The sequence below is a fragment of the Erpetoichthys calabaricus genome, chromosome 18 (genome assembly GCF_900747795.2).
Source record: "Erpetoichthys calabaricus chromosome 18, fErpCal1.3, whole genome shotgun sequence".
NCBI lineage: Eukaryota > Metazoa > Chordata > Cladistia > Polypteriformes > Polypteridae > Erpetoichthys > Erpetoichthys calabaricus.
The window spans coordinates 51,086,441-51,374,798 of NC_041411.2; the positions used below are offsets into that span (position 1 = coordinate 51,086,441).

The window sequence follows — 288,358 nt, forward strand, 5'->3', positions numbered from 1 at the left end:
GTCAGGTAATGTATTTTATTCTGTTAACATTTTTCTCATGTCTGACTAGCATTGATGCCACCCACCATTTGCAGCACATTAAGTACTTTAAGATACGTGTGTTGTTGTTGTGTTTTTTTTTTTTTTTTTGGTCAAATTAACAGATGTACATCTAACCTCCTCTAGTCTAAAACTTTCAATTTCTAATTCTACAATTGGTCCTACAGCCACTCTATATATTAGTGGATATTTCTTAGGGCACACTATGTAATTGCTTGCTTAGTTTGCTATTTTAACCTAGCTCAACATGTTGATGCACCTGAAATAAGCAAACTGATTCAACTAAACTTTATGAAACAGCCCTCCCACTATTGGTTCACCAAGACAGGAGCAGTTCCTGATTGGGAATCTAGTCCATCACCAAGCACACTTGATAACACACCCACACTAGGTCATACTGTGAAAGTGTACAGCTGAAAATTGGCCTAACCTGTATTTAGGAGGACACAGTACTACCCTAAGAAACCCCACAGACAGATTGAGTGTGTGCAAACAACATGTAGGCAGTGTCTACCCTGAGATTTGAAGCAAGGACTAACCATTGAATCACCATATTTCTGTGAAGGAAAAGCAGTTTAATATCGTCATATCAGAAGACCAAGAGTGTTACAAGGATTTACAGATATAGTATTAAATGGTAATAGAAAAACAAATTCTAAATCAAGCTTCATTTATGAAAATTAAGATTCTATGAGTCAAATTGAATAAGATTGAGAATGTTAGGCTTTCTGTTGACTGCTTTTTGAATTGCAATTTAAGAAATATTTTAGATCACCAAGCCTGCATAGTTGTGTCTTTGTGTATCTTAAACCATTCCAGTCTTCTATCACAGTGCATACTTTTTCCAGCCAGGAAAAGCTGCTCACACTATAGCCAGTAATAGTTTTCACTGTTGAAACCATTTTGTTGCCTCAGTTCTTGTGCTTTTATCATTTTCTTGAAAATATTTAAGAATAGGAGGGCTTGCATTTCTGCTGTTTGTTTTCAGTGGGCAAAACACTGATTTTGAGTTAAGGTTTACTAATGCTCATACGTTGCCATGAAAAAGTATTTGCCCATTCCTGATCTCCTCAGTTTGTGCTTATTTATTACACTTGATTGATCTCCAAGCATATTTAGTATAGTACAAAAAAACCCCTCCGTAAACACACTGTACATTTTTTAAAAAGATCATTTGATTTATTTGAGGAAAAAAAATCCTATGTCACTTATGTGAAAAAGGCTGTGGTGGGCTAGCACCCTGCCCGGGGTTTGTTTCCTGCCTTGCGCCATGTGTTGGCTGGGATTGGCTCTGGCAGACCCCCGTGACCCTGTAGTTGGGATATAGCGGGTTGGATAATGGATGGATGGACTTGTGTGAAAAAGGAATTGCCCCTTAATTTTAATACATGTTGCTGCTAAAGGTGGCACAATCAACTACAAACAAGTGCTTTTCAGTAACACAAGGTCAGTCTTTGGCATCTCTGTGGAAAAATTGTAGTCTCTTCTTCTCTATAGAATAGTCCACACTAAGCCACATTGGAGAGTTTTTGACTGTGAATTGCCAATTTAGGATCCCATCGCAACATTTGAATGGGGGTCCAAGGTCAGCCATTCAGAGGTGAGCTTACTCTTAGGCAACAGGAAAATGGTCCAAAGCACAACACATTTGCACCTGAGGTTCAGATCATAAGCTGATGACTGGACATTCTCCTTGAATACTTTCTGGTAGAGAGCTCAATTAATTCTTCAAAGCATGCCCACACTATCGAGCTACAACCACCATGTTCGACTGTGGGCACAAAGTTCTTATTGTGGAAAGCTGTGTTCGGATCACTGGGGGTAATCCAGCATTTTGTTTGGCAAATGTTAGACAAGCCTCTATGTTCCTCTTGTGTAGTAGTGTTTTTTACCTTGCAACTTTCCCACAGACTCCATTTTTGCCTAGTGTCTTTCTAGTAGTGAAATCATAAATGCTGATATTAACGGAGTTGAAAGAGTCTTGCAGGTCCTTAAATGTTTGTTTGGGCTCTTCTGTGGCTTCCTGGATGAGCTTGTTATGCACTCTTAGTAATTCTGCTAGCCTGGCCACTCCTGGGCAGATTTACCATCGCTTCAAGTTTGAGAAGATAGTTCTTACAGTTGTTTATTGGCGTTCCAGGGTTTTAGAGACTGCTTTGTCACCATTTCCTGATTGAAATGTTTCAGTAACTATCTCTGGACTTCTGGAATTCCTTTTAATCAAGGCATGGTCTACTACTTGAGACCTTTTAGCCCAATTCTGGAATGGAATGCTGGAATGGTTCTATTTAGGTATTTTTTAGATTTTAAAGGGCTGACAGCAAACAAGCTTGTGTATCTCTATAGTAATTAACCCATTATTTAAATTTGATTCATTGGTTTCACATGAGTGATAAAGGTGTTGATCTTTTCTCCTTCAATAAATCAAGTGATCATTTTAAAACTGTATTGTGTTTAGCTTGTCTTATGTATTGTATGTACTATGTTTGCATGGGAATCAGAAGCAATTGTGTTATGAATGCTTGAGATTTTTCATGGACTGATATTTTCTGCTGCTGTTCAGTATTGTTTGCCATTGGCCCCCTATTTATACTAAGAAAAGTTTTTCCATTCTGCATGAAAACATTTTTTTTTTCTGATATCGCTACATCTATATGGGGTGAGTAACATACAAAAAAAATGTTTGTGTAGACTGTTCCTTTTAAGCATTACAGCAATATTGCAATCTCAATTACAACTCTTCATGAAGTGTAATCTGTCTGTTATCAAGAAAGTGAACGTCAACTGTGAGACCTCTAATTGCTTCTATACGTTTATTGATAATTTACTGATATGTTGAGGTATTATTAAATGTTTTCCCAGCAAATAGTGTATAACCATTACTGTTATTTAGTCCTTAAATCTTAGGATTTTTTAGTTGCCTTCCTACCTATTAACATTTCAGAGTTGAGGTGCATTTCTGATTTAACACATGCAGCATAAAAAACTTATGCAACATAGACAAAATGAATATTAGCAATGCAGACATCTGTAGTATTACCATAATTGGAAAAGTCAGAAACCTTAATGTAATATAGTAATATTTTATAATAAATCTGAAATTGTTTGCGCAAGTCTCCCCCTTGTATATTTTCAGTTGTATTTTTTTTTATTAATTTTATTGTAATTATTCCATACAATATAGATTAATTCATAAGAAAAAAGAATTAAAGACAAATCAAACCCCACCCTTGAGAAGGAGAGCTTAGCCAAAGGAGAATTGCTTAGGGATTTTTAATAGGGCAAAAATAAACAAAAGAGAGGAAGAAATAGGTAAATAAAAAAAAAAAATTGAGAAGGGAAATAAAGCGGTAATAATTATTTCTTATTCTAAAATATTATTGATTAGATCCTGCCAGTTTTTGAAAAAATTCTGTACAGATCCTCTAACTGAGAATTTGATTTTTTCCAATTTCAAATAATATAAAACATCGGTTTCCCACTGACTTATCAGAGGAGAGTTAGGATTCTTCCAATTTAACAAAATAAGTCTGCGTGCCACAAGTGTAGTGAATGCAATCAGTTTGCTTGTCCTTCTCCACTTCAAGTCCATCTGGAAGAACACCGAACACAGCTGTTAATGGGTTAGGAGGGATTGTGATCCCAAGGTTGTCTGAAAGGCACTTAAAAATTTTGGTCCAAAATGTTAGTTTGGTGCAGGCCCAAAACATGTGACCCAGTGAGGCAGGAGCTTGGTTGCAGCGTTCGCAGGTTGGATCTTGCCCTGGAAACATTTTGGACAGTTTTAAGTGAGACAGATGAGCTCTATGTATAATTTTTAGTTGAATAATTCTATGCTTTGCACATATGGAGCTCGAGTGAATTCTCTGCATTGCTACCTTCCACTCCTTTTCTGATATATTAAGAGATCTTTTTCCCAATGTTCTCGGGTCTTTGAAAGGTAGGGACTCTAATAAGATTTTATAGAATGCGGAAATGGTGTTTAATTCCTCGAATTTGAGCAGTATTTTTTCCAGCATGGTGTAGGGTACGAGGTGGGGAAAATCGGGCAGTTTCTGTTTAACAAAGTTTTTAATTTAAAGATAGTGAAAGAAATGTGTAGGTGGGAGGTTGAATTTGGAACGTAATTGTTCAAAAAATGCAAATATGTTGTCTATATAAAGACCTCTGAGCATTTTAATCCCAAATCTTATCCAGGTATTAAAAACTGGATATGTTTGCGAGGGTTGAAAGAGGTGGTTCTCTTGCAGAGGTGCCACGGATAAAAGATTTTCCAACTTAAAATGCTTTCTAAGTTGGTTCCATATTCTGAGTGAGTCGAGCACAATTGGGTTATTAGTATATTTGCGATAACTTGCATTAATTGGACTGAAGAGCAGGGAGTATAAAGAAGTACTACAGGATTTTACTTCTATAGCGAACCAAGCCTGTGTATGTTCGTTTTTTTGTGTCCAGGTTTTTATGGCTTGTATGTTTGCTGCCCAGTAATAAAACTGTAAATTAGGTAAAGCCATGCCGCCTTCTGCCTGAGGTCTTTGTAGGATCGCTCTTCGGATACGTGGGTGTTTTGAGTTCCAAATGAATGAGTTATTGTTGAATCTAATTGCTTAAAAAAAGATTTATTGATATATATTGGAATGTTTTGAAATTAAAAAAAAAAAAAAAAGTTTAGGAAGGATATTCATCTTAACAACGTTAATTCTTCCGGCTAGTGTGAGATGAAGGGTTGACCATCTATGCAAGTCTTGCTTAATTTTTTCCATACAGACGGCAAAATTTTGTTGATTAAAGAGCTTTATTTTTATTTGTGATATTTTACCCCTAGGTATTTAAACTGATCTGCTATGGTAAAAGGTTGGGTGTCAAATCTAATGTGTTATGCTTGTGAATTCACTGGAAAGAGTATACTTTTATTCAGATTAATTCTGAGGCAAGCTATCTTTTGAAATTCTGTGAGTGCTGTTAAAACTGCAGGCACAGTGTTTTCTGGGTCTGATCTATACTAATAAAAGGCAAAGACCTCACTGACTGACTCACTGACTGACTGACTCACTCATCACTAATTGTCCAACTTCCTGTGTAGGTAGAAGGCTGAAATTTGGCAGGCTCATTCCTTACAGCTTACTTACAAAAGTTAGGCAGGTTTCATTTCGAAATTCTACGCGTAATGGTCATAACTGGAACCTGTTTTTTGTCCATATACTCTAATGGAGGAGGCGGAGTCACGTATCGCGTCATCACGTATTAAGCCTCCTACGTAATCACGTGAAGTGAAAACAAGGAAGAGATTTACAGCACGAGTCAAACGCGGAAACAAAGGTAAATGACATTAATTGTTGAGTGTCTTAATACTGTGTAATTGTTGAGTGTCTTTTAGTACTGTGTAAGCATACATATTAACAGATGTGCAATTAAACGTGTGCATTTACGGGGTGATTTCTCAGGCTTAAAGCTCGAAGTGATCACTCGAGTGAAGGCAGCTTCACAAAAAAACAGATCCTTAACAAACTGTTATTGGTATATTTTACCTCAATTTTAAAAGGTTTTCTTTTCTTCTTAATAAAAATTTAAAAGCAGTACTTCGCTGGTGGCAAGCGCGGGGATTTCAGCGACTGACACATACAGATATATTCATGAGTGCAGGTACTATGGAAACAGAGCACCGTGTAGACCTAAAGTTTAAATTAAGTTCATAGACCTACAAAAGGTTGCCACTGATTTGAGGCAAGATTGCTTTTCTCCTGTACAACTATACGTTGCATTCTTAACAGTAAGCTTGCACGGCTTGGTCATATTCCAACCGGAGTGCTGAACTGACCATAGATAGATAGAGATATATAGATAGATGGAGATATGTATATGTGTATATATATATATATATATATATATATACATATCTCCATCTATCTATATATCTCTAATATGTGTATATATATATATATATATATATATATATATATGTGTATATATATGTGTAGATATGTAAATATGTATATGTGTGTGTGTGTATGTATGTATATATATATATATATATATATATATATATATATATATATATATATATATATATATATATATATATATATATATATATAATCTATACTAATTAATAAAAGGCAAAGCCCTCACTGACTGACTGACTCATCACTAATTCTGCAACTTCCCGTGTAGGTGGAAGGCTGAAATTTGGCAGGCTGATTCCTTACACCTTACTTACAAAAGTTAGGCAGGTTTCATTTCGAAATTCAACGCGTAATGGTCATAACTGGAACCTCTTTTTTCACAATATACTGTAATGGACGGCAGCTCGATGGCCGTGGGAGGAGGAGTTGAGTGTCACGTCATCACGCCTCCCACGTAATCACGTGAAAAGACTGTGAACGCAGTAGGGAGAAATGAAGGAGGAGCCGCAAACGGCAAAGAACAAAAAATTCATTAAACAATTGAGCAGGGAGCGAAACAATAAGAAGCGAGCGAGTAAAGCATACAAGCATCTTCATAAGGGAAACCAAGCACGGTGTAAAACGTAAGTTTAAATTAAGTTCATAGAAACGCTCCCACTGCGGATTGCAATAACATATTCGCGAGAGAAGTTTAATGAGAAGACACGAGGTATAAACGAACCACACGCTGTAGCGCAACGTTAGGGGCTTCACCTCTGGTGCTGACGTTCGAGATTCGATTCCCGAGAGCGGATGCAGTGAGTGTGTACGCCTGATGAGTCCAGAATTAGGGAGAAACACGTGTCGCATACTCTTTGCATTATTTGAAAGTAAACTATTAAAACCATTCTATGATCTGCTTCTCGCAACTGAAAGACGGCACATGGCGGATGTTAGCCGACTTGCTGACCGCAACGTTAGGGGCTTCAACTCTGGCGCCGCAAACAGCGAAGAACAAAAAATTCATTAAACAATTGAGAAGGGAGCGAAACAATAAGAAGCGAGCGAGTGAACCATACAAGCATCTTCATAAGGGAAACCAAGCACGGTGTAAAACGTAAGTTTAAATTAAGTTTATAGAAACGCTCCCGCTGCGGATTGCAATAACATATTCGCGAGATAAAAGTTTAATGAGAAGACATGAGGTGTAAACGAACCACACGCCGTAGCGCAACGTTAGGGGCTTTACCTCTGGCGCTGACGATAGAGATTCGATTCCCGAGAGGGGATGCAGTGATTGTGTACGCCTGATGAGCCCAGAATTAGGGAGAAACACATGTCGCATACTCTTTGCATTATTTGAAAGTAAACTATTAAAACCATTCTATGATCTGCTTCTGGGAACAGAAAGAGGGCACATGGCGGACGTAAGGCGACTTGCTGACAAACCAGAAGCGTGACCTGGCAGGTAACCACCCATATAATCAGATTGTGATTCAGAAAACGAATGCCATGAATGTAATTACCACGATCTATATACTGTCAAATAAACGAAACACACGCCGTAGCGCGACAGCTGTGAAAAGCGAGCTTCACAAAAAAACATCCTTAACAAATTGTTATTGGTATATTTTCGATCCGTTTAAAAAGGTTTTCTTAATAAAAAATTAAAAGCAGTGCTTCGCCGCAACGAAGAGCGAGAATTTGGCTATATATATCTGCTTCTCACAATTAAAAGAGGGCACGTAGCGGATGTTAGACGACTTGATGACCAAGCATAAGCGTTACCTGCCAGGTAACCACCCATACAATCAGATTGTGATTCAGACTAGGAATGCAATGAATGTAATTATCCCGATCTACATACAAGGCGAAAGTCTTGCAACATTCAAAGATGATGGGTTGGGATAAGTACACCATGGGACATAAAAGAGCTTATGAAGCCTTGAACCGAAAAAAGCAAGATCTCAGAGATCGTAAAAAAAAAAAAAAAAAAAAAGGAGGTAATGTCGTTTTACTCGCTGTAGATTTTAGTCAAACATTACCAGTTATTCCACGACTGAGACCAGCAGATGAACTCAACGCGTGTTTAAAATCCATGTTTCTCCCACGGTCGGTTATATGTCGTGTGTTCTCGGGTAGGTACACCAAAAACTGTATACATTTAAGCATGTAATGGGCAAAGAAAAAATGAGGTATACCCGAAGGCACTGCAGTAGTACTCAATGTAACTTTACTTCTTAAATGTTAATGTTTTACTGTTTAATAATTTATATGCTTCTTATATGTTGTTCAAATTCTTTTATCAAAATACCAGTGACAGCGCAATGCACGATAACATGGAGTGAATACACCATACGCATCCACCCACGGCCGCCCTGGTGTGCGCAGATAGGAGTTGATTCTACAATAAAATAAAATAAAGATAAAAAGAGTAATACAATCATCACCCATAAAGCGGATAGCAGACGTGACGTACTATATGTGTACCAGATTTCAAGTCAATAGGTGAAACGGTTTGCGAGCTACAGGTGATTCAAAATCCTGGACAGACAAACGAATAGCCACGGTAGCAAATTATAGAAGAAGATTTTACTGTTTTCATATAAATATAAATTATTAATGTGCTTCTTATATATTCATTTTCTCATATGATAATGATGTTAATGTTGTTTATATTGATTTCTATGTTATTGTAAGTGCATGTACAGTGGTGTGAAAAACTATTTGCCCCCTTCCTGATTTCTTATTCTTTTGCATGTTTGTCACACAAAATGTTTCTGATCATCAAACACATTTAACCATTAGTCAAATATAACACAAGTAAACACAAAATGCAGTTTGTAAATGGTGGTTTTTATTATTTAGGGAGAAAAAAAAATCCAAACCTACATGGCCCTGTGTGAAAAAGTAATTGCCCCCTGAACCTAATAACTGGTTGGGCCACCCTTAGCAGCAATAACTGCAATCAAGCGTTTGCGATAACTTGCAATGAGTCTTTTACAGCGCTCTGGAGGAATTTTGGCCCACTCATCTTTGCAAAATTGTTGTAATTCAGCTTTATTTGAGGGTTTTCTAGCATGAACCGCCTTTTTAAGGTCATGCCATAGCATCTCAATTGGATTCAGGTTAGGACTTTGACTAGGCCACTCCAAAGTCTTCATTTTGTTTTTCTTCAGCCATTCAGAGGTGGATTTGCTGGTGTGTTTTGGGTCATTGTCCTGTTGCAGCACCCAAGATCGCTTCAGCTTGAGTTGACGAACAGATGGCCAGACATTCTCCTTCAGGATTTTTTGGTAGACAGTAGAATTCATGGTTCCATCTATCACAGCAAGCCTTCCAGGTCCTGAAGCAGCAAAACAACCCCAGACCATCACACTACCTCCACCATATTTTACTGTTGGTATGATGTTCTTTTTCTGAAATGCTGTGTTCCTTTTACGCCAGATGTAACGGGACATTTGCCTTCCAAAAAGTTCAACTTTTGTCTCATCAGTCCACAAGGTATTTTCCCAAAAGTCTTGGCAATCAATGAGATGTTTCTTAGCAAAATTGAGACGAGCCCTAATGTTCTTTTTGCTTAACAGTGGTTTGCGTCTTGGACATCTGCCATGCAGGCCGTTTTTGCCCAGTCTCTTTCTTATGGTGGAGTCGTGAACACTGACCTTAATTGAGGCAAGTGAGGCCTGCAGTTCTTTAGACGTTGTCCTGGGGTCTTTTGTGACCTCTCGGATGAGTCGTCTCTGCGCTCTTGGGGTAATTTTGGTCGGCCGGCCACTCCTGGGAAGGTTCACCACTGTTCCATGTTTTTGCCATTTGTGGATAATGGCTCTCACTGTGGTTCGCTGGAGTCCCAAAGCTTTAGAAATGGCTTTATAACCTTTACCAGACTGATAGATCTCAATTACTTCTGTTCTCATTTGTTCCTGAATTTCTTTGGATCTTGGCATGATGTCTAGCTTTTGAGGTGCTTTTGGTCTACTTCTCTGTGTCAGGCAGCTCCTATTTAAGTAATTTCTTGATTGAAACAGGTGTGGCAGTAAGCAGGCCTGGGGGTGGCTACGGAAATTGAACTCAGGTGTGATACACCACAGTTAGGTTATTTTTTAACAAGGGGGCAATTACTTTTTCACACAGGGCCATGTAGGTTTGGATTTTTTTTCTCCCTAAATAATAAAAACCATCATTTAAAAACTGCATTTTGTGTTTACTTGTGTTATATTTGACTAATGGTTAAATGTGTTTGATGATCAGAAACATTTTGTGTGACAAACATGCAAAAGAATAAGAAATCAGGAAGGGGGCAAATAGTTTTTCACACCACTGTATGTGTGTATATGTATGTATGTATGTATGTATGTATGTATGTATGTATGTATGTATGTATAATATATATATATATATAATATATAATATGACAGCAACACTCATAACAATGACAACACAATTACATTGACAATCATGTTATGTTATTTTTAAAATGTTTCCTTTACTTTTTCATAACCTCTTTAACACACTACTTCTCCGCTGCGAAGCGTGGGTATTTTGCTAGTATATATATATATATATATATATATATATATATATATATATATATATATATATAAAACCATATCTGCATATAGAGAAATTTTCTGTTCCAGTCCTTCTCTGATAATCCCCTTTTATCTGATAAGAATTTCGACAGTGAACCGCCAGTGGTTCAATGGCGATTGCAAACAGCAGTGGTGACAAGGGACATCCTTGTCTGGTGCCACGTTCTAGCTTAAAGTAGTCTGAACAAATGTTGTTAACACAAACTGAAGCTTCTGGATTGGTATACAGTAGTTTGATCCATGCGCAAATATTCGGGCCAAACCCAAATTTCTCCAATGCAGTGAAAAGGTAGTTCCATTCAATCATATCAAATGCTTTTTCTGCGTCTAATGATAGTTATGTCTCTGGGGTGTTTGATTTTGCTGGTGAATATATTACATTAAACAGGCATCAGAGATTGGAAGACAGGTGTCGGCCTTTAATAAATCCAGTTTGATCCTGTGATATTACCGAGGGCAGCACTTACTCTCAAATTCTAGCTAGAAGGATGGAGAATCTTAACATCATTATTCAGGAGTGAAATTGGTCTATATGATGCACATTGTATTCAGTTGTATTTTTATATCTCTGAAGCAGTTGGTGCCTTCTGGAGGATACTAAAACTTTAAATTCTTCTAAAGCAGGATTAACAGCTTTGGTAAGGTTACTTATCCATTATATATCTCTCTCTATATAAAAGGTTGTTTAATTCTGCAGTATATTACAATTTATTATCTATATCTGACCTAAGTTTTTAATGTACAAATCCTAAAACTATATAAATTTCTGTATATCACACCTACTTTATTTAAAAAAAAAAAAAAAGCCATTTGAATCTCTTAACTTTGAAATAAATTTAAAGAATGTCCCAACATTTTCTCCTAAGACAGAAAATACAGTATCTAACATACAGATGGACATAGAAAATCACCACTTCCTTTCCAAATATTTACGATTTGTTGCCCTGAAACATTAAGAAAACGAGACTTTTTTGCAGTTTTATTTACAAATTGTACTAATCAAAAAATAAATAAATAAAAATAGAGGAAAAAAACTGTGTAGAACTTGAGAAACATTTCACCAGCATCCAGTTGAATTCTTATTTGTTGGAAACACTTTTTGCTTGTATTACTTCCTTGGCTCTGTGTGGATACCCCTCTACAGAATTTGAACTCCAAGAGAGAGAAGAATATTTATCAATTCCTTCATATAGAATTGGACAAGCTCAGTCACAAGTGCCTGGTGACCACTGATGGAGTCCTTTGTTCAGATCATTTCAAAGGTTTTTTTGATGGGATTCAAGTTGGGGCTCATAACAGATCACTTAAGGACATTACCCTTACCCTATGGTTACTTTGATCGTGAGCTGTGGGTCATTGGCATGTTAAAAGGTGGATGATCTTCCCATTTTCAGATTCCTGGCTGAGGGCTGCAGGCGTTTTGAATAATTTGCTGTATTTTACACTGTCCATCTTCTGTCTTCAGAATGTGACACTACAGCTAAAGGCAAAAAAACAAAACAGGGTGGTGCTGTCACTGTGTTTTACTGTAAGAATGGGGTACATCATATGGTAAGATATGTTGCCAGATTTAATATTTTACATTCTGACCACGATTTGGTCTCATCGGACCACAGCAGTTTTTTGCTAATTGGTCACAGAATAGCAAAAAGTAAAGGAGAGAGGATATGTGTGGGTTTTTCTTTTTCTTTGTCATCCTCCCCTACAGGCCAGATCTGTTGGAGAACTTGTGATGATGTCACCTGAACACAATGACTGTTCTTTGCCATAGAAGTGTGTAGCTCCTTTAAATGTGTAACTGGCCCTTTTGGCATACTTTTTGTTCATCCAGTTTGGAGGAAATAGCCTAAACAAGGCAAGGTGTCAGTGCTTCTGTGCTCTGTCCACTTCTTAATGATGCTCTTGACTATGCTTCATGGGATACTTGATGTGCTGTTGAAATATTTTTGTTTACCCATGTCCTGACTTCTATCTAAAACATTCTCTTGTATACTCATTAAGGATTTAACAGTTAAGTAACTGAAATGGATAGAAAACCAAGATGAATCCATGATGACAAAAAACTCTAAATCAAAAATATAAATTATGTACCTATACCATACATTTAACAAAAACGTAGAAAACCACCTTGATTTGTAATTCTTGAATTGACACCTAAACATAACCTAGGAAATACTTAAGGCAGGAATTGGTTGGGCTGAAAACCTTCATGCACAGGAGATCCCAGGACTGAAGTTGAGTGTTCACTGCTGTAGTTTCCAAGTTTCAAGTTTAACTTGAGTATTAAATAAATCCAATTACATGTTTCATATTTGCACTGTTTTCTGTCCCGTAATACTGAAACCTGAAATGAACTAATGTCCTCCACTTAAATGCTAAAATAAAATTTTGCATCAACATTCCTAGAGCCATGCTAGCATTTTTCTTAATCAAATAATTTAAAAATAATATAAAATAATTGTCTTCAGTTTGATTTTTGTTCAGATTTAAACTTTAGCTCTTTTTGCTGTTCCATTATTTCACGGAGTAATAATTTGTATGTTTACTATCATTTTTTTGAGACTTTCAAATTTTAGTACTCTTATTATGTCTAACCTGCTCCGCATGTATATCGCACCAACGTTTTTGAATTCTTTACAGGGTTCTACTTTGTCATCTACTGTTTGTCTTTTATTTCTGGCCCTGGGCTTGGTTAAATCTCTTGGCACAAAGTCTCGTCTTGTGGGACATGAAAGTGTCTCTCTGAAGAAGTCTTGTCTCGTCCCAGGGTTTCTTTTTATTATAATAGTGAGATATACAGTTAATTTCGGTGTATTTGGTACAACCTGTGTCATGGATGCAAATTTTAAAAAGAAAGGGAAACCACCCCGAAGCTGTAGCAGTGCTTTGACATTGGGTGCTGCCTTTTTACAAAACTGAACAGAAATGTTCATATACATGGTCGAAGGCTGCTGTGCAAATGTGCACAACTTTTTGTCAAGTTTAGTTTTTATACATCTCAATGTGAGTGTGGAAAGGGGCATATGCAGCATTTTTGTGTGTACATACTGTTTATACATGAGGTCCCAGGACTTCTGGAACAAGGTGCTCAGAATTCATTAAGCAAAGACATAGTTATTTGGGTGAAGTAGCTGAAGATATTGTTAGTGAAAACCAAATACGGCATTTTCTCAGAAGAATCTTAAACCATCTGTAAAGCAGTGTGGTGGATATTTTATGGTTTCGGGCTGCTTAGCTGCATCAGGTCTGGAGTAGTTCCCCTAGCATGGAACCCACTATAAATTGTTTCAAAAGTGAGACCGTCTGTCAGAAGAGTGAACTTCAACCAAAAGATCATGCAATATGACAATGACCCAAAACTTAGCAGTAAATCCACTAAGGAATGGCAGAAAGGAAAAACTGAAGGATTCTAAACTGACCAAGTCACAACCTGGATCTGAATTCTATCAAGATGCTGTGGGGGAATTTGAAAACTTTCTTCCAATGTCAAAGGCTGGTATACAGTTGCAGGAAATTCTGACATGAGGAGGCAACAATCAAGGATGGACTTAATTTTTCCACAAATGGAAATGGCAAATCTTGCCATTTTTTGTTGAGTAAATTATTACAAAGTGAAATTTGTTTTTCTTTCTAAAGATGCTATTTAAATGAATAAAAAATCTTGATATTTCCATGTTAAACAAGTAAAAATATGTTGTGAGATACTACTGTGTAGGCAGGCATCCATGATGTGAACTTAATGCATGCTGGTGCTCCATGGAGTGAATGTAGTGACCCGAAAATAGGAATGGCAAGTGCCCGTCTCACCTGGTTGGACACCAGATGTGCCACTGTGTTTTAAGTCATCCTCAGGGGTTTGGTAGCACATGCAGGTACTTCTGATCGCAGAAAGTTGCAATAATTATGACAAATCAAAAGCTTGTACTAGAAGTTACTGTATGTGGCATACTCTTGTCAGATACAGTATGATCTTGTGGATGTTTATACAGAATAAATCCATAACACACATTTGCAACACAGTAAGTGAAGGGAAAGCTGGTCATTGATCTTCATCCATATGTTACATACTGACTTTGCAGATTTTAGTGAGGATGAGCTGAGATTAATTACCAAAAGCTGGGATGTTAAATAGATGGACTGATTATCAAAGAGGTCAATCTTTGCCAGGCTCAGATAGCAGTGAGACAGGCTGATATTCTATTCGATTCTATGTGGTCCTATAGAGGGAACAACAGGTACAGCTGTGCATCATTGAAATAGTACTAATAAGAGAAAACGTGGAACTTGATGATAGAGCCCTTTGAGGTGGTTTACAAGGAGGCACACTTGTGCTCATCTGAAGTACCCTTGAAATCTCATTTAATTATAAGATTATTAAAATAGGTATAATTACACAAAGAGGATCTAAAGACTGTCCTGGACATGAAAAATACTTGCGAGTCCCTCAGTTGCACTTGAGAGGCTACAGCCAGAATTCTACTAGAATGACATAACTGTGCAAGAGGAATTCCACAGAAGAATTTGACTGAATAACAATAAGAAAAGACTCTGGGAGTTAAATGTATTAACTCAGAAACTGAATAGTTCATTTTTTGCGTTGCTTTGAAATACATGTACTGTTTATCTGCCTTTGTGAAAAACCATTACATTCATCACCAGGTCACACATTCAGTCTGGAACATGGTGATGAAAGCACAAAGTAACACTTCTGTTTCCTTATTCAGTTATTCAATAAACTCTCTACAGCCAACCTAATCACAGGAATAATCCATGGCCATGGCAGCCAGCTTCTTCTAAAATGATCTGTATTCAGCAGGAAGTGAAAATGCAGTTGACTGTGGTTTGCATGTGAATAGGTTAGAGGGATTGTGGGAAAACACTTATGAGGACTTGACAAGTCGGCATCATTTCTCAGATTCACTTGGTGCTGTCGTGACCTGAGGAGTTCCTCTAAACAAAATCCCAAAATGGGTCATTGGCCCACATATTTTAAAGTCCCCAAAACTGTTGCAAAAAAGCTCCACAAGAGGAAGGGCCACTGTCAACCTTTGGCAAGTCCAACAGAAAGGGCAAATGAAGAATAGAAGATTTATTTCACAAAAATGCTCTGTAGCAAAAGAAGCACCAAGGAGAACAAAAGACACAAAAGGAGTTGCATTGAAAAACAGGCAATCCAATGACAAACAAGTCCTGAATACACAAAACTAGAGAGAGTTCAAAATCCAGTAAACTGCAAAAACACAGTAATAATCGGAGAACTCACCAACACCAGCATATACAATGTACCGCAAGGAACTGTGTGTTCCCTGAGCCCTAGGGGGACCACCTGCAACATACAAGGAACATGGTATCATAAGCATGGATACATTGAAAGAAAATTATATAGAAAACTAATAAAAATGGGATAATGCAAATAATAAACATAAATAACAATATTGACGTTAACAAAGGAATCAAACATGAACAAAACAGACCTAAAAAGGAATTTGAACACAACCCCTGGGGGAAACATAGCAGGTGCTCACGAATAGTTTATCCTTCACTGATACAAGTAGTATGACCTGTCAAGTCTGAACTGCCTTTCAATGTGGTCGATTCACCATCTTCAATTTCCCTTCCCCCCAGTCACTCCTCTTCACTCCACCCTATACTTTCTGTGAAGCAAGAGAAGAAACAAAAACATTTTCAGAAGCAGAATATTAGGAAAGCAGCTGAGCCTGATGGAGTCTCACCTGGTATTCTTAGACCTTGTGAAAATACGTTAGCACCTGTCTTTACTGACATATTCAAAACTTCCCTGCATCTGGACAAAATTCTGAACTGCTTTAAAGTGTTCACTATCATTCCCGTTCCCAAGAAGGATAAAATCTCTGAACTTAATGACTATAGGCCAGTTGCCCTGACCTTGGTGCTAAAGAAAGTGTTTAAACGTCTCATGCTTTCCTACCTAAAGTCCATCACTGACCTTCTCCTTGATCCACTTCAGTTTGCATATAGAGCAAATCATTCAGTGGAGGATGCCGTTAATTTACCCACCACGTTCTTCTGCACCTGGACTTGCCTAACACCTATATGAGGGTTTTGTTTGTGGATTTCTGCTCAGTCTTCAATATCATTGTTCTGGAGTTGCTTCAGAGTAAACTAATCTGGTTAGGAGTACCCTGTGGTGTCTGCTAGTGGATTATGAGGGTGTGAGACTAGGTCTACATCTGTTGGATCCAATGTCAATTAGCATAGGCTCCCCCCAAGGCTATGTTATTTCAACCCTCTTGTTTTCATTTTATACAAATGACTTTAGATCCATGGACAAATCTGTAAAAATCCTAATGTTTGCAGAAGGTGCAACTGTAGTGAGTCTTATTTACAACAATGATGTGTCTTCCTTTCAGAGAGGTGGGCCATCTTGTGGAATTGTGTTCTTGTAACAACTTGGAGCTCAATGCTGTTAAGACAGTGGAAATAAGGATTGGCTTCTGCCAGCAAGTCACAATCTGTCCACCTTTGCAAATTATGACCAGACTGTGTGTCTATGGTCCAGTGTTCAAATATCTGGGGACCACTTTCACTAATACATTAAAATGGGAGAAGCACAGTACCTCCATCATCAAGAAAGCCAGGTAGAGGTTGTTCTTCTTTCGCCAGCTTAAGAAGCTTAGCATGTCTAGGTGGATATTGTTAAACTTTTACTCAGCCATCATTGAGAGTATTGTGACCGCCTCTATCAACATTTGATTTCCTTTGTCCTCCTCTCATTTATAAGACTCGGTTGCAGTGGGTGATTTGTTCAGCTGAGAAAATCATTGGCTGTTGTCTCCCAACATTAAAAGATCTCTTCATTGCCAGAGTGAAAAAAAGAACAGGAAAGACTGCAGCTGACTCCACACACCCCAGCAGCTATCTGTTCATTTAATTGCCATCACAGAGGAGGCATAGGTGTATTGTGACCCATACAACATGCTATCTCTGCAGTTTCTTTCCTCAGAGTATGCAGATCCTAAACAAACTTACTTAGGGGTTACTCCTATTTGTTTTTGAAAAATATAATTGGTTGCTTGGTTAATTGTGCTGTTTGTGTATTCCTAAATATTTCATATTGGCTCAGATTGTACTATTTCAATCTATAATTTTGTATAGTTTTTCTCATTATTGAGTTAAGTTTGTAAATGTTCAAAAAATTGTTGTATTTGTGTAGTGGTTTTGAATTGTGTTAGGTTAATGGTGGATTGTATTTGTGTTTTTTGAATTGGTAATGTCTTGTATTCATGTCTTATATTCTGTGTTTTGCACCTAATCAACGTCAACTCTGGTATGTTTCACATACTAACAATAAAATGATTCTGATTCTGATTCTTGTGTCTGATGCAACCAGCTTCATACACCTGCATTTGGGGATTCTCTGCAGTTCTTGTCTGTAGAATATCTTGAGTTTTGTCAGGCTGCATGAAGACTATTGGTGAATGGCTATTTTCATGTCTACTGAGATGTTTCATTGGGTTCAAATTTCGGCTCTACCTGGACCACTCCAGAACGTTCACAGAGTTGACATTAAGCCACTCTTCTGTTGTCTTTGCTTTGTACTTAGGGTTATTATCTTCTGGGAAGGAGAACATTCAGCTCAGTCTAAGGTCCAGAGCACTATGGAGCAAGCTTTTTTAAAGGATATCTCTGTGCCTTGCTTTGTTCAGCTTTACCTTATCCCTGTCTAGTCTCCCAATTCCTGCTTCTGAAAAACAACCCAACAGAATGATGCTACCACCACCATGCTTCACCACAGAAATGGTATTGCATAAAGTGATGTGTAGCCCCCAATTTCCTCCAAACATTATACTTACTACTGAGGCCAAACAGTTTAATCATGGCTTCTTCATCTGCTCATTCTGCCATAAATCCCAGAATAGTGTTGCAGTTGTAGTTAACCTTCAGGAAGTACCTCTCATCTCCAAACAGGTTTCCTGAAGCTCAGCCACAGTAACCATCTGGTTCTTGGTCACCTGTCTTACCATGGCGCTTCTTCCAAGAGAAGGTAGCCAGCTCTAGGAAGCTTCCACTTAAGAATAAATTGAGGCCTCTGTGCACTTGGGAACCTTCAATGTTACAGAATTTTTTCATGGCCTTCCTCAGATCTGTGTCTTGGCACAATCCTGCCTCTAAGCTCTGCAGGCAATTCTTTTGACCTTATGGCTTGGTTTATGCTCTAATGCACATTGTCAGATGTGGGACCTTCTATAGGCTGTTTTGTGTCTTGCCTAATTATGCCCAATTAATTGCATTAAGCACTGGAGGACTTCAAACAATGTTTAGGAACATCTTATTTTAGTATACTTTGTTAAGACCCGAGGTGAAATTGTCTTTTCACATGACTTTTTGGTGGTCTGATTGCAGGGTCAGCCATTGTACAGCGCCCCTGGAGCAATTTTCAGGTTAAGAGCTTTGCTCAAGGGACGAACAGTCGGATCCCTTCTGGCAGTAACGGGATTTGAACCAGTAACCTCCCAGATATTAGCGTAGATCCTTAGGCTCAGAGCCACCACTCTGCCCAAATGTTGAACCAATTTTGATCATTAGAATGGAATGCTGCTGAGCCATATTCTAAGTGCTGTAGTATACGGTTTGAATACTTGTGCCAATGTGAGATATCAGCTTTTTTATTTTTTACTAAATTTGAAATTATTCCTAAAATCCTGATTTTGCTTTGTCATTCTGGGATTATTGAGTGTTAAGAATAATTTAATAATGATAAAAATAATTTAAATGATTTAGCATGAGGCTGCTGTTAGGGAACATTCTCAGTAAATAAAGGAGACTTCTTCTTTCAGCTGCTCCAGTTAGGGGTTGCCACAGCGGATCATCTTCTTCCATATCTTCCTGTCCTCTGCATCATTTTCTGTTACACCCATCACCTGCATGTCCTCTCTCACCACCTCCATAAACCTTCTCTTAGGTCTTCCTTTTTTCCTCTTGCCTGGCAGCTCTATCCTTAGCATCCTTTTCCCAATATACACAGCCTCTCTCCTCTGCACATGTCCAAATCAACGCAATCTCGCCTCTCTGACTTTATCTCCCAACCGTCCAACCTGAGCTGACTCTCTGATGTTCCTAATCCTGTCCATCCTTGTCATGCCCAATACAAATCTTAACGTCTTTAACTGTGCCACATCCAGCTCTGTCTCCTATTTTTTGGCCAGTGCCACCGTCTCCAACCCATATAACATAGCTGGTTTCACTAGCACACTGTAGACCTTCCCTTTCACTTGGGTTATAATTATAAAAGAAATTCAATATGGACGTCCTTTGTTTTCACCAGGTGGTGGAGCCTCGCCACGTGAGCAGCTGGGTTCTCCATGGCAAGACTAAAGGGATTAACAGAATAGCTTCCTTTATCAATTTGGTCAATTTACATAATAGACAGAAAGCATTTCAGTTACACCAATCAGCACACAGATACATGGCACATTCTTTAAACATTCCCATGTTGTTAAGTAAAGTCCAAAGGTCCCAAAATAGTTAATTATTAAAAGTTTTGGGTAAATTTCTGGTTTATAGAATTAGTCTTCTGAAAGGAGAATAAAAAGTTAAACAACAACAACAACAACAACATTTATTTATATAGCACATTTTCATACAAAAAGTAGCTCAAAGTGCTTTACATAACGAAGAAAAGAAGAATAAAAGACAAATAAGAAATTAAAATAAGACAACATTAGTTAACATAGAAAGGAGTAAGGTCCGATGGCCAGGGTGGACAGAAAAAACAAAAAAAAACTCCAGAAGGCTGGAGAAAAAAATAAAATCTGTAGGGGTTCCAGGCCACGAGACCGCCCAGTCCCCTTTGGGCATTCTACCTAACATAAATGAAATAGTCCTTTTTGTAGTTAGGGTTCTCACGGAGTCACTTGATGCTGATGGTTATACAGACTTCTGGCTTTTAATCCATCCATCATTGTTGGAACATCATGGTGCTTTGGGTAGATGGTGGTGGCACAAGCCACCACCAATAGGACACCGGAAAAGAAAACAGAAGAGAGAGTAGGGGTTAGTACAAATTTTGAATGAATAGTTATTATAATGAATTGGATATACAGAGTGTCAGGATTAAATTACAGTGAAGTTATGAGAAGGCCATGTTAAAGTAATGTGTTTTCAGTAGTTTTTTAAAGTGCTCCACTGTATTAGCCTGGCGAATTCCTACTGGCAGGCTATTCCAGATTTTAGGTGCATAACAGCAGAAGGCCGCCTCACCACTTCTTTTAAGTTTTGCTCTTGGAATTCTAAGGAGACACTCAGTTGAGGATCTGAGGTTGCGATTTGGAATATAAGGTGTCAGACATTCCGATATATAAGACGGGGCGAGATTATTTAAAGCTTTATAAACCATAAGCAGAATATTAAAGTCAATTCTGAATGACACAGGTAACCAGTGTAGTGACATCAAAACTGGAGAAATGTGTTCGGATTTTCTTTTCCTGGTAAGGATTCTAGCAGCTGCATTCTGCACTAAGTGCAAACGATTGATGTCTTTTTTGGGTAGTCCTGAGAGGAGTGCATTACAGTAATCTAGCCGACTAAAGACAAACGCATGAACTAATTTCTCTGCATCTTTCGATGATATAAGAGGTCTAACTTTTGCTATGTTCCTTAGGTGAAAAAAATGCTGTCCTAGTGATTTTATTAATATGCGATTTAAAATTCAGATTACAATCAACGGTTACCCCTAAGCTTTTTACCTCCGATTTGACTTTTAATCCTAATGCATCCAGTTTATTTCTAATAGCCTCATTGTATCCATTATTGCCAATCACTAAGATTTCGGTTTTTTCTTTATTTAATTTGAGAAAGTTACTATTCATCCATTCTGAGATACAGGTTAGACATTGTGTTAGCGAATCAAGAGATTTGGGGTCATCAGGTGCTATTGATAAATACAGCTGTGTGTCATCAGCATAGCTGTGGTAGCTCACGTTATGTCCCGAGATAATCTGACCTAATGGAAGCATGTAGATTGAGAAGAGCAGCGGACCCAGGATAGAGCCTTGTGGAACACCATATAGAATATCATGTGTCTTTGAGTTATAATTACCACAACTAACAAAGAATTTTCTCCCTGCCAGGTAGGATTCAAATACTATATATTCTCATCTCTAAATTAAATGTGCTGGTACAAATAAAGTCAGAGTGTCCTAAGGAGCAGGCAGTTTCAAGCACATTTTTACTTTACACTGCAATATAGGTTGTGTCGTGCGAGCCTTTTAACAACAATTTACAATATCATGCACAATAGTTAAAAACAGCCTGAATAAGCCTACAGGTCAATGGCTTTCTTAGCCAGATTCCAAATTAGGTTATGTAAAAATGGCGTGGATTTATGTCCTGTTTTTAAATGATGTGCCTATGAATAAGTTTAGATCAAATTTTTTAAACAGAACATTTTTAAAGAAGTCTCGGATGGAGAGTAAAACTCTCTGTTGAAGTTTAAAGCTGAAATTGTTGGCAACTTTGGACCATGATGGAGAGGAGGTCTGGAGCTTTGCAGATAGATGATGAGTTACAGCAAAATTGAAACTGTACAATGTGAGGAGAATGCAGCAGTGATGTTTTATATGTTTCAACATATGTAATGAGTACCATATTTGTTTACTCTGTGCTAAAAGAGAGACTATTACATAATTCATACATAATCCTTTCCTCTTACATTAATTTCTAGATCAGTTATTTTTTACTTTTACTATAATGGTTACCTTACAGCAGAAGTAACCTAGAGTACCAACAGCTTGCGTGCAGATGCCTCTCCCGCCTTTTGACTAAAAGCCCTGTCACATTACACAATTTTCCTTTTACATAATTCGACTCCTTTCACATGCTGTTAGCGAGTCAAGGGCAGTTGAAGTTAGTCAGGTAGTCTGAAATACCCAGTGAAGCAAGTCTGTGACTCACCCCACCATGTCTTAAATTGTCAGGGCCAGGTAACAATGAGTGCTCACCCAGACATACAGTGCATATACAGTTAGTTCCATAGGTATTTGGACAGTGAAACAGTTTTCATAATTTTGTCTCTGTACTCCATCACAATGGATTTGAAACAAAACAATCAAGCTTGAAGTATAGACTTTCAACTTTAATTCAAGCGGTTTAACAAAAACATTGTATGAGCTCTTTAGAAAAAACAGACATTTTTATACATGGTACACTATTTTCAGGGGCTCAAAAGTATTTGGACAAACTAACATAACCATAGATATAATGATCATTTTCAATACTTGGTTGAAAATCCTTCACGATCAATGACTGCTGAAGTCTGGAACCCATGGCCATCTCCTAGTGCTGGGTTTCCACCCTAGTGACGCTTTGCCAGGCCTTTACTGCAGCTGTCTTCAGTTGCTGCATATTTGTTGGACTTTCCACCTTCAGCTTTGTCTTCAGCAATTGAAATGCATGTCCAGTTGGGTTGAGGTCAGTGGATTGAGTTTGCCATTGAAGAATATTCCACTTCTTTGTGTTGAAAAGCACTTAGTTTGCTTTCTCAGTATGTTTTGGCTCATTGTCCATCTGTACTGTGAAGCGTTGTCCTATCAGTTTTGCAGTATTTGGCTGAATCTGAGACAGATAGTAGCCCTGTCAAGTCAAGTCAAGTTGGGGAGCATGCACTGGAACAGTGCATTGCCAACACCCACTACACAACGAAACAACTCTGGATCCCAGTGTGCAAACCCCCAAGCAGACAGTGGTCTAGTCCCACCCTCCAGAAATGACCCTCTATCTGATTCAGCCAGGTGTTACATGGGCGACCCCTTATGCCTGGTCCAGCCATTCGGGTCCCCAACAATGAGGATCTTACCAGCTGGATGACCCTCGGGGAAATGCACCACATGGCCATAGTTCCATAACTGACGCTCCCTCACAATGCAGGCAATGTGCCTCGTTCAGGACTCCATGAGCAACCGCTCATTAGACACAAAGTCAAACCAATGGTACCCAAGGATTTTCAGGAGAGACACAATACCAAAGGAGTCCAGTCTTCATCTCAGGTCACTGGATAGCGTCCATGTCTCACAACCATATAGCAAGACAGGAAGCACCAGGACTGTAAAGACTTGGACCTTTGTCCTTTTGCATAGATATTGGGAGTGCCACACACCCCTTTCCAGCGACCTCATGACCCCCCATGCTCTCCCAATCCATCTACTGACTTCATAGGAAGAGTCACCAGAGACATGAATGTCACTGCCAAGGTAAGTAAACCTCTCGTCAAGGTCGACACTCTTTCCACAGTCAGATACACTACTGATGGCTGTGCCCAAGAGGTCATTAAAGGCCTGGATCTTGGTTTTTATCCAGGACACTCACAAGCCCAGACACTCAGACTCCTCGGTCAGTCTCTCAAGTGCCCTGATCAGAGCCTCCATTGACTCCGCGAAGATCACAACATCGTCAGCAAAGTCAAGATCCGTGAATCTTTCTTTCACCAACAGATGCCCACAGCCACTGGACCCCACAACCTTGCCCAACACGCAGTCCAGGAAAGCAATGAACAAAGTACGAGCAGAACACACCTCTGACGAACTCTAGAATCAACTGGGAAAAACACAGAGATCCTGCCTCCACTCTGCACAGCACTCACAGTACCATTGTACAGGCCGGCCATGATATCCAGCAACCTCGAGGGGATCCCATGAACCCTCAGGATGTCCCACTGGGCAGCACGATCAACTGAGTCAAACGATTTATGAAAATCGACAAAGGCTGCAAAGAAACTCTGCCGATATTCATGTTTGCGCTCCATGAGGACCCTTAGTGCCAGGATGCGGTCGATGGTATACTTCTTAGGCGTAAAACCAGACTGTTCCAGTCGCTGGTAGGTTAGCAAATGATCACGGATTCTATTGAGGACGACCCTAGCAAGGACCTTACCCGGTGCTGCAATCCAGGCGATCAACCTTCCCTTTCCAAATTGGGACGACAAGTCACGTTTTCCAGTCAGTTGGGATGATGCCAGTCTCCCAAATGAAAGCAAAGATTGCTTGCAATGCCAGGAGGACAGCCTTACCACCAGCCTGGAGAAGTTCACCCTGGATACCACAGATCCCTGCAGCCTCCCCACCCCCACCCCCCTCAGCTGGTTCACCACCTGTGCAATCTCAGGGAGATTGGGTGGTTCACAGCTAATTGGAGGATCAGCCTCAAGAACAGATATCCAATGTCCTAGCCAGAGGATCAGCTCTGTACACTTCAGAAATCATCCTGCTACTTCTGCCAGCAGTCATATCATCAATAAACACCAGTGAATAACTTCCATTTGCAGCCATGCATGATTATGCAATAAAACTGCCTCCACCATGTTTCTTAGATGAAGTGGTATTCATCAGATCATGAGCCATTTCTTCTCTTTTCCATACTCTTCCCTTTCCAACATTTTTGTAAATATTGATCTTAGTTTCCTCTGTCCAAAGAAAATTGTTGCAGAACTGGACAGCCTTTTAAAAAATGTTTTCTGGCAAAGTCTAATCTGTCCTTTTTATGCTTGAGATTTACCAATGGTTTGCTCTTTGTCTTTACTTTCATTAAATCTTCTCTTGATTGTAGACTTTGGTTAATGATAGGTCTGCCTCCTAGAGAGTGTTCTTGGTTTGGCTAAATGTTGTTAAGAGGCTCATCTTCACCACGGACAGAATTCTACAATTATCTAGTGCAGTTGTCTTCTGGTATGTTCCAGACTTTATGATGTTGCTGAGTTCACCAGTGTGTTCCTTCTTTTTAAGAATGTACGGAATGGTTGATCTGATCACTCCTTGTGTTTCTGCTCTCTCTCTCTCTCTAAAGGGTTGTTTTGTTTTCTCAGCCTAATGAACTCCTTTTACTTGCATGGACAGATCTTTGGACCTCATATTGAGAGTTCACAGTGACAGCTTCCAAAGGCAAATTCCACACTTGGAATCAATTCCAAACATTTTACCCAATTAATAGTTAATGAAATAATGAGGGAACTGCTCCAACTTAGCTATGGAACAGCATGTCAGTCAAATGTCCAAATACTTTTAAGCCACCGGAAATGGGGAGCTAAAAGAAAAAAAGGGCAGAGATTGTGGCTAAACTCACCGTACCTGGCATTAGTATAGCGCCAACTCGTTTTGACTGTCGGAAAAAGGGGGAAACTCACAATCCTTTGAAAATGTGAAGTTGTACTTTGTTAGGGAGTTGTATAATTTGTCTTTCCCTGTGATATCTAGTCATGTAAACTGACATCCTCAGTCAATGAGATTAGAAACTACAGTCATCCCTCCCAACTAGAAGTCATGTAATGTGAAATCGGCTTAACTTGTATTAGGAATCTGTTTTGCCCTCAGGAGGGACTGTCAGACGAATGAACGAGAAAATATACAAAATATACAAGCTGAAGTGACCTCTCTCGAGGTAAATTTGAAACAGCAAACTAATCTAACTAACCAACCAGTTTAGTTTCCAATTTTGAAATTGCTTTTCAATGGCAGATTTGGAAGTTTCAGACATTTGTACTGCACTCTGGATTTGAGACAGCTCAATGACAATTAATTTTCCTGACTAATTTCATTCAAGAATAAATGTTCCAAATTTCAATAAAATTGGTCCACTGGAAGTCATGTTTTTCAGGCGGACAGGCAGACAAATATGGAAATTGCGGTAAGTACATTTTGCATTATATGTGAACATACCTAAAGAATTAAAACCCAAAGAAGCAAAAATAATAAATACCACCATTATTGTGGGTATGCACTCAAAAATCTGTTGTTGGGATCAGGCCCGGCCCCGGATCGACTCCTTGGTCTAATTTTCACGCATTTCACAGAGCTTCCACGGGGGCTCCGCCCCCCTCAGGGGGCCCCTGGACCCCCCTTTCGCCTAGGGCCCCATAATACCTAAGACCGGGCCTGTTGGGATTTATGTGATCAACATAAAAGTAACTCCTGTAATAGCATAACTGATTGTCATAGAAAAGCACCTGGAAAGAGGAGGTCAGCTTTACTCTGACCTGAAGTACTTCTGGAAAAGTGATAGGCAAGTTATAGTACGTGAGCAACGGCTGCTGGTTGAACAAGCATTTTTGCTTTTCCAGGCCAGATTCATTGTCTTTTATACACTTGGGCACACAACCAACTTGCTGTTCTTTCATACTCTGCACTTTGTAAAATCAATACAAATGGTATAAGGGTGGCACAGTGGTGGCCCTGCTGCCTTGCAGTAAGGACAACAGGGCTGACTTTGCCTGCTCTCTTTGTGTTTGTGTGGGTTTCCTCCTAGTGCTCTGATTTCCACAAATTGTTAGGCCCAAAGACTTACAGGTTAGGTGAACTGGTAAAAGTAATTTGGCCCTAGTGTGTTTTTGGTGTGTGAGTGTTGTGTTTGTCCAGCGGTGTCCAGGGTTTGTTCCTCCCTTGTATCCTGTGCTAGTTGGAATAGACTCCAGCCAGCCCTGGTCTTGATTAAGCAGATTATAAAATTACATGACAAATGGTATAAAAAGTTTGCAGAGTCACTGAAACAGTGCCATCTACTGGAAACAGTTGGAAGCTTATCTTTAGATTTAAAAAATACTGTTTATTTATTTGGTATTTGGTACACTGTATTAATCAGCAAATATATGATAAAACTTGAGAAAAACATTATAAGGAAAATACAAGACTGTTAAAATAAAAAGTACCCATCCATCTCCTTCTAATGCATTTATACAGTTGGGACAGCCAGAGCTTGCCCTGGCAGTGTTAGGCTCAAGGCAGTCACACACACACAGGGTCAGTTTATAATCAACAGTCCACCTAACATAATATGCACACCTTAAAGTTAGACTCCTGGAGCCGTAAAGCATCAGAACTAATCACTGCACCACCAGCCTGCCATGTAAAAATATTGTATTGTGCTGACCAACTCTGTTGAGTCCTCTGTCACCTGTTCAGTGTGTCCCCGAGGTTCCGGAAAGTGCTGCTACTGTGGAAAACATCCTGCATTGTTCCTGTTCCAAAGAAGGCAGGACTGATTTCACCAAATGACTACAGTCTAGTGGCACTTACATCTCACATCATGAAGACCTTTGAGAGGCTGATCCTGGAATTTATGAGTCCACTTGTGGTAGACCACCTGTCCCCATACAGTTTGCCTGTCAGAGAAAGACTCGAGTGGAGGATGAAATAATCTATCTGTTCCACAAGGCTTATTCTCATCTCGACAAAGCTGGCAGCACTGTTATGATTATGCTTTTTGATGTCTTCAATGCCTTCAGTACCATCCAGCCATCCCTGCAAAGGGATAAATTCAGACATATGCAGGCTGATGAGCCTATGGTGTCCTGGGTAATGGACTATCTGTCGGGCAGACCACAGTTTGTGAGACTCAAGGACACTGTCTCTGATATAGATGGAGCAAAACTGGAGCACCACAAAGAACAGTCCTGTCTCTTTTTCTCTTCACTCTGTACACCTACAAATATAACAGCAGGTCATGTCACTTGCAGAAATTCTTGGATAATTCTGCACTTATACAGTGTATTGATAAGGGGGATGAGACAGAGTATAGGAGACAGGTAGAGAACTTTCCTTCTTGGTGCAAAGAGAATTGTGTGCAAATAAACAGTATAAAAACCAGGGAATTGGTTATCAACTTTCAACACACCAAAGAGCCCCTATGTTAGGTCACTATTCAGGGAATGAATGTAGAGGTGGTGCACTCCTTCAACTACTTTGGGGTCCACATTAATGGTGGGCTGGAGTGGTCTTGGAACACCGAGGAACTATAGAAGAAACGGCAGAGCATTTTTTTTGTCTTAGTAGACTGTGTTCTTCTAATGTGGGAAGTGACAGCCTTTAAATATTCTTCTATTTCTACTCTGTGCTGTGCTGGGCTGGTAACATCACTTCAAGAGAGGCCCACCATATCAACAACCTAATTGAAAGGGCAAATATTCCACTCCAGCTATACAAAGAAAACTACAGGTGTGGGACTTTTAATACATAAAACAATTGGTAGTATCAGATGTATTGTCTGATTCTGAAGGGCGATATGTGATCGTTGTGGGTAATTTATTTAATGTAAAGTGATTTTGATAAACATATACACACCCAGTGTGGATGACGGAGACTTCATCCAAAACGTAAATTTGAATTTGGCCCAAACATCTGTGCATGGATCAAACTACTGTATACCAGTCCAGTAGCTTCAGTTTGCATCACCAACATTATTTCAGACTACTTCAAACTAGGACGTGGTACTCGACAAGGATGCCCCCTATCAGCATTGCTATTTGCAATCGCCACTGAGCCAGTGACCATTACCCAACCAGCTATATCCTAACACAGGGTCACGGGGGTCTGCTGGAGCCAATCCCAGCCAGCACAGGGCGCAAAGCAGGAACAAATCCCAGGGCAGAGCGCCAGCCCACCACAGGCCATTGACCATTTACTTTCGAAATGCTTGTGAGATAAAGGGAATTATCAGAGAAGGACTTGAACAGAAAATATCACTATATGCAGATAATATGGTACTGTTTATATATATCAGATCCACAAAATATTGTGCCTGCAGTTCTAATAGCAATAGCAGAATTTCAAAAGATATCTGGACTCAAAATTAATTTGAATAAAAGTGTGATTTTCCCAGTGGACTCTCTAGCATACAACATTAGATTGGACACCTTCCCTTTTATCATCGTAGATCAGTTTCAAAAGCTAAGGGTAAACATCACAGAAGTAAACATAAAGCTCTTTATCAACTAAATTTTGCTGTCCGCATGGAAAAACTTAAACAAGACATGCATAGATGGTTTACTCTCCATCTCACTTTAGCACGGAGAATTAACCTAAAGCAGAAGGTGGCATGGCTCTACCTAACTTTCAATTTTATTATTAGGCAGCAAATGTAAAAACCTGGACATTGACATACTGTAAATAGATGTACACACATAGGCTTGGTCTGCAATAGAAATAAAATCCTGCAGTACTTCTTTATATTCCTTGCTTTGTACCCAGTAAATACAAGTTATCGTCAATATAGTTAACAACCCAATTGTCTTTCATTCACTCAGAATATGGAACCAATGTAGGAAGCACTTCAAGATAAAGAGGCTTTAATCTGTGGCACCTCTACATGATAACCACCTTTTTCAACCCTCTCAAACTTACATAGTTTTTTAATGTTTGGAAAATGTATGGGATTAAATCATTTAGATATTTGTACATAGATAATATCATTTTATCCTATGAACAATTACACTCCAAATTTAGTTTCCCATCAAAAAATTTTTCCACTATCTCCAAATCTGCCCAATTTTCCTCATATATTCCAGAAGAAATACTGATCACTCCTGAGGACTCAGTCAGCATCTCTATAATATATAAAAACATTTTAAGGTCCCTTCCTTTCAAAGATCCAAGAGTACAGTGGGAAAAGGCTTTCTCACTCAACATTTCGGAAAAGGAGTGGAAGGCAGTCTTGCACAGAATTCACTTTAACTCCATATACGCAAAGCATACAATTATTCAACTTAAATTTTTTTATCAAGCACATCTATCGTGTTTAAAATTGTCCAAAATGTTTACAGGGCAAGATCCAGCCTGCAAACGTTGCAATCGAGCTCCAGCCTCATTGGGCCATATGTATTGGGCCTACACCAAATTAACATCAATCTGTAGCCATCACATGCTCCCAACCTCTCTCTCTGGGCTAAAATCTTGAAATGCCATTCAGACGGCCTTGGTGTCACAATCCCTCCTAATCCATTAAGAGCTGTGTTTGCTGTACTCCCACTTAAAGTGGAGAGGGACAAACAAACTGTAATTGCCTTTACTACACTCTTGGCACGTAGACGTATCTCGCTCAACTGGAAGAATCTTACTTACTTCTTTTAAGTCAGTGGGTAACTGATGTTATATTAAACTATTTGAAATTGGAAGAAATCAAATTCTTACTTAGCGCATCTGTGCAAAACTTTTTTAAAACCAGGCAGGATCTGATCTATAACATTTTAGAATAAGCTTTTATATTAGGGAATAGGATTCTCCCTCTTTTCAACTCTTAAACATTTTACTCTGGCTGTTCTTCTCTTTGTCTTGGGGGGGGGGGGGGGGTTGAACTGAGTTTAGTTTTGTTAAGTTTTATTAGCTTATATGGAATAGTACTTGCTTTTAATAAATTCAATAAAAATAATTAAAAAAAAAATAATAATAAAAGGGCCAGCTCAGTTATGGGACACAATCTGGACCCCCTGGAGGTCATAGCAAAGGACAGAATGATAACAAAACTGAGTACCCTTATGAACAATGCTGCACATCCTCTCTCTGACACACTAACACTGAGGACCTACGGGCAACAAATTATGCAGCAGAAGTGTGTCAAGAAACACAACGGACTCCTTCATATAAACCAACAGCAATACGTCTGCATAATGCCTCATAGGGACTGTGACAGCCAAGTCAGAAGTCTTTTTTTCTTTTTAATTTTCTAAAATTTTAGTCATTCTGAAGTGTGTTTAGACCAAAGTGTGTGTGTGTGTGTAAAAAGTCAAAATTTCCCCCTAGGGACAAATAAAGTTCTATCTAATCGAATCTAATCCCATTGTAAAAAAGATGATTAGAAATTCAATGCAATAAGGAGACTGGTTCTCCCTGCATGAAGTTTGCATGTCCTCCCTGTGTTTATGTTGGTTTCCTCTGGGTGCTCATTTCCTTCCACAGTCCAAAGTAATGCAGGTTAGGTGAATTGGAGTTACTGATTTTGTCCGTGTTCGTTTGTTTGCCATGTGATGAGCTTGGCCTCCTGTTCAGGTGTTGTTCCTGCCTTGTGCTCAGTGTTTACTAGGATAGGCTCCAGCTGCCCTGTGACCCTGCCCCAAGTTAGCAGGTTTAGAAGATGGCGGAAATTTTGATTGTTAAGCCTCTTTGTTTATTAAGTGTAAAATGAACTTGTATGTACTTTATTTTTGCCATTTGCAGATGCATGTTGACTAGCCCTTCTCTTACTGAGACAGCAGAAAAACACAATTTGAAGTAAAATATAAATATTCTTTACTTTATATTTAACATTGAATGAATTTTGACATGCTTTGATTTGACTTTTTTGAAATTCAGTCTGAAGCCCTGAACAGTTTTTAGAAGCCTATCTAAAGACTACTAGCATAAGGCATTTAGCAAAAAGAGAATTTTAAAATTATTAAAGAATTGGCCACAAAACACAACATCATCGACAAAGCAGGTGACCTAGGACTATTTTATTCACAGAATATTTTTGTATACACTTCAACACTGAGAATAGTGAAGTCATAACAACAATTAAATATACGGCATTTCTAGAACATGAGAGATGGATGGAATTTACTCTGGTCACCTGACCTAACTTTATATACAAACCCCAACTTTTTAATGATGTAGCATTCCGTTCTCTTTCTTATTTAACTAGCCAGCAACTAATGGCACTGTAGTTTGTGTTGCTGGCCCACACCTCCAAGTCCAAGGTTTGCATTCATGGACCCACAGTTTACATGTTCTCCCCATGTTTGCATGGATTTTCCTATTTTACAGTGTCTTCTGTAAAGTTAGGGACAAACACACATTTTTTCCTTGATTTCCCCCTCTGCCCCATAGTTTAAAAGTACAGATCAAACAATTTCCACGAGACTTTCATTCAAGGGTACCTGCATACATTTTGGTCAAACCATGTAGAAATGACAACACTTCTTCTAAGTGGTCTCCCCATTTCAGGACACCATAATGTTCAGGACACAGCAATGGCAGGTATATTAAAGCCGCCATATTTAGGACTTTGTTGCATGCAATGCCTGCTTGAATTCTATAAGTGGCGACTCTGATTTTGCCGAGTATTGATAAGAGTGATCTCACAGATCGACCATACTGGACTCTAATCCCACTTCCTGTTTGGAGTTTGCATGTTCCCCTGTTCTCCTTGCATGGATTTTCTCCTGTGAAGTCCAGTTTTCCTCTCACAAAAACATGCTGTTTACATTAAATGGTGTGTAAGAACAAAATCCATCCATCCATCCATTTCCCAACCCGCTGAATCCGAACACAGGGTCACGGGGGTCTGCTGGAGCCAATCCCAGCCAACACAGGGCACAAGGCAGGAAACAATCCTGGGCAGGGTGCCAACCCACCGCAGAAGAACAAAATCCTTTAAGTTAATATTAATAGCATATTTACCTACGTTTTTGAAAATAATGCAGCTTTATCATAGGTATAATAGAAGATTCTGTTCCTCACCGTCTAAGTTAAAGGTAATGGAATGTTCTCAGTGTTACCTTTGTGGAACCATAACATTGCCGTTATATTGAAGTATGACTTATAGAGAGAAAAAATGCTACTCAGAGAGGCATTAAGGACATATTTTTTTCTGACCATATGTATGTATATGCTGTGAATGAAATAACAGAAACCTTAAGAATTGCAACCCAGACAGTTAAGCCACAAGCAGAATACCACAGACAAGGGTTTTCAATTTTCCCTTTTTTGTGTGCATTATTAACCATATTACTGTTCTGGTACTTGCATTTGAACTATTTTGAACTGTTTGGTAACCCTCGACAAACGCAACTACATCATAAAACCAGAAACTGCCATCAAGGGACTTTAAAGTCAGAAGAACTGCCTGATGAAGAATTTGGGCTAAAAGATCTGCCGTACAAAATGTACTGTGCCTTGCCTATTCACGTCCCTGCTCGCTTGCCTGTGCATGCTGAACCGGCCGACTGCGATCAAACATTGAAGTGCGCTTAAGAAGCAGTGACAGCATTGAAACTGCGTGGATGCTCAAGTCACCTTAAATAGCTTTTACTGTATATGCGAAAGAGCTGCAACCGAAGCTTTTAATGTTGATGCGATGAAGCCAGTCTGCACACTGAAAAGAAAAGTAAGATTGCAGGGCTACCCCACTAGGATTGACAGAAAGCGACCTGAAGTTCGATCACTTTGGAGAGATCGTGCAGTGGAAGTCGGACCAACTTTCTAACACTATAAAGAATATTAGGTGCCTTAAAGTAGATGTAAGAAATCTTGATAAAGTAAGAAAAAATGATTAAAGGAGAGCTATCTAAATTGCTACGAGAATATGAGTATCTCCACTGAAAACTAACGGCTTTTCTGAGTTTTGACGAGGACCGAAAAAATACCTTAAGCAGTATGCATCAAATATGAAAAAAGTTAACGACTTGTTAGCAGCTACAACGATTTGGATTGATGATATGAGCACGCAGTATCCAGAACGTCTAAATAAGTGCTTAGTAGAGTTGCTTACAAAGGGGACTTGGAGATCTAATGGTGTCAAACTTGAAGACAGCGTTTCCAGAATCGAGTCTCTGAGATCGAGAAGCCCATCTGCTTCATCTGTAAAGAAAACATCGCCGCTTGTACCACGAGCTGAAGCTGCCGAGAAAAGAAGAGATATGGAAATGGAGGAAGCATGATTAAAAGCTGAAAGAGAATTAGAAGATCTCCAGCTGATGAAGAAAAAGGAACAAACAGATATATACTGGAAAAAAACTGCTGAATATACAGCAAGAGAAAAAATATATGAGAAATGCGACAGGAAGGATCTCCCAATACTTGCACTCATACAAGCCGATGAATATGCAGTGTCAAGACTTGCAGCGCCACTCAGTAGTAGCCTACTCTGAGGAAAATAATAGTCGCTCGCGACTGCAAGGCACACTCGAAAACCGGATTAAGTTTAAACTTTTTAATCTTCCAAGTAAAGACATGCCAATATTTGAAGGCGATCCTATGTCACACGTTTCCTTCATTGCCAAGTTTAATAAATTTGTAGACAGCAGTTTCATTACTGATGCAGAAAAGCTGAAATATTTGGAACGATTTACTGTTACAAAGCCCGACAACACCTACCGTCAGATTTAGCATTTAACGAGGTGAAGGAAAAGCATCATGCGTTTTTCGGTAACGAAGTCCAGATAAGCCGAGCATTTATGAAAAAAAAAAAGTATTGCAGTGGCCTCAGATTAAGTCAGGAGACTGAGAAGCATTGAGGGATCACACGATTTTCCTCCTGACTTGTTTGAATGCTTTGAGAGCTACATGGATGAGTTTAATAGTAGCTCAAACCTGGCCACCACATTATCAAAACTACCCTTTTTGGTAAAGGAAATTTGGAAAAAAACAGCTCTTCAATTTGAAAGAAATATAAAACGACGGGCAACATTTAGGAACGTTGGATATCTCTGGGTCTATGGTCCTTGAGGCTGATCCTCCAATTAGCTGTGGACCACCCAATCTCACTGAGGTTGCACAGGTGGTGAACTAGCTGAGGGGAGGAAAAGCTCAGGGATCTGTGGTATCCGGGGTGAACTTCTCCAGGCTGGTGGTAAGGCTGTCCTTCTGGCATTGCAAGCAATCTTTGCTTCCATTTGGGAGACAAGCATCATCCCAACTGACTGGAAAACGGGACTTGTCATCCCTATCTGGAAAGGGGAGGGTGATCGCCAGCATTGCGGCAACAACAGGGGGACAACATTGCTCTCGGTGCCGGGTAAGGTCCTTGCTAGGGTCGTCCTCAATAGGATCCGTGATCACTTGCTGACCAACTAGCGACCGGAACAGTCTGGTTTTATGCCTAAGAAGTCTACCATCAACCGCATCCTGGCACTGAGGGTTCTCATGGAGCGCAAACGCGAATATCGGCAGAGTTTCTTTGCAGCCTTTGTCGATTTTCATAAAGCGTTCAACTCGATGACCAACCGGGATCCCGAGTTGTTTCGGCGTGTAGTGGGTGCAGCAATGCACTGTACCAGTGCATGCTCCCCAACTTGACTTGACTTGACTTGGGCAAAATTTCCTGACCTAATGCCTTCTTGGAAGAACAATTTCAGATGAGTTTGCATTCAGTACATGGAATGGGGAAGGGTCTAGCTGCAGCTTGCAATACCTATGACATAGATCAGGTAATACCCACAACGTCAGTCACAAAACCCCATTGGACTAACCCTAACCCTAATCTTAACCATAGTGTAACGGGCCCTAATTTTAATCATAGTCTAATGCGATGGGTGTTACGTGACTGACATTGAAGGCGATTTGTGATGTTGGGGCATTACATGACTAATCTCATATGTACTGCGGTCTGCATACACTCTGTTGAACAGCTAAGAAAGGAAAAAGAAGCAGTTTTGCGTCAAGCGTTTCTATTGAAAAGCAGGGTTAAGACACTACACTAAAAAAAGACAGTGTCAACTGTTTGTGTATTTACAAAAGCCCTGTGTAGTTTACTGTGGCTAGCACACTCTTGCCTAATGCAGCAGAATCATGGAATTACTAAACAAAGGCATTATGAGAAGGTTGACCCAGTTCATTTGAGGGAGTGATACCCTTCCATGGCACTGGATCTGCTACCATTTCTTTTAGAACATAAAGAAACTGCACCAATGACAGGAGACTGTTTAGATTAAAGACTAAAGACTTTATGCATTTGGATGAGCGATTGGTGGGACATACAAGGAAATAGATGACCTTACAAAACACAGCCAAAAGCTGCCTAAACATTCAGTAAATCATTTGTCAGTAACCAAACAAGAAGAAATGTTGCATCAGCAGTATAATACAGATCTTCCAGAGCATAGCTGTGAAGAAAAGGAAGAAATGTCATAGGAACATCTCAAGTTCATGTGCAAGGTTGCAGAGTATGTAAGACCGGTAGTTGGTCATTATTGCATGCATTTATATATAAAATATAAGTCACTTAAAATGCTAAACCTTCGCTGTATTGCAGAACAGAATGCTGTTGGACTTTTAGCACCAGTTATACTGCCTACAAAGCACATCTTTAGAGACCCGTGCAAAGAGAAATATGGATGGGACTAGGAAGTGAAAGACAAGTATATTCAGAAGTGGAAAAATGGATGGACAATTTACACCTACTGGCAGACTTTACTGGAGGAAGGTGCATCAAACCCACAGGACTTGGTCACATAAAGTCAGCACAAATGCACCAGTGAAGACGGTTATGGCAGTGTTACATATCTTCTATCGACTAATGAAAAAATGAGAAACATTGTTCACTCTTAATAGTTGTTGTGATGTGAGATTTTACATATAACTTGATGAATATTTTGTACTGTATATCTTTATTTGTAATTTAGACAAAGCAATGTAATTTAGTGTTTACCCCCAACCCACAAACCCCCCCGCCCCCCCTAGTCCCCCCCCCCCCCCCATTAGGAATGGGTCTGTTTGAATTTTACGACAGGATTTGGGGGATGTGTGTTTTAAACCAGTATGGCAAGTCATTTCTACCCCCGCAAATGGGCTAAGTTGTACTTTAACATATGGTTTGGGGGCAGGTGTTAAGATGTTCTATTCCCCCATTGGTCTGAGGTATGGCTGTTTGGAATTGGCTTGTCTCAGAGGCCTTTAAGTACCATGATGTCCTATTGGCTCTCAGGGTTGGACAGATGATGATGAAGAGAACATAATGAACAGCACAGCTCAGCAGCCATTTTGAACAGACATGTGGCTGAAAGCTGAGCACCAATGATGCTTTAACTACAGACATTTAAGTACCTACAAGTCTGTGTGCCACCTGAACTACATATCATCATTTAATCAGGTTGTATGGTTGCCAATATTCAAATATACTTTGCATTTTGTTATTATTTCTGAATATTATCATTAATACATTATTTTATGTGTAACTTAACTTCTGCTTGTCTTTTTACTACATCTAATTGCCTGAGGTTCTAGATATAGAAGGGAAGGTGGGGATAAGTTATATACAATAATACCTTATAAACAGTGGTAAGTCTGTGAGATTAGGCATTCTAAGGCTACTTAATAATACAATTGGGGAAAGTAGAGCAATATATAGATAGATAGATAGATAGATAGATAGATAGATAGATAGATAGATAGATAGATAGATAGATAGATAGATAGATAGATAGATAGATAGATAGATAGATAGATAGATAGATAGATAGATACTTTATTAATCCCAATGGGAAATTCACTCTACCAAGACAAAACAATAGGCATAGTCCGACAGGATTTTGCGGTAACCATTGTTTTGCACCTTGTTAGACAAAACAATAGTGAAATCAAGGGTGGCACCATAGGAGCATGTCACAATTGCAAGATTAAAGCTAACAACAGCCGTTGAGGCAGGCAAAATGGATAAAATGCTAAAAAGTGAACTTCCCCTTACAAGAATCTGACTTTTGGACTGACAGCACCACAGTGCTAAAATACATTTCAAATTAAAACACTAATTCAAAACCTTTTTTTCTTTTTGTTCTTTATTTTGCTTTATACAGTTTCTTGTATTAGGAATTTGTTATTTTTCACATACCCCTTGGGGTCGGAGCACAGGGTCAGCCACTGTATAGCACCCCTGGAGCAGTTACAGGTTAAGGGTCTTGCTCAAGGGGCCAGCAGAGTAGGATCTCTTTTGGCAGTGACGGGGATTCAAACCGGCAACCTTCTTTATACCAGCACAGATCCTTAGCCTCAGAGCCACCACTCCGCCAAGAAAAAAGAAACACTGTGATGAGAAATCATTCACATCCTTCACATTGGAGGTATGTCACATCTGCCTTAAATCCAGTAAATCAAGCATCGAGAGAACTTCAGCATTAAATGTTTCATCAAAAGCGAAACATGGTTACAAGAGCCTAGTTTCTTACTAAGGCTAGAATAAAAGTGGCCAAAAAGACCTGATCAAATAGATGATTATCTCACTGAAGGAGATCCAGAGATTAAAATCAGTTTAGTTAACTTGACAAGACCAGAAGAGATCGTTGAACCTGTAAATAAATTCTTAACCTGCTACTCAAGATGGCCACACTTAAAGAAAGTTGTGGCTTGGTTTCTCAAGTTAAGAAAAACTACTGCACTTAAAAGGTGAAAGAAATACATTTCAACATGAAGGCAGTCAATCTGAAAGTCACCCAGATAAATGAAAAATGCTTATCGCAGAACACATAAGAAAGTACAAACTGACAATAAAAACAAACCCAATTTCTCCAGAAGATCTGGCTAAAGCTGAAGCAGAGTTTATCCGCCTCAGTCAACTACAAGAATTTGCAGAGGAAATAATGACTTTAAAGAAGAATGCTTGTGTGAAAAGCAGCAGTCACATCTTCAGATTGGATTCAGCTTTGCAAAATGATATACTGAGAGCTGGTGGCTGACCTGACAAATCTGCTTTGCTAGAAGGAGCTAAGAAACTTGCAATTCTCCACAGAAGTTCCCATATTGTTTCTCTTATATTGCAGCACATCCAGGAGGAAATCAAGACATTGAGGGGGCAATTATATGTTTACTCAGTTATGTCAGAAATATTGGATACCTCAAGCTAACTCCGTTATTAGGAGAATCATTTCAAAGTGCACAACATGCAGTAGACACAATGCTAAAGCTGGAGAGCAAAAGATGGCAGATTTGCCAGAAGATTGTTTGCAACCTGACCCACCACCCTTCACCAACGTTGGAGTTGATTATTTTGGACCTTTTGTAAGTTAAAAGAGTATGAAGTTTGGTCAAGAGTTATGGAGTAGTTTTCACTTGTCTTAACAATTTGAGCTGTATACATTGAGGTTGTTCACAGCTTGGACAGTGACTCTTGTAATAATGCCATCTACTGATTTGTATGTAGAAGAGGACAAGTTAAAATAATACGCTCAGATAATGGAACAAGTTTTATAGGAGTTAAAGGATAGTTATAAGAAGCGCTTACAAAACTTGATCTCATAATAATAAACAAAGCCAAGAGAAAGAAAGAAATAAGATAGATTATCAACCCACCATCAGCCTCTAATCCAGGTGGAGTATGGGAAAGACAACTTAGAATCTTAACAAATATCCTGAACTCAATACATAATCAGCAAACACGTAATGATGAATGTCTCCAAACAGTAATGTGTGAAGTTGAATTAATCATCAACAACAGATCCATTATAAAGGCATCAAATGAGCCAAAAGATTTAGAAGCCTTGACACCCAATCACTTGCTGCTGTTGAAGACACAACCCAGCATGTCCCTTGGGCTGTTGTTTAAAAATTACCAGTATGCTTGAAGACACTGGAACAATACATGGCTGATTTGTTTTGGAAGAGATGGCTTAAAGAGTATTTGCCAATACTTCAAGAACATCAAAAATGACTTACACCGAGAAGAAACTTGGAACCAGGAGGAGACGTTGTTGTGATAGTTGTTTTGATGCTCCACCTCGTAATTCTTGGGTAATGTGTTGAGTCATCAAGACTATTTCAGGTACCAAAGGTGTGGTCAGAATAGTTTGAGCGTAGACCAAAACCATCCCAAAAATAAACTGCATATGTCCCAAGAAACAGCAAATAATTGAAAGAATAAATATTTGTGTTTATGGCTGAATCTGAATTTAGAGTTTATGAATAATTTTTGGCTGTCTAAAAGTAAAATGTTCTGAATGTCTTTGCTCCCTGTATAAACAGTTAAGTGGCGGAAATGTAACAGCCATATCCTTTAAATTAATATTAACAGCATTAAATTTACCCAAGTTTTTACTTAGTTTTAGTTTGAATATAATTTTGAGTTAACATTGATAATGGAAGATTCCGTCCCATCCTCTATTAGTTAAATGTAATGGAATGTTCTTCATGTTAGCTTTGTGTGACAATAGCATAGCTCTTAGATTGAAGTTAGAAGGCTAGAGAGAATCATTAACTATTTCAGGTAGGCATTAAGGGCATATAGTTTCCTGACTATATGTATTTATATGCAGTGAATTTTGATGGTATATAGAAAACTTCGGAAATGTAATACTTAAGCCTCAAGCAGAATACCATAGACAAGAAGTTTCACTTTTTCCTTTTTGTGTGCATTATCAACCTTTTTTGTGTGTGAACTACTTGCTTTGAATTTCATTAAAATCTTTAAAATTGAAGACACATGGACTGTGGAGTTTTGTTTTTTTTATTTTTTATTTTTTTTACAATTAGTCATACTACACTGGAATGCCTTTCTGGTAGCTGGATCTGAAATATTTGGAAACCCATGACAAGTAAAGTATGAGTGTGTGTATGTGAACAATTCCTACAACAGACTGGCACACTGTCCAAAGTCATGCCAGGATTAACACTATAGCCCTAAACTGGAAAAGTGAATTAAAAAATGGAATGAACTTTCTCAACAAACTAAGCAGCCATTTAGGAAGGTTTGATACATCCAACAATGCATCTGCAAGGAAATTCACCCCTCATCATGATGACCAGGTACTACTTCGCAACCAAGCTAATGTTCAGAGAACCCTGTGCAGGGTTATCTCCCTTAAGTCTGCAGGGCCAGATTACATACCTGGTTGCATGCTCAGGGAATATGCTGACCAACTGGCAAATGTAGTCACTGACATCTTTAACACCTCTCTAAATCAGGCTGTCATTCCACATGTTTCCAAGTCACCACTATCATACCAGTACCAAAGAAGTCAACTGTTATATGCTTCAGTGACTACTGCCTTTAGCACTCATTGTCATTATAATTAAGTGCTTTGAGAGACTGATCAGGACCCAGATAACATGCAAACTTCCACTCCCCCATACTGGACCTTCTCCATTTTGCTTACTCTCCTAATTGCTCCATTGATAACTCCATAGCAATAGCACTGCATCAGAGCCTGGCACACTTGGAGGGTTGAGACACGTACATGCAGATCTAATTCTTTGATTTCATCTCCACATTTAAAACAATTTATCCCTCAGAAACCTTGTGGACAAACTTGCTCTACTTTGCCTGGAATGCCCCTTTCACAACTAGATGTTAGACTTCCTGTCAGACGGACCCCCTTTAGTCTGAATTGGAAGCAATATGTCAAATATCACCCTTCTAAGCCCTGGTGTCTCCCATGGCTGCCCCTTGAGTTCTCTACTCTTCACCCTTATGACTCTTGTGCCAGGAGCTTAATGTGCCATGTTGTGTGTGGTTTCGAATGACAAAGTTAACCTTGTACCTTGAACAGTTAGGCAACATAATTTAAATTTGAGATGTCCAATGTGGCCTTTACTTTTGATGTTATATCATATTTCTAAGGGAAAAGTATCTAGTACCCCAATCACCCTACACTAACAGGTTAAAAAAGGATATATGGATGGAATAATGTTGTACCACCTAATTTCTTTGATAATCAAGAACATTCTAAAATTTTTGATTGAATCCTTGGTATATAAGTGGAACTGTGGGTCAGTGCTAAGTGCCTTCTGTCTCATGAATCCATCATACTGGGTTCAATTTGTACGTCCAGTCATTGTCAATGTGGAACTTGCATGTTCTGCACATGTCTGCTAGTATTTTGGTTTTCTTCCCTTCCACTAAAATTTACATGTTAGGTTAACTACCAGCTCTAAATTGACCTCATTATGTGTGGTAGGGTCCTGTGATGGACCTGGCACTTTGATTCCTGCAATTTGCCAGATGCTGCTTGAGCTCCCACGATATTGCCTTGGATCTTTGAGAATGTTATGATTTATTAATTTATTGTCCAAAGGTAGCTTGTTGTAGTAGATTGTCATAGGGGTGAGTATCAAGATGATTATAATTACAATAGTCCCAAACTACTTTGTTTTAGTCCCAAATATTTAATTTGTTTTATTTACTGTTCCATTTCCTTTAGTCCTAAGTACCTTAATCATTTCATGTTGAAAAGAAAGCAGGTGCTTTTTGAATTGTGTTTCTTTTTTATCACATACCGTATAATTAATCAGTCTACAATATATAAACATCTAAGTTACAAGACACTTCACAGAGCAAACAAGATTACAGTAGAGTAGAGTAGAGTAGAGTATCAGAATAAAACCCATAAATAGGAGAGCATTTAAAATAACGAGGAAACAAAAAGGCAGCAGTGACAGACAATAGGAGGGGCAGGGAAGAGAGCTGACATTGAGAACAGACAGTAGTGTGCTGTGAAAACAGAGAAATCATTGAAACGGGAGTTGATGTAACACACAATAGACAGTCATGGTGGACTCAACTTCAGAGAGTTAAAGAAGAAAGAACAGTTGTAAAGCACAAACAGTAAAGCAAGAGCCATACAATGAAATAAACATGAATGTTTAAGACAAAGTGGAGATCAACATGAAAGGTTTGTCATTGTTAGTATTTAATAGCTTGAGTTTATTAGAAGATTGTGTATGTCTTTGGATATCAGTGTAGGTGAAGCACCTCAGGACAAACACAAGTATTTTGCATTTACCTTCTGTTGATACCTTGTGAAGGAATGTTGTTGAAAAGAAAATGATATGTTGGCATTTTCAGGATAAAAGGAAAGAACATCATCATCATCAACAGTGACATACGTTAGGTTAGATAATGTGGCAAAGCTGCCATACAACCATGTAATCTGCTGTTTATGATACAAAAAACTGATAAGACAGCAAACAAAGCTAACAAGTTTCAAGCAGACAATCCAATCGAACAGTGACAACATGAATGCCAGTAGTTTGCTTCTTGCTATTTATCCAAGAGACCATAGCTAAAAATGAATTAGGTCCTTCTCCTCTCAGGACTACCCAAAAAAGACATAAATCGTTTGCAACTAGTGCAGAATGCAGCTGCTAGAATCCTAACTAGGAAAAGAAAATCCGAGCACATTTCTCCAGTTTTGATGTCACTACACTGGTTACCTGTGTCATTCAGGATTGACTTTAAAATTCTGCTTATGGTTTATAAAGCCTTAAATAATCTCGCCCCATCTTATATATCAGAATGTCTGACACCTTATATTCCAAATCGTAACCTTAGATCCTCAAATGAGTGTCTCCTTAGAATTCCGAGAGCAAAACTTAAAAGCAGTGGTGAGGCGGCCTTCTGCTGTTATGCACCTAAAATCTGGAATAGCCTGCCAATAGGAATTCGCCAGGCTAATACAGTGGAGCACTTCAAAAAAACTGCTAAAAACACATTACTTTAACATGGCCTTCTCATAACTTCACTTTAATTTAATCCTGATACTCTGTATATTCAAGTCATTATAATAACTATTAATGGTGGCTCTAAAATCCGTACTAACCCCTACTCTCTCTTCTGTTTCTGTTTTCTGGTGGCTTGCACCACCACCATCTACTCAAAGCACCATGATGTTCCAACATTGATGGATTAAAAGCCAGAAGTCTGCATGACCATCATCATCAAGTCCTTCCATAAGAACCCTAAATACAAAGAGGACTATTTCATTTTTGTTAGGTAGAATGCCCAGATGGGACTGGGTGGTCTCGTGGCCTGGAACCCCTGCAGATTTTATTTTTTTTCTCCAGCCGCCTGGAGTTTTTTTTTTTTTTTTTCTGTCCTCCTTGGCCATCGGACCTTACTCTTATTATATGTTAATTAATGTTGTCTTATTTTAATTTATTACTTTGTCTTTTATTTTAGTTTTCTTCATTATGTAAAGCACTTTGAGCTACATTTTTTGTATGAAAATGTGCTATATAAATAAATGTTGATGTTGTTGAGGCCCAATCAGGTAGGTGACAAGCACCTACAGATGTCAAGCCTTTGACATTTTCCTTGATGATGTGGTACCAAGTCATGGCCTGGCTACCATGTGGTTTCTTCCATCCAGATTGTGGTTCAGCAAGTAAAGCTTTCTTTGGTAGTCTTTTCTTATCTATTTGAAGAACATTTCCATCTAAAACTGGGACATGATGTCTTGCAAGTGCCTTGTCTCTCCTTTGCGTTTGAAGTATGATGGCATGCTTGGTTGTTGCTCATCTTCTCTCCTCAGCAGATGCATCTGATACTCCTCAGGCACCAATGGTCAGGAGTGGTCTTGTAAGTGATGCAGGTCACATGCTCGCACTGACCATGTTTTACACCCATACAACAGAGTAGGGCATTTTGTAGACTTGGCTCTTGATAGGCAGGAAGATGTCCTTTCACCACCAAAGATGGAACATTCCTTTGAAATCCAGGCTGCCACTTCTTTGCTCATGCTACCATTGGCACTGATACAACTTCCAAGGTGGGTGAACTTATCCACTGTTTCCAAAAGTTTGCCATGTGGAAAGAGGGGTCAAATTAGCTCTGCCAAATCCTGAAGCACACCTTTAAATTTTGATGGGGCAAAGTTTAATCCATAGTACTCTCTGACAAATTCAAATTGTCTAATGTTGATTGGGCTTCATTGGAGGATTTGAAGAAGCGCACAGTGTCATCTGCATATTTCAGATCAAAAACACTTCTGCTCTTGGGTGTTATTGAATCCTGTGACCATGGTGTTCCCCAATGTGCTCCTGAAGATGCCATCCATTATGAAGTTGAAGACAAAAGGAGGTGACCCTTTTCAGATTCCTCTTGTATTCTCTAAGATCTTATACACTTTGCCATACCTTCTCACTTTTGCTGATGTTTGAGAGGATAGGTCATCTTAAGTATGCAGACCAAAAGCTAAATTTAGTGTGTGAATTTGGTAACTGTCAAAAATGTATTTTTGCATTTTTTGGACAGATGTATCAGTTAGTGTGAGGCAATGTGCATCTGTGGTGTGCTGAGTGGACTAAGCAATATTTCATGGTGCTATTGGACAAGAGGAAACCCAACATCTAGAAGGAAACATTAACAAGATGCTTCTTCACACCAATTGATAAAGGCCACATCTGGACTGTTGTGTGCAGTTCTGATCACCACACTACAAAAAGACATAGTAGCTCTAGAATTTGTGCAAAGTAGAGTAACAAAGTGTGTGCTTCTGAGACAAAGTATCCATCATATTCGGACAGTTGAAAGCATCAGTGTTGTTCAGAGAAAGCTGTCTGATAACCTAATCCAATTTTTTTTAATTTAAAAGGCTGATCCAGCAGAACTCCTTCAGTCAAATAGTAAATCATTTATTCGACAACTAAGAGGAAGTATATTCAGGAAGAATTTCTTCACAGAAACATCCTTAGGAATCTGAAATAAACTACTGAGTCATAGAGATGAAGGGCAGGCTCAGAAAGCTTTTAAAAATATTTGGATGAGATAGTGGGGCAAATTAGTCATTCCTTAACCCTACACTCTAGATGGATTAAACAGTCTCCTGTCATTGGTGCAGTTTTTTTATGCTCTAACAGAAATGGTAGCAGATCCAGTGCCATGGAAGGGTATCACTCCCTCAAATGAACTGTGTCAACCTTCTCAGTTTTGAACAAACAGATTTGTGAAAACTTTTGCCTGCTTAACTTGCACTTTAAAAATTGTTCTAATTTCACTGACCACCAGTTCACACGAAATGTAACAATATCAGCACAGCGCAAGTACTCACTCACCCATCCAGTTCACATTGACTCCTTTCTGTAATTAAACACTACATTCAGGAAGAAAAGCAGCCTTCTTAGTTTTTGAACAATCCTTTGCAGCAGTTTATCAGTATTAGTGTATCTGTCATGGGGTAAAGCACAGTAGTGGCATTTTTATTTTTGCTTTAAGTCTTATTGTTTGTTTAGCAAGTAAATTGAGCTTACTAATTACAGAGATTGTGGATATTCATATCCTGGGATTCACTTTTTCTCTTGTCAAAAAACATAGCATGTGTTAATGGTAATAGTTTGGGAGAAAACCTTTGTAAAATTCTGATGGATACCTGTGTTTACCTGTAGCTCTCTACTGCTGCTACATTTCAGTCACTTTTAGTTCTTTACTAAGTGTTGAGTAGAAAATGGTCAATCAGTATAAATGTACATTCTATTATAATTCTAACTTTGAGGTAAGGCAGTTATTTCAGATAAGGAAGACAGAGTTTCCAAGGTAAGGTTGTTATACTTGCTATTTGTGATGTTGGAGATGGCAAAGTGTTGCCATCAGCAAATGCAGGTAAGAATTTTAATGTGCACCGTACATGTGGCAATATTGACCCTATGAACCTACAGTATATTCCATGTATAGTGTGTTTGTCTTGCATTGGTATTCATAATGGCATTGTGATGAGGATCTTTGAAACTGTTAAGGTGTGTTAGAGGAGGTCAAAGATATAGCTATATTACTGTTTGTAACAGAGGTTATTAATATCCATTCCCAATTCCAAACAAATTAGAACAGTATGGAAAGTACTAATAAAAACAAAGAGAAGTGCTCAGTAAATTCAATTCACCCTATAATATATTGAAAAGCACATCATTTGACATTTTACCTCAAATTTTTTTTTTTGAAAACATACACTCATGTCAAATCTGATAACTGCCACAGCGGATCATCTTCTTCCATATCTTTTTGTCCTCTGCATCTTGTTCTGTTACACCCATCACCTGCATGTCCTCTCTCACCACATCTATAAACCTTCTCTGAGGCCTTCCTCTTTTCCTCTTCCCTGGCAGCTCTATCCTTAGTATATTTCTCCCAATATACTCAGAATCTCTCCTCTGCACATGTCCAAACCAACGCAATCACGCCTCTCTGACTTTGTCTCCCAACCATCCAACCTGAGCTGATTTTCTAATGTACTCCTGTCTAATCCTGTCCATCCTCGTTACACCCAGTGCAAATCTTAACATCTTTAACTCTGCCTCCTCCAGCTGTGTCTCCTGCTTTCTGATCAGTGCCACCGTCTCCAACCCATATAACATAGCTGGTCTCACTACAGTCCTGTAGACCTTCCCTTTCACTTTTGCTGATATCCGTCTGTCACAAATCACTCCTGACACTCTTCTCCACCCATTCCACCCTGCCTGCACTTTCTTTTTCACTTCTCTTCCACAATCCCCATTACTCTGTACTGATCCCAAGTATTTAAACTCATCCACCTTCGCCAAATCTACTCCCTGCATCCTCACCATTCCACTGACCTCCCCCTCATTTACACACATGTATTCTGTCTTGTTCCTACTGACCTTCATTCCTCTCCTCTCTAGAGCATATCTCCACCTCTCCAGGGTCTCCTCAACCTGCTCCCTACTATCGCTACAGATCACAATGTCATCAGCAAACATCATAGTCCACAGAGACTCCTGTCTAATCTCGTCTGTCAACCTGTCCATCACCATTGCAAATAAGAAAGGGCTCAGAGCAGATCCCTGATATAATCCCACTTCCACCTTGAATGTATCCGTCACTCCTACCGCAGACCTCACCCCTGTCACACTTCCCTTGTACATATCCTGTACAATTCTGACATACTTCTCTGCCACTCCTAACTTCTTCATACAATACCACAGCTCCTCTCGAGGCACCCTGTCATATGCTTTCTCCAGGTCCACAAAGACGCAATGCAACTCCTTCTGGCCTTCTCTATACTTCTCCATCAACACCCTCAGAGCAAACATCACATCTGTGGTGCTCTTTCTTGGCATGAAACCATACTGATAAATCAAATCTGATAACTGTAATACATTCTAAAATACTCGAGTGTTTCTCTGTGTTTAACAACAGCATTGTGTTTAATAACACATGGTAAGGAAACTCCACTGTAATTATGTTGTTAGACTTAAGTGCAGCATTTGACACCTTTGACCATTCTATTTTACTGCACAGGCTCCAAAATGATGTTGGGGTTACAGGCACTGTGCTCACTTGGTTTAGTTCTTATTCATCAAATCGATTCCAATATGTACAGAAATGTGCTGACAGTACTCCATTATTATACACAGAAATTCAATATGGTGTCCCGCAGGGCTCAGTACTGGGACCTTTACTGTTTTCACTTTACATGCTTCCACTGGGATCTCTCATTAGGAAACATAATGTTAATTTTCACTCGTATGCAGATGACACCCAGTTATACCTTTCATTTAAATCAAATGAAGTTTCTCTGATGTTGTCTTTAATTAGTTGTGTTAGTAAATTAAAGGAGTGGATGAATGAGAACTACTTGTCTTTAAACACAGATAACACAGAGATGTTAATTGTTGGAGGGAATGACGCTGATCATTACAATATTCTGTCATCATTTAACTCAGTTGGAATCACCATTAATTTTACTGAATCAGCCCACAATCTAGGAGTTATCTTTGAATCTGGCATGTCATTTAAAGCGCCTATTACAAAGTTGTCCAAATCATGTTTCTTCCATCTTAAAAATGTTGGGAAATTAAGGCGCTTTCTAAATAAACAGGATTCTGAAAAATTAATTCATGCATTTATTTCTAGTAGAATTGACTACTGCAATGCGGTGTTCACTGGATTTTCATACTGTTCTTTATACAGCCTCCAGTTAATCCAAAATGCTGCTGCAAGAATTATTACAAGAACAAGAAAATACGAACACATAACTCCAGTTCTTAAATCCTTACACTGGCTCCCGGTTAAGTTTAGGGCAGATTTCAAAATCCTCCTTTTAACATATAAAGGATTAAATGGCCAAAGTCCAGCTTACTTGTCTGAACTTATCGTGACTTACAAACCAGAGCGCACATTAAGATCTCAAGATGCCGGTCTGCTTATGATTCCAAGAATTAATAAAATAACGGTGGGAGGTCGAGTTTTTGGTTACAGGGCCCCTAAACCGTGGAATGGTCTGCCTGCTACTATAAGAGATGCCCCTTCGGTCTTAGCTTTTAAATCCCGGCTGAAGACTCACTACTTCAGTTTAGCATATCCTGACTAGAGCTGCTGATTAACTGTACAGACTGCATCTCTGTTATTAGTCATTAGCACTAAAACATAAGTAACATGATAGTTATAATTTGATACTAACCCTCACCTATTCTGTTTCTCTTCTTGGTACTCAAATATGGCACTTGGTGCCACAGCCCACTTGTCAAGTTGTTTTGCCTGCCTAAGGTAAAGTCATCCCTGATGGAGGATCGCAGGAATCGTGGGAAAGAGGGGTCCTTTCATCGGATTAGTGCTATTTCAGCTGTGGAATGGCCAAATGGGAGAGGCATCTTGATGGATGTCTCCAGGACTCTAAACAAATCCAAATCATAATATGTGATATCATCTACTGTTAAACTCTGCTCCGTACCTCTAAAATTTTTATTTTTTATACTGTATTGAGAATTTGTTCTGTGTATTGTATTGTGTTGACCCCCTTCTTTTTGACACCCACTGCACGCCCAACCTACCTGGAAAGGGGTCTCTCTTTGAACTGCCTTTCCCAAGGTTTCTTCCATTTTTTCCCTACAAGGGTTTTTTGGGAGTTATTTCTTGTCTTCTTAGAGAGTCAAGGCTGGGGGGCTGTCAAGAGGCAGGGCCTGTTAAAGCCCATTGCGGCACTTCTTGTGTGATTTTGGGCTATACAAAAAATAAATTGTATTGTATTGTATTGTAAGCATTTGGACACTAAAGACATAAAATGGTTAACTTTATCAAGAGCAGTTTTCTCCCATTCATCCATTATGCAGGTCTTCAGCTGCACAATTGTAAGGGGTTTTAGTTGTCGCAGTTAGCGCTTCATAAAGTGTCACACATTCTCAATCGGAGACTGGTCAGGACTGCAAGAAGACCAGTCTGGTACCCACACTCTCTGCTTATACAGCCATGTACTTGTAATCTGGGCAGAATGTGGTTTAGCACTGTAATGCTGGAAACTGCATCCCTGAAAAATAAAAGAGTCTGGATGGCAGCATATGTTTCTCCACACTGTGTACACATCCCTCACAGATGGTCAAGTTACCCATGCCATGAGCACTGACACACACCATGACCAAAATGACACTGACACACACCACAACAAAATTCTAGGTTTTGGACCTGACTTTGATGACACCGTAGATGGTTCCTTTTTTTCTCCTTGGCATACATGATGGCTGTTTAAAAACAAAAAAAAGTGAAATGTTGACGTGTTGAGCCATAAAACATGACTCTACTGTGTTGCATTCCATCTCAAATGAGACTGAGCTTAGAGAAGTCTGTCTTCTGGACAGTGTTGGTATATGGTTTCTGCATTGCATAGTAAAGATTTAACTTGCATCTGTGATGATGAGTGGCAAAGTTTTACTAATGTATTCCTGAACTCATGTCACAATATCCATTACAGATGCGTAATAGTTTTTAAAACAGTGACACTGAGGGATCAAAGATCATGCACATTCATAAGTGGTTTATGGACTTGCCCTTTTTGCAGCAAGATACAACAGGATTCCTTGAATCTTGTGATTATTTTGTGCACTCTAGGGAGTGAAATGACCAAAATCCTACCAATTGGTCTTTGGTGAACCTTGTTCTCAAGTGGCTGACTTATTCAATATTGCTCTTATCCAGTGAGCAGATGTTGATGCCAGAAGTTGGCCAGGCTGGTTCAAGCTGATAGAAAGGCAACATTAACTCAAATAACCACTTGTTACAACTGAGGCATACAGAAGAGCATCTCTGAATGCACAACATGTTGAACTTTGAAACAGATGGGCTACAACAGCAGGAGACCACACTGGGGGTGACTCCTGTCAAGGAAGAACAGGCAACTGAGGCTGCAATTGTCATGGGCTCAGCAAAATTGGACAATAGAAGATTGGAAAAACATTGCATGGTCTGATGACTCTCGATTTCTGCTCTGACAATAAGATTGTAGGGTCAGAAATTGGAGTCAACAACATGAAAGCATGGACCCATCCTGCCTTGAATCAATGGTTCAAGCTGGTAGTGGTGTGTAATGATGTGGGGGATAATTTCTTGGCACACTTTGGGCCCCTTAGTACCAATTTAGCATCGTTTAAATGCCACAGCCTACCTGAGTATTATTGTTGATTATGTTCATCCCTTTGTGACTGCAGTGTACCCATCCTCTAATTGTTGCTTCCAGCAGGATAACAGATCAAGTCACAAAGCTCAAATTATCTCAAACTGGTTTCTGGAACATGGCAATGAGTTCACTGTACTCAAATGGCCTCCACAGTCACCAGATCTCAATCCAATAGAGCACATTTGGGATGTGGTGGAACGGGAGATTCACATCATGGATGTGCAGCCGACGAATCTGCAGCAACTGTGTGATGCTATCATGTCAGTATGGAGCAAAAATCCATGAGAAATTTTTCCAGCACCTTGTTGAATCTATGCCATGAAGAATTATGGCAGTTCTGAAGGTAAAAGGGGGTCCAACCTGGCACTAGCAAGATGTATCTAATAAAGTGGCTGGCGAGTGTACATACGTTCTTATAAAAACTTTGAAATAACAATTACAACAGAGTACTTAATTATAGTGTTTCACTGTATTACACAGTAAGTACAACGTAATAACACCTAGTTACTCTGTAATTACACAGGTAATTACATGGTGAGTACAGTGTATTAGGGACACCTAACCTAAAGTGATACCAGCTTTTCTTTACTGTTTCAAATTTCTCCCCTGGAAAATTATTAAAACTCTAGGTGAATTTAGATATGACAATGTCTAAAGTGTTAACCCTCTTAAAATATCTTTAACAATGTTGTCAGCTGTGTGTTGTAACAATGTTGGAAACATATCACTGTAAAAAATGTGGCTGTAATTTAATAGTTAAATCAATGAACTATCAAAAAACTGTGAGCAGCAGAGACCTCTGTACAGCTTGTCTCAATAAAATGAATGCAGTCAACAATTATATTAGTAGTACTGTAGCTGTGTGTTTTCCAGGTTCTCAAACTCGAGCAGCTACTGAGATGGCAAGGTAGGATCCAGCATGAGTGAAACGCGTAACAAATAAAGTTTGTTTAAAAATGTTTAGAGAAAATTTAAAAAAGGAACACATCACAAAGAAAAACATTATTATTATTATTTCTTCGAGTTAAATGTCAGTTACTTTCTATTTTTTAAAAACACACACACAAAATTTTTAGAACACAATGAAAAATGATTTTGATCATAAAACAATCTTGCATAGTAAAACAATGAATTGACATTGACTGCTAAAACACTCCTTAAATGTAATTTTACATGCATGTATATATTTAAAATAATTTTATTTACTGTTTTATTACAGTTTTTTACTGTGAATATACTATTAATGTAATATTTTTCTTACGGATTTTACAGTAATGTTCTTCAATTGAATACGATATTGAACACATGATATTGTATTATATCTGACAGATACAAATGTTGACTCTTCAGCTGATTTGCCATCATGTAGTACATATAACATCCATAAACAACAAAATAACTTTTCAGTAAAAGTGTGAGGCAGCCTCTCATTTTTGCCACACCATACGATATGCAAGAATTAGAGAAACGATGTGTCACACACATGCGCTTGTTTACGGCTCAAATAGATGCAGTTACCCACCAAACCAGGGGGTGGTGCTGCCCTCTAACTCTTCTTTCCTTTCTTCCGGCAGAATTGAAGAAACCACCCAATTACATCACTTCTGGTTCCAACCCTCAAGATCACGCCTCTTTGTACACATCACTTCGTCCAGACCCACCTATATATACTATCCTCATTTCCTTTTGGGACAGTTCCCTTTTTTCTTGAACTCAGTCTGTAAAGACGTCATTTTTTTGAGTGCAACAGTATATGGGGAATTCCCCCAACCCTTTGACAGTGTCCCTGTGTTTATTTTACAGATAACAATAAAGCTTTCTCATTAACGGTTGTGAAATGATTGAAAATGTGTGCTGATAACTGTAAATCTTTTCTTTGAAAACATTGTAAGGGCTTATTCACAAGTTCGGGGTGCTGTTTTTCCAAATGTGTTTTTAGTTTTGAGGGTCAAACTCTCATTGACAAGAATATTATAGAATATTCCCTGAGGCATTTTAAACAAAACATTTAAACAAAATAAAAGAGAAGGGTAAAAACACACACATTTTGAAAGGAGTAAAACAACTAACAGATTAACAAAGCAATAGAAGGAGAGAACTACAATCAACTGACAGCAATACAAAACACACCAAGACAGTGTGGACACTTTTTGTGACTGAAGACAGAGAAGGAAATTAAAATTAGTAAAAACCTTTTATTGATACATACCAGGCAAGAGTAAAATGACAGAGAAATACAGTCCTAGGACACCGCACTTCATCTGCCTCGAGCGCAGATGTCCTTGCTCTTTTATAGCTTTTCTAGTCTCCTGATTGTAGACCACGTAAGCAATAAAAATAGCGTCCTGACTCATTTTGTATTATTCCAATTGGTAAAGTCTTTACCCTAAAGGTACATTTTCTTGTCACACACATCATTGAAAGAAAACTTACAGAAAGTATATCTGCTTTTTGTCACATACGCAAAACACAAACAAGTTTGATCATTCTGTCCTATTTTCTGTACTTACACACATACATTTTGTTCAATTACATCATTTTATGTTTTTACACTCCTCCCTTTTTGAACAAAATGATGTGGGCAGTAGAATTAAATTGAAATGGTGAGTCCCTGTGTGACTGTGATATTCGGGTATCTCTGATTCTGGTTCTGTTTTACCTTATAAAGATAGAGATCACCACCCATCCTTGGGTAGCCTGAGAGGGTGCGGGTAACAGTCAACAGAAAAAGTATTTTTAAGATAGCCATTTCTTGCAATGCGATGCATGGATCCAGGCAGGCAGTCCTTCAACTTTCACGGCATGTGGTGTGGATAGAAGAATTTGGAATGGTCCTCTCCACCTAGGCTGATGCCAGTGTTTCCTCCGAGTATCTCGAACCAGGATCCAGGTGCCCAAGGGAATTGGTAAATCCTTAGAAGGTGGGCTGGTCCTCCAGGCTTGATTAACCTGCTGGTGGACTTCCTTCAACGAGGTTCGGAGACCTGCAAGACTAGAGAGAAGATCATTGTCCACAGTATGCAAATTCACATTTCCTGGCATGGGACGTCCGGTCAGAATCTCAAATGGCGATAGTCCCAGTTGTCGGTGTGTCCGTCCCCTTAGTCCCATTAAAGCTAAGGGTAGTGCATCCGGCCATGTTAAATTAGTTTGTTCACAAATTTTTGCGAGTTTAGCTTTTAAAGTGCCATTGCATCGTTCTACGATGCCTCCGCTTTGGGGATGGTATTTACAATAATGGTGCACATTAATTTGGAGCCAGGTGGTTAATTCATTTATAACGGAGTTCACAAAATGAGTGCCATTATCTGTTTGTAACTTTTGAGGGATACCCCATCTTGGAATAATCTCTTTAATTAGTGCTTTAGCTACTGTTTTGGCATCGTTGTGTTTTGAAAGGAAAGCCTCTACCCATCGGGAGAACACATCGACAATCACAAGGCAATATCGGTACCCTTTAGACGGGGTTAGTTCAATGAAATCCATTTGGAGGTGTTCAAACGGACCCATTGGATTAGGGGTAACGGCGGGACTTACCTGGGTACCTTTTCCCACATTAAACTTTTGACATATTGCACAGCGTCTGCAAAATTGCTCTGCATATGTAGAGAAACCTACAGCTTCCCAATGTTTTTCAACATCTCGAACCATGGCATCTCTACCTGCGTGATCGAGGCCATGGGCGATTTTTGCCATTCCTGGGAAAGAGGCTTTTGGGAGAAAAGGTTTGTTAGTGTGTTTATGAGTCCAGACTCCATCAGAGAGGGACCCTTCTTTGGACCATTTTCTCCTTTCGATATCCGTGGCTGCACTCTGTAAAGAAATAATTTGATTATCAGGGTCCTGGTCATTTCTCTGTTGGAATAAAGAAATTGGTGTGTTATTATATGCAGCCTCTTTAGCAAAGTGGTCAGCTAATTCATTTCCTTTGCTAACAGGATCCTGTTTTCCTGTGTGAGCTTGACATTTAACAATCGCTAGCTTCGATGGTTTGGTTATAGCTTCTAAAAGGGATTCGATCAATTTCTGATGTTGGATGGGTTTGCCAGTACTGGTCTTAAATCCCCTTAGTTTCCATAGTGCTCCATGATCATGGCAGACTCCAAAAGCATACCTGGAATCCGTATAAATTGTTACGATCTTCCCTTCGGACAGCTGACACGTTCGAGTGAGTGCTACGAGTTCAGCTGCTTGTGCACTCAAGCTTGATGAAATTCGATTTGCTTCCAGCAGGCGGTCCCCTTGGACCACTGCGTAACTGGTTGAGGGTGCTCCATTTTTCAATCGCAAGGAACATCCATCCACAAAAATCATTTCTCCAGTTTCTAAAGGTGTTTCCTGTAGATCTACTCTAGGTTTTACAACCTTTGCTATTTCATCATGGCAATTATGTGGTTCTCCTTCATTGTTAATTGGGAGAAGAGTGGCTGGATTTAAAGTGGAGCATCTTTCAATTGTAACATTTGACAAAGTACAGAGTACATTCTGATAGTGTATTGCCCTAGCAGTAGTGAGATGTGAAGTTTTGGCTTGTACTAGGATAGAATGTACAGCATGAGGCACTTTAACTGTTAGGGGGCTCATGAGAACTACATCCGTGCTTGTTAATACAGCTTCTGTTGTTGCAGCCACAGCACGAAGACACGGAGGAAGTGCTGCGGCCACTGGATCCAGTTTTTTAGAAAAATAAGCCACCGGTCTCTGTTTATCTCCATGTTGTTGCGTCAGTACTGCATTCATAAATCCCTGCTTTTCGTCCATGAACAAAGTGAATGGACGAGAATGATCAGGCAAACCAAGCGCGGGCGCAGATAGAAGAGCAGTTTTTAAGTCACAGAGAGCCTTCTCAGCCTGTTCATTCCATTGGACCTGGCCAGAGAGGGGGATGCCAGGAGTATTAGCCAATTGTTGCAACGGCTGTGCTCTTTCAGTAAAATTTAGAACCAACTGTCTGCAGTAGCCCAGAATACCTAAAACAGACATAACCTGTTGTTTTGTGACCGGTCTAGGAAGATTTTGGATGGCTGTAATGCGATCGCTAGAGAGAGCTCTTGTTCCACACGTAATGTCATGACCTAGATATTTTACAGTTGTTTTGATTAGCTGCAGCTTAACTTTAGAAACTTTATGGCCATTGTCCCCCAAAAACAGCAACAATTTCTGGGTATCTTTTGCACAATCTTCTTCCGTAGCGCTACATAGCATTATGTCATCTACATACTGTATCAATGTACTACCTCTGTCCGGCCAAAAGCCTTCTAAATTTTGGGCAAGAGCTTGTCCATATACACAAGGGGCTTCAGTGTATCCCTGAGGCATGACGGTCCATGTCCAACGGCGGTTTTGGAAAGTAAAAGCAAACCAAAATTGAGAATCAGGGTGTACAGGGATAGAAAAGAAAGCATTAGCTAGGTCAATAACGGAGAAGTACCGAGCGGAAGGAGGGATAGTAGAGAGGATAGTGGAAGGATTAGGGACGATAGGGGCCCTAGGGAAGATGGCAGAATTTACTTGTCGCAAATCTTGTACAAAACGCCATGAACCATCAGCCTTTTTTACAGGTAGAATGGGGGAATTGACTGGAGAGTATTCAATTGGAATAATGGCACCGCGTTTGACGAGATCGGAATGTACGGCGGAGATGCCAGCCTCTGCTTCGGGAGACAGAGGATATTGGGCACGGTGCGGGCGGAAGGAGGATTTCGGGTGGATCACCAGAGGCTCACAATGGGCTATCCTTCCATAATCATTCTTTCCCTGGGACCATAGTGAATCAGGGAGCATAGAGAGCCAAGAAGGGAAAGTGGTTTGCAATGAACAAGCAAAAGAGGAAGGACGGCACAAAGCGCGATGTACTAAAAAATCAGTTTGAAGCACCACTTTAGTCATTAAACGGTCAGGAGTATCAAAAATACCTGGAGCAACTTGTAACCAGTCTGTTCTTTTAAGGCATTGTTCTACCCATGGTCCTATTTCCCCCCATTTAACAGTGCGTGATTTAGCTAAGGAAATATGAGGCACTGAGCCGCCAAGATAAAATATATGTTGTGAGCATGTAAGATGAACAGAAGCAGCTGCCTTTGTGGATGAAATAAAAACACAGGAGATGTGAAGGGTTTCAGGGCGAGTACCAGAAGTAAGGAAAGATTCTAGCCAGGGGGTGTCTACTTCTATAGGGAAGTATTGGGCAGTACAGTGTAAAATGTCAGGGGCCTGTAAATTGGGAAAGAGACAGGGGGAAAAAGAGTGTAGGGCTTTGAGGAGAATGGTGTGTGGGGAAATATTTAAAGTCCAAGCTGCAAAAGAGGGTTTGGGGTAAGGGGCAATTTGACACAACAACTTGGGGGTAGAACAGAAAAAACCTTTGTCAGTCATAGAAATAGAAAGAGAAAGTTTTGTCATGAGATCTCTTTCTAAAAGGTTAACTGGACAGAGCTGATTTAAAAGAAAACGATGCAGTAAGGTATGTCCGCCAGGACGTGACTGGACTTGAAGAGGTTTTGATACTTGGAGAAGGTGAGGTTGTCCAGAAGCAGTAAGCACAGTAACAGTCTCATTCGAGGCAGGGACCTTTGCCAGCGAGAGGGTAGATTGAGTGGCACCAGTGTCGATTAAGAAAATAGTCTCAGTGCCATCAACGAACAATGTCAGTAAAGGATCAGTCTCTGAATTATGGGTGAGCAAAGGTAGTTGAAAAGAGTGGCTGGAGGTCCCTGCGTTTTCCTATGGCCAGTATTGTTGGTCAGGGGTGTCAGAAAAAACAGGTGGAATAGGGGGAGGCGGGGGCTGTTGCTGTCTGTGAGGGCACTCCCGACGAAAATGTCCAGTTTCACCACAGGCGTAGCAAGAGTAGGAATTAACATTGGGATTAAAGGGAGAGGGAATAAAAGGATTCTTATTGTGGTCAGCAGGAGGAGCTCCAAAACCACCTCGTCCTCTTCCTCGTCCTCGTCCCCTTCCTCTAAGGCCATATCCTCGGCCTCGGTCAGGAGTATTCCTGGTATAATAGTTCATCTGTGCTGCCAATAATTTGGCATGAGAGTCCGATTCCTTCTGCTTAGTTTGTTTTTCGGCATGTTCAGCATGTCGTTTGACTTCATCAAACGCGACACTTTCCCACCCAATACAGGAAGTGCGGACCTTGTTTTGTATATCAAGGCGCAAACCGGAAACAAAAGGTGGAACTGCAGCTCGGGTGCAGTCATCGACATTTTCCAAGCCCGAGTGATTAGCCATAAGGTCTTGAATCCTATGTGCCCATTCATCAACCGTCTCGTCTCTCTTTTGTTTTGCAGCAGAAATAAGGGACCAGTCCGTTCCTTTTTTATATTTTTCTGCAATATTTTGTCTCAACGCCTCCCATTGTGGGTTAAATTCGCCTTCTCCACCAATCCCCTGTCCTCGAGTTAAAGCTGGGTTCCATACCCATGGAACGTCATTTAGAACACCCTTGCAAACAGTGGCCCATGTGGTCCTAAGCTTTCGACGAAGTACCTGGGTCCATTCAGCAGCGTTAGGCTTATACATGCTATCTAACTGATCAAGTTGTTCAACAAATTTTAGTCCTCCTACTTCCTTTGGATCTGGAAGTGCATTCACGACATCCTTTAGTTCTTGGATGTCCCAGTTCCGATTTATCATAACTGTTGTGGGATTTTGGGGTCCGGCTGGATGGGCAGGGTTAAAATGGGGATTGGGAACTTCTATTAAAGGGCAAGTAAGTAAAGGTGAAGGATCAGAAGAGGTTGGAGAGAAAAAAGTTGGAGCTGGTTTGTGAGTAGAGGTTTGACTTCGAGTGCGTTGGGAGACGGGGGTTTGTCTAGTACGGGGTGGGTCATCACGATGGGTAGAGGGGTCATAGTGATCTGTGCCTGGGGGATCATCGGGGGAAACTTCTGCCAGTTGTAGTGCAGGGGGGGCAGTCGGAATGGGGGATAGAGGAGGGGATAGTGGAGGTGCCTGAGGTTGGTACTGAGGAGAGGAACAAATAATAGGATAAAGGGGGTCTTTATTTGGATTATTCTTCCTTTTCCTCCCGTCTGCCTGTGGTTCCGTGCCTGTCTGAACTTTCTGTAATGTAATTAGTAATTCCTCTTTCCCTCATTTGCCCGCAACAATTCATTCTGTTTCTGTACTGCTTCTAAATTTCTGTCTTTTATTACTAATTCCCATCTATCGAACATATCCATTCGATACGGTCCACTATTATAACAATCCTGCTTATTCCTACACAGGATCTTCCTAGTTTCCTGTATTTCACTTGCATCTCCTGTCCCCTCTATCGGCCATCGCCCACCACTCTGTCTATTCCATTTCCTACATGCCTTCTTGAAATCTAAACCTGTCTTCTTTTCTACAAATTTCTTAGGAGACCCATTTTTACGGGGCGTCTGTTGATCCTCTGAAAATAATTCTTCCAGCATTAATGATTTTGATCCCCCTGTACGGCGATTAACAGGCTTACTGTTATAAGTTCCCATTATGTCCCCTTGCTCTTCCTGAGTCCTGTATTTAATTTTCCAACTATATACTGATTCGTCTAATCCCTTGTACATATGAATCAGCGAGGTATTAAGTGTGCCACTCACTGTTCCCTTACTGTTCCCTTCTTTAGTCCCAAGGGGAGACACCCAACTATCGGTCCTGTCCCAGTTCCCAGGAGAACACGGTATTCCTATTAGTATGTAGATTTATTTATTCCATCCTAACAGCAAACCTGCAATCTGTGCTCTTTTTCTGTTTATGTTTCCATATATATATATACCACCCCATTACTCGTCCCATTAGCCTGTCCGCTCACATCCCCGGATTCCAGCTCAGGTGACTTCGTGTCCGATTCGGTTCAGCAGAATACTACATCAATACGTCCAGCCGAGTCTAGGATATGGGTGAGGCCAGTATCCTTTCGTCAGACCTTTCGTATGCGTCAAACTGCTTGGGTCAAGTCTCCATCACCTTAAGCAACCCGTTGAGATATGAATATGACTAGACGGTCAACAGGAAACTCGCCCTCCCATAATTTAGAAAATAAAAAATGTTCGGAAATTCCCCGGTGCTTACCCCAGCCTGGAAGTGTGCAAACTCTGTCTGGAAATCCGTTCAGTCACCGTGGATGTAGCAAAGAGGAGACCAGGGGCTCCTCACGCAAGAACTCTTTCAGGACAGGGCAGTCCTAACTTTTGCCGGAGCTGCATGCTCTGCTGCCGGAGCTCAAGTTGATGGCAGTCCGCTGGTAAGACGGATCACTGAAATGGTCTCGCCGGAGGAGTCGACCGGCCATCTCCTGCCCCATGTCCGGGCGCCAAAAAACTGTGGACACTTTTTGTGACTGAAGACAGAGAAGAAAATTAAAATTAGTAAAAACCTTTTATTGATACATACCAGGCAAGGGTAAAATGACAGAGAAATACAGTCCTAGGACACCGCACTTCATCTGCCTCGAGCGCAGATGTCCTTGCTCTTTTATAGCTTTTCTAGTCTCCTAAACGTAGACCACGTAAGCAATAAAAATAGCATCCTGACTCATTTTGTATTATTCCAATTGGTAAAGTCTTTACCCTAAAGGTACATTTTCTTGTCACACACATCATTGAAAGAAAACTTACAGAAAGTATATCTGCTTTTTGTCACGTACGCAAAACACAAACAAGTTTGATCATTCTGTCCTATTTTCTGTACTTACACACATACATTTTGTTCAATTACATCATTTTATGTTTTTACAACAGAAAAGACAGAGAAATACATAGTCGTTAAAATAACTCAAAAGCCTGAGAAAATAAATAGGTTTTTAAATTTGACTTAAATATATCTAAAGTTAGGCATGACTTAATAAAAGATGGAAGACTATTCCAGAGTTTTGGTACAGCTACAAAGAATGCCCAGTCACCTTAAAACCTCAACCGAGAGTGTTGAACAGTAAAAAGCATCTGATCAGTGGCTTGAGAGGGCTCAAGAGGTAGAATGGAGTCTGACAAGGTCAGAGACATAGGTTGGAGCTATGGCTTAGAGAACTTTAAAAACAAATAATAAAGCCTTAAATTCAACTCTGTATTTAACAGGCAACCAATGCAAGGATGCAAACACAGGAGTGATGCTCTCTTTTTTCTCAGTATCAGTTAGAAGCCTCACAGCTGCATTCTGAACCAACTGCAGGTGTGACAAACTGGACTGACAGATACCCAGGTAGACAGAGTTACAATAGTCAAGACATGAGGAAATAAAAGCATGAACAACTATTTACAGAACCTTAACAAACAAAATATGTTTGAGTTTTGATATATTACTAAGTTGTAAGAAGCTACCACGAACAACTGAGTTTGTCAAATTTGGGAGCAGAGTCAAAAATAAACCTAAGTATTTTACATGGCTTTGTACATTTGCTGACAACATCATTTGCTGTAACTCTGACAGAATCAGGATTCACAATTATGATAAAATCTTTTTGTCCTGGTTTAGTTTAAGAAAATTCTTTGACATCCAACACGTAATGTCCCTTAGACAATTCGACGGACATTGTTACAGGAATCCTGGTCTTTGGTGATCATGGTCAAACTTTGGCCTTGCCTTGATGTTCTTTCTGGCACACCTTCCAGGATGTAGATATAATTCCTTCAGCCTCTTTGCAGTGGTAGACTCATGCACTTTGACATCAACAGTGGCAGGAGCTACCTGGGGGTCTTGTAATGAAAGCCTGGTGCTCTTAGAGACTTCTTTTAGCATCTAGCATTCTAGTCTCAGGCTGAACTTGCTGGAGTGGCCAACCCTGGAGAAGTTGGCAGTTCTTTGAAATCTCTACTTGTGCATAATCTTCCAGACAGTGGAATGGTTGACATCTAATTGTTTAGAAAGCTTTGTAAATCCTCGAAACAAAATATGTTCCTCTCTAATGATCTTTTTAAATTCCCTCCCATACTCATAGTCATATAAACCCTTAAATCTAAAAGCTTTGGGGAGCTCTTTTGATCTAGACATGGTGATAACACACACTTCAACAACTTAGAGTGAACCAGACTAAATGTCTGAGGTTTAAATAAGACAGGCTCAGACAAGATCCTCTCTTAATGATCTTCAAATCATTTTTCTTGATCTGGTGCACCCAATTATAATTTTAGGTATTTTGGGTAGTGATAAATGTAGGTGTCTTTTTGCTTTTTCCACATGCAAATTTTACATTTGGGTTTACTTAAAAATTATACAATGGACTAGAAAATGCAAATGTAGCATGATGTTTTATATCATCTTTATCTTTAGATACTGTTTAAATGAAGATCAAATCTTAAATTTGTATTAGGTTGGGAGCATGTGCTGATAGTGTGTTGCCACACCCACCACACAAGAAACCACCTGGATTGGGGTATAGTAGTCTAAAATAGGTCTACAGCATCATCATACTAACTAGCAGATCATGCTTCAGCCAGGAGTTCATTCCATGATCAACATAATGGGATGTCTACCCTAGCCTTGTATGATGATGTTGCATTAGGCTTACTGTGACAAGTAAAGAGAAACTCATGAAAAAGAAACCCCTGTGCAAAGGAGCTAGATTTAAAATAGAAGAGACCTTTAATAAGCTGTCCTGGTGTTCCTTTTTATATTACAGGTATGAGAAAATACTTTAAGTCATCCAAATTATTGTTTATCATTTTTCTTCCATATTTCCTACTTTCTGTTAAGCTGAGCTCTTCAGAGCACATTCTCACTGCAAATGGCTAGGTATTGGCTGGGAGGCTTAAGCATATCTGCTTTGAAGTCTTGAAGAGTAAACATTCAGGCCATTTTGTGTTTCAGCTTCTCCTTCTCATGATCAGGCTGTTCAAGCTAAGCATTCCCACATCCATAAGAACTTCCCTTCAGTCCAGCTTGGTCTCCCCTAATGGGATACTTGGAAAGCAGCTGGTGCTTACTAGTTGATTGCTTCCTCTGGATGCATCACCCATATTCAGTTCCAGTTTTCTGTGCTGCATCATGGTTCCCATGGCAACAGTGTCTGCCAGTTCATGGTGATAGCTCTGTTGCTTGCTCTCCACCAGTAAGGCTGCAGGGCGTTTCTGCAATTAGTCTGGGAGGAGATAGGATTGTAAGGGGCTCCAGCAGCACAATGGAGCCTTGGGATAAGATGGTTCTGCACAGTCTATTTTGGCTGGCACTATAAATGTCTTGGTGGTAACTGGGTTGAATTGGACAGAAGAAAGTATACCATCAAGTTATCTAGGAACTTTTCAAATAGTGGACATTTCTGGTTAAGCTTTGATTTTCAGATATTTGATTTTCAAATAGTGTCCTCAGCTATCAACTGGCAGAACATTTCCCCTCAATAGATCCAGGCTGGTGGACAGAAGTCCAAAATCTGCCTATTATGTCACACAGAAACATGTTGGATTAGGTGCCTGGCAGCCTCCTTAACCATTACCAGCATGGCTAAGGTAAAGTGATTTCATGTTGTGAGATATACACTGCTCAACAAATTAACGGAACACTCAATCATCACAGTCTTAACACCAAGTCATTTAAGCTGCAGGGATATCAATCTGTCCAGTTAGGACACATAAGCAATTATGAATCAACTTCACTTGTTTTGGTGAAAATGAAAGTAACAACAGGTGCACTGGAGAGGCAACAGCAAGACTATCCTGAAAAAGGGAATGCTTTTGCAGGTGGAGGCCATAGACAATTGCTCCCTCCTTATCGTTCCTGACTGATTCTTCTCTAGTTCTATGTTTTGCTAGTTTCCTTATCACTGCTGGTAGCATGAGGCAGTACCTGCAGCCGGTTCAGGTTGCAAAGGAAATCCAGATTCTCCAGGATGGCACAAGGAGGTTTGCTGTGTCTCCCAACATAGTCTCAAGAAGCTGAGGAGATATCAGGAGACAGGCTGTTACATAAGGAGAGCTGGAAAGGCATCAATCCGGCAGCAGTACTGTTATCTGATCCTTTGTGTGAGGAGGAACAGGAAGAGCCATGAAAGACTCTACAAAATGATCTCCATCTGGATACTAGTGTGCATGTTTCTGACCAAACTGTCACAAAACAGACTCCATGAGGGTGGCATGAGGGCCTGATGTCCTCTAGTGGGACCTGTGCTCACAGCCCATCACTGCGCAGCTTGATTAGCATTCACCAGAGAATACTACAATTAGCAGCTCCACCATTGGTGCCCCGTTCTCTTCACAAATAACAGCAGGTTCACACTGAGCACATGTGACAGGTGTGAAAGAATCACAGCTTGCAAGATCATCCAGCATGACAGGTTTGATGGTGGGTCAGTGATGGTCTGGGGAGGCATATCCTTGAAGGGTTGCACAGTCCTCCATGTACTAGGCAATGATACCTTGACTGCTGTTAGGTACCAGGATGAGATCCTCATAGCCATTATCAGGCCTTATGCTGGTGCAGTAATTCTGGGTTCCTCTTGGTGCAGGGCAATGCCTGGGTTCATCTGGCCAGGGTGTGTAGGCAGTTCCTGAATGACAAAGGCATTGATGCCACTGAGTGACCCACAAGTTCCCCAGACCTGAATCCAATTGAGAACTTCTTGTATGTTATGTATCTGTGCATCCGATGCCACCCAGTAACTCCACAGACTATCCAGGAACTCACAAATGCACTGATCTAGGTCTGGGAGGAGATCCCTCAGGACACCATCTGCCATCTCATCAGGAGTATGCCTAGATGTTGTTGGGAGTGTATACAGGCACTTGGGGGGCATACACCATACCAAGGCACATTATGAGTTGCCGTGATGAAATTCTTGCAGATTGGATCAGCCTGTGGTTTCAATTTTTGACTTTGATTTTCGGTGTGATGTTTATTCAAGCTTTCAATGGGTTTTTGATTTTGGTTTCCATTGATCATTGTTACATTATTTTATTCTGAACAAATTACACAGTATTACTCAGTAAAGCTTCTCCAATAGAATATTTCATTCATTGAGACCCAATGTGTGATGTAAGTGTTCCCTTAATATTTTTAAGCAGTGCATATCATTAATGTAATGTTTGTATTGCAGAATTTTCAAGAAGGAAACAAAACTATCCAAAAATTATAATCCAGGGGTGGAAAGGCAAGTCTCTGATCGAGAACATGGTTGAGATAAAATGAAGCAGACCCTCAAAGACTGGATCTGAATTTTGCCACATTTGCTATTTTCAATTACATATTTTGGAAAATGGTGGTACATCATTAGTGCTACTGCTTCATGGATCATGTCTGATCTTTTTCTGTGTGGAGTTTGTATGCACTATCCATGTCTTTATTGGTTTTCCTATGTTTGCTCCAGTTTTCCAGCCATGTCCCCAAAGATGCATATGTTAGGTCAATGGCATTTCCAGATTGGTTGAGTGTGAGTGGGCCATGTGATGGACTAGCTCCTGCCTTGCACCCATTGTTTTCAGGATAGGCCCTGACCCCCAGAATACACTTGATTTGAAAGATTTGGACAATGTTGTGGTATGTTATCATATATTAAGCTTTCAAAGCTGCATATCTGCATTTAGTTTATAAATGCATTATTTTATTGAGTGAATAAAATCTAAGAAAAGCACCTCGATAAGATGTAACATCTGGAATGAGTTGGTCATTGAGGAGCTGACAGGTAATGTAAAAGATACAGAAGATCACTAAACATCTGGAATTAATCAGGCATAAAGAAACTGTCAGCTAAAGCATAGGGCACTGGACATCTGGAGTTAACAGTGCCTCAAGATATCAAATAACATAGGAAGCAGGCATCCTCCACATTATGTCATCAAAGATGCAAAGGAAAAAAAATCTGATGTGAGCTGTTTATCTGTTGATCTTTTTATGCCAAGAGGAGAGAACATCTGGAGTATGTTGACAAAGAGGCAGTAAACATAATTTGTGCCTCAAGAAAGTTTCAGATTATGTAAGAGATTATCTAGACAGATGTGGGATCAAAAAGCTGTCAGTTAAAAGGAGGCAGTAAGCATCTGCAGGGAGTTGAAGAAAGCAGTGAAAATCTGGATTGAACAATCTCTCACGGCACCGCTAGAACATCTGGAATGAGCTGAGCCTCCAGGCATGGCACTGAGTCAGTGGAAGGCAGCAGTAGCGGAAGACTATGGTAATTGGTCAGATAACAGACAAGAGATGCATATGATGTGGGCTATCAGAGAGCTCTTGTGCAACTAATAACACAGATAAAGCATCTCAAAAAAGCAGCACTGGACATTGGCAATAATTTGGAGTCCAAAAAACTTTCTTCAAAGAGAAAGACTACAAAACCAGAACATGTTTGTCCTGAATTGACAACTTTATATTTTCTTTAGATTGCATCAGAGTGCTGTCTGCTTTTACAAAATAGGCATCTTTGCTTTTTCCCTAATTCAGAGTCGGTGGGACCTATCTCAGTGGCTTGTGGCAGTCTACAGATGTACACATCCACACTCATTCATACAAGGTCAGTTTGAAGTTGCCAAATAACATTTCATGCATATATCTGGGATGTGAGTAGAAAACCTCATTAACAGAAAAAACACCACTCACAAATTGGAAGAATGTGCTAAGTACATGCAGAGAATGTTAAAACTGGGATACCAAGCCAAGGTTCTGGATATGTGAAGCAGTAATGGTAAACACTGAGCCACTGTGCCACATGTTTAAAATTATTAAACAGTTAAATGTATTGAACATATTGTACTATTGAAACATAAATATATACCCTTAGAACATAAGAACATAAGAAAATTGACAAACAAGAGGAGACCATCCAGTCCTCCTAGTTTGTTTGCTTAACTATTAGATAAGATGTCCCAATATCTTATCCAGATACTTCTTAAAGGTTATCATGGATTCTGTTTCAGCTACATGGCTCAGTAGTTGTGTTCCAGATTCCCACAACTCTTTGATGAAAGAAGTGCTTCCTGGCTTCAATCCTAATGCACTTCCTCTTAATGTCCACTGGTGTCTTCAAGCGTGTGATTCACCCTTCAGATGAAAGAATTCTGCTGGCTCTGCTTTATCAATGCCTTTGAGAATTTGGAAGATCTGGATTGGGTCTTATAAATTACTGGCATAATTTAGGCAGCATGGTCATTGCAGTTGCACTGGGGCTGGGGGACTACATTGACATTGGTTGTTCTTACGCAAGGCACTTACCTACCTGACATTGGAATGAAAAGGTTAATTGTGTTATTATTCCCACAACAACATAAAGCTTAACTGTGACTTTTGACCTTTTATTTAAGTTATATGCTTGATGTAGCTCATTGAATTAAATGAGGGGTCCCTTTTCACTAGGGTCCATCAAATTCTGCTATAGAATGCAATACATTTTAACAGTCCTTAAGGTTTGTAGATTCTGGAAGGGTTTGTTAATGAAAAGCAACATGACAAGGAGAATCTGTCAGCTGAATAGTTGAAAATAAATTATGTTCTATGGCTACTCTCATAGTGTACACTAGGTGTGAGCAACGTCGGTCCTGGAGGGCTGCAGTGGCTGCAGGACATCATTCCAACTGACTTGCTTAATTAGAAACCAATCCTTGCCAATAACAGATCTTATTTAATTTCACAGCTTTTTAGTTTCGCAGGGCCAGATGTGATTCCCGAACAAGAATACACATCTGGGGTCTGTTGTGATGTGAGATTTTGCATATAAGTTGATAAATATTCTGTATGTCTTTATTTGTAACTTAGGCAAAGCAATGTAATATTAGTCTTACATTAGTGAGAAGCATTCATGTTTACAAAACTCTCTTAGGAATGTGGAGTCAGAAGGTGGATGTTGTACAGCCCTGTCCATTGCTCTGCTGGTGCTGTTAGGCAAATTTGTTGATTCTCCTGCGGCTCTTCACTTTCAACTAACTTAACAGCAGTCCATTGTCTTTCCTTTTTACAGAGTGTGACACACGATTTGCTTTGAATGCATATTTTGCAATTCATATTGTCACAAACATGGCTGCCAACTCTTTGAGTCTTAAACTAATTCCGACACTATTGTCGTAATTGAATGACAGAGAGCTCACGCAGCACTTGCGACAACCTATTGATGTCTTTAAATCCCAATGTATAATCTGATTTTACTGAAACTTTTATTTCCTTGTAACGGGTCTTGTTTATTTTTAACTCATGCATTGTGCTCTCCGCACATGGGACACACACTTATATTTTTAATTGGGCTCTTTTTGTCAGAACTTTTCAGCTGTGGACAATTTATCGTAATCATAAGCTTGTTTTCTGTCTAACCAAGTTACCAAGAGCACTATTGCTCTTTGCGGTTCAAAATCACCGCCCCTACTTTTGAGTCCTGCCTTCATAAGGCATTAGATTAATTTAGAAATGTGGTACTCAATGAGTTGTCTTCTTGTTCCTACTCATGGCTTTCTCCAGATATATGTATTATATGACTGTGCCACAAATGTGCGTCAGAGGACTGACTCCTTCGCAGGCTTAGTTAAGGTACAGTATGCAATAATCTGCTGAGACTTAGGGGGGACTACCGCTAATTTTGTCTTCTTCCCTCTCAGCCCAAGTGAGGGCAACTAGTCCTGCCCCTTCCAGTCCGACTGCCATAAAATCCGGGTGTCCCAAGAAAAGAGGTCCCAATACAGGCCAGAGCAAGCTGCAGGATGGAGTACCATTTTGATTGAAAAGATAACTTTAGTTCATGACAAACCCCAGATCGGAGATTGGTGCTATACTGTGCATTTTCCTTGCCTTTTTTTGTTCATCCCTATTTATTTGGTGACAAATAAAGGGTGTGACCCAGTTGGCATTCCGAAAATCATTTGTTTTGGTGACTGTTATTGTACTTCCCAACCACCGTCTGGCTTTGCAAATCTAGGTTGAGATAATTGCATTGTGCAGTTTCTGCAGATTTGTCAGCTGCATATTCATACTGCGAATCTCCCATTTTACCACATGCCAAAAGCACTCTATTGGATTCAGATGCAGAGACTGGAAGGTCACTGAAAAACATTGAACTTATTGTTATGTTCGTAAAACCAGTTTGCCTTTTGCTTTATGACATAGTGCATTATCATGCTAGAAGTAGTCATTAGAAAATGGGCAAATTGTTGCCAGGAAGGGTGCAACACGGTCAGCAACAATAGGCCGTTCGTTGCATTCAGGCAATGAATGATGGGTATTAATAGGCCCATAGTGTGCCAAGAAACCATTCCCCACACCTTTACACCACCACCACCAACCTGGACTGTTAACACAAACCATCTTGGGCGCACAGATTTATGCTGTTGGCACCAAATTGTGACCCTATTATCTGTGTGCCTCAGCAGAAACTGAGATTCGTTCCACTAGAATACATTTTTCCAGTCTTCAACTGTCCAGCTTTGGTGAGCCTGTGCTTCCTGCAGCTTGAGCTTTCTGTTATTGGCTGACAGGAATGGAACCCGATGTACCTGTAGACGTCTGCTGTTGTAGCTTATCCACCTGAAGACATATTGTGCATCTTCAGACACTTTTCTGTTCACCACAGAGTGATTATCTGAGTTAACATAGCCTTTCGATCAGCTCAAATCAATCTGGCTATTCGCCTCTGACCTCACTCATTAAGAAGGAGTTTCTGTCCACAAAACTGACACTCACTGGGTGCTTTTTATTTTTCACTCCAATCTGAATAAACTCTAGTGACTGCTGTGCGTGAAAATCTCTGGAGATCAGTGGTTACAGAAAAAATAACTGGCACCAACAATCATGCCACCATCTAAATCACATTATATTACATTTTTTCTGATGTTTGATCTGAACATTAACTGAAGCCCCTGACCTGTATCTACATGATTTTATGCATTGTGCTGCTGTCACATGATTGGCATGGATAAGCAGGTGTACAGGTGTTCCTAATAATTTTCTCAGTGAATGTATATGCTGTATACACTTAAAAATAAAGCTTCCACAGTGGTTCTTCAGACCAGTGGTACAGGTGAATCATTTTTTTGTTCCCAAAAGAACCATCCACATGAAGATTCCAGAAAGCCCCTTGATTTACTTAGCTCCATGACAGGTAGTATAATGAATAGATAACAGATATGTGAAATACTAATGGGTTTGTGATTTTAAAAGAACTCATGCTGCATAAAAGCACATGAGTTAAGTTCATTTTTTTTTATTTGTTAGTAACCTGACGACAAGGTATAAAAGATTTCTGTTTTTCCCGCATGTTAAGAACCTTTTTAAAGCTCATATAACCAACTCCATATGTAAAGGACCCTTTACTGATTTAAATGATTCTTCATTAAGCAATTGTTCTACAAGGAACCACACAGCTCAGTAAAGAAGTATAATTTTAAGAGTGCAGACACAGACTGGCTGTGAATCTTTACTATTAAAGCTCTTTGAACATTGTAACAATATCGCCTTCTTGCACCCAACCCGGCACAGACTCACACGGAGGCAAGTATAAAAATCAAATAAATATTTATTTTTCTTCGTCTGTGGGCTACGCCTTCCTCGTACCCACAGACACAACACAGTCTCAAATAAAGCACAAAAGTATCACAGAACACGCCCTTCTGGTGGCGGCGGCACCACTACTACCACCACCACCACCACCACTCCTTCTCCTCCTCCTCCCTTGAAGCTTTGTCCTCTGCTCCCAACTCTGGCCACTGAGTGGTGGTGGCTGGTCCCTTTTATAGCCCACCCAGAAGTGTTCCAGGTGCTTGACCACCTGGTTCCAATTGCACTTCCAGTTGGGGCTGAAGATTTGTCCAGCAGGGCTCCGGGACCCATGCAGCTCCTCCTGGAGGCCACCCCAGATCCCAACAGGGCTGTGGAGGACTCCATCTTCCATGAAGCCCTGTGGGAAACTAAGGCACCATTGTTAGCCTGGGAGCATGCCACCAAGCGTCCCGGGGGAGGCATTAAGTAGTCCATGGTTGCTCCCCCAGAACATACATTGAAGGGGCATCCCAGCCGGTCATAGGACCCGGCCCATGCCACAATATGTAAAAAGCTCTGTATAAATAATATGCTGAAGAATTAAACATGACAATGCCTATCTAAGGTTAATTATAGATCTCAAGACTGATGAGCACCCTGACACAGCAAACATGCGACCAAAGTCAGACTGTTAAACAATACTCTTTACAGCATCGTCTGCAATGAGTTGGGAAATTCTGAATCAATGCACATCTGGGCTAAACAAAGAATTGATCAATTCTTTACTAAAATGAATCAGACATGGTAAGATTTTAGACATTTTGTGAACGACAATAGTTTTATGCACGCAAAGGCTTTAGGAACCGTCAAGCAGTATGGGAAATCCAGAGCAATGGGATGAATTAATCTCAAGGAGCTGTCAGATCATTTATGAACAAGTAAACATCTGGAGTGGGCACCAGGAGCTGTCAAGTAAAAGGAGACAGCAGAACTTAGTAGGTCACTATCCTAGAGCTGTCAGATGGTAGAATGGGCATCAGGCATCTGGAGCAAAATGGGCAAGTGTCAGTGAACATCTGGAATAACCCCGTAAGGCATCATCAAAGTCACCGCTTGCTGTCGTTAGGGCACTGGGAGGATCCAGCAAAAGCAGAGACAATGGGCAACTATAATGAATCGGGCTGAATGTAGATTGTCAAGAGGGCAAGTGCAGGGAGGAGTGAAAGAAAGAGTGAGAGACGAAAGGAAAGAAAAAACCTGAGGGAGGGGAATCAGAGATAGGCAAGTCGAGAGAGAGAGAGAGAGAGAGCGTGAGAGTGAGAGAGAGGGAGGGGGGACGAAGGGAGGATGCTACCAAGCTAAAAAATGGCTGCTATAGCAGCGTCTTCGCCCTGATGCCGGGAGGAGAAATAAAGATGGAGTGCGAAGCTTTAACAACATGATCGACACAAGGCACGGAGACGAAAAGTGACAGACGCAGAAGCGCAGTGTCGGGCTGTCGGGCGGGGGTCGTGCGGCGGCGCGGTTGGTAGCGACATGGAAGAGGAGTAAGTGGCCGCCGTTCTCTTTATTTTCTTTCGTTCTATTCACTCTGTCAGTCCCCCTCCCTTTGCGAACGGTACTTTGGAATGAATTTCGTTGCTCGGCCTCTCGCACACATATTCATTCACATGCATGTGTGCGCGTTCATCTCTGCCTGTACACACATAGACTGTGTTCATCTCCAAGCACTGCTCCCCTTTCGGGCATTACTGGAAGCAGTCTGCAAGAATCGCGGCAGCGCCTCAGAAAGCCTGATAATAAGGGCTCAGCCGGGAGGCGCTTGGCTTTCCGCTTCCATTCCGTTTTTTAGGGACACTTTATGAATGGATCCTCCTCTCGCCCGCGGCACCTGGCGTGACACCCCGCCCAGCACGGCCGCGCGCGCACACGCACACGCAGGGACACGCACGTCCTAATATTACTGGAGCCTCTTTGGAAGGGTTAAAATAAAAATCGGGAAGGTGATCGTTGGCGCCCAGGGACACGAACCGCTGCCTTTTTAGCTAGTGCTGCGAACGAGCAATTATTTGTGAATCAATCTTTATTTTCATTCATAAAAAATGATTGTGCGCGCGTGTGTATGCGTGCTCTTTGCGGTGGGGGCGGCAGAGAGAGGGTTAGACCGGCGAGACGGAGTGGAAGAATGCTATTTGCTGCCTTCTGTGTGGCTATAGGTGGCCACGGTCACGTGCTTTTTTGGGGCCGCTGCTCGAAAAGGTTGCGTTGAGTGAATCAACGCATTAATCACGCACGGTATTCGGAATAGCTTCATGTGAACATTCTTCCGTTACCTCCGGATTATTCATAATAAAATGCTCCCCACTGTTGGCGAAAAGTGCAAGTCCTGAGGCTTTGTGCGTGCGTACATGCATGCATGCGTGCGTGCGTGCGCGCGCGCTCCCGCATGGCCACATATTTCACCTGTTGTTTGTTAAGGAACAGGGTTTCGCTCGGTCACGCGTGCGCCCATTCACAAAAAGCTCGAGGCTGAGCAGCTCTCATTGAAAAAAAAAGTCAGCGCGGACAGAAAGGGAACAATAGGCAGAAGAACGATAATGAAAGCGGCCCTGCGGGAGAGGATTAGGAAAAGGAAGTCATCAAAGCAGCAGGAGACTGAATTTACTGACCCAATGGCAGATGGACAATAGATGGGGTTAGAGGTAAATCAAGCATCTATCAGTCTGGAGCTGTTCCTGTGATCATGGCAGTGATTCATCTGTCGATGAGAGTGGGAGTGTCTCAGAGAGTGGGTGTGATGTGTATGTTTATATAAGAGGTAGCCTCTGCTCCATGATTCCTCTGAATAGCCCCTGTTCCGTGATTTTTGTGTCTGCTGTTTTGCATCAACAGTATGCCATGTTTGTGTAAATGGTTTCTTTGAATCCATCTTCAGTGACCAGTGCTGAAGACTAACAATTATGGGCTCTAGATGCATTTTATTTGGCTTTGGGTGGTGGACACCAAGGCCAGAAGAATTTCAGTTATCAAAGCAAATATTTAGTCAAACGCTACACTTTACTTTAGAATTAGTCCTTGCTGTTCCACAGTTTCTTAATCTCTGCACAATGACAGTTCTACACGTCTCACGTGTCTTTGTCTCAAAAGTTACACACCTGTAGCTCAAACACAATGCTTGGTATAGCCTTACACATGGTTTCATCTACTCAGAAACGTCAATGTAATCAGCTCCATAGTAACATTAATTCATTCATTCATTACATTTATATAGTGCTTTTCTAATCCATTCAAAGCGTTTTACATCCATAGTGGGAAACCACTTCAGCCACCACTAATATGTAGCATCCACCTGGATGATGTGAAGACAGCCTTGTGTGTGCCAGTTTAGTTATTAGACAGTGAAGGGACGAGAGAGCTTGTTAGCCAATAAGAGACAGGGAATGATTCTGGGACAAGAAAGACCAGGCCATGCTGGTCAATTTAGCCAAGAACTTGGGAAACACACTTCTCTTTTTAAAAGGATTCCCATATAGTATTATCTTTTACGACCACAGAGAGTCAGGACCTCGGTTTTACATCTTATCCAAAGGATGGCGCCAATTGTTTACAGAACAGTGTGTGAACACTGTGATCTACACACAGACCACAGGGTGAGCCTCCCCCGCTGGCATAACCAACACCTATTCCAACAGCAATCCAAGCTTTTCCCTGTTGGTTTCCCATCCAGGTACTGGCTGGGCCCAAACATTTTTAGGTTCAGGTGGAATACCTGTTCTGTAGTGCAAATGGCCTTAGAAACTGTCAAGCAGTTTGGGAAGTCCAGAGAAGTTGAGTGAATTCATCTTAAGGATCAGTCATATCATTTATGAAGCAGTGAACATCTGGAGTGGGCTCCAGGAGCTGTCAAGTAAAAGGAGGCAGCAGATCACTATCCTAGAGCTATCAGATGAGAGAATGGGCATTAGACTTTCATAATTATCCTGCATATACTGTAAGCCAGAAATTAGGCTTAAGACGGTCAGTTTGTGGTTTCCAGTCCAGCAACTTAGCTGCTTGGCTATAGCTCCTGTTCTTGGCATCCAGCTACTCATTTCTCCCAGATATGTTCATCTTGTCCCACACTTGGGTGAGTTATATTCTGTAAAACATACAACAATGGCTTTTTAAAAATTTAGCTTAAACGTTTGCTGGAAGTGATGTAAAATTAAGTATGGTTGCTTCATTCACATGCATACTTGAGCCCTGCTCAATGGAGTAACTGCACACTAAGTCAGTGGTGGGTGCTAAATCGGCATCCTTGCAGTTTACAGTTCAGCAACTCAACTGTAAGGCACACTGCCTGTATGATGCCTTGGTCACTCTTGTAATGCTTAACGTTTCTTATTGACTTAATTTTTATTTTGATTTTCACCTATAGGCTTATAGGTGTACAGGGTCATTATTGTCAGATGGATACAAATGTAATCATTATGGTTTTTACTTTATGTAAACAGAAATTCACACACACAACTAAATATAACATACATTTTTCCTTCCCACTTATTTAGAATATTTGGATCAGGCCAGGATTAAACACTGGACAGGGCACCAGTTTTCAGAATTAGACTTTTTACTGTCATAAGGAGGGCTCATTTTCACTGTTACCAAGGAATGGAATGGAATAATTTTATAAGCCAAGTATTTTGGCAAACATGACCAGCCTGCATTGGTGGTAGCTTTTGCTGACATGTAAATGCATACACATAACACAATCATTGTAAGAAAATAAGAAAGTAAAAAGTACTATGTGCTGACATTTACTATATAGTAACCTAAATATAAGAAAAGGATAAACAAAGGGAGAACACAAAGTCTCACATAAAGAGCAAAACAACACATCCTCTAGCCTCTTTATGCCTACCTGAGCATATTTATGGTTCTGTTTACCAGGTAGGGTGACTTGCCTGTTTGGTAACTTTAAGTACCAAAAAGAATAACTTAATTAATTATATTTATATAGCACTTTCCAAACATACACCCTTTTCCACATTAATTTAAACAAATTCTGAAAACAACAAAAATCAGTTTTTCTCAATTTTTTTATTATGAATAATATTCTTATACTCACATCAGTACATGATATGACCTCCTCGACTCTTGACGAGTCCATCCATCCATCCATTATCCACTGCTTATCCGAGGTCGGGCCGCAGGGGCAGCAGCCTAAGCAGGGAAGCCCGGACCTCCCTCTCCCCGGCCACCTCCTCCAGCTCCTCTGGGAGGACCCCGAGGCGTTCCAAGGCCAGCTGGGACATATAATCCCTCCAGAGTGTCCTGGGTCTGCCCCGTGGCCTTCTCCCAGTGGGGCATGTCTGGAACACCCCCCCCAGGGAGCTGTCCAGGGGGCATCCTAACCAGATGCCCGAACCACCTCAACTGACTTCTCTCAATGCGGAGGAGCAGCAACTCTACTCTGAGTCTCTCCCGGATAACTGAACTCCTCACCCTTTCTCTAAGGGTAAGTCCAGCCACCCTGCGGAGAAATCCACGATCTTGCTCTTTCGGTCACTACCCAAAGCTTGTGGCCATAGGTGAGGGTAGGAACGTAGATCGACTGGTAAATCGACAGCCTCGCCTTTTGGCTCAGCTCTCTCTTCACCACGACGGACCATTGCAGAGCCCGCATTACTGCGGATGCTGCACCGATCCGTCTGTCAACCTCCCGCTCCATTCTTCCCTCACTCGTGAACAAGACCCTGAGATACTTGAACTCCTCCACTTGAGGCAGTAATGTGTTCCCAACCCTCCACCCTTTTCCGGCTGAGAACCATGGCCTCGGATGTAGAGGTGCTGACTCTCATCCCCCCTGCTTCATACTCGGTTGCGAACCGCTCCAGTGAGAGTTGGAGGTCACTGTCCGATGAAGCCAACAGAACCATGTTATCTGCAAATAGCATAGACGAGATTCTGAGGCCACTGAACAAGACCCCCTCCGCTCCTTGGCTGGGCCTAGAAATTCTGTCCATATAACTTATGAACAGAATCGGTGACAAAGGGCAGCCCTGGCGGAGTCCAACCTCGACAGGAAACGAGTCCGACTTATTACCGGCAATGCAGACCAAGCTCCTGCTTCTCCTGTACAGGGACTGAATGGCTCATAACAACAAGCCTTGTACCCCGTACTCTTGGAGCACACCCCACAGGGTACTTCGAGGGACATGGTCGAATGCCGTCTCCAAATCCACAAAACACATGTGGACTGGTTGGGCAAACTCTCATGCCCCCTCCAGGATCCTGGCCAGGGTGTAGAGCTGGTCCAGTGTTCCACGGCCAGGACAGAATCCGCATTGTTCCTCTTGAATCCGAGATTTGACCATTGACCGAACTCTCTTCTCCAGCACCCATGTATAGACCTTACCGGGGAGGCTGAGGAGTGTGATCCCCCTATATTTGGAGCACATCCTCCGGTCACCCTTCTTAAAAAGGGGGACCACCACCCCAGTTTGCCAATACAGAGGCACTGCCCCCGATGTCCATGCAGTGTTGCAGAGACATGTCAACCAGGACAGCCTCACAACATCCAGAGCCTTGAGGAACCCAGGGTGAGCCTCGTCCACCCCAGGGGCTCCGCCACCTTGGAGCTTTTTAACTACCTCGGCGACCTCGGCCCCTGTTATGGACGGGCCCCCCCCGGAGTCCTCCAGCTCAGCTTCCTCTAAGGAAGACATGCTGGTGGGATGGAGAAGATCCTCGAAGTATTCCTTCCACTGGTCAATAATGTCTGCAATTGAAGTCAGCAGGGCCCCATCTCCACTGTACACAGTGTTGGTGGAGCACCGCTTTCCCCCCCTGAGGCACCTGACGGTTTGCCAGAACCTTCTTGGTGCCGACTGAAAGTCGTTTTCCATGGTTTCCCCAAACTCCTCCCATGCCCGAGTTTTTGCCTCTGCAACAGCCGATGCCGCCACATGCTTGGCCCGCTGGTACCCCTCAGCTGCCTCTGGAGTCCCACTGGTCCACCAGACCCGATAGGAATCTTTCTTCAGCTTGACAGCCTCTCGAACCTTAGGTGTCCACCACCGGGTTCTTGGATTGCCACCACGAGAGGCACCGACAACCTTGCGGCCACAGCTCCATTCTGCTGCTTTGACAATGGAGGCTTGGAACATGGCCCATTCAGACTCAATGTCCTTTGCCTCCCTCGGAATGAGGTTGAAGTTCTGCCGAAGGTGGCAGTTAAAGATCTTTCTGACCGGTTCCTCCGCCAGACGTTCCCAGCAGACCCTCATTATACGTTTGGGTCTGCCTGGTCTGTCCAGCAGCCTCTCCCGCCATCTGATCCAACTTACCACTAGGTGGTGATCAGTTGACAGCTCAGTCTCTCTCTTCACCCGAGTGTCCAAGACATAAGGTCACAGATCTGATGACACGATTACAAAATCGATCATCGAGCTGCGACCTTGGGCATCCTGGCACCAAGTGCACTTATGGACACCCTTATGCTCTTGACGAGTCTTGAAGGATTTTGGGTCTCTGTACCAAACTTGAATTAGGGCCTGAATCATCTTCTCCATGGTTGTGCAGTCCATTCCGCAAAGTTGTTGCTTACAAATAGACCACAAATTTTCAGTTGGTTTCTGATCAGGAGAGTTTCCAGGCCACTCCAGTTTGTTCATTTGACTGTCATCAAAAATTTCTTCACTTGCTTGGATGTGTGACAGTGGGCCAGATCTTGATGAGAAACACCAGATCCATTGAGGAATACCTTTTTCAGTTCTGGAACAATTTTTCTTTGGAGAAGTTCAATGTATTGTGTTGAGCACATCTTGCCCTAGACTGGGTGCGAGCAACCAATTCTATAATAGCTGAGGCAACCCCAAAACATCTTCTTTTGTGGGTGTTTCACATGATCCAAGACTCATCCCATGTTATGAAACTCTTAAATTTAAACATATTAGTTCAAGATTCTACTTGGGTCATTCTGTGAGCACCCAGACACAGACCTTACTCGTGTTTAAGTATTTACTAAATAATGGATTAACATGTCCCATAACAAACCTCTATTTTGTCTGCTCTCTGCTGCAACATCACTCATTAATTTTACACTATTATTTACTTCATGTTGGCAACATTTTCTTCTGTGGTCAGTGTCAAATGTCAACTATTCCTAGGGTCACCTTTGAGAGATATCATTGCATTATGGAATTCTGCAGCCCACCTTCCCATTGTGGCATACGAAGGGGACTGGTCTTGGTAGATGTTTACTAGGCAAGAATCCCTGAAGACATACTGTTCTCTAGCATTAGAAATTCAGTGACAGCATGATACATGATGGTGCAGTTTTCAGCATCCCTGTTGACTTGGTTCTGAAACCAGAGGCATATACTAAAAATAACAAATGCTAAAAACTTGTAATTTACACATTTTAGTACATATTAGCTAATTGTTGGCCATTTACAAAATCAGCACAGTAGAATACCCTTTTCCGATCCATGCACAAGAAATTTGTATAAACTCTCACTAGTGATTCAGACTACAAATATAACTGAATCTAATTCCAGGACAGAATCAATAAAAAATAGGCACATTCAATTCACACATAATGTTCAAGGCTCAGACAATATAAGATCATCAATGTCATAAATGAACTGTCCTGTGAGTACTAATGCTTCACAGCTCCAGGAGACTGCATTTGAGTCCCTGCTTGGCCTTCTGTATAGAGTTTGGAGGTTCTCCCTGTGTTTTCAAGGCTTGTTCTCTGGGTATCTCAGATTTGCTCCCTGGCATGTGCATTTTAGATTACGTGGCAACTCTAGATTGGCCAGACATTGGGGAGTGCTCTGTTGTGCCTGGCAGTGGTTTGGCACACTGTCCAGAATTGATTGCTGACTTGTACCAGTTCTGTTGGAATATGCTAGGTTTTACTTAGGTTTGAAAATTTTGGAATGATTATGAAACATTTCTGGAAAATATGCAGAGATCACATTTCCACTGTTTGGGTCAGTTAATCTGGGTTAGATGATTTATAAAGATGGTTTTATTAAATTGTAATTTTGAGCCCAATGTATCTGTCTGCTCTGACCTTTCATGCAACAGACTTTCAGAGTTGGTATGTATTACTGTATGCTGAGCTGAGCCAAGCCTTATGGCACGATGACAACAAACCAGCTTTTGATTATCTTTTGGGTTAAATAGTACTAAATCTTAACCAAACCTTTGTTAGCAAGGTTGGACTGTATTTTTGGGTAGTCCATGAGTAACTAGGCAGATGGTTGTGATGCAGTCTTGGCATCACACGTTTACTGGGACATTTATAGTCATGTACAGTGATGGACAAAAACAACAAGTAACTGGTGCAAAAACTACAAAGTGCCCTTATTTTCAACAGTCCAAGCAGTGTCCAAAATCAAATATGTGGTGTCATTGATTGATGGAATAAGTAAATAATGTATTAAAACAAGTGTTCTGTGAAAAAGTTAAAAAATCTAATAAATAACAACAGTCTGGATCGCCTTTTATCTCCTTACACAGCACTGCTGTCTCTCTAACCCCTGTCTCACATTGCTCCCCATCTCTCTTGTATACATAGAGACATACTACTACTACATCCACATACTACTTTGCATCAGTGTCAGCTGGGATGCCCTAAGCCCAAGTCCCTCATCGTTCCACTTCCGTCAGTGTCCATAGGATCCCTTGGAGCACTATTCGGCAGCAGTGATCTTCTCTGCCCCTGGAGCGCCTCTCACTGCATTCCCCCATGGGATTTCCCCCACTGCTTTGCTGCCTTCTAATCACACTGGCTGCCATTCGATTTTGTTCCCTCTATTTACGCCAGTCTTTTTTTTCTCAATTTCTGTTTCATTTATTTTCTATTCTCTTCTGAACCCATCTTTCTTTTTTTCTGTCCTACTCAGACATTTTTGTCCTTGTGGATATAGGGGCAGTTATTAGTGATCCACAAGGCATCAATGTGGAATTGCTGAGCTGATCGTGCTTGCACATGAGCGAGCAATCAGTCAATTTCCCCATTAAACACTATAAGGGCTCAGGGCTCCTGTGTTTTTGGCCGCTCACACCTGCGCCCTGTAAGTCTGAGCACCACTGTGTTTTTTTTTTGTTTTTTTTTTTAAATCATGTGTTGCCATTGACCCCTGATGTGCTTCACCATAAGGGTAAAGGATATTGGGAATTAATCAGGTCAACACTAAGGTAGAACCTGCCAAAAATGATTGCTGTGATATATGTAGTGGTGTTTTTGCAATGAAAATTCTGATGGAGCTGCACAGAATATTCTTGTATGTGTGCAGAGTTCTCTAACATTAAAATTAACATATCTAACTAATTATATCTCTCCCTGTTTGCTACTGACAAATTCAGTGTGCAAGTTCACACAAAACCAGTCAAATTACGAGATGCTGGTGCCTGGTCCGTCTTGATTGGCATCAGATTTTTGTGATATCATCGGACATTATCATCATCTCACAAACAGAGTATAGATTCAATTGCTAAGTAAACTGAGATCCCTGCAGACACCTGTTGTGAAAGAAAACACTGCATATTGTCTATGAACGTCCTCAATTAAAACAACAATAATTCAAATTTAGAATCAAAGGTCTTAGAGGTAAAAAAGGATAAGCCACAAAATCATGGTGTTATACTGTACAGCACATAAAATGGTGAAAGGCTGTGAGGCCTCCAAAAGACCCACAGAACTAGACCAGAGTTTTCATTGGCCTGCTTGAGATAGGCAGCCAGACCCCAAACATTACTAGCAAGCTTCTTCCTATTTAGGCCATAAGCTGAAGAGCAAGCTTATGTACTATATATACTCGCGGATAAGTTCTCCCGCAGATAAGTCAGGACTTGATTTTACAGTATAATTTCTGGTATTTTATAATGTCGGTCGTATAAGTCGAATGCGGAAAACTCACACTATTGGTACAAGGGATTATGATATGCTAACACCCACCTGAGAGAGTAACCACGGAGCACACTGCCTTTATTTTCTATGTATTGTGCTTACATGACCACACAGTAATACCCAAACTATTCCGAAGCGACTTTTGCACTGATTTGTGTTTTTTATATCTCACACCCTTATACACCTTTATCGTAAGAGCATCTCTTATCTATGAAGGAGAGTTCGAACAGAAGAAAATATGAAGCTGGTATTAAATTAAAAGTCATTGAAGTGGTGAAAGAAATTGGTAACTGTGCTGCTGCAACAAAATTCGATGCGTCTGAGAAACTGGTGCGAGATTGGAGGAGGCAAGAAGATGTTAATAAATAAATAAATAAGTGTTGCATTTTTGAGTGGGTGTTTAAGTCGGGGTCTGATTTTATGATCGATTTTTTGCGTTTCAAGACCCGACTTATACGTGAGCATATACGGTAGATCAAAATACTTTGGAAGTTCCAAAATATATGAAAATGTGAAAGAAGAAGCGTAAACCTTTGGATTAAGAACCCAGTCCACAAAGAATCCTTATAAACAAATAGATTTATTTAAAATCAATCAAAAAAAATAGTCAAAAAATGGTAAAAGCTAGAAAAAGGTAAACCACAATGAACAAATCCTTTTTTGAAATCCTACAATCATAAACCCAAGATAGAAGCAAAAATTTGAAAACCAAAAAAGTCCCTCCTCATGAAATAATAAACTTCTCGAGAAACAGCAACAATGAACCTCTTAAGGAAAGACTTTTCTCCCCAACTCTAACTCACTGTGTAAATCTGAATATGTCACTTAACTTATGCTCCAATAGTAAAAAAATATACACAGTGGATTTAGAATTGTTCAGACCCCTTCACTTTCTGCACACTTGTGTTGTAGAATAAAATTTAAGAAAAAGATAAAGTTGCCTTTTTCACCCATTAATCTACACTCGATAACCCATAGTGACAAGTGAAGGCATGTTTGCAAATTAATTAAAAATCAAAAACTGAAATCTGTCATTCATGTAAGTATTTATACCCTTAATCCGGTAAATTATAGAAGTCCCTTTGCAAGTAAATAGAGCTTTGAATTTCTTGGGTGAGTCACTACAATACAAGCCTTACACAACTAGATTTGGTGAGTTTATCTAATTTTTCCTTATAGATTCTCTCAAGCTCCCGTATATTGGAATGGAAGCATCTGTAAACTGCCATCTTCTGGTCTCTCCACACATGTTCTATGGGGTTTAAATCTGGGCTTTAGCTGGGCAACTCAAGGACAGTCAGAGCCACTCCATTGTTGTCTTTCCTGTATGCACTGGGTCATTGTTATGCTGAGGCAACCCCAAAACATCTTCTTTTGTGGGTGTTTCACATGATCCAAGACTCATCCCATGTTATGAAACTCTTAAATTTATACATATTAGTTCAAGATTCTACTTGGGTCATTCTGTGAGCACCCAGACACAGACCTTACTCGTGTTTAATTATTTACTAAATAATGGATTAACATGTCCCATAACAAACCTCTATATTGTCTGCTCTCTGCTGCAACATCACTCTTTAATTTTGCACTATGATTTACTTCATGTTGGCAACATTTCAGTCAGAGCCACTCCATTGTTGTCTTTCCTGTATGCACTGGGTCATTGTTATGCTGAAAGGTGATCTGTCTGAAGTGGCATGCCGTCTGGAGCAGGTTTTCTTTCTGTATTTGGATGGATTCATCCTTCCCTCAATTCTCACCAGTCTCTCTGTCCCTGCCACTGAGAACCACCCCCAAAGAATGATGCTGCCACCACCATGCTTAACCGTAGGAATGGTATTATGCCGATAATGAGCAGTGGACGGTATTCACCAGACATAGTGCTTGGAGTTCTGCCCAAAGAGTTAATTTTTTGTCTTAACAGACCAGGGAGTCTTTTCCCCTATGCTGTCAGAGTCCTTTAAATGTGTTTTGGTAAACTCGAAGCAGGCTGTCATATGCCTTTTACTCAAGAGTGGCTTCTAAGGTGACAGGTTCTCCAATCTCAGTAGAGTACTTCTGAAGCTTTGTGAGAGTGAATGTTGGGTTCTTGGTAAAATCCCTGACCGTAGGCCTTCTTACCTGGTTACTCAGTTTGACCAGATGATCAAATCTTGGAAGAGTCCTGGTGGTTATAGCCTTATCGAGGCCAGTTTTGCTCCTGAGAACACTAGAAATGGTTTTATACCCTTGCAGTGGGTGGTGGGGTATCTTTTATTGGCATGTTTTAGTGGGTTCATTTATTAGTGTTTTAGCTTTTTTTGCAGAGCCCACTGGCTAAAAGGCAGAGGCATGCCGTTTAGAGGCCTGGCGAGCGCACAGCATCATTTGTGGTTGGATACTTAAGACAGGACAGTAAAAGTGGCAGAAAGGAAATGAAAGATGAAAGTGAGTGCGGAAAAACTCGAGAGAGGTGAGAATGGAACAGGATGGTGAGAAGTTTGTGTGGGTTACCACAGAGGCAGCTGAGATAGAGAGAAAAAGGCTTGCGGTCCAGCTGTGAGGAGAGGTCCGGATCTGCTGAGCAATTTTTAAGCAGCAGTGAAGGCAGAAGGAGGTTTGTTGAATGAAAGGAACAATCTGGTGGGAAGCATACAAAGGTGGGTGTCTGTGTGAAGCTCAGTGAAGCTGCTGCTGATGTGCGGGGCTTGGGGCAATGGTGGCTGAGGGAAAGTTGCCTGCCGTCTGACCCGAACTCCCGGGATGACTGAACTACAGGGTCAGAATCTATGCTTCCAAATGGACTTGAGGTTTTTTTTTTTTTATTATTTTTAATGCACTGATTTTATTTGATCTCTCTGAAGGTGATTGAAAGTTTTGTTTGTCTCTCTTGTTTTCAATGGAAAAAATGTAACTTCTGTTTATTCATTCAATGACACTGTTTTTAAGAAGCACTTGTGAGCTTGTCAGTCAGTCAGTCATCGTCCAACCCGCTATATCCTAACACATGGTCCTTGGGGCCTGCTGGAGCCAATCCCAGCTAGCACAGGGTGCAAGGCAGGGACAAACCCCGGGCAGGGTGCCAGCCCACCGCAGTTTAATTCTTTGTTGTGGAAATAAATACTTTGCACTTTTTTGTACTTTAAATCCTGTCTGTCTCCTCACTTACTACTGGACCATCCTCAGCCAACAAACTTCTTAATGCCCCGTCTGGGGACAGTGCTATGGGCTGCTGGCTTGGGACATTGCACCCAGATCTACTGTATGCTTCATCAAAATGTGATTGCAGAGGTCCTCAGAGAGTTCCTTGGACTTCCTGGCTTGTTTTCTGTAACTGACATGCAGTGTGAATTGTATATCTTCTAGATATAGGTGAGTGACTTTGTGAACAATGTCCAATCAATTCAGTTTGCCACAGATGGAGTCCAATCAACTCTTAAAAACATCTTAAGGATAAATAAAGCAAACTGGAGGCACCCAATCACAATTTGGAGTGCTGTAGCAAAGGCACTGAATGCTTATACAAATTAGAGATTTTGTAATGAATTTGCAAACCTTTCTGAGAATATATTTTCACTTTGTCATTATGGATTATTGAGTGCACATCAGTGGGCAAAAATGGCAACTTTATTGATATAAAATGAAACTTACAACCCCATAAAGTGTGCAGAAAGTGAAGGAGTCTGAATATTTCTTAATCTACTGTAACACTACACACATAAGGAAAGCACATATATGAGAAGAGGCAAAGAAGCAAAATACCAACTGTGGGTTCAATTACAGAAGAGCCCGTTAAACACAGAAATTCTGCAAGTCTAAAAACATAGTGGGCTTCTCCATGTTCGCAGCTACGTCAGCATGCTTGGATTGCACAGAGAAGTTACTTTACCTCCAGCAATGGAACACAGTAATTTTACTCAAAATGTCCAAAATGTTACGGCTATGAAATACACCATCAATCTGAATTATTAAACTAGTGATGTGGTGTAGGTAACACAACTCCCTAATTCTCATCAACTTAAAAAATCTACCACACTGTATTTGGGCTGGAATACGATCAAATAATTCTCTCTTTAAATGTTTGATTTCAGTTTGAATGAAATTCACACTTTGAAATTTGACAGCTATGTGACAGGTCTGGACACTTTCACTTGAGTTGTGCTTGTCTACTATCCTTTGAATTTGATACACAACAGAATGGGGGCCACTGCTTTGAATGCTGCATGGTGAATGAGTCCATGCTGGGTGTAGGGACGAGATCCAGCAGTTTGATAGAGCAAGTCTTTGGTGTGTGAACTTTATATTGCTAGAAATGTAAATGTATTGCATGTATTAGTTTTTTGACAAAATTAATTTACTCTTCAGTTTTTAAAATGCTTTCATGAGTCATTTGTGTGTTAATTTTTTTCAGTGGCACCACCATTTTGTGTGCTGTTTTCTGTGGTGTCACCATGTTGTTTCTGACAGTGACACTCATTGCCAGTCGCATGGTTTGGATGTTGGTGACACATGATGTCACCATATTGCTGCTATTTAAGGCATGGTCCTGCTTTAATGAAGTCAGTTCATTTTTGTATGGTGCTATTTAGTGAGTACAATCTGCAACAAGTTCATATCTAAAGTACAAATTGGAGATTTTGTAAACTACTGTTGTGGTTTAGCCAGGGTTTTGTCTTTGGCTCAGGTAAAGTTTCTGTAATTTAATATTTTTGTTGTTTATTAAATATAATTTAGCATATTTTGTTATTGATAATGTTTATGGTTCTCTTATGTGTTAGGTTTTGAATATTATTTTGTTTATCAATCATTTCATATGTGTGTATTATGTTTATTTTTGTGTTAATGTATTTATTTTTAGTTATGTGCCCTGTCCCTTTAAAATATAATATTAGGAGGTGCGGCCATCATCAGTGGCGTAGTTAGAGTTTGTGCCGCTCGGGGTGGGGCGGTGCTTCAATTTGCTGCCCTCCAACAAATCTGAATATGTTAACCTATTTAAATAGAAAATGAAAATGATGTATAGAGAAAAATTAAGATACATTTTGCATAGATTTATTCATATATAGAGAAACAGCAATAATTTTTAACATATAATTATTTATAAGCATCAACTAGATATATAGTTATGCTGTGAAAACCAAAACCAGTGTAGTGTACAAGTAATAAGTGGAGATGTTTTCTGCGCAGAGCAAGAACACATTCAGATTGATAATGAAATGAAATTATAAATTTTAAATTAGTTGTTTATCTTCTTAGAAATTATTATCGGTGTAATCCATCCATTTTCCAACCCGCTGAATCCGAACACAGGGTAACGGGGGTCTGCTGGAGCCAATCCCAGCCAACACAGGGCACAAGGCAGGAACCAATCCCGGGCAGGGTGCCAACCCACCGCAGTATCGGTGTAATGTTTATGCTTATTTTTGTTATTGCTTCAAAAATTTCAACTGCTGTGTCTGATGCCGTCACAGAAGGACAGTTATTTTTGAAGCATTTGTGGATAAAAATCAGAGAATTTTACTTTTTTTCATTCATGAGTGATATTTTTCCGAATCCTGCTGCTTACACACAAATTGTACTGAGCCTTTTGGCTAATAATGCCACCCAGGGAAGACTGCCCCCTCCGCCTGCCCCTAGCTATGCCACTGGCCATCATGACAGTCAGCTGGAAGATGACCCTTTGCCTACTTATTTGAGGCACTGAAGTGTTATGCTGTACAAAATAACAGATTAATGATGAGGCAGATCGGGAGACTGGCGTAAGTTGAAAACTGAGATCGAGAGCACATAAAATCAGAACGAAATCTTGTGGCAAAATCAGAGTCAAAAATGGAGAAAACAAGATTAATTATCAGTGGATCAAGGTAGAAGATAGAAAAACACGAAGTGCGAAAGGGTTTTAAGGTCAGCAAACTCAGGAGGTGAACTTGTGCATCAGGACAACCTTTTAACCCACTGTGTTGTTAGCATCAGGGTCATGACCTCCATGACTCTGCCCATAATGGCAGCATTGGTGTCTTACCAATGGGAGATCAAAATGATGATGCTCATCGAAACAAAAATGGATTCAGAAACGATAAAAAATACAGTGTTATTACAATCTAAATCACACAGCATAGCAAAGAATTCTTTGCCTTCAAAACCCCTAAATGAGTGTTTCAAAAACACAGGAACCTAATAGTGAATGAGTAAAAAAAATCATACTTAATAAGATGAAGTTTGTGAAGTAGAGTGCTATTGTGAATATTACTGGACTTTCTGTTTTTTTCTGAAGTTTTGCTACAGGTTGTTTGATTTTGTTATTGGCTTACAAACTGGACTTGTTTGCCTTACCTATTGTGCCTTATTTTTTGCTGTCTGCCTTAATTTTGTCATTGCTTTTCTATTTTTGTTTTTCTTTTGTTTAAATAAATAATTCCTTCATTCATAAAGATTTTTCATTGACCTTCTCCTTTAATCCAGAGCTTTTTATTGTTTCCTTTCGCTGTAAAAAACATTTTGTAAATGTAGGTTATTTGTGAACATTAAAAGCCTATTTCCCATGTTTGGGACCTGGACAAGTCAATGTCTGTCACAAGTGTTTTGGGGTCTGGCGGCCCAGGGAGAAGCCTGTTTTTGGAGGCAGACTCAGTGAGGTCCTGGTCTAGCCTGTTGTGTGTTTTAAAGCCTTAATACTCTTTTCGCTATTTTGTTCCACTGTGTTCACAATGATTACATCATATATAAAGAGAAATACGGGTTAGATTAAGCCTGCAGTAAACAGAATCATTTCAAATTAACTAACATAAATAGATCCTGACAATGTAAGTCCATTAATATAGTGGAGATTAATATAGTGAAGATGCAAAAAGCTCCATTTAGTGGAATTCTTGGAAAGAAATAAACTCTTGAAGTCCACAGTGGGATATAATGCAAAGTCATAATCAAAATCAGACACAGCCACAGTTTCAAAGACAGAGAAGAGAATATAGGAGGGTCAGTAGCTGTTTATAATTATTGTTATATTTGTATTCTTGAGCAAATAAGTGACAAACAGAAATGCAATATGAATAGCCACTCAGCGGCTTTACGAAGGGAATGGACATAAGTGGTGAGTTTTTAGTCTAAATTTAAAATCCTGGATTGAAGGGCCATCTCTTACAGGTGTAGTCAGGTCATTTCATAGCTTTGGCAAAAGCTTGACCTCACACTGATATTTTATTAATTCTTGAACTCTTTATAAGACCACCATCTTGAGATCATATTTCATTCACCAGTTTGTATTTAATTCTAAGCTGAGATAAATAAGCAAAGGCCTAGGATTTTTAAAGCTTTATATATAAGAAGAAACATTTTGAAATTAGTTCTTAACTAACCTAGATGATAGCTTGTATTGCCCATCGGGAGAGGCTTGGACTTTGCTTGCTGGGCCCCTGGCATTTGTTGTTGTTGTCAGTGCTGGTGCTAGGTTATTTTGCTTACTAGCTTATTAGTGTGCCAGCCGAATGTTCAGTAGCTAACCTGTGCAGCTAGGTTTTTCCTCCCTTATGGTCTGTGCCATAGGCGAATGCCTAGTTCGCCTTAATGGTGGCACCGGCCGTGGTTGTTGTATATGATAAGAAACAATAATACAAAACATCTATGTAAAAAAAATAGTTAATTAAGCTGAGACAGTTTGAGTCAGTTTTATAATGAAACATATATTTTTGTAATGTACTGTAGATGACCCCACAAAATGCTTCTTTTCTGTACCCGGCTTCGTAGGACTAACCTACCTATATCATCAAAACAGTCTGTGTTTTCAAATTTGAGATTACTTTGCTTCTAAGAAGGGAATTAAAAAAATGCATCAGAAAAAAAGATAAAAAGTAGTTATCACCCATTTACTTGTTTAATGTACATACTGACAAAATAAATTAAGGACACTATAGGAGTACTAGGATGTTGTACCGTGTTAGCCATTATGAATGTAGTGAAAAGTCAAGCAAAATTACACCTTTTATTGGCTAACTAAAAAGATTTCAATATGCATTACATCTTGCCTGAAGAAGGGGCCTGAGTTGCCTCGAAAGCTTGCGTTTTGTAATCTGTTTAGTTAGCCAATTAAAGGTGTGGGGCGTCATGGTGGCGCAGTGGGGAGCGCTGCTGCCTCGCAGTTGGGAGACCTGGGGCCTGGGTTCGCTTCCCAGGTCCTCCCTGCGTGGAGTTTGCATGTTCTCCCCGTGTCTGCGTGGGTTTCCTCCGGGCGCTCCGGTTTCCTCCCACAGTCCAAAGACATGCAGGTTAGGTGGATTGGCGATTCTAAATTGGCCCTAGTGTGTGCTTGGTGTGTGGGTGTGTTTGTGTGTGTCCCGCGGTGGGTTGGCACCCTGCCCGGGATTGGTTCCTGCCTTGTGCCCTGTGTTGGCTGGGATTGGCTCCAGCAGACCCCCGTGACCCTGTGTTCAGATTCAGCGGGTTGGATAATGGATGGATGGAATTAAAGGTGTCATTTTGCTTAACTTTTCAGGACACTATAGGAGAAACTCCATTTGGTCTGAAAGAAAGGTTTAGGTGAGTGTCATCTGCATACAAGTGAGCGAGAATATGTTTTCTAACAACCTCTCCAAGAGGTAGCTTGTAAAGTGAAACAAGTGAAGATCTAGTTACTGAGCCCTCTTGGCACTCTATCTATCTATCTATCTATCTATCTATCTATCTATCTATCTATCTATCTATCTATCTATCTATCTATCTGTCTGTCTGTCTGTCTGTCTGTCTGTCTGTCTGTCTGTCTGTCTGTCTGTCTGTCTGTCTATCTATCTATCTATCTATCTATCTATCTATCTATCTATCTATCTATCTATCTCAGAACATAATGATGGAGCACAATCATCATATTTTTGTATGTACTCAAATCGAATTGATAAACATGAACTAAACCATGCAAGGATAGTAGTGCCTGAGCGCCCAAGGAAATATTAACACCTATTTAGCAGAATATAGTGGTAAAAGGTGCATTTGAAATAGGTCTATAATTTGCAATTGAGCAAATATTTTTAAACCGCAGTTTGATGCCCGACACTTTTATTTGTTTAGGAACAGTGCCAATCAATAAAAATCTACTGATTACATTAAGAATGGGTACTGACGGGCAAGTTACTAAGTTATTCACTAGCTTTGTTTTTCAGACAGGTAGTAGGTTTCAGTTTACAAATTAAATTATGATTTCTTGCTCCGTTATTAAGTAAAAATTACTACAGCAGTGGCGTGTGCAAGGAGAGATATGGTTTGACACAACAATTTTTAATTTTCAAGATGACTTTGAAATCTGGGATCTTATTGTATTAATTTTATCATTAAAGATGTGTAGACACATTCATAGAATGTGTATTTCTAATGTTCATAAGACATTTACACAACAGTTGAAATTAGCAACTGTTCTAAACAGTACGAGACATAGACGCTATCCAGTGACCTGAGACGAAGACTGGACTCCTTTGGTACTGTGTCCCTTCAGAGAATCCTTGGGTACCGCTGGTTTGACTTTGTGTCGAATGAGTGTCAGCTACGGCACTACGGCCATGTGGTACGATTCCTCGAGGGTGATCCAGCTTGTAAGATCCTCATTGTTGGGGACCTGAGTGGCTGGACCAAGCCAAGGGGTCGCCCATGTAACACCTGGCTGAGGCAGACAGAGGGTCATTTCCGGAGGGTGGGACTCGACCGTGTGTCTGCCTGGGGGGTTGCAAACCGGGATCCCGAGTTGCTTCGTTGTGTAGTGGGTGCGGCAATGCACTGTACCAGTGCATGCTCCCCAACTTGACTTGACTTAACTAAACAGTACACAAAAATTATTTCTGTGTTCATGTATTTACTATTCAGAGCTGGTCAACTTTTTTCAACAGTATCATTTAACACTGCCTGTTCACACTGTTTGGAAGTCTGCTAGCTTTGTTGCTCTCCATGTACACTATAGTTTTCAGTATTCAGTTTAAGTCTGTGATTACACTCATTATGTTCTGAAATAGTTGCAATTTTAATTTTTTCTGGCTTTTGTGTTTAATTTTAGTGAACCTTTAATTGCTCGAATTTTTAAACATGCAGTATTCAGTTTTCTTAATTTTTTTATTCTAAATTTATTTACAATGGTTGAGTTATTTTTGTGTTGTGAGGGACAAACCAGTGACCCAGCCAGTATGGACCCCCACTTCCTTACCTGGTTAGGATGCCTTGATAACAAAAATTCAGGGAGGGAGTGACAATATCTCTTTTCCTTATCAGGACACAGATGTGGATGAATGTTACAGGAGCCACAGTGCCGCTGGCATCCTAACAGCCACCGAGTAGCACCTGGGATGGACTTGGGAACTGGAAAGGACAGCACAGTGGGTGACTGCCTGTAATGGGCAGAGTGTACCCCCATACACTGGGTGGCAGCATCCCATCTTGCTGGCCCCAATATGGATGCTTGCAGGACAGCATGGCAATTGTGGTCCTATGGCCCTGCTCTTTTTGTGTTCTGTGGGGGCTGCCAGGGGGAACTCTTGGAATGTGACGACACAGGGATCGTTGTGGTCCTGTGTGACCCAGAAGTGGTTTCTGGAGACAATAGATTAAGCATGGAAAGTTCTCCCGGGTCCGGAGTTAAAAGGGAGCCCTCTACTCAGCTAAGAGAGTTGGAGTCAGGAGAGGAGACAGAACGGCACTTGTTTGGGGAGAGTTATTTTTTCCTGTACTGGGTTGTGCACTGGGGCCACTGCAGCACTGAGGGAAGGACATCTGTGAACAATACACATTATTGTGGATAAAAGCACAATATTTTCACCTGGAACTATGTGTTTATAGTTGTGTTGGGATTTGGGGCTCAACAGCTCAGCAACACCATTTTGTTTATCGTGGGGGCCACCATTTTGTGAGTAGTTGCTACTGTGTTTCTAAGTAAATGCCTCAGAAGTGGTCTGTAAGTGACATTATCAGGAAGAAAGACCACATGATGCACTTCCTTATCATTCAGGGTTATAGAAAGAAAACAGAGAGGTTAATGTATTATTCTTTAAATTGTGTTCTTGGCAAACAAATCCTTGCAAAAAAATTAACTATGGCTTAGATTACTGATTTTGGTTTGACTACTGAGTATTTGACCTTCCAGTTGCAAATCTTTGCCTGTTCTGGCTCATGTCAGATTTTCTGGTTCCATTATAAGTTACTTTTGACTCGCTCATTCTGGCGGAACACATTAAACCCAGGCGAGTTTCTTTGTGTTATAATCTTTTTTGTTTTGGGTTTGTTCTGCATTTTAGTCCTCTTTCAGGGTCACATTATGCTTAAAAATCAACTGACCAAAATTGGCCTTCATTACTAAATTTGTGTTTCTCAAAATATTCACAATGTTTGATGTATAGTTGAGATCAAGATGATGCTGTTCTTAATTTACTCTGCAGTTGTAGTGGTAAGCACAAGAACAAGTCAAACCTAATTAAGTAAGGATCAAAGATACTTTCATTTAGTGGAATAATATTTAAAATTTAAATCTCCACTCCATGTGTAATATTTAGACACTGTTAAGACATAATTATTTTAGAGTTTTTGGACCGGCAACAATCTGGCAAAACCCTTCCGAATTTAGCAGGTGTGTAAAATATTTGTCAGTTTCTACATCTTTGAATATTAAAATCACACATCAACTTCAGAATCTCTCCAATGCACAATGAATTCCTAAAAATATGTGTCAAGGGTTTATATATGTATTCACTGATTTCCTAAAGTAGTCGAGGGTCAATATTATCTGGCCCCGGTGATTTGTTATTTTTCACCCTTTTTAATCTACACAGCACTTCAATTTTCAAATCATCCAGTACATCTTTAGTAGTCCCTGTTACTGCACACAATTGAAGACTTCAGAAAACTTTTTTATCAGTATGCTGCTGCTGGAGCATGTGAATTTCCCCTTGGGATTAATAAAGTATCTATCTATCTATCTATCTATCTATCTATCTATCTATCTATCTATCTATCTATCTATCTATCTATCTATCTATCTATCTATCTATCTATCTATCTATCTATCTATCTATCTATCTATCTATCTATCTATCTATCTATCTATCTATCTATCAATTTAGAGCATTTGTTATTTCACTGTCTGTATTTGTACAATTCACGCTTACTATTCCAGATGCACTTCAACTTTTCCTAAACTGTTCTTTTACTACTAAAATACTGAAAGAATCTCTTTAGTGCATCTTTTGTCTTATCTGCTGCATTCCTCTTTAACTGTCTTTTAGCTTCTGTAATATCCTTATTAATGGTCGCCCTCATACTTTTATATGTCCTATGATTCACATTAGAGACATTACAGTTATTAGTCTTTTAACCCTTACACAACTGTTTTTTTTTCTTTATAGCTTTTTTTTTCTCCTTAGCTACCTTAGTTTTCTTTTTATTTCCTACTAATTCCTAATTTTGGGATGTACCTGTCCTGCGTTATGTGTAAAACAGTTTTAAACCCGTTCCACTACTTCTCTACTGTTTCCACACTTATAAGCTTATCCCAGTTCATCCCTTTTAGACTTTGCCACATATGGCTTCTGACTCATCACTGATATGCAGATTGGCTTGCCAGTGCCATCTTTCACCCAAATACTTGCAGTACTTTCCTTGGAGCTCTTTGTGCCACCCAAGAAGAGCAGGATGCCTATGAGTGCTTGAATTTCGATCACGCTTGTTCGGTACAAAAGTCCAACATTGCTTGTGTAACCGGTTTTCACATTTTCAATTTTTTGGTTGGTCCATCACAATCTCTGTTATCATGGTATCATCAAAAAATAAATCAAATGCTTTCAAGGGTGTGTCTGCTTGACACCCATTCCCTTTTGGCCCTGGTTTCTGTCTGACAATATTTTGCATCGGGTTCTTCTGACAGTTTTTGGCTTCTGTGACCACACATACCCGTCTTTTCCACGAATATCATGACTATCATCATCTTCCGAATAATTTTTCGACTGTGATTCATTTGCACTTACTTCACTGTTGACTGTTGACGTCTGACTCTTTATTATTGGGTTTGTGGTCACTTTCATCCCAGCTCAAATCATCTTCGATGTCGTCCTCATTTTCACTGTCGACGTCACTTAGCTCACCTAAAGACTGCAGATCATCTTCGTGAAAAAGTCCCCCATCATGTTGCCATTGTGTTATGTCACGCCCGTCACAGAACCTTGAAATAAGGAAAAAATACCTTTATCACATTGAAAGTACTATGGGGTCAATTTGACCCCAAGCGAAAATAAACCTAAATAAAAAATAAGCGGAAAGACTTTGAAACTATCGAACATGTGTCACATACTTAGGAAGGCCTTACGAGAAAATACGTGGCAGGCGAGGTCATTAATCGTGATAGTTTCCAAAAAAACATGGTCCCTGGCTGGTGTCACGTAGACCCCATGGTACCAGAGCAGGCTTAAAATTTACCTTTCCAAAGTGAAAATTAAGTTTTAGTTATTTCATTCGTACTCTGCCAAAACAATGTGAATTGTATTAAATTATAGTCACTTGACCCTAGTGGTTCAATCATCTCTATACTCTTAATTCTATCCTGATTAATAAAAAATACTAAATCTAGACAGGTTCCCCCTGCATTAGTGCCTTTACATACTGTGTTAAAAAACAGTAACTGATTACATGATATTATGTGATATCATCTACTGTTAAATTCTGCTCCGTAGTTCTAAAAAATTTTTAATTTTTTATTGAGGATTTGTTCTGTTCTGTGTATTGTATTGTATTGTATTGACCCCCTTCTTTTGACACCCACTGCACGCCCAACCTACCTGGAAAGGGGTCTCTCTTTGAACTGCCTTTCCCAAGGTTTCTTCCATTTTTTCCCTACTAGGTTTTTTTTGGGAGTTTTTCCTTGTCTTCTTAGAGAGTCAAGGCTGGGGGGCTGTCAAGAGGCAGGGCCTGTTAAAGCCCATTGCGGAACTTCCCGTGTGATTTTGGGCTATACAAAAATAAACTGTATTGTATTGTATTGTATCTAAAAATTCTTGCTCTTGTACTCCACTAATTACAGTAGAGTCTCGCTTATCTGACATAAACGGGCCGACAGAACATCGGATAAGTGAAAATGTCGGATAATGGGAGGTGTTAAGAAAAAGCCTATTAAACGTCTAACTATGTTATAATTTTACACATTACGAGCCTAATACAGTGGAACCTCAGTTCACGAACATCTCTGAACACGTTGTGATGGATTGCCGGCTTCATATTCTGGCCCTCACCCCCAGGCCGCCAGGAGGAGCTCTCCCAACAGCATGGATGTGCCCCGAATTCCAGCAGGGCCTCATGGACCATGTAGTTTTTATACACAGCCCTGCTGGATACCTTGGGGACCACTGGGAGTCGCTGTCGGGAGGCCCGTAGACTCATATATGCCCTATAACCCGGAAGTGTGTCATAATCCCGTGACAGGAAGAAACGACGTGCTTCCGGGGTGAAGATAAGGACTGTTTACCCTGACCCGGAAGGAATAAGGACTTGTGGACTGTTGGGCAGGAACACCTCCGGGTCAGGGAGTATAAAGGACTCTGGGAAAGCCCAGTACACTGAGCTGAGCTGGGAGGTAGGGTGGCTAAGTGTCTGGGAGCGGAGGAGAGAGAATATTGTGATTAGTGATTGGTTTGTTTATTATATGAGTAGTGTGAAGTGGAGGGTGCTTGGTGCACTGTACTATAAGAAAATAAATAATTGTTATACTTTTACCTGGTGTTTGGAGTGGTACCTGAGGGTTCAAGAGGTGGATCGATACCTCTACTGCTATAACGTACAAATTGGGTTATGACCAAAAAGTTCACCAAACTTTTGCCTCTGTGCACAACCACACACTTGGTATAGGAACACGCCAGTTTCCCTTTCGGTTTGTGCGCTCCGATGATTTCCGTACGTGTTCAGTCTCTCCCTGTGCATTCCCTGTGCAGCGTTAGAGAGAGAGCGCGAGAGAGAGAGACACAGACAGACACATGCACGCGGAAGAGAGAGACACACACACGAGAGAGACACATGCACACGCGCGAGAGAAAGAGAAGCACACGCATGCACACACACACACGCGCGTGAGAAAGAGAGACACGCACACACACACGCACGCGCGAGAGAAAGAGAGACGCACGCACGCACACACACACACACACGCGAGCGAGAGAGACGCACGCACACACGCGTGCGCGAGAGAGACGCACGCACACACACGCACGCATGCGCGCGGGTGCAAGCGAGAGAGAGGCACACGCACACACACACACACGCGCGCGCACAAGAGAGACGCACACACACACACACACACACACACGTGAGAGAGACACACGCGCGCACACGCACATGCACACACACACACGCATGAGAGACACGCACGCCAGAGAGGGCCAGCCACCTAATCCACTGTAATCATGTTTTACAACAAAACAACAGAAAAATTTAACTGACAAAATGAAATTAGCAACAAAAAATAGACTACGCTCACAACTTGCAGTTCTTGTTGCCGATTGATGCATTTTTTTTTTTTTTGTTTTGTTTTTTTTGCGGTGGGACGTCGGATAATACAGAATGTTTAATATTTGAGTAGCTAAAGTCCTCTATGATTATAATATCACCCTGTAAACCTGACTTTTTAATATTATTAAAAAGACTGGGGGGCTTTGTGCCCTGCTCGCTTCGCTTCTGACTACACACGGAGCTCAGTTCACTCCTGAAATAGACTTATGTTTGTTTGAAGTGTTTGAGTAATGTTTCTGTCTCTAAAATCTCTTGTGTATCTGTGCAACTCTGTGACCCAAGCATGACAGCATATGTGGATTTCACTTTCACCAAACAACAAATCTTTTAATTCTTGCAGATACACCTCTTCATTGTGAAGAAACACTATTCGATCTCTTTTCGCTGTTCTGTTATTTCACCGAGTAATAATTTCAGTTTGTTTGTGCTAATGTGATCTTTACTATCATTTTTTGAGACTTTCGAATTTTCCTATTTCCATTATCTCTAACCTGCTCTGCATGTGTATAGCGCCAATGTTTTTGAATTCTTTATGATGTTCTACTTTGTCATCTACTCTTTGTCTTTTTCCGGCCCTGGGCGTGGTTAAATCTCTTGGCACAAAGTTGCGTCTTATGGAATGTGAAAGTGTCTTTCTGAGAAAGCCATGTCTCGTCTCTCTGAATGGGTCTCGTCTCATCCCAAGATTATTTTATATAATAGAGAGATGTGTATTGAAATTACTGCCTGTATTGAGTGGGGTCTATAACACACTCCTAAAATAAGGCCTCTTTTCCTAATGCTTTCCAAACTTATCCAGGCATCCTCACTAAGATTTGGTTCATCATCCAACTGAAGAAGACTTGCATTTAAATTCTGCTTTACATAAACTGCAACACTGACCAGCACTAAAGGGACCTGAAAATGGTTTTATTCTTGCAATTCTGGCATTGATTACTCCCTGTGCCTTGTGCTGTTACAAATCTAACTGTACTGTACATGTCTGGTCTAGAGTCTCCTCCCACACCAAACATAGGGGTGCACACTATCTTTCTAAAGGACACCTAGACCAGGCCTGCCAATTATCTACTATAACACAAGCCAGACAAGTCCACCTCCAGTTCAGTGACCTTGAACTCAAAGTGCTGGACCAGCTGGCATCTCTAGCAGACTGGTGGCTCTTTCTCTGCTAGTACTGTATTTGGATTTTGGTTTAAATCCCATTACTGCCAAAAGGGATCCTCTTCCTTCAGGCCCTTGAGCAAGGCCTTTAACCTGAAAATGGCTCCATGGGTTGCTGTACAATGTCTAACTCTGTGCTCTGACCCCTAAAGGTCATGCAAAAAGACAATTTCCCGTCATAAAATAAGTGTATCAAAATCAAAAAATAAAAATCTTCTGCAGATGTAGCCTTCAAGGAGGACCGATTCCTCTAAGCCATCCTCCAAAAAGTCCAAAATACAACGGGTCTTGCATTACACTTGGACACAATTTTAAAATTTGAGTTTGAATTACTAACTATTCAGCTATTTTTATTAGATTTAAATGCTTTAACTTAAATTAATATAATTAAAAAATTAAAGAACTACTGAGGTTATTTAACACCTTCTGGCCCCTTAAGCTCCTGTAGTACGTTTCCTCTTCACTGCCTGCTGTGCATCTTTCTTTGAAGTTTTATTTATTAGTTATATTTTACCTTTCTCTGTCTGTTTTCTTAACTTTTCACCCCTGTTATTACTTCCTTACTTTGAAGCTCTATACTTACACCATTTGAAACCTGACTGCTAAGAAAGGGTTCAATCAAGTAAAACGTTTTGCAGACTACCTCCTACAGACTAACTCATCTACTAGTTCTTTACCTATTCACGCCTCCACCAAGCCCCTCTCTTAACCACCACCCACCAGTACTTAAATAAATGCTTTCTTTCTATGAAATGAACATGTATGCCCTCACTTTCTACTAGCACTAACACTTTACTTTACAAGTGCTATATGGTGTTGTTTCCAGTTATTCTTTAAATGCCTTAACTTATTCCCACTATGGAATCACTGTTACTTTTAACTATTCATTTCTACGCCATCAGTTTGTTTACTTACAAACTTTTTGGTTTCCACAGCTACTTTTTCCATCCTCTCTCTGACTCTAGTTTTGAAAACATGTAGCAGTATACGTTTTGTCCACACGCATCTCCCAAACACTAAGCTACCTTTGCTTCTGTGCAGTTGAAAAAAAAAGCAAAAAATCCCTCTTAAATGTTAAAAAAAAATCCTGCATGGATCCTTAACTGCAACCAAAAATTTGTAGTTTAATTAACTCTCACACAGCTGTAACACAAAACATGTTCACTTCTTCTTCCAATTCCGCTCATAATGATGACATCAGGGTGTTGCCTTCAAAGGCTGTTTGCATTTATTGGTTCTCTATGAGTTGGCCTGGCAGTTTTACTAGCTTACTTTTGTAGTGAGAAGTCAAGCAAAATGACACATTTTATTGGCTAACTAAAAAGATTACAAAATGCAAGATTTCAAGGCAATTCAGGCCCCTTCTTGCCTTGAAAGCTTGCATATTGTAATCTTTTTAGTTAGCCAATAAAATGTGTCATTTTGCTTGACTTTTCACTACATTCATAATGGCTAACACGATACAACACCCTAGTACTACTGCCATCTATATACTGTATATAAAATAGAATGTCTGTCTGTCTGTCTATATGTTCACTTTAGAATCCTACACCAATCTGGACCAAATTTTGCATGGTTGTTCTCTTGAACCAAATGGACAAGGCAGACTGCTTTAAAACCCACAATTTTTACCCTGGGGGTCCCAGTGTTTTTTTTTGTACCTGTGGGCTACAGTTTGCACACCAATGCCACCTGCCATCTTAGAGCAAGTGAAACATTCGATTACACTTAAATCAGACTAGCCGGCAAAAAAAACAGAGGTTAACATTTCATACTGCATGGAAATTCTATCTACTGTAATATAAAAAGGAGTATTGTGCATTTTGCAGGAGGTGTTGGATGAGACTTGATCAAGAATGGAAGTGTAGCATACGCACAAAGGAGAATCAAAAGGTTGTTTTTTTAACTCCTGCTTTGTCGGCTTTACTTCATGATTTAAGGACTACGAACTGTCCACCTTGCACTAAGAGGATGAGTCAGACATAACAGTGGTCATGGCTGCAACCCTGCAAGGAGTTAGCATTATTCTGGAATCCAACAGGACCTGGAAAGAACAAATTCTTTGAAACACCACATGCTGCTTCTATGTGTGGTAATATAAAAAGAAGTATCTTCTGCTTTTGCAGGAAGGGCACAGGGTGAGATGTGATTGAGAGTGGAAGTGTCGCGCAACACAGAGGAAAATCAAAGGGTTGTTATTTAACTCCTGCTTTGTCTGCTTTTCTTCATAATTTGATTACTACAAATTGTCCACAATGAACTAAGAGGACAAGTCAGACATGACTATGTTTATGCTTACAACTCAGCAAGGAGTTGCTGGAATTCTGGAATCCAAATTTTTGACTCATGAGAGCAGAGACATTGACAGAGAGGCAGTGAGGATAATGGTAGGAAAGCCAGCAATAACTACTGTGGTAGAAATTTAACATCTTATTAAAGAAAGAAGCATCCTCTAACAGGACAATTCAGTAATCAGGCAGAAGAAAAGCTGTTCATTGTATGTTTTAATTACTCCTCAGGAAAATGCATTGGAGGGAGCATTCAGAATGGTCAGAGAAACAAAGAATAGATGTTAATTTAATAAGCAATTGAATTTACATACAGTGTCAATCAATAAATACATTTTAGTCTGGTTGGTTCATTGGTTTACACCAAAATGATTTATATAAAATAAAAGTCTGTTATATTATATTCTGGCTCTTTTTATACCATTGAGTTGTGCCACCACCCTTGAAATTTCTGTGCATATAACAACTGTCCATTCTCGTTTATAGGACATCTGCTTAGTCATCCTTCAGTTCATTTTGTATATTACATCAATTTTTTTCTGGTACATTATTTACTTGACCATCTCAGTATTTTTCCTAAACTAATTCTTTTTTTTTATTGATTTTATTGTCATCATTCCATACAAATAGACACATTTTTACAAAAAATAGGATTGAGAATTAATCAACCTCCACCCCTGAGAAAGAGCATGACCAACGGAGTAAAACTTAGCTAGTAAAAATAAATAAATTGATGAGTTTAATAGGCGGATAAAGATAAATGGAGAAGAAAAAGAAATGGGAAGAGAATCTATTTCCTCAGTGCTTTAAGAGCTTATTCTAAAATATTATTGCTTAGATCCTGCCAGGTTTTGAAAAAGTTCTGCACAGATCCTCTAACTGAGAATTTTGATTTTTTCCAATTTCAAATAGTATACAACATCAGTTACCCACTGACTTAAAAGAGGAGAGTTAAGATTCTTCCAGTTTAGCTAAATAAGTCTGCGTGCCAATAGTGTAGTGAAGGCAATCACGGTTTGTTTGTCCTTCTCCACTTTAAGCCCATCTGGAAGAACACCAAACACACGTGTTAATGGATTAGGAGGGATTGTGATACCAAGGCTGTCTGAAAGTCACCTAAAAATTTTTGTCCAGAATGATGTTAATTTGGTGCAGGCCCAAAACATGTGACCCACTGAGGCTGGAACTTGATTGCAACGTTCGCAGGTTGGATCTTGCCCTGGAAACATTTTGACAGTTTTAAGCGAGACAGATGTGCTCGATATATAATTTTGAGTTGAATAATTGTATGCTTTGCACATATGGCGCTTGAGTGAATTCTCTGCATTGCTCCCTTCCACTCCTTTTCTGATATGTTGAGTGAGAGATCCTTTTCCCATTGTCCTCTATATATCTATACTAGCAAAATACCCGCGCTTCGCAGCGGCGAAGTACTGCTTTAAAATTTTAAATAATAAACTGAGGGAAATTATACCAATAATTATTTGTTAAGGATCTCTTTGTATACCATGTTGTCAGTTCGCACCTCCAGTTGTAATATGACCAAGTTGTGCGCTGAGCTTACTCTTGAGCATGCAACGTATACTTGGCCATGTGAAAAGCAAATCAAGAACAGCAAGACCGCGCCAGCTGCGGAGCTCAGCTCGGAGCGAAATGAAGTGAATGAAATGAGGTGAATGGGAGGGGAGATGATCACGTGACTCCAACACCTGCCTTAACTGTCCATCCCTCCACAAACACACAAACACAGTCTCTCGGATCCCAACTCTCCTTTATATATATAGATAAATAGCAAAATACCCACCTTCGCAGCGGAGAAGTAGTGTGTTAAAGAGGTTATGAAAAAGAAAAGGAAACATTTTAAAAATAACGTAACATGATTGTCAATGTAATTGTGTTGTCATTGTTATGAGTGTTGCTGTCTTTTATATATATAACTAGCAAAATACCCGCGCTTCGCAGCGGAGAAGTAGTGTGTTAAAGAGGTTATGTAAACATATATCCATATTACTAACCGAGAATGCTAAACCGGATGATGGACGCAGGCACATCTGGCCATGGGCCGTAGCTGCAAAAAGACGTACTGCGCAGGCGCAAAATGAGTCCGCGAGAGGCGGATGAGGAGCCGCGAGAGGGGGACAAAAGAGGCCGCGAGAGGCGGATGAGGGGCCGCGAGAGGCGGACAAGACCACGGAAAAAAGGAGTGAGCACAGAAAAAAGACAAAAAAGGAGAAATGACGCGCAACGAGCACCGAAAAAAGGAAAAGGCACATAAAAAAGTAGTCAAACGCAGGCAAAGCACGAAACACATTGCACACGAAACTAGACCCAAAAAAAAAAAAGAGGCTCGCGCACAACAACAAGGCAACACCCCCCCCCCCCCCCCCACCCCCCTTACAGGCACCGGACGGGACACACACCAAGAGGGGGATTCAACAAGCCCATGGAACACAAAAAAAAGAACACAAAACCACCCCACAGACCCTACAAGCAAGGGACGGGACACACACAAACAGAGGGATTCAACAAGACACAGGAACACAAAAAGAAAGAAGACGCTCGCGTAACAACAATCCTCAACCCCACCCCCCCCACCCCCCCACACACACACACAAACACACACACACACATCCATAAGAAGTGACACCCAAAGCCACATATTCTAAAGTGAACGTCAACACCTTCACACTAGACAGCATAGGTGTCAGCATAGGTGGATCTCCTTACAATAAAGCACTATTAACCGTTCAACTGCGGAAAAGGAAACATATTAACAGTGACTGCGATCCTCCTTATTACTTATCCATATTTCGCATGCTGAGAAAGAAACAAGTCATAAATACACGGTCACGGGTACAAAACGAAAAGGAAAGGATAACAGGAACAAACACACGAACACGAAAGAAACAACAAAATAGATGGCTATGCAGCATAGGTGGATCTCATTACAATAAGGCACTATTAACCGTTCAACCGCAGAAAAGGCTCCATATTAACAGTGAGTGCAATACTCCTTATTACTTATCCATATTTCTAAAAGAAAAAATGTCTCGACTCCAAAAACGCAAAGCTCAACTAAAGCTTCTAACTAACGATGTACCTAAAAGTAAAAACTTTATGAACTGCATTAGATCCTACAATAGTTCATTTGCTTTTGCATCTAAATATCAGGCCACCAAAAGGCAATGGCCCATACTGCTTTCCCATATGTGCACAAATACTGCATCGCATTGGAACAGTGCACCCTGAAACAAATCAACAACGCAAATATGCACAAATCTACATCCTGGATCCACATGACGCAAGCTATCAATCAAAGTGCTGCATCGCAACAGTCACGGATTCAAAACGAAACACCTCCCGTCTCAGACATACGTTAACGGCAAGGAAGGCTACAACAGTCTTCTCACACAGCACAGGCAAATCGATTACAGCTCCAAAACAACATGTCCCAAATACTACACATGCAACAACGCGCCTCTCAAACGGCACAAGCAAAACATACACCAGGAAAATTCATTCGGATTAATGAATGTCATTTGCAATCATTGTCATTCAGTTCACTTCCCTAAAGAAACAACTGGCAATACAAGTAATACATTTACACGTTGTTGTCAAAAGGGTCAAATTAGACTGCCTTCTTTACATTCATATACTGAATATCTACAAAAGCTTCTAACTAACGATGTACCTGAAAGTGAAATCTTTATCAACTGCATTAGATCCTACAAATCGGTATCCACTATGAACATTAACGGTGGCACTGCACGTGACATCCGTCTTGAAAAAATGTTAATTATTGATGAATGTACAATGGCATAAAGTCACTTACTCAACACCATTCATAAACTTCTACAAACGTTTATGAATAATAATATTCGATTTGGATGAAAGGTACTTTTATGAGGAGGAGATTTTAGACAGTGCTTAGCTATTCTTCCAGATGCCATGCACTCAGCTATTGTTCAGTGCACCTTAAAATACGCAGACAATTGGCATTGCTTTCAAAAGATACAGTTAATAAAAAAGATACGATGTCCAGAACCAGATCATAACAATTGCTTATTACAACTGAGAGATGGTACACTCACCAATACAGATGGACTTCAGCCACATATTATTACAATTCCTCAAGCCTTTATCTGCGACAACTTAGTTACAGAGAGATTTGGAACAGCAATCTCATTAGACCAAATGCCCCTTTTAACACAACGCACTATATTAGGTCCAAAAAATATTAATGTGCAAAACATAAATACCCAAGTCATTCCATTACTTCCTGGAGAGACACAACTCTTTCTAAGCTCTGACAAACTTGACTCTGATCACAACAATAACCATCTTCATTGACCTTACAAGTTCTGAGCTGGAATTACCTTTTACACTTAAACGGCGTGTACAAAGAAATTTTCAAATAAACCTTTACACTGTGCCACACACTTTATTGTTTGCTTTCTATTTGCATCATCTACACCGTCACACTATTCTATATCTCATTCATACATCACGCTCTTTGTCATTCCCAACACCAGGGGTTGGCGAGCGAAGTGAGCAGGGGGCGGAGCCCCCTAGTATATACATAAACATATATACATATATATACATATCTACATATACACATATCTACATATACATATACAGTAATCCCTCGCTATATTGTGCTTTGCCTTTCGCGGCTTCACTCCATCGCGGATTTTATATGTAAGCATATTTAAATATATATCGCGGATTTTTTGCTGGTTCGCGGATTTCTGCGGACAATGGGTCTTTTAATTTCTGGTACATGCTTCCTCAGTTGGTTTGCCCAGTTGATTTTATACAAGGGATGCTATTGGCAGATGGCTGAGAAGCTACCCAACTTACTTTTCTCTCTCTCTCTCTTGCACTGACTTTCTCTGATCCTGACGTAGGGGGATTGAGCAGGGGGGCTGTTCGTACACCTAGACTATACGGACGCTCGTCTAAAAATGCTGAAAGATTATCTTCACGTTGCTACCTTCTGTGCAGCTGATTCCTGAAGCGACATGCTGCATGGTGCTTCGCATACTTAAAAGCTCGAAGGGCACGTATTGATTTTTGATTGAAAAACAAACTCTGTCTCACTCTCTCTCTCTTTCTCTGCTCCTGACGGAGGGGGTGTGAGCTGCCGCCTTCAACAGCTTTGTGCCGCGGTGCTTCGCATACTTAAAAGCCAAACAGCCCTATTGATTTGTTTGCTTTCCTATCTCTTTCTGACAGGCTTTGCTCCTGACGCGCACTCCTTTGAAGAGGAAGATATGTTTGCATTCTTTTAATTGTGAGACGGAACTGTCATCTCTGTCTTGTCATGGAGCACAGTTTAAACTTTGAAAAAGAGACAAATGTTTGTTTGCAGTGTTTGAATAACGTTCCTGTCTCTCTACAACCTCCTGTGTTTCTGCGCAGATCTGTGACCTAAGCATGACAATATAAAAATAACCATATAAACATATGGTTTCTACTTCGCGGATTTTCTTATTTCGCGGGTGGCTCTGGAATGCAACCCCCGCGATGAAGGAGGGATTACTGTATATACATATACACATCCACATATGCATATACATATACAAATTTACATATCTACATATATATATACATATAAATATAGACATACATATATACATACATACATACATTCATATATATATATATATATATATATATATATATATATATATGTATACTGTATATATACTGTATATATACATATCTACTTATTGGCTCCTGTATTTAGGATATAGCGGGTTGGATAATGGATGGATGGACATTTGTATGCATAGCCCCATTTGCCCGTTTTCGTTTTTTTTCTTTTTTCAGTAATATTTCAGCAAACCCGGAGCTTGTCAGTTCAAATCCTGGTACTGACACCACTGTGTGACCCTGAGGAAGTCACTTCACCTGCCTGTGCTGCAAAAAACAAAAGTAATGTAACAAATTGTACCTCAGATGTTGCAAGTTGCTGGAATAAAGGCATAAGTAAAATAGATAAATATGTATTATACACATAGGAAGTATTAATTTATTTTCAGTCAAGTCATCTGCAGCAAACCTTTATAAATGAGGGTTTCTCATTTTTAGTGCAAACTGTTTCTTCTTCATTGAGGTTTTCTCTTGGAGAGCTTTTTTCATTTCATTGAAAATTAAAGCAGCAGCTGCCAAAATATGTAGCTTTCTTATTAATTTTTCAACATTGTGTAAAATAACTTTATAAAGTAACATAAAAGGTTTAAATACTGGTTATCCTTTTACACTAAAATATTACTAAAGAGATACAAAAAAAGTAAAATGCATATATTCTTTTTCTTTAAGGAGATTTAATATTACTGAAGAAAGAAAAAAAAAACTAAAACAGCCAAATGGGGCTATGCATACAAACTTAAAAGGTTTAAATAAAACAGAAATATACACTTTTATTTTTACTTGCTTAACTTGTGGAGGGTGTATCCTGTAGCAAAGCCCTAACTTTTTTTGTGAAAGCCCGTTTCAGTCAATAAGTCTTAAAAACAGGTGTAAAGATTTTGACAATAAGCTACGCAAACCCACCAAGACATGGAATCGTTTAAATCAAGTATCATTACATCTTCCTTTCTTAAAGAGAAGTAAGGCAGTACTTATAAGCTTACATATATATATATATATATATAGACATCCATACATATATATATATATATCTATATCTATATATATATATATATCTATATCTATATATATTATATCTATATATATCTATATCTAAATCCCCGCGAAGTACTGCTTTTAAATTTTTATTAAGAAGAAAAGCTTTTTAAATTGAGGGAAAATATCCCAATAGCAATTTGTTAAGGATCTGTTTTTTTGTGAAGCAGCCTTAACACAGCTTTTCTGCTGTTTTATAAACGAACGCCATATAAGGTCTTCCTTTTTCCTTGCTTCGCCAAGGAAGGAGCCTTTTTATTAAATCCAAGGGTTCTTCGCTTTTTTTTTTTTGTTTGTTTATTACAATTGTTATAGTTCTGTTTTTATACGACGTTGTCAGTTCAGCACTCAGGTTGTAATATGACCAAGCTGTGCAAGCTTACTGTTAAGAATGCAACGTATAGTTGTACATGAGAAAAGCAATCTTGCCTCAAATCAATGGCAACCTTTTGTAGGTCTATGAACTTAATTTAAAGTTTAGGTTTACACGGTGCTTTCTTTCTGAAGTACCTGCACTCATGAATATGTCTGTATGCGTCAGTCGCTCAAATCCCCGCGCTTCGCACCGGCGAAGTACTGCTTTTAAATTTTTATTAAGAAGAAAAGAAAACCTTTTAAAATTGAGGGAAAATATACCAATAACAATTTGTTAAGGATTTGTTTTTTTGTGAAGCTGCCTTCACTCGAGTGATAGCTTCGAGCTGACTTGCTGGCTAACCATAAGCGTTACCTGGTAGGTAACCACCCATACAATCAGATTGTGAATCAGACTACGAATGCCGTGAATGTAATTACCCCGATCTACATGCTCTCAAATAAACGAACCACACGCCGTGGCGCAATTTTAGGGGCTTCGCCTCTAGCGCTGACGTCCGAGGTTCGATTCCCGTAAGGGAGTGAAGTGAGTGGGTGGTTACCTACCAGGTAACGCTTATGGTTGGCCAGCAAGTCAGGTAACATCAGCCACGGTGCCTTCAGTTGTGAGAAGCAAATCATAGAATGGATGAAAATAGTTTACTGTCAAATAATGCAAAGAGTACGCGACACGTCTTTCCCCCTTATTCTTGGCTCATCAGGCGTACACACTCACTGCACTCGCTTACGGTAATCGAACCTCGGATGTCAGCGCTAGAGGGGCTTCGCAGCGGTGAAGTATTGCTTTTAAATTTTAATTAAGAAAAAAAGAAAACCTTTTTAAATTAAGTCTTAAAAAGAGGTGCAAAGATATTGACAATAAGCTACGCAAACCCACCAAGACATGCAATCGTTTAAATCAAGGCACGAGTCGAAAAACACCATCCCATAATATTAGTTAACGATTAACACATTTCTATATGTATTGTAAGCATACAATACAACTGATAATATGTTGCGCTTATTTATCTGGTGTACTGACATTTTTGCGCATTTAACGGCTGAAATCTAATGTAGTTTGTGCCCTTCAGAATGAAAAGAGTTTGCATTTACCTTTTTAATAAAAGGCGAGCTTTTAAGCCTGAGAAATCACCCCATAAATGCACACGTTTAATTGCACATGTTAATATGTATGCTTACACAGTATTAAAAGACACTCAACAATTACACAGTATTAAAAGACAGTCAACAATTAACGTCATTTACCTTCGTTCCCCGCGTTTGACTTGTGCTGTAAATCTCTTCATCGTTTTCAGTTCACGTGATTACGTAGGAGGCGTAATACGTGATGACGCAATACGTGACTCCGCCTTCTGCATTAGAGTATATGGACAAAAAACAGGTTCCAATTATGACCATTACGCGTAGAATTTCGAAATGAAACCTGCCTAACTTTTGTAAGTAAGCTGTAAGGAATGAGCCTGCCAAATTTCAGCCTTCTACCTACACGGGAAGTTGGAGAATTAGTGATGAGTGAGTCAGTCAAACAGGTTCCAGTTATGACCATTACGCGTAGAATTTCGAAATGAAACCTGCCTAACTTTTGTAAGTAAGCTGTAAGGAATGAGCCTGCCAAATTTCAGACTTTTACCTACACGGGAAGTTGGAGAATTAGTGATGAGTCAGTCAGTCAGTCAGTCAGTCAGTGAGTCAGTGAGGGCTTTGCCTTTTATTAGTATAGATATATATACATACATATACACACATACATGCAGTTTCAATAACATAGAAATCAATATAAACAACATTAACATCATTATCATATGAGAATATGAAGTAATATATAAGAAGCACATTTCATATAAATATAAATTATTAAACAGTAAAATCTTCTTCTGTAATTTGCTACCGTGGCTATTCGTTTGTCTGTCCAGGATTTTAAATCACCTGTAGCTCGCAAACCGTTTCACCTATTGACTTGAAATCTGGTACACATATAGTATGTCACGTCTACTATCCGCTTTATGGGTGATGATTGTATTACTCTTTTTATCTTTATTTTATTTTATTGTAGAATCAACTCCTATCTGCGCACACCAGGGCGGCCGTGGACGGATGCGTATGGTGTATTCACTCCACGTTATCGTGCATTGCGCTGTCACTGGTATTTTGATAAAAGAATTTGAACAACATGTAAGAAGCGTATAAATTATTAAACAGTAAAACATTAACATTTAAGAAGTAAAGTTACATTAAGTACTACTGCAGTGCCTTCGGGTATACCTGATTTTTTGTTTGCCCATTACATGCTTAAATGTATACATTTTTTGGTGCACCTACCCGAGAACACGCGACATATAACCGAGCGTGGGAGAAGCATGGATTTTAAACACGCGTTGAGTTCATCTGCTGGTCTCCCTCGTGAAATAACTGGTAATGTTTGACTAAAATCTACAGCGAGTAAAACGACATTACCTCCTATTTTTTTTTTTTACGATCTCTGAGATCTTGCTTTTTTCGGTTCTAGGCTTCATAAGCTCTTTTATGTTCTATGGTGTACTTATCCCAACCCATCATCTTTGAATGTTGCAAGACTTTCGCCTTGTATGTAGATCGGGGTAATTACATTCATTGCATTCCTAGTCTGAATCACAATCTGATTGTATGGGTGGTTACCTGGCACTGTAGGGTTGCCACCCGTCCTTTAAAATACGGAATCGTCCCGTATTTGAGAATGAAATTGCGCGTCCCGTTTTGAATCAATACGGGACGGGATTTGTCCCGTATTTTTTTTATCATTTTTTTTAAAGCAGCGTCTCATGCAAATCATCCCACATGCATTTTATGAAGATGCCTCCTTTCCTACTTTTGATTGGGTAATACTTGATGTCATCGTTAGTTTGATTGGTCTTTTTAACTGTCCAGTGAGGAGGGCGGGTCTTTTAAGTAGAGTCTGCAAAGTGTTGGCACTGGGATGTGGCACCCGCTGCAGTATGCGTCCCTTATTTTTTTGTATTAAAAGTGGTAACCCTACCTGGCAGGTAACACTTATGTTTGGTCATGAAGTCGTCTAAAATCCGCCACGTGCCCTCTTTTAATTGTGAGAAGCAGATATATATATAGCCAAATTCTCGCGCTTCGTTGCAGTGAAGTACTGCTTTTAATTTTTTAAGAAGAAAATAAAACCTTTTTAAACGGATCGAAAATATACCAATAACAATTTGTTAAGGATCTGTTTTTTTGTGAACCTCGCTTTTCACAGCTGTCGCACTACGGCGTGTGTTTCGTTTATTTGACAGTATGTAGATCGTGGTAATTACATTCATGGCATTCGTTTTCTGAATCACAATCTGACTGTATGGATGGTTACCTGCCAGGTTACGCTTGTGGTTGGTCAGGAAGTCGCCTTACATCCACCACGTGCCCTCTTTCTGTTCCCAGAAGCTGATCATAGAATGGTTTTAATAGTTTACTTTCAAATAATGCAGAGTATGCGACACGTGTTTCTCCCTAATTCTGGGCTCATCAGGCATACACACTCTCTGCATCCCCTCTCGGGAATCGAATCTCTATCGTCAGCGCCAGAGTTGAAGCCCCTAACGTTGCGGTCAGCAAGTGGGCTAACATCCGCCATGTGCCGTCTTTCAGTTGCGAGAAGCAGATCATAGAATGGTTGAAACTGTTGCCCCTAACGTTGCGCTACGGCGTGTGGTTCGTTTATACCTCGTGTCTTCTCATTAAACTTTTATCTCGCGAATATGTTATTGCAATCCGCAGCGGGAGCGTTTCTATAAACTTAATTTAAACTTACGTTTTACACCGTGCTTTGTTTCCCTTATGAACATGCTTGTATGCTTCACTCGCTCCCTTCTCAATTGTTTAATGAATTTTTTGTTCTTCGCTGTTTGTGGCTCCTCCTTCATTTGTCCCTACTGCGTTCACAGTCTTTTCACGTGATTACGTGGGAGGCGTGATGACGTGACACTCAACTCCTCCTCCCACGGCCATCGAGCTGCCGTCCATTACAGTATATTGTGAAAAAAGAGGTTCCAGTTATGACCATTACGCGTTGAATTTCAAAATGAAACCTGCCTAACTTTTGTAAGTAAGCTGTAAGGAATCAGCCTGCCAAATTTCAGCCTTCCACCTACACGGGAAGTTGCAGAATTAGTGATGAGTCAGTCAGTCAGTCAGTCAGTCAGTCAGTGAGTCAGTGAGGGCTTTGCCTTTTATTAATTAGTATAGATATATAATTCACTAAGGCAGCCAACCATGGCAGGCAAGACGCAAGACAGAGCCACGCCCACCAACTCACAGAGCCCCGCCCACCAACTCTTAAGACCATGGGATATGCACGACAGAGCCCCGCCCACCAACTGTAACCCTCCTCCCGCGTCATGGAATACGCACGACTGAGCCCCGCCCGCCAAGTCTAACCCTCCTTCCGTGTCCACCCTCGCTGTCGAGGGATGCACACTGCCTGCTCACGTGCCCGCTTGCAACACCTCACCAAACACCGCCTCAGTCGCTTTCGTCTGTGCTACAGTCCACATGCACCTCTGAGCCACGTTGACTTTTCATTGTTCTTTTTGGTTCCGGCTGCTTTTCTATATATAATCCACCAAGTCGCCCAACCATGGGATACGCACGCATACAAGACAGAGCCCCGCCCGCCAACTCTAACCCTCCTCCTACGTCCACGCACGCAAGACAGAGCCCCGCCTGCCCATTACCTTCACATTGTTTTCCTTTTATTTCTGATCCCGTTCAACAATTATATGGCAACATCGACTTCTCAACTGTGACTCCGGAACAACTCAGTACGCAAGCTATATTAAGCGTCACCAACGAAGACTCGCTACACCTTAATGAACAAGTACTGAAACTTATCCCTACCGACGAAGTAACTTTCACCAGCGTTGACTCCATCATCACAGATGATCCCGCAGATCAAGTTTCATTCCCCGAAGAATTTCTTAACAGTCTTACTCCCACTGGCATGCCTCTGCATAAACTCAAAATTAAAATAGGTTCAGTCGTCATGCTTCTCAGAAACCTCATGCCAGCAGGAAGTCTCTGTAATGGCACTAGACTGACAGTTACCAGCATTCACTGCAATGTACTGGAGTGTAAAACTATCGCAGCTCCTACCTCACAAACTGTCCTTATTCCCCGGATATCCCTGACCCCATCAGATTCAAATTTGCCTTTTACTTTTACACGCAGACAATTTCCTGTTAGATTGGCCTTTGCAATGACAATTAATAAGGCACAGGGCCAAACTTTCAAAAAGATATGCCTGATTCTGCCAAAACCAGTGTTCAGTCACGGACAATTGTATGTTGCTCTCTCCAGAGTTCCATCTTTTCATTCACTCACAGTCGTATCCTCAAACCCACCCCATTTGAACAACTGTGTCTTTCAGGAAGTGTTCACCCATCAATAAATAATTATGCGGCGTATGCTACACCGCGGGTTAGCTAGTTTTATATATTGCAGAAATGCTGTCTGAGTCCTCGAAACTGAGTAAAATATTTTCCAGCATAGAGGAAGGTGCGAGATGAGGAAAATCGGGCAGGTTCTGTTTAACAAAGTTTCTAATTTGAAGATAGTGAAAGAAATGTGTTGCTGGAAAGTTAAATTTGGAATGTAATTGTTCATAGGAGGCAAAGATGTTGTCTATGTGCAGATCTCTAAGCAATTTAATCCCAAATGTTTTCCAGATATTAAAAACTGCATATGTTTGTGAGGGTTGAAAAAGGTGGTTCTCATGCAGAGGTGCCACAGATAAAAGATTCTCCATCTTAAAATGCTTTCTACATTGGTTCTATATTCTGAGTGAGTGAAGCACAATTGGGTTATTAGTATATTGGCGATAACTTGCATTTATTGGGGCACAAAGCAGGGAGTATAAAGAAGTACTGCAGGATTTAATTTTATACACCAAGCCTGTGTATATTCATCTATGTGTGTGCAGGTTTTTATAGCTTGTATGTTTGTTGCCCAGTAATAAAACTGAAAGTTAGGTAGAGCCATGCCACCTTCTGCCTTAGGTCTTTGTAGGGTCGCTCTTTGGATACGTGGATGTTTTAAGTTCCAAATAAATGAGGTTATGGTTGAATCTAATTGCTTAAAAAATTATTTATTTATGTATATTGGAATGTTTTGAAACAAAAAGAGAAACTTAGGAAGGATATTCATCTTAACAACGTTAATTCTTCCAGCTAGAGTGAGATGAAGGGTTGACCATCTATGCAAGTCTTGCTTAATATTTTCCATACAGATGGCAAAATTTTGTTGATAAAGAGTTTTATGTTTACTTGTGATATTTACCCCTAGGTATTTAAACTGATCTGCAATAATAAAAGGGAAGGTGTCCAATCTAAAATTGTATGCTTGAGAATTTACTGGAAAGAGCGCACCACTTTTATTCAAATTAATTCTGAGACCAGAGATCTTTTGAAATTCTGTAAGTGCTGTTAAGACTGCAGGCACAATATTTTGTGGGTCTGATACATACAGTACCATATCATCTGCATATAGAGAAAAGCCAAGCAAAATGACACCTTTTATTGGCTAACTAAAAAGATTACAATATGCAAGCTTTCGAGGCAACTCAGGCCCCTTCTTCAGGCAAGATGTAATACAGAGACTGGAGTTCCCTATGTTTATATACACACTCTAGGACAAGAAACAACATTGGCAAATCTTTAAATGAGAAATTTTAAATGTAAAAAATTAATAGATTCATTCAGGCTAGGGTTAATTTAACAAGAGAGAAAAGAACAATGTATTGTCAAGATCTCTGGATAAGATAACTGTCCAACAAAGTCTTTTGAAGTTTGTAATGAGTTTTTTCAAAACAATGTGGATCTGTAGACAGGTTGTCTGTCATTCTGAGAGATGTAAACAATCCTCATATCTGGCCATAAAACTCTTGTCTCTATTCAATCCATGTTGTAATGTATTAAATTTTAGCATGAGTTTAACTTCCCATTCTTTTCTCTCTTGCTGTGTTTTGAAGTTGCCCATAAGCACTGTGACTTTCAAGTCCCTCTCACAGTGTCCATGGCTGTTGAAGTGAGCCGCTACAGGAACATCTGTGATGCCATGTTTAATGTGGAACCTGTGTAAATTCATTCTCTGGCGGAGTGTTTGTCCAGTTTCTCCCACATAGAGTGCAGTGTCAGGACATTTCATGCAGAAAATTAGGTAGACTACATTAGATGATCTGCAGGAAAATGATCCCTTTATGTGATGTTCAAGTTGGCAGTGTGGTATAACTATACGAGCTGTATCATAGATGTGGGCACATGTTTTGCATCTTTTCTGTAGGCATGGAGATGTGCCATTTTCTGTTGGTTCACTTAGGGAGCTTCGGACAATTAGTTGTTGAAGGTTTGGTGGTTGTCTGTATGCCAGGAGGGGAGGTTCAGGAAATACATTTTTCAGTGTTTGGTCATTGTTTAGTATTGGCTGAAGTTCTTTTATAATTTTTCGAAGTGTTTCAAGATGTGGGTTGTAGGTGACAACAAGGGGGATGCGGTTCTTGTTGTCTTTGTTTTTATATTCCAGAAGGTTGTCTCTGGGTATGGCAGTAGCTCTTCTTATTTGAGTGTCTGTTGTTTTGGGGGTGTAACCTTGTCTGATGAAATCTTGTCTGATGAAATCTTGAATAGAGACAAGAGTTTTATGGCCAGATATGAGGATCGTTTACATCTCTCAGAATGACAGACAACCTGCCTACAGATCCACATTGTTTTGAAAAAACTCATTACAAACTTCAAAAGACTTTGCTGGACAGTTATCTTATCCAGAGATCTTGACAATACATTGTTCTTTTCTCTCTTGTTAAAGTAACCCTAGCCTGAATGAATCTATTAATTTTTTACATTTAAAATTTCTCATTTAAAGATTTACCAATGTTGTTTCTTGTCCTGGAGTGTGTATATAAACATAGGGAACTCCAGTCTCTGTATTACATCTTGCCTGAAGAAGGGGCCTGAGTTGCCTCGAAAGCTTGCATATTGTAATCTTTTTTAGTTAGCCAATAAAAGGTGTCATTGGCTTTTCTCTACATTCATAATGGCTAACACGGTACAACACCCTAGTACTATCTGCATATAGAGAAATTTTCTGTTCAGGTCCTTCTCTGATAATCCCCTTTATCTAATAAGCATTTCTACAGTGAACTGCCAGTGGTTCCATGGCGATTGCAAATAGCAGTGGTGACAAGGGGCATCCTTATCTGGTACCACGTTCTAATTTAAAGTAGTCTGAACAAATGCTGTTAATATAAACTGAAGCTTCTGGATTGGTATACAGTAGTTTGGTCCATGCACAAATGTTCGGGCCAAACCCAAATTTCTCTAATGTAGTGAAAAGGTAGTTCCATTCAGTCATATCAAATGCTTTTTCTGCATCCAATGATAATATCATCTCTGGGGTGTTTGACTTTGCAGGTGAATATATTACATTAAACAGGCGTCGAAGATTGGAAGCTAAGTGTCTGCCTTTAATAAATCCAGTTTGATCTTGTGATATTACCGAAGGCAGCACTTTATCCATCCTTCTAGCTAGGACTTTGGAGAGTATCTTAACATCATTTTTCAGAAGTGAAATTGGTCTGTATGATGCACATTGTAATAAGTCCTTATTTTGTTTAGGAAAGACGGTGTTTAATGCTTGGCGAAAAGTTTGAGGTAGAATTTGATTCTCTCTAGCTTCTGTAAATGTTGCTAATAAGAGGGAAGCTAGCTGAGTGGAGAATTTCTTATAAAATTCTACAGGGTAGCCATCAGGGCCTGCTGCTTTCCTACTCTGAAGTGACTTTATAGCATCTAGTAATTCTGATAGCGCCAGAGGTTTATCCAGTTCCTCTGCACTAAAAGTATCTATTTGTGGTATCTGTAATGTGTCCAGAAATGCATTAGATTGTGTGTTGTCTTCTTTAAACTCAGTAGAATATAAGGATTTATAGTAGTCTCTAAATGTGTGCATTATATTTTTATGGTCAAGGATTTTATCTCACTTCATGTTTGGGGATTGCTGGGATTGCATTGCTTGTGGATTTGTTGAGCTAAGAGCTTATTAGCTTTCTCTTCGTGTTCATAGTAATGATGTCTTGATTTAAAAATGAGTTGTTCAGTTTCTTTGGTTGTTAAGAGGTTGAGCTCTGAATGCAGAGCCTGCCTTTTCCTATGAAGAGCCTCACTTGGACACCTGGCATGTTCTTGATCTATTCTAGTAATTTCGCTGGTTAGCTCTGATACCTTCTTGGTTTCTAATTTATTTCTATGGGAAAGATATGAAATAATCTGCCCTCTTAAGAAGGTCTTTAGAGTTTCCCAGAGTATTCCTGCAGAGACCTCATAGGATGTATTTGTCTCTAGGAAGAAACTGATTTGTTTTGATATAAATTCTGTACAGTTCTCATCTGCTAATAGAAGTGGGTTAAGATGGCTTCTGCGAGATAAGTATGTGGGGCATAATGATTTTAGCTCCAAGACCAGAGGTGCATGGTTGGAAATAACAATAGCGCCGTACTTGCAAGATTTAATAGTAGGCAAGAAATTATTATCTATAAAGAACTAATCAATTCTTGAGTAGCTATGATGCACTGGTGAGTAGAAGGAATATGTTCTTGAGTTTGGGTTTAGAAACCTCCAGGGGTCTGATAAGTTGTGGTCAGTTAAAAACTGTAATTATCTTTGCAGTGTTAGATGTCACCCCCCGTGACAGGAGATCTATCTAAGAGTGGATTTAAAACACAATTAAAGTCCCTAGCCATTATAATTTTATGAGTGTTTACATTGGGAATGAATGCAAATACATTTTGCATGAATTCCCTATCATCGACATTGGGTGCATAAACATTTATCAAAATCACTTTATAGTTAAATAAATTGCACATGACAATCACATACCTCCCTTCAGGATGAGATACTACATCTGATACCACAAATGAGACTGTTCTATGTATGACAATTCCCACACCTCTAGTTTTCTTTGTAAAGCTGGAATGGAACATTTGGCAAATCCAGTCTTTTTACAGCCGGAAATGATCCTTGCTTAGTAAGTGTGTCTCCTGTAAAAACCAGTAAACCCGCGATTCTCAAAAGAATCGCAAATCCAAGAATGGCAATCACCTTCTGTTCCCTCCGATATTTGGAGGGATGAAATATCATGGAGGGTGGGTGCATCCTGGAAAAGTTTTCATTCAATTAAATAAACATATTTGTACTGAAGCGGTTTCTGTTTGGAGCTGTGACTCATCTGGTTCTGGTGTTTCAGAAGCGCGTTGTAGGTGCCTTCGTTTATTGTTGTTATCCATGCAGTCTTGTTTTTGTTTTTCTATGGCTGTGTCATCAGCTAGAAGTCGTTTGCTGACGGCGGCGGATTCGCGTGCTGAAGTGACGATGGCGGCGGACCCAGGCTTGGAGGGGCACATTACTAAACGACAGTGGTATATGTGGTGGTGTGGGCGGTCACGTTCGGGCAGCGGTGGTAGTGTGTACGGCTTGCCTGTTGCCTCTGGCATCTGTGCATATATACTGTACAACCTGGCCTGCACGCTTTACCTCAGGTTTAGTTTATAGGTCGTATCCATACGGGCTCGTTTTTGTATTTCTAATCGTTGAGCTCCTTCTTTTTGGAGCCGTGACTCCTTTGTCTCTGCTGTTTCAGAAGCGCGTTGTGGGTGCCTTCGTTCGTTGCTTTTATCCACACGGGCTCGTTTTGTATTTCCGTTAGTTGAGCTCTGTCATTTTGGAGCCGTGACTTCTTTGCTTCTGGTGTTTCTGAGGTGCGTTGTAGGAGCCTTCGTGTATTGTTTGTATCCATGCGGTCTCGTTTTTGTTTTTCTGTGGCTGTGTCGTTAGGTAGAAGTCGTTTACTGTTAGGAATCATAATTCAACTTACTTTTAATACTGAATTACCGTTATGTGATTCAAATACGCCACACTGACTGCTGGCACAGTGGATTAGAGCAAGTCTAGTTTACAGGTGCAACTGACGCCATGGATGAAATTTAGTAAATCACAGAGCCAATTGCGCTTGAACTGGCTGTACTCAAGCACACAGAGGTAAGCGCTGATGCTGGCAGGCTAATCTAGTGCAGCGGCTCAATCCCAGAGACAGTGAGGCTGCAGGGTGTCACGCTTGGGTCACAGAATTGCACAGAAACACAGGAGATTGTAGAGACAGGAACTTTATTCAAACATTTCAAACAGACATGTCACTTTCAGAAGTTAAACGAGATCAGTATGCAGTTAGTTCTCGATTAAAGAATAGACAAACATCATAGGGGAGCACAACGGGAGCGGGACCCCCAACAGGAGCAAAGGATGTCTGGGGGAGGAGAGAGAAACAAAGCAATCAGCCAAAAAAGGACCAGTGCTGTTCATGCTTTCAAGTAATCGTAGTGTTGCACGAGAAACATATCATGCGACAGAGCAGCCGCAAGTAAGCCCAGCAAGTAAGGGAGTAATGTGAATGTAGCCTATCAGCATTTTTTAAGAGGGGATTTTTGATGAGTGTCCATGTCTTCTAGGGGTGCGTTCAGCCCCCCTGCTCACAAGGGGCTGGCTGTGGTCATGAGCTGGCTGCTCAACTAATGTACAGCACTGACTGATCAGCTCCTGCATGCTTGCAAATGGCAAATGACTATAGCCGGTTGTGGCAGTTCAAGGATTCAGAGGAACAAAACGGAAAATACAAGAACACTCAGCTGGAGATGCATCACAGTCAATCAACAGCAAGGAGAAATAAATAACGTTGTAGCGGTCCAGTACCGCTAAGATTCACACCGTCGAGAAGACAGCGATTTATTTATTTTTATGGTGGAGATTCCAGGGACGCACCCAGCCTTGGCCCGACCCGCACGCACTCACAAACAGAGACAAAAACAAAGCAAACTGGTAATCAATCAGCAAATAAAGAATGTAATGAAAACAAATGTAATAAATGAAAACAACGATACCACCCCTGTTCCCCTTACGGCGATTACACATTAAATACAACAAAGCTCAAACAAAATACAAACAAAACACACACAGTAAATCATGAAAAACGGCAACAGATGAAATGTAATGATGAAAATAGATAGTCCAGAGATCCGCACATTGAATGGAAATGTAAAGATAGTCCTACCGCTAGTTCCTGAAATGGTGAAGACAGGTTGACGGGTTCAGGAGTGCTCCTTTTTTTGCAAGATGGCCATAAATCCACTTACAGTCCTTATATACACAGGCAGACGGCAGACAATCCAGACGCCTACCACGAAACGATCCAGGACAAAACAAATAAGTACAGGTAACCCAACAGAAGGTAGACAGACAGGAACTTGAAACACAAATTACAAAAACTTTTTTTTTGCTTTTGGTCACCGACCCCCTTTTTAAAAGCCTCTCTGACATCCTTTGACCCCAACAGCCCCAGCACCCTCAGCAGAAGACCAATCAGAGCCACTGCAGGGACTGCTGGGAGTTGCAGTTTCAAATTCTATTGGCTACTTTCACCATCCCAAGCCAAGTTTTCCTCTACAGTTGCTTCCTGTTCTCTCTACAGTACAGTATTGCGATGAAAAATAGGCAAAAAAATTGCGGAGGATATTTGTGGTTTCTGCTAACAATTATTAGATAGGTTCTAAGGAAAAATCCGCAAATGACTGAGGCCGCGAACTCTGAACCGCGGGTCTACTGTATTCCAGAGCTCCTAGATTAGAAACTCACCTGCCCAGTTCAATATACCATTGGATCACAGAATTTCTCAGACACATGTCTCACACATTAACCCTTAGTACTGGTACACTGCAGGGATGTGTCCTTTCCCCACTACTCTTCTCATTTTATGCAAATGACTGTATCTCTGGCGATTCGTCTGCCAAACTTCTTAAATTTTCAGATCACATAACACTAATAGGCCTAATTTCAAACAATGATGAATCCTACGAAAAATAGACCAAAGAAACAGATTAAGGGTTGGGGAACCGTACCTATAAATTGTAGGTGAACCAGAATATTCACTTCTTCTTGTACAGAGTGTAAGAATTAGCATATACATTCGGCAACCATACTGGAAGAGCGGCTGGTTTTTGTGGCGGCTGTACCGGAAATTGGTGTAGAGGTGAGATGACGTGGTTGAAATGGGACGGAGATGATGTCATCAGAGGACGACCAGGTTGAAGTCGTCACTTGGGGACGCCTGGAATGCGGAAGGTCTTCCTTGTTCGTTTTTTTAGCAGAGACTTCACGTATCAGGATTTGTTTGTTCTTCGTCTTTCTGATGAAAAAAGGAGAGAAGCGTTAGTACGCCGTCTTATATCCCCATCTGGTGAGTTTTCGCGCTCCATTGATCATTTTGGCTGCCCCCCAATCACATGTGTGTGACAGTCCGTATACAGACAAGATGTAGAAAATCTGACATTATGATACAGCCATAATAAATTGGACCTTAACATTAAAAAAACTGAGATGATCATAGATTTCGTGAAAAAGTTATCTACTCACCTATCTCTTGCTATAAATGGCTCAGCCACTGGGATGACAGAATCATTTAAGTTTCTGGAAACTATGGCATCACAAAACCTTGAGTGGGACAATAACATCACTTGTATCCATATTACTAACTGAGAATGATAAACCGGATATGGACGCAGGTACATGGCATGCCCATGGACGCAGGAGACATAGTGCGCAGGCGCAGACAGTGAGCGAAGTCTGATCCACCGAGAACGAAGGAGTAACAGCTCAATAATGAAGGAGCTCAACTGAGCACAGACAATACGGAACCCTAACCGTCCACACTACACAGCATAGTCAAACCCGACATAGTACGGAAGGTGCGTGCGCCTACAACGCGCGTCTAACACACCGCAGGCAGACCCCCGAGATGTTAAAGACGCCCCAGAGATACGGACTCCACAGCATATGTGAATCACATTACAGTAATACAATGATATGAGTGCTCACAGACAAAACAAACACAACAGGCTTCGGCGTCCCAACCCACAATCAAACCGGAGAGAGTACGGCGTCCCCAAACGTCCACAAAACACAGCATAGTCAAACCCGAGATAGTACGGAGGGCGCATGCGCCTACAACGACTACCACATGAAACACACACACGGCACCGGAGGTATAATATTAGCTCAACTAACGTAAATAAGCGCCTACAACGCGTCACGGCTCAAAAACAAAGGAGCTCAACTAACGTAAATAAGAAATGAAGCAACGCGCCAATAGGTAACGACACAGCCACACAAAAAAGAGGATTCAGCCCCCCGCCCCAGAGTGAAACGGGAAAAAGTACGGAGTCCACAAAGGTCCACCATACACAGCATAATAGTACGGAAGGCGCGAGTTAGTACGAAAGCCGAAGGTGCCTACAACGCGTAATAAGAATAAACGAACGCTCCGTTTTAAACGTACGTCATCCTCACACGTCCAAACTGTAATAAGAATAAACGAACGCTCCGTATTGAACGTACGTCATCCTCACTCGTCCAAACTATACAGCATAAGTGAATCACATTACAGTGATGCATTATTAACAGTACAACCACAGAAAATGCTCCGTATTAACAGTAAGTGCATATTACTAACGGTAAACAACGGAGAACTAATGGAGTCAAACTCATTCAAGGACAACACACCATCTTTACTACAAATGTTGTTCATGGAGACATATTCCAATAAATCTTTGTAATGTGCCATGCTATGGGTTCTTTACTTCCTATGTGCATCATCTACACCTTTACACTCCGATCTGTCTCATACATACATCAATGTATTTCAGGATACCCAACGCCAGGGGTTGGCAAGCGAAGCGAGCAGGGGGCTCTGCTCCCTAGTTATTAAGAAAGCCCATAAGAGAATGTTCTTTGTTGCATCAGTTGAGGAAATTCACTCTCCCGTAGGCAGTGTTGTTTCAATTCTACATGGCAATCACAGAGTCCATTCTGACCTCATCTATAACTGTCTGGCTTAGTGCTGAGTCTGTTCAGGCTGAGGCCAATCTGCAGCACATCATCAGAGCCTGTGAAAGGATTATAGGCTGTAACTTAACGCATATTTAAGTCCTACATGAGTCCAGGGTAAGGAAAAAGGCCACAAAGATCATATCTGATCCGGGGCATCAACTGTTCCAAAGATTTCCCTCCAACAAACATCTTCATTTGTCACCTAACTGTTTGTTTCCACGTGCAGTTATTCTTACTAATCAGGTCTGAGCTTCTGCATGGTATCTATGTATACCCACACATTGGTCTGCCTGGACATTTTAATTCTACAACTCTTTATTTTTTGTATTGCCCTTGTATGCTGAATTATATTTTATAATTTTATATTTTATTTTCTTATTTTTAGTTTTCTGTGTTGTCCTTGTATGTTGCACAAATACTATCAAGACAAATTCCTAGTACACATTAGTGTACCTGGCCAAGAAAATGAATTCTGATTAATAATATTTGCAATTGTTGTCACAGGAACATCAAGCTGCTTGGAGGTGGTCTTATAGCCTTTGCCTTTAAATTATAATTTTCTTTCTGATCTCCTCTGACAACACTCTTCCTTGTCTGGCCCATGTTCAGTATGGGATACACAATGATATCAAACAACAGAGTGACTGCTTTTTTCCATTTAAATAGGCTGAATGACTATTTGCACAATTGATGGCATGGTGATACCAATAAAAGAAAACAGCTAGTATGACAAATCACTCACATCCACTTATTTATGATGTTTTTTGGGGTACCAATAAATGTGTCCAGGCCATTTTAGAATATATTTGAAGAAAAAAACAATACTTGTTCTCCTTTCACACTTGCTTTGCTTTACTCAATGACATATCAAAGGAATTCAGGTATACTGTACGTGGGACATCCGCTTTTTATTTAATTTCTTTTCATGAGGCATACTGCACTTTTTCAATGAGCTGTAAAGGGACCAATAAATTTGTCCATATCTGTAAGCATGAGCAATTTTGAAGCATAAACGATGGTGGTAATCAATCAATGACTTCCACTTGAAACTCTAAATGCAAAATTAATAAATCGTTTGAGTACAACAACTTTTAAAATGTATATATCCGTAGGTTGACACAGGGCAGTTTGGGAGCGCGTTACTGCCATCCATGCCTTCTTGCAGCAGATTGTTGGAAGGTGGAATGTTGATACTCTGAACTAACACCACCTACATTTTGTTTTCTGGAGAACAAACTGGCCTTCCTCTTCCTAGCAATGTACATTTCTACAGGAAAACCTAATGTTGGATTTTTCGATTTACTACATATTGAGATCCATAATGAATTGATTTCTAAAAACTCATGATGAAATTCTTCCTAGGTTCATTTTCAGTAAAGATTTGTTGATATTTACACTTCACATTATCTTATGTGATAGAAACTTGTGGGTTTTTATATGCCTACAAAATTGTTTTCTCAGATATGTTTGGACACATTAGCTTTATAAAATGCTAGCAATATCCTCAAATAAAATGCAGCTTCTTGTTTGTGCATCATTATACAGTTGTTAAATTGATGATTTTGTTTTATGTGTTAGAACCGAAGAGACAGTTTTTTTTGTGTTCTGTTCTTTTTAGGGACCCACTTCCTTTAACAGGGGAGGTATGAAGGCATATCCTGTCCTGTTCTGCCAGGGTCTATTTTTATGTTTAACACTGTGCCTATACTAATGTATGATTTAGCATTGCATAATTATTTACACTTTCAAAGTGAATTTTGTTGGCTTGCTTCATTTGACCTGTAAATGTTAGTTTTATGTTTGTTTATGATGTCTTAAATGAGGTTTACATTATTAATGACGTCCTGGTTGATTACAGCTTCCAAGAACTGATTTCCAATGATTTACATGATCTTGACATTGTGTTTTTGCTCCTGTTTGATTTTTGAATATATTTGGTGGTGTCAGAAAAGGAGAGGAAGTAGAACGAATGGAGAAGGGCAAAACAGGAATAAGACAGAATATTTGGTTTAATGAGAATCAGGATGCATAAGTTAGCCTTCAGAGGAGCTATTGAAAAGAAAATATCTAGGATTTTAAGGAACAATTGGAAAAAGGTACAGGAGTATTGTGTAATCAAAGAAGTCAGGTTAGAAGTAAGATTTTTAAGATAGTAGTAAGACCAGCAAAGATATATGGAGCTGAAACATGGGCAGTAAAGGGAGAGCAGGAGAAGAAGTTAAATGTGGCAGAAATTAGAAAGTTGAGATGGATGTGAAAGACAGAATAAGAAATCAGACAATCACAGGTACAACAAAAATAGGAGAGATATCTAAGAAAGTACAGGAAAGTAGGCTGAAGTGGTATGGACATGTGATGAGGCGAGACAATGAATATGTGGGCAAAAGAGTGATGGGAGTAGAAGTACAGGGGAAGAGAAAACAAGGAACACCAAAGCAGAGGTGGATGAATCATGTAAATCAAGATCTGAAAGAAACGGACTAGACTGCCAAGGGAGGTGCAGGACCGAGCTGCTTGGAGAAGGTTGATCAGGTTACGTTTGCTGTAATCATTACAGAGATGTTTCTTCTGTATGGTGTTGTGTATCAGTTGCCTTTCCTAATAAGCAGTACATTCAGATATGTATGTATGTATGAATGTGTATATATATATATATATTATATATATATATATATAGTGGAAATAACACGCCTTGACACAGTTTTGGGGGCAGCCTCCCCGTATACTTGACATATGGCTGAAAAAAGGCAAATAAGGGTAAATAAAAGATTGTTATAGATATAAGTCCAAAATAGAACTAATTGGCAACAGGAATATGGCAATTTTTAAAGTCAGTCATTGGGCCCAGGTAGAATTTCCCATGTTTGGTCTGCAGTGACAAAAGAGAAAGAATTAGTGCATTCTGCCATCCCTGGTTTAGCATTGAATTACCTTTTTTTGAGCCCTTTAGCTGCCTCCCATGAACATGTGTGTGACATAATATATATACACTGCCTGGCCAAAAAAAAAGTCGCCACCAAAAAAAAAGGTCACACACTCTAATATTTCGTTGGACCGCCTTTAGCTTTGATTACGGCACGCATTCGCTGTGGCATTGTTTCGATAAGCTTCGGCAATGTCACAAGATTTAGTTCCATCCAGTGTTGCATTCATTTTTCACCAAAATCTTGCATTGATGATGGTAGAGTCTGACCGCTGCGCAAAGCCTTCTCCAGCACATCCCAAAGATTCTCAACGGGGTTAAGGTCTGGACTCTGTGGTGGCCAATCCATGTGTGAAAATGATGTCTCATGCTCCCTGAACCACTCTTTCACAATTTGAGCCAGATGAATCCTGGCATTGTCACCTTGGAATATGCCCGTGCCATCAGGGAAGAAAAAAATCCAATGATGGAATAACCTGGTCATTCAGTATATTCAGGTAGTCAGCTGACCTCATTCTTGGAGCACATACTGTTGCTGAACCTAGACCTGACCAACTGCAGCAACCCCAGATCATAGCACTGCCCCCACAGGCTTGTACAGTAGGCACTAGGCATGACGGGTGCATCACTTCATCTGCCTCTCTTCTTACCCTGATGCGCCCATCACTCTGGAACAGGGTAAATCTGGACTCATCAGACCACATGACCTTCTTCTGTTGCTCCAGAGTCCAATCTTTACGCTCCCTAGCAAATTGAAGCCTTTTTTTCCGGTTTGCCTCACTGATTAGTGGTTTTCTTACGGGTACACAGCTGTTCAGTCCCAATCCCTTGAGTTCCCTTCGCATTGTGCGTGTGGAAATGCTCTTACTTTCACTATTAAACATAGACATGAGATCTGCTGTTGTTTTTCTTCGATTTGATTTCACCAAACGTTTAAGTGATCGCCGATCGCTATCATTCAGGATTTTTTTCCGGCCACATTTCTTCCTCGAAGACGATGGGTCCCCACTACCCTTCCAGTTTTTAATAATGCATTGGACAGTTCTTAACCCAATTGTAGTAGTTTCTGCAATCTCCTTAGATGTTTTCTCTGCTTGATGCATGCCAATGATTTGACCCTTCTCAAACAGACTAACATCTTTTCCACGACCACGAGATGTGTCTTTCGACATGGTTGTTTAAGAAATGAGAAACTACTCATTGCACCAGTTGGGGTTAAATAACTAGTTGCCAGCTGAAAGATAATCGCCCATGCAGTAATTATCCAATAGGAGGCTCGTACCTATTTGCTTTGTTAATCCCAGGTGGCGACTTTTTTTTTGGCCAGGCAGTGTATATATATGTGTATATGTCTGTCCGCTTTTTCATGAGAGGACTACTTAACGGATTTAGATTGTTTATTTTTGTATAATTTGCTTGAACATTCTGGTTGATTTTGCGACTGTTCACATTGCACTATGTATCATAGTTCGCTTGTTGTACCAATTTATTTGCGCGAATCCGAGAGACACGCAGTGGGCCAAGGGGAGTCAGGAAGGGCCCTCCTCACTCACACGCCAGCCTTGGGGCATTTCTTACTTCCACTTAGCCAGCTAAGATTTAGATCAGGTTTTTTTTTCTACAATTTGCTAGAACATTCCAGTTGATTTTGCTGCTTCTCTCATCATTCTAAGAATCATAGTTCGCTTGCTGGAGCAATATATATACACGCTAATCTGAGACAGAGGCTGCGGGCTGAGGGTAGGGGGAAGTGTGACGTCAAAAGTAGGGAGCCAGGCAGGGCCCTCATCACTGTCTTGTTTCACTACTACGTGGGCAGAGCCGCAGGAGATGGCTAATGTATATATTTGAATGATGGAGTTTGTGATTTTTTAATAAATTTGCAAATCTTTCTGGAAATACTGTATGTTTTCACTTTGTCATTATGATAGATAGATAGATAGATAGAAGCGATGATATATGAGGCAACAGAAACGGTGGGATGCTTTCAGCAGTTGGCCTGAGAGATGGAATTATGGCTTGTAAGGTCAAAGTGACAGCACTGAAAATTTTCAGTTGAACAGTTGTACCTAATAAAGTGGCCGGTGAGTGTATGCATGCTGTATACTCATTTCAATTAGACTCAGCTATACTCTGTTCTAGTGATTCATTTGTGAACTTTATTTATTTATTTTTTCATTGCTTAGCCCATGCCCCATTTGCCAGACAGCAATCAATGCTTCAAATCCTGTGAAAATATGAAAGTGTCCATCACAGAAAATACTTACATTTTAAAATGATTACGCACATATACTTGACCATTCTCTTTCAGCAATAGTGCATCAAGTAATTTTTCCTCATTTTTCCATTTTGATTTCTTGCCCTACACCCTCTTCTGTTATGGTTTGTGAAGGCAGAAAAATCTGATACCGTCTGCCATCTGTCAGTCTTGTCTGTCACAATTTGCTTTCCTTTCTTTTAATACCAAAATACCAGCCTGTACAATAGTAGAACAACACCAGCTACTACGCTTTTGCCTTTTTAAAGTAGCTGACTGTTCCACAAAAGTTTTTTATTTCTTTGTGAACATTTTGGTATTTTTTCTATATCATGTTACTTAGTACATTGCAAAGTTTTTCAAAATGTTCATTCCATTCCGTCATACGCTCCACTCCAGGGGTATAAATTGTTTACATCAGCTCCACATCCAAAGGAGTGTCACAGTATTTTTTCTTTTTTTACATTTTTATGTATTTTATTTGAAGAAAATAACATTGCATATAATCAAGTCAAACTGATACAACAAATGACTTCATTATCAAACTAGTAAATAGCTAGAAGAAAAAAAATCAAAATGTTAAAAATAACAAGGACAAAACCTAACAAAACAGTTTTCAACCTGACACAACCTTTGTGCTATAGGCACCTTTTTACCCGTACCTATAGGGCATCTTTATTACCATTTTAATAGTAGTACTGCATTTAAAAGTACACTGTACCCATATGGCCAAGTCAGGGCAAAACTCCACTCAGCAGTAAAGATACAGATATGTTTCAAAGTTTCTCTTTCTTATTGAAATGTTGAGGTGAGAGGAATTGAAAAAGTGCCATGTTGGGTTGTTGGCTCTCTGCATAAGCTTTTGACAACTAGATTCTTATCACCGTGACAAAGCTGAAAGTGCTAGCTCATGTTGGTTGGGTGCACAAGAGGATGTTTTTCCATTCTTTCTGAAATAAATTGAAAAATTATTTTTAGATGATGATGACATTCAGAGCAGTACATTTTCTCACCATTATACTGTCGATTAACTATATTAGTTTAAACGTGTCTTGACTTTTTCTTGCCTTAACCACAAGTCCATTGCTTCAGGGAATTAATGCAAAATGTCTTATGTGCTTATCACAGTTATGTATTTAGTATATATTTTTTTCTTTTTATTTAGAAGTGATCCATCTCACCCCAGTTTATCCTAACTGACCAGCAATGCCAGCTGCAAGATGTTTTAAGCTAAAGTAAACATTCTTAGGAACATTGTATCTAAATGCTGTTGTGTTTCAGCCAGGGTTTATCGACTAGCTGCGGTTAAAACATCTCTTTTATGTCTGCCTTGTTCATTTTTGTGTTAATATTGTGGTCCTATTCAAAGGAGTGACATGTCATGAGAGTGACATAACAAAGGAGTGAAACCTCAGATATAAATTTCAAAGGAGTGACAACCATCCAACCAACCATCCAAGTGGTAGCAACGATTTTTTTGGCGAGCATACTTTCAGTTGTGTGGTAGGTGACTCCAAAAAAACGTCACTCCTTTAATACGGTATTTATGTCACTCCTTTGTTATGTCACTCCTTCGATACAGACCCTAATATTGTCGATCATTTACTTTCTGTATGTCTAACTAAGTGTTTTGTGGAAGGTCCCCCAAGAGATGGGGCCACCTGCCCATCACCGTCAAGGGACTGCCCTCAGCCCTATAAAGTCTGTGGAAAACGACAATCCCTTGTGTTTCATTGAATGCACTGACATTAGTGAGCTTCATTCTGATTTTTCTGTGCTTGTGTGAATTATTGGATTTTAAACCTTTGCATTTTGTTCTTCGACTATTCTTTGGATTTGTGTGTTGGGACATTGTTTGCCTTGGGTTGACTTTGATATTTCATGCAGCTCTTTTAGCCTCTTGTGCTCCTTTGTAGCTTATATTTCTGCCACAGAGCATTTTTGATTTAAAATAAGTACTTTTATTTATAAAGATTCTACTGTACATTTGCCTTTTTTGTGACTGCCTGGGGTTTGATGTTTTTCCCCCCTCTAGTGGCATTTTGAATGAGTTTTGGGACTTACTGTGCTCAGGAACCCCAAGTTCACAACCAAGTACAGATTGACAGAAATGAAGAAGAATTGTCTTTAGAGTCTTCATGGATTGTAAGAAATTTTTAAACATGAATAAATGTAGCTAATTCAGTATAAACTGTGTCTAAAAGTCCATCTAATTTTCCAAACTATTTAGCAAAGTACTAATCTAGATAGTATTGATTATGTCAAAAAACACACTTGTTGGCAAAATTACTTGAATTGGAGTTTATTAGACTATAATTGTGCCATGACCAGAGCTTATTTTTATATAAGTTGTGATTCTGTGTCAGAAAGCAGTGTCCACCTCCAAAGTATCCTCTTATGCCTAACTAACAGCAATATGTCTTACTCCAAACTGAAGAAGCAGGCTGTTAGCCTGTGTAGACTGTAAATGGGTAAAGGCTTAAAGTAATCTTAAAAAGTTCAAAAACTTTAAATGGGAGAGGGGATGTTAAAACCCCTGGCCCAAGATGAAACTTTCTTTTATATCTAAATACAGATCAAATTGCATTAATAGCAAATACCGAAGTAATGAAATTTTCAGAATAACAAAATACTTTTTCTTGGTCTGGACAAACGCTCATGCGACATCATGTTTAGCGGATTTTGTTTTAATGAAATGTAAATTTCAGTATAACAAACACTTTTTCAACCAAAAATGGCCACTGAAGATAAAAATACTCAATACTGTGACTTTTACTAAGTCTCAGGAATCGTGTTAGACCAAAAGAAAGTGACAGTCTTTTGCTAAATTTCTAGTCTTGGGCAGTCTCGGCAAGAGTGTAGGCGAGACATCATACACATAGCTGAATGCTTCACTGAGCATCTGATTAAGTAGTTGTGTCATGTTTGAGTTTCATAGCACTTCTCAAAGTTTTCTTAGCAATGAACAAAAAAAGTGAGAAACAGCATTAGTTTACACTAAAAAAAGTTACATCTGAGGTCTCATTTTCATACTGTTTTCATATCTGTTTACCTATAAAAAATCTCATTTTCAAATAAAATAATTTCTGCAGTTTAAGAAGCACTGTTTTTTATACAGACATTATCAAGCTTGGGTCGCAAAGTTGCATGAGAGGCAGGAAGGTGAGTCCAGGTTTCCAAGGAAAATAAAGATACTTTATTACTGAATAGAAAAGGCAGATACAGTCGCAAGACTTCTTTCAAAATAGGAGCTGTTACTTCACACTCAAGCACACAAGATAGGAGCTGTTACACAGGCAGTCATCCTGCTTTAGCTCTCATCTTCAGATTAGAAGAACACCAGCAGCCCGGAATCACTGCTGTGGCAGACCAGGAAAGTGCGAGGAAGAGCAGGTCAATGTCCCGTCCTAAATGTTCTAAAAACATTGTGTGACAAGCACATTACGCGGTAAGTCTGAACCTACAGAGGACAACCAGTTACTTTGCCTGTGGTTTACTGTTTTCGAGACGCAGCAGAGCAGCTACAGAGCTGTCATTGTGTAGCAAGAGATGGCAAATCATTGGTGACCCTGGTAACAATAATATATATATTTTCCCCATATTCTTTGTAATGAAATTTCCATAATAATGAAGTATTATTGTGGTCTTATGAATTTCGTTACAATGGGATTCCCCCTGTATTTTTTGACAAAAATAGACTATATGAAATCAAAAGTATATTAAAAAATGGCAAACCTCAAATGGCAATCAAAAAGAGTCTGTAGTCTTAAAATCGATAACCAAATATAAGACCAAAAAATTCTTAGAGTAAAAAAAAATCAAGCATTAAGATTCCAAGAAGTAAACCAAGCAAAACATAAAAAAATAATTATAATGCCAAAGCACAACATTGCAAAAGTTTCAGGCTTATACAAGCATGGGAGTGGTCCCCCACATGTAGTGTGAAGGGGTCCCTCCTGTATAGTTTTAACATACTATAAAGAGGATGATACATGAGATAAAGAATAACTGAAGATATTGTTAAAATAATGCAGTAATATAAAATGAATTACATAATTAATAACACAAGCTACAAAATACCACAATAAGAAAAGACTTTTCATTTAGTCCTGATCCCCTGGCTATTCTGTAACAGATTCTGCTGTAAGGTATGATTGAAGTTTTAAGACTATAGGAGTTTTTGCTTTAAAGTGGTTTGAATTAAACTGGTAATTTTGGCCACTCAGAATGAAAGTGGCATGAACAGCAAGCAAAAAAAAGTAAAAAAATATATTTTGTGAGTGCAACGGAGTCGCCTGTTTTTAAGCAGCACCCTTTAGAACAGAATAAAGGAAGCTTTATATTGTGGCATTAAACCTATCAGGCCCTTAGCTCTAGCCAGCTGGAAAAAGGAGCTAAACAGGTATGCCTACGTAGGTTTTGCAAGAGTTTGCATCAGCTTTCTGACTTTGCACATTCTTAAGCCTTAGATAGGAATATTACAGCCTTAGAAGTTGCTTTGCCATGTAAAAGTTTTCACAAAAGGTACTCCAACCTCTAAAGTTATTTTTATACTGGCAGACAAGATAATAATGCTGGAAATAGCTAAATTATTAGTCTTGATTTGCATATACGCCCCACAGTGCTTAGCACTGTGACAGTTATTATTCACTCATGTCTCAAACACAACAGTGACCAAGGGCCTGTCACTGCCCCTGCCAGGTTAAAAATCAAATACAAAGCAAGAATGCCTTAACAGAGGCCAAGAACCCCTTCAAGAGCTGTGCTTATGCCAGAATTCATGGTGTTGCCACTCCACTTCCATATCTGCTATCTTTGGAAAGGCTGCACAAATCAAACACAATATGTAATACTGTGTAATATGGTCAGGGCTGGCTACCTCAGCTTCTATAAGCAGTAATCAAAGAGAGGCCTGGAGGTTCTCCTGCTGAGATGCCTAATATTTAATATCTAATATCTCCCCAAATCGAAACCTTTGAAGCAGCTGAACAGACATGTAAAACATAAACCAACAAAGGCCAAGAGATTCTCCTGTCAGTTTTGTTCCTGCTTGCTTCCTTTGAAAGAGTTAAATAGCGAATCAGTCGATCAACCACACATGGGTAGATGATATTAATAAACAATGCAAGTTTCAGTGAGGAAATATTCAAACTTTAATCAAAATCATTTCTTATATTTATTTGCAGAGAAACCTGGCATTAGATACTAGTAGTAGAAACAATCCATTCTTCTTAATTCAGCTGATGAGTTTTTTTTAAAGTGTACACTGTCTTCATGGCACAACCTTTGTCATTGAGGTGCATTTTATACATTTGTCTTCAGACAGCATGTTGTCTTGGTGTGGTTTCAGAGCTGCCTAACACTCTCTCTCTCTCTCTCTCTCTCTTTCTCTCTCTCTCTCTCTCTCTCTCTCTCTCTCTCATACCAACACTCAAGTGTGTCAGCCCTCCATTTTAAAAGCCATATGTCATTTGCCTTTCTCAAAAGCTGTAAAGCTTCTGCTTTATGCTAATACAGATATCTTCTTTTATACTGTGGCGTAATGGCCATTTTTAATACATTGTATCAGTCAAAGTTGAACAACTGATGTTACTCTTGGTCTTGCTACCTGTTTACCTGAAGCTGTTTTAAGCTAATTATGAGATACAAGTTAAACAACAAAGTCCCCAAAAACCCTAGTTTTTCATTTTATTAGCATATACCCACTGGTTAGTTTATCTGAGCTTAAACATATAAATTCTACTAGATGGTTACTTCCAGAAAGGATCCTACTCCATTGGGCCCTTGTGTAAGGCCCTTAACTTGAGAATTGCACCAGGAGCGCTGTACAGTGCCTGACCTTACACTCTGACCTCCAATGGTCATTGAAATGGCAATTTCCCCTTAGGGGTTAACAAAGTATATCAAATCGAATAAAAAAATAACAATCATTTCTTATGTTTGCATAAGTTTGCATATTCCCCAGAGATTCTATTCATCTGCATGTCTAGTTGAATCCCCAAATTCAACACTTTTTTTCAAACACATTGTTTTTCTTGTCAAGTTGTTTAGCTAATGGTTCGAAAGAAGAACAGATCTAACAGACCCCTTTACTACGGAAGTCTCAAATAAGGCCCACAAGATCTTTTCAAACTGTTACTTCTATATCATTTAAAGCCCATCAAATACTTGTCTTCTGCAGCTTCTAAACCCCCCGCCCCCTGCTGTCAGCATGATGTCATTACCTGCCTGTCTGGACTTCTTGTCCTTTGCCTTTGCTTCTCCCAACCTTCTGAGAACCACCAGCTTAACTACACACAATCACAAGTAATAGGGAATACAAAAGAAAGTAGGGTGAAATGACACCTTTTATTGGCTAACTAAATAGATTACAAATGCAAGCATTCGAGTCAGCTAAGGCCCCTTCATCAGGCAATGTGTAAGTACAGTAATAGGGAATGGCAGCAAGAGACAAGGGAATGGGTCTCAGAGTAGTGCCTCATTGATGCCAATGGACCGCTTGTGAGGACCCAAGGCCAGTTAAATGGTTGCCTGTGCCTGTCGAAAGGATGTCTTCTTGGGTAGATTCCTGCCGTGGTTTTTAACCTTGCTGTTATTGGATTTATTTATGGAACCTTTTAACCTCCACATGCACATTGATTTTATGGATTGTTTATTTATTTATTGAAGTACTGAAGCACTGCACTTTTGGACACTGTTTGTAAAAAAAGCACTAAGCACTTGCACCATGTCTTATTAACTGTGTGTGTCCTCATTTTCCCAGCTTATCCTTGGTTTCATTATCAACGATTCTGCTGTCAAGCTGAGATATCTTAATCTTCCACCCTTCCCCACATATTTCACTTCAGGGTGTTATTAAGTGGTTACAGACAGTTTTTTGTGTGGTTTGTGTGTCTTTTAATTTTTCTCATGGGTGTGAAATACTTTTTAAATGAATACATTTTTAATGTAATAACTGTAATGTGGTTTGATTAGAAATAAAATCAAAAAGCCTAAAATTTTCATATTTTTAATTTACAAACATTATGCAGTTACATACATATTCAGATAAAAAAGTTGAAAAAGAAGTCAGGTTACATATGACGTCACGTAAAACAAGGGAGAATACTTTAAAGTCAATTGTAAAACCTGAACCTGTTTGATGGCACCAAGGGTCTTTATTTTTAATAGGGTCACTATTGTCAATGTCCAGTTCCATTTTCAATAACTTTAAGCACAGTTCTGCTTCTACATTCAGCCTAGTCCTGAACGTACTTTTTAAAGCAAGGCAAAGCTATCCAAATATTTGCAACTCTGCCCAAAACAATAGCTTTGTGTTGTTGATTAATATAAATAATTGTAAAATGAAATATTTATTTTATTATGAATAACTGCAATTCTCATTGTGTATTCTTCTGCATTAGTCTGCCAGTTGCTGGAAGTATTTGAAAAATGATGTGTGGCCACCAGGGGTGTGCTCCAGCTCCCCAAAACACCCGAAACAAAGGCTTGGACACAAGTATAAAATGAATGAGAAAGTTTTTATTGTGGGAAGCCCTTCCTTGAAGGCGTATCCGATGTCACAACCACAGTACAAAGTCGGCATACAGCACTTAGCAATACTTTGTCTTCTGTTCTCTGTCTGTTTCTCACACCGCCTCGTCCTTTCCTTTCACAAAAGCTTCATCCTCCTTCCTCCTGACTCTGGCTCCTCAAGTATTGGCAGGCATCTCATTTTAAGTAATTCCTGGAAGTATGTCTGGGGTCCCAAAGGGGGAGCACTTCTGGTTAAGGCGAGAGTCCCATGAAGTAGGGCTCATTAGTCCCCTCAGCAACCTCTAGCACCCACAGATCCCAGCAGGGCAGAGCCAAAGAACTCCACTTTCCAAGATGCCCTGTGGTAATCCAGGGTGTTGATGCAATCCAGGGGGGCTACCATCTAGCATTCTGTGGGAGACAATGCCCTGTGCACAGTCCCCCCCTCGTCTTTCCCGACTGAGGGCTCCCAGCTAGCCCTCACAGATGGTATACCAAACAAGTTTATCAAAACTAGAAATTTTGTAATGTCAGCGGACCAGATCTGCGAGAGAGACATCCATGTTATGCAGACTGCTTCTGGAAGGGATATGTAAGAGAGTGCTCACCGACCCGAAATGCCCTCTTTTGCAAAATCCATCATGTGTTGTTTCTGGGTATTCCCGATCCTGGGATGAATTGGCTGATAGAGGTGGGGAGCAAGAAGGGGCTGTTACCTCAGATCTCATCTGAGCAGAGTGGGAATCTTTGGTTTGGTACAGGTGGTGGACGTGGAAGAGGAGAACAGGGATGGAATCTTGCAGCAGGAGCACTGTAGGAACAGAGCAGTGGAACTGAAGCAGAGCCCAGCATGGAAACTCAGGTTTGGCCACTGAGAAACCTTTGAAGGGCCATCCCCCCAAATTTTTGTATGTTGATGTTTTTATGTGAGTCAATTTAAGACAATCTTTAAAGCCCACAGTTTGAAAACCATTGACCTATAGATTATGTTTTAATTACTTTTAGCTATATGTTGTATAATTAATTCAGGTTATGGACTGGATTTTTATCAACCAAGTAGGAAGTAGGCTTAAGAGTCATATGGTAGGTTTTGTTTTAAAAATTAGTCATAGAATTCCTTGCTTTGTCATTAATTTAGGATTACTAAGCCAGTAGAACAAAGGGTTGTTACGTGATCCAGTAATATAAAACATAAGAACGTAGAGGAGGTTTTAATGAAAATATATTCAATCTGTTAAGCCTAAGTTAATCAGTTTCTGTTATGCACTGTCGTATGCACACAATGTGCTGCTTTTAATCACATTGTTGGTTAACTGGTTTTATGTAAAATATGTAAAATTTCTCTGAGATCATCTTGCCTGGAGAAGGGGCCTGAGTTGCCTCGAAAACTTGCATATTATAATCTTTTTAATTAGCCAATAAAAGGTGTCAGTTTGCTTAAGTTAGTCAATGAGAAGTGAAGCAAAATGACACCTTTAATTGGCTAACTGAGTAGATTAGCATGGGAAAGGCACTAAAAAAATAAAATGTATCATTATTATTATTATTATTATTATTTATTAACGTGCAAGCTTTTTAGGCAGTTCAGGCCCCTTCTTCAGGAAAGGTGTAATGATTATACCTGAGGGGCCTGAGGTTCCTCAAAAGCATTACACCATGCCTTAAGAAGTGGCCTGAGCTGTCTCAAAAGCTTGAATGTTGAGCTGCTTTGAAAGGCATCATTTTGTTTCACTTCTCATTACATCCATTGTAACTGGCTGCAGGAATGATAGGTCACAAAAAGATAAAAGTTGGGAGAATAACTGAGTTGTTCCATTTAATTAACTGAAAGTGTCCAACAGAAATAACACCTCTTGCCGTTTATGCTTCTCACCCTCAGGCTTAACTAAACAAACGGTTTTGGCTTTAGCCGTAGATTCAGGGTCTGCCAGGCAGGAACTCAGTCCAGCAGGTTGCTCTAGTCACAATAGATGGCCTCCTTCTGGTTTCTCATAGCAGGGGAACTGGGAGCGGTGGGCCTAAGCACCCTCACTGGGTGGTTTCTGTGTGCTTTAGGGAGAGAAGGAGAAGAGAATGTTAGCGACAGCGCTTCCTCTCGTTCCAGCTGATTATTACATACAGTTGAAGTCAGAAGTTTACATACACTTTAGGTGAATTCTATAAAACTCACTTTATAACCTCTCCACAAATCCATATTACTAACCGAGAATGGTAAACCGGATGGCATGGACGCAGGTCTCTCGCTAAACCGGAAGGCACAGACGCAGGTACACGGCGATGGAGCCAGGAGACATAGTGCGCAGGCGCCAAACACACAGACACGAGTCCAGATGGAGGAGTACGGAAGCGTACACGCCCACACTACATGGCATAGTCAGACCCGACATAGTACGGAAGTTGCATGAGCCTACAACGCACGTCTAAAACACCGCAGACACAAAAACGAAAGAGCTCAACTAACTAACACATGGCCCCAGAGAACGGGCACAGAACAAACAAACACAGCAGGATCTGGCGCCCCGCCCAAAGTCAAACCAGAGAGAGTACGGCTGCCGCACACGTCCACACTAAACAGCATAGTGAAACCCGAGATGGTACGGAAGGCGCAGGCGTCGCCGCCATATTGTGAGTGGCACTACTGCGGAGTGAAGTTAGGAATAATGTGCTGCTTGGGATTGTACAAACCGCTGAACGCTTTACACCAAATCCAAACACAATACAGCTCAACGATACACACACGAGCCTGCCTGGATAAGATCAATGAACGCAGGCGCCTACAACGTGCGTCTGAAACTGCGGAAGCAAAGCAGGCACGGGTTCAAAACGAACAAGCTCAACTGACGGATATATAAACACGAGCCCGCCTGGATAAACAACGCGCCCATAGCTGAGGACTAACGACACAGCCACACAGAAAAGAGGATTCTGCACTGCACCCCACAGTCAAACGTAAGACACTACGGGGTCCGCAAAGGTCCACAAAGATAGTACGGAATGTATAAGAGCACACCCATCAAAAAAAAATCAATCGTGTAAAAGCACATAGTACACACAAATCATGTGCTCTCAGCGCATATAAAGCGTATAAGGACAATATGGAGAATAGAGACCCAAAGGCATTGAAGAGAAAAAAAGGCAGATAAGAGATTATGAAAGCAGTGGAATTCGAAAGGCTCAAACAAACGATGGCGCAATACACATGCAGACAAAGGTACAGAATATGAAAGCGGTAATATTCGAAAGTATTGTAGCGTCCCACCCAGGTTGAGGGCTTTTTGGTTTTAAGTGACTGTTAGGTCCGATTGAGGAAAGGCAGAGTACAGCACGGAGGACTGATAGCGGGGTATTGATTTGATGTGGTAAGGGGGGGGGGGGGGGTGTTGGAGAGGGTGCTAGAAAGTTGTGTTTGGGGTTAGGAAGGCAGCAATTGTTCAAGTAAAACTTTTGTGACACTTTATCATGTCAGTCGATACAGTATCAAAGAAAAGATAGAAACGATTGCATTACCTCAAACAAAAGGTGATTAATCATCAGAACCAGATGTAATTGAAAAAATACCAGGACAAATTGAGGTCTGAAAAAAAGAGTAGACAACAAAGTCTTTTCGCATTCGCATCATTCAATGGACAAAACATGGATTTACACAATAATGGACCATATGCTATGAGAATCTGTGGTCCCACAACAGTTAAAGGAACGACAAGTTAAATTTCAAAGAGTACACAATTCGGTCGGGTGTATATTGATGATCTCGGAGAAGCGATGCAAATTTTAACAGGCAAAGAGAAAGGTGATGTATATATTCCGCGAATAACATTACACTCAAAGGAGATTGTGATATGCCATTCGTAGTAAAATGTTTACAGTTTACCGTGAGAATAGCTTTTGCTATGACAATCAATAAATCACAGGGACAAACATAAAAACTCGGATTATTTATTACAGAAACAGAAACAATATTCACTCATGGGCAGTTATATGTTGCGTTGTCACAATGTGTCTCCAAAAAATATTGTTTTTAATGAAGCTTTAAAGTAAAAGTGAAAATAATGAAATTGAAACAATTCCAAAAAAAAAATGTAAAATTGTATATCCAATTAACCAAACACAGGGGTTGGCGAGCGAAGCGAGCAGGGGGCAAAGCCCCCTAGTTTTATACTAACAAACTATACATTGGGCATATCATTTAAGACATCTACTTTATACAGGGCAAAAGTCATTTTTTCCAACAACAATGTTCACAGACAGTATTTCACATTTTATTGACTATATCACTCTACTGAGAACTCAATGCTTTCAGTCACTAATAATAAATAATTCTTTATATTTGTATAGTGCTTTTCTTGCTACTCAAAGCGCTCTCCACTTCGGTGAATGTTGAACAACTGGGATCTGATCAGTTGGCACTAACTATTGGTAACTGGTGTATTGGGCAAAGCTATCTGGGTGGAATTAGAGCAGGATTTTCATTTCATGGCTAACTAAGTCAGTATATGTTCATTTCTTTTTGACTTCCTCTGAAGTCTTGTATTACGTATTGTGGAAGATGCCTGGCCACAGACAGACACGTAGACTCAGAAGTCCCAAAAACACACACATTTAATTTGATTTTTCTTTATACAGCACCTGATACAGTGCACCAAGAGCCACATTACAGCTCAGTCCCTTTCCTTTCTTTCTTCTTCTCTATTCTTTCACCGCCTCCACTCCTCTCCCACAAGCTCTGTTCTCTGCCTCCTGACTCTGGCTCCTCGAATGGACAGAGGCGGCCCCTTTTATATTGTACTCAAATGTGCTCCAGGTGCTTGTTGATGACCTTCTGGCTGCACTTCCTGGTGTGGCGAAAGTGCTGCAGTCCACGGGCCCCCACAGGGTTAAGCTTCCAAGCTCTGTTCCCGTGGCCCTGATATCCACCAGGGTGGCTTCCCTCTCATGTTCTGGGGGCGATACTGCTCCTCTCCCAGTCCTTCCAGTCTCCGGGTGTGCCGGCTAGGCAAGGGTCCCAGCCGACTCCTTCAGTATCCAGGAGTACATTCCTCAGGTAGGTAGAGCTATTTTGGCATCAGCTTTTGATTTCTGGAGAATTATTTATTTTTAGATATTGTTTTTCAAATGAGCAACATTTTTAAGGAAACGTTTGTTAATATGTACTAAAATGAACTGAAAAGATACATATATTTTGGGAGAAGATTAATTCAATAGTAATTATCCTTGCTAATGTAAGATGAAGACTTGAAAAGCTGATAACATCTTGTTTAACATTTTCCATCAGGTCACAAAAAGTCAGGAAACTGTGTTTAAGTATATAACTTGCTATGAGACAGTTAAAGAACACTGATCAAATTTAGGCGGATTTGCAAGGTTACTCAACATGAAATAATTTAGTCTTATCCAAATTAATCTTCAGTCCTGAAGTTTTGTAGTGCTTCTCCAGTACTTTAAGTTCATATGGAAGTAATGAGTTTGAATCATTAATATTAAATGCTGTGTCATCTGTATAAATATATATTTTTTTGTTACAGTCCATCCCAAACAATTCCCCCTTGTGTATGTTATTTTGTCCAAGCAAGATGGTGATGGCAAATAAAACTGGTCACATAGAACATACCTGTGTGGTTCCATGTTCTAAAACAAAGCAATCAGAATTTACAGCATATTATTTACACAGGCTGACATTCTTGGGCTGACATATAATAGTTTAATCCATGCACATACTGTATATTGCAAGCCAATCCAGATTTGCATATTGTGAAAGGTCTTCATTTTGAAGTATCTTTCTCATATATTTTTTTCCATGTATATACATGTATTTTTATATTTTCTTTCCTTTATAAATATTTTTATCTTATTTCCTTACAGTCTGTGCTTGCTTGAGTCATTCTTTGTAGCTCATACTGTCTATCCCCATTGTATAGAAGCTCTCCTCGAATGGTCCTTAAATAATGTTAAGTTCTTCTGGAATAAAACTGCCCAGAGTAGCCCGAGTGTTAGAAAAATACACATTACACATAACCTCTCTTGACTTAACAGGAAATATCTTATTTAGGTAACCTATTTAGTCCCTTCACTAGACCATCATTGCCAGGTTCACACTGATCAACTACATCGTGAGAGGTGATCTTTTATCAGAGCCCTCTAATGCCAGTCTTCATATTGTGACAACCAATGCTTAAGGACAAAGATCAGGATGAGCCCCATTTTGCATATTAAATATAGGTTTAATGTCTCCAAAGAGCTTGTGCTTGGTTGTCTCTTTTCTGTTTCTTGCTTATTTGTTTCTTGTGTAACCCTTTAAGGCATGCAACTGCTTTGATTAATACTTATAGTGCAGTCACCTGAAGGGCCCTGGGCCAGATACAAGTCTGAGCATTGCATTATGTCAGTCTCTGGTATTGTGCTGTCTTTTATGATAAGGCATTCTTCTCCTTAAAATTGGTTTGGCAGACCTATTTATTATGGTTAAGTCTAGTTTATGATTATGGTAAATGTTAATTTGTAGTCCTGTTTTTTAATCAAAATTTAAATGAAGAGAATACATGAAATACATGAAGAAAGTAGAATATATTCAGTTTAAACATAATTTCCCCCCACTGGACATAACCTCCAACACCCCCTAGTCCTTCTCTATGACAAATCAGACCATGACCCATCCCAGGTTGTACATGTTGTACTGTGGTAATTACCGGTGGCTAAACACAAACCTGTGATGTCTGGATTAAAAAGGCCCACAGAAACAGTTTCTCTACAGCGAGAGCAATAGAAGAACTCTCATTTTTGGATACACAGAGACTGCTTGTAAACACAGCTAGCTGTAACGTCAGCTGAGCTGTCACTCTCCCTTAGCCCCCACCTTTCTCCATAGCACCACCACTACAAACAGTAATAGGAAAAAGAGGGAAGATGACTAAATATAGTCTGTTTGACAAAGCAGATTGAGCAGCAGACCACAACCAGATTGAAAAGGAAAATGCCACAAGTATGGTGAGCTTCTGTCTTCACCAACCGCCAGACATTCAGTCACCCACAGGAATGGAGACCAACAGCCATTCCCTGATATTGGGGCTAGCTGCTCTGTTGGTCCTAAATGTTGACGGTTCCAGATGAATCTGGTCATAGACAGAGGATTTCCGAGAATCAACAAAGAAAGAAAGCGGGGCTTTCCAGAAAGAGGCCAGTGCCACCTTGTTACCCAGCAACCTTTGCTGGATTAGATTACAAGGAGGGGCATTGAAAGGTCCATATGAGGAAAATGTGGGGGGAGAGGGGAGTTTTGAGAAAGATGATTAATGACAGAGAACTTGAGACAAAAAGGCCAATATTAAGTGACAGAGGGTTGTGGAGGAAATGTTCTGAAAACATTTATGGTGCAGGAGTGACAAAATGCGTCAATGGATGGACCAATTGCAAAAAAATGAAAAAAGAAAATTAAAATGAGTATGAAGGTTTTGGTGTTCTTAGAGGACAGAGTGATATTCTCAAAGATGGTATTCTAGGATAGGTTAATGGAGGGTAGGGGATCATGTTGCTACATTGAATACAATGGGCTTGTAGGAAGCTTTGCACAATGCAGCAATTAGAGTGCTAACCTTTTGTATTTTATTTTGACAAGACATATTAAGCAAGAACCAAAAGCAGGTATAAGAAATTGACCCTCTTCATGTCCTAAGAGTTGACCTCAGTGGAACATGGAAGGAATGGAGAAGCTTCATCTTACTTCCTAGGACCTCCATTAGAACATTACAAAATTGTAAAGAGAACAGGCCATTCAATCCAACTAACCCATCCTTCATATTCACCTAGACAGTCTAAAATAACATTACATTGAGTTTTGAATGTCCCTAAAGTCCTGCTGTCCACCACACTAATTAGTAATTTATTTTGTGTCAATGATTCTTTGCATTAAAAAAAAACTTTCTAACATTTGTACAAAATCTGCCTTTAACAAGTTTCCAACCATGTCCTCATGTTGCAGATTTTATTTTAAAGTAACAACTGGCATCTACTGTGCTAATTCCTTTCATGGTTTTAAGCACTTCAATCCAATCCCCACTTAATATTCATTTGCTTAAACTGAACAGGTTCAGCTCCTTCAACCTCTCCTCATAGATAATACCTCTTAGTCCCAGAATATGCCTAGTCATTCTTCGCTGAAATATCTTTTTTTGAAATATGGAAACTGGGAACAGAACCTAAATGCTTGACAGCCTCGTACCATGTCTTCAAAGCGTAGAGGATAAAAAGACTGGAGTTACCAAGAAGACACTTTAGTCTTAAAGAAGCGAATGGTGAGAGTGTGTACAACAGGAGGCCAAGAAGGAGGGTTAGCAGCAGCAGCAAGCCAACTCCATAGAGACCTTCAGGTTTAGGTCCAAGTGTGGAAGACACAATCCCTTGTCAGACCTATCTCAGGTTAAGGCTGCAGGCTTAATACAAGGTCTGTTTCCATTGTAAAGAAATTGTAAGAGGAGGGATCTGATGTCTGACTTATAATTGGTAGGAAACAGAGGGGGCATTGAACTTACAAAATTTAAGTGGGGAACAATATCCATCCATCCACCCATTTTCCAACCCGCCGAATCCAAACACAGGGTCACGGGAGCCAATCCCAGCCAACACAGGGCACAAGGCAGGAAACAATCCCAGGCAGGGTGCCAACCCACCGCAGGACACACACACACACCAAGCACACACTAGGGCCAATGTAGAATCACCAATCCACCTAACCAGCATGTCTTTGGACTGTGGGAGGAAACCAGAGCGCCCGGAGGAAACCCACGCAGACACGGGGAGAACATGCAAACTCCACGCAGGGAGGACCCGGGAAGCGAACCCAGGTCCCCAGGTCTCCCAACTGCGAGGCAGCAGCGCTACCCACTGCGCCACCGTGCCGCCGGGGAACAATATCTGTTTCAATAATGACCAAATGAGAATGTAGAGATAGAGAGAGGTGTCCAGGCAGTAAGGAAATATTTGATATTTTTAGAGGCACAATGATAATCAGAGATGACTATATCCTCCACCAAATTAAATTTATCTTTGCTGAGTTTTTATTTGAATTTGTCACAGGGATGGAAAAAAAGCATATTTGAAGCAATGAATTTTGTACACTAAAACAACTCCACAGGCACTGACCAAATTGAGGCGGCATTACCTAAGAATAGCAGGATGTAAAGTATGTAAAGATTTTTTTTGAATGTTTATAGGTGTAATTAAGTATGCTTTGAGGAGAGAAATGGCCAAAGGCTCGAGGTAGACATTGAAAATGAGTGGAGATAAAGGACACCTTTGTCTAGCTCCTCTTCAGTTTGAAAGGGCTGAGAGATGTCAGACCTGGCACCCTGCCCAGGATTGGTTCCTGCCTTGTGCCCTGTGTTGGCTGGGATTGGCTCCAGCAGACCCCCGTGACCCTGTGTTCGGATTCAGCGGGTTAGAAAATGGATGGATGGATGGATAATCATATTCATACACTCGGAACTTTACTGTCCAGTTTATGGTTATGTTCAAGGATTTTGATTAAAGATGTGTTTGTTTTTACTCAAGCTCTAGTTTGTGCATTGTTTATTTCATGTTTTTCTTTTTTATTCTTGCTTTGTGTTTACTTTTTCCTTGTCCTGTTATACTTTAGGATTTTGTTTACATACTTGTTTAATACATCATTTCATTTCCTTGATTAGCCTTTCTTAAGTTTTAGTTCATTTTTTTCGGGTTTTCCCATTATTTCACCTAATAATCATCACAGTAGCAAGCACAGGCAATCTTATTAAAACAAAGAATACAAAAGGCAAGGAAGAGTTAAAAAAACGCTAAAATCTAATATAAATAAGGCAAAGGACTTTGGTTTTCACACAGGCTTTATGGCACGAAGCTGGGGCGCTGCTACTAATAGTCAGTGCTTTGATTCCTTCAGGCCTTCCCATCACGAGACTGCAGCATGATTAGTGTTACCAAGCAACAAAGAAAGAATAGCAAAGCCAGAGGCAAATAACATATGAAAGGAGGGTGCAAGGCAAGACCCCGACTCGTACCTAAAACTAGAAAATGACTCACAAGACTTTTGTTAAGATGTGAGTCCTAGCTCCAGACATCCCATTGAATATGTACACCAGATGTCTTCATTCTTATATGCAAAACATCCCAGTTGCTTGCATTAATTAAAATTACTAAAATTAACTAAGCATTACAGCAAACTGGAAGAGTATTATACACTGTATATTTATGCCTGCATTGTCTAACCCCATTTATTCATTTCAGAGTCACTTGGTCCAACAATTCCTCGTCTAACCCACCCGTTCCTGTCCCTGGTTGTTTTTTTTTTTTTTTTAATTTTATTTATTAATTTTATTATAATCATTCCATACAAATAGATCAATTTATAACAAAAAAAAAATTGAGGACAAATCAAACCCCACCCCTGAGAAGGAGAGCTTAGCCAAAGGAGAATTGCTTAGGGCTTTTTAATAAGGCAACAATAAACAAAAGAAAGGAAGAAATATATATAGGTAAATAAAAAATGGAGAAGGAAAATAAATGCAGTAATAGTTATTTCTGTTATTCTAAAATAATATTGATTAGATCCCGCCAGGTTTTGAAAAACTTCTGTACAGATCCTCTAACTGAGAATTTGATTTTTTCCAATTTCAAATAGTATAAAACATCGGTTTCCCACTACACAAAAGTGTAGTGAATGCAATCACCGTTTGCTTGTCCTTCTCCAATTCAAGTCCATCCGGAAGAACACCGAACACAGCTGTTAATGGGTTAGGAGGGATTGTGACCCCAAGGCTGTCTGAAAGGAACTTAAAAATTTTGGTCCAAAATTATGTTAGTTTGGTGCAGGCCCAGAACATGTGACCCAGTGAGGCAGGAGCTTGGTTGCAGCGTTCGCAAGTTGGATCTTGCCCTGGAAACATTTTGGACAGTTTTAAGCGAGACAGATGAGCTCGATATATAATTTTTAGTTGAATAATTCTATGCTTTGCGCATATGGAGCTCGAGTGAATTCTCTGCTTTGCTACCTTCCATTCCTTTTCTGATATATTGATTAAGAGATCTTCTTCCCAATGTCCTCTTGGGTCTTTGAAAGGTAGGGACTCTAATAAGATTTTATATAATGCGGAAATGGTGTTTAATTCCTCGAAATTGAGCAGTATTTTTTCCAGCATGGTGGAAGGTACGAGGTGAGGAAAATCGGGCAGTTTCTGTTTAACAAAATTTCTAATTTGAAGATAGTGAAAGAAATGTGTAGCTGGGAGGTTGAATTTGGAAGGTAATTGTTCAAAAGATGCAAATATGTTGTCTATATATAGATTATTATTATTATTATTATTATTATTATTATTATTATTATTATCTCTGAGCATTTTAATCCCAAAACGTTTCCAGGTATTAAAAATTGGATATGCTTGCGAGGGTTGAATAAGGTGGTTCTCTTGCAGAGGTGCCGCGGATAAAAGATTTTCCATCTTAAAATGCTTTCTAAGTTGGTTCCATATTCTGAGTGAGTAAAGCACAATTGGGTTATTAGTATATTTGCGATAACTTGCATTTATTGGAGCACAGAGCAGGGAGTATAAAGAAGTACTACAGGATTTTACTTCTATTGCGAGCCAAGCCTGTGTATGTTCATTTTTTTGTGTCCAGGTTTTTATGGCTTGTATGTTTGCTGCCCAGTAATAAAACTGAAAATTAGGTAAAGCCATGCCACCTTCTGCCTGAGGTCTTTGTAGGGTCGCTCTTCGGATACGTGGGTGTTTTGAGTTCCAAATGAATGAGGTTATTGTTGAGTCTAATTGCTTAAAAAATGATTTATTGATATATATTGGAATGTTTTGAAATAAAAAAAGAAGTTTAGGAAGGAAATTCATCTTAACAATGTTAATTCTTCCGGCTAGAGTGAGATGAAGGGTTGACCATCTATGCAAGTCTTTCTTAATTTTTTCCATACAGACGGCAAAATTTTGTTGATAAAGAGCTTTATGTTTACTTGTGATATTTACCCCTAGGTATTTAAACTGATCTGCTATGGTAAAAGGTAGGGTGTCTAATCCAATATTATATGCTTGTGAATTCACTGGAAAGAGTATACTTTTATTCAGATTAATTCTGAGACCGGATACCTTTTGAAATTCTGTTAGTGCTGTTAGAACTGCAGGCACAGTGTTTTCTGGTACTGATATATATAAAACCATATCATCTGCATATAGAGAAATTTTCTGTTCCAGTCCTTCTCTGATAATCCCCTTTATCTGATAAGAATTTCGACAGTGAACCGCCAGTGGTTCAATGGTGATTGCAAACAGCAGTGGTGACAAGGGACATCCTTGTCTGGTACCATGTTCTAGCTTAAAGTAGTCTGAGCAAATGTTAATACAAACTGAAGCTTCTGGATTGGTATACAGTAGTTTGATCCATGCACAAATATTCAGGCCAAACCCAAATTTCTCCAATGCAGTGAAAAGGTGGTTCCATTTAATCATATCAAATGCTTTTTCTGCGTCTAATGATAGTAATATCTCTGGGGTGTTTGATTTTTCTGGTGAATATATAACATTAAATAAGCGTCGGAGATTGGAAGATAGATGTCGGCCTTTAATAAATCCAGTTTGATCCTGTGATATTACTGAGGGCAGCACTTTCTCCATCCTTCTAGCTAGAATCCATATTACTAACCGAGAATGCTAAACCGGATGATGGACGCAGGCACATCCGGCAATGGGCCGTAGCTGCAAAAAGACGCACTGCGCAGGCGCAAACAAAATAGACGGCTATGCAGCATAGGTGGATCTCCTTACAATAAGGCACTATTAACCGTTCAACCGCAAAAAAAGGCTCCATATTAACAGTGAGTGCAATACTCCTTATTACTTATCCATATTTCTAAAAGAAAAAATGACTCGACTCCAAAAACGCAAAGCTCAACTAAAGCTTCTAACTAAAGATGTACCTAAAAGTAAAAACTTTATGAACTGCATTAGATCCTACAATACTTCATTTAATATGCACAAATCTACATCCTAGATCCACATGACGCAAACTATCAATCAAAGTGCTGCATCGCAACAGGCACGGATTCAAAACGAAACACCTCCCGTCTCAGACATACGTTAATGGCAGCGAAGGCTACAACGGGCTTCTCACACAGCACAGGCAAATCGATTACAGCTCCAAAACAACACGTCCCAAATACTACACATGCAACAACGCGCCTCTCAAACGGCACAAGCAAAACATACACCAGGAAAATTCATTCGGATTAATGAATGTCATTTGCAATCATTGTCATTCAGTTCACTTCCCTGAAGAAACAACTGGCAATACAAGTTATACATTTACACGTTGTTGTCAAAAGGGTCAAATTAGACTGCCTTCTTTACATTCATATACTGAATATCTACAGAAGCTTATAACTGACGATGTACCTGAAAGTGAAATCTTTATCAACTTCATTAGATCCTACAAATCGGAATCCACTATGAACATTAACGGTGGCACTGCACGTGACATCCGTCTTGAAAAAATGTTGTTTATTGATGAATGTTCAATGGCATGAACAAACGTTTATGAATAATAATATTCGATTTGGAGGAAAGGTACTTTTATGAGGAGGAGATTTTAGACAGTGATTAGCTATTCTTCCAGATGCCATGCACTCACCTATTGTTCAGTGCACCTTAAAATACGCAGACAATTGGCATTGCTTTCAAAAGATACAGTTAGTAAAAAAGATACGATGTCCAGAACCAGATCATAACAATTGCTTATTACAAGTGAGAGATGGTACACTCACCAATACAGATGGACTTCAGCCACATATTATTACAATTCCTCAAGCCTTTATCTGCGACGACTTAGTTACAGAGAGATTTGGAACAACAATCTCATTAGACTAAATGCCCCTTTTAACACAACACACTATATTATGTCCAAAAAATATTAATGTGGAAAACATAAATACCCAAGTCATTCCATTACTTCCTGGAAAGACACAACTCTTTCTAAGCTCTGACAGACTTGACTCTGATCACAACAATAACCATCTTAAATGACCTTACAAGTTCTGAGCTGGAATTACCTTTTACACTTAAACGGCGTGTACAAAGAAATTTTCAAAGAAACCTTTACACTGTGCCACACACTTTATTGTTTGCTTTCTATTTGCATCATCTACACCGTCACACTATTCTATATCTCATTCATACATCACGCTCTTTGTCATTCCCAACACCAGGGGTTGGCGAGCGAAGCCCCCTAGTTATTGAGAGTATCTTAACATCATTATTCAGGAGTGAAATTGGTCTGTATGATGCACATTGTAACAAGTCCTTATTTTGTTTAGGAAAGACAGTGATTAATGCTTGACGAAATGTTTGTATTTGGTTGTCTCTAGCTTCTGTAAATGTTGCCAATAAGAGGGGAGGCTTGATCCCACTTCGTGATGTCCCGATCCTCTGACATACAAAGAGACAGAGCACATCCAAAACAAAACAAACCCCACCCCGCAGCGGCGTTAGAGAATTAAAACAAAGAGATATCTATTGCAGCTGAATTGTAAAAACTATCTGCCGAAAATATTATCATTAACAGTCTTTAAGCTTAAAATAATCTTCAATAATTTTAAGATATTAAGATAATAAAAGAAAGAACCCTGGGAATGATTTTAAAAAGTAGTCTAGGATAAACATAGTAAATCCTAATGTAATAGTATAATGTAATATTAGAAATAGCAATAAATCAAGAGTATGATGTTAAACAGTCTACTTTAAGGTAGTAAAAAAAAAAACCCAACCCTACTTTAATTACTTCCACACTTCCACACTCACGTCTATAACTGTAATTAAGACATAAACATATAATGTCCAAGTAAAGAAAAGGATGTATAATTATAATACCAGTCTCTTTAAAAGTAGATCCAACAGCAGATGATAGGTCCTTCCCATGTCTTGACAGAATACGGCTCCATATTAACTTTCAAAAAAGTGTCGGAAACAGCTTCTTTAGTTCCTTTTCAGCTTCCTCCTTGCTTGGAAATACATAATATTGGTCTTGAACTTCCACTTTCAGTTTGGCGGGATACAAGAGGCTGTATTTGATATTGGATTTCTGTAGCAACTTTTTAATGTTAAAGTAGGCTGCGCGTTTTGCAGCTGTTAATGGTGAGAAGTCGGGGAAAATACGAATAAGATTTATTTCAAATATAATCTCTTGCTTGTGTCTGAGAAGTGCCATCACATCAAGCTTACATCGTAATCGCTCGAAGCGGACAATAAAAGACCTAGGTTTAAAGGTGCTTGATCTGTATGTGCGATAAGCAGCTGCTATCTCAATGTCGAGTTTAAAATCATCTCCAATTATTTTAGAGAGTAATTCTACTACAAATTTCACTGGGTTTGAGCTTTCTCGTTTCTCAGGTATACCCTCAATTCTTATATTGTTTCTTCTGCACCCATCTTCCAGGGCCGCAAGTCTGTCTCCGAGTTATTTGCATTTGGAATTCGCAGTTGTAGCTTTTTCATCGGCGTTAGACGCCAATTGTTCTGCTCTTTCAACTCGAGCCGTGAATGCCTGCTTAACGTCATCCATCCATCCATCCATTTTCCAACCCGCTGAATCCGAACACAGGGTCACGGGGGTCTGCTGGAGCCAATCCCAGCCAACACAGGGCACAAGGCAGGAGCAACGTCATCCAGCTGATCTGTAATATCATTAATCTGGTCGGCAAGCATTTTCAGTTTGGATCTATTTTCTTCTATGTGTTCCTCTAATTTCTCCAACATGCCTTTAAAGTTCACGTCAAAACTTTGAAATAGACACATTTCCCGGTGTTTTTTATCCTTCTTAAGCTCAATGTTAGACTTCTTAAGCTCATTCTTAAGATCATTCTTGTTATCCTTCTTAAGCTCATTTATGGCTGTAGCCATGGCAGAGGCCAGTGTAGCGATCATCTCTTTCAGTTCAGTTTTCAGTTCGGACAGTACGTTTCGGATTTCATGCTCTGCGAGTGGAAATGCAGCTCCTGTTACAGCAGGTGCTGCGGGCTCACGATGAGTAGATGAGAGCACATCCTGCAAGGCCTTTTCTAGTCTCGAATGATCCTCAGAAATCGGCGATCCATCGCGACCTGTATCACTTGCACCTTTGCTCCCATTTTCACTCTCGACTGGAGACGATACAATGGAGCGGGGTCCAAGAAAATCTGCGCATTCGTCTGCCTGTTCCAGGTCAGTCTCTGAGAGGCCATACCTTGCACTCGGGCCAGATGTCTGTCCAGACTTTGATGCAGCTTTAAGTTTCTTTTCCAGTTCTTTCTGACATTTCTTCTTGTTACTCATGCTTGTATATTTTAGTGGAAGTTCCTTGGTCAGATTAAATATAGGATACCTCTAGATAATATGAAATACATGGGAAAATAAAGCCACTGCAAGCGGAGCTCTGCTTCAGACGTCCATCTCCTATAACGGACGAGACCAACTGATCCTGTCCAGGGTTGTTAAAGTTAATTCTCTTCAAAGTGAAATTTATGTAATTGAAAGTTATATATAGATTTCTTATCATTTAACTTCAACTTCTATTGCACTAAATCTATGCAGAAGGCATAATTAATTGAGTACAGGAAAGTATTTGTAACTGTTGCCACTGCTTGTCTGATATCCAGCTTTCCAAAAGAATCCTTTTGTTGTGAATTCTGAAGCTGCAAACTGAATTGTATAATATGTCACTTAAATTTGAAGAAGTGATGAGAATTCACCACCATTTACAGTGATTTGCAGCTCTGAACTGAGAAGATGCCATACTGGGATATATGTGTATGTGCCATACACCTGTAGAATTAAGTCAGAACAGATGCAGAAATCTGAGCTTTCCTTAGACATCTGATGAAGGAGAAGCATTGGTGATCCTTCTTGACATTTTGTGTTCTTTTCTAGGACTGATAGATCCATGATTAACTTCACTTTTTACTCATCTGCCCATAGAACATTGTCACACATCTTTTGAGGATCATTCATTTACATTTACTTATTTGGCTGACACCTTGATTCAAAGCAGCTTACAACATTTATGATATAACTAGTCATTTAGCCCGTTACAATAACGGTCGCTAGAACAGTAGTGCATAAACATTAGTAGGAACAGTCTATATCAAATGGCAAGGGACTTTGACCTCATTCTTTTTGTTGGTTGTATTTTTCTTTGCCTTTCAGCCTTTCTTTTGTTGATGTTTACTTGCTGAGCTGACCGTTCTTCGTGGGCTGCCGCCGTGTATTGTGTGTCTTTAATTTTCTGTGACAGTAATACTGTCTTGTACGTCCGCTGGGTTGTACGTCCATAATATACCTTTAATTTTCTCTGGCAGTAATACAGGCGTGCGCGTCGGTAAAATGCCTTTAATTTTCTATGACAGTAATACTGGCTTGTATGTGGCTGTAATATGCGTCACTGTATTGTGTACCTTTAAATTCCTCTCGCAGTAATACTGGTTTGTATTTCCGTAAAACGCCTGTAACTTTCTCTGACAATAATATCGCGCTTTGCACCGTGCCCCGCGCATGCGCACTTCACCAGAAGACACACACACATGGACACCTGGACGCACACAGGGATTTTATTAAAGAGGATTGGTTACATTTCTTTTGGTTTTTCAGTTTGACTTGCTCAGGGTCACACTGTATCAGTAGCAGGATTTGATCCCACAACCTCAGGGTTTGAAGTCCAAAGCCTTAACCACTATACCACACAGGTATACTTTAGCAAATTCTTCTTTACCACAGTCCCTTCTTCTGCCCTGTGTTTTTCTGATGGTAGCTCCATGAACGCTGACGTTAAAAGAGGTTGGTAGAGGTTTGCAAATTCCTAAATGTTGCTCTAGTATTCATTTTTTTATTATGGAAAAATACATTCTTGGTTTCCAAAGAATCTTTAGCAGGAAGCCCACCACTGACAAGACTGATTACAGTAAAAAACTTTCTTTTTCTGGAAATATGGTTCTAACTACGGCCTATGAGAACTTTAGAAATGGATTTGGGTTCTCTCTACAACAGCAACAACATTTATTTCTATAGCACATTTTCATACAAACAATGTAGCTCTAAGTGCTTTGATGAAGAAAGAGAAAAAGGACAAAATAAATAATTAAAATTAGGGAACAATAATTAACATAGAATAAAAGTAAGGTCCGATGGCCAGGGAGGACAGAAAAAACAAAAAAAAACTCCAGATGGCCGGAGAAAAAAAAATCTGCAGGGGTTCCAGGCCACAAGACCGCTCAGCCCCCTCTAGGCATTCTGCCTAACAAAAATGACTACAATCAGTCCTCATTGTATTCGGGGTTCACATGGAAGAATTTGTTGATGATTGTCATGTGGACTTATGGCCTTTAATCCATCAATATAGGGACATCACGGTGCTTTGATTAGGTGGTGGTGGCGCAGATCGCCACCACAGAAAACCGGAATAAGAACAGAAGAAAAAGTAGGAGTTAATACGGATTTTGGAGCCACCATGAATAATAATGATAATTAATTGAATATACAGAGCATCAGGATTAAACTAAGATGAAGCTATGAGAAAGCCATGTTAAAATAATGTGTTTTCAGCAGTGTTTTAAAGTGCTCCACTGTATTAGCCTGGCAAATTTCTATTGGTAAGCTATACCAGATTTTAGGTGCATAATAGCAGAAGGCCACCTCACCACTTCTTTTACGTTTAGCTCTTGGAATTCTAAGTAGACACTCATTTGAAGATCTAAGGTTACAATTAGGAGTGCAAGGTGTAAGACATTCAGAAATATAAGATGGAGTGACATTATTTAAGGCTTTGTAAACCATAAGTAGTATTTTAAAGTCAGTTCTAAATGGCACAGGTAACCAATGTAGTGACATCAAAACTGGGGTGATGTGCTCAGATTTTCTTTTCCTAGTTAAGATTCTAGCAGCTGCATTCTGCACTAGTCGCAATCGATTGATGTCTTTCTTGGGTAGTCCTGAGAGGAGTGCATTACAGTAATCTAGCCGACTGAAAACAAAAGTGTGAACTAATTTTTCAGCATCTTGCAATGTTATAAGAGGTCTAACTTTTGATATATTTCTTAAGTGAAAAAATGCTGTCCTACTAATCTGATTAATATGTGATTTAAAATTCAGCTCAGAGTCAATAGTTACCCCTAAATTCTTTACCTCCGTCTTGACTATTAATCCTAATGCATCAAGTTTATTTCTAATAACCTCATTATATCCATTATTGCCAATCACTAAAATTTCTGTTTTCTCTCTATTTAGTTTGAGAAAATTACTACTCATCCATTCGGTAACACAAGTGAGACATTGTATCAGTGAATCAAGAGTGTTGGGGTCGTCAGGCGCTATTGATAATAGCGATGATGATATCTAAACTAGACTAATATCTAGACTAATAGACATCAATAACTGTTTAACTTAGTTTTGGAGAGGTTTCATTTGATTGTGTCATGATGTGAATCTAGTATCTGCAGGCTAAAAATTTCATCCCGATGGCGAAGACCAGCATCAGCATTAGTTATATTTATTTTGGGTTAAGGTTAGATTAAGCTAGATCTGATTGTTAATCAAAGTATTCATTCACTCATGGTGTTGTGAAGGAACTGTTGTCCACTTTTCTTTATGGAACTAGTTTACATTAGTACAACTTTAGAAAGTAATCAGAGAGCTGACCCAAGTGATCTCTTTCATTGGGCTCAGTTCACTGGGGTATAATGATAATACCTGTAATTATTTACCTTGCACATCAAAAAAATAAAACAACAAGAACAACAATGTAACATGAAGAACGATAGACACTTGGAATGAGCTACCAAGTAGTGTGGTAGACAGTAGGACTGTAGGGACTTTCAAAACTCGACTTAATGTTTTTTGGAAGAAATAAAAGGATAGGACTGGTGAGCTTTGTTGGGCTGAATGGCCTGTTCTCATCTAGTTTGTTCAAATGTTCTAATGTCCTAACTCTATGCCATGAGTTTGGTGAAATCATAGAAATGTTCAGGAATTTTACTGAAGTCTGCAAAATTCATTGAAGTCAATGGGGAATATTGAATTCTAGTGTAGTTAGAGACAGAGATTATTTTGGGTGGAGTTTGTACCTTTGTTTTGCTCCCAAATTCACTGCACCTCTTCTGCCAATTTATGATGCTTTTGTTGTTGTCGTTTTCCCAGTTAAGTCCCTGTTCTCCTCTGACAATCCTTTTGTTTTGTCCTTTTGGTTCAGTTTAAGCTCACATTAGTTGTCAGGCTCTTCATACGTCCACAACAAACTTTAAGTTGTGGTATAATCCCCCATTTCCTGAGGAATGGAACTGTGTGAGACAACAAAACGTTAAGCATTTAAAAATTCTAAAAGACTCATACATTGTAATTTACAACTGCATAATATTTTTTAATACTAGTGATACATTTCTTCTAGTATGTTAATCTGCATGTCTTTGCTTTCTTTGTGAATGCTGCAGAACTTCTGAATTTCTATAGGTGGTGTAGAACACGCACTGCTGGTCGGATCAGAGAGTTTCACAGTGAAAAATGTGCATTTTATGTTGAGAGAGCTAACTGCCTAATGCATTTTGCTTGAACACCAGAAAAAAAGAAACATCTTCTCATCAGTCCTGTGAAGTGACTCACCTAACTGCTTTTTACATTTAGGGACAGGGTTGCTGTAGGTGGACCGCTAATCTTTGCAGAAACTTTGTCAAGTGGATGGAAGGCTGGTGTTTTGATAACTGTAATTAGGCGTTTTGAAAAATGTAGAATTTATTCTTCTTGAAATTTTGCAGTTTTATTTTGGTTTTAATGGTGTTTTTAATTTTTATCATTATTTTGTCATTGATTTTTTCTCAGCCATTTTTTTACAAGGGCTCTGCAATTTTTAGTATTTTTTTTTAATGATGGCAACCACATTGTTGTTGGTAACATCTTCTCTATTGTTACCATGCAGCTATAGCAAGCTGTATTGCAAGACATTATTGCTAAGACAGCATTTATAAAGGTGGCATACTATTCCTGGTGTCCATATTTGTGTATATAAAATGATTTGCTCTTGAGGTGCTTAAGAGTAGGTAAGGCTAAAATTCTTGGTGGTATTAGAACTTTTTTCTCATACTTGTTTTGGTTTTGTTATTTTTCCTACTTTTGATCTTTCAATTTCAGACATTGCTTTTCTTTTCTTCTCCTGTTCCATTTCAAATATTAGCCTTTTTCCATCAATAGCATAACAGATGGCTTTGCAAAGATATTTTTCTGACTGTTCTGTTTTAAGGTGTTCATGTTGCTTATTTTGTTTTAAACACTCTCAATTCTTTGATATTACTATTACTATCATTATTATTATTATTATTATTATTATTATTATTATTATTAATGCAGTTCTTTGTGGCAAACTTCAATGATCTTATGCATGAAACAAAAATAACATGGGGTAATAATATATAAAAACTGTCTGTGTTACCCATCTTCACCCAGGATATTTCCAAAGAAAATGGGCCTAGGTTATAGTGCTGTTAATTATTTACAATACAACACACTACAGTTTATTTTTGTATAGCCCAAAGTCACACTAGAGGTGCCGCAATGGGCTTTAACAAGCCTTGTCTTTTGACAGCCCCCCAGCCTTGACTCTCTAAGAAGACAAGGAAAAACTCCCAAAAAACCCTTCTTGGGGAAAAAAATGGAAGAAACCTTGGGAAAGGCAGTTCAAAGAGAGACCCCTTTCCAGGTAGGTTGAGCGTGCAGTGGGGGTCAAAAAATGGGGTAAATACAATACAATACACAGAACAGAACACAAGTAATCCTCAATACAATACAATAGTAGAATAGTAATATTACAAGTACAGAGTAAAATGCAAGAGTAGATGATATCACGTAATATGATTCAGGTTTTTTCAGAGTCCTAGAAACCTCAGCCATCAAGCTGTCCCACCCACTGGCCATTCCACAGCTAAGTCAGTGCTGGACTGTCTAATCTTATTAAAAGACCCTTCTACCCAATGATTCTAGTGCTCTTTTATCAAAGATGATGTTTTCATAGGCAGGCAAACAACCTGGCAGGTGGGCAGTGGCACCAAGTGCCACATTTGAGTACCGAGAAGAGAAACAGAATAGGTGAGGGTTAGTAACAAATTATAACTATCATGTTACTTATGTTTTAGTGCTAATGACTAACAACAGAGATACAGTCTGTACAGTTAATCAGCAGCTCTGGTCAGGATATGCTAAACTGAAGTAATGAGTCTTCAGCCGGGATTTAAAAGCTGAGACCGAAGGGGCATCTCTTATAGTAGCAGGCAGACCATTCCACAGTTTAGGGGCCCTGTAACTAAAAGCTCGACCTCCCACTGTTATTTTACTAATCCTTGGAATCATAAGCAGCATCTTGAGATCTTAATGTGTAGCGGGGCCACATAGTTAGTGTTAAATGTCAGTTCTGAGTGCGTCTCGTTTCATTGTCCCGTTTACTGTTTATATGTGTATCAGTTAATGCTGTCCCCGTAAAGGGGGACGGATGATGGAAGGAGACCACAGCCGCAAACCTGGAAAACACCTGTTCACAATTAATCAATCACAGCCGTCACAGGACTATTTAAGCCAGCAGGAGGAGAAGGAAGGGGAGAGGAGAGAAGGAGATTTTTTTTACATTCACGACCACGAGCCACCTGTACCTGTTATTTTCCACATCGCGCATTTCCATCTAGTTTGTTTTTCCATCTGCCGGACTTGCTTCAATGACCTCATCACGAGAGACCCCGGGGTCGAACTTAATCATTCACCACACACCGAGGATTCACGGTGAGGCTGCTCCATTTTTTCCGGGGAGAATCAAACAACGCATTTACCGCTAGTTCAGTCAACCGCATACAGGACAGTTTCTTTATTACCGGACTCACGTTCTCATTCATTTCCAGTTTATAAGTCATTGTTGTTATTCGTGTTGTGTGTTTATATGTTACAGGGACAAGGGAGGGTTTTTTGTTGTATTTATATTTGGGGTGTTATAGTTATATTTGGTGGTGTCTTGTTGTTGCTGGGGTGGAGGGATATTTATATTTATATGTTTCTATTTTTGCATGTCTTGTTTCACTTAATACATATAATCCGTTTAAATTTTACATCCTGTTTTTGTACTTATCTTTTCACCGTCGATTGTGGGGGAAAAGTTTAATTGGTTAGAAGTACGGCTTGATAGTTAGATTATTTCTCAGTCGATTATCCAGGCCACAGGTCTTGGAAGTGTAGCTGCTGGCTGGGTAAAGGGGTCGGCCGTTACAAATGTGCACTCTGGTTTGTAAGTCATGAAAAGTTCAGACAAGTAAGCCGGACCTTGGCCATTTAATGCTTTATATGTTAAAAGGAGGATTTTGAAATCTGCCCTAAACTTAACCGGGAGCCAGTGTAAGGATTTAAGAACTGGAGTTATGTGTTCTTATTTTCTTATTTTTGTAATAATTCTTGCAGCAGCATTTTGGATTAACTGGAATCTGTATAAAGAACAGTTTGAACATCCAGTGAACACCACATTGCAGTAGTCAATCCTAAAATAAATAGAATAAATGCATAAATGAATTTCTCAGTATCCTGCATATTTAGAAAATGGCTTAATTTCCCAACATTTTTAAGATGGAAGAAACATGATTTAGACAACTTTGTAATGTGCCCTTTAAATGACATGCTAGAGTCAAAGATAACTCCTAGATTGCGGGCTGATTCCGTAAAAGTAATGGTGCTTCCAACTGAGTTAAATGATGACAAAATATTTGTTGCGATCAGCGTCATTCCCTCCAATAATTACCATCCCTGTTTTATCGGTGTTTAAAGACAAGTAGTTCTCATCCATCCACTCCTTTAATTCACTAACAGAATGAATTAAAGACAACATCGGAGAAACTTCATTTGGTCTAAAAGAAAGGTATAATGGGTGTCATCTGCATACGAGTGAAAATTAACATTATGTTTTCTAATGATAGATCCCAATGAAAGCATGTAAAGTGAAAACAGTAAAGGTCCCAGTACTGAGCCCTGTGGGACACCATATTGAAATTCTGTGTATAATGATGAAGTACTGTCAGCACATTTCTGTACATATTGGAATTGATTGGATAAATAAGAACTAAACCAGGCAAGGGCAGTGTCTATAAGCCCAGCATAATTTTCTAGCCTGTACAGTAAAATAGAATGGTCAGTGGTGACAAAATGCTGCACTTAAGTCTACCAACATAATTACAGTGGAGTTTCCTTCATCAGAAGATATCAGAATGTCATTTACAACCCGCGTTAGTGCCGTTTCTGTACTATGACCGGTGCAAAAGCCAGACTGGAATTTCGCCAATAATTTCTGATGCATAAGGTGTGACTGAAGCTGATTTGTGGCTACTTTTTCAAGTATTTTAGAGAGAAAGGATAAGTTTGATATGGGTCTATAATTATTAAGAATGTGTGGGTCTAGGTCTGACTTTTTAAGTAATGATTTGATGACTGACACTTAGTGCATCAGGTACTGTGTCATGCAATAATGAACTTTTGATAATGCTAAGAATTGACACTGCAAGAACATCCATTACGCTTTTTATTAGTTTTGTTGGCACTGGATGTAGGGAACAAATAGTAGGTTTCATTTCAGAAATTAAAGTTAAGACTTCCCGCTCAGTTACAGGATTAAAATTTCTAAAATGTTGAATGCAATGTTAGACAGGGTCTGCCAAGCTAGTATTCAGTTTGTACTGTGATGCTGAGATCTGGGATCTTATACTGTATTTTTTGTTTTTTCATTAAAAAAATTCATATGGTTTGTACTGCTAATATCTGTTGGTTATTTTGCACTGTAGATCTGAATTCCCATGTGTTAATTTAGCCACTGTTCTAAACAGTTCATGAGGATTATTAATTATTTGGACGTATAACATGTACTACGTCACTAATTGATTACTTTTATGTCTACAGTATTTGTTTTTTATTTATTTTTTAACAGGAGCTCATACTATTAGTTCATTGGAGCTATTTAGTCTTGATCATGCTACATAATTGCCCAGGAATAAAGCATTCCTGTTATACATGAATTGCTGCTTTTCCTACTGACTGACCTTGGGTTTTGTTGATGGTGATTTTAAAACATACAGGAAACTGTATTTTTGTATTTAAATAGAAAATTAGTAGGAATAATGGGAATTTTACATATAATTACATTTATCCTGTAAAAATGTTAGCTTCAGTCAGATTTGAATGTAATGCTTTTATCTGTAATCTTGTTGCATTTCAACATTTTGGAGGGTTTAGATGAAAAGCAATATAGAAATTAAAACAGGCATAGTGTATGGAAACAGCAGTTTTCTCCAAAAGAAAGCATGAAACTGAAAATTACAACCAAAAAGAACTGAAATAAATCCCTGGAAATATTACAAAATTGAAAATGAAGGAATGTCAAATAAAATGAAAGAAAATTAGAACATTAAAATGTTAAAAAGATTCAGACAAGAACAGACCATTCAGCCCAACAAAGCCCACCAGTCAAGTTTTAAAGGTCCCTAAAGTCTTACTGTTCACCACACTACTTGGTCACTTATTCTAAGTGTCTGTGGTTCTCTGTTTAAAGAAAAACTTCCTAATGTTTGGGCAAAATTTTCCCTTAAATTTCAAGCTGTGCCCCTGTGTTCTTGATGAACTCATTTTAAAATAACAGTCTCGATCCACTGGACTGATTCCCTTCATAATTTTAAACACTTCAGTCATGTCTCCTCTTAATCTTCTTTTGCTTAAACTAAAAAGACTCATCCCTTTTAATCTTTCCTCATAATTCATCCCCTGTAGCCCTGGAATCAGTCTAGTCGCTCGTCTCTGGACCTTTTCTAGTGCTGCTATGTCCTTTTTGTAGCCAGTAGACCAAAACTGCACACAGTTCTCCAGATGAGGCCTCACCAGTGCATTATAAAGTTTGAGCAGAACCTCCATGGACTTGTACTCCACACATTGTGCTGTATAAATCTAACCTTGCCTTGTGCACTATGTAAATATTGTACAATGTCAGCAAGCCAAATGAACTAAAATGAACTTCAGATGTGGGTTTTTACTTTATTCACTCTTTATTCACAATTTTATGTTCACCCGAGGTACAGGATGACACAGTACTATAGTATTATTATTATTACGTTATTATGTTTATGATTTTCATTTGACAACATCGTTCACTTAAGCTTTTGTTTTTGTGTATTTCATCAGTGGTATGTTTAAGCTTCTATTTTTTTTATAATTTTTTTTTTTTTAGTGTGGCTTTACCCTAAAATTTATTATTTTTCGATTATTGTGAATTGACAAGAGATTGAGAATGATTTTGGCAGAGAATAGTCAAAAGGAAAGAGCAAGATGTCAGAAGCCAGAATGACAGATGAATACCAAGTCGCCGAAACAAAAAAAGTGGAAACCATGAGGCGTAAACCGAAAAACAAAAGAAGCGTATAGAAACCAAAATAATCTATTGTCACCTAACAGCCCAATTTTCATACTATATTCTGTATTTAACGTAAAAGTAATTGGCTTTACTCCAGGATTGACCTGCAGTCATGCAAAAGATTTCACCAATTGTGAGGCGGCAAACACTGGGATGCCTCTGTAACTGTGAGACAAAGAAGGATCACATGATGCAACTGTTGCGGTGCTGTGTATTTTGTGGTCACATGACGTGTAAAGGTCGAAAAAGTAAACAAAAACAAAAATAAAAACATTAATCATAACAGCCATAGCCAGACAAAAAAGTTCTAACACTGAAGTTCTAAAACTGAATCATGTTTCACTTTAACTTATTAGAGACAGCAATAACATTTACAGGATGCAGATTTATATGACCCATGAATTGAATGTTTTTTAATTTAAAGTTGTTTTGTCACTGTAAATGTACTGTAGTGACCTCTTTGCAACACCTAGTTCACAACCACAGCAACTGGCACCCCAACTTGTGTTTTATAGAGTGGCTACTAACCATGTCTTATTTGAGCTTTACCAATCTTTCTTCTTGCTCAATCTCCACACCTCATGTCATGCCATGTCTTTTTCCTTCTTCACCCGTCCATCCACACTGTTGATCAGTGACACTTTGTAAGTTAATCCTCTTTTTTTCTATAATGTTGCCAAATTTCAATCAAATCAATCAAAGCCTTTTTAAGATTTTTGTGTATTTCATTTTTCAAGTGTAAGGGTTGTTTTTACCCCTAAATATTGATTATGTCCTTAGTGGATATCTTCTACCCTATGTGAACTATTCTGCCAAATTTCAGCTTTGTAGCTAAACGGGAAATAATGATTTTGTTAATGAGTGATGAGTGAGTCAATCAAATTTGCATTTAATATACCTAAATACTAAAGAATGTCTTCAGCTAAACCAGATATGTGAGATTTAATACCACAGACACCATATTTTGTTAGAGTATATTGTTATATTGTGTCTATTGTATCTATCTATCATATAGTGTCCTTCATACAGTATCTGTCTGTCTGTCTGTCTATAATGATAATGCATTAAGAGTTAAATTCAGTCTTAGATACTAATGGTGATTATATAGGTTTTGGAATTTATTTGGGCTTGCAGATCCATTTTTAATGGTGTCTTTACATTGATCTGTCTATTTTTTAATTTATCCATTATATTGTTGTGGTTAGCTGGCACCTATCCTGCCATCATAGGGTATAATGCAGAAACAAGACAAAGCTCAGCAAGGTTAACTATATGAATACAATTTAATTGTCATATATTATTTTTTATCATATGACTATATCTATGTAATACTTTTATTTAATACATTCGTGTGATCTTAAACCATGTGGTCTTTAGTTAAACTTGCTTGCATATTTGTATTTTGTTATCAGTCTAGATTTACATTTAATTAGAAATATATCTGCAATAATAACTCCTAGCTCTTTCCTTATCTGACAATATTATTATATAGCGTATTCCATAATATTAAAACACAATATCAAGCTATTTACAAAAAAATCCATTTGGGTGTAATTTTACCCTTGCAAAATACAACAGAACATGTGAGGTCTAAAATAACACTTACAAATGTATTAGAGCATGTTTTTCATTTTACAGATGAGCCAGTTACTGTCTATATACAGTGGTGCTCCTTATGCTTACTGTATATGGGTATATCACCACACATTTCAGTATTTTCCACATTTCAAGGACTTGTCTTGTATGTTTGTGCTAGCTGATCAATCTCTAAACTGACCCAGGATGGGTGATTGTGAGTAGGTGAGTGTTCACTGGCACATTAGGACTGGCACCTGAATTTTTCTTGAAAATGCTATGTTAAGCTTCAGCACTGAATGACCTTATAACTGGATTGAGTACATTTTAAAATGGGTTTGAAGATTTTTAGTAGGGTGGCCAGAAGGACCAGTGAATATAATGAGTTGGCATAGTTAAAGTCTAGAGTGTAGACACATAATAAGGTATAACAGTTGTGATTGTAATGGTGGGATTAGAGAACAGCAATATTATATTAAAGAGAGCAGAAATCAGAAGATTTATTGGCCTATTAAATAACAATTTGCCAAATTCCATCATCTACAATAGCCTTCTGCTGATGAATATGCTTAAAAATTGTAATCTGATACCGACAGAGGGGTGTATTCTATATATAATTAAGACTGAATTATGAATTTGCATAATATTAATGGCCTAGAGAAATTAAAATACTGTGGTGTAGCAGGTCCACAGCTCAAGTCAAAAAGGCCACTTTTTAAATAGTCAGCGTACTTGCGGCTTAGAGAGGGGGAGTGGTAATGTGGCCGAAGCAGTTCCCGGGTGATTCGTGATGCGGACGGTCCTCGCTTAAGTGCACAGGTGAGAAGTCGTCTGCATCCGTAATTGTTGCCGGGAGCTGCTGATTGCCACACCTGATCCACGTCGCTGGACCATATAATAGAAGCGCGAGGCGGATGAGAGGGGGAAAAGAAAGAAAAAAAAGAATGGGAGGTTAATAGAGAAGAAGGAAGCAGGACGGAGAAAGCCGGTGAGAGAGAGAAAGCGAGCGAGGGAGCGCAGGCTCGCGCTGATTGCAGGCAGCTGGGTGAGGCGAGCCTGAGTAGGCTGTTTGGCCAGCACCCAAGGGCCGACGGTAGTGGTTGCTCCTGCTGAGCGCTTGTTTGGAGTAGGAGTGACTGGGAGATGGTTGGGATTGGGAACTGGAAGCCCCAGCGTGAGCGTCGTGGTTGCTGGGGAGCCAAAGTCTCGGTCTCGGTGAGCAGAACCGGAGCCAGGGATCAGAAAGGCCACCAGACCAGTACAGGGAACAAGGTCAGCTGCATGTAGGGTGATTTCCCTGGTGCATAGCCTGAATGGGAGAAGCAGGGGAGTCACCAGTAAAATAACACACCGCACTTTGTTTTAAAAGACTGCTTCCAGCCATTGTTTTAACCTTGGTTTTAAAAGCATTTTTTTTTCTATTGGATTTTAACCTCCACCCTTTCATCTGTTTTTATTGGATTATTTATTTGAAGATTTAAAAGACACTGCACTATTTATTTGAACACTGTTTGATTTTGTTGCTGTTTTAATAAAAACACTTTGCACTTTTTGCAGCATCCGCTTGCTTCATTGTTGTGCCTCACTGTCCACCTCATCGGTGACATTACCGACGGTGTTGGGTTCGAGAGCTCCCAGAAGCTGGATGCGAGCATGGAGCAGAACCTGCATCGCCACAAGTCAGATTTCATTTTCAATTTATTCCACAGTAAACTAATCACAGTAAAACATTTACACAGGAGTAACTGGAGAATACTAATTTTCAACCATACTTTAATATACACATATTTATGTATTCTGTATATATTCCGGTCATTTAATAAGTAACAGAAAAAAGTCAGACCACTCCCTGCAAAAATGGGAACTTACTAACATACAGCCATACTTTTATATACAGATATTTATGTTCTCTGTACATTTCCCTGTCAGGCAAGTAGTCTCCCATTCATACACTCTCATTCATACTGTATGCACTGCATGCTTTATTATTCTGTTCCTGTGCCTTTTTGCAAATTAGTTTATGTCTGAAAAAGAGTTTGAATATGTAATTAACATTCGATACTGCTACATTAATTTATATAATGTAGCTAAACTTAGCTTTCCAGTTATACTAACTGGCTAACTAAAGTTAGTTAGTTGGCTCAACAAGTGTTACGTTACTTACTGTGTCTCTTCTGCAGGTTTAGTTAATGTCATAAGTATTCACAAAATCACAATCAGCACAACCTTCCTCACAGAAGAACCGCCCAGAGTTTTCAACAGCAGCACTCACAGCACTACAGTGGAATAAGTAGTGGGAGGGGACTCAATGGCAAAGAAGTATAGCTGGTAGTACTGAGGCCAGTGCCTCGAAAGTTTCACCTCAGTCAGTTGATCAGACTTTTTAAAGGATGAAGACTGGGATGACCAGTATGTTTTGTATGGGGGACGTGGCCACGATTTGCCACCCCTTGTAGGCTCCATTGTTTGTGTCAGAGTCAGATTGGCAGGACCAACCCTAGATGGCTGATTCTTCCAAAAGGAGAAAGAATTACTTGCTGTATGAAGGTTTTCAAATCACTTCAGTACTTCTTGTCCTGCACCTCCTGACTCACAAGTACGCACACACTCCATATATGATATACCATTTGACTCATCTTGATGTCTAGTTATGTAAGATATTGAGCATTTTATGATTACCCTATATTTTTAACCCTCTTGCTGTGAAAGTCTAATTTCTTAGACATTTTTCTACTATAGTTTGTTCAGGAAATTATACCCTTATAAAAGAGAGTAAACATATACGTATCTTCGGCAAAAATAATTAGAACTATAAGTTGTTCATATCACATAAACCGACTCCAAGATTTCACCCCTAATTAAATTCAAAGAGTCAAAGTTGCTCCTTGTTACAAAACTACGAAAAAAGGAAGATTGGTAATATAAACATGTAGAGTGTCGTTTTACGTTGTTTCATGTTAGCTGGTCATGAATATTTTTGATATTTGATTCTTTACCAGTGGTCCTAGCTATCTAACAACCACTTGTAGAAGGTTAAATATGACAAATCTTAAACTTAAGCATGTGGGATGTTGTTTTTGACTATTTCAAGGTGAGTGATTATAACTATGATTGTTATTTTCATTTTTGATCCAGTACTAGAGATCTAGCCTTCTATGAACCTCTATCAGAAGATGAAAAATTACAAATTTCTGTTACAATGGAGACTATTTAGACTTTAAATATTTAAATTGAACCACACATTTTAAAATTTCAAATATTTGACTCAGCTGTTCTTGTTTATTATGTATTTCTGCCTCAGACAGTAAATCAGGCTAAGCAGAGGTCCCTGTGCATGTCCTTTCCGTAAGACCCCATATGTCCATTTCCTCTTACCTGGTTTATGGTTGCAGAGAGTTGGTGTCTGTAAACATTTTTAATGATAAAATGTGTATTGACTTATTCAAATAAACAAGTAAGTCTGAAGAAACAATAAATAAGAGAACTCTCCCACATCAATGCCCTACCCATAATGCCCATTCGCATCAAGCTCTGTGAGGAAGATGGTAAGGACGCAAATAAACAAAACCAGTGTCTGGACAGCCTCAGGAGAAGCCTGCAGTCCAACTGTAGGGTCAAAAATAAAAAGTCAGAGAAACAGCAATAACATCAAAAACTGAGATCTCTCTGCTGCTAGGCCTGTCATGATAATTATAAGTATGTTAATAATTATTTGTCATGAAAATAATTGCCATTACCATTCTCATTGTCTTTTTAATTTTTTTTTGTGACTATACCTCAACCACCCTAATGATATCATAATAATGCACATACATCTGATGAAGAAGATGCTGTTTATTAACACCAGAAATCAAAACATAGATAGATTCATACTTTAGAAAATGTAGTAAATCCACACTGGGGTTGATAATGGGCTGTACTCCATCACACGACTGACAACCTGTGGCCAGCTCAACTCAATCTTATCTCCTGTATTGAAATGCTCAGAGCTCCTGAATCCTACCTTCTGAAACACTCCACAGCATATTATACCTCAGTCCCTGCAAACAAACACTGCATGATTAGACTACCAGGTAACAAACAGAATTTCAAAATGTTCAAACTCAAACTCAATAAAATGGTACTAGAAAGAGGCAGACTGTATTCGATACAGAGTGAAAATAATGGAAATCCTGTTTACCTCACACAATCTATACACACAGCAAAGAAATCTGCAACTGTCTGAACAGAAATGAAAACAAGTAGATGTAGATACTGAGAGGTATATCATAGAAGACACGCCCAATCAAGTGACTCATTTCAACCAATCAGATGTAAACCCATTAATTTAAAAATCCAGTGTGCTTCCCTACGTAACAATAAGTTATCAAAGTTACCCTCACAGGGGTGTGGTTTTATTTCAAGAACAGTAAACCTAAGGTCTGAAACTTTGTGGTTTGCAGTAATAAAGTGCCTAAATAACAGGATGTTTAATAGATTTGGTCCTGATGATTCTTTTATGTTTCTGCAATACGATAATGAATGGAACATAGAGTTTTACCAATGCATAACAAAGGACAAGGACATAACAACAGATAGATGACACCTTTTGAACTACAATTAGATCTGTGCTTAAGATTAATATTGCCCTGCAGAGTAGTAATTAGGTTGCCTTTTAAAACATTACCACAACAACTACAATTCAAACAGGTAAATACTGAATGCTGAATAACTCACAGCTCATTAATTACATGTCTAATACTAACTGATTTCAGTTTACAAATCTTAATTCTATTTTTAAATCACATTAGAAATATATCCCTTTCGATGTCTAAAATCTTTCAGCATTTTCACATACAGAAAGGAAGAAATGTGTGCTGACTCTTTAGTGTTGTTTATTACTTATAAGGTTCACCCATGGCTGTTTGACAATGAAATGTTCAGCACTGCAGGAATTTTATTTAGCCCTGGATGAGCATGGCTGGGATGCTAGAATTTTTAAAACCAGCTATTGCTTAAGCTAAACAGAATGCTTTACAGTTTATGAATCGTATAATACGTTTTGGAAGGAAATTAGAAGCTCCTAGACTAGTTAAGTACTGCCATGATTTTTTTTTTATTAATATAAATATATTTTTACTTTTTGTTTTTTTTTTTTTGAAAGAAGAAACTTTTTAAACTTTTACTGAAATACTTGTTACTTCAGTGACAATAAAAATTTGACAAGGCACCTCTGCTTTTACTCAGGTATCACTTCTGTGCAGGAGTTGACAGGATTGAGTAAGGATGGCATGAATAAAAGAATAGCAAGGAGAAGATAGATGCACATTTCTAAAAGTTGTAAACGATTGTGCCAAGTGCAATTAAAAATCAGACGCCAGTGAAACAACAAAATGTTTATGGAATGTAACGTATAAAAGTTGTACAAGCCAATCAAAGCCCACGAAAATTCTTATCTTGTGCAGGTGTGGACCACCCCTGCCTTGTTTTTGGCCGTGGAATTAGAAAACATGCATTAGAGAGGCTTCATGGGACATGAAGTCCAAACCATCAATAGAGTGGAATTTGCAAAGTATAACAAGAACATTAAACAACGTAAGTCTCCAAATTCATCACATTAGATGACTTTTCCAGCGATACTCAGTCATAGCATTCATTTACATAATCTGGCACTGCTCTCCCATGAAGCTGGTGGCCTATCTGACTTATTCTCTACAAATAGTTTTTACAACTCACTTTGATGAAATTGATTTTGTCTTGAATCGGAGGGGTGGGCTGTGTGTTTAGGAAATCTGACAAGCAATGAATGCTCATCTGAAAGTATAATGCATAGAATGTAACAAAGGGGAATAAGGAACAAGGGTGTTTTGAACCTTCAGACTGAGGGGTGGTTCATCTCTCTGATGTTTTGTGTTTTGCATATTAAATCAGAATGGAAAGAAGGTAAAGGGGCAGAGACAGCAGCAGAACCTGTGACAACTATTAACCCTTCATACTGAGCCAGCTCTGTCAGGCAGCACAGGGGCTTTGGACATCACAAACAAAAGAGAACTTTGTCTGTCTGACGTCTCAGTTTTTACAAACAAATCAAATCAAAGTTTTATTGTCATGTGCACAGTAAGGAAACACGTTTCTCTGCACAATGAAATTCTTTCTTTGCTGTCCACACCAAATGCCAATGGTTAACAAACCAACGTATAAAGATAAATATAAATAATAAGTAGCAAATAAATAATAAGTAACAAAAGCAGCATAAAGTATGAAAAACAGAACAGAAGTATAAAGTGTAATGTGCAGGTAGGTGTGTGATGGACAAGTCCAATACAGATGTGTGTGGTAGATAGAATGAGGTGGACCATGGTTATAAACTCCAGTCAGTTATTTAGGAGTCTAATGGCCTTGTGTAAGAAAGAGTTCTTTAGCCTGGATTCCTGCATTTCATACTTCTATATCTCCTGCCCGAGGGTAGAAGTATGAACAGTTCGTGTTGGGGGTGGGTGGGGTCCCTGAGGATCGAGGCAGTTCTCCTGCGGACTCTGCAGTTGTAGATGTTCTGTAGAGAGGGCAGTGGAGTCCTGGTGATCTTCTCAGCTGTCTTTACCACTCTCTGCAGGCATTTGCAGTCCATAGCAGTAGTGTTGCCGTACCAAACGGTGATGCAGACAGAATGGAAAAAAGGTAAAAAAAAAATTGCTTCTGAACTTGCAGCAGCCATTTATCAAGCTTTGTCAGGGAGCACAGTATTGGCTGTCTGAAAAAGGGGAGAGCACAGCTGTGCTGAATAGTCAGCACACAGTCACTAAATGTGACCTGGGCAGTGATTTGTCAGTCACTTAAATTGACATGATCTGGCAACATGATTAGTGACTGCAGTCAGTTAATTTGACATACTCCTCCACGACTTGAAGTTACGTAATGCGTCTGCGTCATTGGTCGTAGCAGTAAAAAAAGGGTAGGCAGATCACAGAAAGGGCATGGAAGCTTAGTTGTACCTAAATAGGAAATGTTGACTCTTCAGAATTACAGGGATCACCCATAGCACCCCAAGTAGAAGAAGCAGGGTGCCAAAAATACAATCACACTTGTGTAACAAAGTAGATGAGCTTTTCAAACAAATATACCCGTTTATGCCAATGTTTTCTATAACAGCAGACTGTCTAAGATGAAATTACACATAACATCCATACAGGCATAATAGAAGAATGGTGTAGAATATAACTACATTGCAAATAACAACAGAGGGTCTAAGTTGTTTTTTCCGCCAAATCTTAGCCATTTGATTTATTTGCCCTGAGATATGGCTGAACAAAAGTGGAAAAATAAACAGAAAGATGATGATGCAGAATGCTACAGCAACAAAAGGGGAGCAGTACTTGCAGTGCCCAGCTGTCTATATACTGTACAATTTCATACATCTCTAGACTGCAGCAGTGTAAATCAATATTTTTATGTCTCTCAGTTTCACTGTCCGTGTCCGAGCAGTGGTAATGACTCGAGATGACTCCAGTGGTGGATGGGTGCCAATGGGCGGTGGAGGATTAAGCCATGTGACAATCTGTAAGGGGAAAGGCCATGAAGAGAGCAGCCAACAGGACTACCTGATCCGAGGCGAGAGACTCCGAGACCAAGCCGTGAGTAGTTATCCGTCATTAATTTGTGAACCTTTTTGATGAAGTTATTATTACTGATTTGTCTTCCTTTTCCTGACCATCCTTTCTATCAGCCAATACTGGAATGTAATGTGAAGCGGGATCTGGTCTACAACAAGGTGAATCCTATCTTCCATCACTGGAAAGTAGACGAGAGAAAATTTGGGTTAACCTTCCAGAGTCCAGCAGACGCTGTATCCTTTGAAAGGGGCGTCCAGAGTGCCATTGAGGAACTGGAAGATGGTAAGATGACTAGAGCAACAAGGCTGAGGTATAAAATGAGAAAACATGCATGGTTACAAATGCTCATTGGTATGAGTAAAATGAGAATTGGTGCATGTGGTAAGAATGAGAGAATGGGCACATTACATGAGACTGGGAAAATTACAGAAGCATTGGACAGGGTCAGCAATCTCAGTTGGACAGACATATTTCACCGGGACAGATTATAAGTGCTGGGGGCTAAATTGGACTCACTGAAATGTAACTTAAGTAAGTTTAAAAAATCATGTTTTGCTAGTTAAATTTTTTTTTCTTTTTACAGGGTCAGAATCATCTTCTACAAATCCAGATGAAAATGAAGGTGCTGATGAAACCAGAGGAGTGAGTCCTAGTGTACTGTTTTTTGTTTTTTTTTTATTTTCAAATTTGCAAAACAGAATCAGGCAAACTAGTCTGGGCAGTTGAAATGCAAAAAAGTGACTTGGCTGCTCTATATTTAGTAAGTCGCTTAAAGTTTGTGTTTAATGTTGCCATTCTAGTGAGATAGGATGGGTACTGAAAGTTCCCTTCCCGTGATACTGTAGCACAAGAAGTAATGGGTGTCCCATTAATGGGAAGCTAGCATTCCTACCTTGATGAAAGGAGAAAATTGTTGCATTTTGGGTGTTTCTTTGTTGAGGTAGGGGCTGAGCTCAATATATTTCCACCCAGGGCTTTGGTGAGTGATCGCTCTCCTATTTTGCCACCACTTCTGAAATAAACCTGGTTGTTCAGACATCATTATGGAGATCATGAATGCACTACTGTCTCCTGCCCTAGCCTGTTTGGGACAGCCTCTATGGGTGCTGCCTTTTTCCCATCAGTTTTTCTGTAAATTTAGTCATTCATTACATTTAGTATTAAATGGACCTGTGTACTTCATGAAAGATAATCTTCATTTTTAAGAAAGTTGCTCAAAATCTGCACTGAGGCTTTCAGTGATCCTGGACTTGGGAGTTTGAGGAAGAAGAGAGACTGTAATGGCAAAGGAGGGAAGGAGGAGTGAGAAAGAGGGTTTGAATGGCTACATGGTGAGAAACACAAAGATCACTTGCAAGTCCCCCTTTTACTTCAGTGCTCTCATTTCTGTGACTTTTTCCCCACATATTACAAAAAGCACTTATTTTTTTTTTTAATATTGTGAGGAAGTTGAGAAATTCTCAGAAGCATTTCTCATATATGAGTTAGTGTGTGTATGTAAATGAATGTATGTGTCCTGCCATGCACAGTTGGTTCCGACCTCGCACCCTATGTCTCCTTAGGCCTCCTTAGGATGGGTGGATGGATTTCTTATTCTTTCTTTGTTTCTGTTGAATAACACAAAGTGAACTGAGCAAGACAGATTTCAAGATTTGTCTCTATGGCTTGGAAGTTGGATGACAAATTGTGAACCACAATTTTGTTAGCACAATGATTTTTTTGTTTGTTTTCTTCTGATTATAGCAAAGACTCTGTAAAATTTACTTTAAAGGGTTCACTGCCAAGCCCTTTATTGCCACTATGCTATAGCATAGCACTGTGTGAACAGGTGCCTAGTGGAGTCTTAAATGTGTAATTTGCTTGTGGAACTGGTCACCAGTTCTTTCAGCGGCTTTACAGCTATACTCTTAACATTAAAGTCAGGATGGCATTCTTTTTTTTATATGGCTTCATAGTCACTATTGTTCCACTTTAATTACCATACCCACTTAATCCATTTCATGTTGCAGGTGTAGAATCAAATTTAAAGTAAAAAAAATATTTTCTATTTGTTAAAATTGTAAGCAACAGTTTACAAAGGTCAACATTCAATGAAAAATTGTTGTGAATGCAACTTACATCATATGCAGTTTTATGATGCAGTAATTTGTAAACAGCATGCACAAAGGTTCTGAACTGAGACATTGTTAGCCCATTAGCTGCTATTAGCGCTCAGAGATTGTCAGTGCAAAGATTATTAAATAATTTTAGCAACCATTCATTCATTCATCCATTCATGCTCCTATGTTGTACCCACTTACTCCAGTTCACAGTTACAGGGGCCTGGAGAGACCCTCACTCCTGTATGAAGCTACCTTGAACAGGACTTCAGTTTACTGCAGGAAACATGCACACACACTCTAGCTAATTTAGATCTGCCAAGCAGTTGGAAGTATGCTTTATTAAAAAATGAATTAAATCATGCATGTACAGTGCATCCGGAAAGTATTCACAGCGCATCACTTTTTCCACATTTTGTTATGTTACAGCCTTATTCCAAAATGGATTCAATTCATTTTTTTCTTCAGAATTCTACACACAACACCCCATAATGACAACGTGAAAAAAGTTTACTTGAGGTTTTTACAAATTTATTAAAAATAAAAAAACTGAGAAATCACATGTACATAAGTATTCACAGCCTTTGCTCAATACTTTGTAGATGCACCTTTGGCAGCAATTACAGCCTCAAGTCTTTTTGAATATGATGCCACAAGCTTAGCACACCTATCCTTGGCCAGTTTCGTCCATTCCTCTTTGCAGCACCTCTCAAGCTCCATCAGGTTGGATGGGAAGAGATGTTCAATCGGATTCAAGTCTGGGCTCTGGCTGGGCCACTCAAGGACATTCACAGAGTTGTCCTGAAACCACTCCTTTGATATCTTGGCTGTGTGCTTAGGGTCGTTGTCCTGCTGAAAGATGAACCGTCGCCTCAGTCTGAGGTCAAGAGCGCTCTGGAGCAGGTTTTCATCCAGGATGTCTGTGTACATTGCTGCAGTCATCTTTCCCTTTATCCTGACTAGTCTCCCAGTCCCTGCCACTGAAAAACATCCCCACAGCATGATGCTGCCACCACCATGCTTCACTGTAGGGATGGTATTGGCCTGGTGATGAGCGGTGCCTGGTTTCCTCCAAACGTGACGCCTGGCATTCACACCAAAGAGTTCAATCTTTGTCTCATCAGACCAGAGAATTTTCTTTCCCATGGTCTGAGAGTCCTTCAGGTGCCTTTTGGCAAATTCCAGGCGGGCTGCAATGTGCCTTTTACTAAGGAGTGGCTTCCGTCTGGCCACTCTACCATACAGGCCTGATTGGTGGATTGCTGCAGAGATGGTTGTCCTTCTGGAAGGTTCTCCTCTCTCCACAGAGGACCTCTGGAGCTCTGACAGAGTGACCATCGGGTTCTTGGTCACCTCCCTGACTAAGGCCCTTCTCCCCCGATCGCTCAGTTTAGATGGCCGGCCAGCTCTATGAAGAGTCCTGGTGATTTCAAACTTCTTCCACTTACGGATGATGGAGGCCACTGTGCTCATTGGGACCTTCAAAGCAGCAAATATTTTTCTGTAACATTCCCCAGATTTGTGCCTCGATACAATCCTGTCTCGGAGGTCTACAGACAATTCCTTTGACTTCATGCTTGGTTTGTGCTCTGACATGAACTGTCAACTGTGGGACCTTATATAGACAGGTGTGTGCCTTTCCAAATCATGTCCAATCAACTGAATTTACCACAGGTGGACTCCAATTAAGCTGCAGAAACATCTCAAGGATGATCAGGGGAAACAGGATGCACCTGAGCTCAATTTTGAGCTTCATGGAAAAGGCTATGAATACTTATGTACGTGTGCTTTCTCAATTTTTTTATTTTTAATAAATTTGCAAAAACCTCAAGTAAACTTTTTTCACGTTGTCATTATGGGGTGTTGTGTGTAGAATTCTGAGGAAAAAAAATGAATTTAATCCATTTTGGAATAAGGCTGTAACATAACAAAATGTGGAAAAAGTGATGCGCTGTGAATATTTTCCGGATGCACTGTAAATCATTTCTAGCCAGCACGGTGACACAGTGGCTAGTGCTGCTGTCTCCTGAGATACTAAATCAAAATGGTATATGTGTGGGCTGTGTGAGTATGTCCTGCAGTGAGCTGATTACTTGTCTATGGTTCATTCCTGCCTGATTTGGCATGTTAAAGTGTCCAGGAAGGGCACTATGACCGCTAAGGTTCTTTTTACATTGGTGGACAAGTTTATATTGGAATTGCCAAAATTGTTAGCCTGATTTACATGTACATTTCATTACATCCATTCATCACTCATCTCTCAAGCACACAGATTAGATCAAGCAATATAGCCAAGGCTGGCGACCTTAGCTTGAAAGCAGACCAAGCAAGGATACCTTTAAAGAAGTCAAGGGATCTCTGCCCCTGACTACTTTCCCTGGAAGGGTTGCACAATTCAAACAAAACAACAATGCCTGGCAAACTCAATTTCAAAATACTTTACCAAGATTAGACTCTGGCTATTACAATGCCCCTGAAGTGGCTGCAAAAATCAAACAGAGCAATAGAGGCTGGCACACCCTGCTTCAAAAACATAGCAGAAGTTAGGATCTGGCTACTTTGGGCTGCACAATTCTAACAGAACATACTGCTCACCCCTTAACAAATATAAAAAACACACTCTAACAAGGCCAGATTGCTACCTTTGAAAGAGCTAAACAAATAATAAATCACTCAAACAAGCACATTGAGGGCAGATGATACCAATAAAAAAGGAAAGCTTCAGTGAGGAAATATTAACATTTTAATTTAATCATTACATATGTTTATTTGCAAAGAAGCCAGGTATTAAATACTAGAATTCAAAAGTAGAAGAAAAGATGCAACCTGATTGATTTAAGCCAGTGTCAGAAACAGCAAAATTTGCTTCAGCATTACCAGGAGATGACGAGGAGAGGAAGATATGGAAAAAGATGATCTGCTGTGGCAACCCCTAACGGGAGCATCCAAAAGAAGAAGAAGATTAACAGGAGAGAGATGTCCATGTAATTTAAAGAGTCCATTCTTCTTAATCCAACTAAGGCATTTCTTAAAAAGATGCACTGTAATGAAGCAATTGAAAATACTGGTTCTTTAATGGCACCTTATGGTTCTTTACAGAGTTGTGTGGTTCCTCGTAGAACTATTGCTTGACATTTCATACTAGGAAGGGTTCTTTGCATATGAAGTTGGTCCTTTGTTCTTTGAAAAACTTTGTAATATGTGAAAAAACAACTTTTCTGAAGTTCTCTCATACTTGACTCTAAAACTTTCACCTTTCTCTCTAACCCCTCAAATACTTGTCTCCATTCACTTGTTTCTGAGCAAACCCCCCCCCCCCCCATATGCCTGACAGCATTATGTCATCGTTGAGCTAAATCACCTGCTTGTCAGCAGTCCTTGTACTGCACTTGCATTTAACTTTTTCTAAACTCTGGGTTAAAATGCAAACAAGTTATGCTAGTTTTCTTGTCTTATAGTATTGCTTTAGTCTTGCTCACCAAATGTATTCAATAAAAAGCTACATCATTTCTAAATTAAAACACAAAAATGAAATATTACAAGTCTTAATTAATAAACTAAAAACAAAAAACTCCAAATTATAAACCCCATTACACTGATTAACCCATATGCTACCAGAATAGACCTCTGCTCTCTGTATCTCAGCAATGGAAAAAGCTAGTTTATAAAATAGAGAGACACTTATCTAAGAAAAAAACTAAGCAATATTTTCAAATATGTTGACTCTCATTTAGTAACAACTGTAACAGCTGCAACAGAGTAAACAGCTAGTTTCACATACATTTTCGCATACATCGTGATTCATCTCATAACAGTTTTGAATTCAGCACTCTTTCATCTTCAGCTGTGAGAAAGTGTTAATTACATTTTAGTTCATGTCTTTTTTGCACTGAAAATATTTATGAATGAGCATCGGCTTGGTGAGTCCACAGGCTATCTTGCAGAATTTGAATGTACCCCAAAATTGGGTTTAGATACTCAGGGTCTATCCTGGCCTCATAAGACTCAACCCCTGGATAGAGGTTTTAGTACACTGTAGGCCAGTCTAGTGTATTTAAATGTGGGAGTAAAAGTGGATTACTAAGATAAAAATCCACACAGAAACACACAAAAAGAGCATTAGAAATTTGTCAAATTATTGTCTGCATACTTCATGTGCGTTCTAGTAAAATAATATCTATCTATCTCTGTAAAATTAAGTTATATATTTTTAAACAGTCATGTGATATGTTTTTTTTCTTTTTTAACATATGTGGAAATATTAAGATTTGATCTTCATCGAAACAGCATCTATAGGTAAATGTGTTGTAATATGTACATTTACTTATTTGGCTGATGCTCCAATTGGAAAACTATAACAAATGTAACCAATTGTTTCATAAATGTTGTAAGTCACCTTGGATAAAGGCATCAGCCAAATAAGTAAATGTAAATAAATTCTGCAACAGATATTTAGATTTTGTAGTACATTGTATAATTTAAATAAATTTAAATCAAAATTTCATATGTGGAAAAAAGTAAGTATGCCCCTACATACAGTCATATGAAAAAGTTTGGAAACCCCTCTCAGCCTGCATAATAATTGACTCTACTTTCAACAAAAAAGATAACAGTGGTATGTCTTTCATTTCCTAGGGACATCTGAGTACTAGGGTGTTGTCCGAAGAAAGATTTTTAGTGAAGCAGTATTTAGTTGTATGAAATTAAATATGAAAAACTGGCTGTGCAAAAATTTGGATATCTTTGAAATTTTGCTGATTTGAATGCATGTCACTGCTTAATACTGATTACTTACAACACCAAATTGGTTGGATTAGCTCGTCAAGCCTTGAACTTCATAGACAGGTGTGTCCAATCATGAGAAAAGGTTATCAAGGTGGTCAATTGCAACTTGTGCTTCCCTTTGACTCTCCTCTGAAGAGTGACAGCATGGAATCCTCAAAGCAACTCTCAAAAGATCTGAAAACAAAGATTGTGCCGTATCATGGTTTAGGGGAAGGCTACAAAAAGCTATCTCAGAGGTTTAAACTGTCAGTTTCAACTGTAAGGAATGTAATCAGGAAATCAGGCAGAGTTGCTGTTAAACCCAGAAGGTCTGGCAGGCCAAGAAAAATACAGGAGCGGCATATGCACAGGATTGTGAGAATGGTTACAGACAACCCACAGATCACCTCCAAAGACCTGCAAGAACATCTTGCAGCAGATGGTGTATCTGTACATCATTCTACAATTCACTGCATTCCAAGAAAAACACCTGCTACCTACTGTCAAATTTGGTGGAGGTTCCATCATGCTGTGTGGCTAGTTCAGGGACTGGGTAACCTTGTTAAAGTCGAAGGTTGGATGAATTCAACCCAAATTCAACAAATTCTTGAGGATAATGTTCAAGCATCTTGTCACAAAGTTGAAGTTACGCAGGGGTTGGATATTCCAACAAGACCATGACCCAAAACACAGTTTGAAATCTACAAAGGCATTCATGCAGAGGGAGAAGTACAATGTTCTGGAATGGCCGTCACAGTCCTCTGACTTGAATATAATAGAAAATCTATGGGATGATTTGAAGCAGGCTGTCCATGCTCGGCAGCCATCAAATTTAAATGAACTGGAGAGATTTTGTATGGAAGAATGGTCAAAAATACCTCCATCCAGAATCCAGACATTCATCAAATGCTATAGGTGGCGTTGAGAGGCTGTTATATTTGCAAAAGGAGGCTCAACTAAGTATTGATGTAATATCTCTGTTGGGGTGCCCAAATTTATGCACCTGTCTAATTTTGTTATGATGCATATTGCTTATTTTCTGTTAATCCAATAAACTTAATGTCACTACTGAAATACTACTGTTGCCATAAGGCATGTCATATATTAAAAGGAAGTTGCTACTTTGAAAGCTCAACAAAAATCCAAAGAATTAAGAGGGATTCTCAAACTTTTTCATATGACTGTATAGCACTGCCTCAAATGCATAAAATTAGAATCAGTTGCACCAAATCAGGGCAAGGGGTCTGGCTGCAAACCTTCAGTAGCAGACCCCTCTGTGGCTACACCAGCCACAGGACCCTGTGACAACATTCAAGGGCCTATGGCTTGAGTTGATAAATGGAAGTCTTGGCAGAGGGCTATGTGTGCATGTAAAGGTAAATATGAATGCTGAGCATAAGTAAATGTGGCTGCCTTTTCCTAAAAAAAGCCTAATAACGTAAATTAATACATATGAGAAAATACTATTTATGCATTTGTACAGTAACAGAAATCTCTTTAAATTTAGTTACATCGTCTGTGTGTTTAACCAGCTAATATCTAAAAGCATGAAATCACAATTTAATATTCAGCATATTCAAGGTGTGACAATTTAATTCCTGGAATGAACCTGGAGAAAAAAATGTGTGCGTATCTGGGCACTAGCAGCTGCTGTCACCTTTGAAGTAATCTCCTTCAGCAGCATTTAGTTAAACAGCGTTGCCATTGCTGGAAACATACCTGGAACTCCTGTTTCTGAAATATCCTTGGCTTCCTTTGCCATGTCATCCTTTCATGGCAGTCTTTCTTTTTGGGAAGAGACAGAGATCACAAGGGGCTAAGTCAGGTGAATAGGGTGGATGAACCAATTTGGTAATCGATTTCTTAGCCAGAAGATCACAAACACTGAGCACATCATGGCTTGAAGCAGTTCAGGTTTTTTCCTTCAAACAGAATCCCATTACCTTTTCAGCACTTCTAAATATCATTGTTGATTGACTGTTTGTCCCTGTTCAATTAATTTGTGATGAACTTGGGTGACACTACATGGTCATTCCAGGAATTAAACTGTCACCCCTCATACCATAATATTTATGTAACGCATTGTTACAGTTTAAAATTTGCCTTGTTAAATCTGACAACTTAATATTTTCTGCAAATTCTGATACAAAGTCTGGCTGCATACTTATCAGAGATTCTAGTCATGCTACGCAATAAAGGACAGGGCAGAGCAGCTATATCAAGTACCAAGTGCACGTTTGTTATTTTCTGAAGTGTCTCCCATTTTGGTCAAACAATTAAGATTTTCACTTTTATTTGTACACATGACAATACTATTACTGCTGCTACTACTGCTTCTGTACATAGACACATATTAAACCTAGATTTGTGAATTTCCCCTTGGGATTAATAAAGTATCTATCTATCTATCTAGATTCATCTTAAATTTTTATATATTTAAAAGAATTTTAAAAAATCTGCATTCATTTTTTAAAATGTTTGCTTTGATATACTTTGTTAATAATTGAGGGGAGATTTTCTTTTCATATGACCTTTGGGGCCATCAGACTTCATTACTTTACATGACAGTATTGGTGAGCAACTCATAAAAATAGCACATGATATTATGAGCAGATTGTATTTTTCAAAGGTTTTTCATGAAGCAGATGCAATTAGAAAAGAGATTTAGAAATCTTAAGGTTAGGCCAAGGCTTTGTATAAAGTATGGACTGTAAAATATGTCCCATAAGTATAGCAAATTACACTTCTTGCCCCTCTGGAAAAATCTTAATCTGGGGTGCTGGGGGAAAGACTTAATTCAATAGCTAATATTAGCAGAACAATATAGATGTCATTCTAGTCATGGAAAGTGAAGCTTTTTTTTACCTAGAACTGATATGAACAGTCGTGGGACTTCTCATGTAATCCAAGTTATATTATGAATCATGGATTTGAAGAAAAGCTATGCCTGCTTACTCCAGAGTCTGGTAGAGTCCCAGGACATTAGTGTCTATATTTGCAGAGTGATGGCTTTGTCCATGTTTTTGCCGTTATTTCAAGACCACTCAAGTTGGACATTGAAGGTAGAAGTTCATCAGTGAACGTGTCTTAGAAAAGAAATCGAAAGTATTCGGTTTGGAAAATGGACAGTGACATTCCAGATTTTCATTACACAGAGAACCATAAACTCATGGAATAAGTTAACAAGTAGTGTGTTAGACAGTAGGACTTTAGAGACTTTGAATACACGTGACTTTGATGTTATTTTGGAAGAATTAAGTGTATAGGACTGGCAAACTTTGTTCGGCTGAATGGCCTGTTGTTGACTAGATTGTTCTAATATTCTAAAAAAATGTGGATCTTTCCTAGATAAAAAAAAGGGTGGTTTTCCATCAGAGGGTGATGGTGCGAAGAATCCTATCAAAATTGGCTTATGTTAAGAGTGGTGTCCCACAGTGGGTCAGTGCTAGGGCTGCTGCTATTTTTGATTTATATAAATGATTTGGATAGGAATACAAATACCAAGCTGTTTAATTTGCAGATGATACCAAGATAGGTGAATTGGCAAATAATCTAGAAATCTTTGAAATTATTACAGTGGGACTTAGACAGCATGCAGTTATGTGGCAGATGAAATATAAAATATTACACATAGGAAGTAAAAATTTTAGGTTTGATTACACAATGGGAGGTCTGAAAATTAAAAGTACACCTTATGAAAAGGATTTAGAAGTCGAATTGGCCTCTACACTGCCAACTGACAGTGTTCAGAAGCCATTAAGAAGGCTAACAGAAGCCTTAGGTTATGTAGCATGATGTGTGGAGTACAAGTCCAAGGAGGTTATGCTCAGGTACTGTCATCTGGAGTACTGTGTGCAGTTTTGGTCTTCAGTCTACAAAAAAAGACATAGCAGCACTAGAAAAAGTCAAGAGAAGAGCGACTAGGCTGATTCCAGGAATACAGTGGATGAATTATGAAGAAAGATTAAAAGAGCTGAGCCTTTTCAGTTTAAGCAAAAGAAGATTAAGAACAGACATGACTGAAGTATTTAAAATTATGAAGGGAATTAGTACAGTGGATTGAGACTGTTATTTTCAAATGAGTTAATCAAGAACACGCAGACACAGTTGGAGACTTGTTAAGAGTAAATTGTACACAGACATTAGGAAGAGACACATGGAATAAGTTACCAAGTAGTGTGGTAGATAGTAGGACTTTAGGGACCTTCAAAACTTGACTTGATGTTATTTGACCAATCATGACCAATGATCAAAGTCATGTGACAGAACTCAAAATGGCCAAGCGTAAACAAAGAAAAATATAGCAGTAACAAAAAATAACTTTGTAAATTCAAATCCAAACATGAATGTCAGATGTCAGAAATAAGAACCTCATATGTTAAAACCACATGTGACAAAAACATGCATAAACATGGCTAATACTACAGACACTTTGGGTGAACTACAGTATGTCTTGTGGCTTGTCTAAGATCCTTTAGTATGAGATGGTATACAGTATATGATTAGGAAAAGGAAAATCTGGATTAAAAAAATATATGTCACCTTACCTAGAGAAGCATTTTAATAATAAAGCTAGTTTATATGACACCTCTCTAAATCCATCTTTAAGCTTACAATAAATCAGGTATAAGGCTTACAAATATGTTTATAAAGTAGAAAAATAAAACAATTCAGTATGTACAATCAGAAAACCTGAATATTAAATGGTCATAGATTCCTCTGTCTGAAGAATTTAAGGCAACATATTCTCCAAAGTTCTGATGCCACAGGAAACCCACAAGCACCTACTGCAAGCCACAAAGATTGCAGTAAGGGGCTATCTGTTTAGTTATTTAAAGCTGTAAAACCATTGTAAACCTTGAGCTGTAGCATATACTGAATTCTACGTTTTTGGGCATCAGTATAGTTTATAATGGGTAAAAGAGATAAACTACGATCATCATCATATCTTATCATGCCACTGCCATATCCAGGTAAGGGCAGCATCATTAGCATCCTTAAGATCTTCATCGGTACATGTAGGGCCTTGGGAACATTCATGGAGAATGTGGTCCATTGTTTGGATGGGCTCACCACAGGGACATTCAGCGCTTCTTGTGTGGCCCCATCTAAATCGGTTGTCCCTTGTTTTGCCCACCTTTGACCTAGCTCGGTTAAGCACGACCCAGTCTTTCCTAGGAAGGATGTTCCATTGGGTAGATGCTCTTGAGGTGTAGGAAGAGCTTCATTGGGAGGGCTCCAGTCAGTCTCTCGCCTCCTCTCAAGCCTATGTTTTGTGGACTGCTTTGGATTAAGGGGTTCCACTGTGACGAAGCTCCGACGAGAAGGTAGTCGGCAATTTACCTCCTGGTGATGGTGAAGTGGGTGTCTGGAGTCCATCAGTTGCATGAACCTTTCTACTCTTGAAGTACTTTCTCATCGTATATGGGGAGGTGCGATCCCAGCCAGCCTGTATTAAGCAGGAAGGCACGTTGTTCACAATGTGCCGGTGATGATTCGGCATGCAATATTTAGCTCAGGGTCAACATAAGTATTCACAGCCTTTGCTCAATACTTTGTCGATGCACCTTTGGCAGCAATTACAGCCTCAAGTCTTGTTGAATATGATGCCACAAGCTTGGCACACCTATCCTTGGCCAGTTTCGCCCATTCCTCTTTGCAGCACCTCTCAAGCTCCAGAATTCTGAGGAAAAAAATGAATTTAATCCATTTTGGAATAAGGCTGTAACATAACAAAATGTGGAAAAAGTGATGCGCTGTGAATACTTTCCGGATGCACTGTAATGTCAGCATTGAGTGATTTAAAGAGTTGCACTTTGTTGGCAGACATGCCTTCAGCACCCTGTAGCAATTGGTCTCTGTCTGGTAGGGCAGATTAACAGGGGCACCACGAGAAGGTTTGCTACATGCCCCCATAAACTGTGATGATGTAACATAAAACATTCATCAGCCTCTGTATGTGGTAAGGCTACATGAAATATATATATGTGAAAACTTTCCTATGCTTCTGATGCATGTTTGTAACAACAAAAGGGATATGGAAATAATCATTTTATGGTATATTTCATGTACTGTTTTTCTTGAGGTAAGGATGTGTTTTTTATTTGCTTGTGTGATAGAAGTTCTCACATAAAAATAGAAGTAAATCAATATGATATCAATTACATTGTAGGAAAAGCTTAGTGTGGTTTTATCTTTGGAAAACAATGACCCCAGTGTAAAACGTTGTTGTAGAAGAAGACAGGTGCTGAGGCAGAGTGCACTGCTGGTCTTCTTTTAAAATGGCTGAGTCTCATAATATTGGTGTTTTTTGTGTTCAAATATGACATGTATAAACTATTTTGCAATTTGAATGCAGTCTCAGGACATGGATCAATGCTTGATAACTTTCTTTGTTTGACAAATAGATGTTTTTGGTAAGTTTTTAGCTTTTGTTTTCCATTAGTGCCCAAGCTCTATGGCTTCCATTATAAAATGCCTGGGCTGGCTGGGTGTTTAAAAAAATTTTTTAGAAAAACAGTTAAATATAAAACACAATTTCATTTAGCAAACACATATATACCATGTTTGTAAAAAAAAATAACTTTGACTTCAACAACGCCCAACTAATCCATTAAGCTTGTCAGACAGTAAATTATTATACTTTGAAACATGCCGCATTGTACAAATAGTCAAATCACGGTAAAGAACCAGGAATGATATTCTTAACATCCAAATGGTTTGCAGATTTATCATTTCTGAAAGTAATATCACCCATACTCCTAGTTATTTTTATGATGTTCTGGCCCCAAAAATGCACTAAATACGAAATAAGTCCTAACCCTCTGAAATGGAGTCTTAGACTTTCTTACCCGCAAGCTCCAAACTCAAATAATGCTCTAATGCCTATTAACTCAAATGGGCATATCTCCAAACCATAAGACATAAAAGGTAAAATCACAGACTCAAAACAATCCTTGATAATCCTTAAGTAAAATTCAAAAAGACTCTCATCCAAAAATGATCCAACAATTGACTTTAAAATTCTTAGTTTTTATACAAAGAAAGATATATCAAAGAAAACAAAACAAATGCAGAAAAAATTAGCAAAAGGATCTGTCAAAATACAAAACCAGTCCAAGAACAAAGAAAATCAGAATACTCACAAAACAGACCTTGCTCTGACATCAAGGACCAAAGTTAGTCACATTTATTCCAGGGTAGACATAACATGTAATTAGGCCTAATTGTTAAAATAAGTATTGAACAGCTGACTCAGGTTATCTTCATTTTTAGTTTCAGTTCACTAGGACATTTCTGAGGCAACACCACTTTACAACTAAAGGCTGTATATTTGATTTCCTTCTACAGCAAACAAATAAATGCATAACAAAATTAGGGATATTTTTTCTTTCTCAGACTCTCCTTTATATATTCCTACAAGCCACATAAATTCACTGGAAAAATCTGCAGTAATGGAGAAATTAATTAAAGTAAAACAGAACATTCAATATACTACATAGTAGCAAAGTTGTTACCACTCCTGCTTCCCAGATCCAGTGCTTTTCTTGGGCAGAATGTCATGTCTGTGGGGTTTTTGCTCAGGTTTTCCTCCTACATTACCAGAGACATGTACAGCGCCTTCAGAAAGTGTTCAGACCCCTTCAGTTTTTTTTTTTTAATATTTTGTTATGTTGCAGTCTTGAGCTAATTAAATCATGTAAATGAATTTATTCTCTCATCAAGCAATACTCAATGCCCTATAATGACAAAGCAAAAACAGGATTTTTAACATTTTTCAAATGTATTAAAAATAAAAATCTGAATTATCACATTCAGACAAGGATTCTGACCTTTTGCTATGACACCTGAAATCTGGCTCAGGTGCATCCCATTGTATTAATCATCGTTGAGATGTTTCGTACCTGTGGTCAATTCATTTGATTACGCATTATTAAGAAATTCACAAGCATATTAAAGATCCCACACTGTGGCAAAAACCAAGCCATTAAGTCAAAGGAATGGCCTATGGAGCTTCGAAACAGGACTGTGTCGCGCCACAGATCTGGGAAAAGCTACAAAGCAATTCTGCAGTACAGAAGGTTCCTAAGAGCATTGTGGCCTCCATAATTCTTAAATGAAATAACTTAGAAAGAACCATGTCTCTTCCTAGAGCTGGCTGCTCAGCCAAACTGAGCAACCAGGGGAGAAGGGCCTTGATAAAAGAGGCGACAAAGGACCCAATATTCACTCTGGTTCAGCTCCAGAGAACCTGTGTGAAGACAGGAAAACTTTCCTGAAGGACAACCTCCACTGCAATATCCCACTAATCTGGGCCACATGACGCATGCGAACCCACTTGGAGTTTGCAAAAAGGCATCTAAAGGACTCACAGGCAATGAGAAACAAGACTTTCTGGTATGATGAAACCAAGATTGTACTATTTGACTTCAATTCTAAGCCTCACATCTGGAGAAAACCAGGTACCACTCATCACCTTTGCCATATTACTCCAAGCATGGTGAAGCATGGTGGTGGCAGAATCATGCGTTGGGGTTGTTTTTCAGGACCAGGAACTGGGAGGCTAGACAGGGTTGAGTAAAAACTGTATGGAGCAAACTACAGAGATATCCTTAATGAAAACCTGCTCCAGACTGTTCTGGACCTCAGAGTGGGCCTAAGGTTCACATGCCCACAAGACTATAAACCTAATCACAAAGCAAAGACAACAAAGGATTGGACTCCAAGCTGGAATCGCTGCCAGTACTATGTTAAGAGTATGAATACTTGTGTCAGTGTGATATGTCTGTTTCCTGTTTTTAATAAATTTACAAGAATTTCAAAAAATCTTCTTTTCACTTTATCATTCTGGGATATTGACTGTTGCTTGATGAGGGAAAAATGAATGTAAATGATTTAAATGTAAAGATGGAACATAACAACATGTGAAAAAAGTAAAGGGGTCTGTATTCTGCCTGGATTCAGTGCATGTTGGGTTGTTTGGGAATTTTAACTGTCCACATGTGAGTATGGGTGTGTGCATTAGTGGGCCCAATGAACTGCGTCTACAGCTGCCAAGACAGACTGAACCCTCACAACGCTGGCTGGATTATGTGGGTTTGAGAAAGTTATTTTATATTATGCTATAGTGAAGCTTGATGAGAGCTGGTACTTTAAAATAAGTTAATCAGTAACAAGGCAAATTTGCAGTTGGAAGAAAGGCAAGAGTAAATTTTGCACATGTCAGAAACATTTCTTCACACAAGAAAGTTTAGAAGCATTCATCTACAGTTTCTAAAACAAATGGGTGTAACTGTATTTTCTTTAAAGAACTGCAGTCATTGTGAATGAGTCAGATATAATGATTGCTAATAAAGAAGCAATAACTAATGGTGTCTTTATATGTAAGCCAATTTTCCACAAGAAAACTGAGGTTAGATTTCATACTTTATATGATGTCACTAACCAAAATTGCTTTATTACCTAATAATTGGACATTTATGAAAGCAAATTTTAAAATGTTTTTGGTATGAAAATTTGTCTTGATTTTTATTGCCTGGATTGGAAGCAAAATATTAAGCCTAGCGGAAGAACTAAGTTAATTCAAGGTCAAATTAATGTGCAGTTTGACGTTAAGGTATTGGAACACAGTAAATAATAAAGTGAATGTCAGTGATTGTGAAATAAGCATAAGAATAAATAGTAATAATAATCAGGGAGAGAAAAACTGCAGAGGATTCTTTAAGAAGATTGATACTGCTCTCATATACTCTATGTAAAAGCCCAGGGAGGTCAGCATTTATCCCACTAATATTTAAAAGTTGGGTGAGATATCCATCTGTGTGTTATATTTCTGTGTTAAAGATCAGCTCAGTATGAACGTTAAACAATGGGGTAATGAACTGAAGTACTTAGGCAGATTTATTTACAGTATATATATATATATATATATATATATATATATATATATAAATACATTGACTGACTGACTGACTGACATATATATTTATGTATGCTCTTTAGTTCCTGCCTTGCTCTTCTCACAATCTGTTACTGTCTTCATTTATTTCTTTCTCCTTGCTCATCCTATTATGTACCTTCATCTTCTTGTAACCACCCAATCAGACACATACAGACAGTGAGTCATCCTCCAACAGCAGGAAGGAGATGCTGCCCAAGCATGTCACCATAGTAACCAGTGAATCATCGTCCAGCTGCTATGTACGCTCTCCTGCCTCAGAGGAGTATGGGTATGGGAGTCCAACAGCTAGCATGGCATCTACACAGGTGAGAAGCTTGTGAGTAGCAAAATCATGCCAACATTGGTTAGCTGAATGCAGGTTTATTTAAGTGGGTACGGTGGGGGCTGGAGGTGGGGGATTATAATTCTGTCTTATTGCCACTTGTATGTCGGTGATTACAAATTCTCTTTGCCATTTTCTCAGTGTAACAAAATGGCTGAAAATAGATTGTACAAAAGTGGCCTGTTGAAGATGTAACAGAGTCCCAAACCCCAGACACAACCCCAAAGAGACAAGTCTCGGGTTCAGATAACTATATTTTTTAACTCGGTACCTTATAACATGCTCTTTCTTCTTCAGCACAAGCACAGCTCTTTAATTCTTTTTGTCCCTTTTGTCCTTAACCCTCTCCCAACTACAACTCTCCTGTCTGAGATAGAGCAGCTCCCTTTATACCAGACCCAATTGTACTTCTGGTGGTACCATACTGTTCCCAGAAAACACTTCTGGGTCAGGGGGAATTTCTTTCCTTTAGCCCCCCTAGTGGATCCAAAAAAAAACCCACCAGGGCTGCCAGTTGGGAACACTTCTGTGCAGCCCTGCAAGTATTCACATGGGAGATCTACTAGAGGGACGCTGCCACCTATCATACTGTGGGAGCACATGACCCCAGGCAGCAGTTTCCCTCCATCCATTATAAAGGCTTCCAGGCTAGGTAAGGAACAATCCATACTGGCTGGGATGGCAGCTAGTCTGTGTCCTCTATGACAATGTATAAAAATCTGCAGTAGACATAATTGAAACCATCCATTTTGAAACCCTCTGTTTCAAATCAGGATTGTGGGAAACAGGAAACTATCTTGGTAACCTTATGCACAAAGTAACTGCTTGCAAGTCCATCATAAGACACATTATTGCTTTACCCACATTCACTCATGGAGGATCGATGTGGAGGGTCCATTTATGTCTTATGCAGCACTAACACAGTGTGTCCAGTTAACATGTATGTCTTATACATGGCATACACATTAACATGGATGCTTTAGGGATGTAGGTGGTATGGCAATTGGTGAAAAAAATTTAGCTGGGGGCACAGTTTTTAGGGGGACACACTGAAGCAGCAATTATCTATTACATAGTGCCTTTCATATCTATCTATCTATCTATCTATCTATCTATCTATCTATCTATCTATCTATCTATCTATCTATCTATCTATCTATCTATCTATCTATCTATCTATCTATCTGGTCATTCCACATGCTGTCATGGTCCTCATTATAGTGCCAAAGCATATCTTGGCTTGTTCAGTACCAGACCCACAGGACATATCCATGCTAAAATGTAGTATACCCTTTCCACCATGCTGCCCAATCTGATGCCAGCTTTCCCATTTCTACTGTGCTCCAAAACTTTAGTCCGTGACATCCTCTTCTTCTTCTTTCTGATGCTCTTGTTAGGGGTCAACGCAGCGGATCATGTTTTTCCATATCTTCCTGTCCTCTGCATCTTGCTCCATTACACCCACCACCTGCATGTCCTCTCACATCACATCCATAAACCTTCGCTTAGGCCTTCCTCTTTTCCTCTTACCTGGCAGCTCCATCCTTAACATCCTTCTCCCAATACACCCAGTATCTCTCCTCTGCACATGTCCAAACTAATGCAATCTCACCTCTCTGACTTTGTCTCCCAAATGTCCAACCTGAGTTGACCCTCTAATGTACTAATTTCTAATCCTGTCCATCCTTGTCACACCCAGTGCAAATCTTAGCATCTTTAACTCTGCCACCTCCAGCTCCATCTCCTGCTTTCTGGTCAGTGCCACCATCTCCAACCCATATAACATAGCAGGTCTCACTACCATCCTGTAGACCTTCCCTTTCACTCCTGCTGGTACCTGTCTGTCACAAATCACTCCTGACACTAACTCCACCCTGCCTGTACTCTCTTCTTCACCTCTCTTCCACAGTCCCAAAGTATTTAAATTCACCCATCTTCACCAGCTCTACTCCCTGCACCCTCATCATTCCACTGACCTTCCTCTCATTTACACACATGTATCTGTCTTGTTCCTGCTGACTTTCATTTCTCTCCTCTCTAGAGCATATCTCCACCTCTCCAGGGCTAAAGATCACAATGTCATCAGCAAACATCATAGTCTACGGGGACTCCTTTCTAATCTTGTCTGTCAACCTGTCCATCACCATTGCAAATAAGAAAGGGCTCAGAGTTGATCCCTGATGTAATCCCACCTCCACCTTGAATGTATCCTACACTGCTACCGCAGACCTCACCACTGTCATACTTCCCTCATACAAATCCTCAACCACTCTTACATACTTTTCTGCCACTCCCGACTTCCTCATACAGTACCAGAACTTCTCTCTAGACACTCTGTCATATGCTTTCTCTAAGTCCACAAAGACATAATGTAACTAATTCTGGCCTTCTCCATACTTCTACACCAAACATTGCATCTGTGGTGCTCTTTCCCAGCATTAAACTGTACTGCTGCTCACTAATCATCACCTCCCCTCATAACCTAGCTTCCACTACTCTTTCCTATACCTTTAGGTATGGTTCATCAATTTTATCCCTCTGTAGTTAGTACAGTTCTGCACATCTCCCTTAGTCTTAAAAATTGGTACCAGTATCCAGACCATAATGTCTGCACCTCCAACTCTGTAATCTTCATCTGCCCTATAACACATTCATAGCATAAATCCAATCCAAATCTTATTCTGCCTCTGCTAATAGAATGCCCAGTCCTTGGCCATTCCCACTATATTCCATAAATCCACATCATTCAGTAACTAGTCAACTGATTTTCCTCAAGTACATTCCACTTTATCATTTAGCACACCCACAGAGTCATTCCCACCCTAATTTTATTCTACACTTACTGCTAGTCTGCCCAGACCTATCCAAGTTTGAAAGGCTTACCTTATCTGGGCACAGATTTACATTGTAAAATCCATAGACCCCCACATCTTAAAATATAACTTGCCCCCTCAACCAGTCTTGTACTATATCCACAGGACAAGTCCAACCTAAATCTTATTCTGCCTTTTTGATCAGGATACCTATATTTCATTGAATATAATTTTTTCCCTTCTTTCCTTCAGTCCTGAAAATTTCTTAGTTACTTTCTGATTAAATTGAGTCATTTCACTAAGCCTGCCAAAAAATTGGCTTCATGCTGTTGACTAGATGCTGTTTGCGTTTTTCAGAAAGATATTTTATGTCTTGTACTCCTGTTGATGTCCACAACGTTTCGGTACAGACACTTGGAAACAGCAAACAAGAAAAGCAAAAAAAAAGTCATGACTTACACCACATCCAGTTAGCCAACTCCATTTGTCATGACAAGAGCCAGAAAAAGTCCATGTGTAAACTCATCCTCGATCACTTGCCTGCTGCAGGATTCTTAAGTTAGGTCAGTACCTGTCCAAGCTCCATTATCTTCTTTATTTCTTTAAGTGAACGATTTTTGAAGGGTGGTTTCATTAAAGAAATGGCCAAATGGTTTTTGATTTCTGAAGTTGCTGTCTCACTAAAGTCATGCTTACTCATCTGTAGTTACGTAAATGGCAGGTGTGAATTGTGAACCATTGACATAAAACATGAAATAGTGAGCTGACGATTGTCCAATCACATTAGATTAAAAAAAATTAAAACAATACTAATTCACTGCCAATAAATGTGGGAGTGGGAGTGCAGAGAGCTACGTTCCTGGAAAAATCTGAAAGCAACCAATTAAATAGCAGCCTCAGGTCAGCTGCTTTCCAAAAGATCAAGGACTTACATAGACTCTCATTTGGCCAGCACCCTTCACTCAGGAAATATAGATATTCACATAGAAATTAAACAAGTACAAATCAGAACCAATTTTTAATATATGTTGACATGCGCTGACACCAGGTATGTTGTGCAACTAAACAAATGTATTTAATGATTTGACTTTTTAAAATATTTGGGGGGGGTAGCAGACAAAAATTACAAACCACCTCTAGTAGGTGAAAAAGTAGAAGAACTGGAGAAAAAAGCAATCTTAAGAACATGCAGATACCACAGAGACTGTAACCACACCAAAAACTGAATCCAAACTCATTCCTCTTCCTCTTTATAAACAGTAGCCACAATATAATCAGATTTTCCACAATAAGATATCCCAACTGGGCCCCCGAATGGCTTCTGATCATGTTAGTACAGTGTTTGATATCCAGTAGACTCAGGGACAGCAGTTTGAATGTGATCTGGTGTCAGTGGTTTACATCCCACTCTTTGGCACAGACATCTTTGTGATTCTTGTATTTTTGGAAGAGCTAGTGTATCAATGTTGGGAGTGGGGGATCCTTTGTGTTTCACTGGGTTTTCACTATGCTAGAAAAGCCAATATAGATCCAACTACCATGCTACCATGCTCCTAATTTTGGAAGCAGCTGTGGTGTACCAAATGAATAATAGTTTAATTGTCAAAGGTAATGCTGCCATATGCTCATTTTGCTTGTGATCACTGAATAACAAGGTATTTGTCTAGGACTGTACCCCCATAGTTCTAGAAACCCTTTTTTTCTATCCCAGCCTGATGGAGTTTACACCTTTGCCCATTTTATTTGAACACTGCTGTTTTCCTGCCACTGGTTCATTTTCAACTTTAAATTGGCCCAGAATACGTAAACATGGATGCATGTATGTGTGTGTGCAATTTGATGGACCTCATCCAGGGCTCAGGCAAGCTGTCAGGAGGGTAAAAAATGTATTAAGTGGCTCCAGTAAATGGATGGACAACTAATTGACCAGGCTGAGCTCTAGTGGAAAACATTCACTGTACCTTCAGACCACAAAAGAGACGCACAGGGTGTACTTGTTGCGTAGATCTAGCAACCAATAAATCAGTAGAAAAAGAGGAACACACTTAGCTTCCAAACAGAAGACTGCTTACTTATAGATGTAAATACGTAAGTGAAATGTCAGCTGACTTTAGACAAAAGAATTGCAAAATTAAGTAATCCACCTGAGCTCATGTCTGTAGCATTTAGTATTTGTGGAAACACATCTCCACCTCTCAAATGTAATATTAGTGATCAAGACTTCTGTACAGTTCTACAGGATCTAGAAATTGTTTTGATTGAAGAATAAATATACACATTTTAATGGTTCTAATCTTGCAGATTATTTGTTTGATGAAGTTTTATTCTTGTGCGTAGAAATAGATCAAAATGTCATGGAGTATGAGATCGGGATTGAGACTTGGTGAGGTAAGATTGAGGATCAACACACAGTTCCAGTTTCTTTTGATTTACAGGTATAATGCACAGAGTAATATTTTTTATCAATAGCTGCATAGCTACACAAAGTAAAGAGAACACAAAGCGTCTACTGTATATAAATGAAACATTAACTCACTCAATGGATCTAACGTGGTCCACACAGACTCATGTAAGACATAGTCCTGGACACATCTATTTAGACATACTCACATGCAGCAGGCAGTGTTGCATTGTGGTTAAGTCTTTGGACTGCAAACACTAAGGCTGTGGGTTCAAATTCTGCTACTGACACTGTGTGACCATGGACAAGGCACTTCTCCTGCCTGTGTAACCAATAGTATCTTAAATGTTGTAAGTCACCTTGGATAAAGGTATCAGCCAACTACAAAATAATAATATATACTCATGTACAGCATGTTCATACACAGGGTGACCAAATTCCAGACCATATAGGGTGATTTCTTCTCCGAGAACCATACAGGACTGTGTTAGTGAAAGATAAGTGGGTTTCTTGAACCACTTTTGTTTGGGTTGGAGGTAGCATTGCTCTTTAGATGGCTTGTAAAGAATTATACATGTAATTACATTTTTTCCACATTTTCCAATTTTTTGCAATAATATCACAATTAGAATGCACTTTCTGTCTTTCACCCATGTTAACTCTTTTCACACATATCACAAACGCATTGAACTAGAAGGCCATGCACAGTCACTCAAATCATATGAATGTGTTGTTAGTGCCCAGTATAAAACACTTTATCTTTGTCAAGCTAACAGTGACAGCAAAAAGAAGACATACTACATCAAAGAACACAAACCACTTACCACAAACTTTAAAATTTGATGTAATAATCAGTTTGCAAAGGTATTCACAACCTAACTGACAAAAAAAGAATAAAAATGTTGTCAGCTGGAGATGCTGGATTTTTTCATTCTCTGACTGAGAAACGCATTTTATACTTGAAGCGATCTCTTATGATGTTCGAACAGTGGAAAAGTAAACTGTCTTGCCAGCTTGCTTGTTGACATTAGTGTTAAGTGGACATTTGATTGTTCAGATTGTTTTGTCTGGTTTGAATAAAACTGATCTGATTGGTGATTAAATGTAGTGCTCAAGATACACCTAGCAAGTATCTCTGAGCCACATCATACATAATGCAATACTTGTCTCCCACTTAAAAGAGAACTTAGGCAACTTTCACACTGCAGCTAAAAGTGACTAATTTCAGATTTATGTCTCATAGCTGATTTTTTTTGTTTGACTGTTGAAATTCATTTTGTAAGCAATCCAGATCTGATATAATGTGTACCACATAGTCAACAATTAAGTAATTGAAATTAAATTGATGTCAATTAGTTTCAAACTACAGTGGAACCTCGATTCACGAACGTCTCGGTACATGTACAAATCGGTTTACGACCAAAACGTTCGCCAAACTTTTGCCTCGGTTCACGACCACACACTCGGTATACGAACAAGCCAGGTTCCCTTTCGGTTTGTACATGTTCAGTCTCTCCCTGTGCATTTCCTGTGCAGCGAGCAAAAGAGAGAGCGAGAGAGTGCGACACACACACACACACACAGGCAGCGCGAGAGACAGAGGCACACACACAGGCAGCGTGAGACAAAGAGAGCCACGCACACACACACACACACACACACACACGAGTGCGCGAGAGAGGCGCGCACACACACACACACAGGAGAGCATTGTTGTAATGTTACTTTTCTTGGTGGTTTATTAAATTACGGATTTTTCAAATGTTCATTTTTTCCCCTGTGCTTAAAACTCATTAAAAAAAGTGTTTTTAGCAAGCGGTTCCTAGTGCTATAGCGCAAACTATTGCAGTGTTAGTTTTCTCTGTTGTTCAAGGTTTTCTCAGTGTTATTCAATGTTTTTACATTTAGTTTACTATTACGCTGTGCATTCTATGGTATAATTAACTATATTTGTTCTTAAAAACTAAAAATATATATATTTTATATACAGTTCGTACGGTCTGGAACGGATTAATTGTATTTACATACAATCCTATGGGGGAAATTGCTTCGGTTCACGACCAACTCGGTTTACGACCAGAGTTTTGGAACAAATTATGGTCGTGAACTGAGGTTCCACTGTACAGTAACTACTTTGTTTGACTGTTTATGTAAACAAATTTGTGTCTTCTAAGTATCATAAGGGATGGGATTCCAGGCCCAGCCAGGTAGGCCATAATGGATGGACACCATATATGGAGGTGTAACCCAGCCTTGATTATTATCCCAGTCAGGGAGAAAGATTAATGGATGGACTGGCCAGAAGTAATTTGTTGAATGAAGGTTCCTGCCAACCAACGGCCAGTAAAATTCTATTGACTACGCCACTTGTTACCAAAAGGGGGCACCTCAGAGCCCCAGACGCCAAAAACAAATGCACCCACGCAGTCAAGGATACAAACAAAGAGACTTTTTTTATACAACATTACCTTATGTTAGACCCGGGAGTACTTCCAGTGCCATAACAATGAATGGTGGAAGTATTTCTGGGTCACGCAGAAGCCCCACAAAACAGGCTGTTCTTCTCCCTGCAATGCCCTCTTGTAGCACCCAAGGACTCGACAGGGTTATCCTTCAGGACTATGAATCCCATGGATCTCTTCGGTTGTCCATACTGGGGTCATGCCAGAGGAGTACTCCCTTCTATTGTACTGGGAAAGGAACTGTTCTTGACAGTTAATCTCCCCCAGTCCATCCATTAATTTTCCACTTCAACTGAGATAATAATCAAGCCCCATCCCAGCAATGTTATGCCTCCATATATAGTGTTCATCCATTATGCCCTCCTGTCTGTGCCAGGAATCACTCCTCATCCCAGCTGGGGTCCCATTCTATCCCTTAGGGCCCACACAGTCTTTATGTAATTAGTAGTTTGTAAAGCTTTTAATTGCACTTACCTGCAGCCCTCTGAGCCTGTACTCAATGAAGAGTGATATGCAAAAATAAATGGAATGGAATTGAATTGAATGTTTATACATAACAGAAACAAATTTGTCAGAAAGGTGAAACCTAACAGGCCACCATGAACAACAACAGCATAACGGCTGCTCAATACTTAGTAGAAAGAGAAATAGCAAACAAAATACTGAAGCTGTTGCTTTTCTCTGCTGTATCTGTACATTGAAATCTATGGACACAAGAAAGGAGGGCAAGGAATGGAGTGTTTTGTGGTAAAACAATGTTTTTACAATTTCAAAATGTTGAGGGGAACATTTGATTACTAATGTGATCATCTATCTGCAAAATGCTCTTGTAACAATACACTTCTGAAGTGAGCTGTTTCTGTCAGAAAATATGTATCAATTGGACTGTATTGGCTGGGACATGTTTAGTCTGCCATCTTGCTTTATTTACATTTACACACTAAGTCAGTACCATCTTGATTTTCAACACAGACCTATGATGAATGTCTCAAAAACATTGACATGAGATTACTTAGGAAGTGTAAGTGTTCAGATGATGTGTTTACCATCTCATATGTCACATATATCTGTATCAGACTTAATACTTCATATAATATTATCTACGTCACCTTGAATTTAGTGACAAAATTGGAATTGAGCTTCATTGTGAATGTAGCCTTAGTTATTTGTAAAATACTGTATAGGACTAATTAAATATTTTTTACAAATGTATGAAGATGCCTAGTTTGAGAGTGATTTCCAGTACTGTGTCTGGAACTACAAGACATTTGGTCACCCTACACCATGCAGATACTCTTCATATACGTTTAGAGGCGTGTGATGGGGGCAGATGTTACTGTATTTACTCAAGTCCAATGTGTGCATGCTTTTTATAACCAGTTGTCTCTTTTCCCAATGTAGATCAGGCCACTGCAACACCAAGGAGTCATTGGTTCAGCTCTCTCTTATCATGACGAGGAAGAACTGGAGAGCATCAACCCCTGCAAAGACTTGTGGGTAACCAAAGGTTATGAAGACTACAGGAGGGCTGCAGTGCAGCGGAAGGGGCAGAAACCAGTCAGTTCCACCCAGGATCCAGACAAGATTGACCTGTGTGTTGTCCACTTTGAAAAAGGAAGCAGTGAGTCAGCCTCTACAAAGGGGAAGCATGGGACCAGTGGGCTGCCCAGTCACACTACGCCTTCACATCATCTGCATCACCACCATCACTGCCCTAGCACTGGACTTGAAGCTGGGCTCAAGGACCCAAAAATGGGATCAAGCAGCAGAGGATCTGGGTCTCCCTCCCATTGCCGAATTCATGGGGGTGCCATATCAGGAGCTGTGGGATGTAGGACCAAGGGCAGTAGGGTGGGGGGGTCGGTCATTGCAGGTGAAGAGGAAAGCAGCATTTCTGGGGGCCCTCCCTCCAGATGTGTTTATTGTAGGGACGTTTTCAGTGATGAGGAGAATGGACGTGGGCAATGCCAGGATGCCCCAGACCCCATGCAACATTGCATTCACCAGCTGTCTTGCATGTGGTGTGCAGAGAGCATGCTCTACCACTGTATGTCAGACTCTGAAGGGGAGTTCTCAGACCCCTGCTCCTGTGAGGACACTACCCATCCACACTTCTGTGCCCGCTGGCTGGCGCTGGTGGCGCTCTCACTTTTGGTGCCATGTATGTGCTGCTATCTGCCCCTGAGGGCTTGCCTGCGCTGTGGTGAGAAATGTGGCTGCTGCGGTGGCAAGCACAAGGCTGTGCGGTGAGAGTAGTGCAGGCTGGGAAAGGACTGTCAAGACTGGACCCCCCAGACTCTTGAAAGCTCCTACAGGAGAGTCCTGAAGATTCTTGTCGGGTGGGTTGAAGGATTGTACAAGTCTCTACGTCTCCTTGTCTTCAGAGTGCTAAGGCCCTTTGTTCATACAATTCAACTTTGCATTTGTTAGAGCTTTCAATTTTCCTGAAAGTTTATGAAAGGTAAGAGGGTCACATGTCTTGCAGGGATCTCCTTATGTTCTCCGCTGGTCGGCTGCAGAAGTGGACAGGTCAGCAACAGCACCTAACCCTCCCCCTCCCTCAGTACTCCACAGGTGGGCTGCTGGAATCTGCCCGCCTGCCAACTGCAATGAGGCCGCCACCATCGACGCGCTTAGGCAATGCCAATCCATACTCCCTTGAACCCCACCCCTCATACACTTGCTGCAGCTGGACAGTGAACGTCCATGTGTTAAAGAGGTGAAGAATTTCAGGTCTTTGCAGCTTTGTCTGGCTGCAGCCTAGGGCCACCACTGTGGGCATGTGAATCTCCTGACCAATCAGTCTAATTTGTCGTTTTACTTGTTAACCGCTTGAATCAACTATTTATTGAATTATTTATTTATATATGGTCTACTGAGTAATTTAATTTGATTATTTTTTAATCATGCACTAATTTAATAAGTATTTATTATTTTTGTTAATTGCCTTGAAAAGGACTTGCTTGTTAATTGCCTTATTTATTTAACATTTAATTTGATCATTTCTATTTATTTGTTTTTACAGATCTATCTCGCTTTCTTATTTATTTTATTGGGTATATTTTTCCCCACTGAAGTCTTACTTTGTGCGAGATATTGTTCACTGGCCCCATCGTTGTGACCACGTGGGCTCAGGGGGTCTCACTTTGTGTCCAAGATCTGGTGGACTGAAGCTTTCGTCACCCTGTTCTCAGGCTGGGCGCACCCAAGGTGTACAGCTCCTTCGTGCTTTTATTTTCTGAGAATCCACATTAAAACAGATAGCAGATGTACTCCTCGACATTTGGATCCTGTGCTTGTTTCATTTCTTTCATTCACAGGACAGACCCTTCAGTGTAAACCCTGGCTTCATCTGTAACAAGTGGTCTTTGTTTTTGTCGAGGAAAGTTCCCTTTTGACGAACATAAAGCCTGCTTATTTTGAATCAAGTCTGTTAGTATGTTAATTAAACCCGGTTTATTTTAATAAAGATATTTATTTCTATATTTTTAATGTTAATTAAAACAAACTGGGCTTAATTAAAGTCAGATTGCTTTGTCAATTATACCCAATGTATTTAAATTAAAGTTACAGAATTTTATTATTTCTATGAATGAAATTTATTTTATTTTCTTACCTTTTCATGTACTCAGACAGTATGATGGTGTATAGGGTTGCTTGACCATCTCATGGCCCCCTGCAATGCCTTCGATGAGGTGTTTTCAGGCTGTACTTTTGTTATATGGGTTTTATTTTGGGTCTATTGACAACGCTTATGTGCAGAAGGGCGTAATGGTCTGTCCTATCCTGGACAATGCCGCTGTAATATCTCCACCTTTTAAGTTATGTATTCTATTCAGATCACAAGCCAACCTTAAACTGCTCTAAGACCCCTTCCTGTGTGGGACAGATTAAATAGGAGAATATTTCAATACTGCGGTGGGCTGGCGCCCTGCCCAGGGTTTGTTTCCTGCCTTGCGCCCTGTGTTGGCTGGGATTGGCTCCAGCAGACCCCCGTGACCCTGTATTGGGATATAGCGGGTTGGATAATGGATGGATGGGTGGATATTTCAATATTAAGAAAATGACCCAGTAATACAGACAAAGCAGAGAACAAGAACGTAATAAAAAGTTATATACAAGTCACAAAAAACAAATTACAACAATCAGATACATAACCCTCATCTCCAACACCTACAATATACAAACGACACATATGGAAAAATCCTAGACAATAAACAACACACAATGTCCACGAAGTTTGTCACTTCTTACATGGAGTGGTAGTCTTTTTTGTCTTTAGATGTACTATCCCCAAGTAAAAAAGATTTAATACAACTCCCCCAATTATTCGATCCACCAACCATCCCTACAGTTTCTTGCTATGAATCCTCAGCCCACAATTGCCATGTTGGATAATTCTTCGAGGTGGTCACTTCCAAAACAAAAGGTGATCCAATATCCAAGTGAGAAATCTTCCCTCTGGTCCAAGATAGTCCACGTTTGTTAGATCCACAGTAGACTCAGAGAGCCAGACGTGTTTCTCGTAAATAGTAGTGAAATCTTCTGCTGCAAAGACTATACCTGCAGGGTTTCTGTCTAAAACAACTTCACCTAATTTCCAAGTCTGTGCGTTTTAAACAGCTTGGTGTTTCAGGCAGAGATTTAAACAAAACTAAAAAATGATTTTGAGGCTGACAGAAAATAAGAAACTAACAGCTCAGTAACTCAAGATGACTGAAGCTTAAGGATTAATTTGTACTGTACATTCTAATGAGCATTGCAACAGAGGAGACGGACACACACAAAAGAAGAGATTTGCTGTTTGGTGAACTGTCAAAAACAAGTCGCGACCCCACAGTTTCTAGCTCAGAGGCAAGCACTTGCACTGTGACCTAAATGGAGAACTCCTTTAGTCAACTGTGCAGAATCAGTCTCTGTGAGCAATGCATCTCCTGGTGACATCAACTGATCTCTCTATATGTCAGTCACCCTCGTCTTGCACAACATCGCCACTACACTACCACAGCTACTATATTTTTCAGTTATTCTGACTATTGCATTACTATATGACATAACAGCAACAAATAGATTTTACAACCCCAATTCCAATGAAGTTGGGACGTTGTGTAAAATGTAATTAAAAACAGAATACAATGATTTGCAAATCCTTTTCAACCTATATTCAATTGAATACACTACGAAGACAAGATATTGAATGTTCAAACTGATAAACTTTATTGCTGTTTTGTAAATCTTCACTCATTTTGAATTTGATGCCTGCAACACGTTCCAAAAAAGCTGGGATGGGGCAGCAAAAGACTGGGAAAGTTGAGGAATGTTCAAAAAACACCTGTTTTGAACATTCCTCAGATGAACAGGTTAATTGGAAACAGGTGTTAGTCATGATTGGGTATAAAAGGAGCATCCCCAAAAGGCTCAGTCACTCACAAGCAAGGATGGGGTGAGGTTCACGACTTTGTGAACAACTGCGTGGGCAAATAGTCCAGCAGTTTAAGAACAACGTTTCTCAACGTACAATTGCAAGGAATCTAGGGATTTCATCATCTACTGTCCATAATATCATCAAAAGATTCAGAGAATCTGGAGAAATCTCTGCACATAAGCGGCAAGGCCGAATACCAACACCGGATGCCCGTGACCTTCAATCCCTCAGGCGGCACTGTATTAAAAACCGACATCGTTCTATAAAGGATATTACCACATGGGCTCAGGAATACTTCAGAAAACCATTGTCAGTTAACACAGTTCGTCGCTACATCTACAAGTGCAAGTTAAAACTCTACCATGCAAAGCGAAAGCCATATATCAACAACACCCAGAAATGCCGCCGGCTTCTCTGGGCCCAAGCTCATCTGAGATGGACTGACGCAAAGTGGAAAAGTGTACTGTGGTCTGACGAGTCCACATTTCAAATTGTTTTTGGAAATCATAGACGTCATGTCCTCCAGGCCAAAGAGGAAAAGGACCATCCGGATTGTTATCAGCACAAAGTTCAAAAGCCAGCATCTCTGATGAAATGGGGGTGTGCTAGTGCCCATGGCATGGGTAACTTGCACATCTGTGAAGGCACCATTAATGCTCAACGGTACATACAGGTTTTGGAGCAACATTTGCAAATCATTGTATTCTGTTTTTATTTACATTTTACACAACGTCCCAACTTCATTGGAATTGGGGTTGTAGATAAGCAATGTGAAATATGGATATACAACATGTTAAAACGCTGCCGGCTATATTGTGGCATCACATTTAAATTTCTTATTAGTAATGTTAACTTCCTTTAGTTGTTTGTTTAAATGTGCAGTCAGAAGAAGGATGTTGTGCAGCCCCATCCATGCTTTTATTGTGTCATTAAGCAAAATTATTGATTCGGGTGTTTTGAGTACTGAAATTTGCATGTCCTATGGCTTTTCATTAATAGCTTTCTTAAAGCAGTCTTTTAACCTCCTATTGATAGAGTGTGCAAACTTTATATCATGGCAGGTTGCAGTGCGTTCATAGATGAGGGTTAGGGTTAGGGTTAGGATTCTTTAGGATGAATTGAAAGAAGTATCTGGGCTGTTCTGAAGGCACATAACTTCTGAAGAACTGCCCTAGTCGCTCTTCTTCGAGCTGTCTCTGGTTATCCATGACCTGAGCCAGCAGGGCCATCACCTCCTTCCAATAAGGTGGCAGCCATCATGGTGAGGTCAACTGGTACACTCATTATTCCCTGCCTAATCCTGCCAACTACGCCACTGTAAATGAAACAGTGATAAAGGTTTGGTTGACTCTCAGGCAAACCCCATATATTATGGAACAAAATAAAAAACATGATTTAACCATGTAATGTGAGAAATGGCTTCACAGACTCGTGTCTTAATTTAGAGTGGAGAAAGATGAGGCAGAAGAAGTGGTTCCAGAAGCCCCTGAACTGGAAGTGACATTATATGCCCTCAAAATGTTGGATCTGCAGATCTGCAGAGGGAAGGATACAAGCAGTTTTACAAGGCAGTGCCAACCCCTGATTCAGAGTGGAATTACAAGTTGACAAGCCCTAAAGTTGTCTCACAGGCACATGTATGTGACACTGTGAACAACAGAGAGTACTGTCCATGCCTGTGATAATGTATCATTCACTTTTACCACTGATGTCTTCAAATATCAATGTATAGTTTGATGTTACAGAAAGGGTTATCGCTTCCAACAGATTATGTTGATTTTTAACCTGTAGAATGTGCTCTCTACACATGCAACACACATTTATATGTTTAGAGGTCTTTTTTCTAGACTTCTTGGCTATAAACAGTTTATCATAATCAGAAGCTTGCTGTCTGTTGGACCAGGTGAATGAGAGCACCACTGCTGTTTGCTGTTCAAAATCACTGTCCCTAGTTTGAGTGCAGCCTACATGAGGCATTGGGTTTGTTTGGAAATGTGACACTCAGTGAGCATTCTAAATGTTACCACCTAGTTCTGGGCAAAATTCATTAGAGCATTACAACAATCTAGACGACAACAGGCCATTCAGCCCAACAAAGCTTACCTCTCCAATCCACTTAATTCTTCTAAAAAAACATCAAGTTTAGTTTTGAAAGTCCTACTGTCTACCACCCTACTTGGTAACTTATTCCATGTGTCTAATATTCTCTGTATAAAGAAAAATTTCCTAATATTTGTTTGAAATTTACCTTTAACACGTTTCCAACTGTACCCCCATGTTCTTAATGAACTAATTTTAAAGTAACAGTCTCGATCCACTGCACTAATTCTCTTCATAATTTTAAGGACTTCAATCATGTCTTCTCTTAATCTTTTGCTTAAACTGAAATGGCTCATCTCTTTTAATCTTTCCTCATAATTCATCCCTGTAGCCCTGCAATTAGCCTAGTTGCTCTTCTCTGGACTTTTTCCAGGACTGCTATGTCCTTTTTATAGCCTGGAGACCAAAACTGCACACAGATCCCCAGGTGAGGCCTCACCAGTGAGTTATAAAGCCTGAGCAGAACCTCCTGTGACTTGTACTCTACACATCATGCTATATAACCTAACATTCTGTTATCCTTCTTAATGACTCCTTAATGACTTCTGACGGGTTATAGTGTCGGGTCCAGTGTCTATTTTCAGACTCCCCATTGTGTATTCAAACATCACATATTTACACACTACATGTAAAACATTTAAATCTAATCTGCCCAAGCCTGTATGCTGTCCCTCTGTAATGATTCAACAGATTCCAGATTATCTGACAATCCACCTATCTTGGTATTATCTGCAAATACAAATGTTACTTATATTTGTATCCAAACCATTTATATATATATATATATATTAAAAATTGCAGTGGCCCCATCACTAACCCCTGTGTAACATCACTCTTAACATCTGCCAATTCTGATACGGTCCCTCATGCCACCACCCTTTGCTTCTTGTTTGTGAGTCAATTCTACACCTGTCTACTTACAACACCCTGAACTCTCACTTCTTTTAGTTTGATGCCCAAGCTCTCATGGGGCACCTTATCAAATACTTTCTGAAATTCAAGATAAATAATATCATATGCTCCACTTTGATCGTACTCTTTTGTTGCTTCGTCATAGAATTCCAGCATACTGGTAAAACCTGACCTCCCTCTACTGAGTCCAGACTATCTGTTCTTGCCATGTGTTGCTCAGTCTTATCCTTAATAATTTTTTCCTTTATTTTACCAGTGATGCATATTATGCTTACTGGCCTATAGTTGTTTGAATCAGCCCGGTCACCCTTTTTATATAACAGGATAATATTTGCCATTGTCCAGTCCCTGGGAATTTCCTTACTTCATAGTAATATGTGTCAAGGGTTTATATACAGTTAGGTCCATAAATATTTGGACAGAGACAACTTTTTTCTAATTTTGGTTCTGTACATTACCACAATGAATTTTAAATGAAACAACTCAGATGCAGTTGAAGTGCAGACTTTCAGCTTTAATTCAGTGGGGTGAACAAAACGATTGCATAAAAATGTGAGGCAACTAACACATTTTTTTAACACAGTCCCTTCATTTCAGGGGCTCAAAAGTAATTGGACAAATTAAATAACTGGAAATAAAATGTTCATTTCTAATACTTGGTTGAAAACCCTTTGCTGGCAATGACAGCCTGAAGTCTTGAACTCATGGACATCACAGATGCTGGGTTTCCTCCTTTTTAATGCTCTGCCAGGCCTTTACTGCAGCGGCTTTTCACAGTTGCTTGTTTGTTTGTGGTGCCTTTCTGTCTGAAGTTTAGTCTTCACAAGTGAAATGGCATGCTCAATTGGGTTAAGATCAGGTGACTGACTTGGCCATTCAAGAATTTTCCACTTCTTTGCTTTAATAAACTCTGGGTTGCTTTAGCTGTATGTTTTGGGTCATTGTCCATCTGTATCATGAAAACACCCGCCCAATCAATTTGACTGCATTGAGCTGGATTTGAGCAGACAGTATGTCTCCTGAACACCTCAGAATTCATTCAGCTGCTTCTGTCCAGTGTCACATCATCAATAAACACTAGTGTCCAGTGCCATGGCAACTATGCACGCCCAAGTCATCACACCTGCCTCCACCGTGTTTTACAGATGATGGGGTATTGCTTTGGATAATGAGCTGTTCCACACCTTTCTCCATACTTTTTTCTTGCCTATCATTCTGGTAGAGGTTGATCTTGGCTTCATCCTGTCCAAAGATGTTTTTCCAGAACTGTGCTTGCTTTTTTAGATGTTCTTTAGCAAAGTCCAATCTAGCCTTTCTATTCTTCGAGGCTTATGGTGGCTTGCACCTTGCAGTGCACCCCTCTGTATTTACTTTCCCTGCAGTCTTCTCTTTATGATAGACTTGGATATCGATATGCCTACCCCCTGGAGAGTGTTGTTCACTTGGTTGGCTGTTGTGAAGGGGTTTTCTCTTCACCATGGAAATGATTCTGCGATTATCCACAACTGTTGTCTTCCCGTGGACGTCCAGGTTCTTTTTGCGTTGCTGAATTCATCAGTGCTTGCTCTTTCTCAGGATGTACCCAAACTGTAGATTTTGCCCACTCGTAAAATTGTAGCAATTTCTCTGGATGAGTTTTTTCTGTTTTCGCAGCTTAAGGATGGCTTCTTTCACCTGCCATGGAGAGCTCCTTGACCGCATGTTGTCTGTTAACAGCAAAAATCTTCCAACAGCAAGCACCACACCTCAAATCAGTCCAGGCTTTTTATCTGCTTAATTGATAAGGACATAACGACGGACTTGCCCACACCTGCCCATGAATAGCCTTTGAGTCAATGTCAAATTACTTTTGAGCCCTGAAATGAAGGGATTGTGTTAAAAAAAATGCTTTTAGTTGCCTCACATTTTTATGCAATCGTTTTGTTCACCCCACTGACATTAAGCTGAAAGTCTGCACTTCAACTGCATCTGAGTATTTTCATTTAAAATTCATTGTGGTAAATGTACAGAACCAAATTAGAAAAAAGTTGTCTCTGTCCAAATATTTATGGACTAACTGTATGTACTCAATTAACCTCCTTAAGAACGTGAGGGTAAATATTACCTGGTCCTGCTGATTTGTTATGATTTGAGCCCATTTAATCTGAGCAGTATTTCTCCCTCTACAATTTTCAAAAACTCTCAGTACCTCCTTAGTAGTCCCTTTTACTGCTGGGAGGTTATCCACTTCCTCATATGTGAAGGCCTCAGAAAAAAGCAAGTATAGAGTGTCTGCAAATTCATTGTCTGATTTTTTAATCCCCCTTTACTATTTCTGATGCACTTCACCTCCTCCTTGACTGTTCATTTACTACTAAAATACTGAAAGAATCTCTTTAGGTCCTATTTTGCCTTATTTGCTCTATTCCTCTCTAACTGACTTTTAGCCTCCCTGATATTCTTCTTAATGGTTGCTCTCATGGTCTCATACACCCTGTGATTCACATTGAAGTTATTAGTCTTAAACAACCTTATACAACTGTGTTTTTTTCCTTTGCAGCTTCCTTTTCAACTCTTTAATAACCCAATGCAGAGTTCGACTGCTCCTCGACTGTCCTCCACACTTACAAGGTTATCCAAGTCCACCCTCCTTAGATTTTGCTACATATGCTCATAATTTGCTCTGCCAAAATTAAACTTGAACAGTTTTAGTCTTTGCACCTGCACTCTTCCAAAACACTGTATTATGGTCATTTGACCCAAGTAGTTCAATCACTGCTACACCCTCAATTCTATCCTAATTATTACAAATACTAAATCTGGACAGCCTTCCCCCCACATTGGTGCTTTAACCCACTGTGTTAAAAAAACAGTCACTGATTATGTCTAAAATCTCCTTCTCTGTAATCTGCTATTTGCAAGGTTATCCGAGTTAATATTTGGGTAGTTAAAGTCCCCCATGACTATATATAATCCCCTATAAACTTGCCTTTTTATATTACAAAAAAAGATGTGCATTAAAAATTATTGTCTGCATTGGGCAGTCTATAACACACTAGGAGTGAGGCCTCTTTCCTAATGCTTTCCAGACAAAGTCACGTGTCCTCACTAAGATTGAACTCAATTCAGTTGAAGAGGACTTGTATTTAAATTCTGTTTGACATAACAACAACCCCACCTCCCTTCCTGTTCTGTCTGGTCTTCTTAAAAATGTGTATCCCTCTATGTTATACTCATCCCCATCAATGTTATTTAATCAGGTTTTTGTTTTTGCAATAGTATTTAAATTATACTCTACTACATATAACTCCAACTCACTTGTTTTATTTTTGATATTTCTAGCATTAAGCAAGCTATTTTTAAGGTGTTACACATTTTACTTTTGTATTTAAACATTGAGTTATAATTTACATTAGTATGCATTTTTATTTTTATACTATTGTTAGTACCTCCATATACAGTTCTAAACCTGGCCTGGCACCCGAAAGGCAACACATTGTGTGAGACTCTCTGTCTCTGGAGCAAGCCTGCATTTCAATCCCCCTAATGACTGAGTCTCCAAATTTCACTACCCCTCTCTTTCTGGGAACTGGTTTTGAGGAGGCCCGTTGGGGCACCTTATTCCTGCCTACGACCTCAGAATCTTCAGAGACACCGTTCTGTTCCGCAGGGAACTGAAAACAGTTTGACACTTCCAATTCTGGGGTTGATTCCCCCCGGACAGTGTGTACTGTCACCTTTCACCTTGCTTCTTGTGACCGTTACCCAGTTATTTTTACCTGTCTGGTCTGGAATCTCCTCCCACACCACCTTAGGGGTGCACACTTTCTCTCTAAAGGACACATGAGCCAGGTTCATCAATTCTCTACTACAACGCAGGCCAGACAACTCCTCCTCCATTTCGGTGACCCTGAGCTTGAGGTGCTGTATCAGCTGGCATCTGCTGCAGATGTAGCCCTGATAGAAGGATAGCCATCATCTAAAAAGTCCAATATCTAACAGGAATTGCATTGCACTGGCCTCATTATTAAAATTTGAGTTAGGATTTCTAAATCTCCCTTAACTTTTTATTTATTAAAATTAGATGATTTAACTTAAATGGTAAAACTAAAAAATGAAGCCAAAGAAAGTAAATTAAAGAACTGCTACAGTTATTTTATACCTTATGACCCCTTAAGCTTTTGTAATATTCTCCACCTTGACTGTTTTCTTTCTATGAGGTTACCTTTACTTTTCTCAGTCTGTTCTCCTGATTTTGTGCTTCCTTACTTGAAAGCTCTCCATTTGCACCATTTGTAATCCTTCATATTAATTAACTCTTGCACTGTTGCCCTCTTAACTGCACTACTTTTTTGACCACTAAAAATTGTTCAATCTAGAAAAACTTGCTTACTGAATATCTGCTGCTAGTTCATTTGTTACTGTCTTGTCTGCTGCTACAGCCGCTTGTGCCTGATTGGTGCCTTAATGGTGGCTGCCTGCTTACATACTGCTGAGCCCTTCTCTTTACCACTTTGAAGTCAGCCGCTGCCCTTTTTTTCCCCACTAAGGAGTCATTTCTGTTACTTACTACAATGCCAACTATTTACTTACAGAGATGCCAGTGTCAGCTACTGTTGCTTACTGCCCTGCCTCACTGTTGCTAATTTGAATTAAAATAACAAGAACATGTATAAGTAGCAAGTAACAAATAATTTTTTCAAACACTTCCCCAGACATACAGCAGCTTTTGCTCCTGTGCATGCAAAAAAAAGCAAAAATACCCTTCTAAAGGAAAAAAGCTTTTAAAATTCCCACATGGCTTCTTAGCAGCAAACAAAACACAACGTTTGTAGGAGCAAAATGTACTTTTTAATTAACTCTGACATCATAGAATTCAAAAACTCTCAGCTGCTTCTCTTTCGTTTGCAAAGATGACGTCAGTACGTCAGTAATTCACTCACGGTTGTCTCCAGCCATACATATTATATGTGCAGGTCAGTGAGACTACGTCCACAGTAAAGTTTTGTGCTTTGTTTTGCACTTTCGTGCTGTTTTTTTTTTTCACATTCCTAATTTAACTCTAGTTTGGTGGCTATCACCATGACAAACAGATATCACTGCAAATAGCCTTCCTGCACAAAGGTCTTAACTATTCTAGTCTGCCAAAAATGTCTCTCTCATTCCTTCCAATTTTATATATGCTCAGAAGGAGAAATAGTTCACATTTAGGATGACACAACAGAGACAAAGAAGACAAACTAATAAAGTAAAGTAAATACATTCTATGTTAGCACTACAAGAGTGTGTTGTAGTGACCTAAAAAGGACAGCCCTCCCATTTGGGGTGACATGAGGCTACATATGTGAGTGCATAATGGAGGCTGGAGAGGGCATTCACAAGTTGTCCTTAAACTCAGAATGACTTCAAGGAGTCCTAAAGTGGCTTAAAGAGGTGTTTTGTTAAATTAGCTAATAATACGAGAAGGGGAGAATAAAGGAGAGTTCAAAACATCAAGTCAAAAGGTAAAGCAATCCCACTGGCCTTATAGACCCTTTTTGACTGGATCTCAATCCCTTATTCATAATGGACAGATGCCTGGGCAATTGTCAGGCTTCAGTTTAGAGACATGAATTACTCGACAGGGTAAGTAATTTTAGTGCCGCTTGCAGGAGGGTGGTCCAAGAATAAAAATGTGAAACTCAAATGCAACCATTTGTTTTATAGCTGTTGCATTGATTCAAAAGAGATAACCTATATCATTTTTAGCTGCACTTGACTGTTAAAGCCATAACACTAATCCAAAGAAATCCGTTAAAATGCAGTCAATTTTCAATTGTGGTTAATGAGAAAGTCAACCGCTTGTTGTTTGCTTACTGTAATGTGTGTGGGTATAAGTCAGCATCCTCCAGTTGAAGGCATCACTCACAAATATGGATAACATTCGCAAGCACAAAATTGTCAAAAGACCTAAAAATTTATATAACCTAACAATGTTTGGATTTTATGTGCATTTTTGGGAAGGTGACATGGAGTTTGGCAAATGTTTTGTTGAATTTATGTGATACTTGGTCTGCTCAGCAGACAGAAATTGTGTGTTAGGTAATATGCTTAGTGATATCATGGTATGTAAGTGAGATGGTATAGTGGTTGTGAATGAAATCACACCTATCGTAGGCAATTGTGGGTTTGCTGTGGCAATCTATAGTTGTACAGAGAGCTAAAACAAAACTTTATGCCTATGAAAACTATGAGTTTGTCTGTAGAATGCTTTTTGGAATAACATCTGAGCATAGCACTTCAAAGACAGGTGGAAACATTCAGTACTTACTGCTTCAGAAACTCAGACTCGATCCTCTGCTCTTAGGCAAAGTAATCATTTTCATCACTGACAGAGGAGCAGACAGTCATCACCCTTCCAGTATTCACAAGACAACTGCAGTGCAGAAAAAAAATGTCTACTCTGCCTAGAAGGCACCTCAACCTGTAATCAATATTTAAGTCCAAATACTAAGAAGTGATAGTGCAACCACCATCTCAGGTGAAGTAATCAAATAGAAAAAATCAGATTGGACACAATTTGTCGTTGACTGTTATTTCTGAAAGATTCTTACGCCATTAGTGTATGGGCACATGTGCTCAGAAGTGATGCTACCTTTGGTGGATGTGAAGGTAAAATCATGAAGAATATTGAAATTAGTGATGAGCGAAAAAGGTGAGATTCAATTCGTATATAGTTTTGCTAAAATTTGTTTCGCAATTGAGAAATGTGAAGCTCAATAAAGGTTTTGGGGTGGAAAGCAATGAATATTGCACCTTAAAGCCTTGTGTTTACCTGTGTTTTTTTCTGCAGTTGCGTACACGTAATCCGTACCACACTGGTAAAATCAATTCTATTTATGCCTCTCGTTCACATCACCAAAAAGGAGTGCAGTATGTTTTTCAAAATGTGATATGCTGCTTATTTTACCCAGGAAGGCACACTTGCATAGTTGCTGCTAACCCTCTGGTCCTTAGGATTACCTTTTTCTAGATGGGTATATGCAAACCAACAATGATTTTTAATTCAGCGGGGATGTTAACTTCAGTATTAAATGAGAGGCAGACACATACAGAATTAATGCAGAAAAATGCTTTCAGAGAAGAACTAAAAACCTTTCTTTTTGGGTCAGTGGCATGAATTTTGCTGAAAGTGAAATGCAATTTTTTTCACAATTTTTTTTGCACAGCACCAACACTGAGTGTCTCTGCTGATTTCAACTTTGCATGAACTGTCTCACTCATCACTAATCATAATGCAGTTATGAAAATGTTATATGACAGATTTAATGTCAACAGGAGTGCCCTTTCATCTGGGTCAGGGTGATGGGAAGGGACACCCAAACATGACAGTTGTGGTTGTTGGAAGAACTGCAGGTTTACACAAGAGAAAATATTGTGATACCAACCTGTTAAATAACTGTGAGTCCAACAAAAAAACACATGAACAATGGCGCTAAATAAACAAACAAAAAGCAGTGCCTTCTCGAAGAATGTTTCTCTAAGCTCTGAAGCCTTATAAATTACAGTTGGAAAGAGCTCCTTCTGGCGGTGCATTCTCTTAATGAGTACTGCGAAATATGTAGTGGGGAAACTGGAAGGGATGGAGTCAGTGGCCCTCACTGGGTGTCTTCTTAGAAGTGTGGAGGGAGAAACAGTGGATAAGGTTAGCGGCAGCACCCCCTGTTGACCCAAGGTGGGAGTACATACCTCAGAGGAGCCTGGAGGATGATCCACAGACGTGCATGCGTGACGCTGTGTAAAGGGGCTATGCCATGTAATCATCAAGGCTGGGGGGCTGGCAAAAGAAAGGGCCTGTTAAAGCCCATTGAGGCACTCCTTATGTGATTTTGGTCCATACAAACATAAATTGTATTGTTTTATTGTTGTCACCAATCTCAGGTTACAAGCAACTGATCCCCATTCTAGTACACACCAAAAACACACTTAATTTTACAGAATCTTCAATATCATCCTTTTACTGCCCCAGTCAGAATGCTGCAAGAGGAGAGAAAAGATTAAAATGCAGGTTAAACTGTCCTTATGAGCTCCACTGGAAATAATTTATTATTAATGTAACTGCTCACGAGGTTATAATGCAGAAATTTATAAAGTGTAATCCATCCGAGAGGCTCTCGGTTCATCCAGTAATATCTTGTGCACCAGCTAAGCTGCCTGGCTGAGGTATGCCAGGGGTAAGAACCACATCAGGTAAGCTGATTTATGTTTATTTGGTTTTTTTTTGTTGTTTTGTTAAATTAAATGGAGTTATGCATTTTAATACATTCTTGTTTATTTATCGTGGTTTCAGAGATTGGTGATGTATTTCATGTTGGTTGCTCATGCAAGTAAGAACTTCACTGTAGTCTGTACACAGTACATTACTACTAGTGCTGCTTACATGTGATTCCCTCAAGTGCTTTTTAATGAAATAAAATGAAAAGGGCAGCGGACCAACTGAAAAAATTGGCCACCTATTTCAAATACTCTTGTCAGCAAGGTGAGCTGAAAGAATCTCTTAAGATGTTTTTTGACACAAGTTCCTCTCACTGATAGTTGGGACAAAATCTATCAACCACTGACAAGTGGTAGGATCATTTTATTGGGATCATTATAGTTGGTTTTATGTGGGGAGCGGAAAAAAAATCACAGGCATCTGAAAAAGTCAGTCCCATGTTGGTGTCTCCTTCAGTTGTCGTCTTATAACTTTGTTTATTGCCCCCAAGGACAACAACTCACAGTTGTTACAAAGCACTTTCATTTTTGTGACCTTTCCACTTTACACACTTTTCTTTACCTTTTTATACTAATTCCTGCAGAATTTAAACTAAATAACAGTTTTAAATTAAAAGTTTATTTAATAATGTTAAAATGTTTCTGCATTGTGCTGCAAGAGAAATAAAATGCAGTCCATGCGTGACCCTTTCTGTCTGTACAAAGAGATAACACTAGGGGGATGACACGATTAAAAATGTTAGTTCATACATCTCCCTTGAATGAGTGATTACCTCCACACACTCACACTCAAGTGAGAGATGTTGTGCAGAAGAACTGCAACGTGGCTTACTCTCAATGGCATGAAGCTAATATTACAAGAAATCAAGAAAATTAAAGCAAAACCAAATATTTCAATGACATGGTTTTACCATCGATGATATACGGCTGCTACATAAAACAGATGTTTTCAAGTCACAAAGTGTGCAATGGAGAGATAGACATTGAAAGTGTCACTTAGTGATCATAATAAAAGCAAGGAAATCCAGTGTATAACTTACTTCAAAGACGTCATCGTGGTGTCATGTGGTATGCATGTATGATGACAGACAGACATGTAAAGTGATATTGTGGTGGCCTTACAACTTCATGATCTCAGTTGGTAGACTAACAATATGACGGCGAGTTGGGCTATGGTAAGCTGGAACATCATAGCAAAGGATTGATCAAAATATCAGCCTTCTCATTTCAGATAGTGAACCCATCCAGATGAAAATGAGGATCAAAGTATTGTTTCTGATGCCATTTTGGGATCTACAATGCTGCAACATTGCTAATGAATCTGAGCATGTGAACCTCTACTTTAGTTTTCCTAGTTACAGAGCTTTAAGCAGTGTTTTCTAGACTTTGATTTCACATTGGTGCACTTTTTGGGTTTGACAGCAGCACTGTCAACTAACCAGGAATTTCCCTTTGTTTACCAGCTACATCTTTTCTTCTATTCTCTTATGCCCAATCTCTGCTAGTAATTTTCTTACTAGAATAAAAATGCCAATTTAACAGCAATCAAAAAACAGTTTTCTTTTATATGGACACTGGCCACTCTACCCATCAAAGGCAGTGTGATGGACGGCGTGCGTGGGTGGGCACCCTGGCTACAATGAAGCAAGTTTCCTTACCTGGACAGGAGGCATAAGAAACAGGGCACATATATCCTGCCCCAGCCAAGAGACAGGCAGAAGATGCCATTGCAGCAATGGGTACACTGGCAACCCAGCAGGGACAAGGGGAAACACCCTGACAGGTTTACATGCTCCCCTGACACATTAGGTAGCAGCCTCCCTGAGTGACACTACCTGTGCGGACACCCACAAGGTAGAATGGGAACTGTAGTCCCATAGAGCAGCCTTGTCCAGTTCCATAGACACTGCCAGAGGGTGCTGGAGGGATCCATCATCCCTACATTGTGGGACTTCAATTTGACCCAAATGTACTTCCATCGGGCTATGCCCTAGCACTGTAAGTACTCCCGGATCCTAGATAAATCAAGCCACCCAACCTCATCCAGGCAAGTTGAAGTCAGGTGGAAGAAGCTCACCTGGAGGAGTGGAAGAAGAGACAAAAAGGAGAACAATTGTATTGTTTGGTGATTTTCAAAGACTTTTGTATGGTATTTGTGAAAATAAACTTTTTTATTGTACTGAGACTTGTGTCAGTTAGGCAGAGGTAATTAGGTCATCAGGGCTGGAACCAGAAGTGACGTCATCGGGGCCGGAACTGCACGTGATGTTGCCAGGACCAGGCGGGATTTCCCATGACTGATCGTCAGGAAAAAAAGAAAAAGGGTTAAGGCACTCTGCCCTTCCCTGGTCTGGCATGGAATTACCCTCATTCGAGCCCTTTAGCTGTCCCCCATGTGCACGCATGTGACAATATATCGAGGGGGACAACCGGGATCGTTACCTGTCCAGGACGCCTTTGGTGTCGAAGGACAAGGGGAGACAGCCTGCAGGGGGCATTATCTCACCTGGATCACTAGATGGTAGCCGCCTTGGTTTGCAGCAGCCATTGTGAAGAGGGGGGCTGAATGCATACCATGGTGACTAACTGGAGGGGATCTTATATATTATCCCAAAATATGGCAGCAAAACTGCCTGGTTGACTGATTAGAGCACCATCCAGGCTGCAGTCATGTGATCTTAAAACACAGGCTGTTGTTTATCCCACCTGTTACTGTCCTGAAGCTGTTACCCCAAAATCCCTGTTGTGGGGCATCCAGTAAATTAGTCTTGATACAAACCTTAAATTAATTGATAACCAAAAAATAATGTGTATAATTAGACCAAGGGATAAAACCAGACCCTCCACCAGGGGCATCTGTAATAGAAATTTACTTCAAATTAAAACAAAAAATATATCACCAGTTCAGAAAGAAGCATGCAGTTTTAAATGCTGCTTATTGAACATTCACTCTCTTGGCAGTAAAGCTGTTTTGGTAAATGATATTATATTAAGTACTAAATCTGATCTGTGTCTTCTCACTGAAACCTGGCTTAGTAAACGTGACACTGTTCCCCTAGCTGAGGTGTCACCAGATGGCTACTCGTTCCTTCATAAGTCTAGAGATTCTGGTCGAGGAGGAGGACTTGGAATAATTCACTGTAACAAAATGCAAATCACGTCTAAAAATTTAGACAACTTTACATCCTTTGAGGCGTTCATTTTAAATATTAAAACAGATTCCAACACAATTATAGTGCTAGTCTACACACCACCAGGGCCATATTCATTGTTCATGACTGAATTTAGCAACCTTCTGTCTGATCTGATTATAAATTATGATCACGTAGTACTGATGGGAGATTTTAATGTACACATTGATGTGGAAACTGACACTTTTAGCAAATGTTTTACTTATTTGTTAAATTCAGTAGGATTTTGTCAGATTGTCAAAGGTCCAACTCATAATCATAACCACACATTAGATTTAATTATAACTTACAAAGTTGAAATTCAAAATGTAAATATTACTCCATTAAATGAAGTTATTTACGATCACTACTTAATTACATTTGATTTAGTCCTGCCCTTGCCAACACACTCATAGATTAAAACAAAGACAGTGCGACATCTAGATTGTAATTCTGCTTCAGAATTTGTAGATACTTTGAGTAAGTCGAGGGTAATTGTGGAAGGCCATTTAGATCAATTAACATCAAATGTAAACGTGGAAAACAATTTAGATCAGCTAACATCACATTATAATGTGACCTTGAGAGATACTCTGGACACAGTGGCTCCCCTTAAAACAAAAGTAAGCAAAGCACTTAGAAACTCTCCCTGGTTTAATGAAAACACTTGACCTCTTAAATCAGAGTGTCGAAAACTGGAGCGCAGATGGAGAACAACAAAGCTACATGTCTTTCAAATTGCATTGACAGAGAGTGTTAATAAATATAAAAAAGCCCTTTTTAAAGCTCGCTCAGAATACTATTCTACAATAATAGATAACAATAATAAAACTCCTCGGGTACTGTTTAGAACAGTGGCTAAATTAACAAATGGAAATTCAGATCAACAGTGCAAAATACCAACAGATATTAGCAGTACAGACTTTATGAACTTCTTCAATGAGAAAATTAAAAATATAAGATCCCAGATCTCAGCATCACAGTACAAACCAAATACAGTAATCCCTCCTCCATCGCGGGGGTTGCGTTCCAGAGCCACCCGCGAAATAAGAAAATCCGCGAAGTAGAAACCATATGTTTATATGGTTATTTTTATATTGTCATGCTTGGGTCACAGATTTGCGCAGAAACACAGGAGGTTGTAGAGAGACAGGAACGTTATTCAAACACTGCAAACAAACATTTGTCTCTTTTTCAAAAGTTTAAAACTGTGCTCCATGACAAGACAGAGATGACAGTTCAGTCTCACAATTAAAAGAATGCAAACATATCTTCCTCTTCAAAGGAGCAAACAAATCAATAGTGCTGTTTGGCTTTTAAGTATGCGAAGCACCACGGCACAAAGCTGTTGAAGGCGGCAGCTCACACCCCCTCGTCAGGAGCAGAGAGAGAGATAGAGAGAGACAGATAAAAAAATCAATACGTGCCCTTCGTGCTTTTAAGTATGCGAAGCACCGTTCAGCATGTCGTTTCAGGAAGCAGCTGCAGCTGCAGCTGCACAAAAGATAGCCAACGTGAAGATAATCTTTCAGCATTTTTAGACGAGCGTCCGTATCGTCTAGGTGTGCGAACAGCCCCCCTACGTCAGCACAAGAGAGAGAGAGAGAAAGTAAGTTGGGTAGCTTCTCAGCCATCTGCCAATAGCGTCCCTTGTATGAAATCAACTGGGCAAACCAACTGAGGAAGCATGTACCAGAAATTAAAAGACCCATTGTCTGCAGAAACCCGCGAAGCAGTGAAAAATCCGCAATATATATTTAAATATGCTTACATATAAAATCCGCGATGGAGTGAAGCCGCGAAAGGCGAAGCGCGATATAGCGAGGGATTACTGTACTAGCTTAGCAGACCCTGTCTCACATTGCATTCAGCACTTTAATAATTTTAATCCTGTAACTGAGCAGGAAGTCTTAACTTTAATTTCTAAAATGAAGCCCACTACTTGCTCCCTAGATCCAGTGCCAACAAAACTAGTAAAAAGTGCAATGGATGTTCTTGCAGCACCTATTCTAAACATTATCAATAGTTCATTATTGCATGGCACAGTACCTGAAGCACTAAAAGTGTCAGTCATTAAACCATTACTTAAAAAGTCAGACCTAGACCCACACATACTAAATAATTATAGGCCTATTTCAAATTTACCCTTTCTCTCTAAAATACTAAAAAAGTAGTCGCCAGTCAGCTTCAGTCACACCTTACGCATTACAATTTATTTGAGAAATACCAGCCTGGTTTCCGCACTGGTCATAGTACAGAAACGGCACACGGGTTATAAACGACATTCTGATATCCTCGGATAAAGGAAACTCCACTGTAATTATGTTGTTGGACTTAAGTGAAGCATTTGACACCATTGACCATTCTATTTTACTGCACAGGCTAGAAAATGATGTTGGGCTTACAGGCACTGTGCTCTCTTGGTTTAGTTCTTATTTATCAAATCGATTCCAATATGTACAGAAATGTGCTGACAGTACTCCATCATTATACACAGAAGTTCAATATGGTGTCCTGTAGGCCTCAGTACTGGGACCTTTACTGTTTTCACTTTACATGCTTCCACTGGGATCTCTCATTAGGAAACATAATGTAAATTTTCACTCGTATGCAGATGACACCCAGTTATACCTTTCATTTAAATCAAATGAGGTTTCTCTGACGTTGTCTTTAATTAGTTGTGTTAGTGAATTAAAGAAGTGGATGAAAGTGAACTACTTGTCTTTAAATACAGATAAAACAGAGATGTTAATTATTGGAGGGAATGACGCTGATCATAACAATATTTTGTCATCATTTAACTTAGTTGGAATCCCCATTAATTTCACTGAATCAGCCCACAATCTAGGAGTTATTTTTGACTCTAGCATGTCATTTAAAGTGCATATAACAAAGTTGTCCAAATCATGTTTCTTCCATCTTAAAAATGTTAGGAAATTAAGGTGCTTTCTAAATAAACAGGATTCTAAGAAATTAATTCATGCATTTATTTCTATTAGGATTGACTAGTGCAATGCGGTGTTCACTGGATGTTCAAACTGTTCTATATACAGCCTCCAGTTAATCCAAAATGCGGCTGCAAGAATTATTATAAGAACAAGAAAATACGAACAAATAACTCCAGTTCTTAAATCCTTTCACTGGCTCCCAGTTAAGTTTAGGGCAGATTTCAAAATCCTCCTTTTAACATATAAAACCTTTAATGGCCAAGGTCCGGCTTACTTGTCGGAACTTATCATGACTTACAAACCTGAGCGCACATTAAGATCTCAAGATGCCGGTCTGCTTATGAGTCCAAGGATTAATAAAATAACAGTGGGAGGTCGAGCTTTTAGTTACAGGGCCCCTAAACTGTGGAATGGTCTGCCTGCTACTATATGAGATGCCCCTTCAGTTTCAGCTTTTAAATCCCGGCTGAAGACTCACTACTTCAGTTTAGCATATCCTGACTAGAGCTGCTGATTAACTGTACAGACTGCATCTCTGTTGTTTGTCATTAGCACTAAAACATAAATAACATGATAGTTAGAATTGGATACTAACCCTCACCTATTCTGTTTCTCTTCTCGGTACTCAAATGTGGCACTTGGTGCCACGGCCCACCTGCCAAGTTGTTTGCCTGCCTAAGGAAAAGTCATCCCTAATGGAGGATCGCAGGAATTGTGGGAAAGAGGGGTCCTTTCATCGGATTGGCTGGCCCAGTGCTGTTTCAGCCGTGGAATGGCCAAATGGGGGAGGCAGCTTGATGGATGATGTCTCCAGGACTCTAAACAAATCCAAATCATATTATGGGATATCATCTACTGTTAAATTCTGCTCCGTACTTCTAAAATGTTTATTTTTATACTGTATTGAGAATTTGTTCTGTTCTGTGTATTGTACTGTATTGACCCCCTTCTTTTTGACACCCATTGCACGCCCAACCTACCTGGAAAGGGGTCTCTCTTTGAACTGCCTTTCCCAAGGTTTCTTCCATTTTTTCCCTACAAGGTTTTTTTTTTGGGAGTTTTTCCTTGTCTTCTTAGAGAGTCAAGGCTGGGGGGCTGTCAAGAGGCAGGGCCTGTTAAAGCCCATTACGGTACTTCTTGTGTGATTTTGGGCTATACAAAAATAAATTGTATTGTATTGTATTGTGACGCGCTCACTCCTCTTAAACAGTGATACATTGGGAAACAAGTAACAGTTGTTTTTTTCACATCCTATTTGCTAGATCAGTGGTTGGCTTGCTGCTAACTTGCTTCTGCTTCCGTTCTGCGTGATTGGCATTTCATGCTGTGCTTCGAACATTTAAAAGCCTGTACAGCACCTGTCCTTTTGTCCTCAAACACTATGCGATTTCTTTTCGTTATTCCGTTATTTCACCAAGTAATATTTTCTGTTTGTTTGTGCTTTTCACTCATTTTTTTGAGACTTTCGAATTTTCCTACTTCCATTATCTCTAACCTGCTCTGCATGTGTATCATGGGATTTGCTTACAAAGGTTGTAAGTATGACGTGACGTGCCTGTCTTGCAGGATGTGAAAGTGTCTCTGTCTTTCTGTCTCTCTTCAAAAGATCATGTCTCATCGCCGGAAAAAGTCTTGTCCCGTCACAAGATTTTTTTATATAATAGAGAGATGTTGTTTCATTCACAAGATTTTAGCAGAATACTATCCCAAGAGTTATTCAGGCTTAACACTGCATGTCAGGTCGTAACAGCATAACCTAAGACACACTCGGGGTTAAGCATTTTGACATAGAATTTTGAGCCCAAGAGAAGCTCAGGTGGATAGCCAAGGATGGTAACAAAATGTAACCTTTTAATGCCACATGAATCAATATAGATGAATCTTACAGTATTTTTCATGTCAAATTCAAGTATCTAATCAGACCTTCTCTATCAAGCCAGGATTTTAAGTGACACACAACTAAAACTTACAATAAATGTTAATTTATAGTATATACAGTACGTATACTAGAATCTTCTCACCTAAAAGGTATACGTGTACAATTTTCTGTTGCACTGAGCCTCAGGAATGTCTCTCAGACTTCAGCAATCACACCAGGACTCCACTTGCCATGGTATTGCTTTTGCATTTCAGAAATGTCCTAAGGAATCTTTTCACCATGCTCATTGCTGACTACTCTGAGATAAGGTTCAGATGAGAATCTAAGAAATGAACTTTTAGAGATGTTACATTTATTGCTTTGCTTTATACAACTTCAAAAGATTGTATACTATTTCTTAATAGTTGTCTGCCTTATGATTCCCAATAAGTTCTTGTAAATACTCTTATGGGACTTTCATGTAACTTTTTCAGCTTGGTCATCAAAATCTTCATCTTGAATTAATTCCCTAATGTGAGGTCCTATGAAAGTTCCTTCCTTGATCTTGACATCATTAATTCTAGGAAATTTCTTTCTTACATATGTGAATTAGAGTCCATTTTGATCCAATGCCTTAACAAAGTTCTTCATAAGTCTGAGCTTAATGTGGAAAATTATGAAGTGTTCCTAAATAGCAATAAAAATCCTACATTTCATTTTAAAAAGTATACCTTAATAAGGGTTTATATACTAAATATACAGGCTAAAAAACTTCCATCCATCCATCCATCCATCCATCCATCCATTATCCAACCCACTACATCCTATCTACAGGGTCACAGAGGTCTGCTGGAACCAATCCCATCCAACACAGGGCACAAGGCAGGAAACAAACCCCAGGCAGGGCGCACACACCAAGCACACACTAGGGACAACTTAGAATCGCCAATGCACCTAACCTGCATGTCTTTGGACTGTGGGAGGAAACCGGAGTAATTCAAAAGCTATGTGTGACAGAAAAAATCTGACATTTATAAAGCCGACATGAAAAAGTACTTTCAAATGCTCCTCATGTTGTTTTGTGACAAAATCTTTGTTGACTAGGGTTATTTTCAGAGACCTATAAAGGACTCAGTTACTCATTACTCAGTTTTTTAAAATTTAATATTTCTCTGAGCAGAAAGAGAGCTCATTGATGCTACAAAATGTGCCTAACTTTCCTTGGATTGAGAAATCCTCAGTTGGGGAGGCAATGTTGAGCAGTTGTCCATATTAAATGTTAGTGTACCAGTGACAGGAGTGGAATTGATCAGCTTGGGTTTTGTTCAGCAACAGACTTAATGTTATTTACCATGTCACTATTTATTTGGAAAGTTCATTTACTTTAAGGCATGCATTGGACACTAATTGTGTGAAAATATTTCTTTTTGTCATTTCTTTCTACACAAAGGTGGAAGTGGAATTTAATGGGCCCTAGTGCAAAAAATAAAATAGGCCCCTCTCCTGTAAATATTCTATTCAATTAAATTTTATCTATCTTAATTATGTAGTTTGCAGCAGCTTGTTTTTTTACTTACTGACACATACACTCTCTGAACAAATTGTTAGAAACATACTCAAATAGGCTGATGATTGATTGATATTAACAGGCCCAAAGTGTGCCAAGAAACCATTTCCTACACCATTACACCACCACCAGCCTGGACTATTGACACAATTCTGACACCTATTATCTGAGTGCATCAGCAGAAGTTGAGATTTATCAGACCAGGCTACGTTTTTTCAGTCTTCAACAGTCCAGTTTTCATAGTCCAGTGCCCATTGCAACCACAGCTTTCTGTTCTTGGCAGACAGAAGTGAGACCAGATGTGGTCTTCTGCTTTTGTAGTCCATCCGCCTCAAGGTTCGAAGTGTTTCACGTTCTGAGATGCTTTACTGCTCACCTCAGTTGTACAGAGTGGTTATTTGAGCTACTGTAGCCATTCTGTCAGCTCAAACCAGTCTGGCAATTCTCCTCTGACCTCTTTCATATTAACAAGTAATTTCCATCTGCAGAGCTGCCTCTCACTGGATGCTCTTTGTTTTCTAAAGCATTTTGAGTAAACTCTAGAGACTGATGTGCTTAAAAATCCCAGGAGATCAGCAGTCTAAGAAATGCTCAGATCAGCCAAACTGGCACCAACAGTCACACCACAATCGAAATTATTGAGATCACATTTTTTCCCTATTCTCGTGTTTGATGTAAACATTAACTGAAGCTCCTGTCCCTTGTCTGCATGTTTTTATGCATTTCACTGCTGCCACATGATTGGCACATTTGATAACAGAATTGATATTTTGGTCCTAATAATTTATTCTTTGCAAGTTATTACAACCTGAAAGTGATTTCCCAATTTGCCCTATGCCAGTTTGATCCAGGATATGTTTTTTCATTTGTAACCACACAAGTATTAATGTGCATTTTACTTTGTTCATGATCAACCAAGCTTTCTTTTTGAAATTTTGTGCACAGCACAGTTTATCCAAGTGGTTTATTTTTTTGGGACACATTATTCCTTCATCTTTCACCATTAGCCAGTCACATTTTTAACCCACTCAACTGCTGACACATAATAAGCACTATTTAGATGAATGTTCTTATCTGAAATCTGCATAGAAGGTAATTAACTAGATGGGAGAGCCTCCACGCATGTCTTTTGGAAATAAAAAATTCAGTTATAGACTTAGTAATTTCACAACTATGGTTAGAAGTTTTATCTCTTTTTAAATTGTATAATTTTCTGACTTCATTTTTTACTTATTACGTCCTAACATGATAGCGTTTTTGAATATGAAAACATGTGAGTTGCCCACAGGGCATGTTGTAAAAATAGCACTAGACACAATGGAGCTCCATCTAAAAATTATATTTAATTGTGTTACTGTTCTTTTTGAATAAATAACACTTGCATTGATGTAGATTGGGGGGGTTGCCTCGGTCAAAGTTCAATATCGTGTGCAAGACAAACCTCCATCTCACTCTTCGCTGAGACAAGCAAACAGGCGCTGCTACGATTGGGAGCTACACTCGGTTTTACCCCCTAAAAATAAAAAAAAAAAACATGGTGAAAAGTGAAAGAAAACTTACCATTTTTAGGGCCCTATGATTTCTGTGATGCGGAAAACACGGACGGAATCACAGAATTAATGCATAAAAACGGATTTTAGATTTAAAAAATGGAAATGGAATTTAGAGACTGAAAGGGTGACTGTTACAAAAATTCCCAGTAAAATAATTGATTGAATAATCTGTAGTTCTATCATTCAGATACTACTTTCTAGTTTGTTGTTTTTCAAGTGAACATAAATTCAGTCATGCCTCTATCTGTTTGTGCGCATGTTTCCTGTATGTTTTCTCATTAATGGCACACAAATTAGCTTGCTGCACAAGACAGAAATGTCGAAGCGAGCAGTATCAGATACCCTAACTGTGTCGAAAAAACTAAAAAACATGAGCTTAACTGCAAAATTGAGGGCACAATGATATCCCAGCGACTTTTACTAATCTGGACAACAACTTTTCTGCAAGTTTTGCCAGCATACTATAGACGAAACAAAAAGATACTTGCAATGACCTAATCTAAAACCCATCTAAAGAACAAGGAGAAAGTAAAATCAAAAAGTGTTCCCCTTCAGATAACAATACAGGAAATAACAAAATCGTTAGATGCAAGATGCCAGTTCGTAGAGGTCTTTGTGGCCATGCGAGGCAGACATACCGCTTGAAAAAATGATGAAGATGCATTCTTTCTTTAATAGGCATTGTACACAAACCACAACATAAATTTTCTTGTCACAAATCTTTCGAAGAACGGCGTCCTTGTGTTGTTCAAAGACACGGGGCAAATGAGTTTGACGAAGACTGCTCTCATTCTCTGATGAAACCACTAACCCAGCTACAGGAGATGCACAAACCAGTGTGTTTCTTTGTGCCGGTCCTAAGTCCGGATAAATGGGGAGGGTTACGTTAGGAAGGGCATCCGGTGTAAAATTTTGCCAAATCAATATGCAGACAACAATACAAATTTCCATAGCGGATCGGTCGAGCCCTGGGTTAACAACAACCGCCACCAGTACTGTTAGCCAACAGGGTGCTGGCAGAAATTGGGCTACTGTTGGTCGAAGAAGGAGAAGAAGAGGGGGGAGACGTCTCCAGAGGCAGGAGGAGAGGAGAAAGGTAAAGAGAGCGGAACTGAGGGTAGGAACTTTGAATGTTGGCAGTATGACTGGTAAGGGGTGAGAGTTAGCCGATATGATGGAGAGAAGGAAGGTTGATATATTGTGCATGCAAGAAACTAAATGGAAGGGGAGTAAGGCCACATGCATCGGAGGTGGATTCAAATTGTTCTATCATAGTGTGGATGGGAGGAGAAATGGGGTAGGAGTTATTCTGAAGGAACAGTATGTCAAGAGTGTTGTGGAGGTGAAAAGAGTGTCAGACAGAGTAATGATTATCCATCCATCCATTTTCCAACCCGCTGAATCCGAACACAGGGTCACGGGGGTCTGCTGGAGCCAATCCCAGCCAACACAGGGCACAAGGCAGGGAACCAATCCCGGGCAGGGTGCCAACCCACCGCAGGACACACACAAACACACCCACACACCAAGCACACACTAGGGCCAATTTAGAATCACCAATCCACCTAACCTGCATGTCTTTGGACCGTGGGAGGAAACCGGAGCGCCCGGAGGAAACCCACGCAGACACGGGGAGAACATGCAAACTCCACGCAGGGTGGACCCGGGAAGCGAACCCGGGTCTCCTAACTGCGAGGCAGCAGCGCTACCACTGCGCCACCGTGCCGCCCGAGTAATGATTATGAAGCTGGAAATTGGAGGTGTGATGATGAATGTTGTTAGAGCATACGCACCGCAAGTTGGGTGTGCAATGGGTGAGAAAGAAGATTTTTGGAGTGAGTTGGATGAAGTGATGAACAGGGTACCCAAGGGACAGAAAGTGGTGATTGGAGTGGATTTCAATGGGCATGTAGATGAAGGGAACAGTGGAGACGAGGAGGTGATGGGTAGGCATGGTGTCAAGGAGAGGAATGAAGAAGGTCAGAGGATAGTGGATTTTGCCAAAAGGATGGACATGGCTGTGGTGAATATGCATTTTAAGAAGAGGGAGGAACATGGGGTTACGTACAAGAGTGGCAGAAGACGCACACAGGTAGATTACATCCTATGCAGAAGAGTTGATCTGAAGGAGATTGAAGACTGCAAAGTGGTGGCAGGGGAAAATGTAGTTAAGCAGCATAGGATGGCGGTCTGTAGGATGACGTTGGAGATCTAGAAGAGGAAGAGAATGAGGGAAGAGCCAAGGATCAAATGGTGGAAGTTGAAAAAGGAAGACTGCAAGGTTGAGTTTTAGGGAGGAGGTGAGACAGGCACTGGGTGGCAGTGAAGAATTACCAGACAGCTGGGAAACTACAGCAGATGTAGTAAGGGTGACAGTAAGAAGGGTGCTTGGTGTGACATCTGGAAAGAGGAAGGAGGAAAAGGAATCCTGGTGGTGGAATGAGGAAATACAGGAGAGTATACAGAGGAAGAGGATGGCAAAGAAGAAGTGGGATAGTCAGAGAGATGCAGAAAGTAGACAAGATTACAAGGAGATAAGGTGCAAGGTGAAGAGAGAGGTGGCAAAGGCTAAAGAAAAGGCGTATGATGAGTTGTATGAGAGGTTGGACACTAAGGAGAGAGAAAAGGACCTGTACCGATTGGATAGACAGAGGGACTGAGCTGGGAAAGATGTGCAGCAGGTTAGGATGATAAAGGATAAAGATGGAAACGTACTTACAAGCGCAGAGAGTGTGTTGAGCAGATGGAAAGAGTACTTTGAGAGGCTGATGAATGAAGAGAATGAGAGAGAGAAGAGGTTGGATGATGTGGAGATAGTGAATCAGGAAGTGCAATGACGGATGCATTCAGGGTGGAGGTGGGATTACATCAGGGATTGACTCTGAGAAGTTGCATTGTGCCTTTGTGGGCCTGGAGAAAGCATATGACAGGGTGCCTTGAGAGAAGTTGTGGTATTGTATGAGGAAGTCGAGAGTGGCAGAGAAGTACGTAAGAATTGTACAAGACATGTACAATGAGGTCATTCAATGTTGAGGTATGATTACATCAGGGATCGACTTTGAACCCTTTCTTATTTGCAATGGTGATGGACAGGTTGACAGATGAGATTAGACAGGAGTCCCCGTGGAGTATGATGTTTGCTGATGACATTGTGATCTGTAGCGATAGTAGGGAGCAGGTTGAGGCGACCATGGAGAGGTGGAGATATGCTCTAGAGAGGAGGTCAGTAGGAACAAGACAGAATACATGTGTGTGAATGAGAGGGAGGTCACTGGAATAGTGATGATGCAAGGAGTAGAGTTGGCGAAGGTGGATGAGTTTAAATTCTTGGCATCAACAGTACAGAGTAACAGTGAGTGTGGAAGAGAGGTGAAAAAGAGAGTGCAGGCAGTGTTGAATGGGTGGAGAAGAGTGTCAGAAGTAATTTGTGACAGACGGGTATCAGCAAGAGTGAAAGGGAAGGTCTACAGGATGGTAGTGAGACCAGCTATGTCATATGGGTTGGAAACGGTGGCACTGACCAGAAAGCAGGAGACAGAGCTGGAGGTGGCAGAGTTAAAGATGCTAAGATTTGCACTGGGTGTGAAGAGGATGGATAGGATTAAAAATGAGGAATTTAGAGGGTCAGCTCAATTTGGACAGTTGGGAGACAATGTCATAGAGGCGAGACTGCATTGGTTTGGTCATGTGCAGAGGAGAGATGCTGAGTATAATGGGAAAAGGATGTTAAGGATAGAGCTGCCAGGTAAGAGAAAAAGAAGAAGGCTTAAGCGAAGGTTTATGGATGTGGTGAGAGAGGACATGCAGGTGATGGGTGTAACAGAGCAAGATGCAGAGGACAGAAAGATATGGAAGAAGATGATCCGCTGTGGCAACCCCTAACGGGAGCAGCCAAAAGAAAGAAGAAGAAGAAGTTGATGAAACCACTGATAGCCGAGACGACATACTTCTCATCATAGTAATGGGTGAGTAAACATTTGGCTATATGGTAATTCTTTTATGTAGGCAGTTTTAATTGTACATGAAATTATTTTTAACCGGTATTAACAGTCATTCCCATAGAAAAATGTTATTAGTGAAAAGCACTAGTTGTTAATGGGTTCCCTTTTAAACATTAACAAAGATATTTCTGGATTTAATAAATGTTATGCCTCGCAGTGATGAGGTCTACAATTGACACTTCTGTTATAAACTTGGAACCTACAAACCTGGGCAGAAGAGCAGTGCAGCACTCAACTTGGATGCTGGACAGGTGGAGATTGAAATCCTAACATTGCAAAATGACCTCCACCTCAAAGCCCATCAGGGTACACTAAGCCTTTCGGTGTCGTGTGGACACAGAAAGTACAAAGGTGTTTGCACAGCAGCTATGAAAGTTGCCTGCCTTTTTGGTTCAACCTATCTCTGTAAATCAGCCTTTTCAGATATGAACTTCATCAAAAACAAACACAGAACATGCCTTACTGATGCACATCCACAAGACTCACTCAGAGTTGCAGTGTCAAATTATACTCCATATTATAGTACACTGGTGAACAGCATGCAATGCCAGACTTCCCACTAACAGACATTTACAGATAAAGAAAGAGATAACAGATGTTTTCACTGAAACACCATGGCAACGTTAAACTCAAATATTGTACAAAAATGTGAAAAATAATTTGTTCAAAAAGTGTAACAGATGAGATTTGTTTAAAATGCTATGGATTTGGTGATTAGTACAAATGTGATAGGATTCATTTAAAAATGTGAAAGAATTTATGTTTTTAAAATCTTACATAACAGATAATTTGTATAAATATGGGACAGAGTTCATGATTTGTTCAAAAATGCTACAAAGGTAGTGGTTAGTACAAACAGGACATGATATATGAATATTCATTATTATTGTTGTTATTATTATCTTTAAAGGTGAACCGTGCAACTTTATGTTATTCAGGAAGTAGATCTCGGTTTCGAAAAGGTTGGTGACCCCTGATTTAGACTAAATTCATTCTAAGATGTTTATTCACTGCAGAAATACCCAGCAGTTCACAGATCACTCTAGCAGTAATTTTTAGCAATAATTTCAAACTTCTTTAAAAGAGATGATAGCAGTAAGTTCTTCTAGTTTCACAAGAATAATTCTGATTTACAGGTTCTACTCACTCTTTTCTCTCTTTTCTCAGAACTGCTTTCAACCATCTCTGTTTAGACATTTCTGTGTAATTGTATTTGAAATATGTTTTTAAACTTGCTAGTACACTCCTTCCCCAACCACTATGGACCATTGCAGATTTTTCTTTATGCTTCTCTTTTTTTCCCCAAAAACTGGTTTGCTTGCATGGTATGCCAGCCAGCATTTTCTCCTCACTACGTCTACAGGTCGCAGACTTGCCTGGGTCACTTTCTGCAGTACACTCCCTTAAACTCAGTTAGAGACAGCCAGTAGTTTGGCTGGGTATTCTTCTCCCCACCACAGACACAGGTTAAAAAGATGTAATAGACAGCTCTGGTGTATTCTCCTCTCTGCCACAGACAAGGTGTGCTCTCTTTACAATGTAATCAAGTGGCCTGCAGATCAGAGAACTTGCCTTGTACAATGCATACTGATGTGTGGAGAAGAATACACTGGAACTGCCCATTTAGCAGGGAGAAGAACACCTAGTCAATGTGAAATGCAGCACGGTGGCAGCAGTTATGCAGGTTGTGCCAGACAGCAAGACTCAATCGAGATTGCTGATGTTAATAATAAAGCCTTGCGAAACAACAACCGTGCAGTTGCTTTCATCCTTAGTGTCACTGACCAGCCCACTCTACCTGCTGCACCCCCATTGTTTCTGCAGCATCTTACAAGATTTCTAACCATTATGATATTTTCTGTGATAGTTTTCAGTCCTACATGTTTCATCTAATGCAGTCACTTTTGGTAATACAAACTAAAAGGTTTACTGAAATTTTGTAGTCTGTAGTCAAGAGAATGATAGGTCTTCAGTTTTACCAATTAATTTTATCTCCCTTAACTTTATATGGTATTGTAATAAGTCTTTCTTTCCTTCTTTCATGGAGGAAGAAGAGGGATTTTGTTTCTGGAATAACATCTGTAAAATTCTTCTATAAGTATTCTACAAAATCTTTGGAAAGAGGCTTACCATTCAAACGCAAGTTTTTACGATTTTGTAGGATTACAGAAGTAGGTGTATCATTTGTAGTTATAATTCTGGACTCATCTTCTTTTCTCTTCACACTGAAAATGCTAAAAATTAGAGAATTTGGTCAGGATGTCATTGTGTGGTTTAAAAGAATATATGATTCTCTTGCAGGTTTGCACTGTGATGTCAGTTTCAGTGTCTATAATGGCCAGCTGTTTGGGGGTTTGAATGTTTGATTTATTATATGTTTTTTGCCTTTTACTGGTATTCTGTCCATGATAGGACTCTGAGCTGGATTAAGTTGGTTTGGTAATACTACCTTCACCATAACTACAATATAGAAAATGTGCTTTAGCCAAGATATCTTACAACATACTGTACCTAATGCTTTTTAACAACTAAAATTACCTCAGTCACAAAAATAGACCCAGCTCTACTCCTTCAAAGAACCACATCCTTTAGGTTTAGAAGTTACATAAATTGCACCTTTCCCCTCTCAGCTAATCTTAAGTATTTACTATGTCTTGCTAATTAACATCCTGCATGATGTTTAGTGTTTCATTAGTGCTGCCGAATAGGTTTGCCATAACCTCTTCAAGGACAACTCCACACACACATGGGCCTTTGCTTTGACCACTGCTGCAGGCACTACATCCCCTGTCTGGACATACCTTAAAGTAAAATCCTGAAATTCACCTGTACATTTCTTTAATGTGATGGTTTCCACACTACTGATGTCAACCAAAATGCTCTTTAAAACATAATAAGACAGTCACCTAAAATTGTTTTGGCATATTGATTTCCAATGGCCTCCATTACTTGAAATCCTGATTTGAGGTCCATTCAGGCTCCATTTCCCTAAACCAAGGAGAAGTCACCCTAAACAGAAGTGTCTGCTGGTTGTTACAAAAACAGCTTTACTGTGTTTCATTCATGGGACCATCTTGAATCCAACACTGTCAGTACCGTAACCGAGATGAGCTTGCCAGATGAAGACAAACACGCCAAGCAAGGGGATGGTGAAAATTGCTCAAGTCCTTTTATTAAAACAAATCAAAGACAAGTGTTCCAAAAAGAGCAGTGCTCTAAATTTTCCGTAAATAAATAATCCATAAAGACAAAGATGAGGCAGAGGTTAAAATTCAAATAAATAAATCCATTAAAATCAGAGGTTAAACATAGGTAGAAAACTTCTTTAAAAACACTAGCCTCAGTGCCCCTTTAAAACCAACTTCTCCATGTCTAATCCCTTCCCGGATCTTGCAGACCAAGGAGAAGTCTACCAGCAGACACAGACATCCTTTTGCCCTGGCTCATGTCCCTGTCGCCAGTTCCTCTGTGTTCCACGGGGAGACACTGAGCCCTACTCCACTCGTAATGCTGCCAGTCCGTCAGCTCCTCCAGGCACAAGCACCATGTCCTCCCACCACTGCCAGTCCATCGCCTCCTCCCGGTTGCAGCTCATTCCTGAGCCCAATAGTTGCTCCTGATACTTGGTCGTTCAGCAGGAGTGACCATTCAGCTATCTCCTCAGCTCTGACCACACATGCTCCTTTCTGTGGCTCCATACCGTCCGTCTGCTTCCTTTCCTCACACCGGCTCTCTCTCGCTCTCCTGCCTCTTTTCTTCTCCCTTTAACCTGCTCTCTTTTCTTTTCTTTTTTTCTTTAGTTTGTTCCTCCACTTTTGTACTCGCACTTTCTTTTGTAAACGCGGGGATGTGACACAGCTGCAACAATCAGCAGCTCCCAGCATCAATTAGGGGTACGAGCGATCCTGCAGCTGTGCACTAAGTGCAGGGCTGTTCTCTTCCGCATCGTGCACGGGAACCTCTCCTGCCATGCTACCACACCCCCACCTGAAGACGCAAGTCTGGTGATTATTTATTTAAAACACCAATCAGCTGCTGACCTCACTTTACCACAACCTGATGGTGTGAGTTTTCTGGGTCTATGTCTGCTTGAGTCAGCTCACCACCAAGCTGGGATCATTTTGTAGTTCACTCCTTGACTTCTAGCAAGTGTGGAGGTTGCCACCAGATTTACGTAGCAAAGAAGCCGCTACACTTTTAAAATGAGAGATGGATAGAATTAGGCCAACACCTAAGCCTTATATTCCTTATTTACTAGACTACTTACAAACGCGGTAAAGCAAAACAATGACAAAAGTACTAAACAAACACCATGAACAAACCCCCATTCAACGATATTTACAGTCCTGGAAAAAATCTTTACTGTAGGTGATGGAAGTGATTCTGGAAATGTAAACAATGGCTAAAGGATGGAAAGATGTGTGGAATAGTCCTAATTAATAAACTGCTTTCCAGAACTTGGATAGTGAAATACAGTCCTACCACCAGAGTCCAGATGAATAGACTTTGGTGGCACGCCTCTTCTCAAAGAGTGGACTGGATTAGGAGGAAAAAGAACCCACTGGTGGCCAAACACCAACTTTGTCTGCTATGAATACCCAGTTAATGAAAGGTTCAGGAGCTGCTGATGATGAAGTTGATTGGGAAATGGTATAACTAAAATGTCCCGCCACATCCTTCTTTTCTGGTTTTATTGGTACTGGGCATACAAAACACAAACTAGAAATCCCACAAGCCCCTCTGCATCAGTGCAAACCTGTTTAAAGGCACCGACCCCAATTTACAAACAGGAATCTGAGCAATCAGTTTTGTTATCCACATTTAACAATCACTCATCAGTACATACGTACACACAAATAAAACCCCCTATGTGGCCCAGCCAAGTAGCTTTGCATGAATGTCCAAAGCATGCAGCCAGAGCTCAGGCTAGATAGCTCCACCTGTGCAAGGCACTCTGACGAGACACAATGTGTTCAAATATGGTTTTAGCTATGATAAATATAAGAAATCCAGTAAACAAACACAGTCTTGGTTTCAGAACAGTGCAACTCCAGCTTCTAGTCATGCCTCTCAGGTGTATCCATTATTCATCCTGTCTCCCAATAGATATGTAGAGTCATTAGGTGGTATTATTCTCAGAATATTATACTGAATATTACACCTGGGCCTTTTTTGAGAAACATTTTGTGGCTTAGCTGGGTTCAAATATTATTCAAAACACAGAAGCAGAATCTAACAAAATCTTGAGAGGTAAAATGTTTATTAGAGATGTAACAAAAGAGAAGAAAGGAGGTGGGATCAAGAACTAGAAAGAATATTAAAAATAACAGCAAAACTGAGGACTGCTTAGATTGGCTGAGGGTCTCTTCTTCAACTTAACACTGATATTTAGCAGAAGATAAAGGCATCGTTTCAAACTCTTTACAATGAGAAGGCCCAGGAAATGAAAGCCTTCAGTCTGTCAAGATCAGAAGTTAAGTCACTCATCCGTTTAGATAAGGCTCTTCCCCTACCTCAAGATAAGCTGATCACATTCTTCTTTGCAGCAATCTATTTTGTTGGAAGTTTTTTTAATTATATTTCAGAAGATCAGTGCAGCGTCGTAGAGTTGTATGAAACATTTCAACTTAGAAATTTAGATATAATTATTTGTATTCTTCACATACTGTTTATATGTTTTTAAGACTGTACCTACTGCACCTTGTCCCTTGATACAGCACACAGGGGAAAAAAATCCTTTAAACAGCATTCTATTGCAGAAGAAACACAGCCACAGAATGCCAAATGTTAGCATGGCTGCTGCCATATCACGTGAAGCACTAGTCTTTAAAGGAACTTCCCTCCCCTTTGTCCTGTTCTTTCTCTTGTCCTGCCCAGACTGCTTCTGACCTTACCCCAGCCCCTGCTATGCCTTTTTCTCCAGAATCAAGTTCTCTCGAAGACGACACCTACATGTTCCAGGCCCCCGTTCGGATAAGCATGCAATTCCAAACAAGGTAACAATGCTTAAACAAGGATACACTTCCATGCTGACTTAACAAATAGAATTAGAAATAGCACACGGTTACAGCATTTCACAGTCTGACTGCAGGCTGTCCATTTCTCCCAATACACTCTGGGGGCATTTTTCAGTAATCTCCTTTGGTGGTCCCCGAAAATAAAGCCTTATTATTCAAAAGTCAATTTTTCACTAACACCTGAGAGATAACTTCTCAAATGTGATAGAGTCTGTGTTTGTGTCAAATCTAAACATTCCTTAACTTAGACACTGCTGTTAAACCAGGGAAAAAAAAGGCGCTCTCAGTAATATTTTCAAATTTTTGTTTTCTGGTGCAGTATATCTCATGTACAAGTAATGCCGGGGCAGTTTTTTTCACCTCTGAGGAGTTCCCAGACATAACAACTGTATCTGTCTAAACTTTCATGTTGATAAAATAAAGAAATAAATAGTTGCAGCATTTGGCACCATGGGTCCCCATCCCCTATCCAAAACCTCTCCAAATGGGGATCAGAATAATTTTATTGCACATAAAACAATGAATCATATAAAAACTCTGCACACCATTAGCTGTGTCTCATTATGTCCATATATGGACATCTACATATCATTGGAAATGTCAAAGTCACTGCCATCCAATGGTATAAAGTTTGCAAGCGTGTGGCCTACTGAGTCAGAGCTAATGACCCAGAAATGTGAGGTGGTACTTACCAAAGGTCGTCTTGTGACTCCTTTTATTTGGAGGCTTTCTCATGATTGATACATCTTACAATAAGATGCTTGGACTTGATTTAATCAGGAGAATCTGCTGTAAGTACTGATGTGTCACTTGTAGAAATTTGCTGTTGTTTTGTAAAGTAATATACAAGAGCACACAAAAAATTGGAAGAGCGATGTAACGTTTGTGGCGTACGGCTGGAGCCCTTACCCGGCTATGGCACCCTGAGTATGGAAGGGCCGGGGGAGAGAGTATTTGCAAGACCATTTCTCTCCTGGACCAACAGAGGGCAGCCCCCTTGGCATACAAGCTCAACCCTGATGGGGCCCGTGGCCACCACCAGGGGGCACTTGGAGTTTTACAGGGACCTACTTAGCAGAACTTCTGCCACACCCATAAGTGCTGCCAGAAGAAGCTCGTTGGGCACCTGTAGTCCTTCCGGGTGCCCTATAAAAGGAGCCAGTTACCACATTCAAACACCAGAGTCGGGAGAAAGAGGACAAAGCCTGAGGAGAAGTGGAAGCAGAAGGACTGGCGGCAAAAGGGACTTTGTTGGGCTCTGTGAGCAATGTGTGCTGGACTGGATCAATAAACCATGTGTTGTGTGCTAAACCACTGTCCTGCCTGTCTGTGTCAGGTTTAGGGAGGCAGTACGTGCCCTGGGCCTCACACGTTATTTTTGTTTTTCAGCTTATATCTTACATTTTCATGGTCATTGATTGAAATCTATTGGTCGGGACTTTTTGAATGATGCATAACACTTGTGTATTCCTTATACAGAAAAAATGCTATTTTTTTTTTCAAATATTTTTTGTGACAATGTTTGAAACACCACACATATGATTTCATACCAGAATAAAAGTCAACCATAATATTGTAACAGTTTGATTACTAGGTTTGTGACATCAACACCTGTCATTTCCAAACAAGGTATTGTTTGTGTCGGTTTGTGGCATAGTTCATCTGTATGATATAGCAAAAGATTTTTAAAGAATCACTTGGCCCAGTACTGGGCTGCTCAGGGTGTAAGAAACTGAACAACTGGAGTTTAGGTAATGGAGAAGTAACCAGCCAGAATAGAAGACACCATCGAGGGAACAGCCTGGCCACATTGCGAGATATTGCCGTCTCTCACTGGCTCGGTCCATAGAGATTGGCTTGACAGAGATGTGTGGCTCTGAGGTTCCATATAAGTTAGTGAAGAAGGATAATTTTCGTGTGTCCATGTGTATAAAAGGACAGGAGATGCTTGTGCTGTTGGATTCTGATAGTGATCTCTGTGTGGTTTACTGCGAGCTGCTTCAGAGACTACTTTGCAAAAGCTTGCAGCATGTGAGCATTCACTGTGCTCATGGGGACGTGAAACAATATGAGACTGTTCTATTTCCAGTTAAATGCAGGGGAAGAGCATACAGACTGCAGTTTCAGACACTTGACCCTAGCCTTTGTTGGTTGGTCAACAAAATAACCTTTTCTCTCAAATTCTTAAGAGTTGCAAAGCGCATGTTTCTCCCTTAAACACTTTGCCTGTAGAAGATGGGAAGGGGCTAATCACTAACCAAGCTGGTTTAGAAACCATCTTGGAGATTGAACCTAATTTGACTAGTGACTAGTGCTTTCCTCCTCTTCTGTTAACAATGAAGGGCTGACAATACAGGGTGCAGAGAGCTTACTTGAACAGCTTAGTTGTTCCTGTTTCTCAGAGATAGATTGTGCTTTGCATGTGCTGAGTGGTATCTCTGAGTGGAAGAAACAAGGAAATGAATTTCAAACTGATTTTACTCAGAAATATGGGGAAGGATTTGGAACAATTCTGTCAAATTTACTCTGATTGTCAGATTGTCTCCATCCACAAATCACTGTGCACACCACTTGTTTCCATGCCAATTTTAGATGAGCCTTTTGAAAGACTGGTTTTGTTGTGTTTTTACACTTGCACCAACAGTAAACCAATGTGTTAATAAAGGCAGTCACCATTGCAGCAATTGATCAAATTTGCAGTTTTCCTTTTTACTTACTATCTAGATATCAAATTCCAGTATGTCAGCTTACACTGCAGATAGTATAAAGACAAACGAAGCCAGTGACAAGACCCGGTCGGGAGTGGGGCCCCAAGCAATGGAGTCTGTCAGTGTCGTCATTTCAGAAAACATTCTCAGGAACAGGTGGTGACGTCTTCAATCCATTTGTTGGCTTCAAAGGTGTGCCAAGGCAATATTCCAAGGTTTTATACTTTTTCTCCATGTCCAGGCCCCCCTTCAGATAAGCATGCAATTCCAAACAAGGCAACAATGCTTAAACAAGGATACACTTCCATGCTGACTTAACAAATAGAATTAGAAATAGCACACGGTTACAGCATTTCACAGTCTGACTGCAGGCTGTCCATTTCTCCCAATCCATCTTTTGTCATACTTCTTGCCTGGCAGTTCTGTGTGAGCCCCCATGCTTAATCTGGCTATGTGTCAGCAAGTGAGCATGTGAGCAGAAAAAGCAGATTTATAAGATATATTTGCACAGAGCACAGTGACATATTAAACTTATGCTTACAGTAACATAAAACAACCCCTTTATATTTAGAATTAAATTGTTACATGTACATAACAGATTTAGACATTATTGGTCCACTCCCCAAGAGTAACAATGGTTACCAGTGCATACTCATGTTAGTAGACCATGCTACCAGATGTCCCATGGAGAAAGCTGTCTCTGAGGAATTTTACTTGTATCAGCAACAACATTTATTTATATAGCACATTTTCATACAAATTATGTAGCTTAAAGTGCTTTACAAGATGAAGAAAGAAAAAAGAAAAATATAAAAATAAGATTAGGCAATACTAAGTAACAAAGAATAAAGTAAGGCCTGATGGCCAGGAGGGCAGAAAAAAACAAATAAAAACAAAAAAATTCCTGAGGGCTTGGACAAAAAAAACCAAAATCTGCAGGGGAACCGAGGCCACAAGACCGCCCAGTCCCCACTGGGCATAAGCGAAATAGAACAGGCAAGCGTTATTAACAATTTATAAATATCATATTGTAACGGCCGACCCCTTTACCCAGCCGGCAGCTACACCTCCAAGACCTGTGGCCTGGATGATTTACTGAGACAGAATCTAACTATCAAGCCGTACTTCTAACCAATTAAACTTTTCCCCACAATCGACGGTGAAAATATAAGTACACAAAAGCAGGATGTAAAATTAAATGGTTTAAATGTATTAAACAACAAGACATGCAAAAAATAGAAAACATATAAATATAAATATCCCTCCACCCCAGCAACAACAAGACACCACCAAATATAAATACAACAAAAACCCTCCCTTGCCCCTGTAACATATAAACACACAACACGAATAACAAAGATTGAATAATATACGGAAATGAATGTGAACTTGAGTCCGGTAATAAAAAAAAACTGTCCTGAATGCGGTTGACTGAATTAGCGAAAATGAGTCGTTTGATTTTCCCCGGACAAAATGGAGCAGCCTCACCGTGAATCCTCGGTGCGTGGTGGATGATTAACTCCGACCCCGGGGTCTCTCATGATGAGGTCCTTGAAGCAAGTCCGGCGGATAGAAAAACAAACTGGATGGAAATGCGCGATGTGGAATATAACAGGTACAGATGGCTCGTGGTCGTGAATGTGAAAAAAATCTCCTTCTCTCCTCTCTCCTTCCTTCTCCTGCTGCTGGCTTAAATAGTCCTGTGACGGCAGTAATTGATTAATCGTGAACAGGTGTTTTCCAGGTTTGCGGCTGTGGTCTCCTTCCATCATCCGTCCCCTTTTTCGGGGACGGCATTAACTGATACACATACAAACAGCAAACGGGACAATGAAACGAGACGCACTCAGAACTGACATTTACAACACTAACTATGTGGCCCCGCTACAATATTACTTGTGTTTTAGTACTCATGAATAACAATATGTACAGCTAATCTGCAGCTCTACTCAGGGTATCTAAACTGAAGTAGTGTGTCTTTAGTTGGGATTTAAAAGCTGACACTGAAGGAGCCTCTGTTCTAAAATTAGGCAGATCATTCCATAGCTTTGGGACCCTGTAACCATAAGCTCGACCTCCCACTGTTATTTTATTAATCTTTGTAAGCATAAGCACACCGCCATCTTGAAGCACTATATAAATGTAATGAATTATTATTATTATTATTTTTATCTTGAGATCTTAATGTGCATTCTGATTTGTAAGTAATGATAAGTTCAGATAAGTAAGCAGGACTTTGGCCATTTAAGGCTTGATATGTTAAAAGGAGGATTTTGAAATCTGCCCTAAACTTAACTGGGAGACAGTGTAAGAACTGGTGTTATGTGTTCGTACCTGAGTATAATATTAATCTATTTAATAAACCCATTCAATTCAATTCATGGTCATGACAGGTTGGAGCTGATCCCATCACCATCAGGTATAAAGACGGGAATCAGCCTACCACAGACCACAGTGACACACACACCAAAAATCACGCATAGCAGGCCAGCATAAAGTTGCCAGTCCTCTTAACCTGCAGGCCTTTGGGATGTGAAACAAAAACCACAAGACCTGCCAAGGGAAGAAGATGTACATTCCAAAGGGACAGCGACACAGCCAGAATGCTTATGCTGAGTGGTATCAGAGGGAACTACTGTGCCACCAGACTACAATATATTTACTTTAATTTCATTGAAAATCAACAATGCCTTCACAATTGTTACAATTCAGCCTCTCAAGTACGGAACTACTACCGTATTTATTGAAACTGAAAACATTTGCAACTAAGACGTTGTGATTATTACTTATTACAGTTTGCCTGAAGCTTTTGTTCAAGGTGACTTCTAACATTTGAAATACAATTAGTTACAATTCTTTTTCCTAATTTTAATACAGGCACATGAAGTGACTTGTTCATGGTCACACAGTGTCAGCAGCATGCTTTGAACGTTCATCCTCAGAGTTTCAAGTTCTAGGTCCAAAGCCTTAACCACTATGCTATACTGCCTTTGAGTATGGAAGCGCAAGAGACAAAATGGGTTCATTTATTTTTTATTTAGACATAAATGCATTTAAAGTACATAAATGTATTTTGTCCCAGTGTCATTTTGTTTGTGATATGGGGGTCACCATTTTGTCCATTCTTTTGTGCAGTGCATGACTTGATCTTTGATTCCTCTGCTACTTTTTTTGAATAACTGTTGTGAGATGGAGTCATCAACATGGCAAAATGGTTGAGAGACCTGCAAAAATATGGCAAGAAGCAGGCCAGAGGCTTCACTGGCCAACTCAGAAGTCCAGTCCAGCTTACACAAAAATATAACCAGTAGGCTATAGGTCTAACTGACCACCCAACAAGAAGAGCTGGCAACAAACTAAAAATGTCCTAAAATAAAGTAAAAGCTCAACAAGGAAGGGGAGCTGTAAACGCCCAGCTTGTGCACAGAAGGGCAAACAAGGTAATATTTATAAATTTTTATTTATTCATAAAAAAATACAAAATTACAAAAAAACGTTCAAAATAGCAAAATTAGTTGCCTAATAGGCAGTTTTAAAGCAAACAAGTCCCAAATCTCAATCTAGAAAACAGAATCCTTAAGACTAAGCAAAAAGTCAACAGAACAAGAAAAATCCAAAGAAAACTGTCAATACTTACAAAACTGCTAACAAACACAACGATCTCCTGATCTGACCTCCCTCTGCTTTGGCCTAAACAGCCAGTTGGAGGGCTCGGGAGTAGTGACATGAGGGTTGCCCACCCCTTGCGGCTCCATCATCAAAGTGCAAGGAAGTTTCTAAATCTATTATTTAGTAGTGACCACACTAGTGGGTCTGACACTGAAGTAGCCATATTATTCCAGCATTTAGAGTCCATTGCCCCTAGACTGCACTTCTCATCACTAATTCTCATTACTAGGATATAATTAAAGGAGCAAACTCTACAGAAAAAGACAAATTAATATTACAAAATGACATAAGAGAGTTAGAGATGGCAAAACACAATTTTTCTGCAGTTCGTACAGATGTTGTTTTCACACTACTCTGTTTGTTGAGGACAAAATAAGAGAAGAAAAAGAGCTAACCTAATTACACAATGAGATCAGTCTGTGGAAAAATGACTCACTGATTGTGAAACTATTTGAAACAAACGCCTGCAACCACATGGGCCCCCAGGAATGAACTTTGAGAAGCACTCACTTGGCTCATACATACCAGGAAATGGCCCTGCTCAGCATTGCGCAAGGTACATTGTTAAATTATAAATCAGGACCAGGGTCTATCGTTGCACCATTGGATGCAACAAAGGAAGAAACACTGGTCTTGGCATCACTATCCCTCTGGGCACCACACGCACTATCCATATTTGAAACCTATTAAGTATATCTCGTCAACAGTAGGCTCAAGGTAGAAACTAATCTTAGATGGGCTGTCTTGCCATCATAGAAGTGTTTAGATAGATAGATAGATAGATAGATAGATAGATAGATAGATAGATAGATAGATAGATAGATAGATAGATAGATAGATAGATAGATAGATAGATAGATAGATAGATAGATAGATAGATAGATAGATAGATAGATAGATAGATAGATAGATAGATAGATAGATAGATAGATAGATAGATAGATAGATAGATAGATAGATACTTTATTAATCCCAAGGGGAAATTCACATACTCCAGCAGCAGCATACTGATACAAAAAAACAATATTAAACTAAAGAGTAATAAAAATGCAGGTAAACTGGCTCAAGGCTCAGATTTCTGCTTTTGCAGAGCTCCTTTGTCACAGCAGCACAATCTCTACTCATGCATCTCATAGGACCAAAGAAGTGCCAGCCATTAAAATTCTGATGGGGCCACACAGAACTGGAACACTGTCAGAAGGGATAAAACCACCCTGAGAAGCCGTGCACAGAGTGTGAATGTGAGTGTGTGTGTGAGAGAGTGAGTGAGTGAGATGAAGATGATCAAACATTTAAAGAGCAGAACTTACAAGTCACGCTCTACTGCTTACATCTATTAGCATGGGTACTTGGCTGCCAGGGTTATCAGAAAGGATCTTAGATTGTGTTGGCTTAAGAAGTTGGCACAACTGAGTGTAGAACAAAGAGGAAGCTTCAGTGATGGAGACTTTTGTGGGCTCATACCCTCATGCTCTTTTGACAAGCAAATAGCACACACATGCACCCTTGCTCTTATCAGATGTGAGAACGAGAAGAATGATGTGAGCAAATGTGTGATGTCACTGCTCATATGCAGTTTAGATTTTATGCATGTTCATTTTGAAAGATTAAAAAATCACAACTGCTCCACTGACTTGCAGGTCTGCCTTACGATTGCCTCTACTCTTGCTAGTTGACAGGATCCCAAAGTACTTATAGTTTAATATTTGCATTTAAAGCAGTCTGAACAAATGAATCAAATCAAATGTTATTTGTCATAAACAATTGTACGCTCAGTACAATATGTAGTGAAAAGCTTGGTTGCTAAACTCCAAGACTGTGCATTAAGTAGAATATAAAAAGACAATAATAAACAATACACAATTTTGTAAATGTCAATAAAATCATTATGTTAAATGACAGCAATAGTATACATTATAATAAAATTCTAAAAATATATAATAAATAAGTAAACAATAAATAACCTGAATAACTTAATATAAGAAAATTAACAATAGGGCATCATGTGGCTCTATGCACTGTCCTCATTTAGGATGCACATGAACTGTGGACAGAAGCCTCTCCTTGGTTTCTCTGAAATGGTCTTCAGACAACGGCACCATTTACCTGATAGCAGCAGACAGAAGAGGCTGTTGTTGTGATGGTTAATATCTTTGATAATTTTCATGACCCTGGTTCAACATTGCTTGGTATATAGTGTATAATGATCAAAAAAATGAAAGGAACGCTTTTTAATTAGAGTATAGAATCAAGTCAATGAAACTTCTGGGATATTGATCTGGTCAGTTAAGTAGCAGTGGGGGTTGTTAATCAGTTTCATCTGCTTTGGTGTTAATAAAATTAACAACAGGTGCCCTAGAGGGGCAACAATGAGATGACCCCCAAAACAGGAATGGGTTAACAGGTGGAGGCCACTGACATTTTTCCCTCTTCATCTTTTCTGACTATTTTTTCACTAGTTTTGCATTTGGCTTTGGTCAATGTCACTACTGGTAGCATGAGGCGATACCTGGACCCTACAGAGGTTGCACAGGTAGTCCAACTTATCTAGGATGGCACATCAATACGTAATATTGCCAGAAGGTTTGCTGTGTCTCCCAGCACAGTCTTAGGGGCATGGAAGGGATGCCAGGAGACATGCAGTAAATCATATGAGCTGGACAGGGCCGTAGAAGGTTCTTAACCCATCAGCAGGACTGGTATCTGCTCCTTTGGGCAAGAAGGACTAGGATGAGCACAGCCAGAGCCCCACAAAATGACCTCCAGCAGGCCACTGGTGTGCATGTCTCTGACCAAACAATCAGAAACAGACCATGAGGGTGGTCTGAGGGTCCGACGTCCTATAGTGGGCCCTATGCTCATTGCCCGGCACTGTGGAGCTCGATTGGCATTTGCCACAGAATGCTAGAATTGGCAGGTCCACCACTGGCACCCTGTGGTTTTCACAGATGAGAGCAGGTTCACCCTGAGCACATGTGACAGACATGAAAGGGTCTGGAGAAGCCATGGAGAACGTTTTGCTGCCTGTAACATCGTTCAGCATGACCAGTTTGGTGGTGGGTCAGTGATGGTCTGGGGAGGCATATCCATGGAGGGACGCACAGACCTGTACAGGCTAGACAACAGCACCTTGACTGCCATTAGACATCGGGATGAAATCCTTGGACCCATTGTCAGACCCTATGCTGGTCAGTGGGTCCTGGGTCCCTCCTGATGCACAACAATGCCCAGCCTCATGTGGCGAGAGTATGCAGGCAGTTCCTGGAGGATGAAGGAATGACTGGCTCCCACGCTCACCTGACCTAAATCCAATAGAACACCTCTGGGACATTATGTTTCTGTCCATCTGATGTCACCAGATTGCACCTCAGACTGTTCAGGAGCTCAGTGATGCCCTGGTCCAGATCTGGGAGGAGATCCCCCAAACCCCCCCCCCCCCCCAACATTGTCAGGCATGCATACAAGCACATGGGGGCCATACAAACTACTGAGTACAATTTGGAGTTGCTGCAATGAAAATGGACTAGCCTGCCATATCACTTTTTCACTTTGATTTTGGGGGTGTCTTTGAATTCAGCCCTCTCTGTAGGTTGATAATTTTTATTTCCATCAAACAATGTGGCATCCTTTTGTTCCTAACACATTACCGAGTCCATATCAGTATAGAAATCCAGCAGGATTTTTTTTCCCATTGAGATTTTGTAAAGGTGACAATGACAATTTGGTGTGTTTTCAAAGTTTTCCTTTAATTTTTTTGACCAGTTTAGTAAATGTTCTGGAAGTTAGACAGTGCCTTGCAGCCCATCTGCATGCTGTTTAAAAAACCAGATGGTAAGACTTCCTTTCAGGATACTTTTGATGGTGGATGTGTAAAAGTTCTTTAATATCTAGGAGGCATCTGAGGTGGCAAAGATGTTGTTGTGCTTGTCAAAGCCTATTCAGGCATCCCTTGTGCGATTTGAGGCTATACAAAAAATAAAATATTATTGTTGCTTTCTTCAAGGTGTGCTCGGACCAAGTCAAGTCCTCTGTGATGTGGACACTAAGGTATCTGAAACTGCCCACCCTCTCCACTTGAGGGAGAGTTCTGAGGGTGCTAGTGCCTTTGCTGCTTTCTCCAAAAGTCCTCTTTGCCTTGCTGACATTGAGGAGAAGGCTGTTTTTCTGACATTAGTGTGACAGACTCTCCACTTCACATAGATAAGCCTGCTTATTGTTGTTACAGATTAGACCCCCCCCCCAGCTGTGCCATCATTAAACTTGACAATAATGCTTGAGTGATGCACAGCCATGCAGTCATATGTGTAGAGCACAGGTGTCAAACTCCAGGCCTGGAGGGCCGCAGTGGCTGCAGGTTTTCATTCTAACCCTTTTCCTAATCAGTGACCAGTTTTCACTGCTAATTCACTTTTTTCCCCTTTTATTTTAACAGCCATGTTAGAAGGATTCAGTTCTCTGAATTGATTCGTTTCCTCATTAAATGACAGCCAAACAGCAATGAGATGTGAAACGAGCCAACAGATGACCAGCTTAAACTGGGGCTTCAAACTCCAACAAGTTTCTTTAATGAGAAGCTGATGCTTGCTTGCTGTTAATTAAACCCGTTATTTAATTCCACGGCTTGTTGCTGCTCTCATTCTGCAACAGCAGACATTTCCAAAACTGTTGATTTTCTGTTTTTTATAAGAACATCGTCAAAGTGTTTTGAGATATTAACCTTACTGAGACCATCACCTTTCTTTATTTTCAGATATTGTGTGATGTGGCGGCTTGTTTTGTCTCATTATTGTTTGGCTGGTAATTAAGGAAAAAAACTAAAGGGCCTGAATCAAGTTAATTAAAAGAAGTAATTAGCAGCAAAAATTGGTCACTAATTAAGAAGATGGTTAGAATGAAAACCTGCAGCCACTGTGGCCCTCCAGGACTGGAGTTCGACACCCCTGGTGTAGAGCATGTGGAGGTGAAGGAAAACAATGAAGTGACACCAATATATACGTCTGTTCAGAAAGTGTTCACACCCTTTCACTTTTTTTAATTGCAGCTTTATGCTAAAATCATTTGAATTAATTTTTTTTCCTCATCAGGCACCAGAATGATAAAACAAAAACAGAATTTTTGAAATTTGTACAAATTTATTAAAAATAAAAATCCTAAAATATCAACTTCCAACAGGACAGTGACCTTAATCATGAAGCAGACAACACAGGACCATCTTAGAGATAACTCTGGGAATTTCCTTCACTTTGCTCCACATGACCCTTGACTTGAACTCAATTCAACATCTCTGGAGATAGCTGCACACTGATGGTCTCCAACCAGCCTGACAGACCTTGAGAGGCTCTACAGAGAAGAATGGCAGGTGTGTGAAGCTCTTCAAGTCCTACCCAAAAAGACTTCAAGCTGGAATGGCTGCTAGAGATGCTTCAACAAAGTAAAGGGTCGGAATACTTGTGTCAATGACATATTTCAGGATTTTTTTTTTTTAATAAACTTGCAAAAATGTCTAAACTCCTGTTTTTGCTTGATGATGTTGGGGTATTGAGTGTTGTTTGTTGAAGGCTAAAATGAATTTAAATGATTTTAGTATAAGGGTATAACATAACAAAACTTTAAAAAACTGAAGGGGTCTGAATACTTTCTGAAACCTGTACCTCAGTATTTAAACAATATCAATGAAACATAATTATGTGTTTTTTAGCTGCAGGATGCCATTTAAGTTATTATTTTGGTCATAGGTAGAAAGCACTATGTTCATATTACAGTTAGCTTACATTTTTATGTTGATAGCACCTTTCATCATTTACATTTCTAACTGTATATGATTGGTGCAGAACTTGCGACAAGATTTTGGGGCGGGTGCCTTCTTGTTTTATTTATTTATTTATTTACACCAGCTACTAAAACCTCTTGGTCTTACACTTACCGTTTTTTTTTGTTTGTTTATATACCCTTTAGAAAAGAAAAAAACATTATTTGCACTTTGTATTTCTTCGTTTCTCATTTTTTGTTTTAGTACTGTAATACCAAGTGTGGGTAAAACAAATAATGAACATTGCATCTTAAGTCACTACGCTGCAGTACCATATTCATCCACAAGTCGTCAGCCCAGACACATTCAAGTCTACCACTAAGCATGTACAGTACACGTTATTTCATTTTACAGTCCCCAAATTCCACCGTCCGAATCAAAAGTAGCCTAACCCGGCAGCATCGGGCGGGTGTGAGACGTTTAAAAACTGGTTCAGTTGTAATTAAAACATCTTTTGAACATACATTTGTCAATGCAATCTGAAATACAGTACATTGTTCATTCGATTGTAAGCTGCTGCTGTTATATCAATGTACATTAATATAATTAAAAGTACAGCGAAACAGTACAATGCACCAAAAAATGAGGACTGCAGTTACAAGATGCGAGAATTTAGTATTTAAAAAGGTGTTTTTATTAGCGCGACAAAGTGATCTAATGTTCAAAATAAAATCTCCTCACCTCACCTCCGAACGTGGTATGACAATTAAAATGAACGCATTTTGAGGTTTGTGATTCCGCTTAACCACCTCAAGACCCTCAGCCTCGTGCACAGCGTTAGGCTGACATTCGACTCGCGTGGCATTCACGTTACAACCAACTATGACGCTCGAATAACGAAATCGCAAAGTACTTTTTATGATCTCTACCCGCTTGTGGTGCTGACTTGCTGATAAAAACTCGAAATTCCCCTCATTTCGATTTAAAGCGACCTGTGAAGGCTGGTAGTATTTGTGTAAATCCACCGCAAATTGTTCATTTTTAATTAAATATGATAACTGTTTTATGAGTTCATCGAAGCTTCTAAATCCGTTTTTTGATGCCGGTGTCCACGTCTTATCCAGTCTGCGTGGAATGTAACGCAGGAACCAACCCTGGATGGGGCGCTATTCCTTCGAAAATCACAGCCCCACCCACATGAAATACTAGCCTTACATCTTTTAAAAATTAATTTCAATTACTATTCTTAATAGTGAATTGTGACGATAAAAGTAATTACCTATAACAATCTGCTTCTTTCTTCAATAAGATAAGAATATCTGAACCCAGCATGTTCCGCAGCCGCAGCTCGGGCAGGGTCAGGTGCCAAGCCCGTTAGCGAACATAGCCGAGGAGCCGAGTGACAGACACGTCAGGCATCCGTTCGATGCTCACGTCCGGGATGCCCAGACACCAATGGCCTGTAGTGAAGAGTAAGTTTCAGCAGTTATACTGCCTTCTCGAAGTTCCCATTCCCCTGAATTAAGTTACTTGTTAAAAAAAAAACAAAAAAACGACTGTGAGGGTATAATCAATAAAAAATATGAAGCAAAACAATCGCACCACGAAAGAGCGAGACAGTGACGACCATGAGCTAAGGGAGTATATACATACTTCATATACTGTATGTGTATATATATATATATATATATATATATATATATATATATATATATTGTCACAAACTCGAGACAGAGTCATATAAAGGTTTGGGGCAGCCACTCGTATAATTTGGTTTCCTGGCTGCAAATTTGCTTTCTCAAAATAATACAGCACTGATGTGCACAAAACCAAGTCCAAACAGAACTGATGAAATAGGGAAAAGGTGCAGGCTTTTAAAGGGGAAGACAGGAAGTGAGATCATAGGGATCGGCTCATGTTCTTCAGCCACTGGTTCGAGCCCAGACGTGACATCACAGGGGCCGGTGCTGGCAAGGTTTCCTTCCATAGGCTCGGTCCCTGAAGTGACGTCAAGAGAGTCAGGTGGAATCTCTAGTGAATGGTCTACAGCAGGTGTCCCCAACCACCGGTCTGCGACCCACTACCGGGCCGCAGCCGTCTGACAGCCGGGCCGCGAGAGAACTGCCGGCAACGGAGACTCACTCAGACTTTTCAGAATGCTTGGTGGGCGGGGCTTTGCAGCGGCGCAGAGAGAGGAGAGAGACCGAGGTGAGAGAGTATTACAACAAAGTATTTTTACGGTCCCGACAGTTTCCCCATATGACACGAGACTATAGAAATCTCGTTACTACGAAGTACATTCAGCAGATGCTTTCATTACAACGAGGTGACCTTGAAATGCTTGAATGAATCATCCACAGAGCAGTTAGATCTGTGGCCGCAGCTCAGTTGTACACATTTAGGCTACACAACGATCCCCAAACAGAAACATTGTAAACAGTACCGCCGCTCCCTATACGCAGAGTACGCAGTCTGCGTAGGGCACCAACTCCCAGGGAGGCACCATTCCAGCTGCTCAAAAAAATCGTTTTTATATATTATAATAATAAATTAATATTAATAATATACATATACAAATAAACAAAAATATAAACGTATATATTGCATTTTACGGTGAACGCAGAGTAGGGTAAGCACACCTTATTTGAATAAAGTTCTATTTTGGCCCCTATAGTAGGTGTTTTTTTTATTATTTTATTTTTACTTCCGTAATATTTGGGGGAGGGGGCACAAAAGTAAATTTCTGCTTAGGGCACCCATTTGGCCAGCAGCGGCTCTGATTGTAAAAAAAAATTCTTTCTTTGAACTTTCCTCGTACTGTTTTTTTTTGATGTTTTTGTTTTCTGTGGTTTTCAGTGATTCCTTTTGCTTATTGCTTGTCAACATCTGAAAAACATCCATTGGAATTTAACTCATTCTCACCCTCCTATAGAAACGGCAGACACGAAAAAAACGATAACACTGTTAATGTTGGAATGGCAAATGCAAAGCATATGTCTTTGTTATATGCAAAAAAAGAAGAAAAATCTCGGGTTGCAAACGTATGCAAACTGCTTAATAATAATAGAAATGTTATGTAAATTGTGTATAAAACTGCCCCCCCACCCCCACACCGACCGGTCCGTATAAAAATTTGCATCTAATAAAGTGGTCCTTGCTGTCAAAAAGGTTGGGGACCACTGGTCTACAGGAAAGGGAGAAAAAGAGTCAGTGCACTCTGCCACATCCCAGCATGCCTCGGAACTGCCCTTACTCAAGCCCTTTAGCTGCTTCCCATGCGCACGTGTGTGACAATAAATTATATATATATATATATATATATATATATATATATATATATGTATACTGTATATATACAGTATATACAAAGAAATCCGATTAAATTTACAGTCAAAATTTGACAGCTGTGTTTGCCATAATTTCACTGTAAAAAATAAGGTAAGGATGTGTTTTTGTTTTACCGTTTATATATACATACCATGCCGTGAAAAAGTATTTGCCCCTTGCAGATTTCCTCTAACATGAGTAAGCAAATTTGGTACAATGCAGAAAAAACCACCAAGGGAAACATAATGCACAGTTTTAAAATGATAATTTGATATACTGAAGGAAAAAAGTTCACCAACATCAGTTTCAACCATGTGATAAAGTAATTGCTCCCCTAAACTTAATACTTGGTTAGACCACCTCTAGCAGCAACAACCTCAATCAAACTCTTCCAGTAACAGGAGATCAATCTTTGACATTGCTGTGGAGAAATTGAGGCCCACTCCTCTCTACAGAATTGTTTTACTTCAGCCACATTGGAGGATTTTTTGGCTTTAAACTGCCCTTTTAAGGTTTCACCACAACATCTCAATGGGGTTAAAGTCAGGATTTTGACTGGGTCACTTTTTTTTTTTTCCTAGCCATCCAGAGGTGGACTTGCTTTTGTGCTTTGGATTGTTGCCCACCTGCTTAACTAAGCTGAGCTTGAACATCAAATCATGGACTGATTACTGGACATTCTCCTGCTTTCTGGTAGAGAGTTGAATTCATATCTCCCTCAGTTATGGTAAGTTGCTCAGGGCCTGAAATAGTAAGGCATCCCCACACCATCACTCTACCACCACCATGTTTGACCGTGGCCGTGATGTTCTTATTGTAGAAAGCTTTGTTAGCTTTACACCAGATGTAATGAGACCCATGTCTTCCAAAAGTTCCACTTTTGGCTCATCATTCCACAGAAAACCATCCCAAAAGTTTTGGAGGATATCAAAAAGCCTTTATGTTCCTCATGTTCAGCAGTGGTTTTCACCTTGCAGCTTTCAAATGGATACCATTATTGCCCAGTGTCTTTCAAATGGTAGAATCATGAACGCTGACATTAACTGAGCTGAGCAAGGCATGCAGTTCCTTAGATGAATATCTGGGTTCTTTTGTGACTTCCCTGATGATTTTTCTAGGTGCTCTTGAAATCATTTGCTAGGCAAACCCTGCCTGAGTTGATTTAGCACTATTCCAAATTTTCTCCATTGGAATATGATGGCTCTCACAGTGGTTCGTTAGGCTCCCATGGTTTTAGAGATTGCTTTCTAACCCTTTCCAGACTGATATATTTCAGCAACTTTCTTTCTCAGGTCTTTTGGAATTGCTTTTTGTCTGAGGCATGGTGTGCTGCCAGTTGAGACATTTAAGACAACTTCACGTTGCTGGAAGGTTCTATTTCTGTGACATTTAGAATCAGTATGGCTGGCAGAAATCAAACATGGATGTGTCGATACTAATTGAATTCATTACCATATTTGGCTCATTGTTTGATTAAGTGAATACAGGAACAATTACCTTTAGATCAGAGGTTCTCAGTGTCGGTCCTGGGGACCTACTGTGGCTGCAGGTTTTTGTTCCAACCAGCTTCTATTTTTAATTGGACTCCTGGGCTAATTAAGTGAACTGTTATTTGTCAAATTCTGTGTTTTGGGAAAAATGTAGAAATTAGAAAACTAAGTTTGGTATATTAAAATGTACCAAGCAGTTATATTGGAATAACGTATTTTGTTTTCTTTTTAACAACATTTTCATCTTGATTTTCATTCTGTTTTTTGCAGAGTGTTCTAATTGTTTAATTAATTCATTATTTTCTAATTAGTGGGTCTAACGCTGAAGTAGTTGCAGCCTTGTTGTTTGCCTGGCTGTCTGTTCCGCTGGTTCTCATTATTAGGATACAATGAAGGGAGCAAACTGCACAGAGAAAGGTCAAAATAGAATGAAATCAACAAAAGGTTGTTAAGCATTTAAATCTCTAGCAAAAGCAGAAATATTCCTAAATGTCTTATAAATGTAAAACTTACTGCGGTGCTTTCTTAATGAAGAATAAGTGAAGAGAAAAAAACATGTCTGCTAATTAATTGAGCTCAGTGTTATCAGATGTTGTCACTGATTAGGAATCTGGTTGGAACAAAAACCTGAAGCCACAGTGGGCCCCCAGGACTGACATTGAGAAGCCCTGCTTTAGATCATCTAGATGAGAGCAGGCCATTCAGCCCAGCAAAGCTTGCCTGTCCTATCCACTTAACTCTTCCAAAATAACATCAAGTCTGGTTTTAAAACTCCCAAAAGTCCTACTGTCTACCACACTACTTGGTAACTTATTCCAAGTGTCTACGGTTCTTTGTGTGAAGAACAATGTCCTAATGTTTGTGCAAAAATTACCCTTACGAGTTTCCAGCTCTGTCCCCGTGTTCTTGATGAAGTCATTTTAAAATAACAGTCTCGATCCACTGGACTAATTCCCTTCTTAATTTTAAACACATCATCATGTCTCCTCTTAATCTCCTTTTGTTTACACTGAAAAGGCTCAGCTCTTTTAATCTTTCTTCATAATTCATCCCTTGTAGCCCTGGAATCAGCCTAGTCGATCTTCTCTGGACCTTTTCTAGCGCTGCTATGTCCTGTTTGTAACCTGTAGACCAAAACTGCACACAGTACTCAAGATGAGGTCCCTCCAGTGCATTATAAAGGTTGAGCAGAACCTCCTTGTACTTGTACTCCACACATCAGGGTGCTATATAACCTAACATTCTATTTGCCTTCTTAATGACTTCTGAACACTGGCTTGCAGTTGATACAGGCCACTACTCCTAAATGAACAACAGCAACAACAACAATTTATTTTTGTATAGCCCAAATAGTGCTGCAATGGATGTTTATCAGGCCCTGATTTGACAAACTTGACAGGTTTGACTCACTAAGAAAACAAGAAAAAACTTCCAAAAAACACCCTTGTAGGGAAAAGAACAATAATGGAAGAAATCTTGATAAAGGCAATTCAGAGAGAAGCCCCTTTCCAGGTAGGTTGGGTGTGCACTGGGTGACAAAATTGGGGTAAATATGTACAACACACAAAACAGAACACAAGTAATCCTCTTCACAGAGCTAGATGTCCAATCTATCATTGTCACCACAGGAATACCATAGAAAAGTACAAACTTCAAAGCAAAATATAAAAATAGATTATATCACTTGCTAAATACAGAACTATGACATTGGAGGATACAGATTTGTTCATAGTCCTGGAGACCAACAAACTGCCTCCCCACTACTGGCCATTCCACAGATGAGTCAATGCAGGCCCAGCCAATCTGATGAAAGGATCCTTCTACCAAATGATTCCAGCACTCCTTTATCTAAGATGACTTTTCCATAGACAGGAAAGCAACTTGGCACTAGGACAGTGGCACCAAGTGCCACATGTGAGTACTGAGAAGACAAACAGAATAGGCGAGTATTAGTAACAATTTATAAATATCATATTACTTATATTTTAGTATTAATGTTCTAACCACAGAGATGCAGTATGCACATCTAATCAGCAGCTCTAGTCAGGATATGCTAAACTGAAGTAGTGAGTCTTCAGTCTGAATTTAAAAGCTGAGTCTGAAGGGTACCAGCAGGCTGACCATTCCACAGCTTTGGGGCCTTTAACTAAATATTCAATTTCCCACTGTTTTTTTATTAATACTTGGAATCATAAGCTGGCCAGCATCTTGAGATCTTAATGTGCATTCTGGTTTGTAAGTCATGATAAGTTCAGACAAGTAAGCCGGGCCTAGGCCATTTAAGGCTTTGTATGTTGAAATCTGCCCTAAACTTATCCGGGAGCCAGTGTAAGGACTTAAGAGCTGGAGTTATGTGTTCACATTTTCTTGTTCTTGTAATAATTCTTGCAGCATCATTTTGAATTAACTGAATGCTGTATAAAGAACAATTTGAGCAACCAATGAACACCGCAATTCAGTAGTCAATCTTACTAGAAATAAATGCATGAATTAATTTCTCAGTATCCTGCATAGTTAGAAAATGGCTTAATTTTCCAGATTGAAAAAAAAACATTTTGGACAGTTTTGTAATGTGTGCTTTAAACGACATGCTAGAGTCAAAGATAACACCTAGATTTCAGACTGATTCAGTAAAACGAGTGGTGATTCCAATGGAGTTAAATAATGACAAATTATTGTTGAGATCTGCATCATTACCTTCAATAATTTAACATTTCTGTTTGGAATATCCACTGTTTCACTGTCTGTATTTTTTAATTCCCCTTTACCATTCCTGATGTACTCCACCTCCTCTTTGACTGTTCTTTTACTATTAAAATGTTAAAAGAATCTCTTTGGATCATCTTTCTCCATATCTGCTATATTCATCTCTAATTGCCTTAGCCTCCCTACTATCTTTCTTAATGGTTGCCCTCAAGTTCTCATATGCCCTACAATACACATTGGACTTATTAGTCTTATGTGCCTTATAACTTTTTCAGTGAGGCTAGATGAATTTAGATCCTCCTCTGCTTCACTATCATGTGGGGTTCCGCAAGGCTCCATACTTGGTCCTCTGCTATTTTCTTTGTATCTCCTGCCTCTTGGCTCTATTCTTAGAAAGCATAAAATTGCTTTCCATTGTTAATGCAGACGATACTCAGGTTTATGTACCCCTCAAACGCAAGGATGCTTACTCCATACAAACCTTGGTTATGTGCCTAGAAGAGGTGAAAGCTTGGATGGCAGTAAACTTCTTAAATTTTAATGAAAATAAGACAGAGGTTATAGTTTTTGGTCCTGGGGGCACCAGTGGGTCTATTTCTACTTCTGCTCCTGTGGATTTGGGTCCCCTTGCACAATATGGTACACCTGTCATTACAAATCTGGGTTTTAGGATAGATGAGGATTTTAGACTGGACGATCAGATCAGCGCGGTGGTGAAATCTTGTTTTTTTCAGCTGAGACGTTTGGCGAAGATAAAAAACATTCTTTCCAAAGATCAATTTACAACAGTAATCCACGCTTTCATTACAACCCGGTTGGACTATTGTAATTCGTTGTATGTTGGTGTTAGCCAGTCCACCCTGTCTCGGCTCCAGCTGGTGCAAAATGCTGCTGCACACCTTTTAACTGGCACGCGAAAAAATGAGCACATTACACCTGTACTATCCTCACTGCACTGGCTGCCTGTTCAGCTTAGAGTTCATTTTAAGATTCTTTTATTTGTTTTTAAGTCCTTAAATGGGCTTGCTCCACCCTACCTCGCTGAGCTGCTGCATATGCACTCTCCTTCCCGCTCACTCAGATCAGCTGGTCAGCTGCTTCTGGATGTGCCTAGGACTCAGCAAAAGCTCAGGGGGGATAGGGCTTTTTCTGTTGTGGCTCCAAGGCTCTGGAATTCACTGCCGATCCACATTAGACAGGCCTCCTCACTGCCCATTTTTAAGTCTGCTCTTAAGACTTACCTCTTTGGTTTGGCATTTGATCCTGTGTGAGCAGTTGATTTTACTCTGTTTTAACTCTGTTTAGTTGTGTTTACTAGGTTTTAATTAGTTTCATTTATTGTATTTTATTTTACTTATTTATTATTTTGTTTTTGTTTAAAATTTATTTTAGCCTATGTTCAGCACTTTGGTCAGCGGCTGTTGTATGTAAAGTGCTTTATAAATAAAGTTGACTTGACTTGACTTGACTTATAAAGCTGTTTTTTCATTTGAAGCTTCTTTTTCAACTCTTTATTAACCCGCTGCAGAGCTTTTTTAAATTTCCTAATAATTCCAAATTTAGGTATCTACCTGTCTTGCATTATATGCAAAAACATTTTTTAGCCTGATGCACTGCTCCTCAACTGTCTCCACACTTAAACGCTTGTCCCAGTCTATTCTCTTTAGACTATGTCACATCTGCTCAAAATTTGCTGTACCAAATTTAAACTGAGAATTGTATAATATTATGGTCACTTGACCATAGTGGTTCAATCACTTCTATACCCTCAATTCTGTCCTGATAATTACAGAATACTAAATCCAGACAGGCTTTGGTGCTTTAACATTCTGTGTTAAAAAACAGTCACTGATTACATCTAAAAACTCCTGCTCTTGTGCTCCACAATTTACAAGGTTATCCCAGTTAATATTCAGGTAGGTAAAGTCCCTCATGACTATAATATCTCCTGCAAACATACCATTTTAATATTATTAAAACACTTGAGAATTTCCATTAGTACAGCCTCCACAAGATTCTCATATCATCTATGAGGATCACCACACCATTTTCAGCCTCTTCTGTGAAGCAGATACAATTACTGATGAATCCATGATCCAGAAGAACCAACTCTGCTGAGCAGGCCACTGCATCAAAATACCCTACTCCTAACTGTCCAAGTAAGTCGGCTGGTTTGAAGAAATGGTTGTAAGACACCTGAAGGTTTACTTTACAATGGTTTAGGCAAATACCAGTATCGGAGAAATATTTGATAGATAGATAGATAGATAGATAGATAGATAGATAGATAGATAGATAGATAGATAGATAGATAGATAGATAGATAGATAGATAGATAGATAGATAGATAGATAGATAGATAGATAGATAGATAGATAGATAGATAGATAGATAGATAGATTTTGTCCAGGATAGTATGCATCTTCCTGAGTGACCACTGTTCTACCAGTTCCTCCAGTGAGTTCTGCCTGACTTCCAACTTTGAACCAGCCTTTTTAATCAATTTTTTATTCTGTTGGCATCACTTGCACTAATGCCATTGCCCCAGCACACTAATGCATAAAAAGTTTCACTGGCCACCACAGACAGGTAGAAAACACGTCAGAGTAATCTATGTATACCAAACAGAGTGAACCTCCTCAGGAAGTACAGGTTACTCTGGCCCTTCATATATGCATCCTCTGTGTTGGTACTCCACTCCAGCCTGTCATTTAGATGCACCCTGAGGTATTTGTATGTCCACACCACCTCCACATCTTCACCATCAATGAGAACTGGGGGCATGGTGGACTTGACCCTCATTAAGCCTACAGTTGTCTCCTTTGTCTTGTCAATGTTGCACTACAGGTAATTCAGTTTGCACAATTCGACAAAGTCCTTCACTAGTGGCCTGTATTATTCTCCTCTCCAATGCTGATACACGCAGCTATGGCTGTGTCATCAGAACATTTCTACAGATGATACGATTCAGTATTGTATCTAAAATCTAGCACATTCAGAATAAATAGGAACTCCTGTGCTACTCATGACCATGTCAGATACAGAGTTCTTAAGCTGCACAAACTATCATCAACCACTTATGTATTTAATTATCCAGAACACAGTGGTAGAATCAGCCCTCACTGATTGGAGCTTCACCCTCAGCAGTTCGGCTTGTATGTTGGTAAATGCTCTAGTTAAGTCAAATAACTAGATGCTCACCCTGCTGCCCAATTTCTCCAGATGGGAGTAGGCTCTGTTCAGCAGGAAGATGGCAGGAATGACCACCCCCTATGTGTTCCAGGTAGATAACTACATAGTGTCCAGTGCTCTTCTAACCAGGGGTAGCAAGTGAGCCAATTTCAGCCTTTCCAAGGTTTTCATAATGTGTGAGGTCAGAGACACTGGTTGGCAATTATTTAAAACTTCTGCTTGCTCTGTCTTGTAGACTGGTACCACATAAGATGTTTTCTATATGGCCAGGACCCTTTGTAGGATCGGACGCAGAATGAATAGATGCTGAAAAACTAAACACAGTTACCCAGCACACACTTTTTCACTGCCTTAGGGTTAACACCATCAGGTCCGGTAGTTTTGCCTTGCCTAAATTTTCCTAGTTCTTTCTTTACCTCATCTGCTGTGAAGGTCAGTCCTGGATAGCTGGGAGGTTGGCAGAATTTTGGGTATAAGTTACTGTAGCTGGTGCATGAGGTCAGAGACACTGACAGTTGGTAAGAGTGAATCAAAACTGTGGGGGAGGGAGGGTGTGTGGACTGAGGTATGTGGTTTTAGGACAAGGAGAGCTGAAACCCTTGGGTTGCCCAGATGCCTACAGGAGGTGGGTAAACTGTAATCAGGAAGGCCACAGTGAAACATGTCCAGGAATTGGTTTAGAACATTAGACCTCTCCATACTTCAACTATCTTAATCTGTAAAAAACACTCTAAAGCCTATGATGTTTTTCATTCTTCTCCATACCTCCTGTGTGTTATTTTACTCCAGCTTGGCCTCTAGCTCTCTTTTGAGTTTCTCTTTAGCCTCCTTAATATTTTCCATGAGCTCTCTCTTCATTTCCAGCTGTTCAGTCCTGAAGGTTCTCTTTTTTGTTGTTCAGGCAAGTCAGAGCTGGGACGAAGGAAGGCAACAGTCGACTGGAGGAGAGCAGTCCAGTAGAGAGAGGAGAGGAGGAGTAAGAAAGAAAAGACAACTTGTTCTTGCGCTTGTGTATACGCAGTACTTGTAATAAACATGCTCTGTTTGAACCTGGAACTGTGTTGGTGTTTTGGGGTTCTGTGGTGCCCCCTAGTCTTCACAATAGATAAATACTGATTAAATGAAGATCAAATCTCGATATGTTCACATATGTTATAAAAGAACAAAAAACATTTTACAGGTTGTATTTACCTTTTCACATGACTGCAAGGGGCATCTTAACTAACTGCAGAAATCTACTCAACTGGTTCCTCTTGATACTTTAGTTTATGAATGCCCTCCATGGCACTGTATGATTCATATCCTGGTAGTTTAATGTGAGCCTGACCATACTTCTGATGACATAGACAAAATATGGCACAAGAAGGACAGGGGAGGAGAAATAACATTTGCAGAAACTTCATTCGAATGGTGCATCCTCAGTACACTGACCCAAGGAGATTTGACTTTCCATTCATCTGAAGTCCCACATATATCCTCCATTCTAATTCTAATTGTAATTGGCTATAAAAGGAGATAGGTTATGTTAAATGTAAAGTGAGTGTGGCTACATAGAGTACATGAATGGTTCTGTTTCTGTATTGTAGTCTGAGACAACCCTAGGATTGGATTAAGTTAGTTTGGTAAATGAATAGATAAGCAGATCCATAAATTAAGGACTAATGAGTGTAGATGTAGTTTGATGTTTGTTTAGCCTGTCAGGGAGATCTGGCCAGCTTCAGTGAGAAAATGTGAGTTCCTTTCCTGAAGAGAGAGTGCTGCTTTTTACGTTGAATTTTTGGCCATAAGTCCTGGAGTAGACAGTTGCTCGACTGTTTAGTTGTCTTTGGTGATTTTACTACTGAAGGTTGTTTGTTGAATGAATGAAACTCTCTCTCTCTCTCTCTCTCTCTCTCTCTCTCTCTCTCTCTCTCTCTCTCTCTCTCTCTCTCTCTCTCTCTCTCTCTCTCGCTCTCTCCCGCTCTCTCTCCGTCATGCACGCATAGTTAGCTTGGTAACCGAGGTTCCTCTATCACTTTTCGGAGTTCCTTTATTTCAGCAGGCTGTCTGGGGTTGCAGAGTGCTTGCACAATTCTGCATAAGCAGCAGAGTTCAGCTTTCACGTCCTGACAGTCTGAAGTGGCTTTTTCTGTATGCACCCAGTGAGAACAGGTGGAGTGACAAGAGGATCAAGCAATGGAGGTCAGAAAACTTAATCTCTAGCAGCAAACAAAGACAGAAAGAAAGACAGAGAAAAAGAGAGAGACAGCCAGTGAGGCAACTCTTCAGCCATGAATCGCAGAGACAGTAAGAGGTGAGCAATCTCCCTGGTGCACTTGCTTCCTTGCTACTTTCATCCTGACACTTGTTTCTCTTTTATTTTGGTTTTGGTGAGAGTCAGGTTTATGCCACTGCATTAATGCTCTTTTTCTAAATGGATGCATAAAAGGAAAGTGCTGCAAAGTGTCTGCCTTGGCGAAAAGCCAGGTGTTTTTATATAAATGTGTTGACTTATTTGTCTTGCTGAAGCACTGTCACTGAGCTGGGCCTTTTCTCGCAAAGCGGCTGCTGTTACAAGAGGCTTTGCTGAAGTTTCCTGTGTGGTTGGCAGAGTGCTTATAGAAACGAGTTAACATCGCAGACCAGTTGTCGAAACTAGGAAGAATAAGAAAGAGCAAATGAAGACTTACTGGCTGTCTTTCTAAAAAGTTCTCAGTCACCTCCATCTTACGTGTATGTCGTATGGCGGCATTTGCATAAGTATTTATTTTGAGACCACCTAATAGGGAAAATTAATATGGCATTAGGGAAAGAAAAAAAAGGTATGTTACCAGCTCTGTAGCTTACCTGTGTAAGCAGGAAGGCGCTTAAAAGGAGCAAAGCCAATGTAATGCTACTTTTTCATTTACAGGTAGAGCTTATTTGCAGGTGATCAGACTGTAGGCTGATTTCAGGCAAGGCACACTGTCAGCTTAACTGCAGTTGCCAAATGTTCCGCTATCTTGTGTTTCCAGTTGAATAAAAGCTATTGTGCCAGAGAGGGTTACAAGAGTGTTCATTGCAGCAGGGAGGCCAGCAATTTGCATGAGGACTGCAAACACATGACTTGTTGTTTAGGGAGAAAAAAAAACATTTGGATAGTGTAAAAGTGGGTGAGCCAATGTGGAGGCAATCGCAGGCTTTCCTGAACTCAACTCTTTTTGGCCGCAGTGTTTAATTTTACTCTCTCTGCCTGTCAAACTCAGGTAGGTTTCGGGGAATTTTTGCCCTAAGCTGCTGCATGATCTACTGAACCATGCATCAGAGGCTTCTTTAAAGACTGCAGACTTAGTTGAATTTTCTTTGTATAATGTTAAAGTGTTTCATTTCCTTCCTTGTCACCTTCGATCCACTTCAGAATCCTGAACGCTTTGGTTTTGAGGCAGAAATTATCTTTGGATGAGGATCCAGTCTATCACATGGCACGCTCATGCACATCCCCAGTCAGACTGGGACAGTTTACGAACAAACTAAATTTAACAAGGCTGGGATTGGCTCCAGCAGACCCCCGTGACCCTGTAGTTAGGATATAGCAGGTTGGATAATGGATGGATGGATGAAAATTTAACAAATGAGACAAGACCATTGAGTTCATCAAGCTCATTTGTTTAGCTAATTGCTAAGGTGTCCTAAAATTTCATCAAGGTACTTCTTAAAGGTTGTCAAGGTTTCTGTTTCATCTACATGTCTTAGTAGTTTGTCCCAGATTCCCACATGTTTTTGCATAAGGAAGTGCTTCCTGGATTCAGTCTTAAATGTACTTCACTTTAAATTCCACTGATGTCCTCAAGTACGTGATTCACCAATAAGATGAAAGAATTCTGCTGAAAAATTTGAAGACCTGGATTAGGTTCTCCACACAGACCCCTCCGGTCAAAAGACTAAACATATTTAATTCTTTGAGTCTGTTGGTGTATGACATGTCCTTAAATTCTGGGGTGAACATGACTGCCCTTTGCCTAGTTGCAAGTGATGCTATGTCTTATTTGGAGCATGGGGACTAGAACTGCACACAATACTCCAATAGTGCATTTTATAGTCTGAGCATAACATCCCTCGATTTATAGTCAACAATTGTTATGATATAACCTAACATTTTATTTGCTTTTTTAATTGAACATTGTTTAGATTATGATAATGTTCTGTCAACATAGTACCTAAATCCTTTTCAGAGGTCACTTCCTTTAGGACAATGTCTCCCATGCTGTATTTATAATTGTTCCTTTTGCCCACACGTTGCACTTTGCACTTTTCTACATTAAAGTACATTTTTCAAGTGTTCATCCAGTTCTCAACCTTGTCCAAGTTCTTTTGAATTGTTTTTGCTGCCTCCTAAGTGTTTGCAAAATTTTACAAGTTCAGTAACTACACCAGAATCAATGTCATTAATATAAATCAGAAAAAGTAACAGTTCATGGACAGACCCCTGAGGGACTCCACTGATGACCTCACTCCATGTCGAGCATTCTCCTCTTTTCTGTACTCTTTGCCTCCTGCCAGTTAGCTAACATGAGATCCAGTTTGGTAGGATACCTATATTGCCTACCTCTTCTAGTTTCAGAATTAATCTTTGGTGCGGAATGGTATCAAAGGCTTTTTGAAAGTCCAAGTAAACTATGTTGTATGCTTTGCTTTTGTCAAATATTGCAGTTGCCCGTTCATAAAATCTAAAAGATTGGTGTGGCAAGATCTTCCTCTCATAAACCCGCACAAGCTGTTAATTAGTAAGGCAAATTCTGTATGCTTGCAGATCACTAATCATATGAATAATTGACACAATGAAAATGAATAACCCACCCCAAAGAAGGAACCCAGTTTGGCTAGAATAGAATCTGGCCCCTAAAACAGTAAACTAGACTAAGCAGACTTGATAACTGATGCATCAATCTTTGACATGTTTGCTCATTTACTCATTATATGATTCATTAGGAATATCAAAATTAGTAAGACTGGTATTCCATTCAGATGTGATTCCCTCCTTGCAGCAAGTGCATCAGAAATAGGCTCTGGCACATTGAACTGTATTTAGTGAGCTCAATAATGGATGCACTCGAAGAAGTGGTGGCTCTGAGGCTAGGGATCTGCACTGGCAATCGGAAAGTTGCCGGTTTAAATGCCAAAAGAGACTCTGCTCTGTTGGGCCCTTGGTCAAGGCCCTTAACCTGCAATTGCTGAGTGCTTTGAGTAGTGAGAAAAGAGCTATATAAATGCAAATAATTATTATTTTTACATTTATTTAACTTGTGATTAACTGGGATAATCAAAATTGGTAAGACAGGCATCTGATTGAAGGTTCCTGCCATGCAACTTCCATTACTACAAGCAGCTCTAGCACTCTGCCACGTTGAATTTGACTAAACAATTCAATAATGGATGGATTGATCCCTGATATGCTTGCAATTCACTCTTAATTGTTTAATCAGAATTAGTAAAGCCGGCCTACTGTGGTGATTGGGTTCCTGCCTTGAGTCACATGTTCCCTCCTTGCATGATTCTGAACTAGATTTAGTGGTCTAGTTTATCTCAGTACATTAGCAATTGGAATGAAAATTAATAAGACTGGACATGGGGCACTGAAGTGAAATAAAAGAAACAAATCTATTACATATGTTAAATGCTAGGGGTTATCTGTCTGTCATGCAAAAACTCACAAACCACTAGGTCTCAAACAATGATCTTGGTCTTAATCAAGAGCTTATGGCGTGATATGCATAACACGACCCAAGAATTAGCGGTACAGGCTACATTGACTTAATCATTTTGGGTTATTTTATGCATTCACTAGTTGACAGGAAAAGAACAGCGGTGTGGGCACAATAACATGGTTGACAAGAAAAGAACCATGATGATGTCTGCTGACAGTGAAACACACTGCAGAAACCGACTGGTAATTTTCAGAATAAATGCATGTCATGCACTCTGAGCACACAAAAAAGTCATAGACAACCAAAGAAGTGGGGTTGCAGGCTACCTCTGCCATGTCTCCTGACATCTGCTTATTGAACTCAAGTTTTATTGCAATTCAGGGATTTGTCTAAATATGCAATATGGATCACCAAGTGATGGGCTTGGAATGTTAGTAAGATGATACCTTAATGCACTTTGTCAAAAAGCATGACTGGTTTGTAGTTTATTTTTTGTGTGTGTTAGGAGTTTAATCACTAATCTGGAAAAGGCAAGGCTAAATGATGCTAAAGGGTGGTGACAAAGCCAAAGCTTTGCTTCTGATTTCTTCTGAGTAATGTCCATAAACTTTGTAGACTCAGGCATGACCATTCAGCTGGACATTCTGTTGCACATGTGATAAGACTCTATCCGAAAACAACTACAGGATTGGTTAAATTAGTCAGCTCTATTTTACATTGCATCCGTTTTGTGTAGCATACTTCAGCAAACTGATAACAATCGTGTTGAAGGACATGAGGCAGCACGCTAGACCAATCTGACAAACTAGTTCTTAATTTCCTTTTTCTTTGGAAGAAGTCACTTAAAAAAAGACATATTTTGTCACATTGGGTCCCCATGTGTTTTCAGCTGAACCACAGTCCCTTGTCTTTTGGAATTCGCTCTACCAGTTGAGTGTCTGATCTGCTTATTGACAGTGACACAGGACTACAGAAAGCCATTATGTGCCTCAGTGTGGAGCAGATATAAGCAAAGAATGAACTCAGAGCAAAATTCAAAGCACTTTCAAAGAAATGTAGCAAAAGCGAATCAGGTCACAATGGTTTCTACTGCCATTCATCTTCCTGAACTCATTATTTGCATTGTGCTTGTTCATCTGAAGCATCCTGTTCCTTAGTGGACTTGTTGCTGGTTTAAAGAGAAGAAACAAAGTGCCACGGTTTCTTCTGTTTGGCCACAAACTCCTCTTAGAAAGGTGACAGAATCAGCCTCACTGCTGCACTACAGTTGTAAAACCTTCTTGTAGTATTCTCTTCTGTTTTTTTTTTAACTTTCATAGTTTCAGCTTCCTGTAGGCCTGTAGCTAACTATAACAGGCTGGCCAAGTTTCCATGCTTTAGCCCTCTTTCATTAGTTGCCTGTTCCCTGTTTGTCCTTCCTTCTCCCTTTGCGGTGGTCACATGTAATGTACTTGTCAACTTACAATAGGAGGACTCAAACTGCTTTTGATTGAACCAGCATGTCTTGTGGAGACCTGTTCTCACTTATATTTCAATGAGACTCTTCTGTATCAAATGCACTGATCCTTAATCCACTGTATTTTGACTCCATCTCATATGTCCTTCTTTACTTATGCAGACCCTGAAGTTGATTACCTTATGACTTTTTGTTTGTCTTGTGGTTCAGTTCTTCCCTGTTACTTTGAATTATGCTCTATTTCGTATAGCAATGAGCCATGGGATGGTGTGCTCTGTGAAAGGTACTATATAAAATAAGCCTTGGTTGGAGGCGTGACTGTCAATTCTCTGTAGGCAAACTGAGGTTGCTTCATTTTCAATAGATTCACTTCTGATTTTGCGATCCTTTTTACTCTTCCATAGTAAGAAATTTACTCCTTTCTATCTTACAGGTAGACTTCCCATAGAAATTATGATTTTTAAAGAAAAATCAAGTCTTATTTGGTAAATAATAATGATACTACTCATGGTAGGTACCAAAGAGAATGGTAAAATCATTGTCAGGAAGTCAGAGAACCTGAGACACCAAAACCAAATCATGGGGCAAATTCAAAAAAGTCCTGTGTTATTTTGAGTTTTTTTTACCCCAGCTTTTGCAACAAAATAAGAACATAAGAAATTTGACAAAGAAAGGCGACTATTCAGTCCACCAAGCTCATTTGTTTAGCTCAGTGTTTCTTAAAGTATAGGTCGTGAGACATTTTCGCTCACGAGACATCTCTAATTAGTTGCGCTGAATCATAAATTACAACTGAAGTAAAAGAGAAAGGGTCATGAACGGTTTGTGGAAAGCCCTACAATGAGTTGCTGCATGCATGGCTGAATCAAACTCCACAGAACAATGGCCTGTGATGATTCTCCAAGGGGAAAAGGGACGATGTTTGCGCAAAAACTTCTGTTACAGGTCGCGAAGGCAAGCAATAGGGTGATGAGGAAAATAAGTTTAAGAACCACTGATTTAACTAATAGTTAAGATGTGCCAAAATCTCATCCAGATACTTCTTAAAGGCTGTCAAGGGTTCTACTTCAACTCTGCCTTGGTAGTTTGCTCTAGATTCCCACAACTCTTTGTGTAAAGTAGTGCTTCCTGGCTTTAGTCCTAAATGCACTCCCTTTAATTTCCACTGATGTCCTCAAGTACGTGATTCACCCTTAAGCTGAAAGAATTCTTCTGGAATCCTCAAATGCCTTTGAAGATTTTGAAGAACTGGATTAGGTCCCTACGCAGTCCCTTCAGCTCAAGACTAAACAGGTTTAATTCTCTGAGTTTATACAAGAAAAACATTGCAGCTGTTGTTATTTTAATGTTGTCTATTATGAAGTACTGTATTTATTTATGGGAGCTTTAAACATTTCTATTTATTTTTTTATTATACATTTAATGTTCTTTTATTTATGCAACTCATTGAGACACGTCATGTGACCACTATTGCCACATCTGTACCATTAGTGGAATTTCCACTATAAACATGACGGTGGTTCAGTATGTCAGTGTCCCTTGGTTAGATAAAATTCAGTTCTTAGCAATAGTTAGTTTTCAAACCGAACAAGCCAAGTGTTAGCTTTTCACTTTTTGCAGTTTTGAAGTCCTTGTCGCTCCTGACTAATGATTCTAGTTATGCCCTCACATTTTCCTTGCTCGGTTCCTCTTGTTCCAGCTGGTTTTGTTTTTGATCTTCACTTGTCCCTCACTAAGAGTTCCATCTCACGCCTCATCTCCTAGTTTTTCTTTCACTCACAATAACCTTTGGAGACTGCAGTCTCACCACAGACATTATATTGGGACAACTTGGCAATTGTCTAGCAAATGATCTTTCTTGATCAACCGAATGGTCCTCTCTCATTTGCAAAATATCCCTTGCTCTTATAACCATTGTTCCCTAATAGTGACAATGTAAAAATGCTAAAGCTGCTTACTGATAAGCATGTTAGAAAAAGAAAACATCTAAAGTAAGTAAAACAGTATGATAAGACACCATTCTCTTCCACTAATTTACATTTACTTATTTTGGCAGACATCTTTATCCAAGGTGACTAACATCACTTAGAATACAATTGGTTACATTTCTTTTGCTTTTCCAATTGAAGCACAGGTATGTCAAGTGACTTGCTTATGGTCACACAGTGTCAGTAGCAGGATTTGAACTCACAACCCCAGGGTATAAAGTCCAAAGCCTTATCCACTTGTACCATACTGCCTGCAACACCACACTAATGTAAAACAGACTTAAGAATATGATACTGTAGCTGCTATTATTCTTTGTGTAGAGTCTAGGGTTCCAATCCTGGCCTGGACAGTGTCTGTGTGAAATCTGCAAGCTCTTCTGTTGTCTATTTTTATTTTTCCTTGTTCAGCTTTCCTTCTCCCATATCCTAAACACATGCTGTTTAAGTTATTCCTCAATCCTAGATTGGATGAGTGTGGTGTGTGTGTGTGTGCCCTCTGTATAGGCTTGGTGCCACATCCAGGTTTAATTTCTGCCATGTGACAATCAGACAGGGATAGGCACCAGCTTCTCACAATCCTTAAGTGTATAAGTAGCTTAAAAAATGGATGGATGGATACTGTTAGCATGCATGGCATAGTGGTTTATGCTCCTGACTTATAGCTTCAGGAGACTGGGTCCGATGCTAACCATGTTCAGTGTCTATGCAGTGTTCTGGTGTCTGTGTGGGATTTTCGTCTGGTTCTTCACTTTCCTCCCACATCTCAATTTCATATGGCAGCTATAAGCTGGCATGGTTAGCGCATCCTGAGATGAACTGGTGGCCTGTCCAAGGTGGCTACTTGCATTGTGCGCAATTGCTGCCAAGATAAATTCTGCCCCTTGCAACTCTAATAATGGTATGAGCTGGTACAGGAAATGGATGGATGTATTTTTGGCTGTGGCATACTAAATGTGGTCTAATTTGTCTGATACTACTTTGAGAGGGTGACAGACATGGCTGTAACAATTTACTGGTTTTGAGGGCCAGATAATCATTGTTTAAAACTGAGCTCCTCCCGTCAATAAGCTATCCACTCACATGGGAGACAAACATGATAATTACATGTTGGATTGCAAAAACAGTACTTTATTGACAGGTAAAAATGAAAAAGATGAAAAGGTGGTGCAGATTTCAGCTGAGCACACCACGTATTTTAGAGCTAAATGAACATTGTCTTATTACGCCTGAGATGTACAGCAGCATGCAAATCCATGGCCAATATTTGCATGGCTATCTCTTCCTGCTACTCTCTATCACCAAACAAGTTTGGTTTCTTTTTAGCCGCATTACTGTTGTGCCTTTAGTTTTAAAGTAAATAGACACCATTTGATAAATAAAATTCACAAGTCTGGGTATTCTTTTCAATTTTTAAACAAATAATGCTCTGCAGCTCTAAAAAAGTATTACAAATTTTAAAATACAACTTTCGAGCAGCTGTCCTCCTTTCACATAGACTTTGGTTTATTTGCTTTAAACAGATACACACGGCCCTGTACACCTTTATCATCTCCATTGTCTTCACTCTTAAGCCTCGTGCTACATTCACATGCTATCAGACAGATGGCAAATACGAGTTTCTGAGTCGCAACTTCCATGTGAATGCCCTACTAACTCTAAACTGTGTGTCCGATAATTCAGAGAAAATAAAGCCAATTTGTGACATAATGTTGATCTTTTAACTTATTGAACTAAATAAAATAAGAAATATAACCTGGTCAGTCAAAATGAAATTTTTGTAGTCAAATTTAGATGGAGCAAAGTGATGCACATTTAGTAAAACAGTGACCTTGTGTTTCTCTGAAAAGTCAGACCAGAAATTCACGTGAACACACTGAAGTAAGAAGGTGAAACATCACAACTCAGAGCTCAGAAAACTCTGATGGCATATGAGGTCAGCATTAGTTCCACTCAGTTTGGTGCACTCAGTAACCAGAAGCCTCTGTATTCTGTGGTTTTGTGCATCATTTCTGCTCTCTTCCCAGTACAAACCCTCATGATGGTGATCTTGTTTGAATCTTTTTCTCCAAGGATGAGCTCATCTCCTTTTTCCCTTTATTGTACAGGATATACGAGCTTGTGCCTACTCATCTTTCTCTGTTAAAGTGTCACCAGTTATTTTTGCTCTGTGCCTTCTAGCACTTTTTTATTTCATGTGCAAACTTTCGTTGTGATCCCAAACATCTGCTGGAGGCATCAATGAGTTTGTGTCTTATTTCGGCGTTTATCTTCAGTGTTTCACTGCCACAAGTTGATGCTGTTGCAGATATAAATGTAGTTAAGTCAGTATTTTTATTTTGGCTGTGAATTTTGCTGACTATAATGAATACAATTGCTGGAACAAAGGTGCTGCCTTATCAGTGTGAGAGTTCGCACACATACTGTATCTTTGGGATCTGGAAAAAAAGGTTGAATAAGAAGAGAATGTACAAAGTCCACCCAGACACTTAAATGAACCCATAATTCAGCAATGCCACCTGCATGAAAACCATAAGGTTTTCTGGTCCTCTTTAAAATTCTGAACTGGATGAAGAAGATTAGAAAATGGATAAATGATATCTTAATGCAGGTAAACAGATAAATCACCTCAGAATTCAGATGACTCCGTTCAGTCTACTAGGAGCCTCCATACACTATACTGCACCCCTCTGGAATACCGTGTTCTGTATGCAGAATACTGTGTGATGGTCTGGGTCAGCTCCATACGCCCTGGTTGCTTCTAATGTACCCAAGGATGACTGGGGCAAATGAGGAGACACACAGTTAGCAATTGGTGGCGCAAAGTGTTTTGGTGCTTTTATTTACAACAGTGTCCAAACGTTTAGTGCTTCAAATAGTCAATAAATAGCCCAATGGAAATCAGCTGGAAGTGGTGGTTAAAAATGTCCAAATAAATAATTCCATTAAAAGAATACTAAAACACGTGGCAGGAAGTAGCACCTTAAAAACTCATGAGCTCTGGTGCATTCTTCTTCAAACTGCTGTTTCCTCTGCTTACCCCACAAAAGATGCTGTAGCCAAAGGAAACATCTTACTGACAGTCATAGCTATCCTTTTAACTGGGTTCGGGCACCTACTGTCATCACAGCTTTCTAGGAGGATGCCATGCTGAACCTTACACCTCCGACTCTCGCTGTCACTTCTTGGCCTTAAGCTAGAGCCATCCTTAGCAATGGATCTCTTCAGCTACCTCAAGATGCTGTGAACTTGAACCCGGACACAGACAGACATGGACTCAGAATGTCCCACAAACACATACGTTTTATTACCATTCTGCACAACACAATAAACACAACCAATAAAGCTCAGTCCTTATCTCTTCACTGTCCTCTGTCTCTTTTCTTCAGCCACTTCCACTCCTCACTCGCAAGCTCCGTCTTTTTCCACCCGACTCCGGCTCCCCAAGTGGAGTGAGGTGGCCTCCTTTATACTGCACCTGGAAGTGCTCCAGGTGCTTCCCGATTAACATCAGGCAGCACTTCCGGATGTGGCAGAAGTGCTGCATGTGAATTCAGCTCCTCTTCTGGTTGCATTTCAAGGCTCCAGAGCTGTCCAGGCACCCCCGGTGGTGGCCATGGACTCCCACAGGGTTGAGCTGCTAAGCTCCAGTTCTGTGGCCCCAATGTAAACCAGGGGGGCTGCCCTATCGTGTTCTGGGTGAGGTAATGTTGGTGATATGTCTATTCCCCCGGTCCTCTCCTCAAAAGGGCATCCCGACCGGGCAAGATGCCCGGCCGTCTATCACAGTGCTCAATCAAAATGCCCCACTTCAGCCCCCCTGAAGCATCAGCTATCGGCTGCCTACCTCCCCTCTACCGCATGCCAGCGTTGCTCAATCCTGCCATCACTGTCTCCATCTTCTTATCTTATCCTATCCTATCCTTTCCATTCTCTATTTTTCTTCCCTCCCGATTATGCCCTATAGTCTCCCTTTATAGATCCAATTGGGTGTAGGTGCTGTCCTCCACCTGCTCTGAGATGTGAATGAAGCTCTTGACCAACCCTCTCACATTTGCACATGAATGCACAGTCAGACAAGAAGCCCAATCAACCTCAGAGTGGCACATGCACGCTCACACATACATCTGCACACACTTGCAGCCTGCAAGTTATGGAACTCCCGATTATTTATTTAAAATTTGAAACATCACAAACCTCTCTCATCATATGCTGTACATGTTTAAATGTTAGTTAGACACATGCTAAATGAAGACAATGTCTTCCCTAGCTTCCAATAGCAGCACTGCCAGTCAAAAGAATGGACATGCCTAGCAATTGCCACGTTTTCAATAGAAATTGACACCTTTTTTATCAAATTAGTATAAATCTAAAAAAATAAAATAGCCAAGCCTTTAGTAGTGCTTCTAATGGCAATTACCACTTGAAATTACTGGTTTTAATTTATTATTATCACATATGACTGCAAAGCTCCATTTTCATTAGCTATTCTTTCACAGTCCTAATGATCAACTTCCTTAGCTTATCCTTAATAACTCATTTTAAATGCTAATTGGTTATTAGAGAAACCTTTATAACTGTGTTAGCACCCCTGAAACGTGCTATTCTGCTCAATAAAGCAGGGTACTGGCATTCCCAAAGTTCAGTTCTGGTTTCCAAATTGGCCAATATGAACAGCTTTATCAAGAAAAAAGACTGAAGTTTATTCCACATGACAGATTAGCAAGAAATAGGAGATTTCAAACTAAAATGTTTATTATTGTCTTGAGGGAAGACAGAAAATGGGATCTCACTAGGGCACTGATGGGATGGCTGCCGACAATGGAACCTTACAGTCATATGTGAATAAGAAATTAAAAATCAGTCATTTCAAGCAGTAATCGCCATTAGAAACATTAGTAATGTTTTATCTTCTTCTTCTTCTGCTGCTTCCATCTTGTCCCACTTGTATTTGGGATCGATGTGTTTGATCAACATTCTCCAAACAGCTTGGTCCTGCACCTCCTCACCAGTCAAGTCCTTTTCCTTCAGATCCTCTTTTACTTTATCCATCCATTTCTGCTTTGGCCTCCCTCCCTCCCTCCCTTTTTCTTTCTCTGTACTTTCATTCCTATCATTCTTTTGCCCAAATATTCATTGTCTCTCCTCATCACACGTTCAATCCACTTCAACCTACATTCCTGTACTTTCTTAGATGTCTCTCCACCTTTTGTTGCACCTCTGCTTGTTTCATTTTATCCTTTTTGTAACTCTACACATCCATCTCAACATTTTCATTTCTGCCACATCAAACTTCTTCTCTGCTCCTTTACCAGCCGTATCTCAGCTCCATACACCATTGCTGGTCTTACCATTGTCTTAAAAAACTGACCTTTAACCTTCACTTTAATTCTTCGATCACAAAATACAACTGATAAATTCTAATTGTTCCATCCACACTGCACTCTATAGGTTATCTCTGCATCCAGTTCTCTGTTTTGGGCTACTGCTGATCCTAGATATTTAAATGTATCCACTCTTTTCAATTGCTCTCCCTGCAGGCTAGCTTCTGAATTCTGATAACAATTAAACATCATATATTCTGTCTTCTTCCTATTTATTTTCAAGCCTCTATCTTCCAAAGCCTTTCTCCATTTTTCCAACATCCTCTTCACTTCCTTTTTTCTGGTGCTACAAAATACAATGTCATTAGCAAAATGCAGGCACTGGGAGATTAGTATTTTATCTCATGAGCCATCACCATAACCAGATCAAAGAGGTAAAGACTCCAACAAGATCCTTGGTGCAGACCTACTCATACAGGGATCTTGTCTGTTACCCCAACGTTGCTTTTAACCCGAGTCCTCACTCCTTCATAAATATCCAGGACAATCCTTACATACTTCTTACTAGTAATGTCAGTCAGTCAGTCAGTCATTGTCCAACCCGCTATATCCTAACACAGGGTCACGGGGGTCTGTTGGAGCCAATCCCAGCCAACACAGGGCGCAAGGCAGGAACAAACCCCGGGCAGGACACCAGCCCACCGCAGGGTACACACACACACCCACACACCAAGCACAGACTAGGGAGAATTTAGGACTGCCAATGCACCTAACCTGCATGTCTTTGGACTGTGGGAGGAAACCAGAGCACCTAGAGGAAACCCATGCAGACAGGGGGAAAACACGCTCTAGTAAGGTTTTATCTAAATTTTAAAATCAATTTAATGGTATCTTGATAAAAGGTATACATTTTTATCAAAAACATGAATATTTCTGGGTGTGATAGGGTATGTGTTAACATTGTGGGTGAGTGGTCATTTTATTTATGAAACAGACCACATCCTCTGTTATAACATCACAATCCAGTAAGGTAAAAATGTAAAAAGCATTTGGGCATTTGTTATACACTTCAAATATACTGTAGTAAGCAACAACTGTGCCTGAGAGTGGCACTCAGATGAGCCAATGGAGACATTTTGGATATAGCAATCCTCATAAGTTTTCTTTATGCTCAGCAGTGTCTACAGTGTATCAATATAGCGTACAGCAGAAGATAGTCTACATGTTTTTCTTCTTCTTCTTCTTCTTCCTCTTTAGGCTGCTCCCGTTAGGGGTTGCCACAACAAATCATCTTTTTCCATATCTTTCTGTCCTCTCCATCTTGCTCTGTTACAACCATCACCTGCATGTCCTCTCTCACCACATCCATAAACCTTCTCTTAGGCCTTCCTCTTTTCCTCTTCCCTGGCAGCTCTATTGTTAGAATCCTTTTCCAATATACTCAGCATCTCTCCTCTGCACATGTCCAAGCCAACTCAATCTCGCCTCTCTGACTTTGTCTCCAAACTGTCCAACCTGAGTCGACCCCCTAATTTACTCATTTCTAATCCTATCCATCCTCGTCACACCCAATGCAAATCTTAGCATCTTCAAGTCTGCTACCTCCAGCTGTCTCCTGCTTTCTGGTCAGTGCCACCGTCTCCAACCCATATGACATAGCTGGTCTCACTACCACCCTGTATACCTTCCCTTTCACTCTTCTCCATCCACTCTTCTCCATCCACTCCACCCTGCCTGCACTCTCTTTTTCACTTCTCTTCCACAATCCCTGTTACTCTGTACTGTTGATCCCAAGTATTTAAACTCATCCACCTTCGCCAACTCTACTCCCAGCATCCTCACCATTCACTGACCTCCCTCTATTTCACACACATGTATTCTGTCTTGTTCCTACTGATTTTCACTCCTCTCCTCTCTAGAGCCTATCTCCACCTTTCCAGGGTCTCCTCAACCTGCTCCCTACTCTCGCTACAGATTACAATGTCATCAGCAAAGATCATAGTCCACGGGGACTCCTGTCTAATCTCGTCTGTCAACCTATCCATCACCATTTCAAATAAGAAAGGGTTCAAAGTCGATCCCTGATGTAATCATACCTCAACATTGAATGACCTCATTGTACATGTCTTGTACAATTCTTACGTACTTCTCTGCCACTCTCGACTTCCTCATACAATACCACAACTTCTCTCAAGGCACCCTGTCATATGCTTTCTCCAGGCCCACAAAGGCACAATGCAACTTCTTCTGGCCTTCTCTATACTTCTCCATCAACATCCTCAGAGTAAATATTGCATCTGTGGTGCTCTTTCTTGGCATGAAACCATACTGCTGCTCGCTAATCATCACCTCACTTCTTAACCTAGCTTCCACTACTTTTTCCGATAACTTCGTGCTGTGGCTCATCAATTTTATCCCCCTGTAGTTACTACAGCTTTGCACATCCCCCTAATTCTTAAAAATCGGTACCAGTACACTTCTTCTCCACTCCTCAGGCATCCTCTCACTTTCCAAGATTCCAATAAACAATCTGGTTAAAAACTCCACTGTCATCTCTCCTTTCCATTCTTCATCCTCTTCATAGCTGTCTTTACTTCCTCTTTGCTAATCCGTTGCACTTCCTGATTCACTATCTCCAAATCATCCAACCTTCTCTCTCTCTCATTCTCTTCATTCATCAGCCTCTCAAAGTACTCTTTACATCTGTTCAACACACCCTCCTTGCTTGTTAGTACGTTTCCATCTTTATCCTTTATCACCCTAACCTGCTGCACATCTTTCCCAGCTCGGTCACTCTGACTAGCCAATTGGTACATGTTCTTTTCTCCCTCCTTAGTGTCCAGCCTCTCATACATCTCATCATACGCCTTTTCTTTAGCCTTCACCACCTCTCTCTTCACCTTGTGCCTTATCTCTTTGTACTTTTGTCTACTTTCTGGATCTCTCTGACTATCCCACTTCTTCTTCACCATCCTATTCCTCTGTATACTCTCATGTACTTCCCCATTCCACCACCAGGTTTCATTTTCCTCCTTCCTCCGTCCAGATGACACACCAAGCACCCTTCTTGCTGTCACCCTTACTACATCTGCTGTAGTTTCCCAACTGTCTGGTAACTCTTCACTACCACCCAGTGCCTGTCTCACCTCCTCCCTGAACTCAACCTTGCAGTCTTCCTTTTTCAGCTTCCACCAGTTGATCCTTGGCTCTGCCCTCACTCTCTTACTCTTCTTGATCTCCAACGTCATCCTACAGACCACCATCCTATCCTGCTTAACTACACTTTCCCCTGCCACCAATTTGCATTCTTCAATCTCCTTCTGCATAGGATATAATCTACCTGTGTGTATCTTCCTCCACTCTTCTACGTCACCCTATGTTCCTCCCTCTTCTTGAAATACGTATTCACTACAGCCATGCCCATCCTTCTTGCAAAATCCACTATGACCTGACCTTCTACATTCCTCTCCTTGACACCGTACCTACCTATCACCTCCTCATCTCCTCTGTTCCCTTCAACAACATGTCCATTGAAATCCGCTCCAATCACCACTTTCTGTCCCTTGGGTACACTGTTCATCACTTCATCCAACTCACTCCAAAAATCTTCTTTCTCATCCATTGCACACCCAACTTGCGGTGCATATGCACTACCAACATTTATCATCACACCTCCAATTTCCATCTTCATAATCATTACTCTGTCTGACACTCTTTTCACCTCCAAAATACTCTTGACATACTGTTCCTTCAGAATAACCCCTACGCCATTTCTTCTCCTATCCACACCATGAAAGAACAATTTGAATCCACCTCTGATCCACCTGGCCTTACTCCCCTTCCATTTAGTCTCTTGCATGCACAATATATCAACCTTCCTTCTCTATATCATATCGGCCAACTCATCCCATTACCAGTCATATTGCCACCATTCATAGTTCCTACCCTCAGTTCCACTCTCTTTACCTTCCTCCTCTGGTCCTGCCTCCAGACATGTCTCCTCCTTCTTCTTCTCCTTCTTATTCTTCTTCTTCGGCCAACAGTAGCCCAATTTCTGCCAACACCCTGTTGGCTAACAGTACTGGTGGCGGTCGTTGTTAACCCGGGGCTTGACCAATCCGGTATTATTGTCCACATATTGATTTGGCAAAATTTTACCCAGGATGCCCTTCCTGACGTAACCCTCCCCCATTTATCCAGGCTTGGGACTGGCATGAAGAAACACACTGGTTTGTGCATCCCCTGTGGCTGGGTTACATGTTTTTTTATTATTAAAAGTAAAAAAAAAACCTGGCTGAAGTTTAGTTTAGTTTTTTTTCTTGTATAGTGCTCTTCGCTGAGTACATGCACAGTGTGCTGTGCCAAATTCACAGGTACATGCAAACACAAATCTACAAATTACAAATTAGAGAATGAGTACACTAAACTGATTAACATAAATGGAGCACTATATGCCCATTACTTTATTGTTAAACTATGGCCAGTTCACAACAGAGGAGTAGAAAACAAAACGTTCAGTCAGAAGCTTCCTTGGAAAAAATAAACCTTTGGATAGTCCATGGTCAACTACATGACAGAAAATCAAAAACAAAGTCAGACACACAGTTCTGGAGACTTTGGCCAAGTAGCCACCCACCACCTTGTGGGCATTCTACAGTAGAGTCAATGCTGGACCTTCTAATCTCATGACAGAATTGGGTTTAGTGGGTACAGGAACACCAACAATGAACACCTCTCCTGATCCAACCAATCCTAGATGTTTTGGATGGAAGAATCAGGATATGGTGACAGTCATATAAAGAAACATAAACACAAAGAATAAACACTACAGGCAAATGTATGTCCGACAGTCATTTGACATGTGCAGATGCCACTGCAAACCTCAAAGCTGTTGTAGCTTAGGTGCATCCCTTCTTGTTTTTCAGTTTACTGAAATGATAATGAATGGTTTGAATGACTGTTTGTCAACCAAACACTATCTTTTCAGTATAATGAACCTTTATGCTTAGACATCCACCCGTACTTACTCAACCCATTGCAGCCGCATAAAGCGCAACCTGTTTCAGATCCTTTTAAAATTCAGTCCATCATGTGGAATAACATAACAGCAATGAAACCTCAGAAAATGTAATGGGGTGGGGGGTGGTTGACACATCTCTTACCTTAGGTGTTGATCATTATGTTAAACTTTCGTTGTGCACTTTTATAATTAGAGTCTTATTAATAAAACATGATGCTTTTGGCTATCTAAATTTGTTTTCAATAGCCCGCTCAATGCAGACAGCATAAACAAGTAATTAATGGATATCTGGGTCGCATGCCTGACATTACTGGAACTTACAGCTGCTTGCTTAGCTTTCGTGCACACTTTTTGACTATGTGAATTGATGGTAGATGGTTGTATAAATGTTTGAGCACAGTTGCCCAATGATATGATTTTTTGGGATACATCATTGCTACTGGAAACAATACAATTCCATATTATGAGCTATTCTCTTCATTTTGAAAATAAAACATCTAGATAACTGTCAGTGAGCAACAGTAAGTTCAACGTTACTTACATTTCTGAAATTTTTTGCAGACTGCTACAAACAGAAAAGAACAGAAGAGAAATAATTTAAAACGTTTTAAAATCTTTTGTTAGGGATCAGATGCCTAAGAATGTATTAAGCACAGTCATCTGTAGTCAACTGATGTGAGTGCCTCCGATTTGTAAAAGCATTCTCGGTTTGTTGCTGTTTAGAGCTGTTTGTACTGACAGCACAGTGATTAGGATATCACTGTACCCTTAATTGTAACCGTAACTAAAATTCGATTAATTGTAGAGCCATTCTGCAAGAGTAAGTCAAAAGCATCCAAAAGTGCTAGACAAAATACAAAAATCAAGAAAGGCATGCCAGGGTTTAAAAAAACAAACTATTAATCCGCAAACCTTGTGCTCTCTAAACAAGGGGCTTTTGCCAAGGGCAGAATGCACAATTCTAGAGTAAAGGCCGCTGGTCAGGTTACAGCTTTGTTTTTCAGTGGCCCTCTCATCATGTGACTACAGCATGATTAACACGGCACAGCCTCAGATGCAAACAAGAGGGGCAAAATGTAGGCAAACACGTGGAGCTTCTGACATACGTAATGGCTTTTCAGTGATTATTTACCATAGAAAGAAAATTTTCATAGTCAGTAACTTGACTTTTAAAGGTGTATGGGAAGATCCTACTGTGTATCCTGGAAAGGAGCGATGTGAAGGGTGTACCAACTGAGCATGACGGTGCCCCAAGGACTGGCTCTGGGCCCTCTCCTCTTCTCCCTACACACCTCTTCACTAGGCTGTATCATCCAGTCCAGTGGTTTCTCTTATTAGTGCTATGCTGATGATACAAAGCTACTGTATATGTGTCATTCCCTGCAGAGTCCCACAGAGATAGACATTTCTGCATATCTCACTGATATTACTTCATCCAGGTTGCAGTAACTCCCCCACCTCAACCTGGCAAAGATGAACCTTATTGTTATCCCAGTTTGTCCATTTATTAAGCAGTCCACCTCTGTTCAGCTTGATTCATTATCACTACCATCTGCCAAATCAGCATGTAACCTTGGAGCGGTGATAGATGACTACTGTACTTTGAGGACAGTTGTTGCTATGGTGACTCATTCTTGGAGATTCACTCTCTGCAATATCCACAAGATCTGACAGTGTATGCAACACAACTCCTGGTCCAAGCTCTGGTCTTGTCACAGTTCGACTACTGGAACTCTCTGCTGGCAGGAGCACCGGCCATTATCACCATGTGCCACCAAGCCATTGCAGATGATTCCAAATGCAGCACCATTTTTGGTGTTCAGCCAGCTGGGGTGGGTATATGATGCTCCTCTCTTCAGATCACTACACTGGCTTCTTGAAGTGGCACGTTTAAAGTTCAAATCCTTGTTGCTTGCCTATAGAGTAGTCAGTGACTCTGCACCTATATATATATGGGACACTTGTGAGGTGCTATGCTCCTTCTGGACCACTCAGATCTGCTGATTAACTGCATCTAGTGTAGTATCAAATCTCAGTTCAGTTTTAAATGGAGGTGGGCAGCTTGTTCCGCCAGCCAGGAACTACATGTGAAAAGTCTTTATACATGTAGTTCCCGGATGGTGGAACAAGCTGCCCAACTCCATCTGAAACTCCAAGTCCCTCAATGTGTTCAAGAAGCACTTTGAAGACTCTTTTGTTTGGTGAATTTCAAAGTGATAGCTGTTAGGTTTTGTAAATCTGAGAACTGTAACTGGCTTAAATTTTACTTTGAGCTTTTCACTTGTGGAAATTAATTTTGTACTCTTGTCGTGTAACACTTGATCCCAATAAGATCCCAGACTGGTTACTTGTTAATGCTGACCTCTCTTGTTTAGTGCATTTTTTTCAAATTTTCCTAAAAGTCAGACGTGAACACATCAGTTGCACACTGGTGCAGATCAAAACAACCTTTCTGTACCGAGGACCTTTGAAAAGGGTGGTCATATAAATGTGATCCAATATGGGACCGATCTAAGTACAGGAAATCCTGTGCATTATGTGTGAAAATGTATGTGCTGTGGTAGTCACACTAAGCATCTCCTGTTGGTAATTTGGGAAACTCATTAACGGCATAATGAGTGGAGGGTTAACATGGGGCATTAAAACACTAAAAAGATAAAAATAAATACACACATTGGTAAAAAATGTAACACAATTTGGATGAAATAACTCCCAGAATTTTCTGTCAATTTAAACGGACCAAACTTAACGCCAGATTCAAGCTCAGAGCCTCTTGCTCATGCAATCAGGCAGCAGTTACAAAAAGTGTGAATTTACTTGTGATTGGGTCTGTCAAAATACTTACAGAGGTAGTGAGAACCCTGAGGTAGCAGTACCCTGTGAGAGCAACCATCATACCCCAAATCTTACACCATGAAAGTGATATGCACAAGTGGCGCGTCCTCTCAGTGCGATCACTTATCATGTGCAATGTGGATATGGAAACACAATAGCTTTGACATATGGAGTAAATGCAGAGGTAGTTCTAGAGATTCTGGGGGCCCCAGGCTAAAAACTCCATAGGGCCCTCCAACTCACCCTCCACCAAGTCCCAAAATGGTAAAATTAATAATCTTTACTTTAGGACAATGTCTAAATGAGTAAGATCAACAGGAAGAATTCAATAAACACAAGTCCTTTATTTTAATTTTGTGAAAAACAGATTATATAAATAAAACACCACAATAAATTATAACATTTGCACAGAAAAATAATAAGAATAGAATAAAGTAAATTAAAAAAATCTGTCTATATGAAATAGTATGTAAAATGCAAAAAATGAAAGGTGCATATGGTAATAAAAGTTTAAATTGTACATTGTAATTTTTGAAACATAAATAAAAAATGCACATAGAAATTTAAAAAACAAAAAAAATCGCTCTTCAATGAATTACTGTAACTTTCAAAAACGCTGCTTGTGACAGTTGGCTAAAACAAATGCAGCCACAACATCCTCCAGGTCCAAAGACCTTCAAACACTGTGCTCTTTTGAAATTAGAGCCCATATGGAAAGCCTCTCTTGGCACATGACAGATCTCAAGTAAAATTTAAACAGTTTTAACGATGAAAAACTACTCTCACTAGAGGCAATAGGAAGAGTCAGACTGTCAAGGGGCTAAATTTTGACCTTTTAGGCTCCCACTCACCCTGTGGCTGTATTTGTGCTGCTGCACACTGAGTAGGGCCTGAAAAGATGGACCCAACGTCTGAACAAACTGAGTCAATACAATTACTGCTTACAGACATGTAAATCCTCTCCATGATTTATGAAATCAGTTCTGATTAGATTTAACATTGCTAAAAAAGTAAAGTTCATCACAAACACTCTTGCAATGGAGATTAGAGCCCCATATAGGCGCATTTCCAATTGTGTCGTCTTCTGTTTTCTTACAGTGCCCTCCATAATATTTGGGACAAAGCTGGCACAGCCACTGGGTATTTATTGATATGTTTAGTCCGCTTGAAAGTTTCAAGGTGAATCATCCCCCAATTCAAAGCAAACAGTGTATGATTGCAAGAGCTTAAACCTACATTATATATTCAGGCACTAGTACACCTACCAGACGGCATTAAATTAATTTACTGAACAAAGAAATGGATAACAGAGCAAGATGCAGAAGACAGGAGGATATGGAAGAAGATGATCCGCTGTGGCAACCCCTAAAGGGAGCAGCCGAAAGAAGAAGAAGAAGACTGAACAAAGTAATGGAGATAAATAAATACAAAAAAATACTTAATACTTCAGCTTAAAGAAAGCTAATGTCAGGTCAAATCATTTGACACATGTCAGAAAGGACAAATAGCTACTTGGCAATACAAGTGAACTGAACTTTAGAATGGTCAGTAACATGGAATCAGCAGTGCAGACTGATTGGCCTAAACCATGATGTCTTGGTCACAGGTCAAGCAGTTGACTGTGACTTAACAGTTTAACGACCACAGGTTATATTTTGGGTACTGCAGAGAACTGTCTCACACTTCTTATTTCAGATGCTATTTTAATGCTGGATGGTTTTCATCAGATAAGTGAAAAAAGCAGGCGGGGAACTGCAGATTTATGTGAATGAGAAATGGTGAAAAAGCAAATACATACTAAATGAGTGATCCAGACATTGAAATGTGGACTGAATTTTTCCACTTTACTCCACCCATAAGTGTTCTGGGTGTGTGGTGCCATTGATGAACTGGGCCGTTTTGACCACTCACTGCTGGGTCTTGCTGTCTGCTACAGTCTAATTACCACGCCAGAATGTCAATATGTCCTCTGCTGTGCTCCTATAGGTTTCTGGGAGGATTTGGGTGGACAAATTGACTTTCTGTTGTAATCTTAAAAAATGGCGCCCTATATGATATTACACAAAGGTGACAAAGGCCTGCTTACACTGACATTAGTGGAGTTCCATTTTCAGGAGGTACTAACAATAGTTTACAAAGCGTATCAGAATAAGTGTAAAATGACAGGGATGCATGTTGTTTTGTATAAGATGCCTTTTTCTTTTAGCTCCTTTTCCGTTCACATTTTCTGGTTGAAGGGGCCCAGGCATCATCTTTTGTCTTCCTTGCACAGCTTGTCCTGGCAGTCAGCCATGGCAATGCCAAAGAGGGCCTATGACCCAGCTTCACAGAATCAGACAAGTGAGAATACTCACATGGCAGAAGTCCCTATACAAGTCGTGGGCAGCACAAGCATAATGACTCCCATTGACTGGCTCTGAAAGAGTTTTTATACCAGTCTCATGGAGGCATTGCTGGGAAAGGGGCTGCTTGAGAAAATGATTTCATACAGCAGAATAATGAGATACAAGACATGCCTCTGCAATTGGAAGTGTAGGATCCTACGTGCTTTGTGTGTTGAGCAAACAGAGTGTTGCTGATGCACTCTGTGCTCACTATGCTTTCTCATGTGAAGTTTCAGGTCCATTTATTTTCTTTAAATTTAATATTCATTTCAGCCAAAAAAATGGTTTTGGCCATCAAGTAGATTGTATTCTGTAGTTTCACCTTAGAATGTCTCTGCCATTATCTTTTATTTTTCAACCCAACAATCTCACAATTTCCGGTTCCTGGGCAGAAATCCTCATCAGGTCAGCGTTGGTATGGTGTTTTCACATTCAGTTAATTCTTTGCATGTCACATGTTAATTTCCAAGACCAGAGCACTTCATACCTTTACACATATCTTTATTAAAAGAAAATATAAATGCAAAAACGGGCAGAGCAGTGGTGTAGTGGGTAGCGTTTCATGGGGCCAGTGTCCTAAGTTTGGCTGTTACCTGTGTGAAGTCTGAAGTTCTTCAGGTTTTTTGTGTGCATTATCCTCCAGGTGCTCCACAAAGACATGCACGCTCTGCTAATTGGTGACTTGAAAGTAGCTCATTGTGAGCGTGGTATGTGCGCCAGTGGGCCATATGATGGACTGGTGTCCTGTCCGGGGCCGTCTCCCGCTTTGTATCCAGTGATACCAGGATAGGCTCTACCCCTGCAGCTATTAAGTGGGTTTGAGAATGTATGTAATGTATGTACGCATTATGTAATTAGTAATTTGTAAAGCACTCTGAGCCTGCACTCAGTGAAAAGTCCAATACAATAGTATACTGCATTGACTTGAACTGAAAATATGCAAAACCCCAAGCTGAACATCACAAATGCACATTGAGTGGATTTAGAAAGTATTCAGACCCCTTCACTTCATCACACTTTGGTTGTGTTGCAGATTTAATTCTAAATAGATGTTTTCCATTTTTGCCAATGAATCTACAGTCAATAACCCATAGTGACAAAGTGAAAACATGTTTACATAAAGGTTTACTAATTTATTAAAATTCAAAAACTGGAATATCTACACCAAATTGTCCTTACATATGGGGTGGTAGTTGAGTATCTTCTTGTGATACATACACAGTTATGGGGAATCTGACTGACTACTGTGACCACTAAATCAAATTAAAGTGAGATAAACATTTCAGGAATGGTGAGTAGAGCAACAACATACTCTATCTGTTAATGGACCAGGAAAATTCCAGAGCATCTCTTTTCTGCATGAGGTGCTTTCTCTACAACATTGAAAGATGCATTTCTTTACATATTTCCACTCATTTATACAGTACAATGCAGATGATACCAAACTAGGTGGGAGAGATCAGGTAGAATCAGATAAATTGTCACAAAAGGACTTGTATAGCATACAGGCCTTGTCAGATATGTGGCAGATGAAATTTAATGTAAGTAAATGTTAGGTATAAGTCGTAGGAAGTAAAAACGTTAGATTTGAATACACATGTATGAAACTTGAAAGTACCTCTTATAAAAAGAACCTGGGAGTCATAATAGATTTATCGCTATGTACATCCAGATAGTTTATAAAAACAATCAAGACTAATAGGTTATATAGAATGAGGCGTGGGGTACAAGTCGCAGGAGGTTATGCTTAATTAAGTTATATAATGTGTGTTAAATTTTGATCTCTACGTTACTAGTGAAAGTTAAGAGAAGAGAGACTAGGCTGATTCCAGGACTAAGAGGTACGAGCTTTGAGGAGAGACTGAAGCTTAAGCAAATGGAGACTGAGAGTTGACAAAATTGCATTGTTTAAAATTGAGACAAGAATTAATACTGTAGATTGCAGCAGTTAATTTAAAATGAATACTGCAACAAGATCACGTGGACATGTTTGGAAACTTGTTAAAGTCAGGTTTCACAGAAATGTTAAAGACTGTTTTTTTACATCCAACAAACTATAGACATACAAAATAAATTACCAAGTGGCATTTTGGACTCTCAAATCTTGATTTGATGCTATTTTGGACAATATAGGAGAATAGTATGGATAAGCCTGCGAAGCCCCCTAGTTTTTCAGAAAACAATCTGGAATACCGTAAATACCCGCGTATAGGACGCACTTTTTTTCTTAAGAAGTAGGCCTAAAAACCCAGCTGCATCTTATACATGGATATTTTTATTACAAAAATTATAAATCTATATATATAATTCACGAGCCCCGCCCACCAACAATTCACTACGCACGACACGACAGAGCCCCGCCCGCCAAATCTAACCCTCCTCCTGCCACATATGCAAACTATTTTACACGCTGCACACAGCGATTCCCAAACGTGATTACGGTACCCTTCTGCTGCCACACACGCAAACTATTTTACATGCTGCACACAGCGATTCCCAAACATGATTACGGTACCCTTCTCCTGCCACACATGCAAACTATTTTACACGCTGCACACAGCGATTCCCAAACGTGATTACGGTACCTTTCTGCTGCCACACACGCAAACTATTTTACACGCTGCACACAGCGATTCCCAAACGTGATTACGGTACCTTTCTGCTGCCACACATGCAAACTATTTTACACGCTGCACACAGCGATTCCCAAACGAGCCTCTGTTCGCCCTCTCTACTTTTCGCATTTCTTTGATGGTACTTTCGGCTTTTCTCCATTGTCTGATTATGCATTCTGTCGGACCAAACTGCTGCTCAGCTGCCCGGTTCCCGTGTTCTTTCGTGTATGTGATCACTTCCAGTTTAAACTTTGCAGTATAGCTCTGTCGTGTTGTCTTCGCCATGTTGACTGGGTAATAATGAACAGCTACCTCTTTAAAACTACGTAATGGGATATTGGACTTTATGATCGTGTGCGCATGTGTCAGTGCCTCTCCTTCGCCTTCGATGGCTGTGTGACGGGGACAGAGAGGAGTGGTTTGAATCCAATTTGAATTTCAAGGTTTGTTTTCAAGCGACAGTCGGTTAGCAGTGCTGCAATTGTAGCTAACGGGGTATGCCTCAGTCCATGCGCAATTAGCCGTTGCCCCCGCACTGGCATTTCACACCATTTCAAATTAAAGCATTTTTCAGATGTAGCGTCGCTAATACTGTATCGATTTTAGAAAATGACACGGCGTTTGAAAGCTCATTTTACTATACATTCACCTGTATGCCTTATTGTAACATTTGGAAATTGTTTTATTTTGAATACAGTAGCCTCCCGCTTAAGTATGCACTTGTTTAAGTATGTATCCCAGTTAAGTACGCATATTTTTCCCTAAAATTCTGGGTTCAAGATTTATTAGTTAAACATGTCATGAATCGTCATTTGGCGAAGGTTTTGAAGTTTCTTGCATTTGGCTTTGAGGGAGACAGCCTGGATCTTGCTCTGAAAGGATTCAAACGATTTCTTAAGATCATTGAATGTATCATCAGCTTCAATTTGAACTTCAGAGCAGAGCAGCTAATCCTCGATGTCGAGAGCACACTATGGCCCTCTTACTGGGTGCAGACGTTTTGCTTAGCTTCGAGATGATTTTGCAGTGTTGAGACTCATTGCCGTTTGGTTTCTTTGACATCGTAGCGAAATGCAAGCTATTTGGGAGTGGCGGCTAAGTACGCGCAACCTTCGCAGGTTCAAGTTGCGTTTGGGAGTGGCCAAACTAAAGTACGCACCTACCAGCTAAGTACGCACAAACTTCGCAGGTTCAAGTTGCGTACTTAAGCGGGAGACTACTGTATTCACATCACCGATACGTCATTTTCGCCATCTAGTACCGGTATGTTTCTCGCTCTTTGTTGTTGTTCAGAGATACTCCAGCTTAACACAAACACATTGATACAATCACTGGCGCTGGCGGCAGCAGCTTTTAATTAGTACTCCGGTAACACAAAATCAGGATGCGTCCTATAAACAGGTACACAGGTTTTTCCATGGTTTTTAGGGTCAAAAATCCACTGCGTCCTATACATGGTATCATCCTATATACGGGTATTTACGGTAATTTAAATTGATCACTAAGGCCGTAATTTATGACTTACTGGCAGATTTATATTTTGTTTCATATCAACAATATCTTCACTGTTTTCCATGACTTAGCTCAGCACAAGAATCACATTTAAGATGTTTTAGAGAGATTACATACTAGTAAACTATATAGAAATCTTGAGAAATGAAAATATCACAAATCTTTCAACATGTTTTTGCATTAGAAGATTCAAGTATGGATGCAGTTAAATAAAAAATGTTTAGACTGGCCATTGCTGGGTATGCTAATAATTACTGGGAATGTATTAAGGAGATTTTTATACTGGTTTCTCCAATTACTAAATATGTATATACAACACCATGTGTGTGGTCAAGCAAAACTCAACAAGCATTCATTCCATTGAAAAATCTCCTAACAGCTGTTCCTGTTAATGACATTCTCAGTGTTTCTTTACAGTTTAAATTTGAGTTGGACATGTCAAATGAAATATGGGCTGTGATGTCACAATGACTTCCTGATTTTATTCATGTGCATTTCTTACTGAAAGCCTTCAATTTAAATTATTCCAGATTGTTTTCTAAAAAAACAAGGGGGCTTTGCCCCCTGCTTGCTTTGCTTGCCAACCCCCGGGCCTGTGCTATGCGCCAGCCACTTCGCGTCTCTGCCACTTGGTATGTGGATTTCACTTTCACCAAACAACAAACCTTTTAATTCTCATGGATACGCCTCTTCATTGGGAAGAAACACAACTTTCACTGATGGCAACACGAATTAGATGATCTACAAGTCTCCGACTTAAAGTTTAAATCCGAACAATATATTCGATTTCTTTTCGCTGTTCCGTTATTTCACCGAGTAATAATTCCTGTTTGTTTACGCTAATGCAATCTTTACTATCATTTTTTTGAGACTTTCGAATTTTAGTACTTTCATTATCTCTAACCTGCTCTGCATTTCTATTGCGTCAACGTTTTTGAATTCTGTAAATAAACACTGTTTCAGGCTGGCAATAGATGGGTATGCTAATAATTACTGGGAATTTATTAATGAGATTTTTACACTGGTTTCTCCAATTACTAAATATATAAACACCATGTGTGTGCTCAAGCAAAACTCAAAAAGCATTCACTCCATTGAAAAATCTCCTTACAGCTGTTCCTGTTAATGACATTCTCAGTGTCTCTGATGTACAGTGCCCTCCATAATGTTTTGGAGAAAGACACATTTTCCTTGATTTACTCCTCTGATCCGCAGTTTAAAATTACAAAACAAACAATGCAGACATGATTAAAGTGCACTTTGCAGACTTTAATTTAAGGGTATTTGCATACATTTCAGTCACTCCAGAAATGACAAATCTTCTTCCTACATGGTCCCCCTGTTTCAGGGTACCATTATGTTTGGGACCACAGGTGTTTGTAATTACTCAGGTGTGTTTCATTGCTTCATTAGTGCAGGTATAAGATACATCGGCTTGCTTCTACTTACAGAGTACCCTTGGAGGGTATTGTATTTGTACTTTAAATTTTGAGACACAGTTTAATCTAGGTGAAGTTATGATCAAACTTAGATGATTGAATAAAGCACACATGTCAAACCATGTTGTTCAACTAGTCACCTGATCAGGTCAGACTGCAGATGTTAGACAGTATTGGGAAAGTCAGCTGGACATCCAAGGATTCAGAGAAACTAATTTTGAGTAATTTTTGGTGGCACACATTTAGATAGAGATGTAAAAGAATACTCCAAAGCTTGCTTTGAATGTAATGCTGCTATCTGTACCAGACAAACCACCATCACATGTCCATAAACTGATTACTACTAATATTACATGGAATGTTGCCATATGATTCTGATTTTTTTTATTTTGCAGATTAGCTATTACTCTAAATAAAATGAAAGGGTTGCTTCTATTTTAATCTATTAATGTGAAATATTGTTGATACCTCGTAGCAGGTTGTCTAGAAGGTTTCTTATACTGCATAATAGTTTGCATCCAAGAAATTTTGTTGTTCAGCATCTAAGCTCTAGATGTTGCCAATATAGCTTAAGAAATCATGTTGTGAAGTCCTTTCCAGTTTAATTTCATCTGAGCTTGTTTCACAAATTACTGCTGTTTATTTATAGCATATTATACATTGTTGTCCTAGTTATGGTTTTGAAGTTGTCAAAATTTCTTTACATTTGCAAATATGGATATTGTTTAAGGCCTGTTATGTTTAAGATATCACTTTATTTTATGGACATGTGGTAAACAAGCCATCCAAATAAACGTATCTGTTCGTACAGAGACACTTTATTAGGCCACTCAAGCGACTATAACTTGCCTGAAGAAATGGCCTGAGCTGTATTGTAAACTGTTCAGTAAATTGTCTCTTGACAATAAAAGGTGTCATTTTGCTTGACTTCTTATTGCATCTATGATGGCTTACATGGTATAACACTCTACTACTACTACTTAGGCTGGGAGCATGTGCTGATTACAGCGCGTTCTCACACCAACCACACGAGTGTAGCCATGCAATGGGTGACACCTCACAGTGTGAGGTTCTTTATGGTGGCCGGAGTGCCAATCCTACCACCAACCCCACGTTTTTCCTGCAATCTGGTGGACCTGCTTGCAGGGTGGATGCAGATTAACGTCATACCCAGGGAGAAGCAATCTCAGATAAGGGCCTTGCTCAAGTGCCCAGGGGAACAGAGTCACTTCTGGTGTTTGCAGGATTCAAACCAGTAACCTTCCAATTGCCTATGCAGATCCCTAGCCTCAGAGCTACCACTCCGCCTTCTACTTAGGACACTCTATAAATGGTTTGTGTTTAGATTTTATATTCTTTGTCAAAAGATTACTGTATAAAAAAAAAATATTTAATTGAAAAGTCAAAGAGTGTATTTTATGTATTTTTAATATTGTATACCATGTGTGTAAGCCCACAACAAAACAGTTCAAAAAAGTTAAATATTGCTTATAGTGAAGGGTGGAAATTATCTGTTTCCCAATGCCATTGTCTAATATGACTGCATATCCAAAAATACAGAGATGTACTCATCATGATATAATTCTCATAATTAGCACTTACTTATAACAAGTTATAATAGATCTTGATATATTGTTGACAGATTGATTTACTTGTCATGCAATAAAAATAACTTTCACTTTCAGGTCCTACTCTGTGTTAGGTGACAACAGAATGATGAAGTTGATAGCAATAAGGAGCCTCGATAGTTTGTTAACTGAATTATGAGGCTAACATGGGCAAGCTTTAACTCATTATGAAGTTTTGTGACTTATTCAGTAAATTCTGGACAATTACACATTACATTCCAGCACTGCATACAAAGAAATAAGAAGCGTATATACCAAAGTTTTTCAACACACATGTCCTTCATAGATAAATAAGCAATATGGCTGATGTGAATTTATTTTTAAAGAAAAGTTCCAAATAATATTTTAAGCTAAACTGGGTTATTAGTGTTGGATGTGTACTAAAATGTTTTACTTTGGTATCGATACCAGC

The 288,358-nt window shown here is 39.7% G+C and overlaps 2 protein-coding genes across 3 annotated transcripts in view; both read left to right on the top strand.

The window, feature by feature from the left end:
* Positions 1–71,488: 71,488 nt before the first annotated feature.
* spred3 (sprouty related EVH1 domain containing 3) lies at positions 71,489–199,046 on the top strand. 2 transcript variants are annotated; one of them, XM_028824976.2, is made up of 6 exons: positions 71,494–72,010; positions 170,489–170,660; positions 170,753–170,921; positions 171,223–171,281; positions 187,607–187,768; positions 196,863–199,046. In XM_028824976.2, the coding sequence occupies exons 1-6, from the start codon at positions 72,000–72,002 to the stop codon at positions 197,709–197,711; spliced, it is 1,422 nt and encodes a 473-aa protein (XP_028680809.1). In that variant the 5' UTR covers positions 71,494–71,999; the 3' UTR covers positions 197,712–199,046. The 2 variants fall into 2 exon arrangements, with proteins under 2 accessions (XP_051777458.1, XP_028680809.1); XM_051921498.1 differs by lacking the exon at positions 187,607–187,768 and having other exon boundaries at positions 71,489–72,010.
* A 59,048-nt stretch (positions 199,047–258,094) lies between these two features.
* rasgrp4 (RAS guanyl releasing protein 4) overlaps positions 258,095–288,358 on the top strand; it is a 156,057-nt gene continuing 125,793 nt past the window's right edge. Inside the window, exon 1 of the mRNA XM_051921377.1 lies at positions 258,095–258,378. Within this exon, the coding sequence (XP_051777337.1) occupies positions 258,356–258,378 (23 nt within the window). The 5' untranslated portion in view covers positions 258,095–258,355. The remainder of the gene's footprint in view (positions 258,379–288,358) is intronic.

Coding starts and splice junctions, on each gene's coding strand:
- spred3 (XM_028824976.2), top strand. Junction 170,922..171,222: donor CATTGAGGAACTGGAAGATG/GTAAGATGACTA, acceptor TTCTTTTTACAG/GGTCAGAATCATCTTCTACA. Junction 187,769..196,862: donor CTAGCATGGCATCTACACAG/GTGAGAAGCTTG, acceptor TTCCCAATGTAG/ATCAGGCCACTGCAACACCA.